This window comes from Myxocyprinus asiaticus, chromosome 26, assembly GCF_019703515.2.
Source record: "Myxocyprinus asiaticus isolate MX2 ecotype Aquarium Trade chromosome 26, UBuf_Myxa_2, whole genome shotgun sequence".
In the NCBI taxonomy this organism is placed as follows: domain Eukaryota; kingdom Metazoa; phylum Chordata; class Actinopteri; order Cypriniformes; family Catostomidae; genus Myxocyprinus; species Myxocyprinus asiaticus.
Genome location: NC_059369.1, coordinates 23,668,193 through 23,952,641, shown reverse-complemented (window position 1 = coordinate 23,952,641; position 284,449 = coordinate 23,668,193). Strand labels below are relative to the sequence as shown.

The window sequence follows — 284,449 nt, the reverse complement described above, 5'->3', positions numbered from 1 at the left end:
CAAAATTAACACTAACTAAATCAGACAAATTTGCTGGGAATAAAATCCCCAAATACTTAATGCCCTGTTTGGGCCACTGGAAGGCACCCGGCTGGAAAGCCGTTACTGGACAGTACGCTGTCAGAGCCAAAGCTTCGGATTTAGCCCAATTGACTTTGTATCCTGAGAACTTGGAAAAAGAATTAATAATTCTGTGGAGGCAAGGCAAAGATCTAGTAGGTTCAGAGACAAATAATAAAATATCATCTGCGTAAAGCAGAAGCTTATGCGGCACACCTCCCGCCACCACCCCTGGAAAATCATCCTCCTTTCTTATCACAGCTGCTAATGGTTCCAGGGCAAGACAGAACATTAATGGGGAAAGAGGCAACCCTGCCGAGTGCCCCTATTCAAAGTAAAATAATCTGAGATTAATCCCTTTGTTTGTACCGCTGCTACAGGGTGTCTATAAAGTAACTTAATCCAACCAATAAATGTACTCCCGAACCCATACATTTCCAAAATCTTAAAAAGATAATCCCATTCTACCATATCAAACGCCTTTTCGGCATCAAGTGAGATGGCAGCGATTGGAGATTGATCATTCGCTACTGACCACATGATATTGATGAGACGCCTGATGTTATCAGAAGAGCTGCGACCCCAAATAAACCCCACCTGATCTATATGTATAAGAGATGTCATAACTTTACTTAATCGATTAGCCAAAATTTTTGACAATATTTTTACATCTAGTTTGATCAGGGAAATTGGACGGTAACTTTTACACTCGTTTGGATCTTTGTCCTTTTTAAGAATCAGACTGATCCGGGCTTGTGTTATGGAAGTTTTCCGTTCTTTACTGATTCAGTATAAACTTCTAACAAAAGTGGAGCCAGTTCTGTGGCATAGGATCTAAAAAATTCTGTGGCAAAACCATCTGGCCCCGGAGCCTTGCTAGTAGGTAGGGACTTAATTACCTCGTCAAGCTCCTCCAAGTTTATCTCAGAATCAAGAGAGTTTTTTTACTCAATCGTCAGTTTAGGAAGATCTAATGGTTCCACAAAGTTTCTAATATCTTCATCAGTAGACGAAGACGTGGAACTATAAAGATCAATATAGAACTCTTTAAAGACATTATTAATATCAATGGCTAAGGTAAATATTTCACCACCAGCAGATTTCACTGAGGGAATGGTAGAAAAAGACTCTCTCTGCTTTATATATCTAGCCAAAAGCTTCCCTGCTTTGTCACCTGACTCAAAGTATATGACTGTCTTGCCCTGAATAACCAAAACTCCACTTTCCGGGACAAAATAGTATTATATCTATATTTCAATCGGGTCAATTCTCTGAGGCCATCAGCTGACATACGGCGCTTCAGCTCTGCCTCTGCACTTTTAATATTTCCTTCCAACTCCACAAGTTCTCGTGCTTTGGATTTTTTGATGAATGAGGCATACTGTATGATCCGGCCCCTAAGAACCGCTTTAAGTGCCTCCTAAACCACGCCCACAGAGGATACTGAGGACCAGTTGGTCTCCATATAAACATTGATTTCAGTCTTTAACATTTGTTGGAAATCAGGATTTTGCAGAAGAGATACATTAAGGCGCCAACTATATGATTTCTTTTTCTCTATATGTGGCATCACCTCTATACTCACCAGGGCGTGATCTGAGATTAAAATGTATCCAATTGAGCAATCAACAACAGATGAAATGATGGATTTGGATATAAAAAAAAATCTATTCTAGAATAAATCTTATGGACTGATGAAAACAATTTATAGTCCCTACCGGACGGGTTCAAAAGTCTCCAAATATCCGAAAGACCAAGATTTTTACACATCCTGTGAAGCGTCAGTGTTGCTCTAGGGGGCTTACACACTTTTGCTTCACTATGATCAAGGATTGAGTTCATCAAAAGATTAAAGTCTCCTCCCAATATTATATCATGAGGGGTGCCAGCGGTTTGCAACATCCCTTCAAGATCTATAAAAAAAGCCCTGATCATCAGTGTTAGGTGTGTAAATATTAGCCAAAATCAACCTTTGCCCTTGAATTTCAGCTAAAACAATAATTACTCTTCCTAATTTATCTTTAATCTGCTTGAGACATTTGAATTGTAGATGTTTATTTACCAATATAATGACTCCCTTGCTCTTACTTGTGCCAGCACTAAAGAAAACATGTCCACCCCATATCTTCCCAAATTTTTCAGCTTCCTGCGGGGAGAGATGTGTTTCTTGAAGAAACACTATATCATATTTCTTACGTTTAAGAAAAGTAATAACCTTCCTTCTTTTTATGGGGTGCCCCAACCCATTTACATTCCATGTGAAGAGAGATAGTACACTTATATTAACAACTGACATTTTGATATATTAGAAAAAATTAATTGTGTGCCAAAAACAAAATTATGAAGACCACATTCCCCATTAGTGAAACAATCAAACCCCGAACATCCCCCCGAACAAAACAAACAGAAAAAATAAAAACGTGCGCATTAACCCCGCGCACGACAGCGCCAACTGGCGACAATCCCTCTAAACTCAAAAGGTCCTTGAACGCACACGAGCCCCCACGACAACTTTGCCATCGGATTGCACAATTTTGCCTCACAAATTGTGAGGCAAAATTACATAGAAAATACTTTGTGAAATAAACCCAGTCAATAGGAAGAATGAACACAAAGAATGTGTATATTCATTCATAGAACTGTCTCAAAGGTGTGATCTTCCACAAAACAAATTCCAGCTGATATAAAGCCGTTCAGATTCCTCGGACAGACAAACGAATGTTCAGTGAGCCGGCTGTTATGAGTTCAACGGATGACGTAATCATTCCAATGTCTCATAAAAAAAAAAAAACTCAACAAAACAAACCACAGCCAGCAGGAGGATTAAGCACGAAGAATGAACAGATGAATCAACAGCTGTTCCAAAGGAATGTTATTCAATAGAACAAGCTCCAGCAGCTAGGCGGAACCAATGCAAGAAGAAACAAAACCGGCATCCCGGTTCCCCGGATGATCGAGTCAATTCACTCACAGGCTGCATAAAAGTATATACCATGACTTACACAATCCGTCAGCTTTATAAAAGACATCCTTTGTGTGAGCATGTAGATGTTTTGCGGTCATCCATAGTGTCCACTCTCAATCTGTCCGGGGACTTAAATGCAAATGTTTCTTTAAGGAAAGTGTTATTCACAAAACAAGCTCCAGCCGCACAGCGGAGCCAATGCAAAAAACCTAAAATGTCGCCCAGCCTCCTCAAGAGTTAGTACAGCGAGTCAGGCCCACTCACATGAGAAACATCCAATGGTTTACTCAGACATTGATTCTATAAAAGATATTGCCTGATTTGGACATGTGAATACTTTGCGACCGACCTTCGTTTCTATTCTCAGTTTGGCAGGAAACATCAGAGCAAACGAGATCTTTTTCTGATGTAAGAGTTTCTTACATTCCTTGAACCAATCGCGTTTCTCTCTTGTCGAACTCGCAAAGTCCGGGAACAAGAAAATATTATGGTTCTTCCAAGAAAGCTTCCCTTTGCTCCTCGCCTGGCGCAACACAAGATCTTTATCGGATGATCTCAGAAATCTGGCCAGAATCGATCGGGGCTTTTCTCCCTCAGCAGATCTGTGAGCTTGCACTCTGTGAGCTCGCTCGATTTCCAGCTTGTGGCCTGTTATGTCGAGCAGACTCGGGAAAAACTCATCTAGGAATTTCACCATATCTCTGCCCTCCTCATGCTCAGGAATTCCAACAATTCGAACATTATTCCTGCGGTTTCTATTCTCAAGATCTTCAAGCTTTTCAAGGAGATGTTCCAAATCAACTTTGGTCGTGGGTGGATTAGCGGTTAATTCCCTCTCCGAAGATTCCAGAAAATTGATTCGTTTTTCAACATCAGTCACTCTTGTAGCTAACTCAGAGAATTTTGTTTCCATCGCCGTAATCGATCGACACATTACAGCGAGATCCTCCAAGTCAGCAAGAATCTTCGTCAACATCACCGACATGTTGGACAACTGACGCTGGATTCCTTCTCCCGCCGCACCATCCAAATCGAGTCCCCAGTCTGTAGGCCTGTCAGGGCTTTCATCCTGAACACGTAAGTGTCTTTTAATGTCTCCAGAGCCTGAGGATTTTGACTTCTTTGCCATGTTTTGCAACAAAGGGCAAATGTGCAACTGGGTGTATCAAATTTTACCAGATTATAACATGAGAATAATCGAAAATTCAGCAAAGTGCGCAGAGCTCGTCGCTCACACGTCTGCTCCTTGCATGGCGTCATGTGACCCCCCCGAGGCTGAAGTTTGTTTTGTGGAGGAACACACCTTTGGGACAGTTATGTGGATGAATCTACACGTTCTTTGTGTTTATCCCACCTATTGGCTGGAGTTTGTTTTATACATTATCTTCTGTTGTGTAATTCTGTTTTTACAATTTATATAGAAACACCAGACTTGAGCAATCCGACGGCAAAGTTGTCGCAGGGGCTCTCGTTGGCGTACATGGACTGTTTGAGTTTAAAAGGGATGGAAGCTGGTTGGTGCTGTCATGCGCAGGGTTAATGCGCACGTTTTTCTTTTTTCTGTTTGTTTGGTTCGGGGGGAAGTTTGGGATTTGATTGTTGCACTAATGTGGAATGTGGTCTTTATAATTGTATTTTTGACACACAATCTATTTTTTCTAATATGTCAATGTCAAATGTTAGTTTGAGTGGATTGTCTCTCTCCATGTGGAATGTGAGTGGGTTGGGGCACCACATAAAAAGAAGGGAAGTTATTTATCTTCTTAAACGTAAGAAATATGATGTAGTGTTTCTTCAAGAAATGCATCTTTCCCCGCAGGAAGCTGAAAAATTTGGGAAGATATGGGGTGAACATGTTTTCTTTAGTGCTGGCTCAAGTAAGAGCAGGGGAGTCATTACACTGATAAGTAAACATCTACAATTCAAATGTCTCAAACAGATTAAAGATAAATTAGGAAGAGTCATTATTGTTTTAGCATAAATTCAGGGGCAAAGTTTGATTTTGGCTAAATTTTAAGCTCCTAACTCTGATGATCAGGGCTTTTTTATAGATATTGAAGGGATGTTGCAAGCCGCTGGCACCCCTCATGATATAATATTGGGAGGAGACTTTAATCTATTGATGGACTCAGTCCTTGATCATAGTGAAGCAAAAGTATGTAAGCCCCCTAGAGCAACAATGACGCTTCACAGGATGTGTAAATATCTTGGTCTTACAGATATTTGGAGACTTTTGAAGCCCTAGACTTTTGAGACTATACCTTTTTTCATCAGTCCATAAGATTTATTCTAGAATAGATTTTTTATATATATATCTAAGTCCCTCATTTCATCTGTTATTGATTGCTCAATTGGAAACATCTTAGTCTCAGATCACGCGCTGGAGAGTTTATAGGTGTTGCCACATATGGAGAAAAATCAATCATATAGTTGGCACTTTAAGGTATCCCTTTTGCTAAATCCTGAATTCCAACAAAAGTTAAAGGCTGAAATCAATGTTTATATGGAGACCACCTGGTCCTCAGTATCCTATGTGGGTGTGGCTTGGGAGGCACTTAAGGCGGTTCTTAGGGGTCGGATCATACAGTATGCCTCATTACTCGTGGAGTTTGAAGGAAATATTAAAAGTGCTGAGGCAGAGCTGAAGCGCCAAATGTCGTATGATGGCCTTGAGCCTACTGAAATACAGTTCTAATACTATTTTGTTGCGGAAGGTGGAGTTTTGTCTATTCAGGGCAAGACAGTCATACTTTGAGCCAGGGGACAAAGCAGGGAAGCTTTTGGCTATATATTAAGCAGAGAGAGTCTTTTTCTACCATTCCCTCAGTGAAATCTGCAGGTGGTGAAATTTTTACATCGGCCATTGATATTAATAATGCTTTTAAAGAATTCTATCTTGATCTCTATAGTGCCACATCTTCGTCTACTGATGAAGATATTAGAAACTTTGGGGAACCATTAGAACTCCCTAAACTGATGACTGAGCAAAAAAATTCTCTTGATTCTGAGATAACCTTGGAGAAGCTTGGCGAGGTAATTAAGGCATTACCTATAGGCAAGGCTCCGGGGCCAGATGGCTTTGCCGCTGAATTTTTTAGATCTTATGCTACAGAACTGGCTCCACTTTTGTTAGAGGTTTATACAGAATCATTAAAGAATGGAAAGCTTCCGCCAACCATGACACAAGCACGGATCAGTCTGATTCTTAAAAAACACAAAGATTCAAGCGAGTGTAAACGTTACCGTCCAATTTCCCTAATCCAGCTAGACGTAAAATTATTGTCAAAAATGTTGGCTAACCGATTAAGTAAAGTAATGACATCTCTTATACATATAGGTCAGGTGGGGTTCATTCGGGGCCGCAGCTCTTCTGATAACATTAGGCATTTCATCAATATTATGTGGTCAGTGGTGAATGATCAGACTCCGGTCGCTGCCATCTCACTTGACGCTGAAAAGGCATTTGATATGGTAGAATGGGATTATCTTTTTAAGGTTTTGGATATATATGGGTTCGGGAATACTAATATTGGATGGATTAAGTTACATTATAGACACACAGTAGTGGCGATACAAACAAATGGATTAATTTCAGATTATTTTACTCTGGATAAGGGCACCCATCAGGGTTGCCCTCTTTCCCCATTATTGTTCTGTCTTGCCCTGGAACCATTAGCAGCTGCGATAAGAAAGGATTTTCCAAGGGTGGTGGCGGGAGGTATGGTGCATAAGCTTTTGCATTATGCAGATGATATTTTATTATTCGTCTCCAATCCCTCTAGATCTATGCCTTGCCTCCACAGAATTTTTTTATTTCTTTTCTAAGTTCTCAGGATACAGAGTCAATTGGTCTAAATCCGAAGTTTTGGCTTTGACAGCATACTGCCCAGTAATGGCTTTTCAGCCTGGCGCCTTCCAGTGGCCCAAACAGGGCATTAAGTATTTGGGCATTTTATTACCAGTAAATTTGCATGATTTAGTTAGAGTTAATTTTGACACTTTAATAAAATTGTTTTCGAGCGATGTGGGCAGGTGGGCTTCATTACATTTATCTATGATTGTGAAGGTTAATGTTATTAAAATGAATTGTATTCCAAAATTCAACTACCTGCTACAGTCTCTCCCTATAGATTTCTCCCTCTCTTATTTCAAGCAATTTGATAGCATAGTGAAGTCCTTCATTTGGAATGGTAAGCGTCCCAGATTACATTAAAATAAATTACATAGGCCGATTGACAAAGGTGGGCTAGGCCTACCCAAAATTTTGTTTTGTTATTATACATTCGGTCTCAGACATTTGGCTCATTGGTCGCTTCCACCTGAGAGAGCCCTTCCCTGGTTTTGTATTGAACAGGAAGTCCTTGCCCCTATTTCACCATTGCAGAGCCTTTCTATTAAACTAATCGGAGAAGTTAAGTTACACTCTGTTATCTTGCATTTGCACGCGGTATGGACAGAAGTGTCCAGAGTGTTTAACTCGTACATTTATTTAAATGTTGCCTCGAGCATATGGATGAACCCAAATTATGTATTAATAAGTCCCCTTTCTGCTGGTCAGAGTGGATGGTGAGGGAGGTTAATACGCTTGGTGACCTATATGAGAGTGAAGTGTTGAGATCCTTTGATGGTTCAACATTTTAGGATTCCCAGATCTCAGTTCTTTAGGTATTTACAGCTGCCTACCAGCCCTGGAGTCACGAGTTCGAATCCAGGGCGTGCTGTGTGACTCCAGCCAGGTCTCCTAAGCAACCAAATTGGCCCGGTTGCTAGGGAGGGTAGAGTCACATGGGGTAACCTCCTCGTGGTCGCTATAATGTGTGGTGAGTTGTGTGTGGATGCCACGGAGAATAGCGTGAAGCCTCCACACATGCTATGTCTCCGCAATAACGTGCTCAACAAGCCACGTGATAAAATGCGTGGATTGACGGTCTCAGACGCGGAGGCAACAGATTCGTCCTCTGCCACCCGGATTGAGGCAAGTCACTATGCCACCACGAGGATTTAGTGCGCATTGGGAATTGGGCATTCCAAATTGGGGAGAAAAATTGGAGGAAAAAAAAAAACAATATATATATATATATATTGGGGATAGTCATTTTAAAAGTTCCATCCTCAGAGGGTGGAAGTCGGCTGGGGCGCCCTCGTTTCAGGAGTGGTATACGGGGAGATGGGTGGGGTGGCAGCATTCGAGGAGGTTATTTTTAGAAGGCTGGGAAAATGGGATTTGTTTGATAGGAAGTGGGGTGGATATTTGATTGTTTTGGAGGGTTCTCGGGGAGGGGCAGTGGAGAGGGATTTCTAGTTTGATGTGTATGTGCATTCTTGTTGTTTTTTGAGAGTATTCTTTATTTTATGTTTTTTTATTTTTATGTTCTAATTGTTGGTGACCACTGTAGTGTGTGTTTGTGTCTGGTGGTGGGGGTTTAATGTATATAATTGATTCTGTATATTATGTTGTTTTTGTTTGTCTTATTAATGGAATCAATAAAAATTGTTGATAAAAAAAATAAAAAATAAAAATTAAGGCACGAGAACCACCTACAGCATGCTTACGTTTAGTATGCACATGCAACATGCACTTCCGCATGAATAAATTATGTAAATTGCATTACTGTATTACTGTCTTTTCTTTTTGTTTACTGTTTGCTACTTTTAATTATGCTGTTGGTTGTGTTGTTGTCACTTTCAGTTATTTTCAAAAGAAGGAGGTGCAACACTCACTCTTTAAGCAAAATTAGAGCTACAAATTTATTTGTTTAAAAATACATGACATTTCAGCCACCCCCAGGGTCTTCATCAGACAACTGATGGTGACCGGGTGAATTTATGATTTTATGAATTTATGATTGTGTTCAGCAGAAGAAAGTCATACACCTATGGGATGCCAAGAGTGTGAGTAAATCAGGAGAGAATTTTAATTTTGGCGTGAACTATCCCTTTGTCAAATTTATCTGTTTAAACAACTTTCCCTCTTAAATTGACAAATTCAAATTTTAAGGCAGCACGAACACTCAATTGTTTGTTGAAACAAGTTTTTTTTTTTTTTTTTTTTTTTTTTGCAGGATAAGATTCTCAATTATCACCTGGATTTACAAAATTTAACAAGCATCTCTTAATCTCTGTTGCGATCAGATACCCATCAAGCCCTGATCTTTGTATAAATGATTAATCTGTGCATAAAAGTTTGACTTTTAAGTTTATCTTTGGAGTCATATTCTGCCAGATATCATCAAGGACTTGTTGGGTTTTTGCATAACTGACTGGGATCTCCTTAATGTGGACCTCTATGCCCATTCCAAGTCCCACCATCTTCAAACTCTACTGAAACAACAAAGCATCTGACTTCACCGTGATTACAGTAATGCTTACATATAACATTTACGTCACTTTATTTGCCCAAATTGCTCAATTACACTTTAAAATGTAAAACCATTATTTATCAAAAATAATCTAGACACCGCAGTATGACTTGTCAAACTCTGCTTATCAAAAAAGCCTTTGTCGGAAAGGGCCAAAACCTCAGTAAATGAGAAATGTTTAATATTAAAGTAAAAACGGCTCCCTGGCAAACACACAAGGAACAACGTTGACTAATACGGCAAAATATGTATGAAGATTCGATATTTTCTACTCAAATGTTCTTTATATTTACACAGCGAGACCAATGCCAAGTTACTTTCGCTCTACATGCTGAACGCATCAGATTACAAACCCAAAATAAACCACTTACTTGTTACAACAACAACTTCAGAATCAGCTTTATTGCCAAGTATGCTTTAACATACAAGGAATTTGTTTTGGTGACAGGAGCTTCCATTGCACAACAATACAAAACAGCAACAAGACAGAAATAATAATAAAAATAAATAAATAAAAATTGAATAATATAAAAATTTAATAGAAAATAAAGTATATATATATATATATATATATATATATATATATATATATATATATATATATATATATATATACTTAATAGAAAATAAAGCACAATAAGACAATATATACAGTACTGTGCAAAAGTCTTAGGCACATAAGATGTTTCACAAAAACATTTATCTTAAAATAGTTATGTATATCTTCAGCTTTAGTGAAGCTGAAGATATATAGATATGTAGTTATGTATATCTTCAGCTTTAGTTTTTTTTTTTTTTTTTTTTTTCACGAGTAGTGTCCATCGATTTTATTATATTTTAAGGCTTAACCTACCACTTTGAAAAATGAAATAAACAACTGCGCATTTTAATACAACTGTAGCCTAATATTAATGTGATATATAGAGATATTACCGAAAGTGACACTTTGTTAGACAAACTGCGCCACTGAGACTGTAGAAGAGTGGGTGTATTGTCCATTTTTCTCCACATGGGAGAGCCATCTCATATCCCATCACAGCGCGAAAGGCCCACTTCTCCACCTTCAAACATCTGCTTCAGAACAGGACGCGATCTTACAAATCCTACTATGGCGAAGGACACAGATATTAATATTAATTAGATCTTGATGACGTTATCCGGTAACCTTTATGAAGCGTTCACTCACGTAACCTAATTAATATTTAGCCATCGCGCGCCCACTTACCACTTATTTTCAGCAAATCAGTTAAGCATGCTGGGCGAAAGTCACTTAATATTCATAAGCCAAGCATTCCCCATAGTAGCTTTAGTAAATTCGCTAACGGGATATGGGATTAGCTCAGAACCGCAGGCTTCTCCTCCGCACTTGTTTGCCTCAGCCTCCGCCCCATCGAGATCCGAACCAGAGCTTCTCATCGACGCACAACATTGATGACAACAAGGGAATATTTGAGCAGCGTTTAACATAACGTCTTTAAGCGTATCCCAAGGCTATTAGATTTACCATTAACATAAAAAAAATTAAAATTAAATAAAAATGTTCCGAATGAGGCAGCCGTTTGAGAGCGAGAAGCTCCAACTCCAGGAGCTCAACCAAAAACTCAGCCAGTACCTAATGCGCGCGAAGCAGTTGGAGCAAGAAAATACCTGCTTGGTAAGCGAAATAAATTCAATCAGACAGAAAAGGTCTGGAGAATGGGAAAACAAACACATGTCAGAGTTACGGGAGATGCGAAGACTGGCGGAGCGCTTGTCTTTCGAGAAATGCAGAGCAGAGATGGAGCGCGAGAAGCTGCGCAATGAACTTCAGATGCTTCACGCGATGCGTTCAGATGAGGCTTCGGTGAGCAAAGGCATCGACAGCGAGCTTAAAGGTTGCGAGAGGCAGCTCCATCATGATCTTCAGACCAACACTGCGCTGGAAGATCGTCTCATTCAGCTCGAAAACGAATACAAGTTTTTGGAAGATGCCCACAGAATAGAAATCGCCCACCTGAGGGACCAGGTGCACTCTCGAACTGTACGTGTTGTCACTCAAACGCATCACGCGCCTACAACTGTAACGATGGAAGAGGTGCAGGAGTATGCGGCCAACTTTACAGAGAGCTGGAAAGATACATTGGACATGTATCGCCTGAAGGTAGAGGAAATCGAAGAGTCTATCAAAGCCGACCAGGCGAGGCTGGAAGATATTCAGAGGGAAAAGAAGGAATACGCTTTACAATTCAAAAGGCTGCGTGAAGAAATTGAGCAACAAACTCATGTGCAGCTGAACCTTGAAGAGCAGCTCATGAACATGCAGGAAAATTTCAGAGCTGAAATCAATCAGTATCAGGTGGGTGAGAAAGTCTTTCAACATATAAAAGGTACTGCATTAATCACATCACCACAGATTTTCCTGGCATCCTTTGGAGAAAATATTGCATAAGGGGCCGTTCAGAAAGAAAACGTCAAGCGTAAAAAAAAACACACACACACACACAAAAAACACTACATGCGGCGTGACGCATATAACAGAACACAGGTCAGGTATCTCGATATGCATTTTGAGCGAGACGCTCCGCAACGGTCAAAGACGTCTTTATAACGCGTTTATAAAGATTTTTTTCTTTTCTTTTCTTTTTTTAAAGAGCGCAAACGGACACAAAACGTGTTCGGTGTGAACGGACCTTAAAAGTAATAGTTCACCCAAAAAAAAAAAAAAAAAATTCTCTCATCATTTACCCTCAGGTCATCCCAGATGTGTCTGACTTACTTTCTTTTCCAGAACACAAACAAAGATTTGTTTTTGAAGAATATCTCACCTCTGTAAGTCCATATGCAAGTGAATGGTGACCAAAGCTTTGAAGCTCCAAAAAGCACATAAAGGCAACATAAAAGTAATCCATACAACTCCAGTGGTTTAATCCCTGACTTCAGAAGCAATATGATAGGAGTGGGTGAGAAACAAATCATTTAAGTTCTTTTTTACTATAAATCTCCTCTTCCACTTTTACATTCTTCTTCTTTTGTTTTTTGGCGATTTGCATTCTTTTTGCGCATTACCACCTACTGCTCGAGATGTACAGTAAAAGATTTATAGTAAAAAATGATATAAATATTTATCTGTTTCTCACCCACACCTATAATATCACTTTAGAAAATATGGATTTAACCACTGGAGTCTTATGATTATTTTTATGCTACATTTATGTGCTTTTTTTAGCTCCAAAATATTGGTCACCATTCACTTGCATTGTATGGACCTACAGAGCTGAGATATTCTTCTAAAACTCTTTGTTTGTGTTCTGCAGAAGATTCTGGGATGGCAGAGGATGAGTAAATGATGAGAGAATTTTCATTTTTGGATGAACTATCCCTTTAAGGATTTACATAGCTAGTTCTCCTTAGAGGGTGCCACACCCACTGTGTCGCACTACAGTGGTGACAGCAGCCAGCTGCAGTATCATAGCTGCCAAATAAATTATAAGATAGAATGAAGATAGCATTGGCAAGGGCATTCCTGCATGTTAATGATATATGTCATCAGAAACCTCTCGGTTCTTTAAGACAAAGACAGTAAAAGTTTACGAAACACAAACATAGTGGAAACCAAGCAGACATCATGTTGATGAATATTATCCCAACACCTGTTCTGTCAATGGTCCCTTTAGGAGATTAAGTGAGGAGTGCTTCAGCACTGCCAATATCCATGTTTATCATCTCCAGCTCAATGTGCTTTAGAGAAATTGGGGATTAATGCTTCATCCCATGATTGCTTCTCTCTTGGGAAAATGACAAATGTGCAGTTATTGAAGTAAAGTGTTGTGTCACTGTGGACTAAATTGAATGAGTTGCATTGAGGAAGCCAGTCTTAACATATTACTGCATTTAGTATCTCCAGCCTATTGAGTGCCAAATGTACTGTTCAGGCTCCAAAACCATTGGTATCGCCTAATAGGCATGCAGTCACCAAGCAGACTAATGATGCTGCCTTATAATTAATATTTACTGATCCATTTATTGAAGTCAAAAGATTTAAGTGCTGTTATACTAACATCCCAGGGCTAATGTTGCTAACATTTATAATGGATGACATTTATGCTTCCACGAGAGACCACCAGAAGTAAGTGATGGAGTGTGTGGATCCATCACTGTAGGAGCACTAGAAAACAGTGGATAAGAATTTTAAAGGCTAGACGTATAATGGGAGATGGTACCTTGTGTATCTGATCTGAACTTTAAGACATACTGACTTAGACCAACAAAAAGCAGATAATCTTCTATCATTAAAGACATCTGTCTCTTTAAATAAATTATGAAGTTTCAGCAGGGTGTGATGTTGCAAGAGCTCTTAAACAGGTGCATCACACAAACAATGGCATCGAAATGTACTTGGATCAAAAAGGTGAAAGTGGACACCCCTATGAAAGATAAAAAAGTTTATAGTTTAAACAGTTACTAGTAAGTTTATGATTACTTGTATTACACGCAGCTATCTGATATTGGCATTAATTTAATGCTGTATAGCCAGAGAGGAACTGGCTTCCCCAGCTGAGCCTGGTTCCTCTCAAGTTTTTTTTTTTCCTCCATAAACTTACATCTGATGGAGTTTTGGCTTGTTCTCTGGGGGACTAAAAAGACAAATAATTTTAAGGCATGATTTTCTATGCAGTTGCTCAATGAGGACTTTAAGACACTACAGACATTACAGCATAATTTTCTGTAAAGGTGCTTTAAAACGATGTGTTTTGTGAAAAGCACTATACAAATAAAGATTACTTGAATTCACGATTAAAATGCATCAGAACTGTTTTAAAAGATGAAAAAAAATAACCAAATTATAACATTTAAATGTATTTTTAAGACTTAAAAGATTACTGCTTTACCCAAACCACTGACTTTCTAATCACTCTTGAGATATTGATTCTAAAAAGTCTTTAGAACAAAAACACACACCTTTTCAACTTGATACCTGATCCTAATTTACTTTTAATTTAGTCTTTATGTAAAAGAGCAAACAAGCCAACTCTCTTTTTTGTCATACAGGTTATTATTGAAGATCTGGAGTATGAGCGCAGGTTGCTGTCCAACACCATCTCAGAGAAGCTGAAGGACCATCAGGATCTCGTACAGGTTAAAATGGGTCTTGCTCTGGAAGTGGCTGCATACAGGTAGAGCTTTCACAAAAAATATTATATTTTTTATTCTTTGAAAGAAAAAAAAAAAAGAACTACAGGAGGCTAAATAAATGGCATGAGAAGCTGTTTCGTACCTTATAATATAACCAGTTCTACCAAACCAGTTTAGCTAATTTATAAGCACATAACATATATATTATATAAATAATTCATATTTAAAAATGCTTTAAGCACACATTTCAAAACAAGGCTTCAGGGACTGTATTAGCATAACCACCGCCCTTATTTTCTGATCATTCATGTTTGTTCATTGTTCCCAGAGATCTACTAACACTTGAATTTTACAAAGCCACTGTTTTGACAGTTTCATAAAATTCATATTTGTTAGACAGTTCCTGCCTATGGTCTTATGGATCATGGCTTCAAGCACAGGGAGGAATGACCTTGTTTCTGTCTCCTCCCACATCTTCTCAGTGATATTAAATATTAATAACAAAATTAGTTCTGCTTCATGGACATCTTTGTAGAACATAGGGAAATACATGGGTCTCCCATTTGTATCAAAATGTTTTAAATTCACTTTTCAAAATGTCAAGCCTTAACTATTGTTTGTGGTGGCCTTAAATATGGGTTTTGATAGGCAGGAAATATTTTTTATAGCCTTATAAGACTTCACACAGGAGTTGAGTTGTTTTGATGCACAACTGTTTTTATATTTAAATGAAATTGCGTTGAAAAGTGTTAAATTTAATTCTTTCTAACATCCAGATACCCCGGTTTGAGTCCTTTTTTCCTCATTCCTTGGTTCCTCATTGTTAATCTGGTATTCAAGAAGCAGGGTATTAAAACATTTCAAGCATTTTCCTTTGTGCAAAGTAATTGAATGCACACATATTTTCTGCTGTCTGTAACTCAAGAGTCTGTTTAGAGATTTGTTTGAGTAGTGGAGTTTAACAGAGCTGCCACCCCCAACATGAGCCATCAGCCGTGTAGAAGTTGGAATGTATTTTTAGTTACTGCAGCAACAGAGCAACTAATGCCCGCCCATGTGGCAAGTCTGCTTAAAGTCCCTCCCACTTTTTCCCTGTTTGACTAGATAACTCCCCTGTTTTTATTTATGACTTGGTCACTGCGCATTTGAGCTAACATTAAATCTGAATTATGGTGACATTCATTCTATTGTGTATATTTAAAACTGTCTGATTCATCAGCTAACAAATGAAATATTAGTATAAAGGCACACAATAATAGATGTTCAAAAGAAAATAAATTTGGCCAATTTTTGTTGTTTTTGTTTACTACTTTGTCATGTACAGAAAATTGTTTCTAGGTTTTTATTATTATTATTTAAATAGAAGTATTAATACAGTATGTCTATGGTGGCTGTTTTGTTCTCAAGATAAATCAGATAGTTCGCCTCACCTTATAATGGTCCACCATTACAGGTAGCACACACATTGTTTTTGACTCTCATCTGAAAATGTTTAGGATTCTTCTCTCATTATCTGCCATCCGTCATTTATTCTTGAAGTCAGAAGTGAGGTTAGACTCTTTCACCTGAAGATGTCTGAATAATGTGTTGTTTGGCCTTTTTGGAATGTCTTCTGAGATGTGATCATGTAGAAGTGTCTTTCCATTGGTCTGTTTAAAACTGCACCACATTTTGAGCTATAATGAAAACAGACAGGGATGCATTGTGGCAGTTATTTTTAGTGCAGTCTTTCTGAAGAATCACAGGGAACTTCCACTGGGATACTGTAGCTCCAGAGTCTGCTTTGGTTCTCCACCACATTTGCCATGTAATAGCATTATCAAGGTAGGTTCAAAGCACGAGCTCAAGGACCTGTGTGACTAATTAAACACAATGGTGGACAAAATATGGTGACCTTCACTGTGTTTTTGTGTAGGACAAGGTCCATGGGCATGGTACTGAAGGTTTTTTAGGTTGTTCTCACTGGTGTTTGAGCTTGTATATGGTGATGGCAGAGCAGGGGGGTAGTCAGCACTCTCAAGAGTTGAAAAAAGTAGCCCCTAAGTTTTGTTCACAGCATATGTTTTGCTCACATCATATAAAGGTCACCATGACCTTTGATTTATCTGCTTGTGCTTTTTTAACTTTTGGCATTGTCATGTTCATCAGGGCACTCTTGGAAGAAGAAGGAAGACATGCTCAAATGTGGTCTAATCAGCAGTCAAGAGAACGAATAATAGGTATTGTTTGCTTGAATCATAGTTGAATTGAAGGCACTGCCCCCCATCCCGCACAATGTTGTTCCAAAACTGTATGACTTTTTTTTCTGTGGAACACAAAAGATGTTAAACGAAGAATGTTAGCCTGAGTCACCATTCAAATTCATCCTGCCTAACGTCAGCTATTGTGTTCCATGGAAGGAAGTCAAGCAGTTTTGGAACAAAATAAATAATAAACAGAATTTTCATTTCAAAAGAAAACAGACAGCTGTGAATTGTAGTTACAAAACACTTCTGAAAGGATGTCTTAGGATGAAATAATTTGCTTTTACGCTATAATTTGGACATAACTGAAATGCAGTATTATTCAATAATTATGAACATACTATACAGAGTAAGAAAATGTTTATCATCCTAATTTCTGTCCTAATATCGTTCTATGTTGTCTATTTAGATATAAAAATGCCAGCCCACCCTTTCACCCCAAGACTCTCTAGCATTCCGGGAAGTCAACCAGATACGAGAAAACACTTCACAGGATATGATGTTAAATATATGGAGCCTATTTCCAGCATGAGAACTTCAGATGTATCAAGTCAGTTTTATTCTCATGGACCCTCTAGGTTAGTGCCCATCAGTGTATCAAATCGTGCCCAGCAAAGTCCTGCTTCGAGAAGGGACATGATTTCCTTCACCAAAGCAGTGCAGGCAGCTGCTGCCAGTTCCCCAAAAGAGGTTTCGAAGCATCTCCCGCCCAAAATTGAAAGTACATCAACCTCTAAAATCTCACAAATAGCACAACCAAAGCCAGTGAAAGTGTTATCACCTATAGGCTTGAGCAAGGCCACCACTGAAGAAAGTCACCAGAAAGATGTTGAAATGAAAGAAAAGAGAATGGATGGCAAGTTAACAGTGAAAGAAGAAAGACAATACGTTAAAGTAAAAGAATCAAAAGCTAAAGATGAAAGAGAGTTTGAAAGCCACCAGAAAGATGCTGAAAAAAGAATGAATGCCAAACAAGATACAGACAGAGTCAAGGCAACAGCGAAATATGAAACACAACATGTCAAAATAAAAGAAGAAAGGAAACCTATTGATGAGAGAGAGTCTAAGGTATTTGTAGGTGAGGAAAAAGTCTTAGATGCCGTTTCTATGGAAGAAATAATGCAGCAGGTCATGAAACCTGCTGGTTTGGATACTAAGGTCAGCTCATCCCCTGACTCAAAAGTCACATATCATGTGGAGAAAACAAAGCAAGACGATGGAACCACCAAGACTCAGATTGTCTTACAAACTAAAGTGGAGGAAGAGCTAGACCTGTCTGAAGATTCTGGCCTGGAGGAATTTCTCAGCAAGGGAGTCAAGAAAGTCACCCTAGAGAACATCAAAGGAACCCCAACAGGAAACATGATCGAGAACCTGTTGAGTCTTGGCTTGCAAGGTGAGAGCTTGGGAAACAGGTCGGTGAATGTGGAGATAATAGAGGAACCTGTGGAGTCTCAAAGTGATGAGGAAGATGAAACTGAAATAAAGGAGACAGTGGAGATTAAGTCCCAACAACCAAACATCAAACCCTCATCAATGTTCTTCCAAATCGAGGAGCTAGAAAGCGAACCTAAGACCACAAAACCCTGTGAGGGCAGTTCTAAGACAGTCGAAGGGATCAGAGATGAAAGTTTACCCTATTTCTCCCATGGCCAAGAGCCACAAGAATACTTTGTCTCCACTCCTGAGGACAATATGTCAGAGGAGGGTGAAAGGTTTATGTCTTTTACCCATTATGGAGTTGTGGATGATCTGTCTGATGAAAGATATTACCAGGAGGACGAGCCCAAAAGGTCGACTGCTGAAGGTCACAGTTACAGAGATTCACCTGAATATGGTGACCACTCATTTGTGAGAGACAGTATCCAAGAATGCATAATTGAAGAGGAGGTTCTCGTCTCTCCAACGCTGCAAAAGTCCATAGTGGGAATGCTGACAGGGGAGTCACTAGACCCCAAACAGCAGCTGAGAGGAGCACTAGAGCAAATCCAAGGTAACATCTCTGGGGCCCTGAAGGAAGAACTTGCATTTTTAACTAAAGGTGGGGAGACCCCAGACAATGTCTCAGTGGACATCAAGAAAGTAGAACAAGCCACAGATAATGGAACCATGACCATCGTGGCAGAGCTTAATGTATCCCAGACTTTGGAGGATTCTGGACTGCTGGAGGAGGAACAGGATGATCCATCGGAAGAGCAGATAATGGCAGCGTTGAGCTCATCTCACCCTGGACTCCAGCAGGCCCTCAGAGGTGGAGCTGGAATTGGATACACTATGAAAGTTTCCCAAGAGGAGTTTCAAACAGAGGGAATTCCGTGGATGACCAGCAATGAAGAGATTGGACACTGGAGTTCTGATGAGGTCAGCAAGACGGAGAAACATATCAAGCTGGGTCCTAGTGAGAGATCCTTCACATTTCAAATGGATGTGAACAACAGCTCTTCTGCATCAACCAGTGGAGGAACCGGTGAAGCTGAAGAACGAAGAGGAAGCGGAGCTACTGAGTTTTTGCAGACCCAGATGATCGACCCTCACATGAAGGTCTGTCACGAGAAGAGAATCGCAACTGTTTATCTTGAAAGCCCCAAAGACGACTGAGACTAAAATGAAATTGCCCTCCAAATGAATCATTATATCTTGAAATAATTATGTTTACATAATTCATTATGAATTTGGATAAAAGCAATCAGGTGTTGTAAACCGGAATAAAAAATCCATGATCCATGACTGATTTCCTGTTATATCTGTCAAGTAAAATGGAAAGTTCACCCAAAAATGAAAACTCTGTCATCATTTACTCTTGTGTTGTTCCAAACCTGCATGACTGTTTTCCATGGAGCACAAAACAATGTTAGGCAGAATAATATCCTCAGTCATCATTCGCTTTCATTGCATCTTTTTTCCATACCATGAAAGTGAATGGTGACTAAGGCTAACATTCTGCCTAACATCTCCTTTTGTGTTCCACAGAAGAAATTAAGTAATATGGGATTAAAACCACATCGGTGTGAGTAAAGTTTGACAGAATTTTCATTTTTGGGTGAACAATCCCTTTATTCACTGTTTTGGTTTGATCTTGAGTATATATTTTGTATTATCTACCTGGACATCTTATTTAGTTTTTATTATATAGTTTTGCTTTAAGTATAGAAAAAGTTAGATAACAGTTTTTCTTTCCATGTCATTTCTTTTTTATTTCTTTATCCTCTTGTAAAAATGTACATTGTATGCTATATAAAATGCACAGTTTGTTCTAGTTTCCAGAAAATTCATGTGAAATATCAAGTTAAACGGAGAATGAATAGATCGAGATGGAAAAGTATGCATAAATTGTAGAATAGCGCTTGCTTTGACTGGCTATATTTCTGTGAGTATGTTCAAAAATGTATTCACAGTATGACAAAGACCTTAGAAGAATATTTGTCACAAATTTGGATTTGGAAATTTGGGATTTTTAGGTTACGCCCTTAAAATGAACTGACTTATGCGGTGTGGTGTACATTTGGCCACATATACAGTGTCTAGCTTTGCATAAAACGAGAAATAGACTGTCCTTCCAGTCTTCCAGAGATCTCTTAATCCTTAAATGACATTAGACCAGCGAGGACTAATCTAGCAATCCCGCTCCAACAGGACAACATATTTTTCATTGCCCTGTTTATGAGCAGAGACAGCAAGAGAGGGAGAGAGAGAACATTAAAATAAGTTCTAGGCAGATTACAGAGAACTGTGTAAGTGCTTCAAGAATAGCTAGCTGGTTGCTATTAAGTCTGTGTCACAGCCTATTACCTGTATTCAGATTGAGGATTCACTTCCACTAAAGGAGCGCATCTAATGTGTGTCTATTTTAGGATTCATACTCTATCTTAAGACTTTCCATCGACACCTCAAAAGGTAAAATAGCGTAACAACTTGGACTGAAGATTTACCAAGGTGTAAACATTTGTTTTCCTCTATTTTTGTAATACCTTCATACATTCTGCTACATCTTGACAGATATCAGACATTTTCATGTTAGTCAGTGGAGGCTGCAAGCTTGACTGTCCTATGCTTACAATATTAACAATAGAGCGTCATTTATTATGAGAAATCATGTAACATCATTTAAAAATTTGCTTACTGAAAAATGAGGCTCTCATTTAATCTCATTTAACATTTAATTTTCAAGTATCTTGTCATGTCTGCATCATTATAAACCTTGATGCATTTGACCAGAATCAAAATCCTGAATATAAATATGTTAGCAGATACATGGTAAACTGATTAAGATTATAAGTGATAGTTCACCCAAAAATTTTAATTCAGTCATAACTCATCATTTTGTTTCAAACCCATATGAATTTTGATTATATATATATATATATATATATATATATATATATATATATATATATATATATATTATTAACATTACTATGCTTGAGGATTCCTTTGAGATGGTGTTTCAGCACCTGACGAAGTTTGTCTGAATCTATGCATAGGGTTCTATTATTCAAAAAACACTTTGTGAACCCTCCTATTGTGCATATATGGTGCATGCAGATTTACAGTGCAGTATGCTATACCTTTTACTGCCACAGCAATGATTGGTTTGGCTTGGCAGACTACAGATGTATTTTTGCAATATGAAAATTCACAGAAGTGGTGTTTTGTGTGCCGTGTTAAGAAACAGACTTGGTATCTTGTCTGCTCACTGTCTGAATATTGGTCCACATGCGAAATGCAAACATAATAAACGAAACCTTACAGACAATTACAGAGTTTGTGTAGTGAATCCAGCTCAATTCTCAGAAAAATCTTTGAAATCAGAGGATTATAATGATAGCGTGTGGCCTGTAGCTACAGTCAGAGAGTATTTGCAGAAACTGCTGTGAAGGTGTATTAGATCACTGTTGAACAGTTCTAATTTTTTTAAGTGCAAAGTGTCACCCTGCCAGCAGCTGAGAGATTTGAAACACAGCAGAGCCTGTCTGTTGTCCTAGAAATATTGCCTTGTTTTTTTTTCTTGTTTTTTTCTCTTCAATCCACAAACTCCCCTTGGTGAAATAGGAGGAAGTCAAACATCTCTGACAGTCCAGGGATATGCCTGGTGGTCAGTGCTCCTATGAGTTAGAGATACTAGATTTCACCTCAGACGGAGATGATACCACTGCACAGAAAGGAGGCCTTGTTTCAAGATGACTTTCCTTCTTATGTCTCACACAAACCTCTGATGACCTAGAAGATATAAAGCATTAAATGCCTTATCAATAAGTAATATTTACAGTCTTTAAATGTTATTGTACGGCATTGAAAGCATAGCAATGACGTTTTAGAGTGCATTTTGATGTGTAACACATAGCTTCACACATGGTTAGGTAGGAAACTCACTGAGACAGCATGTCCACAATTCTTTGTGTGGCTTTGGTATTCTTGTGCTGAGGACCATACAGCATACTCTGAATATTCAGACACTGGAAGAGAGAGAGAACCAAAGATTGTACAGTATATGTTGATTGTAAAAATGGTTGTGAATTTAGGCCAAATATTGAATCAAACATTGGATTATAACCTATGGAATAGTTGCTTCATAGGCTTCTTATGCAGTTTTAAAGAACTAATTTTCATCCATTTGATTATTAGTATGGGATGGCCAGGTTTGGTGAACAATAAAGTGCTAGCAGAGCTTCAATACTGTTATCAAATCTGCCTGTGGCTGTGAAATGAATATACCTTATTAGACAGCTTTGCTGGTATACTTGACTCTGGTCCATCACAGCATTCTGCAGTCAAACATTTTTGTATAAAGACCGCAAAACTGTATAATTCACAGTTTACTCAGGCAACCTATTTCCTGCAAAGCTGTGCTACTTTTATGTCTCTCGTATCATTTGCGGTCTCTTTCTTCTCACATAATACAATAATTTCAAATCAAAATTTCATGTCCATTTAGTAATTTCTTTGATAAGTACACATAATAAATGGGACAGTATACATCAGCTGTTCATTCTCACAAAATAAACACTTTCAGGGAGATAAAAGACCTGATCACTTTATAGTTTAGAATAATAACCATCTGACTGTGTTATCCTTAACATTATCCTTCCCTTATATTATCCTTGACTTTATCCTTCCATTTTTTATGAAGTTTAAATTTGATTGAATTGTAAATGTTAAACTAAAGGCTGTTGCAAAAATGTGTGCCTTTATTCTGTTGCTATCTAGAGTGAGTGCTCTGCTTTGTGGGGTTCATGGAGTAGTGGACAGCTTGACTCTGATTTCACTGTAGAGTGGAGGAGTGTCTTTGGCACACAGCATACCCGGCCAGCTCAATTCATTTCCTCAAATAAACCCTCTCATTCACTCACAACATTATCAAAACAGCAACCACATATTTCCAAAACCTCTCAAAATTACAACATGACATCAGTCTTTACAAAACAGCAAAGGAAAGCAACTGTTCAAAGTTTCCTTGATGTTTGAATAGTCCTTGTTTTCATCACTTTCCATTATAGGGAAAAGTGATGTCATAGAGGCCCATTTCAACGGGAAAACAGTCACAGTGTCACACAAAAGAGTACGTGGGTCTTTTTAAAGAATAAAGAAAAAGATACAGCATATGTATATCTTTAGGCAGAAAACAATTATTTCCAAAAACACACACAAAAAAATCTAAATATAACTTAAACGTTCCATATTTTGGGCCCTTTCTCTCTCTAACTTTAAACCCCTGGCTTTGAGCCAATTCTAAACTGGTTGTGTGTTGCTCTGTGCTGCAGCTGCTGTCATGATTAATGCAGAAAGAACATGATATGAGCTCGTCGTATCTGTCAGTGGTAAACGGGAAAGGTTAGTAGCCTAAGGAAGTGCAGAGCGTGGGACCACTGATTTATTGCCCAGAATTGGACCCCTTTGATACAACAACAAAGAAACATAGCAACAGTGCTCACTTACAGACAAGTGGAGACCGGTATCAAGAAATCAAAGTCATCATACTGTTTCAGAGGGGTTTTGGGGGAATTAAAGCCACTTTAATATTCAGGACATAGCCTACTAAAAGAAATAGATTCATGCACCCTCATGTGGTTCCAAACTGGTTTGACTTTTTTTCTTCTGTGGAACACAAAAGGAGATGTTAGGCAGAATGTTAGCCTCAGTCACCATTCACTTTAAATGTATCTTTTCCATACAATGAAGTTCCTTCTAAACATTCTGCATTTCCTTGTATGTTCCACAGAAAAAAGTTATACAGCTTTAGAACAACATGTGGGTGAGTAAATGATGACATAATTTAAATTTTAGGGTGAACTATCCCAGACATCAGCAGATGTGTTTGTGTTTTGTTTACTAAGAGCTAGAGCAATAAGAGAACTAGGGTGTGGGATGACTCCTAAAGGAGACATTGAGGGAGGAGTGACTTGTGCAGTTCAGTTAGAATAGCATTGGCCAGTCCAAAATTATTCAGGCTTTAAATAATGGTTGAATGTCACTTCAGTTTCTAATACAAGCATAAGTTCCATGCCTATTCTGTAAATGTTAATGGATGCAAGTTCAGAGACAAGATTGTAGAATTGTAATTTTCTTCAATAATGTTGACTGGATTGTTCCTCGGACTGTGTTCAGTGCTCTTTAAACAGTTACTCTGCAAAGTTCCAATGGCCATCAAAATGTCTGGCTGCAATTAGAAGACAAATTAAATGTTATTCCTTGGGACATTGTGTATCAGGAAAAGCGTTCCATCCAAGGGGATGTATCTTGGACGCACCCCTCCAATATTAGAGCATAGCCCTATGGGCATCAGGCTCTAAGAGACTTAGGTCAAAATAGCTGTTCAGATCTCTTTTAGCAATTCCACAGCCTCTATGGTGACTTTGTGTTAAAGTGATGTAAAAATTCCACCAGTCCTGGTTGAGTGGCGTAAACAAAGGTTCTATTTGTTGTGTGATGTAGTGGCTAAAACTCATAACTGGTAATCAAAAAGTTGCTGGTTTGATCCCTGTAATGGCCATTGGTCCCTAAAGCAAGGTGCCTAACCAGGTTGCTTTGAAATTCAATAAATACAAATTCTATTATAAAACAAATAGTTTAGAATCTAAATTCTGATTTGATGAGCTGTGTTCAAAGCTGTTGTAAAACTATTATTAAAGCACACCTGTGACCAACATTCTATTAATACCACACAACATCTACATTAATTGCCAACTGCAAACTGCCAACAGGTAGGATTATAAAGTATAGTACTTGGCGAAAGAAGTGTTTATTCCAATTATTATAATTTTTTACAAATCTATCTGTTTATGATGTCTTTTATCATATTGCAGTTGCTGTCATTTTATACAATAGCCTGTACATATAAAATATGCCCAAAAAGCAATAAGACACTCGAGTCCATATGTTCTGCTTCGTGTCCGCTGTGCGTCTTGCCAACAAACACCCACTGCACATGGTAAAATCACTGTACCGCATAGCATTGTGTGGCTTAATGTTTAATTTTATACCATCACGCTATCACGTCAAAGATTTGGCATCAGATTTAGCAAACTACAGTAGCTATGTAAATACATGCAATAACATATGTGCAATGTTTATTCATAAATACTGTACATTACAGACCTGTTTTACTTGTTATATCTGAAAAAGGTCACATACTGTATATGAAGTTTATGTATATGGGCATTTTTTTAATTAATGATTTATTAAATGAATTAAATAATGAATGAATGTGTAACACTACAATAAGGTTCTATTTGTTAACATAAGTTAACAACATTAGTTAACATGAACTAAAAATTAACAATACTTTTAAAGCATTTATTAATCTTGGTTAATGTTAATTTCAAATCAAAAGTTGTGTTTGTTAACATTAGTTAATGCACTATGAACTAACAATGAACAATTGTTACATTATGTACAGTGGTGTGAAAAAGTGTTTGCCCCCTTCCTGATTTCTTATTTTTTTGCATGTTTGTCACACTTAAATGTTTCAGATCATCAAACAAGTTTAAATATTAGTCAAAGATAACACAAGTAAACACAAAATGCAGTTTTTAAATGAAGGTTGTTATTATTAAGGGAAAACAAAATCCAAACCTACATGGCCCTGTGTGAAAAAGTGATTGCCCCCTAAACCTAATAACTGGTTGGGCCACCCTTAGCAGCAACAACTGCAATCAAGCGTTTGCGATAACTTGCAATGAGTCTTTTACAGCGCTGTGGAGGAATTTTGGCTCACTCATCTTTGCAGAATTGTTGTAATTCAGCCACAATGGAGGGTTTTCGAGCATGAACTGCCTTTTTAAGGTCATGCCACAGCATCTCAATAGGATTCAGGTCAGGACTTTGACTAGGCCACTCCAAAGTCTTCATTTTGTTTTTCTTCAGCCATTCAGAGGTGGACTTGCTGGTGTGTTCTGGATCATTGTCCTGCTGCAGAACCAAAGTTCGCTTCAGCTTGAAGTCATGAACAGATGGCCGGACATTCTCCTTCAGGATTTTTTGGTAGACAGCAGAATTCATGGTTCCATTTATCACAGCAAGTCTTCCAGGTCCTGAAGCAGCAAAACAGACCCAGACCATCACACTACCACCACCATATTTTACTGTTGGTATGATGTTCTTTTTCTGAAATGCGGTGTTACTTTTACACCAGATGTAATGGGACACTTCCAAAAAGTTCAACTTTTGTCTCGTCAGTCCACAGAGTATTTTTCCAAAAGTCTTGGGGATCATCAAGATGTTTTCTGGCAAAAATGAGATGAGCCTTAATGTTCTTTTTGCTCAGCAGTGGTTTTCATCTTAGAACTTTTCCATGCAGGCCATTTTTGCCCAGTCTCTTTCTTATGGTGGAGTCATGAACACTGATCTTAACTGAGGCAAGTGAGGCCTGCAGTTCTTTGGATGTTGTTGTGGGGTCTTTTGTGACCTCTTGGATGAGTCGTCGCTGTGCTCTTGGGGTAATTTTGGTCAGCCGGCCACTCCTGGGAAGGTTCACCACTGTTCCATGTTTTCATTTGTGGATAATGGCTCTCACTGTGGTTCTCTGGAGTCCCAAAGCTTTAGAAATGGCTTTATAACCTTTTCCAGACTGATAGATCTCAATTACTTTCTTTCTCATTTGTTCCTGAATTTCTTTGGACCTCGGCATGATGTTTAGCTTTTGAAGATCTTTGGTCTACTTCACTTTGTTAGGCAGGTCCTATTTAAGTGATTTCTTGATTGAGAACAGGTGTGGCAGTAATCAGGCCTTGGTGTGGCTAGAGAAATTGAACTCAGGTGTGATAAACCACAGTTAAGTTATGTTTTAACAGGTGGGGCAAACACTTTTTCACACAGGGCCATGTAGGTTTGGATTTTGTTTTCCCTTAATAATAACAACCTTCATTTAAAAACTGCATTTTGTGTTTACTTTTGTTATCTTTGACTAATATTTAAACTTGTTTGATGATCTGAAACATTTAAGTGTGACAAACATGCAAAAAAATAAGAAATCAGGAAGGGGGCAAACAATTTTTCACACCACTGTATATATATTAATGTAACATTAATAATATTAATAAATGCTGTAAAAAATCTATTGCGCATTGTAAGATCATGATACCTAAAGCATTAACTAAAGTTAACCAATGGAACCTAATTGTAAAGTGTTACAAATGAATACATAAAATAATTATCAAAATAATTTTTATTCACCTTCTTGAGGGTTCTGTGGGCTTGTCTCATCTGACCCTGTGTCATCTCTACTCCACCAATCAACTGCAACGCTTCTGCAACCTCTGCACTCAGCTCACCGAAAGTGCTCTTCTTTAAAGCTAAAGACTCTTTTTGGATCTGAGCACTTCTCTGACAAACCAAAACACACATGGTCCTTACAGAAAATTGTACCTTTTTTAAATAATAAACTTTATTTGACATTGCTGCGAAATTATTTCTCTTATGTTTGCCACAAAATATAGCTGTTCAGTCATTACATCAATTTGTAGGCTAACCCAGAAGGGGAAACAATACAATTGTTGTCTGATTCATCAAGCATGTAAACACAATCTCTTTTGTAGTGGTAGTGCTTGTGTTGCAAATTTGTTGCAGGCTTAAAAATGTCGTTTCAGTTATGACTTCTCAAGTAATTTTATCCACCGTCCTTTTACCCATTGGAAAAACCCAAGGGAACACATGGCTCGAAAATGCTAATCGTTTTCCAAGTTTTGGGACTACAAACTGAACAGAACTATACAGTAAAGATTGATTTAATATCCCAAAATCAAACTATACACCATTTATGATTTTGAAGCTGACCTCCTGTTGTCCGGTGAGTAGTAGGAAGTGACAGTAGTCATCTTGGGCTGATAAGGTGAGTGGGTCCTGTGGGCCTCGTGCACTCGTATACGCACTTATACTCTCCTTGAATAAGTGTGCCGCCGAATCTATTCAAATGGACAGAGAGATGCACATAGTCATGTTCCTCTGCAACTTTCTCTGATGTTATTATCACACACCCTTTAAGAGCTTCCCCAGCATAGTGTTACATTTTTCATTTGATAAGCAGAGGGTCACCTTCAAGTCTCTTGCTGTACTTGTTATACAGGCCAGCTAACACAGAGCTCTAATTATGTACAGCCTATTAAACACCTGAACTAGACTGTGACCTAACATGATTCATCCAATTGACAAACTTCTAAATGCTGAATCTGCTCTCAAATCATCTTTTTAAAGGCAATATACCAGGGACATGAATGATTATTGCCCTAAAACAAGGCTACTGAGTGTGTAATAAGACGTGAGTCTGCCACCAGTTTTATGAAACACATTAAATCAAAGCTTGAACACTACTGGCTATATAACTTGTCTCAATTCGGTGTGATGCTCAGGGTCTAAATATTTTCCATAGAGATGGGGGTGAATTCACTAAAGAGTTGCAATCCAGGTAATCAGTAGTTAAATGCACTAAAATAGCATTGCACCATATTTAAATAAAGTAATTTCCATCGTTTTCAGTGCAAACATGGCTTTCTATGTAAATTAGGCTTATTATAGATTGTGAATATTCATAAAAGTGTTGCTGTTAGCCTGTTGCAATTAACATAAAAACAGGAAACAGAATTTTATTTGCAGAGATGTTTGCTCACATTTTCTACTGATCATTGCAGCATCTGCAACTTGCAAATTCTGTTCAGCACTAATAGAGCTGGTTCCGGGAGTAAAAATCCAATAATTTTTTTTTCCATATGGGAACTGATTAACAATTCATTTTAAAATCTAAAAACCAAATCTTTTGTAAACTCCAAGGTTGTTAATTAACTTTATTTTTCAAAAATTGTTTGATATCAAAATTCCTGCTGAAGAACTACACTACCCATGATCCTGAGGGGGGAAATCCACCAATTAGAGAATTGTGTTGAACAAACCATGGCAAAAAAAGAGTGCAGCAGCAACAGTCCACAACCAAGAAGCACTGTAAATTATGTAATCGAGGCTTTCTACACTCTACACACTTTTTTGAGGGCACATTTGCGCCATTACCTGATTTACATAATTCCTTCAGTGAATCAGGTGCTAAAACAGCACAGACGTGCAAACAAACAACACTATCAGTGTGCACAATTCAATCCAAGTGAATTCCTCACAGACTTTTGTAAATGCAGTCACCATTGTGATGAGGTTCTGAAGTGGAAGAGTAGGCCAGAGCCAAGCTGTGAGCGATGTGGGCCCCCTCCAGACCCCCAGGACTCTGACTAAGAGCAATGGAATGAGCCTTCAGAGGAGGGAGAGAGAAAGAGTGAATACAGACTTTTCACATATCAGACCACACACACTGACAGGGAGGAAACATTTTCAAGAGTTCTAGGCTTTAAACCATTTTGAGGTTTGATTCTACAAACCAATACACCAACCTTCCACTATTTACCTCTCTCTGGTTTTAAAGGAATAGTTAATCCAAAAACATGAATTCTGTCCCATTTGAAACCCATTTGACATTCCAGACCCATTTGACTTTCTTTAATTTGCAGAACACAAAATAATATATTTTAAAGAATGTTACAATGTTGAAATTATGTGTTACCTTATTGAATATGTTAATCTGATTTAATTTGATTTGAGAGTGAAAAACAATGTAAATTTAATTCTGTTCATCATACAAAATAATCGTATACCTTCAGAAGACTCGGAATATGACGCATGAGTCACATGGACTACTTTTATGACACTTTTGGGTGTTTTTTCAAGCTTTAAAGTCACCATCAACTGCTATTGTATGTAAATGAGCAATTGCAAAAAAAAAAAAATTATATATATCCTTCTGTGTTCCACAGATGAAAGAAAATCATACGGGTTTGGAAAAGGCATGATAATGAGTAAGTAATGACGGTGAACTATTCCTTTAATAAGTTTAAGTTAAAGTGTAATTCTCTGAAGGACAGGACAGGACAGGAATTATGGCTGGAATGTTTACCTGAAGGAGATGCTCAATGGCTCTATCCAGGTGTCCCTGTGCCTGCTCAATGGCTGCCATGTTCCTATAAACAAAGCAGATCCGACTAAGCTGGCCTCCTTCCTGCAGTAGTTCCAAGGCTCTTTCACATTGACTCAGGGCCTGCTCAGCCCTCCCCTGGCACTGGTACACCCTATAATACACACCATATGTGAAGACAAGCACACACACACAATCACAAAGATGCCATTTATCATGAAATCTATTAATGTTGTCATATACAGCACAGTGTTGACCTCGCTTATGCGTGTCAACATAATAAGAATGCCCCATTTGTAGTGCCAAGCATGGGCAAAAATGTCAGAATACAATGAAAGGAAGCTCAATAGAAGCCTCATTCCAGTGACCTGTTCATGAGTACTGGTTATAAACAGGATGCACGGCTGTATATAGTTCTGTATTGGAATTAACAGGTTTTTTCTTTGTGGTCTCAGCTATTCCCCAATGAAAGGATGTTTCTGCCAGGTTTCTGCCTTGTGCTTCACAGAAACCAATGGAGTGAAACCATTCCGGACAGCGCGTTACATCTGCCGGGCTTTCAGCTGTTCAGAGCGGATCGCATCGCGGAGTTAACAGGGAAAACGAGAGGCGGTGGATCATGCTTTTACATCAATGAAAATTGGTGTACAGATGTAAAAATGTTAAAGAGGATGTGCTGTCCTAATTTGGAAGCGCTCTTTATTAACTGTAAGCCTTTCTACTCGCCGCGGGGGTTTTGTGTGAACACAGCGCTGCAACAGCTGACTGATCAAATCACAGACACAGAACAACAATACCCGGATTCAGTTATTATTATTCTTGGGGATTTTAACAAAGCAAACTGCCCAAATAAAAAACAGCACATTACATGCCCCACCAGAGACAGGAACATACTGGATCATTGCTACACAACAATAAAGGATGCATATTGCTCTGTCCCTAGAGCAGCTTTGGGACTCTCTGATCACTGTCTGGTTCATCTTCTTCCAACCTACAGGCAGAAATTAAAATCAACCAAGCCAGTAGTAAGGACTGTAAAGAGATGGACCAATGAAGCAGAGCTGGAACTACAAGCCTGCTTCGATTGCACGGATTGGAGTGTTTTTGAGGCTGCAGCCACAGACCTGGACGAGCTCACAGATACTGTTACATCATATATCAGTTTCTGTGAGGATATGTGCATTCCTACTAGGACTTATTTAAAGTTCAACAACGACAAACCGTGGTTTACAGCAGAGCTCAGGCAGCTTCGTCAGGCCAAAGAGGATGCTTACAGGGGTGGGGATAAAGTCTTGTACAATCAGGCCAGGAACACACTGAACAAGGAAATCAGAGTGGCTAAAAGAAGATACTCTGAGAAGCTGAAAAACAAGTTTTCAGTTAACAACCCTGCATCAGTGTGGAGTGGCATGAAACAGCTCACAAATTACAGGACTCCTACCCCCCACCCTGTGGTGGACCAACAACTGGCTGACAACCTGAATGTGTTCTACTGCAGATTTGAAAGGCCCAATCTCACACCCACTCTGGCCTTCACTTCACACAAACACCAACACCTCCTACAACCCCCCTCCTCCCCCCTCCTGCTATTCAACCTGCACTTAAGATCTGTGAAGATGATGTGAGCCAGGTCTTTTGGAAACAAAAGATGAGGAAATCTTCAGGCCCAAATGGCATCTCACCAGCTTGTCTTCGATCCTGTGCTAACCAGCTGGCCCCCATCTTCACACAGTTCCTCTATAGATCACTGGAGCAGTGTGAAGTCCCATGCTGCTTCAAACGCCCAATCATTATTCCTGTCCCAAAGAAACCAAAAATCACAGGACTTAATGACTACAGACCTGTCGCCCTGACGTCTGTGGTCATGAAATCATTTGAGAGACTGGTGTTGGCCCGCCTTAAGAACATCACTGGACCCTTTCTAGATCCCCTTCAATTTGCTTATCGAGTAAACAGGTCTGTGGATGATGCAGTCAACATGGGATTGCATCATATCCTGCAACATCTGGACAGACCAGGGACATATGCAAGGATCCTTTTTGTGGTCTTCAGTTCGGCTTTCAACACCATCATCCCAGCTATACTCCAGAATAAATTACACCAACTCTCTGTTCCCATGTCTATCTGTTAGTGGATTACCAGCTTTCTGACAGACCGGCAGCAGCTTGTGAGACAGGGGAAACTCACTTCCAGCACCTGTACAATCAGCACTACTCTTCTCCCTCTATACCAATGACTGCATCGCCAAGGACCCCTCTGTCAAGCTCCTGAAGTTTGCAGATGACACCACTGTCATCGGCCTCATCCGAGATGACGATGAGTCTGCATACAGAAGGGAGGTTGAACAGCTGGCTGTCTGGTGCAGTCAAAACAACCGTGAGCTGAACATGCTCAAAACGGTGGAGATGATTGTGGACTTTAGGAGGAACACCCCAACACTGATCCCCCTCACCATTCTAAACAGCACTGTGGCAGCAGTGGAGTCATTCAGGTTCCTGGGCACTACCATATCACAGGAACTGAAGTGGGAGACACACATTGACTCCATTGTGAAAAAGGCCCTGCAGAGGTTGTACTTCCTTCGCCAGCTGAGGAAGTTCAACCTGCCACAGGCACTGCTGATACAGTTCTACTCAGCAGTCATTGAGTCTGTCCTCTGCACTTCAATAACTGTCTGGTTTGGTTCAGCTACGAAATCAGACATCAGAAGACTACAAAGGACAGTACGGACTGCTGAGAGGATTATTGGTCCCCCCCCCCTTCAAGAATTATACACTTCCAGAGTGAGGAAAAAGGCTGGAAAAATCACTCAGGACCCACTCACCCTGCCCATTACCTTTTTGAACTGTTGCCTTCTGGCCGACGCTTCAGAGCTCTGAGCACCAGAACCGTCAGGCACAGGAACAGTTTTTTCCCTCAGGCTATCGATCTCATGAACGGTTAAATTGCCCCATTGAGCAATAACTATGTGCAATACACAGTTTAATCTCTTTTTATATTAAATTACATCCAACCGCTTCTGCCATTTCATTCCTCTAAGGAAAAAAAAAACATTTGCACTGTACATAACAGATTTGTATTTTGCACTGTACATAACAGATAACATATTTGTATTAGATTTGCACTACGAATGTGCATGTGTGTATGTATGTATGTGTGTGTCTGTGTGTGTATGTACGTATGTGTATAATTATTTTTTATTTTTTATCATTATCTATGTCTTGCTGCTGTTTTTGTATTGTTGTACACTGGAAGCTCCTGTCACCAAGACAAATTCCTTGTATGTGTAAGCATACTTGGCAATGAAGCTGATTCTGCTTCTGAAGGGATAGTTCACCCAGATTTACGCACCCTCATGTTGTTCCAACCCCCTATGGCTTTCTTCCGCTGAACACAGGAGGAGAAGTTAGGCAGAATGTTAGCCTCAGTTACCATTCTGTGACAATGTTCGTGTTTTCGGGCAATGGAGGAGTCAGGTGAGTCAATGTGAGTATTTTTATTACTCCTTCAGCATCACACAAAACATAAACAAAAAGGCTCTTAGTGGCCAAATATATATACACAAACCAGTCATTAAGAGTAAAGTTCAGTCTATAATAGCAGCCACACTCAGCCAACTCTCTGCTCCCTCCGCCATCACTATAACAAGACACAGGTGTAAGAGATAATGACACCCCAGGTGACGAGCCTTACCGCTCTCCCTCTCCCGCAGACAGATACACGACCACACCCCCATGCCCCCATCCCCACATACCCCCACCGCCCGACTCAAGCTGGGGCAACATCTGGCCTGCCACCTCCCCCCCATTTCTGGAGAGAAAGTCAGCCACATCCATCTGCGCCCCCGGTCTGTGGATCACCTCAAATTGAAACGGCTGAAGTGCCAGGTACCAACGGGTGATACGCGCATTGGTATCTTTCATGCAGTGGAACCAATGGAGTGTGGCGTGATCTGAGCAGAGGGTGAAGGCCTGCCCCAGCAGGTAGTAGCGGAGGATGAGGACAGGCCACTTGATCACAAGACACTCCTTTTCGATGTTGCTGTACTTTGTCTCCCTCAAGGAGAGCTTGCGACTGATGAACAGCACCGGCCGTTCCTCCCCGCCCCACCTCCTGCGCGAGCACCGCCCCCAGCCCCCTGTCAGATGCATCTGTCTGCATGAAAAAGTGGCCTCCCACAAAGCGTGGATTTTACTTTTAGGAAAGCATGTTGGCACGACTCCGTCCACTGGACTGGATCAGGGGCCCCCTTTCTAGTAAGATCAGTCAGCGGGCTGGTGATGTCAGAGTACCTAGGCACAAAAGTTCGGTAGCAGCCAGCCAGCCCCAGAAACTGTCTCACCTCCTTTTGGTCTTGGGCCTTGGGCAGGCCACGATCACTACTGTTTTGTTAACTTGGGGTCACACCTGCCCATGACCCAAGTGGAACCCCAGATACCGAACTTCCACCCACCCAACTGCGCACTTCTTCGGGTTGGCCGTGAAACCTGCCCGTCGCAGCGACCTCAGGACAGCTCTCAGATGTTGCATGTGCCGCCACCAGTCATTACTATAACTAATAATATTGTCCAAACACATATGCTGTATGTGGCCTGAGAATTTTATCCATGAGATGTTGGAACATGGCGGGGGGCCCAAACAAGCCGAACGGTGTGGAAAAATAATTTCTTTTCTTGGGAGATCGAGCAACTCGTCAATCTGAGGCATTGGGTACGTGTCAAATTTGGGCACCGCGTTCACTTTGCGATAGTCTACACAGAACTGGACCGCACTGTCGCTCTTATGTACCAGAACCACCGGGCTGGCCCAATTGCTGTGCAACTCTTCTATTATGCCCATCTGAGCATTGCCTTCAATTCTCCTGAACAACCCTTTTCTTGTGTTCAGGAAGGTGATAGGTGTGGCTATTAACCACCACGCCCAGGGTGGTCTCGATACGGTGTTCTATGAGGTTCGTGCGACCAGGGAGAGGTGAGAACACGTCTGTGAAATCTGCTTTCAACTTGGCCACGTCTATGAGCTGCGACGGTGAGAGGTGGTCTCCACACGGCACCAAGCGCCACCCTCTCCAGGACTACTATTACCAAGGCCACAGGGACCGCCTCCCTCCATGATTTTGGGAGGTTGAGGGAGTAAATTTGACGTGCCCCGCCCCTGTCCGTTCACCTAACCTCATAATCGAGATCGACGACTTGCCAAGTGGCAAGGGCCCTCTTTCCCCCTGAACAGTATTTCAATGTTAACCACCGGATACATATGAATATCTCCATGTACACACCACACCCTCGCCCATCTATTTGCACCCAATGTCCCACCTTGCACCAAGCGTTGGTGGATAGAGGTTTGAGAACAACACGAATCCACCAAAGCTTGATATGTATCCCCTTTTAAACTCACCGGTATCCGATACACCCCTGCCTGATCGGGGCGGCCTGCGGAGCGTCAAGGATCCGGATCAGCGTACCCACCTCAATCACTGGACACCGATCCTGACAGTGCCTGGCTTCCTTAGGCAGCTCTCACAGACCGGCTCAGGCTTCCCTATCATGCCCATGGGGGGCGGTCTCACCAACATGGGGGGGAGAGCAGAGGTGGGAGACACAGAGAAGGGGAAGGGGTTTGGGCGGGGTTCCTCCCCACTTCTGGGGAGCCAGAACAGAACGGAAATAGGAGGGGCAAGAGTGGGGGGGTTGAGAGGTAGGAGAGCGAGAGAAGAGAGAGAAGAAAGAGTCTCTGGATCGCTGCCTCCCGGAAACGACGTCATGTAGTCTTCGGCCAGCTGGACAGCATCTTCCAGCGATGCTGGGCGGTGGCACTGGACCCATTTGGCCATCCCCCGAGGGAGTTGGGCGATGAATTGCTCCAGTGTCACCAGGTCGACAATGTCCATGGCGCCGTGGGTTCCCTCAGCCAGCAGCCATTTTCGACAGGCATGCCGGAGCTGTTGTGTGAAAGCAAACGGGTGGCCGTGCTTTCCAAACTTCAGGGACCTGGAGGACTCCGGCCGGCCCATTGCACGATGGGAGGAGGCTGGCAGCAGGAAGTTGCTTGGCCGCTAGCTGTGCTTCCCCGGAGAGCAATGGTAACGGGCCGCCCACTGGTCGGGTGGCCATTTCCACACCTCAGCAGTCTTTTCAAACAAGTCGAGGTAGGCCTCGAGATCATCGCTCGGCCCCATCTTGATAAGGGTAATGGGTGATGTGGGCTCCGGGGTCGCAGCTACAGCCTCCTCTCTGACAATTAGGCTCTGGAACGCCTGACGATCCTCTGCTTGGGCCTGGAGCAGGAGTTGGAAATGCTGTTCCTGCTCCCTGACATATCTCCATGAGGGCTTGGTGTTGATTCTGCTGGATGCTGGCGAGGCACTTGATTACTTCGCCCAGTGGTGAAGCTTCCATGACGACGTTATCCTCTGATAGCACTCCCAGGTTTCGGCACCACTGTGACAATGTTCGTGTTTTCAGGCAATGGAGGAGTCAGGAGGCAGCAATAAAATGTGAGTAGTTTTATTACTCCTTTAGCATCACACAAAACTTAAACAAAAAGGCTCTTAGTGGCCAAATATATATATACACAAACGAGTCGATGAGAGTTCAGTCTTTAATAGCGGACACACGCAGCCAACTCTCTCTGCTGTCTAATGTGTCTGTCGGCCTTTTCAGGTCTCCCTCTGCCATCACTATAACAAGACACAGGTGTTAGAGGTAATGACACCCCAGGTGATGAGCCTTACCTCTCTCCCTCTCCTGCAGACAGATACACATCCACACCCCATCCCCACACATTCATTTTCATTATATGGAGAGAAAAAAAAGATACAATTAAAGTAGATGGTGAACATTATGCCTAATATCTAATATCTTTAAACTTTATTATAATAAAAATAAATAAATACATAATATCTAATATCTTTTCAGAGGTGATTCAAAGAACTGAATCACAGCACTCACTGTTGACTGTAATCTGCGAAGTAATGGAATACAGAGCAAAAGTAATGGAAAACAGTCAATTCTGTTCTATAAAAAAGTATTCAGCTCATATTGCTGTCCACATCCTGATCACTGCAAAAAAAAAAAAAAAAAAAAATTGGTGTACAAAAAATAAAACTTATTTCAAAGGGAAAACAATTTTATTTTACTCCATTTGGCAGACTTTTTTTTATTTTTTATTTTTATTTTAAACAAAAAAATTTACAAAATTTTGTCAGACTTCTCTGAAAACAAGACTTAATATCTTATGCCATTTTGCTTGTCAAGCAGGCCCGGACTGGCCATCGGGAGCGGCAGGGAAATCCCGGTGGCCTGGCAACTGATTTGGCCCGCTGCCCCACATGTTTTTATTTATTTATTTACTTATTCATCATTCTTTTATATTATTATACCACCCAAGTGATTTCTGAACTTGGCAATCGATAATAAATCACAAATCCGCTAGTCTTGACTAATCTGGGCCACCCCTAAAATGAGTCATATCATTACAAGTAAATGTATCTTGTCTTAAGAATATTAAGGTATTTTTTCTGGAAAACAAGACAAAAATACTAATGAAGAAAATGTTGTTGCTGTTTTTTTGCAGTGATTTTAAAAAATGTTTTCCTGTCCTACTGTATGTCATTCAAAATTGTGAAGGTCTGAAGATTTGATAATCTAGTCTATCTATAGCATTCCAGTACAACCAATGGGCTCTCTGTACAAACAGTGGGCTCCAGAAATCTGAGACCACTAGTGAAAATGCTTCAATTTAGATTTTTTTTCCTAATACAAAAACATTGCATTACAAATTATATTTTCTTTGGTATTATTAGCAAATTTGACCTTTCTTGAGTTAACATGGTAATTGTCACAAATTTGATTAGTGACCATAAAACTGTAAGTGCAGAATCTTTCATCTTTCTTATTCTTTTTACATCATAACTTGGTTTAAAAATGTTCAAAACCCTAAAACTTGGTTCATTTTCAGGTTTGAAAGAAAAAAAAAAACATCCCAGATTTTCAGTGTGGCCTCAGACTTTTGGAACCCACTGTACATGATTATGCTAAGTTTCTCTCACATGTGGGCAGCTTTGTAGAACTGGGCTAAGTGGAGACCAGGGAGATTCCATGTTCCATCAATCCACATTGCGTCTCTCCGGGATCATCCTCTCTAATGGATCACTAACTCAATTTCCCCCTCTCAGAGAGAGTGGCCTGCCCATGCAGCCTCCCTGCCCCATCAATACCAGGCTATTGCTTGATTAGTGCGTGTAACATTACAGAAAGTGGATACCTCATAGTGCAACTGGAAATTAGCCAGTAAGTAGTCTATTTTTGGTACAGTATGATTACAATTATAACATTGATTTGATGGGACTATTAAAATCTTGACTATTATAAAATCAGATAAACATAATCAACATGCCATGAGGTGAAAGATGTTTTATCTATGCCACTGATAGCACCCTTGTGATTAACATTACACGTAATTTGTCAGAATTCAGCTATGTCTGCAAAAGCTGTAAACACCTTTTTATCTTCGCTCTAAGGTGTACATTCTGGGATATTGTGTATACAACATATTATGTTGTCGAATAGAAAATTAAATCATAACTTCTTAATTTGAGTGTGTTATTTGATTAACCATATCCAGTGAAACAAGTTCAAGGGCAAAGACTGGAAAATGGCAAATATGTATTTTTAAACATATCTCCACTAAGTGTTTCTTATAGTAGGCTGTGTGGAAGCTAGAACAACCTGGCAACTTTTCAAAACTGCATCAGAAATTCCAGACTCTGGGCCTCCTTTTAGGGGCAGCTAGGAAAGCAGGACACAGCAGCGTGTAGGTGCCAACTCTACTGCCTCGCTACCTGGGAACACAAACCTAAACACATCATGTACTATGCCACACAGCGCCAACTTAATACCAGCCATCGTCTCGGGCATCCTCTGCGGGAGGAGAGATATAATCTGCGTGGAGAAATCTGATTTAATGTCCGTTGTGCAGGGGCGTAATGCAATTTTTTTACATGAAATGCCAAGTACTCCCCCAAGTCATCTGCTTAGTAATTGTTAACAGACCGATACTGACGTAGCCTGTGTATGAAAGATTTCGAGCTTGATACAGAGCAGTGTTATAAGAGAGCCAAGCAAAAGAGGGAAAAATGGAAATGGAGCCACATAGAGAATAATAGAAGACATTGACCTTAAAAAAGTGAAAGTAACACTTTGTTGATTGATTACTTCATACTAGTATAAAAGAGTTTTGTTTCGCTGTCAAGTTCAGTTCAGCTTAATTTACAACATCACCAAAGAAACTAAAGGGCATTTAAAGCAAACACTGTCCTTTAGTAACAGCGTGTCATTGAAGGTGAAGTGTGTCATTTCTACGCCAAACAGAACAGCAAAAATAATTACTGGCCCTGTCCTAAATGCCAAACTCAGCCCTTAAAGTCCTCCAAGAGGTGACGTAATGCCTTATAGACTGTGGAGCAGTCGTCTGCTGTGAATTTGCACCAGTTTGAGCTTTGCAAAAGGGCACATCACAGCCTCAATTCTGAATCATGCAATTGCTGTGTTTATCTAATTATTTTTATGCAAGCTTTAAATTTGCGCTAATGAAAACCTGAATAAAAACGCTTGATATACACATAAACTTTCAGAATTCACTTAAAAGTTTATGCGCTGGGCAGAGGTGGACTTTCTAGAGTTTTGGGAAAGTCAAAATGCACATTAAGGTGATGGAAGCAGTATATTTGCAAAATGATGATGTGATAAAACTATTTATCTCCTAGGCAAGGAGGTCATTCAGCTGCTGAAGATGGGCTTCCTCAAGATAATGTGTATGGCACAGTGGATGGAAACAAGCAATGATCCGCAATTTCCTTAGTCTAATATTTTGAAATGCACTTAAAATGCGAAACATGCCAACAGACTGCAAGTCCACATCAAATGTGCCATTTGGGACAGGGTCATTGTTTCCAAACAGGTTTCCCCAAACACTCTTACTGCAGCAAAACAGAATGTCACATCATTGGTTGAGCCAGAAGTTGACATGTCGGACCACTCAAATAAGCAGCAATGTTTTAAAAATGCCACAATGTTCACACTCTACAGGGAAGTCAACTTATAAAAGGCATACTTTTAGCTATCTGTACACATTAAACTCGCATAGAAGAAAGTATTTCATCATATTGTAGAAAAAATGACGCACTTCACATTTAAAGCTGTTTTACCGGCAGGCTTAAAATACACTCTAAGGGACCGTTGAGACCAAACTTGTTCTAGCACAACAAAAAAAAAGATAGACAAAGCGCAAAGAATAGAACTATACACAGGTGTCTCAAGACACATTTTCAAAAGTTGAAGTTCTTTTTAGTGTGACACAGCATCTAAAAAAATGCAAAGGCGCATAGCTCTAGTGCGTGTTTACACAGAAAAACAATTGAAAATCAGCGTAGATGGATGCAAAAACACATTTGGTGTGAACAGCCCCATAAGAAGGAAATGTGCTGTATTAAACCTGAAAATAAACAAAGTTATTGGATTTTTAAAAAAGAAAGAAACGCTACAGTATGACATAAAATGAACAAGAAATATTTAAGATTCTGTGTTATTTCAAGGCACTATATTACTATTACTCAACTTTAATTCCATAATTTCCAACAAGAAAGTGTTTAATGAGAGCTGATGTAAATACTGTATGTGCAGAGATTCATGTCTGTATGATAGTAATATGCTGACTCTGATGTTCACTTGTTCACTGCCAGTAGGGAATGACTCCATCCCGATGATAAAGCTGTAAGCTTGTTTCATTGTTACTGGATTTTGTGAAGGTATGTGTTGATTCCACAGCCTCACTCATTTCAAATATTTCAACACTTGCTTCATGGTCAACCACCAACAAAGGCCAAATAATTAGAAAGCTTTCACCACAGCTCCACAAAATACCACAATATACACAATACCACAAAAGCAGCTGACAAGCTGACGAATAAACAATACGCTGATGGTTATAAAATGCATTACTCTATTCATGATCCATAAATGACCAGTATTGTGTACCACTTCTCTAGCGCAGATGGCACATGCTTTACTTGCATAACAAAAAGCAATAATAATAAAACCTGAGAAGGTCCAGCGAGGTCTGCTGTCACTACACTCACATAAACACAGCTGGCAGAAAACCACAATCATTCATTGTCACAGTCAAGTCTGGTGAGATCAGCCATAATACACACTGGGATCAATACAAGCTATTGAACAAGATAATCAAGTCCCCCTGTGGGACAAAAGACCTGAGAAACAAAAGATATATATATTTTTTTCATTTAATGAGAAAATGTACTGAGGGTGCCCGCACCTTTTGACCAAACAATTTCCATGACTTTTTCATGACTTACAGTTGTTCATGATTGCTGGATAAGGATAAAAAATATATATCATTTTCAAGAGATTGCACTCACAATGAGCAATTCAATTTAGCAGAGCATAACTAGGTAAACATATATTCACTACAGAAATTAACATAACTTTTCCATGATTATATTAAATTCCATCACTTTTAAAGGCCTGGATCAGCATAGAAAACCCTTTGATTTATGTGACCTTGAATTTTGCTTTGCAGGTTGGGATATAAAAAAATAAAAAACAGTGAACACTGTTGTTCTATGCACGGACACACACACAGAGCCCTGGAAGAAATAATGGAAGAACAGCAAGACATTCACATTATGTGTGATAGCTTCACAGGCACTCTAAGATATGACAACATAAGGCAAAAGAAAACAGTCTTTTTCTGTTTGCCTTCAAAATTAGCAGAGGCAAAGATAAAGGCAAGCTTGTAACATTGTTCAAAAAGATCCAATTCTGTGATGTTGAAAAGTTTTGTGGTTGAGCAGCACCACCTTATGATTAAAGAGAAACCTATCTTTATGACTAAGCCCAAATTAGCTTAGTCATTAAGATAAGGAAGGGGTCATATATTATCATTTTATTGCTTTGCCAATGCCCTCAAAGAGCACTAAATCAAACTAGATGTAGTAATAACAAATACTGATGCATACATGCAAAATTTGTTTGTAACCAATGCATCAGTGTTTACTTGGAGTGATGCCAGGAAAACATGGATTTAAACCTGAACATGATATTTGAAACTGCAGAAGTCAAAAGAAATTGACCACAGTGTGTGATTCACTGTAGAGCTTTGTGTGAATTTCAAAGTGGACTTGGCTGCTATGTTATATTTAAAGCATGTAAACACCAAGTTCTTTTGTTAATTATGCACTAAATTAAAAGACTGGGTGTGTATGGAATGGGATGTGTCCAGAGTCCAGATACATTTTGATCCTTCAATAAAAAGTGTTAAATCAAGAATTCCTTTCAACAATGTAATGGTTAATTCCTAGGTTAAGCTTTCTTTGCCAAGTTCTAGACTTCGACATTTATCCATTGTTGTACTTAAAACGAAGACAAAGAACACACTCTAACAGTAGTTCCTTAGTAGCAGCAGCAATTCAAATAGTAGTCATTTAGAAAATAAACATTTTGTTATGTATTTGTTCTCTAATTAGTCCATCTAGTCAATTACAGCCAATATTACAACAAGATTTAAATGTTCTTATACCTTGCTAAATTTGTAAATATCTCATACTCAGTGTCCACTCTTTCCTCTTTGCCCATGGCTTCTTGTGCCACGATGTCTCCCGTGATTATTTCTGCCTTCTGAAAGCTTGACTCGGCCCCTGCCAGAGTTCACATAGTTAAGAACTCATCAATTTTTGAAGAACAAGCCAAACGTGCTATTACTTTCATTATCAGATTTTCAGAAACATTTGGTACAAATGTCAGTATGTTGAATTATACATTTCTTTTACTGGTAACACTTTACAATAAGGTTCCATTCGTTAACATTAGTTAACGCATTAGGTATCATTAACAAAAAATGTACTATATATTTTTACAGCATTAATCTTTTTTAATGTTAGTTAATAAAAATACAAGTGTTCATTGTTAGTTCATAGTACAATAACTAATGTTAACAAGTAAAACTACTGATTTAAAAATTGTATATGTTGAAATTAATATGAACTCAGATTAACAAAGGCTGTAAAAGCATTGTTTATTGTTAGTTCATGTTAACTAATGTAAACAAATGGAACCTTATTCTAAAGTGTTACCCTTTTACTTTAAAGATAAGATACTATGGAGTTTAATAATATTACATACATACACACACTATACAGTTGGGTCCAAAAGTCAAAGACCATACTGGAAAATGTGGGATTTAAAATCTAAATGAAACCTGGAAATTAACAAAGTTAAAAAAAACAAAAAAAAAAAAAAACACACACACACACACACACACACAAACAAAGAAACACTATGACATAAAATTAATAAGAAATATTAAAGATTTTGCACTATTTCTAGGTCATGTAGAATGTAAGAAAATGTTGTGACACTGACCATGTCAAATATCCATGCTTCCATTAAAGCACACAAGATGCTCTTTGGAACATACTCAAATCATGCTGAGATAACATGGAACATCAGATTTTGCACAGACAAGTGGAGCTCAATCCAGATCAAGTGCATGCCATCATTAAATCAAAAGGGTGACTTAGAAAATACTAAGAAATTCTGAAATCCAAGTTAATTTTTCAATTCAACTTTTCATTCAAATTGTTACACAGACAATATAATTTGTAATAATAGGGAAAAATCAAAAAGAGAACCATTTTCACTAGTGATCTCAGATTTTTTGGACCCCTGTACAGTATATCTATAAACAGATGTACAGAAGGATATTTGCCAAGAAGTAGAGCAGCACTTCCAAGAGTTTGATGAACACTAAGGTAGCAGCTGAGGTAGCTCACTCTCTCCTCCTGCTGGCTGGAACCGAGTACTTCATGTGCTTGGGATGCATGTTCTTGTGCTTGATGTGCCCAGCCTGGAAAATGGGAGGTCATAGACTATTACTGAGTGGTTAACATAATTAAATACAGTATGGCTACCTAAGACTAAGAAATCCAGGAAACTGCATCCATTTATTAGATACAGTACAGTATATTACTGGAAAAGTGTAATCTAATTGAAGAGCATAAAATATCAAATAACATCCTTTCTATCTGTTTAAATAAAAGGAAATTATGGACAGTTTTACCTTTGTACTGCAAGTAGGCTTTAGCTAGCCTAGACTGGGCTTGGGCCACTGCAAAATGCCCATTTCCATAAAGCAGTCTGCTCAGTGCCAGGCAACGCACAAGCTCTTGGATACAAGCATCATACTGTAAAGGTCAAACAAACGCCGAGTTAAAACAAAGAACTAGAGCAATAAAATAATAAAATATCAATAGAATAGAATAGAAAATAATAGAACAGAATAGAATAGGATGTGTTGATAAAGAACATGTGGGTTGTGCTTTATTTGGCATTTGATGTAATGATAAATGAGTACTGAAATTTTGGGTTAGTAATAAAAAAATATTAGAGCATAAAGAGAATATGGAATGCAGAGTATACAAGCATGTTTAATTATCCAAACTATGGAATGAAATATGTGCCAATGGGACTTAAATTTGAACATGTTTACTTGAATTTTGAATTTGCAATTATGAACTTGAATTACATCAAACTTGAAATTCAAATACATGTGGCACGAATCCAGATCAGTAAATTCAGATTAAATGTATTTAATACACCGATTCAGGTTTTATATTCAGATTCGGGTAAATCTGACGAAGACATCCAGGGCACTCAGAAAGAGCAATCGAGCATGTACGTAATCAAACTCATTCTTGGCCAATCACAATGTAACTCACAGTTCACATTTGGAAGAGGAAGGGTCCGCTGTGAAATAGTGCCAGTGTGGGATCATGGCTGAATGAGAGCCACCACCTCTCTCTAGCGTAAATGACTTGTTCTGCCCTGATGCAAACTCCAGACGTAATTAGTGTGATTGGTAAACAGGCTGTTAGATGCATTAAATAAATGTTTATCAGTCATCAGATATCTGACGTGTTTACTTTTCGTTATCAGATCAACGTTTGCCACCAGTGCTGTAACTCAGCGGCGGGCCGTGCATTTAAAGTCTAGGCCTTCAGTGTGATTCATGCCATTAAGAAACACAGTTTCACAATGAATAAGCCACCCTATGCCTTTGGGCCTCATATATTATGTCACAGCTAATTAATAATACCAACTGACATTTTAAAAACACGTCCACGCACGAAATCCAGAACTTGAAACGACACTTAATGCTCAAGGAAGCCTAATTTTAACTGCAGCAAGACAGACATTCAAAGTCATCATTTTTCATATGAATCTACCAAGGAGGTCTATAATACCTGGAAAAATCTAATAATATTTGCGATTTAAATGTTGCTTGCAATAAATGTAGTTTCGTCAGGGTACACAGTTATGCTGCATTCCATTCAAGTTGGATGTTCCTACTTGATATCTCCGACCATAAATGCATTCCATTCCCCAATATTCGGAACTGCAATGCTCCCGTTAGCTTAGCAGGGGTTTGACTCTCATTAGAGAGTCAACTGATAAACAATGCTGCAGCGCTAGCATTTGTGCTTCAGATGTACAATTATCAAACGAGATTATAATTTACCATGTTTTATACACCTGTTTCTGTAGGCATTTGTTAAACAAGCTTTAATATCATGTAATGTGGAAACGAACTCATTTATCGATATTACTAAATAAAGTGAATGTTTACCACTTACTTTGTATATCTCCCTGAGTGTCGACATGTTTGTGTGACATCATGCCCCTGCATCTCGGCGAAATTGGAGTTGAGAATTTCTGCACGAGCCTACAAGTTGTAATTCTGACTTCAAGATGCATTCCATTGCACTTTTCCTAGTAGGAAGTTGTAAAATCCGACTTTCCGGGTGAATGGAGCGCAACACTACTTTTCAAAACTTGATCCAACGCTGAATGCTCAAGCAGCCTAATTTACACTTAGAAAACTCCTGATGTTGCTATAACAATGCAAAAAGCACTTACCAATTTACTTGAAGTGAAAATCAGTCCTCCTTTCCTGCTGAATAAATTAAGCAATCACACGGTCATGCAGAACATCTCGTATTTTTAAATCCATAAGGATCTCCTTCTCAATGGCGATAGCGGCAGTGATGACAGCCGACTCGTCAGCAAGATCTCGCGCTCTTCGCTTTCAAATGATGTACATCACTTAAAGCGATTGCGTCACTCAAGGCCAGCTAGAAGGCCTCGACTGGGATATATCCTAAAGATCACACCCACCAAGAACAAATAAATCAGTCTGATTGGCTGATGAATCGGACAATCTGACTTTAGTTGCTCATTCATTTGCAGTGTTGAGGGATTCTGTGGAAATTCTGAAGGCCTAACAGGGTGGAGCTCAGACTCATGCGCTGCTTCGGCTTCGGGCATGCGATCTGTGAAACAGCTGTCACACTTTGCTTGTAAGAATCAAGGAATAAATTCTGACTGGATAAACTTTTCGTTTTTCTCTATTTGTTTGTAGATTAATTAAGAGTGGGAAGCGGTTAAAAATACATAGGCAAAAAGGTGATTGAGAATGAAAGGATGAAAATATTTATTTATTTGGCATGTTAGGCCAGCAGAGAAGGCTTTGCTGGCCCTGAGAATTCACCACTGCTGTAACTACATGACAGTTAGCTTATCTTTGCTGCTGGTTTAAAAAAAAAAAAAAATGTATGCTCTACATAACACCAGGGGATACATTAATGTTTGCTGACTGACCTTCCAATCCAGACCTGACATATGTTAAGTTAATGTTAGCTTCGCAGTTGTTACGATTTGGACACCTGTTCTCGAGGCACGTCCAACTTAACATCTAAAATCAAAAAATGAAATAAAAATAGAGCAGATTATCTAGCAAACATGACATTACACAGCAAACATTAGCTAACTGCCTTTTGGAACCTGTGGCAAACATTGATCTGATAAACCGTTATTTAATGCATCTAACAGCCTGTTTACCAATCACACTAATTACGTCTGGAGTTTGCATCAGGGCAGATCACGTAAGTTTCGCTAGAGAGAGGTGGTGACTCTCGTTCAGGCATGATCCCACACTGGCACTATTTCACAGCGGACCCTTCCTCTTCCAAATGTGAACTGTGAGCTACGTTGTGATTGGCCAAGAAGGAGTTCGATTAGGGGGGCCTGGGTAGCTCAGCAAGTAAAGACGCTGACTACCACACCTGGAGTCGCAAGTTCGAATCCAAGGTTTGCTGAGTGACTCCAGTCAGGCTTCCTAAGCAACCAATTGGCCCGGTTGCTAGGGTGGGTTGAGTCACGTTGGGTTAACCTCCTCGTCGCTATAATGTGGTCCTCGCTCTCAGGGGGGGCGCGTTGTGAGTTGTGCATGGAAGCCTACACATGCACTAGATCTCTGCGGTAACGCGCTCAACAAGCCACATGATGAGATGCGTGGATTGACGGTCTCAGACACGAAGGCAACTGAGATTTGTCCTCCGCCACCCAGATTGAAGCGAGTCACTACACCACCATGAGGACCTAGAGCGCATTGGGTATTGGGCATGGCAAATTGGGGAGAAAAGGGGAGAAAATAAAAAAATTTAAAAAAGGAGTTTGATTACATACATGCTCGATTGCTCGGAGTACCTCGGATGTCTTTGTCACATTTACCCAAATCTGAATTCGTGCCACATGTATTTAAATTTCAAGTTTGATGTAATTCAAGATCAAAACTGTTAATTTAATTTCAAGTAAATATGTTCAAATTCAAGTCCTAAAATTCAAGTTCAGGTCCCAATGGCACATATTTCATTCCATACCATACGCACCTCTTCGCTATCAGCCAAAAACTGCGCACGTCTCTCACAAAGAGTCAGTTTCTCTGCAGGAGTCATCATCATCCTGTAAATCTTCACGTAATCTTCTTTCTGTGAGATTATTGTCGAATCTGCTTCCTGCAGGGATTCTCCCGAACCCGCACTGCTGCTCATGTTGAAACTGGTGAATTTGTAAAGGTTTAGTTGTGTCTCAAAACCTATTGTCACCTGACTTCCTAGACAGCATTTTTGGCCAGGTAGGCAGCTCACTGTGTTTTGCGAAATATCCCTTATTTAATCACAGCATCAGCACGTATATGATATATTTAGACAAATTCAGTCATAAGAATAGCAAGGAGCGCTACAGTGATCCTATGTTAAACAGCGAATAGAGAAGAGATACATACGACTCATCCAGTCCAGTTCTACAGCTCTGCTGTGATGCGCTAAAAGATCCGCTCTGTGGTGCCAGACTCATTTTAGTGGTAAAAACAAACAAAACTCAACTGTCAGCTTATGAGCTAAGAGTTCATAACAATAAAACTTCTCTTAACATTACTTTCAAAAACACTTGAATGTATTTTTAGGCACATTGAAAAGTAGATCCCGTTCAACCAAGTAACGAATACAACAAAATTCCAAACAAACGCTGTGATTGGTTGACTCGTACATATGGGGAGTCACGTGACTCTCAAATCTATGAATAAATAGAACGCTCCATTTGCACTTAAACTCATATCTGAATTGCATTTTGACAATTATATTATATTTAAATTATTCTTTTTTTTATTTTATTTTTTTTGCCAAACAAGCTTATATTTACCCACCTCTGCTGTCATAAAACAGCATTTTGACCAATAAAGACACTACACCTGCCCCACTATCTCATTCATAAAAAAACCGCACACCCTACGGTCCATAAGACTGTCTAAACGTTGTTAAGCACATATAAAGGTCACTTGTGTTGTAATATTCTTCACTTGTAAGTTGATTTGTCTAAAAGCATCTACCAAATGCATAAATATAAATGGCTATGTATTTAGATAAGAATTAATGCTCACATTATGATAATAAGTCCGCATTATGTGTTAGTAACTGACAAAATGCAGTGCATTAAGGACAGGTCTTTGTACTTACGAAATCAATAATAGCAGGCAGGGCAGGAATCTAATTACTTTCTGTAAGTAGCATTCAATAGTCTTGAGGGTTTAAAACCACTTATTTTTTTTATTCAGAACCAAAGCCTTTAGAGACAGTTAACAATTCATTTTAAATATAGTAATGGAAGTCAATCTAACATTATAGATCAAATCTGTTAGCTAAAGTTGCTAACACTTAGTGCTATGTGGAAAGTTATATAAAAAAATAAAAAATAAAAAACGCAAAAGGAAAGAGTGTGCTCTGCTGAAGACAGTATTCTAAAACATTATGACCCTAAACCGGGCGGTGCCAGGATTTTTTTCACGAGGGGGTGGGCCGGGCAGAGTACTGTGATCAGTCTGGGGTGGGAAGGCTTTTGTTCCCCCTCAATAAATATGGTACAAGGGCTACAGGCACACCTAAAGGAAAATGTGCTTGTGTTCTGGTCACAAACACACCTGGGGTAAAAGGTTCCCTTACTTGGGGTAAAAGGCCCCCATGTGGTTTATACTGATATAGTGTAGAGACCGGGGCAATAGTTATAGGACACAATTTGTCAACTTAGGCAAATACTTTTGAGACAGCAAGATGTTTTTTTAGTAACAAATTTAGTTAATGCTTATTCAAACTAAAAAATTCAGAAAAGGGGGCATAATTTCTTGTTCATTTCATCACATTTTACATTTCATTACATGTTAAGTATTCTATAAACAAATGAATCTCTATTGTGATTGGATCAGTCAATGTGAGCCCACTTTAAAAAAAAAAGTCATAACAAATCTATTCCCCCCACTTAAGAAAAACAATGTGTTTAATAGGGACCTTTAGACCCAGCAACAGAGGGGCTTTTTTTTTTACCCCAATTACGATCCTTTCACTTACTGGACAGTTATTGAAAATGAATTGATATAATCACGTTTAACAAAATTGATAATGATAAATCACTATTTTGTCTCAAAATAAATGTGATAATATTCAGGATATTCATTAGCTACATACATTTACAACATTTAATTTTAAGTAATAGATAAAATTGCTTCAAAATCAACCTTTAGACAGTACACATTAATCTCATGGAAGAGGAAAGTTTTGCTGTTCATAGTCAAACAGGTGCTTAGGAAAGTACAGTGGTAGATATTGATGCTATTTAGTGTTTTGGGAGGAAATAAAATTAAAGGAGCCTTTTACCCCGCAGAGCCTTTAGCCCCGTTGTACCATAATATAAATAAATACAAAATTATGGAATTACCTATTTAAGTTTTCTGTTTCTGTATTTGCTATAGATGCCATGGCTAGATGCCACTGACATAACTAACGAATGGCAAAAATGTACATTCCAAAACATAATTTTTCTATTAATCCTGCCATATGAATAACTATTTCATATTTCTGTTTGCCTCTCACACCTGTAGCTTTTAAAAGCAGAAAATCTTTTGCTCTTTTGTCACAATTGTCAATGAGAAATGTCATGACATCATTTTGATATATATGTGAAAGAAGATAACAGAGGGAATGCTTGGTTCACATTGTCCTCCTATCCTTTTTAAGCACAACTATAAAGAAGAGAGAGCAGAGACTATGGCTGCCTATTTACCAAGTGTAAGTTATATTTCACAGGATGGCACCTCATTTGCCATCCTTAATTTGTGCATGTCCTGTCATAATTCTATCTTAGGCATTTGAGATGGCAATTGCTGATCCCACACACCAGATGTCTGACCCTCTGTGTTCATAACGACAGATTTCTGAGCAAAGAGGAAAGGCGAAAAGCCAGGTTGTAGGAAACTCAAATGGGATTTCTACTAAATTATTTTTTGGGTAATTGTCTGTTTTTTTTCTTTTTTTTTTTCTATTCCTTTTCTCCTCACCTGTGTGGGCAGTCTTCTTAAAGTTATGTAATAAAGTGAAGCCTGCTTTTCATTAGCATCCTTCACCTTCTTACACAAACACCATGGTAATATTTGCACTATTCTGGTGTGAGATCCTCCATCAGTTCCCTGTCCAGCCCTTCTTGTTCTTGAGCTTTCAAATGACAACGTCTGGCTGTTCAGTGTATTCTCCCTTGAAACTGTTTAAATTAATTTTCCAATTTAGGCCTAAGGGATCCAAAGATTATTAACTGCTTGAGGACTACAAGACAGACAGCAGTGTAATGATTGTGCGTTCACGAGTCAACAGCATCGTACACCATTAAGTTTCATTCGTCATCATGGTCTTTTACCAAATCTTTAAATTACAACATAAACTTGCGACAGAGAGGTTAACCCAAGCAGTGCTAAAACAGGATCGCATTCATGTCACTCCCTCATCTTCGCAGGCTGTATGTTCACAGTCACTCTTCTTTTTATGTTTACATCTGGACTGAGCTGTGTTCACGCCTACATTCACATTGTAAGTAACGCAACCTGCTCCTTTCACAGTCGATTCCGCACCTTGCAGTCACATCTCCACACAACGCATTTTCTCGTGGAAGATGAATTATCGGGTCTCTTCGATTCTTTTGCAGCAGTGTAATGGTTAAATCAGTGCCGAATGCGTTATTTGATGTGGTGTGTGGTGTCTAAGCTTGAGCAGTCCTCTACAGTGAGAAGATGGCGTCGGACGGAGCGAAAGGGGAGCAGCCACCTCCGCTACAAACACTGGTAACCACTGGCCATGGAAGCGTCGAGGCGGTGAGATATAGCTTCACATAAACTGACATTTAACGGCTGCAATTATAATTGTCGGAAGTGTTATTTATTAATGGGAATAAATGTTGTTTACAGAATAGGAATCGTCCAGTGGTGTGTGAATCTCAACTATCAGTGGATGTGTTACGGTGGTCCGTGTGTGGAGGAGACTGAAAGATACATTTCGCGCCGCTGAATGTTACTTTGTAACAATTTGCCAGTTAGAATTTAGAATTCGGATTGTATCCTTTATTTCGGAGAGAGCACAATATTGTATTTCGAAGTACCATACTATTTTCTTATTGTAGCTAATGTGCAGCTGCGCACTATTTGTGATAATACCATGGTGAGCCTAGAAGGGGGGTTACCTTGTACCCTACCTTATGTATTATCTGTTTTGTCACGTCATAAAATACCATGACGATAGATTTATAATTTAAAGTCGACTTATTATACGAACTGTTGTTTTAATGTAATGGTGTTTTTGTGTTATATGTTGAAATTTTATATATATATATATATATATATATATATATATATATATTACAGGGGTTAGCCCTGTTACAGTGAATTATGTTGAACATAAACATCTCTGGAGACAACAACCTAGGGATGCCAATGGCACAGCCATTGTACAACATAATATACATGTATATTAGATACAGTGTTATATTTTAGGGATGCACCAATACCACTTTTCCGATTCCGATATCAGAAATCTCAGTATCGGCCGATACCGATCCCAAGCCGATACTAGTGTTGTTGTTGTTGTTTTTTTTTTTTTTTTTTGCATAATCAGTTTAGAATATCTTTGTATTATTGTGTGGAACTAATTGGGAGTACTCTTTTATATTTAAAGAAACACAAACCTCTGATTACACATTATTTCAATATAAATGTATAGCTTATTAAGAAAAACTTTATTGTTAACTGGTATACCAGAAAAGGTAGCAGCAAAATTAACAGTAATTCCAGTCTTCAAGTCTTCAGTAGAAAAGAAACCAGTGTTTTATTTTTGCCTTTTTTTTTTTTTTTTTTTTCCAAAAATGTTTCAACTTGCATCTGGACTTTAAAGGATTCAGATCTCTTTTTTGTGCAATTTAGTTGTAAGACATCAGTCCACTTTTCATTCACACTGTTATTTTTTGGAACCCATTCAACTTAAATATTGTTATCAATTGTAAACAAATACTAATGATGACAATAATAATAATAAATTGTTATTAATATTATTATTATTATTATTATTGTCTTTTAATTTTAATTTTAAATACAACAGTAATATATTTAAATCGTGCACTTTTTAAACCCTCACGCTTTTATTTTGACATTCTGAACTCTCCAGGAAGTCCTGCATGTGTCTGTTTGTAGGCAAGTTCACAGTAGTTTAATTTGCTTCTTATTCAAATTCTGGTAAAATGCACCTCTGGTGCCTTTCTAAATGCATATTATAAGTGAACTGAACTGTTGAGCATCTACATCTGAGATGCTGTTCTTGAGTAGCGCTCAAATATTGCGCACCGCTGTGAAGGCTAAAAATAGCCGCGAGTGCAGCACCAGCCTGTGCGTGTTTGTGTCAACAGAGCAGCACTATTCGATAACGCGCTGGCGCTGCGCATACTATATATTCACTTATTAAACACAGCATTTTGTGATTCACAGAGCTATCGCACGTCTTCAAGTGTCTTTGAATAAAATGCACTAGTCATATGAACTGCTTTAATGGTGTTTTTATGGTTCTTTTATGTCATTTTTGGAGCTTGATAGTAACGAACATGACTAACACACAGTATCGGATTTTGGATCGGGCTCGTCGGACTGACACCCGATCTGTCTAAAGGCTTCAGTATCGGAGCATCCCGTATTTCATGCAATTTTATTTTACCTTAGTTATGTTTATATATTCCTTTGTCAGAAAATAGCTTACTTTTGTTTAGAATGCAACAATAATTGCATCTCACATTCTGATGACAAGTTTTCAATATATGTGCGTGAACCCCACTTACCACCCTTAAAAAAAATCTATATTACCCCCAGTAGAGGTGCTATAGAGCCCTCTGGTACAGAATGCTCAGAGGTACTCCTTGCTCTCCAATGTATTGATCTGCATGCAGTGTCTTATGGTAAAGTGTTATCTTTAGTTTCAGTAGTTAGATTTGCATCGCATCTTACCGTCCTCCTTTTTAAATTAAATTGCATGGCAGACGAAACACTACTTCAAGTGCCATAGCCAGCCGTGTAGAAATTCTTACAGATTAGTGTTTGAATGATGCACAGAGTGGCACAAAATATGTAGTTAAAAGACAGATCTAATGAAGGGGGGGTCACTGGAGATGTTTCTAAATTGGTCTGTATTTTAGTGACTCAGCTGGCATAGTTCAGAGTACTGTGTCACCCAACCAATCTGATCTGCTTTAACTGCTCAAGGCCCATTTACATTTAGAGTTGGGTTGAACAGGTGCGCAAACTTCAGCACTGTCTATTGGCCACTGGCTTTAAGCCATGAATCTCTGTCTTGTGCATCTACCCGGATACCTCTCTCAAGGGCCCGTAAAGGTGTGTTAGGCCTATGAGTAGTTGTATTTGGGGGGCTTCTGTTTATTAAGTATTCTCTGACCCCATGATCCGTACCCCATCTGGCTTGTGAAAAGAATAGGTTGTACAATGTCTTCTTGCAGGGATTCTGCAAGGCCTAGTCAACAGTATCTCCCACTGACCAGTATTGACTTTTTTTTTTTTTTTTTTCGATCTCAGCAAACTCAGTATTGCTTGATCTGTGGATTCCCACCAATGGCTGAGATTGCTAGTCTTATTATGCAAGCAAAAGCTTCAAACTTGAATCTTAGAATCTTGAAAACACAAATATATGGTGAAAATAGGGATTCTGTACCAAAGTCCCTTTCAAGGCAAGTCAGTCCACTTTGGTGGCCATCTTGGGAACGCTACTGAGCAGTTATTTTAAATGGATACGAGAGGCAAAAAAAGTACAGCTCTTATTTACTTAATGGGGCAAGACAGAAATCTCCAAAACGGTGGAAAAAAATATGAATTAAACAACATATTTCAAATCAGCAGTCAAATCTGGCAACTATGAATTATAAATTGTGCATTTTTAGCTCCGATCATGCTAAAAAAAAAACGCTGTTTTCCCAGCTGGTCCAGCTAATTCATATGTGCGTTCTCGAGTTGACTGACAGACGATGTCGGTATCTTAAAAGGTAATTGTCCCTTTTACCTGGAAGGCAGGACTTCCTTTTCTACACTCTTAGTGTTGGGTATTTCAGTTTCTACCATTCATTTTAATACATGTGGTACAAGTAGGTTAAATAGTCTCTTAGAGCTGTACTCTAAGTACCTAAATTTAAGATAAAGGTTGGTATGTTCATGTTCATGTTCGATTAACCATTCACTACTCTCTCATTTTCTGTTACACAGATCAGTCACATGTGCCTGTTATTCCTTCCCACAGAAACTGTTACTTCGAAGAGTAGAGTTTTTTCATACAATATATGTAGTGCCAAAATTAGTCTTTGCCAAGGTAGATCTCCTAATGAAGCACATCATTTGTGGAAAGGTTACTCGAGTCTGTTCACTAGAACTAGTTACTGGCCTGAGCAATGGAGACAGAAATTCTTGTTTCAAATGTAGTTGGTTAATTTTTCTGTGAAAATAATGTGGGCAGTGAAATCGGTGCACACTCAGCACCTCTGCCAATGATCTGTTAGATCGTCTGAAATATTCAGTGTCATTTTCCTGTAACAAGGCTCATCTTCTTTCTCTGTCTGTTTCAGAAATGTGAGCTTAACATTGACAACCTGAGCAAACCAGAGCTCCTGACCCTCCTGAGCATCATGGAGGGAGAGCTTGAGGCCAGAGACCTGGTCATTGAAGCCCTCAGGGTGAGCACGCCACCTCAAATTTTTACACATTAACTGTATAAAGTAACAAATTATTTTTGGAGTTATTAAATTCCATCGCACGACAGTGTGTCTTACGCCGCTTTTCACCCTTTCTGTTTAAATGAGCCGTGATAACTGATTCACGTACAAATGACTCTTTTGAACTGGGTCTTTTTAATGAATCAGCCGAAAAGATTCAAAAAGTTGATTTGTACTCGGGAGTTCATGTTAGCCGTTTGAATCCGAATAATTTTCCCAGCAAATCATACAGTGAATCAGACATCAGTGAGTTCACAACTGAGTAACGGAATACCAGACATTTATAAAATGTGATCGCTTATGATCTACTGTTGATGAATTACTGCTCATTTTGTTATATTAAAATGTTCACTTTGTAGTGTTTATATTGTAATACATTGTTAATGATTAAAAGAGTGCATATTTGTTTCTTTTATCTGTTTGTGAGAGCACCTCTGAGCACAGACATTTATCAAAATTGAGTACCTCAATTTTGGGCTGGTTTCTAATTAAAGTCTTGTGTTATGTGCAGAAGTTTTTTTCTTATTATTATTGTTATTTTGGTAGAACAATAAACTGCATTTGATTCAGTTTGGACTCATGTAGCCTCCGTGTCTGGGCCACCTGTCACTATAAGGAAAGACTAAGGCCACGTCCACACTAATACATTTTCGTTTGAAAACACATCTTTTTCTCTACGTTTTGGCCTTCCGTTAACACCGAGACAGCGTTTTTGTCAGCTAAAATGGAGCATCTTCGTATTGTAGTGTGGATTGCGAAAACGGATAGATCTGAAAACAATGACATGTTTGTTGTCATGTGATGCTGTCATGTGATCCATTCAACCAAAACAATCAAGATGGCGACCCATGTTATAGAGGTGCTTTTGTGCATGGTATTCACTTTGATAACATTGATAAAAAGTAAATGTTACTTTGTACAACCATCACATTGCGTTCCTTCAAAGGTGACAGGATGTTTACTCGGAATTGCTGTCCGGCGACGGAGCACGAGGACAATTGCGTTTAAGACCGTACACACAACGGCAATTTTCCGTATACGCAGTAAGGGGATTTAAGCGTTTTCATGTTTCAGTGTGGACTAGCAACTTTTCGAAAACACTTGAAAATGGCAGTGTGGACAGAGAGCGTTTCAAAAACGGAAATGCTTTTTTCAAATGTATACGGATAAATGTAGCTGTAGCCTAAGAAAATTTTTTAACACCATAAATATACAGTTGAAGTCAGAAGTTTACATACATTTAGGTTGAAGTCATTAAAACTCATTTTTTAACCACTCCACAGATTTCATATTAGCAAACTATAGTTTTGTGCATGACACGAGTAATTTTTCCAACAGTTGTTTACAGACAGATTGTTTCACTTTTAATTAACTATATCGCAATTCCAGTGGGTCAGAAGTTTACAAACGCTAGTGTTAACTGTGCCTTTAAGCAGCTTGGAAAATTCCAGAAAATTATGTCAAGCCTAATTTAGCTTCTGATAGGATAATTGGAGTCAATTGGAGGTGTACCTGTGGATGTATTTTAAGGCCTACATTCAAACTCAGTGCCTCTGCTTGACATCATGGGACAATCAAAAGAAAAAATTGTGGACCTCCACAATTCATCCTTGGGAGCAATTTTCAAACGCTTGAAGGTATCACATTCATCTGTACAAACAATAGTACATTTAAACACCATGGGACCACTTAGCAATCAAACCGCTCAGGAAGGAGACACATTCTGTCTCCTAGAGATGAATGTAGTTTGGTGCTAAAAGTGAAAATCAATTGGAGAACAACAGAAAAGGACCTTGTGAAGATGCTGGAGGAAAAAAGTAGACAAGTATCTATATTCACAGTAAAATGAGTCCTATATTGACATAACTTGAAAGGCTGCTCAGCTAGGAAGAAGCCACTGCAAGCCAGACTACAGTTTGCAAGTGCACATGGGGACAAAGATCTTCCTTTTTGGAGAAATGTCCTCTGGTCTGATGAAACAAATATTGAACTGTTTGGCCATCGTTATGTTTGGAGGAAAAAAGGTGAGGCTTGCAAGCCGAAGAACACCATCCCAACCGTGAAGCATGGGGGTGGCAGCATCATGTTTTGTGGGTGCTTTGCTGCAGGAGGGACTGGTGCACTTCACAAAATAGATGGCATCATGAGGAAGGAAAATTATGTGGATATATTGAAACAAAATCTCAAGACATCAGCCAGGAAGTTAAAGCTTGGTCGCAAATGGGTCTTCCAAATGGACAATGACCCCAAGCATACCTCCAAAGTTGTGGCAAAATGGTATAAGGACAACAAAGTCAAGGTACTGGAGTGGCCATCACAAAGCCCTGACCTCAAAGAACTCAAAAAATATTTGGGCAGAACTGAAAAAGTGTGTGCGAGCAAGGAGGCCTACAAACCTGAGTTTGTAGGTACCTCAGTTACACCAGTTCTGTCTGGAGGAATGGGCCAGAATCCATCAACTTATTGTGAGAAGCTTGTGGAAGGCTACCCAAAATGTTTGACCCAAGTTAAACAATTTAAAGGCAATGCTACCAAATACTAAAAAAAGTGTATGTAAACTTCTGACCCACTGGGAAAGTGAAGAAAGAAATAAAAGCTGAAATAAATAATTCTCTCTACTATTATTCTGACATTTTACATTCTTTCTTTTCTTTTTCTTTTTTGATTAACACTTTTTATTGACTCCAACAAATGAAACAGAAAAACAAAACATATATGTACAGAATCAACTTTTAACCCCCATTATTCCCTTTCCCCCTCCCAATCACCAACCTCACCCTGACCCCAACAAACATCCTTGTGGTCAAAGCTAAAATACACACACAAAGAAACAAAAAACAATATATATACATATATACAGTATAGTACTGTGCAAAAGTCTTAGGCACCTAAGATGTTTCACAAAAGCATTTGTCTTAAGATGGTTTATTATATCTTCAGCTTTAGTGTGTCAGTAGGAAATATAAATGTTAGACTCCCAAACATTACTTTTGCAAATGGAAAAGATTAGAATAGAAGAACAGGGAGCCCTGCAACAGATGTCATGGCCCCCACAAATCACCCCACTGAACATCGTGTCAGTCTGAGATTACATAAAGAGACAGAAGCAATTGAGAAAGCCTAAATAGAAAGAAGAACTGTGGTGAATTCTCCAAGAAGCTTGGAACATCCTATCTGCCAACAACCAAGTAAAACTGTGTCCAGGTGCACCTAGGAGAATTGGTGCTGTTTTAAAGGCAAAGGTGGTCACACCGAATATTGATTTAGCTTTTTTTATGTTTACTGGACTTTGTATGACATTAAGTGATAAATGAACTATTTATGTCATTATTTTTGAAGACATCCTCACTATGCAACATTTTTCACAAGTGCCTAAAACTTTTATACAGTACTGTGTGTGTGTGTGTGTGTGTATGTGTATATATATATATATATATATATATATATATATATATATATATATATATATATATCACACACACACACACATTACCGTTCAAAAGTTTAGGGTCACTAACTCATTCTTTATTTTTCACATTTTAGAATAATAGTAAAATCATCACAACTATGGAATATAACATAACTATGTTATATTTTAGCATCTTCAAAGTGACCACACTGCCTAGATTTTGCAGAAATGTACTCAAATGTACATTTTCTCAACCAACTTCTTGAGGTATCACCCTGGGATGCTTTTTAAACAGTATTGAAGGAGTTCCCTTTTATATGCTGGGCACTTAGTGGCTGCTTTTCTTAATTATTCGGTCCAAGTCATCCATTTCAAAAACAATTTTTTTTTTTTAAATAAAATTTTAATGAATATGTTTGCACAATTATATTTTTGTCTACAAAATGAATTTCAAACATTTAAGCATAAGCCTTCAGATCAAAAGGTTTTTAAGATCATGAGAAACATTTCAGGCAAGTGACCCCAAACTTTTGAATGGTAGTGTGTGTGTGTGTGTATATATAAATATATACATTATATATATTTATATGTATGTATATAAAACTAAAAAAAAATACAATAATAATCACACACATTTAAAACTATAAATCCCTCTCCACTGCCCCTCCCCAAGAGCCTTCCAAAAAGGTAAAATAACTTCCCCATGTCCTGTCAAATACCTGAGGTTGCCTAGCCTTCTATCTGACATTTCTTCAAATGCTGCCACCCTGCCCATCTCCATGCACCACTCCCAAAATGAGGGCACTCCAGCCGACCTCCATCCCCTAAGGATAATCTGTCTGCCGATCATAACACTGGTTAGAACACAATTTCTTATGTATTTATCCCCTATATTAATGACCGCCCCATCGCCTAAAATACAGAGTCTGGGGCAAAATGAAATTTGAGTGAACAATACGTCACATATAAAATTCTGAACCCTCAACCAAAATTATTGGATCTTAACACACCACCAAAAAACATGGGTTGTGTCCCCATCTTCTGATTGGCATCGCCAGCAGGTGGATGTTTCTTTATGACCAAGCCTATACAATCTAGAGGGGGTCCAATAGAATTGATGTAAAATCTTAAATTGCATAAGGTGCACCCTTGCATCTTGAGATGCAGACTTTACGTTTTTTAGAATCCTAGCCCACACTCCCTCCTCCCCAAGTTTAAATCTTTCTCCCATAATCTCTTTGTAATTATTTTTTTTTAATTGATTCCACAACACATATATACAAGAGCAAAAAACAAAACAAAAAACAAAACCTATATATACATGGAATCATTGTCATTTAAACTCCGCAACCACACCTCCCCCTCCCAATCCCCATCCCCAACCCCACCCTGATCCCCAACAAACATCCCTGTGGTCACATAAAAGTATATATACATGATTATAGACACACATAAAAATAAAAAAGATAAAAAAAATATATAATAATAATAATATTTACATGTCAAGTGATGTCAGGTATCTGCCCCATTTCTCTATAAACAAATTCGATTTTCCTAGCCTTCTAAACACCCCTTCTTCAGAGGTCGCCACCCTCCCCATCTCTGAGCACCACTCATGAAATTAGGGCGCTCCAGCCGACCTCCAACCCCTTAAAAGAACCTGTCTGGTGACCATGACACTAGTTAGGACCCAACTCTTTATGTGTCTATTCTCAACGTCGATGACTGCCCCATCACCCAAAATACAAAGTCTGGGGCAAAATGAAAGCCGAGTGCCCAATACATCTGAACACAAGACTCTGAACTTTCAACCAAAACTCCTGGATCTTAACACACCCCCAAAAGACATGGGTTATGTCTCCATCCTCTGATTGGCATCACCAGCAGGTGGGTGTGTCTTTAAGACCCAGCGTATACAGTCTAGAGGGTGTCCAATAAAATCTATGTAAAATTTTGAATTGCATAAGGCACCCTTGCATCTCTAGATGCAGACTTGATGTTTTTTAGAATCCTAGCCCACTCTCATTCCTCCAATACCAAGTTTAAATCTTTCTCCCATAATCTCTTGAGAGGGTTGAAGCTCTGTCCCCCAGACTCTGAATTAACAGGGAGTAATACACTGATGCCTCATGACCTTTTCCAAAAGCAGTAATCACCACTCCCAGAGTATCTGCCGCTTTAGGGGGGTGTATGCTACTCCCAAATATAGTACAGGGCAGTTGTCGCAGCTGTAATGTCTAAAGAACTGAGATCTGGGAATCCCAAGATGTTGAACCAGATTTTCAAAGGATCTCAACACTCCACTCTCATATAGGTCACCGAGTGTAGTAACCCCCCTCACAATCCACTCTGACCAACAGAAAGGGAACTTATTAATACATAATTTTGGGTTCATCCATATGCTCGAGGCAACATTTAAATAAATGTCTGAATTAAACACTCTGGACACTTTTGTCCATACCGAGTGTAAATGCGAGATAACGGTGTATAACTTAACTTCTCCATTTAGGAGGGGCTCTCTCAGGTGGAAGCGACCAATGAGCCAGATATCTGAGACCGAACGCATAATAATAAATCAAAATCTTGGTTAGGCCTAGCCCACCTTTGTCAGTCGGCCTATGCAGCTTACTGAAATGTAATCTAGGATGTTTCCCATTCCAAATGAAGGACTTTGCTATGCTATCAAATTGCTTGAAATAAGAGAGGGGGACATCTATAGGGAGTGACTGTAGCAGGTAGTTGAATTTTGGAATATAATTTATATTAATAACATCAACCTTCCCAATCATCAATAAATGTAATGAAGCCCACCTGTCCACATTGCTTGAAAACCTTTTTATTTTTATTTTTATTTAAATGAACTCTAACTAAATCACACATTTGCTGGAAATAAAATACCCAAATACTTAATGCCCTGTTTGGGCCACTGGAAGGTGCCCGGCTGAAAAGCCATTATCGTACAGTATGCTGACAGAGCCAAAGCTTCGGATTTAGACCGCGGAGGCAAGGCAAAGATCTAGTAGGATCAGAGACGAATAATAAAATATAATCTGCGTAAAGCAGAAGCTTATGCGCCACACCTCCCTCCATCACCCCTGGAAAATCATCCTCCTTTCTTATCACAGCTGCTAATGGTTCCAGGGCAAGACAGAACAATAATGGGGAAAGAGGGCAACCCTGCAAGGTGCCTCTATCCAGAGTAATATAATCTGAATTTAATCCATTTGTTTGTATCACCGCTACAGGGTGTCTTTAAAGTTAATCTTTATAAAGACTAAACTTAATCCATCCAATAAACGTACTCCCAAACCCATACATTTCCAAAATCTTAAAAAGATAATCCCATTCTACCATATCAAATGCTTTTTCAGCGTCAAGAGAGATGGCCGCGACCAGAGTCTGATTATTCGCCACTGACCACATGATATTGATGAAACGCCTAATGTTATCAGAAGAGCTGTGGCCCCGAATAAACCCCACCTGATCTATATGTATAAGATATGTCATAACTTTACTTAATCGGTTAGCCAGAATCTTTGACAATATTTTAGCATCCAGCTGGATCAGGGAAATTGGACGGTAATGCTTACACTCGTTTGGATCGCTGTCCTTTAAGAATCAGACTGATCCGGGCTTGTGTCATGGTTGGCGGAAGCTTTCCATTCTTTAATGATTCCGTATAAACTTCTAACAAAAGTGGGGCCAGTTCTGTAGCATAAGATCTAAAAAAAAATTCAGCGGCAAAGGCATCTAGCCCCAGAGCCTTGCCTGTGGTCAAGGTCTTAATTACCTCGACAAGCTCCTTTAAGTTTATCTCAGAATCAAGAGAATTATTTTGCTCAGCCGACAGTTTAGGAAGTTCTAATGGTTCCACAGAGTTTCTAATATCCTCTTCAGTAGACAGAGATATGGAACTACAAAGATCAAGATAGAATTCTTTGAAAGCATTATTAATATCAGTGGCCGAGGTAAATATTTTACCACCAGCAGATTTCACTGAGGGAATGGTAGGAAAAGATTCTCTCTGTTTTATATATCTAGCCAGAAGCTTCCCTGCTTTGTTCCCCGACTCAAAGTATGACTGTTTTGCCCTGAATAGCCAAAACTCCACCTTCCGTGACAAAATAGTATTATATCTGTATTTCAGTCAGGTCAAGTCTTTGAGGCCATTAGACGACATTCGGTGTTTCAGCTCTGCCTTGGCACTTTTAATATTCCCTTCCAATTCCACAAGTTCTTGTGCTTTGGATTTTTTGTTGAATATAGCATACTGTATGATCCAGCCCCTAAGAACCGCCTTAAGTGCCTCCCAAGCCACGACCACAGAGGATATTGAAGACCAGTTGGTCTCCATATAGACACTGATTTCAGCCTTTAACATTTGTTGGAATTCAGGATTTTACAAAAGGGATACATTAAACTGCCAACTATATGATTTCCTTTTCTTCATATGTGGCAACACCTCTAAACTCACCAGGGCTGAGACTAAAATGTTTCCAATTGAGCAATCAACAACAGATGGAATGAGGGACTTGGATATAAAAAAATAAATAAAATAAAAAATCTGTTCTAGAGCAAATCTTATGGACTGATGAAAAAATGTATTGTCCCTCCCAGATGGATACAAAAGTCTCCAAATATCTGTAAGACACAAGATTTTTACACAACCTGTGAAGCGTCAATGTTGCTCTAGGGGGCTTGCACACTTTTGCTTCACTATGATCAAGGACTGAGTCCATCAAAAGATTAAAGTCTCCTCCCAATATTATATCATGACGGCTTGCAACATTCCTTCAAGATCTATAAAAAAAATCCCTGGTCATCAACGTTAGGTGCATAAATATTAGCCAAAATAAGACTTTGCCCCTGAATTTCAGCTAAAACAATAATGACTCTTCCTAATTTCTTTAATCTGTTTGAGACATTTGAATTGTAGATGTTTACTTATCAGCATAATGACACCCCTGCTTTTACTCGAGCCAGCACTAAAGAAAGAATGCCCACCCCATATCCTCCCAAATTTTTCAGCTTCCTGCAGAGAAAGATGCATTTCTTGAAGAAACACTATATCATATTTCTTACACTTAAGAAGAGAAATAACCTTCCTTCTTTTTATAGGGTGCCCCAACGCCTTCACATTCCACGTGGAGAGAGAAAATCCACTCATATTAACATTTGACATTTTGACATATAAGAAAAAATAGATTGTGTGTCAAAAACAAGATTATAAAGACCACGTTCCAAAATTAAGGCATCCCTCAAAACCTGAACATCCCCCAGACCCAAGCAAACAGAAAAAAGAAAAATGTGTGCATTAACCCTGTGCACGACAGCGCCAACTAGTGTCCATCCCTCCAAACTCAAACGGTCCATGCACGCCTACGAGAACCCCTGCGACAACTTTGCTGTTGGATTACTCAAGTCGGGTGTTTCTGTTCAAATTTTGTGAGACAGAATTACACGGCAAAAGATAATCTATAAAACAAACTCCAGCCAATAGGCAGAATAAACACAAAGAGTGCGTAGATTCATCCATAAAACTGTCCTGAAGGTGTGTTACTCTAAAAAATAAACTCCAGCCACTAGGCGGAACCAGCACAAAAAAAAAACAAAAAAAAGCACTCAGTTTCCTTGAACAGTCAAGTGAATGTTCAGTGAGCTGGTCCACTCGGCTGCAACATGAGTACCACAAGATGAATTACTCCATTGACTTTATGAAGGACATCGCTTGCTGTGGGCATGTGGATGTTTTACGGCCATCCTTAGCATCTATTCTCAATTTCTCAAATCTTCCATTGATGTGAAAGTTTCTTGCACTCCTTGAATCGATCACATTTCTCTCTTGTCAAATTCACAAAGTCTGGGAACAAGAAAATGCTGTGGTTTTCCAAGAAAGCCTTCCTTTACTCCTCGCCTTCTGTAACACAAGATCTTTATCGGATGATCTCAGAAATTTGGCCAGAATTGATCGGGGCCTGTCTCCCTCCACGGATCTCTGAGAAGGAACCCTGTGAGCTCGCTCGATTTCCAGCTTATGGCCTGTTATATCGAGCTCATTCGGAAGGAGCCCATCTAGGAATTTCACCAGATCCTGACCCTCTTCAACCTCAGGAATTCCAACAGTACGGACGTTATTCCACCGGCTACGGTTCTCCATGTCCTCCAACTTCTGCCAGACACACTCCAAATCCACCGTCGCTAGTGGATTAGCAGATAATTCCCTCTCCGATGACTCCAGATAATCGATCTGATTCTCGACATCCCCCACTCTTGTAACCACCTCAGTGAACTTCACCTCTATGGCAGTGATTGATTGACATATCACAGTGAGATCCTCCAAGTCAGCAACGACCTTTGTCAGCATTGCCGACATGTTCAGCATCTCTTGCCGCATTTCCCTCACCTCTCCGACTAAATCGACTCCCAGGCTTGCGGCCTGCTCAGGGGTGTCAGCTTGAGCATGTAAGTGTCTTTAAATGTCTCCAGAGCCAGAGGATTTTGAATTCTTTGACATATTGTCCTCCTAGAACAGTTATGGAACAGAATGTATCGAATTTCACTGGTTTATGTCATTAAAAGTGTTAAAACTAGCAAAGTGCGCAGAGCTCGCCATTCACGCATCCGTTCCTTGCATGCCATCACGTGACTCCGACATTTTACAGCCTTAAAATATAGTGATCCTAACTGACCTAAGACAGGGAATGTTTTCTATGATTAAATGTCAGGAATTGTGAAAAACTGAGTTTAAATGTATTTGGCTAAGGTGTATGTAAACTTGACTTGACTTCAACTGTGTATATACAGTTGTGTGCAAAAGTTTGCATACCCTTGAATTGGTAATATGTGTACCATTTTTAAAGAAAACATGAGTGAGCAGGCATAACACATTTCTTTATTTCTTATGGGATTCATATTCAACTGTAGGTTATAACAGAATGGCACAATCATAAAACAAAACATGGCAACAAAGAAAAAAATGAAATGACCCCTGTTCAAAAGTCTGCATACCCTTAGTTCTTAATACTGTGTATTGCCCCCTTTAGCATCAATGACAGCGTGCAGTCTTTTGTAATAGTTGTCTATGAGGCCCCAAATTCTTGCAGGTGGTATAGCTGCCCATTCGTCTTGGCAAAATGCCTCCAGGTCATGCAAAGTCTTTGGTCATCTTGCATGAACCACACGTTTGAGATCTCCCCAGAGTGGCTTGATGATATTAAGGTCAGGAGACTGTGATGGCCACTCCAGAACCTTCACCTTTTTCTGCTGTAACCACTGGAGGGTCAACTTGGCCTTGTGCTTAGGGTCATTGTCGTGCTTGAAAGTGCAAGAGTGTCCAGTGCGCAGCTCTCGTGCAGAAGAATTCAAATTGTCTGCCAGTATTTTCTGATAACATGCTGCATTTATCTTGCCATCAATTTTCACAAGATTCCCCATGCCTTTAAAGCTCACACACCCCCAAAACATCAGTGAGCCACCACCATGCTTCACAGTGGGGATGGTATTCTTTTCACTATAGGCCTCGTTGACCCCTCTCCAAACATAGCGCTTATGGTTGTGACCATAAAGCTCCATTTTGGTCTCATCACTCCAAATTACAGTGTGCCAGAAGCTTTGAGGTGTGTCAGGGTGTTGTTCGGCATATTGTAACTAGGCTTTTTTGTGGCATTGGCGCAGTAAAGGCTTCTTTCTGGCAACTCGATCATGCAGCTCATTTTTGTTCAAGTATCGTTGTATTGTGCTCCTTGAAACAACCACACCATCTTTTTCCAGAGCAGCCTGTATTTCTCCTGAGGTTACCTGTGGGTTTTTCTTTGTATCCCGAACAATTCTTCTGGCAGTTGTTGCTGAAATCTTTCTTGGTCTACCTGACCTTGGCTTGGTATCGAGATCCCTGAATTTTCCACTTCTTAATAAGTGATTGAACAGTACTGACTGGTATTTTCAAGGCTTTGGATATCTTTTTATATCCTTTTCCATCTTTATAAAGTTCAATTACCTTGGTGCGCAGGTCTTTTTACAGTTCTTTTCTGCTCCCCATGGCTCAGTATCTGGCCAGCTCAGTGCATCCATGTGAGAGCTAACAAACTCATTGACTATTTATACACAGACACTAATTTAATTTAATTAATTATATATATATTTTTATTTTAATTTGTAATTTTTTAAAATTTTTCGCCTCAGTCCGGGTGGTGGAGAACGAATCCCAGTTGCCTCCGCGTCTGAGATCGTCAACCGCATCTTATCACATGGCTTGTTGAGCGCATTGCCACGGAGACATAGTGCGTGTGGAGGATTCACGCCATCCACCGCAGCAACCACGCTCAACTCACCACGCGCCCCACCGAGAACGAACCACATTATAGCGATCACAAGGAGGTTACCCCATGTGACTCTACCCTCCCTAGCAACTGGGCCAATTTGGTTGCTTAGGAGACCTGGCTGGAGTCACTCAGCACGCCCTGGGATTCGAACTAGCGAACTCCAGGGGTGGTAGCCAGCGTCTTTACCACTGAGCTACCCAGGCCCCCTATATCGTACCATTTTAATTTTCGTTAGTATCGGTACACTGCGCAACCCTAGTCAGGAGTGTAACTATATTTTCAGTTGCCTGAAAGTTCTAGTTGTCTGAAAGAGTGATTGTACCACATTTGTTTCTAGGCCAGTTTATTGACAGGATGATGGGCACATTTTCATGTCTCTCTATCTCCATCTCTCTGCCTATCTCTCTCTGCTTTGTTTAGACTGAGCAACTTTAGCAGATCTGTGTAATTCATGTCATTCCTCCTTTTCTGCTTTCTCTGGGGTGATATCAATGCATTATAGAGGCTGCTCTTATTTATTATGTTTCCTTGGCTGTAAGTATTTCCCAGCTGGTTTTCCCCCTGCGGATATACTATCTTTTTTTTCTCTCTTTCTCTCCCTCCCTCATCTCCCTGTCCAGAGCTACCAGCTCAAACACAATGGTCTCATTTGTTACCTTAGGGAAATTGTGATAAGGTCAAACAAGTCCATGCAGACATACCGATGTTAATAAACTAAATCGTGAACTCAGTGATTTCAGACATTTCTAGTCCATACTGTAAATATTGCAGTTGATGCATAGAAGATGAGACCAGCAATCCAGTGCATTATTAAGAAACCGTTAGCTGTGCGATTAATTAGCGAGCTGAAAAAGCTCAGTGAGACGTATCGTTTTTCATCAGAAACAATGGAGGGACATGAGCTGATTAACTCTGGAGTCACATGTCTACAAACCTTGCATTCAAAGCCAGTCCCATCACTACAGCTCAAATTTTGGGCCAGTGTCATCTAGCAAGTTCCAGGCTTGTCATCGCAACACATATGGATGGTATTTGGTGGAGACCGATCACTTTGAAACAATTTGGATATAGGTTGTAGATGCTCACAAGCCATTAAGATCTCAAGTGTGCTTATTTTCATTCTTAACACCAGAAGTGTTGAGAGTAGTAATAGATGAATCAGATCTGTGTACAATGGCAGGACTACAGAGGAACTTTTATGTTTCTCAGCTGTAAGACAGCAAGTAGGCCTAGTATAAAATGCTAAAAGGAATAATGCTATTTCTGTGTAGTTTATTAGTTAATATTTATTTAAGGCTCTCACATAATGTTATTATTCTTCATTTCCTGGCTGAAAAGGTGTGCTAAAAGACTTCCATGTCACTAAAGGTGGGTTTATGCTGTTTAGCACTTATTTATGTGTATGTCTATGTGAGTCTATGTGTATTAAAAGTCTTTGTTATCATCTTCTGGTTACTTCTAGTCTTTGTTCACTTTGTTTTACCTGTGTGACCAGGTTTTGATTTACCAAAACTAATAAGATCCCTGGCAAAAACCTGGACCTTGAATGACAGAAAAAATAGACTGTGTAGGCTGTCTACTCACTTCTTTGCTGTTAATGTGACTACCTATCAGTAACAACCTGCCTGCGCTTCACTGCTCTGCAGCTGCTGCTATGATCAGATGTAGCTGTTTTGCATTTGAACACACTCGCTGGGACTGCCACGTGATCTAGTGTCAGGTCATCGCTAAACGAAACTGGAAACAGTTTCAGAGATAGCCTTTCAGTGTCCCCTCTGTGTGCAAGTGAGTGATTGTTTGTGATGGTGAACATGTTTAGCCTCAGATGTGAATGCATATTTACTGCAGACCATGCATGCAGCCACTACCCTAGTACACATTCACGTGGCCGGGTGCGTCATACACTTCTATACATTCCTTTTGTGTTGTAGTTGGTTAGAGTTATTGCACAGTGACAGGTTGATAAAAATAGCACACAAACACACTGCTATCTGTATGTATTGGCAGCTGAATATAGCACATAAATCAAAGAGGAGAACAGCTTGGAACTGTTTGCGTTGTCAGTGTGTTTGTCTCTCTCTCTCTCTTCCCTCCTCCCTCCACCTTATTTTACATTTTCTCTGTCAAATGCAAGAAGTTAATATAGCATAATTCCACATTCACATGTCTATAAGAGCAGCTTAGCGGGGCAAAGGACAGTCGGCTGAGTGTGTGTGTAGCTGGGTGGATGGACAGAAGTGCATGTTATGAGAACACTATCCAAAGTGTTGAAAATCAACTGAATTTATAGACTCCCGTCTCAGGTATTTTCCAGTCCCCTCACTTTTTTTTTTTAGAAATGCGCACTCAACCATTTGCAAACACTGAAGATAAAGAATCATTTGCCCTGTACTGAAAGTCCTAAATAAGCAGAATAAATCAGGCGCCGCAAGGATCTGAGTCAGTCATTTTGTTTGCTTTTACCCTAATGGTTTTCTTTTCACCTAAACATTTAAGCAAGATTCACCAGAAAAGAGTGCTGAACCAGTAGCATTACACCAGAAATCGAAAGCTTTTAAATGCAGCTGTGTGGAAAAGTGAAACACAGGGGTGGCCACCTTTATGTGAAATCAACTGAGTCATCAAATATTGGAATTATGAAGTGTTTAAAGACTCCAGTTTTGTTTCTTTTTAGTCCATGTCTTTTAGCTTTTAGACTATCTATATGCTAGTGTACTCCTAAATACTAACAAAATAAACTGTTAGCTCATTTAATATGCATTTAAAATTTACACACCATCTCTTTTTGGGAAAACTGAACAAAAGTATTGAATGCTGGATCTTGCATTCACAGGTATATCCCTAGTTTTGTTCAATAGAATTTTCTTTATAATGTCTCTCTTGCTAAAGGCCAAAGTATACTTGAACACAAATGAAGATTTTTAGAAGAATATCTCTGCTCTGTAGGTCCATACAATGCAAGTGAATCTTGAATCTTCAAAATCACAAGGTTAGCATAAAAGTAATCATAAGACTCCAGTGATTGAATCCATATCTTCTGAAGCAACATGATAGGTGTGGGTTAGAAACAGATCAATATGTAAGTCTTTTTTTTTTTACTATAAATCTCCTTTTTTGACCAGTTCCGACCAGTAGAAGGTGATATAAGAATGTGAATTGGCAAAAAAACAAAAGAAGAATGTGGAAGTGAAAGTGGAGATGTATAGTAAAAAAGGACTTAAGTATTGATCTTTTTCTCCCCCACACTTATCATATTGCTTCAGAAGATAAGGATTTAACCACTGGAGTCTTATGGATTTTTTTATGCTGCCTTTATGTGATTTTTGAAGATTCAAGATTCACTTGCATTGTATGGACCTACAGAGCTAAAATATTCTTCTAAATGTCTTTATTTGTGTTCGGCAGAAGAAAGTCATAAACATCTGGGATGGCATGAGGGTGAGTAAATGATGAGAGAATTTTATTTTGGATAAACTATCCCTTTAAATGCGATGGCATGGTAGCAGGGAGTGTCTCGTTTGGGTGATTAGCTGTGTGAGTGAGTGCTCAGGTCATGGGCGCTCTGTTAACGCGCCGTTATTTCTGGCTGCAGGCCAGCTGAAGACCAGCCCTGTTGATTCGACAGCCACTGCTCTACTATGCCCTGTTTGAGAGGGATTAGGCTTATGATGTGGAAATGTTGTCTTAACCCTCACAGCCTAGCAGCACACAGACATCCCAATATAATTTATTACCTATTGTTAAGCTATCACAAAGTCCAGATGGAAACCCACTCTCTCATTTGTCCTTTAATTATTATTAGATTAAGATGTTAGATTAAGAAGTTTTTAAACAGCAATAACAACTTATAATAAACATTTATATTAAAGGTGATGTGGTAAATTTTTTCTGTTAAATACTTTCTCCCATTCCAGTTTAATATGCAGAGAAAGAAAGACATCTGTGGTTTGAGTCCACCAAAAAGTGTAAACACTCGCACACCAATATGCTGATAACTACCGAAAATCAGCGCATTCAAAAACTTGCGCACATTGGATGAGTCTGTAAAAACGCTGGTAAAGGTGTTTACAGTACACGCAACGCAAAAATATGCGAAAATATATGTGTGACGATCGTTTTTTGCTTAAACCAATAATGACCTTACCCCTAGGAATGACTGTACGTTAAGTATAATCAGTTTAAAAATGTGCATATAAAAATGCTTAATGTTTGTTTTGTTTGTGTGAACATCCCAACCAGCTCGACACAGTTAGAGTAGACTCTACTGGTGAGTTGAATGAATGAATGAACGTTACATTTATATACCGCTTTTCTGACACTACACTCAAAGCGCTTTACACAGTGAACAGGGGACTCTCCTCAACCACCAGCGACGGCAGCCATAGTGCACCAGTATGCTCACCACACACCAGCTATTGGTGGAGAGGAGAGAGTGGAGTGATAGAGCCAATTAATGGATGGGGATTATTAGGAAGTCATGATTGATAAGGGCCAATGGGGGGATTTTTAATGACCACAGAGAGTCAGGACCTCGGTTTAATGTCTCATCCAAAGGACGGTGCCTTTTTATAGTTTTTTTTTAGTGTTCCCATGACTATACTGGGGCATTAGGACCTACACAAACCGCAGGGTGAGCACCCCCTGCAGGACTCCCTAATACCTCTTCCAGCAACAACCTTAGTTTTCCCAGGAGGTCTCCCATCCAGGTACTGACCAGGCTCAACCCTGCTTAGCTTCAGTAGGCAACCAGTTGTGGGTGCAATCAAATTTAAAGATACAGTGATCAGAGGGTGCAATACATGATGGTTATTCTATACTGGAGTCATGATGTGCTACAGTCTTTGTGACAAAAAGTGAGAGAATTCAGTTTAGAGTATCCAGCACAGTCAGGCCTTTGTTGATGTGTAGACCTTCTGGGGCTATTTTGTCCTTCCCCCAGTACTATCTGAGGAGATATGACGCTGTTCTGAAATTAGGCTGAGCCAAGATCGTGCTAGCATACAAATTGCTCTCCAAAGTCCTTGAAGAACTGATCAGTAAGTGTCCTTGCTTACCCTTATAATTGACACAGCTTTTATTTACCCTCGCACAACTGCCTCATTAAGGTGACTTCGTACTGATGGAGAAGATAACGTCATGTATGCAAAGAAACATAACTGTTTCAAGACTTCAGATCTTTGGTCAGGAAATCGTAGGATAAGGCAAAGTATAGAGAAGTTTTAATCAAGCAAAGCCTTATACAGTTATTGTATCTATACACTTTTTAATGTATGCATTAACATATGGCCCAAACAAAATAGCTTTTTCTGTGATGATGTTTTTAAATAATCAAATTATACTTATTTAATAAGCAAACATGCCTTCTGCAGGCTTCTGTGTGCTAGGATTCCACATGGGCCTGCATATACTGTATCTCACTAACTTGACAAGTGTCCTGGCAATAATCAAAGAGAATATTTTTTATATGGGGAACAATATCACCTCATGAATCACCCCTGTTGGGATTTAAACCTACTACCTCTGGGTTACCAGTCCAGATCTTTAAGTCACACCACCCCTGCTCTGAAGGCTTTGTTTTTTTTCTTTCTAAAGCTTAGCAGCCAAAACAAAATGAGACCAGAGCTGAATACGCAGTCCGTTAAATGTCAGTGTCTTATTCTCATTGAGAGCTGAATGGTAGGGCAGTCACTCAGTCTAGACTCCAGTTACTGGTCAGCTGCCAGCTTCTTTCCCCACCTCAGACACTGTGTTGTTTCCTGAGTTATTTTCATTACGTTTATAGACAACCTTAGTTCTCCTCTCAAAAGTAGTCCAGGCATGGTCCAGAAATCTGTGATTCTAATGTGAAAGCCTCTTATCCTTAGGGTGAAGTGTGTAATTTCTGTGCCACTAGAGTACCCAAACAGAATTGCAATAATAACTATTGTTTTCAAACAGGTTTCCTGAACATTTCCCCAGATACTCTTGGTTGGATAAACACATTTACACCCTTCATTTGAGCCAATGTTTCTACAATAAGTTAGGTCAGGGTGCTCAAACAAAAAGAGCAATGATTTGATCGAGCCACAGTTTTTACACTTTACGGGGAAGACATACTATGGCTTACTTATGGTTGTCTGCATATTCAGCTGGAATAGGAGAAAGTATTTTAACATCAAAAGAATTACACACTTCAGCTTTTAGAGACTTTCAGTTCTTGAGCTGTTTTGTGTTGGAAAATTTACTATTAAGCCAGAGTGTGGCACAGACTTGCACTTCCTCTTAGACTACACTAAGTACATCTTTAAAATAAATGGATTGCTACTGTTAAACCACATTGAAGGCAAAAAAAAAAAAAACATACAGACTGTAACACCTCAAGCTCATGTCTATAGCTAAAAGCAACAAATATCTCTTTTCCAAAATATTTCAGTCTTATTAGTTTGCTGAACTAGTGCAAGAATCTGTCCTAGGGTGAAAAACAGTAGTATTAGGAGGGTAATAGTATTTGTAATATATGGTGTAATCTTTGATGCATTGGCTATTTGACATCAGCTAACACATTTATGAAAATGTAGTCATCCATTTAGCGCTTGGATGAGCTGCTTGAGAAAAGCAAACGCTGTCACTCAAAATGGAACTGCCTCATCATACATGTGTGTAATGTAGTGCAGTACAGAGAGAATACGCTGTCTATGTGTCATCTGAAGCAAACTTTAGTATGGCTATTTAGAGTTCCCATCTCTCATCAACTGAAAGTAACATGCATATGGTCAAGTTTACGCACATGTAGGTTGCATACTGAATGGTTCCACGTAGAGAAATAATCTTATGAGAAAAGATAAAGTTGTTTTGCTTTAAGAAAAGTGCATTTTACAGCAAAGCTTCAAAATGTCTGTGCTTGTGTGAATCCGTCAAGTTGTGCATAGGCTGTATGTACTGTATGGGTTTTACACTTTTATTGGATTTTCACTGATAGGTCAGCGGAGTGCAGCGCAGAAATGTAGTTAATTTGAGAGGGTCATTAAAATAGGCCACAAGCATCATTAGAGAGCCATGACCAGTTTTAGCATTCCAGCAGTGCCTGTCGATCTAGAGGCGGAAATACACTGAAACCCTCTTAAGTTCTGTTTCAGTTACTTGGTGGTAGAAAGCCCCACCATCCCCCAGTCCAACCCCCCACCAAACCAGACCCTCATATGTTCAGCTGTATTGAATAATTGAAGGATGTATGCCTTTCTTATATAATGATGTAGCTATAAATAGTTCAAGCGATTGCTCATAAGAGGGGACATATCTGTTGTGGAGGATGTGTCTGTAAAATAAATTGGCTCCTGCATGTCTATTATGGGTTTGCTGGTGCCTAGCTGAGATACCAATTTAGCCTTCATATTCAAGGGCCACCATCTCTGAAAATAAGATGCAATGCGAAGGAGAATTCTGTACGGATTTACAGTGCCGTCACATGCACTGTTCCCTCTGAATGCACTGTAAATTCCACTGTAAATAATGGAATCTTGCCTAGGTTCTTTCTCAGCCAATCAGCAGGTTTGCTGGTTTATGTGTGGTGTGCGGAAATGGTATGTGGTTTAATCTATCTAAGTGCATCACGTAGGGAAGTTAATGTATGGTTTTGTTTGTGTGAAGACCCCAATGTATGCTTAACAGGTACTTGTCATTATTGCGCACAGGGGATACTTTGCTTTCCCCTATTCTCTTGTAACTTGATTGGTTACTGCTTCTGAACACAATACCTGGTTTTTATCGAATTCAAGGAATCTTTTTTTCTCTGTGTTTTGCTTTTCTCTGTTGTAAATGCCAGTGAGCCACTGCTGTGACCTGTTTATGTAAGAACACCTTGAGGGGCTGAACTCAAATGTTTGAACCATGTTGCTTCTACATTGACAGGAAGGAAAATTCAGGGTTGGTTGTGATTCATTGCCTCACATTGTACAGTCACTGTACAGAAAATGCCCTGAGTGGTGTACATTTATATAACATGTGGAACATTATGTGTACATAAGTGTTTGTGTGTTGGCTCAGCTACATATAGTATGTATAAGTTAGTTAAATTTGACAAAACCTCCCTTTGTGGAATATCTTCATTTGGAAAACCATTATGAAATCTTGCCAATTTAATGTGAGTCTGACAGGAAGCTATTCAGAATTCAAGTAATGTGAGTTAAGAATGTCAATTTGAGTTACAAAATGTGCTTTTTGCTTCTGTGTTTACTCTGAATTAACGTTACACTTATATAGCACTTTTTTTGACTACACACAAAGCGCTTCACATAGTGACCAGGGGACTCTTTTCAACCAACATCAGTGTGCAGCATCTACCTGGATGATGTGACGGCAGCTGTAGTGCGCCCGTACGCTCACTACACATCAGCTGTTGGTGGAGAGGAGAGAGTAGAGTGATACAGCCAAATAATGTATGGGGATAATTAGGAGGCCATGGATGATATGAGCCAATGAGGGAATTTGGCCAGGACACCGGGTTTACACCCCTACTCTTTTACGAGAAGTGCCCTGGGATTTTTTATGACCACAGAGAGTCAGTACCTTGGTTTAACGTCTTGTCCGAAGGATGGTGCCTTTTTACAGGATAGTGTTCCCATCACTATACTGGGGTGTTAGGACCCACACAGACTGCAGGGTGAGCAACATTAGCTTTTCCTCAGGAGGTCTACTATCCAAGTACTGACTAAGCTCAGCACTGCTTAGCTTTAGTGGGTAACCAGGTGAGAGCTGCAGGGTGATATGGCTGCTGATTGAAACATGGAAGACATGTAGAGAATAAAGTTTTTACTTAAATTTCTTTTGAACTTGTGTATGTAATTATCAGTGATTTGAACAAGGCAGCATAAAAAAGCAGAACCACCAAACTATCAGTATTGGCACACAAATTCTGTATCTGTGAATACCAAGTAGATGTGTGTGTGTGTGTGTCAAGTTTTGCATACATTGTGAGGTGAAAATATCCCCACAAAGAGAGTAAAACCTGTCAGAGCTGTAGCCTTGTGGGCAAGTGCTCTGACATAAGGTGCAGTAGTGTCACGGGAGACCCGAGTTCGGGTCCCGACTTGAGGTCCATTCTCGATCCTGATCCCCCTCTTTTTCTAGTCATTTCCGGTCTCTCTCTCTACTAACCTATCTAATAAAAGGAACAAAAAAAGAGAGTAAAACCTGGAATCACCTGCATTTTGGTGTACCAGTCAACGTTCCAGGAGGAATATGGCTCAATAAACATGCTAAATAATGACAGACAGAAAACCTTTTAGTGCATAAAGATTTCTGTGACGGTTAGGGATAATATCAGTTGCTCAGAATAAAAAACAATTGAAGTCAATGGAAAGTAACAACCATGAAAGAAAAATCAAATGTGTGTTCAAACCAGGTCAAATGCATTTTCATCTTTTTAAAATGATTGAATATGACTCTGTCTCTGCTGCTCATTTTTACAGAACACGACAAGGCCCATGTACAGTTGAAGTCAGAAGTTTACATGCACCTTAGCCAAATACATTTAAACTCAGTTTTTCACAATTCCTGACATTTAATCATAGAAACATTCCCTGTCTTAGGTCAGTTAGGATCACTATTTTAAGAACGTGAAATGTCAGAATAATAGTAGAGAGAATTATTTATTTCAGTTTTTATTTCTTTCATCACATTCCCAGTGGGTCAGAAGTTTACATACACTTTGTTAGTATTTGGTAGCATTGCCTTTAAATTGTTTAACTTGGGTCAAACGTTTTGGGTAGCCTTCCACAAGCTTCTCACAATTAGTTGCTGGAATTTTGGCCCACTTCTCCAGACAGAACTGGTGTAACGGAGTCAGGTTTGAAGGCCTCTTTGCTCGCACACGCTTTTTCAGTTCTGCCCACAAATTTTCTTTTGGATTGAGGTCAGGGCTTTGTGATGGCCACTCCAATACCTTGACTTTGTTGTCCTTAAGCTAATTTGCCACAACTTTGGAGGTATGCTTGGGGTCATTGTCCATTTGGAAGACCCATTTGCAACCAAGCTTTAACTTCATAGCTGATGTCTTGAGATGTTGCTTCAATATATCCACATAATTTTCTTTCCTCATGATGCCATCTATTTTGAGAAGTGCACCAGTCCCTCTTGCAGCAAAGCACCCCTACAACATGATGCTGCCACCCCCATGCTTCACGGTTGGGATGGTGTTCTTCAGCTTGCAAGCCTCACCCTTTTCCCTCCAAACATAACGATGGTAATTATGGCCAAACAGTTAAATTTTTGTTTCATCAGACCAGAGGACATTTCTCCAAAAAGTAAGATCTTTGTCCCCATGTGCACTTGCAAACTGTAGTCTGGCTTTTTTATGGTGGTTTTGGAGCAGTGGCTTCTTCCTTGCTGAGCAGCCTTTCAGGTTATGTCGATATAGGAATTGTTTTACTGTGGATATAGATACTTGTCTACCTGTTTCCTCCAGCATCTTCACAAGGTCCTTTGCTGTTGTTCTGGGATTGATTTGCACTTTTCGCACCAAACTACATTCATCTCTAGGAGACAGAATGCGTCTCCTTCCTGAGCGGTATGATGGCTGCATGGTCCCATGTTTTTATACTTGTGTACTATTGTTTGTACAGATGAATGTGGGACCTTCAGGCATTTGGAAATTGCTCCCAAGGATGAACCAGACTTGTGGAGGTCCACAATTTTTTTCTGAGGTCTTGGCAGATTTCATTTGATTTTCCCATGATGTAGAGCAAAGAGGCACTGAGTTTGAAGGTAGGCCTTAAAATACATCCACAGGTACACCTCCAATTCAGTACACCTCCTATCAGAAGCTAATTGGTTAATTGTCTAAAGACTTGACATCATTTTCTGGAATTTTCCAAGCTGCTTAAAGGCACAGTTAACGTAGTGTATGAAAACTTCTGACCCACTAGAACTGTGATATAGTCAATTAAAAGTTTAACAATCTGTCTGTAAACAATTGTTGGAAAAATTACTTGTGTTATGCACAAAGTAGATGTCCTAAACGATTTGCCAAAACTGTAGTTTGCTAATATGAAATCTGTGGAGTGGTTAAAAAATTAGTTTTAATGACTTCAACCTAAGTGTATGTAAACCTCTGACTTCAACTGTAGCATTTGTGGCATAAACATGAGTGAATTTCCATAAATTAATCCCAAATGGAAGTCGTGTGTGTGCGTGTGTGTTACAGAGAGAGAGACACATCAAAGCATGGTAAAGCAGGGCCTAATATGAATCTGACCCAGAAGCAGAGTAGGCATGTGGGAGTATGATAGCTTATCTTGACTTTATGAAGATGATCTAACAATCTTTTTTGCTGTCTGTGAAAGTGACATTTTAATGCTTCTGTATGACGTAAGTGTGTTGTTTCAGTTCTCACAGAATGTGCTCTTATAGGAAGTTTAATTTAACTGTCCTTTTTGATGCTAACTTTGATTCCTGTCATTTGATATCAAAGGTTTTATCGCATCTTTCCATACAATTTGATAGGGATGCACTGCTGTATCGGTTAATTATTGACCAAATTAAAACCATCAGCAAATCAGTTTAAGCATGAAAATGCTGATATTAAAAACCAATGGTTCATTTATAAATAATTATCAAAACATCTTGTAATAACTCTTTGAATTCAAATGTACAATACAGAAATAATGATTGCCACAGAATATAGAAGGGTTGGCACTCATTCATTACTTTTCTCACATTAATGAGGAAAAACCATTGTGACAGATGTGACAGTTGTGAAAGCAACACTTACCTACCCATGATGAGGTAAAACCATCCAAAACCCTTTGAAACCAGCAAACTTTGACTTCTGAGACATTGGTAGGGTATCCATTAAGACTGCACGTTTGATTTGAGGGAAGAGTGAAATCGCAATATAGTCTTGCACAGTTAATACGATTACGCAATTACCTTGAAAAGCTGCGTTTAAAAATATAGGATGCATTTCAGCGTTTCAGTGCAAAACAGAAGTGCAGAAATGATTAATGAAATTAGGTGCTTCCCTAATACTTTCTGTTGGATAATTTTATAGACAGTGTCTAATTAAAAGAGCAGGATTCCCTCATTGCCTGAATTGTTTATTGATTTTGTCTCTAGCCCTGCCAGTACAGTTCTGCTCCATCAGCACCATTTCGATAATTTGATGATTACTTTTAATAGAAATGTGACAAATGGCACAGTACCATGGAAAATCATTTTTGCCAGCTAGAAGCTTTATTTTGCTTGAATAGTTGTCATGAGAATAGTGTTTCTATCACATACTCCAAAGTAAGTTGATAACATTTTGGGTGTACGAAAGAGACAGCAGAAACCACCCCAATGTTCTGGTACAAGCAAAGATTTGGGGACACCATAGTTCTAATGGGTAGGGATGAACCTGATCAGGGCTCAAGATTGTGGCTTGTATGAATGTGATAACTTGATTGCCCAGATTTTTCTCTCCTTATTCTCCACTTTAGGCCCTGTAGAACGTCCTTTCTCTTTACCCTCCCCCAAAACTGGATAGAAACTTCTTAAACCTCTAGTGCCCTATTTTTCTACCAAAAAAAAGCTAAAAACAGGCTCCACACCATATGCCATTCTGCCTAATCATCAACGTGGAGGCATTTAATCTGTGCCAGAAAACAGCCGTGAGTCTTTGCTGGTGAGACCTTTTATTTTTTTATGATTAAAATTTTTCATTGATTCATCTATTAAACAAACAAAAGCAAAACATATAGAAAAAGAATCAATATTTAACCCCCACTATTACCCAGTCTTCTGGATGGCCCCTCCTCAAAAGCTGCCACCCTGCCCATCTCCGAACACCACTCCTGAAATGGGGGCGCTCCAGCCGACTTCCATCCCCTTAAAACTATCTGTCTGGCGATCATAACGCTAGTTAGGACCCAGTTTGTTTATGTGCTTATTCTCTATATTGAAGACCGCCCCATTGCCTAAAATGGAGAGACTGGGTCAAAATAAAATTTGAGTGCCCAATACCTCACACATATAACTCTGAGTCTTCAACCAAAATTCTTGGATCATAACACACTCCCAAAAGACATGGGTTGTGTCTCCATCTTCTGATTGACATCGCCAGCAGGTAGGTGCGTCTTTAAGACCAAGCCTATACAATCTAGAGGGGGTCCAATAGAATCTATGTAAAGTCTTGAATTGCATAAGGCGCACCCTTGCATCTCTAGATGCAGACTTGATGTTTTTTAGAATTCTAGCCCACACTCCCTCCTTCAATACCAAGTTTAAATCTTTCTTCCATACTCCGTCCCCCAGACTCTGAATTAGCAGGGAGTAATACACTGATGCCTCATGACCTTTTCCAAAAGCAGTAATCACTACTCCCAAAAACAGTACAGAGCAGGTGGCACAGCTGTAAATACTTATAGAACTGAGATCTGGGAATCCCAAAATGTTGAACCAAATTTTCAAAGGATCTCAACAGTCCACTCTCAAATAGGTCACCGAGTGTAGTAACACCCCTCACAATCCACTCTGACCAGCAAAAAGGGGACTTATTAATACATAATTTGGGGTTCAGCCATATGCTCGAGGCAACATTTAAATAAATGTCAGAATTAAACACTCTGGACCAAATGAGCCAAATGTCTGAGACCGAATGCATAATAATAAAACAAAATCTTGGGTAGTCCTAGCCCACCTTTGTAAATCGGCCTATGTAATTTATTGAAATGTAATCTGGGATGCTTACCATTTCAAATGAAGGATTTTGCTATGCTATCAAATTGCTTGAAAGCCAAGGCCTTGGCTTTGGGGTCATTGGGAGAGACTGCAGCAGGTAGTTAAATTTTGGAATACAATTCATTTTAATAACATTAACCTTCCCAATCATAGATAAATGTAATGAAGACCAACTGCCCACATCGCTTGAAAACCTTTTTAGTAAGGGGTCAGAATTAACTAACTAAATCAGACAAATTTGCTGGGAATAAATTGCCCAAATACTTAATGCCCTGTTTGGGTCACTGGAAGGCACCTGGCTGAAAAGCTGTTACTGGGCTGTCAGAGCCAAAGCTTCGGATTTTGACCAATTGACTCTGTATCCTGAGAACTTAGAAAATGAATTAATAATTCTATGGAGGCAAGGCATAGATCTAATGGGGTTGGAGACGAATAATAAAATATCATCTGCATAAAGCAAAAGCTTATGCGCCACACCTCCCACCACCACCCCTGGAAAATCATCTTCCCTTCTTATTGCAGGAACAATAATGAGGAAAGGGGGCAACCCTGCCGGGTCCCACTATCCAGAGTAAAATAATCGGAAATTAATCAATTTATTTGTACCGCCACTACCGGGTGTAAAGTAACTTGATCCATCCAATAAAAGTATTCCCAAACCTGTATATTTCCAAAAACCTTAAAAAGATAATCCCATTCTACCATATCAAATGTCTTGTCAGCGTCAAGTGAGATGGCAGCGACCTGAGTCTGATCATTCGCCACTGACCACATGATATTGATGAAATGCCTAATGTTATCAGAAGAGCTGCGGCCCCAAATAAACCCCACCTGATCTATATGTATAAAAGATGTCATAACTTAATCAGTTAGCCAGAATTTTTGACAATATTTTAACATCTAGCTGGATCAGGAAATTGGACGGTAACTTTTACACTCACTTGGATCTTTGTCCTTTTTAAGTATCAGACTGATCTGGACTTGTGTCATGGTTGGCAGAAGCTTTCCATTCTTTAATGATTCCGTATAAACTTCTAGCAAAAGTGGAGCCAGTTCTGTAGCATAAGATCTAAATAATTCAGCGGCAAAGCCACCTGGCCCTTAATTACCTTGCCAAGCTTCTCCAAGTTTGTCTCAGAATCAAGAGAATTCTTTTGCTCAGTCGTCAGTTTAGGGAGTTCTAATGGTTTCACAAAGTTTCTAATATCTTCATCAGTAGACGAAGACGTGGAACTATAAAGATCAAGATAGAATTCTTTAAAAGCATTGTTAATATCAATGGCCGAGGTAAAAATTTCACCACCAGCAGATTTCACTGAGGGATTGGTAGAAAAAGACGCTCTCTGATTCGTATATCTAGCCAAAAGCTTCCCTGCTTTGTCCCCCGACTCAAAGTATGACTGTCTTACTCTAAATAGCCAAAGCTCCACCTTCGGTGACAAAATAGTATTATATCTGTATTGCAATCAGGTCAATTCTCTGAGGCTATCAGACGACATTCGGCGCTTCAGCCCTGCCTCGGCACTTTTAATATTCCCTTCCAACTCAACGAGTTCTCATGCTTTGGACTTTTTGATGAATGAGGTATACTGTATGATCCGACCCCAAAGAACCGCTTTAAGTGCCTCCCATGCCACGTCCACAGAGGATACTGAGGACCAGTTGGTCTCCATATACACATTGATTTCAGCTTTTAACATTTGTTGGAAGTCAGGATTTTGCAAAAAAGATACATTAAAGTGCCAACTATATGATTTCCTTTTCTCCATATGTGATTTGAGACTAAGATGTTTCCAATTGAGCAATCCACAACAGATTAAATGAGGGACTTATATATATATAATCTATTCTAGAATAAATCTTATGGACTGATGAAAAAAATATATTATAGTCCCTACCAGATTGGTTCAAAAGTCTCCAAATATCTGTAAGACCAAAATTTTTACACATCCTGTGGAGCATCAATGTTGCACTAGGGGGCTTACACATGTTTGCTTCACTATGATCAAGGACTGAGTCCATCAAAAGATTAAAGTCTCCTCCTAACATATCATGAGGGGTGCCAGCGGCTTGGAACTTCCCTTCAAGATCTATAAAAAAGCCCTGATCATCAACGTTAGGTGCGTAAATATTAGCCAAAATCAACCTTTGCCCCTGAATTTCTGCTAAAACAATAATGACTCTTCCTAATTTATCATTAATCTGTTTGAGACATTTGAATTGTAGATGTTTACTTATCAATGTAATGACTCCCCTGCTCTTACTTGAGCCAGCACTAAAGAAACATGTCCACCCCATATCTTCCTAAATTTTTCAGCTTCCTGCGTGGAAAGATTTGTTTCTTAAAGAAACGCAATATCATATTTCTTACGTTTATTAAATAACCTTCCTTCTTTTTAAGGGGTGCCCCAACCCATTCACATTCCACATGGAGAGAGACAATCTACTCATATTAACATTTGACATTTTGACATATTAGAAAAAATAGATAGTGTGTCAAAAACAAGATTATAAAGACCACATTCCAACATTAGTGCAACAATCAAACCCTGAACTTTCCCCCGAACCAAACAAACAGAAAAAGAAAAATGTGCGCATTAACCCCGCGCATGACAGCGCCAACTGGGCGTCCATCCCTCTAGACACAAACAGTCCATGTACGCCTACGGGATCCCCCGCAACAACTTTTGTGATACAGAATTACACAACAGAAAATAATCTATAAAACAAACTCCAGCCAATAGGCGGGATAAACACAAAGACTTGTAGATTCATCTACATAATTGTTCCAAAGGTCTGTTCTTCCACAAAACAAACTCCAGCCGCTAGGCGAAACCAGCATTAAGAAAAAAAAAAAGCGCCCAGTTTCCACGGACAGTCAAGTGAATGTTCAGTGAGTCAGGTACACTCGGCTGTTACATGAGTGCAAAAAAATACCCTAATCACTCCAGTGTTTTGCAAGAAATATTCCACAGAACAAACTCCAACCAGTAGGAGGCATAAGCACAAAGAATGTGCAGATTCATCCACAAACTGTCCCGAAGGAGTGTTACTCCACAAAACAAACTCCAGCCGCTAGGCGGAACCAGCACAAAAAGGAACAAAAAAGACGCTCATTTCCTTGGACGATCAAGTGAATGTTCAATGAGTCAGGTCCACTCGGCTGTATAGACAGTATCATACAATAACTTACTCATTCCATTGACTTTATGAAGGACATCGCTTGCTGTGGGCATGTAAATATTTTGCGGCCATCCTTAGTATCTATTCCCAATTTGGGCGGGAACATCAGTGCAAATGCGACCTTCCATTGATGTAAGTGTTTCTTGCATTCCTTGAATCGATCATATTTCTCTCTTGTCGAATTCGCAAAGTCTAGGAACAAGAAAATGTTGTGGTTCTTCCAAGAAAATGTTTCTTTACTCCTTGCCTCGCGTAACACGATATCTTTATCGGATGATCTCAGAAATTTGGCCAGAATTGATCGGGGCCTGTCTCCTCAGCGGATCTCTGAGCCAGAACCCTGTGAGCTCACTCAATTTCCAGCTTATGGCCTGTTATGTTGAGCAGACTCGGGAAGAGCTCGTCTAGGAATTTCACCATATCTCGGCCTTCTTCGTTCTCAGGAATTCCAACAATTCGGACGTTGTTTCGCCGGCTACGATTCTCTAAGTCTTCCAACTTTTCTCAAACGTTTTCCAAGTCTGTCTTGGTTGCTAGCGGGTTAGCAGCTAATTCCCTCTCCGATGACTCCAGATAATCGATCCGTTTCTCAACATCCAACACTCTTGTAACCAACTCAGAGAATTTCGTCTCCATGGCAGTGATCGATCGACGTATTACAGCAAGATCCTCCAAGTCAGCAACGACCTTCGCCAACATTGCCGACATGCTCAACAGTTGACGCTGAATCTCTCCCCCTGCACCGTCCAAATGGAGTCCCTGGTCTGTGGCCCTGCCTGGGGTATCAGCTTGTGAACGTAAGTGTCTTTTAATGTCTCCAGAGCCCGAGGATTTTGAATTTTTTGACATATTGTCTTCATAGAACAGTTATGGAACAGGGTGTATAGAATCTCACCGGTTTATGACACAAAAAGTATTAAAAACTAGTAAAGTGCACAGAGCTCGCCGTTCACACGTCCGACCCTTGGATGATGCCACGCGACACCAACTGCTGGTGAGACCTTCAAAGAAAGGTCTCACTATCTTTCCTACTTTTGATATTGTGTTACATAACAATGATAATGTCACAAACTGAATTCTGATGATGAAAGACTAAATGCCCTCTCCAGACCTCTTTTCCCCTCCATCAGCCTGATGCCTTTCGATCTTGCATTTGGGTTAGGAGACAGGAGCTGCGGAAGTCCTTGGCCACAAAGCCAGCTCTGTGTTGATTTAACTGAAAGGCCCCTTGTGAGAGTCTTTGGACACACACTCACAGTTCAACAGCAGCAGCACAGAAAAGCACTTTCTCCCACACAAAAGCCTTACTCATGGGTTAACCTCTTCTAGTCAGTGTCAAAGCTACTGCTGGAAGTCCATGGCAGATTTTTGGGGTTTGCGGTGATGGGCTTCCATAGAGACTCACTTTATCACTTGTAGCACCCTCAGCTTGGCCCAGTTCAATGCAGGACTATGCCTTGGCATAACAATTAGAGGAAGTCACTCATTAAGTCAACCATCAAGAGGAATGACCAATGAGAAAGCCCCAAAAATATGATGAAGTGCTTTATGATTCTTTGGCAATGATAAAATAGAGTGCAACAGCATCTGGTTCTGGAAGTAGGCTTAAAAAATACCATTATTTTTCTCCATAGAGCAGATCATTTTCAACAATACTTTATAAACCTTTCAAGGTAGACCTCATCATGAGCTTCGAGATGAGAAATTATGATATACAGTATGCTTATGTGCAAGTCACAAGTCACTGTGTTTTTAATGTCACTGTTTCAAAGTACTTGTATATTTTTTTTATAGTTATTACTATAGTACTATTACATTTTAATATTTTTTAATCAATTTTATTTATTGTTTTTATACTTACTGTGTAGCCAGTGACACATTAATTTAATGCAATTTAATTTTAATGCAGTCTATCATAGGGCCGCCCACAGAAAGGCTGTTCCATATTGTAGAGCGCATCTAAATACATTCAACAGGAGATGTGGATATAAACGTGGAGACAGTGCGCAACAGCGAAAGTCACCTGGGTAGCACGCGTTGATGGAATAACTGTTCCAGAATAACTGTGTGTGTAATATGTAATATATATATATCAGTATACAATATACAATATATATATATATTTTTATTCAGAATTATTTAAATAAAACTACATATAATTATTTAATCTTTATATATCAAATTACTGTTATTTGAGGGCCTTTCTTAGCTAATTTTTAAACTCGCTATTAATTAAATAATTAAATATCCTTTATATTCTTTCCAGTCACAAAGTAAAAAGTAATATTAATTTTAATCACACATTGCACAAATGCGATAAAGAAACCGATAGTCTTGTCTCTCGTTAATAAATTGGAACACTGTTAGTCTGTTATATGCACATTTAACTCTTAAAGTGACTACCATTTTAGTGCTTGTTTTGCAAATGAATGTTAACTGCAATATTATTACTTCTAAATTGAACACATTATTTAAAACATTGACAGATCATTTCACTATTAAAAATATACAATTTCATGAAATAATATACATCTATAGGATGTAGAATTTTTCAATGTTTAAAAAGTTAAAATGTTAATAATGGTAATAAATGATTAAAAATAAAATATACACTTTTGCACACTTTTTCAGGACAGGTTCTGTTCAGTTCTATTACTTGTACTGCACCTGATCAGCCTGAATGTAGCCCACTATTTTTGAAGGCCATTTGTCATTATTTGTTTTATAGAGAATGGTATATGAGGAATTCTTTATTATTGGAACTTTTAGAATTTATAGTGTGAATATTATATAGAATATATAGAATATTATTTTGGGGCCTGGGTAGCTTAGCAAGTAAAGACGCTGACTACAGCACCTGGAGTTGCAAGTTCGAATCCAGGGCGTGCTGAGTGACTCCAGTCAGGCTTCCTAAGCAACCAATTGGCCCGGTTGCTAGGGTGGGTAGAGTCACGTTGGGTTAACCTCCTCATGGTCGCTATAATGTGGTTCTTGCTCTCGGTGGGGCGCGTGGTGAGTTGTGCGTGGATGCCGCAGAGAATAGCATGGGCCTCTACACCTGCTAGGTCTCCGCAGTAATGCGCTCAACAAGTGACGTGATAAGATGTGCGGATTGACTGTCTCAGACGCGGAAGCAGCTGAGATTTGTCCTCTGCCACCTGGATTGAGGCGAATCACTATGCCACCACGAGGACTTATTGGGAATTTTGCATGCCAAATTGAGGAGAGAAGGGGAGAAAATTTTATTTTGATGACAAATTATAATGTGCATTTTGCTTAAACATTTTTCAAAAATTAACAAAATTTTCTGTCATTCTTTGTCATTTAAGTATTATTATATTGAATCAAGATTGTATCGTATTGTGAACCTCATATAGTATATCAAACCAAATCGTGAGATAACCATATTGTTTCATCCCTAGCATATCATATAATTAATTGGATTAACAAGTTTAATCAGTTGACAGCCCTACTTTTCAGTGAATAGTTTATATTTGCCACCATTTCTGATTTGATAGCGTGATTCCGATGCTTCATAATTGTTCATTCACTCATAATAAAATAGAATTTAAAAAAATCCCTGTGTAGAAAATGAATGGGAAAATACTTTCGGAACTAGGACTGCTGAAATAGTGGCACAATATTGAAATTCTGAATATCATAAAATACATTTTAAAAACTGCTTTGGCTGTATATTGCCCCATGTCTCACCTTGGTTCCCACCATTTCAGTTGTCCCCTGTCTCTCCTCAAACCTCCTTTGTCTTCCTTCTTCCTCTGCTCATTTTCAGTCTCTTCCCTTTTGGCAGTGTGCCCTGAACCCCTGACTCAGCCAGTGTGTGTCTGTAAAGGTTAATGCTAATAATACCAGAGAGCTGCCTGAACTTCAGCTGGACTCCTGTGCGCTCAACAGTCCCTACACAATTTAAGCTCAAGACTTGGCAGAATGCGTCTGTGAGGTTTCAACAGTGTTGCTTGTCTTCTTCAGCCTTAGTTAAAAGGGACGGATCATGGAAAACAGCATTTTCTCTTATTTGAAATAAAAGTGTTTAATATACTGTGTAGACATACTCTAATGTTGTTCACAATGCAGAGCTCCCTCTTCAGTCCACCCAGACCATTTATGTAGACTGAGCAGCAAAAATTGGTCTTTTCAGGACAATGCCAGAAGATAATGACTTGCTTTAATGATTAAAAAAGGACTCAAATGTATCATTAAAAATAACAATTGTGGCTTGCCCGTTATTTTCCAAGTCTTCTGAAGACGTATGATAGGTTTTGGTGAGAAACAACCTGAAATTTAAGTCTTTTTAAAATGTTGATGTCCGTTCCACATTCATGAGTGCATGAAAGGAGCTCTTTCAGAGTGGCTTGTATTGTTTAGCACTAAAAACAACGCACACATTAAAATTTTTGGGTAAACTATTCCTTTAAATCTATCAGTTTAAATAATTTATTGAGGGACAGCTAAAACATTTAAGTTCAGAAAAGTTTGTTTTGGATACTGGTGTGCTGGTGTCCCCACCAGTTCTAGGCTAGCCATTACCCTTGTTTGTTGATTTAGGGCTAGTTTCATCTACCTTAGTCCTGACTGTAACTTTTTACATAAAACAGGAATGTTGATCTGAATGTCGATCATCTTGACTCTTGATACCAAACAGTGTGTTGCATGTGGCTCCTGACCTCAGTGATAAACAGATAAAGTAGTGCATAAGGAGGAGGAGGGCCTGCACGGCCCCAGTGATTATAGAAGAGATTTGTGAAAGCCTAGAGGAAAGAGCCAGATGGCTGAGAATCTCAAAGCCCTACATTCTCTCTCTGTCATGACACAAACATTTCTCCTGCCTCCAGACTGCCATCTCTTTAGATCTCACTCCTGTGCTCTCTCTCGCTCCATCTCTCCCTTGACTCCCTCCCCCCTTGGTCAGAGTAAAAGGAGTATGTTTTAAATTTGCACTTTTTTTTAAAATTATATTTATTTTTTTATTTGAGGCTGCCTCTAAATTCTTAGCCAGTTTCCTTTTGTATGCCACTTACATGGCAGTTACTGCGGAGACATAGCACGTGTGGAGGCTTCATGCTATTCCCCGCGGCATCCACACACAACTCACCACGCGCCCCACCAAGCGCAAGAACCACATTATGCCGACCACGAGGAGGTTAACCCATGTGACTCTACCCTCCCTAGCACCGAGCCAATTGGGTTGCTTTGGAGACTTGGCTGGAGTCACTCAGCTCGCCCTGGTTTCGAACTCGTGACTCCAGGGGTGGTAGTCAACGTCTTTACTTGCTGAGCTACCCAGGCCCCCCGCAGACTGCACTGTAAATGAAATAAGCCTGGTCACATTTTAGTCCAGCACTGATCATTTGTTCTTGTTAAGTGGACTGAGTGCAGCTCACTTAGAGAACTTTTAAGCCCTTGAAAGCTATGATACACAGTATAAGTAAACCGATCCTGAAGCCCGCTATGAAAGTCATCAATCTCAGTGTTTGTACGCATGTGTGTTTGTACTTCTACTGATTGATTATTTCCCTCTTTGGTGAGGCAGTAGCACATAGAGACCAACAGCCTCCGGGATGCTTTGTGCTGTTAGCACTGTTCCTCCCACCTCCATTAAACAGGCTGCTCTAACTTTTTTTTTTGTAGATTATCTCTCCTGTTTGTTCTGCATATTCATTTTATTGCATTGCTCTTTCTGGACAGATGGGGACTGTAGATCAGCCCAGTCGGTTGTATGACACTGAAGCATGTTTTGTGAGAACAGACTCGCTTGGAATTAGTGGTGCACCAATCAGGAAATTTGAGGCTGATACGATCTCCGTTTTCTTTTTTTAATTTTTTTTTTTTAACACTAAGATCGACTGATACCAATTTTTTTCTTAAAGTGCCCTTTGCCACACTTTTGCAAGTTATATGTTTATGCCCCACACAGTAAAATTACGGTAACACTTTACAAAAAGGTTCCATTTGTTAACATTATTTAACAACATTAGTTAACATCAACAAATTAACTTAATGTTAGTTGCAATGTACTAATGCATTTTTTAAATCAGAAATTGTATTATTTAATGCACATTAATGCACTATGAACTAACATGAACTAACAATGAACAATTGTATTTTTTATTAACTAACATTATGATTAATAAATGCTGTAAAAATATTTTGTTCATTGTCTGTTCATAATACCTAAATTGTTGCCAATATCAAAAGGCCATTGTGACATACTGGCAACCAAAAACCATGAGAGCATCACACACAGCAGAGATACTTTCAAAAACAAGAAAAATATATCCATTACAAGCTCTAAAACTGCTCCAGAGAGAAATCATTAATATCTATGGTTTGTTTACTGTCTTTGGCGTCTTGTAATACAAATCACTAATTATTAAGCAAATACGTGAAGACGCGGTGCCGTTATGAAGGTTAAACAGTTACATCTGTTATAAGTGGTATTGTGATCAACATTAATCTGATTTAAATTGGGATCCTCACAGAATAGCACTAAGATGAGTGACTGATGAGAATTTGAGAGCACCTGGAGAGCACGCATGTTTGATTGACACCAAGAGTGCTCATGTTGAAGAGAGTAAAGCTAAAAGCGCTCATGATGGCTCAAACAGTGTCTATCGCTTCATACAAGGTTTGATTGTCACAACTCACATTACATCGTGTGTACTCAGATTTACATTTTGCATGTTTATTTTTTGTTTAATTCATTTTTATACCCATTTGCAGTCTCTTTATGCTCTTCCTGCTTACTGTGCAGGAAGTCAGAATAACTACCGTAATGTCTCTAGAAAATGGGCAACTTAGTATTCATACATGTGTAATTCTTATACATTTTTAAAAACAAAATGGCATATTCATGTGAATTGCATCATGTCTGAAAGTTTAAATTCATGAATGCTTAGAATTGCCAACAACTCACCCTCCAAAGGCCACTCTGTCATGCTTCAAGGGTTGAGCAAGAGCTCATTCATTAGAGGAGCAGTGTATGTGTGATTCCCTGCGTGCTGCAAAAAAGATCGGCCCTGATTCTAGGCACGATTGGCCAATCACCGATCATGGATTTAAGATGAATATCAGCCAATTTTGATCGGTGCACCCCTACTTGGTATTGTTTTACTTTATCTGTTTCTAACAGTTTTTTGATGAAGATGGTTCTACAACTTAGGTACCAAAATATTTGGGACATTATTAAAAATGCTAATAAAAACAAAAAGGACTAGGCCTAATCTGTTAATTCTGTTCACCCTGTACTCCACTGAAAGCACCACAACAACACATTATTTTATGTTTAACATGTGAATTAATTATTTTTTTGGTTAAATATACACTCATTTCAAATCAGATGATTGCAACATGCTCCAAAAAAGTTGGGACAGCCGAGTGTTTACCACTGTATAACATCAGTATTTTTCTAATAACACTCATTGGCGTTTGAGCACTGAAGACAAGCAGAATTTTACCCCATTCGTCCATTATGCAGCTGCGCAATTGTACAGGGCTTTCGTTGCCATATTTTGCGTTCCATAATGCACCACACATTCTCAGTTGGAGACATGTCAGGAATTCAGGCAGGCCAGTCTAGCACCCACACTCTCTGCTTTCGCAGCCATGCACAGCCGGGCAGTATGTGGTTTAGTATTGTCCTGCTGGAAAACCACTCCTGAATGTGTGCGACCTCCGATCCCTCAGACGTCACTGTCTTAAAAACCATCATGCATTTGTAATGGATATCATGACTTGGGCTTAGGAATACTTTGGAAAATCTTTCAGTCAACACCATTCGCTGCTGAATCCACAGATGCAAGTTAAGGCTTTACTATGCAAAGGAGAAGCCATACATCAACACTGTTCAGAAGCGCTGCTGACTTGTCTGTGCTCGGTCTCATCTTAGATGGAAATCCATGATGAGTCCGCATTTTAAAAAACAGCCATCTGAAAAAAAGCCGTCATGTTCTCTGGGAAAAAGAGGAAAAGGACAATCCAAGCTGTTATTAGCGTCAGGTCTAAAAGCCAGTGTCTTTCATGGTATGGGAGTGTCACTGCCATGGCATGGGTAACTTGCACATCTGTCAAGGCACCATTAATGCAGAAAGATTTGTACAAATATTGGAGCAAAATATGCTTCCATCCAGATGCTGTCTTTTCCATGGACGTCCCTGCATTTTCCAGCAGGACAATGCCAAACCACACACTGCCCAGATTACAAGTGCATGGCTGCGTAAGAAGAGGGTGCAGGTCTCGCAGTCTCCAACTGAGAACGTGTGGCACATTGTGAAGCACAAAATACGGCAACGAAGGCCCCGTACAATTGTGTGGATGAAGACCTGCAAAATGGATGAATGGGGGAAAATTCTGCATGCTAACTTAACAAATTTTTGTCTTTAGTGCCCAAACGCTAAATGAGTGTTATTAGATGAAATAGTGATGTTACACAGTGGTAAACACTCGACTGTCCCAACTTTTTTGAAGCATGTTGTAATCATCTGATTTGAAATTAGTGTATATTTAACTAAATAAAAAAATGTATTCACAAGGTTAAACTCAAGTAATGTGTTGTTGTAGTGCTTTCAGCATAGCACAGGGTGAATAGAATTTAAAAATCACGAAAATGGGGTTGTAGTATGCTAGGGGGGACACATTATGAACCTTATCATCTGGGCTCATGAATTTTAATGAGCTGACTTAACGTTCGCTCAATAGTCCAGACTGATTTCTGAAAGGTAGACATTGGAAAAAATGTACTAACCATAGAAGGATTACTGCTTGCATGTTTGTTTAGTTCATTTAGTAATGCACCCAGTTGGCTCATTGTTTACATGGCCAGCTACAATTTCTTTGCACGCTTGCCAAGTAAAACAAAATACTTAAAATATAATGAAAATATAATGACTGTTGGGAATACAAACATAGACGTGTCTAAAAGTGGTTATAATGCTTGTATCTACACCCTTGTATCTTTGTATTTTCTTGTAGTGAAATACAATATTACTCTTCCGTGTTGATATGTGTCAAGGAAAACATCCCATTTGTATCTTGTTGGTTGCTGTCAGCAAAGTTGGCTCTTTGCTGAACCTGCTGAGATGACCAGCTGATCTTGACACGGCCTAAGTAAACACCGGGCTTAATGATCTCCCCAGGAAAAGTGCTAACCTGCTTTTTGTGTGTGCTTGTATGCTTGGGTGTAACATGTCAGGGTGTATTAACAGGGTTGGGAGGTTACTTTTGAAATGTATTCCACAACAGATTACAGAACACATGCTGTAAAATATAATTTGTAATGTATTCCGTTAGATTACTCAAGGTCAGTAACGTATTCTAAATACTTTGGATTACTTCTTCAGCACTGGTAGATTTTTTCACTTGTTTTGACTATAAAAACTCTGCCAGTACAGTAAGACAAAATACACATGTTAAAAATACATTCACTGAAAAACCTAAATATCTTATGCAGTGTTGTTTCTAAAACAAGATAAATCAAATTTATCTTGTTTTAAGGATTTTTAGATATTTTTACAGGAAAACAATACAAAAATTATGATTTTTGCCCTAATATCAAAGGTCTTAATAGAAAAAAAGAAATTATGATCCAACGTGAATTTTCTTGATAATAAAATTATCGTGCCTAGTAACGTGCATGTAAAATGGCTAGAAAAAACATTTTAGCTTAGCGTAAAGCTGACAATTTACGCAAGGTTTATCTCTATTTCTTCTGCTCCAAACTTACTTCAAACGTACTTCTCTGTCTGCTCGTATGAATGTAACACATCATAAGAAAGTGTTTCACCGCTGTTCAAATGCACTTTGGATTGCATCATTTATATGTATAAATGCTTTTCCATCTGAAAGGACTAAATATCAAATGAAACAAATGACAATAAAATGCAAAGTAATCTCTTCAGTAATCAAAACACTGTATTCTAAATACCAATGATTTCAATTGTAACTGTAGTGGAATACAGTTACTTATATTTTGTATTTTAAATATGTAATCCCGTTACATGTATTCCGTTACTCCCCAACCCTGTGTGTTAAGAGGTCTCTGAATGTCGGCACATGTGATGTACAAGAGTAAAAATGCTACTTTTGTTATTATGTTTCACTTTAATGAGTAGTACATAATTGTCTTTGCATTGACATGTGTCCACACTTGAACAGTTCCCACTACAGATTCCCACACTCAAGGTTGGAGACTTCCATGTCTCTTAGTCAAAGAACATTAAGTCAGCTTGACATTTCTTCTCACCCACCACTTACAGGTATCACCAAAGGAACGTAACGTGTAATAATCGCTCCATGCTATTTCCCGTTGATTTGCCAGCATCCCACTGGCACCACATTGTCATCATAATGATGATAGGATTAGTATTTACCTCTTGACCTGTAGAATATTTCTGATTCTAATTGATCTTTTGTATTTATCTTTTTCTTCTCCATTCCTTTCTTTGCAGGCTCGTAGGAAAGAAGTATTTCTGCAGGAACGGTATGGGCAATTCACTCTAACGGACCCGTTCCTTGCCTTGCAGAGGGACTTTGAGTCCGAAACGGGGGCGAAGGACCATAGGCCTGTTAGTGCAAGCCCCATCACCGTTCTAGAAGCTGTAATGGCCCACTGCCGCAAGATGCAGGAGAGGATGTCTGCCCAGCTTTCGGCTGCTGAGAGCAGACAGAAGAGGGTAGGACATTCATCTGTGTATGTTTCATTGTGTGTATGTGTGTTAAACAGAGGAAGACTATAGAAAGGATTGTGTGTGTAGAGAGTTTTGAATTCCCTGCTGAATAAACAGCTAAAACCAGCCTGAGCTGGTTTGCTAGTTTTAGCTGGTCTAGCTGGTTTCCCAGCCCGGCCAAGCTGGTCTTCTTCTGGTTTAGCTGGTTGGTCATCTTTTCTCCCAGGCTTACTATCTAAGTTACCAAACTCCTTAGATAACAAACAATTATCAGTTTATTTCCAGAGTATTTACATATTCTGTGTTTCTGTCTGAAATAAGTCCTCCTTTTCTGGATGATTAACTTGGCTGTCAGAGGTTTTCCGACATGTCCTACAGTAGTTTTTCTCAGAATATTACTCTAGAATGCAGTGTGTGCACCAATGTGTTGTATTTTGGGGAGATGTGAAGTAAAGTATTTGGAAATGTCTTTACTGTTTTTGTTGATACTTTTCTGGCACAAGTGATGACAGGAAATCAAGACTTTTAAACCAAATCCAAATCAGTTCAAATCCTTCAGTTAATCATGAAAGCATAGTACACACCAGAAAACAGTAAAAAAAGACAGAATGCAAGAAGAAGAGTAGATGTTGGAGGATTAGAGAAATGGATGCTAGGCTCCAACAAGCTCTGCCAAACACCTCCATATACCCATATTTCACAATATGAGGAGCACTACAGTGAATATGAACTACATGATAACAAAGATGGTCTTGAGATTTGAATCCACACACAGGCTTATCACTGCATACCTCATAAACACTTCTGAAGACCAAATATAAAGTGTGCCCACCATTTCAGTGACTTCAGTTATATATTGTAGGATATATTTTTATATACTCTATAGGTAGCACATATATTGTTATGCTACACATACAGTCTCTGACACTGAGAAGACCTCTGTTCCAATAATAAACACTTGTGCTTAGTTGTTATGGTGACAGCTCTCATATTGCATAGTTAAATTCAGCAGCTCTTATATACATTGAACAATGGTATTTATGAATATTAGCTGTTGTATATTATTACACTGATTTCTGTGTGTTTTTGTCTGACCACTGTTTTTAAGTAGTTTCTTTTACTGTCATTATTTCAGAGGAAGAGTTCAGATACTGGTTATCTTTAAATAAGGCCTGCTCTCCTATCTGTAACCCACACAGTGAATAAGAATGACTTGGTTGGCTTTGTTTCTGTTTGTCCTTGTAGAGTCACATGTTATGTCTTGTGGGTTTTCAGTCAATTATAATAGTTGCTTGCCACTTCTAGGATATTCAATTCCCTTTTGATGTTTATATTCAAAAGAAATTGAAAACTCATAGGTCAAAATGCAACTAAACATGACTAAAGGGATCAGCCCAGCCAGTACCTTAGCACACGTTTTTTTCCTGAGTACTGATCCTCTGACCTACTTTACAAAGGTACTAAAAATAAAGCCAGCAGACCCTAAAATAGATATAGTGTTTATTAATATAATTTTTATTGTTTGTCAGCCATGTGGTGAGCATGTAATAAAAGCACTACAGCTGAATACACCTGCTAAAAAAAGTGAATTTCCATGCTGATCCAAGCTGGTTTACGCTGGTTTGTGCTGGTGTGGTGCTGATTTTGTCATGCTTCTCACCAGCAAAACTTCAGCATGTTTTTTTTTTTTTTTTTTTCAGTGAAGCTGGTAGACCAAGGAAGTCTTGCTTGTTAAACTTGTTAAGATGCCTGGTGGGGACACCAGCACCCCATGCCAGTATTCAAAACATACATATGCTTGTGACCGGCCATGCTGGTCTTTTCAGCGGTGGGTGGAGCTTAACATTTGAACAAGGTTGATTTTAAGCAACCTCTAATTTGAGGAGGTTGGTTAGACATCACTCTGTATACCTTGCGGGCAGTTTAATTGTATTTGATTGTAAAATTATTATTTTTTTTAAATAGTATTGTATTGTACTTATTGTATGAGGGACTGACTTAGCTATAATACTTAATAATTAGGTATATTTTATAAATGTCTTGCTTTATGTGTGTTATCTGCTCTCTGCGAGTCTCACGTTTGCCATGCTGCTGCTGTGTCTAGCTTGAGTTGGAGAAACTGCAGCTGCAGAGCCTGGAGCAGGAGCACAGGAAGCTGTCGGCTCAGCTAAAGGATGAACGAGAGAAAAACAAACACGTGGTGATGTCGTTGGTGCATGAATGCAAGCAACTAGCTGCTCGCGTGGTCGAAGAGAACCAGCGCTTTGAAGAGCTGTCATCCCGCACTGATCAGGATGGCCGCTCTGTGGGACGACTGGAGGAGGAGCTTGCGACCGAGCGCCGTCGTAGCCAACAGATGGAGGCGGAGATGGAGAAACAGCTGGCCGAGTTTGACACAGAGCGAGAGCAGCTACGTGCCAGGCTTAGCCGCGAGGAGACGCGTTCTGCAGAGCTGCGCGCTGAAAGCAAGATTCTAAATCAGCAGGTGGAGCAGCTAAGAACTGAGCGATGCAAAGACGCCCCACCACTGCCTTCTGGTACCCCAGCATCTGCCACTGTCCCTGCCCCAGTTAAACCCAAGACTATGACATCTGTGGCTGTGGGCACTGAGGCAGTCGTCTGCAAGGTTTCCTCCTCTCAGACAGACCTTCCTTTGGAAAATGAAGGGCCTAAGAAGGTGCTACTCACCATCCCTGTCAAGCCTACAAGTACCAACTACACGAGCTTGAACCTACCTAAAACTCCCAGTGCAGGACGGGGACTACACCATGGGAGCTCTCAGGCAGAAAATGGTGGTGAGGGCCAAACGGTTCCACATGGTTCACACTCACCTGGTGTGACTCTTAACTTGCCGGCTGGGGTCAGCCCCCGCGTCCAGGCGGCCCGTTACAAATTCCAGCCCTCTTCCTCGGAGCAGGACCAAAATGGAACACCAAACCAGAGCCCCCCTTCACGGGACCTGTCCCCTACAAACCGAGATAACTTTGCAGCCAAGCAGCAGGCGCGCCACACTGTCACACAGGTTCTTTCCCGTTTCACAAGCCCACCTGCAGGGGGTCCCCCTTCAGTTCTACGGTCTGGTCTGCCACACTCCACATCTGAGGGGGGGCCCTTCGCAGGGCGTTTAGGACACCCGACTTTGGCCCGCATCGACAGGGGTAATCCACCCCCCATCCCACCAAAAAAACCAGGACTATCCCAGACACCATCCCCTCCTCACCCACCAATCAAAGTAGTAGGTGATGCCAACAGGCCCCCAGGAACTGGATTAGGGGTGGGCCTTGCCAAATCAACTGCCACCCCTCAGCTTCCACCAAAGCCCTCCTTAGATTTGGGCGGTACAGTCCCAGCCTTGACCACGTCACAGGTGGGTGCTTCCATCACGGGCTGGTCATGGGGGCCACAGCCTAAAGCAGCATGTGTGGAGTGTCCCCCTGTCACCACCTCCTCCACCAAAGCTACCATTGTCAGTAGCCCTTCCATAAACCCTGCTAGTGTTTCATCCTATAGCCCCCAGCATCCGGGCAGCCCCCTGGCAGCAGCATCAGGTAAAAGGGTGCTCTGTTCTTCACCCTTGCTTTCACTGCTTCTCCTCTATACTCCCCTCCTTTTTCATGCTTGATGCATTCCCCTGTAAGTCTTTTCAGAGGAGAATGTAGACTTGGAGTAGTTAAGAGAGGAGTATTCGTACTCTAGTAGGTTAACCTACAGGTTGAAACCCCACTCTAACCAAGATTTTAAGATTCTTAAAGGCATGTCAGTCCATGTCAGGACAGTTTATCTTTACCAAAGCACTTCTAAACAGTTCTAAACAGGTCAGGTTGACATATTGACCTCCTCTTGATGAAGCGGGTCTGTAGGGGTCTTTCCTGTAACCCACTCTATTCTGAAGCTGATGCCAGAGGCTGCTCTCTCCCTTTCCACCCATTCATCTACAGCATGGTTGTGCCTGTGTTCTACCACTAACCTGTTTCCCAGAGTGTCTTAAACTAAGCATTCCACTGTGTTCATCCTGCCATCTGTCTCTTAGTTTCATCTAGTGAAATAAACTCAAGCTTGTAAATGTATTGTTGTTACCTGCACCTTTAATTGAAATTTCATTCTTTGATCTCACTTAAGTTCTCAGAACTAACCAAATGTAATTGTATTTGTCATGAAATTGCACTTTCTTAACCATGTCTCTCTGCATCAGTTCAGCACAGTAGCTTTTATCTCTATTTATTTGATACACCACAGATTATGTTTTTGTTGAAGTGTAAATGGTTATCTTTACAGTGATAGGCTAGTTCCAAAATTCCAATATGGTTATCCCTGCAGAAAAGAAACCGCCTAAACCAGCCTAATATGATTTACTGGTGTTTGCTGGTTTAAGCTGGTCTCCCAGCATGGTGAAGCTGGTGCTCAGGTATTCTCCCTGCCTGACTGGCTGACAAGTGCCCAAAATCCCTCTAAACAATTGAAACAGAACAACCTTCTGAGCTTGGCCAGCCTGGGAGACTGGTTAACCATCTGTAGGCTGGTTTAAGCTGTTTTTCAGCAGGGTGTTTATTTTGTAGAGTAACATTGGCCTGTATGGCAAACATATAATGAGACGGCTGCAATTAAAGTTACATTTTCCCCTTGGAAAGAGTGTCAGAAGCTTTAGAGTTCTCTCAAATTTTGAAATACTACCCTGTCTCTGCAGGCCTCTCCCTATTTATCTGAGAGCACCAGAGAAAAGCAATTGTAATCATGATTGAAAACAGATTAAGTATTCCACCAGAGTCTTCTTCCTCATTGTCACTAGAGACTAAACCACAGGGTAGCTCTGAGAAACATTGGTAGCTAGCTGTCATCTGTAGTATTTTTCTCCCTCTCTCTGCAGCCACTTAGCCATAGAAGTTCTCCTCTGCTCTCTCTGTTGTCCGTTTTAACCCAAAAAGACACCCAATAATCTTATGCTTTCCACTGAACATCAATGAAACAGCCCCACATTTCTCTCTCTATTTCTGTCTTTCTCACTCCTACCCAGTCAACTAACAGATAGACATAGAGAATCCCTGGAGACAAAGCTATTTACAAACTTGCCTTGCAAGTTAGCACTCAGATACTAGAGTAGTTGCATCTACAGTGCAATACATGTTACTTGAAATCTGTTTTTGCTTAGGTACCAATTTACCCATAGCGTTCCCTGTGATTTGTCACATTTCATCTGTTTCTCTTAGTTGCCATCTTTCTAACGCTGTTTAATTAACATGTGTCACAAAATCAGCTCCATGTTTAGAATGTTTCAGTTTGACTGACACAATTTATGAGGCATGACTTAAATTAATGTGATGTAAACAGCCTGCTGTCTGATTTGATTTATTTTTAATTCATTCATTCATTTGTTTATTTATTTTTATTTTTTTATTTTTTTGGCTGACCTAAAACAGATGAAGTTGACTTTAAATTGTGTGATTAGAAGAATAGTAGAGGGTGTGGATTGCTGATACACTTTAGAATAATTAATTTCTAGTGTTGTGCCAAAATTTTTATTTTACATAATTTCCCATTTTTTAACAAATTTGGCTAAGTTTGTATTTCCTCTGGAACACAAATTTTATATATTCTTTTCTCTGGAGGATAATTTGATTACTGAACGACAAAATACTTGCTCCAGGCAGCACTGTTCCAATGGTAGTTGGCCAAATAATTTCTCTCAATGACAAATGGAGTCATTCTTCTGGGTTATTGTTTTGTTTCAGGGAGCACATTTTGACCAATGAAAGTACCCTGTCTCACCAGTTACTGCTCTTGCTTGAACCCTCTCAGGCTGGTGTCCCTCCATAATCCCCTCGCTAACCTGCGGTGACCCCGTCCCCCTGGATGACGGGCAAACCCTTCTCCTCCAAGCTGCTTCCCAGGGAAATGTCACTTTATTGTCTATGCTGCTTAACCAAGATCCACTATTGGATATTCATCACCGCCAACATGAATTAACCTCTGCCTTGATCTCTGCTGCTCTGAATGGACACACAGGTATGTTGTGTGAAGATAAGCAATTGTACACATAGGAAGGACTGAAACTTGCTAGCCTTGTGGTGCTTTAGCAGCTCACAGGCTTTCTCAGTTGATGTAATTTTACTTTGTCTAAGTAGGCATTAGCCAGTGAATGTTCTTCTAAAGATATGAATTGTACATGAACGGAATATATATTTGTATCAATATAAAAATGTATATGTATATATTAGGGCTGTCAGTTGATTAAAAAATGTAATTCATGTAATTGCATGATATGCACAGAAAAGTGCTCCAATCAAGATAATTTAACAACATTGCATTATTGTGACAGATGAGTAAATAATTTAATAGACGTTACAAAAAGTGTCTTTATAAGTCAATATATTGTTTGTTTTCCATTTCATTGTGCAAAAGCTTATCACTGCCTACAGCACTCAAATTGTCAATCTATTGGAGGTAGACGTAGAGGACGTTCACACAGGACACATTCTCGGATTCCATAAGTGCTATTTTTGAATTGTTGGTCTGTGTAGGTGCATGCAAACCAATGGACATTGTGTTGCATCTTGCTGTTTTTTACACAGTGAGCACTGTTTGTTAAGACAATGTAATAATAGTTCAACTTAAAAAAAAAAAAAAAAAAAAAAACTTGTTTCGAGACCCCTCAATTCTTTTCCATTCTGTTACACTCTGTCCAGCTGTTTATGACCACAAGAACGTGTCCTGTGTGAATGGCTCTGCCTGCTCTTTCTGTGATTAGACGAGGTCCATTGCCTGTGGTAGTAGGTGGTGCTGCACTACCTGCAGACTCTCAAACACGAGGGCAGTACTTCAAGCTTGAAATCCTCTGATGGTGGGAAAAGTCCCTTATCATGGAATTTATGTGTGGTTCAGAGGGTATGATTAATTGCGTTATATTGTTTACATTATATTTTCTTTCTTTTTTTTTTTTTTTTGATTAATAAGTGGAGAGGGAGACAGGGAATGATGGGGATAAGAGGGGGAATGGGAAGGGGTAATGGACTCAAACTCTGGTCGCCCGTAATGCAACTGCATCATATGTCGGAGCTCTGCAAAATGTTATGGCTCTGACATTAATACGTCATTTCTAACATAATTTGATAAGCTGACATGTTAAATTGACAGCCCTAGTATATATATATATACATATACTGTATATACAATAATGGATTTTTGTCTCTTCTGCAGACTGCTTAAATCTGCTGCTGACTTCAGGGGTGTCTGCTGAAGCTACAGATGAAACAGGATTTACACCGTTACATGCTGCTGCTAAAAACGGTCACCATGGGTAAGTGCCTATCCCTCTGCCCCATTTCCTTTTCATTTCTATTTCTGAAATTTGAGAGCAGTGACACTTTTATACACCATGTGTCTCCCCATAATGTATATAATATCCAGTTAAGTCATGTTTGTGTCTCTGATGTGTTGCTCTATACATGCTGCACTCACTCTGGTAGGTGTGTTAAAGCTCTTGTCAAGTGGGGAGCTGATGTAGAGAGAGAGTGTTCTCATGGAAGGACCCCTCTGTTCCTGGCTTGTGAACAGGGACATGTAGAGTGTGTGAAAGTCTTGCTGGATGCAGAAGCAGACCGGTCACATGTCACCACTGTGAGTTCTCAGTCACACACTGACACCAGCGTCTCTAAAATGTTAATTACGTTCTGCGCTTCTGAACACTTTAGGAAATACTGCCCCTCTTGTCATCTCCATGGTTACCTTAACAGTTGCACATGATTATTTCACTGTCTATGTTGCATATAATTATGGTGCCTGTTTTAGTATCACTTAATTTTGCCCTGTATGTTTTCTCAGTTTGCTCTAATTTACTTGGCTGAAAAAAACGCCTGAATATCCTGGGAAATTCTTAGTCTAAATCAAAATGGTTTTCTGTTATTATATTTGCTGGTTGGTTTATCTTGTGTGCACATATGTTTTTGTGATCTCTTTGGTATATGCGTAAGTTTGTGTGCTGATGTGTTTATTGTTCACAGGACAACTGCACAGCTCTGCACGCTTCAGTCAGTTCAGGTCACGTGGACTCTCTGAAGCTCCTGTTACACCACCCGTCTCCTGAACCAGAGCTGGGTCACCCTCCCTCTCCTTGGGGCCCCAACCAAGAGCTCCTACACCCTGCCACAGCCAAGGCCAGCTACTTCCTCAACCACAGTAACCAGGATGGCTGGACTGCTGCCCATATCGCTGCATCCAGGGGCTACAAGGTGACAAATATTTACCAAGCACATTCACCTGACATAAACACACATCTAAAGACTAAGATCATTTAAGATCTAAGTGTACAGTATGTATTTATCTGATAGTACTTAAAGGGGCACTTAAAGGGACAGTTCACTCAAATAAGAAAATACTGTCATTATGTACACAACCGCATGAGGTTACAAACCCATATTACTTTCTTCCATGGAACACAAAAGGGGATGTGAGGCAGAATTTTAGGGACTGACAGCCTCAGTCCACATTTACTTTAATTGTATGAAGAAAAAAAATATGCAATGAAAATAAATGGTGACTGAGGCTGTCAGTCCTTGACATTCTGCCTCGCATCCCCTTTTGTGTTCCATGGGAGAAAGTCATACAGGTTGGGAACAACATAAGTGTGTGAGTAAAGTATCGCAGAATTTTCCCTCTAATGCATTCAAAAAAGCTATTTAACATTTCAGTCTTTGTTTGTCTTACACCTGGAGATGAGTTGACATTCTGAGTTTTCAGAAATGCCTGGAGGTTTTGTGTAACCACAGTCAACAGGACATTGAGAAGAGGGACAAATGCAATCGCACCATACATGATGTTGCCACAGATGACTGCAAAGACCTACTAGAAAACCTGGGTGAGTTTAGCTTGAGAGAAGGAGAGTGCTAACTATGTGTGTCTTTGTTTGTGCACATTCACTAGTTTGGCCTTGTAGGAGATCGCCAACCTTCTAAGGAAGAAGTTTACCCAAAAATGAAATTTCTGACATTATTTGCTTACCCTCATGTTGTTCCAAATCCATATGATGTTCTTCCTTATGTGTCACACAAAATGAGACCTTAGGCAAAATCTTAACCTCTGTCAGTATTCACCTTCATTGGACAAATGTGCAATCAAAGTGAATGGTGACTGTGGCGAACACCTAGTTTTGTGTTCTGTGGAAGAAAGTAACTCATACGAGTTTGGAACATCATAAGGGTGAGTGAATGGTGACAGAAGTTTCATTTTTGAGTGAACAATACCTTTTCAACTGCTCACAAATCGTTACAATCATCACAAAGCTTTGCCCTTTTTCAAACCTGTGCTTTCTGTCCTACTTCAGACTGGTATTCAGTGGTTGTACAGGTGCAGATGGGCTCACCAGAGCATCTTTGCCCCGTGGATCTCCTGGAGGATGGCTTCACTGTTGGCAAAGTGACAATTCAGCGCCACACCAGCTGGGTGGAATTGGCGAGGAGCTTGAATCACCTGCTGACCAATCACCTCCAGCAAGTTTGTGGGAGCTGGGAGCTGCAGGAAGGGCTAGGCAGAGCAGACACTCTTTTGGGCCTGTCTGCTGACAGCATGGCCTCTGTTATTATAGGTAAACACATCCACAGTCACTTTGCCTGATTGAAATTGTTAGCTCAGATACTGTTTTCTTAATATCCACAATTGCAACTTGGGTACTTTACCTGATTTTAGTTCTAAAGTCAGTTTATATATAATATATATATATATATGCACACACATACACAGTGCATCCGGAAAGTATTCACAGTGCTTTTTCCACATTTTGTTATGTTACAGCCTTATTCCAAAATGGATTAAATTCATTATTTTCCTCAAAATTCTACAAACAATACCCCATAATGACAACATGAAAGAAGTTTGTTTGAAATCTTTGCAAATTTATTAAAAAGAAAAAAAGAAAAAAAATCACATGTACATAAGTATTCACAGCCTTTACTCAATACTTGAAGCACCTTTGACACCAATTACATCCTCAAGTCTTTTTGAGTATGATGCTACAAGCTTGGCACACCTATTTTTGGGCAGTTTCTCCCATTCTTCTTTGCAGGACCTCTCAAGCTCTATCAGGTTGGATGGGGAGCGTCGGTGCACAGCCATTTTCAGATCTCTCCAGAGATGTTCAATCGGGTTCAAGTCTGGGCTCTGGCTGGGCCACTCAAGGACATTCACAGAGTTGTCCCGTAGCCACTCCTTTGTTATCTTGGCTGTGTGCTTAGGGTCGTTGTCCTGTTGGAAGATGAACCTTCGCCCCATTCTGAGGTCCAGAGCGCTCTGGAGCAGGTTTTCATCAAGGATGTCTCTGTACATTGCTGCATTCATCTTTCCCTCTATCCTGACTAGTCTCCCAGTTCCTGCCGCTGAAAAACATCCCCACAGCATGATGCTGCCACCACCATGCTTCACTGTAGGGATGGTATTGGCCAGGTGATGAGTGGTACCTGGTTTCCTCCAGACATGACGCTTGCCATTCAGGCCAAAAAGTTCAATCTTTGTTTCAACAGACCAGAGAATTTTGTTTCTCATGGTCTGAGAGTCCTCCAGGCGGGCTGTCATGTGCCTTTTACTGAGGAGTGGCTTCCATCTGGCCACTCTACCATACAGGCCTGATTGGTGGAGTGCTGCAGTGATGGTTGTTCTTCTGGAAGGTTCTCCTCTCTCCACAGAGAAATGCTGGAGCTCTGTCAGAGTGACCATCGGGTTCTTGGTCACCTCCCTGACAAAGGCCCTTCTCCCCCGATCGCTCAGTTTGGCCGGGCGGCCAGCTCTAGGAAGAGTCCTGGTGGTTCCAAACTTCTTCCATTTACGGATGATGGAGGCCACTGTGCTCATTGGGACCTTCAATGCTGCAGACATTTTTCTGTGCCCTTCCCCAGATCTGTGCGTTGATACAATCCTGTCTCGGAGGTCTACAGACAATTCCTTGGACTTCATGGCTTGGTTTGTGCTCTGACATGCACTGTTAACTGTGGGACCTTATATAGACAGGTGTGTGCCTTTCCAAATCATGTCCAATCAACTGAATTCATCACAGGTGGACTCCAATCAAGCTGTAGAAACATCTCAAGGATGATCAGTGGAAACAGGATGCACCTGAGCTCAATTTTGAGTGTCATGGCAAAGGCTGTGAATACTTATGTACATGTGATTTTTTTGTTGTTTTTTTTTTTATTTAATAAATTTGCAAAGATTTCAAACAAACTTCTTTCACATTGTCATTATGGGGTATTGTTTGTAGAATTTTGAGGAAAATAATGAATTTAATCCATTTTAGAATAAGGCTGTAACATAACAAAATGTGGAAAAAGTGAAGCGCTGTGAATACTTTCTGGATGCACTGTGTATATATACATATATATATATATATATATATATATATATACACACAACAGTTAGTTCTGGTCCTCGAATCTAATTGGATGAGAGACGGTCCATGAGCACTGATGGACTCACACCATCAGCACTCGGACGCTTCACTGTGTGTATCACTCCACTTGTGTTCATGCTGTTCTAAACTAAAGTGTAAGAGTAGTGCATATGTTGTAAGAGCTATTGTATGTGTGTCTCTTACATTTCTTTTTTTGATATTACATATGTTAGCCAGCAGGTGGTGGCAAAAGATCATTTTTGTGTGTAATATGAGCCAGTTACATGATGTGAAGTGAATCCGCGTCAGTCAATGTTTACATACAGCAGCGCTCCATGATCGCTTGTATTACTGCTACACTACTAAAACTAGGAAATAGCTTTAAACCGCTTTAAACAAACAACTTCAGCATTAAGGCTCATCACAGCTGAGAGACACAACAGACAGAACTCAAGGCGTTTACCTTTTACTAGAGTTTCCACATTGGAGAGAAAGTACTGTTCAAAATGTTGGAGAAAATTGCGGTTTCTATAGTGAATGACTCTTGCGTACTGGCTACTGCGAAATAGGGAGAAATACCCCTGCTTTGATGGCTATTTTTCCACTGAGAATGCTGACCTTCAGAAAGCTGTAAGCATCTCTGCTTGGGTGTGGCAACAGGTGATTGCATACGCTCTCTCGCTCTCTCTCTCTCTCTCTCTCTCTCTCTCTCTCTCTCACACACACACACACACACACACACACACACACACACACACATCCATCCTTGTTTATCCAATAACTTGTTAGAAACAGCACAAACCATGATACTATTTCTGAAGTGACATTTTTGATTTACTAATGAAGGCTTGGACGCATCATTTGGTTTGAACCAGCAACGGCAGATTCTGATCCGTCGAGTAAGAAAGTAGTTCCATGCACAAATTTGTTTTTTGTCACCGTACTCTGTTTTTCCTGATTTTTTTTTCATTTACTTGTTCATTGAACTGTTGTATATAAGCAATATGGCCCTAAATCAGCACTGCTGTGATTACCTACGGCACTCGGCCTGCGGCCTTGCTGATGTTGGGCCATGTCGCACGCTTGATCGTGTGATATTGCTTATATAATATATATATTCTCACACTGAACACATTTTTGCATACATCTGAGCTTTTTTAATTGTGTAAATTATGTAAACGTGCTTGATTAACATCTTTGCTGAACGTCCGTTGTGCCACATCTTCCTGTTGTTGTTTTTTTCAGCGTCTCACACAAGAGCGGTGTGTTTTTTCAATATTTTTGATATTCGTTGCATAGTTCAGTTTTTCAACGCAAGAACGCGTTCTGTCTAAACAGCTCATAACTGTGTAGCCAGCTGCTTACATTTTTACGATTTTTAAGTTCTTATCTTGTGTCTATTCTACAACTTGATTGTAATAATATATAGTTAATGCAGTTGATTTTGGAATTTAAAAACTCAAGAAATCTATAAGTCAGACTTCATCCTTATTAAGATACTTTTGCATTGTGCATTGTGGCATTATTGTCATGACAATGACACACTCAAAGGGTTAGTTCACCCAAAAATGAAAATTCTCTCATCATTTTAAGGACCTGCAGAGCTGAGATATTCTTCTACTTTTGTTAAATGTGTTCTGCTGAAGAAAGAAAGCCATACACACCTGGGATGGCATAAGGGTGAGTAAATGATGAGAGAATTTTCATTTTTGGGTGAACTAACCTTTTAATGGTCCTAAAATGGAATTCATTGTCTTTATGCAAAATATGATTTACGAAATATGACCTGGATATTTCTTTGTGAGATTGAAGTGTTTCAGTTAACCAGCATGTTTGAATACACAGTGCAGGTGCCATCATCATTTCACGTTTCATTGAAACGTCATCATTAAACATTTGAAAGACAGAATGCAAACTGTAGATGAGGGACACGTTTGCAGCGGCTATTCTCGGATGACCCCAGCCTTCTGAACAGCTGCAGTGCTTCCTGAATTGCCTGTGGTCACTATACAAGTTTTAATTTCCCCACCTCAGCAATTTTAAACTCATTGATGCAAGAAAAAAAGAAATTAGCACAGAATCGAATATAGACTAATGCATTGTTAAATATATTGAATATATCTAGCACTAATAAGATTTGTGATGGAACCTCTGAATATAGAAATCTATTTCGGCACTTAGTGTTGGAGCTGGTTCATCAAAGGCTAAACCACACACACACACACACAAACGTGCTATTATTTACTCATGTAGGCTCTTCAATAGTTATGCTGACTCTTGTTCGAGTGAGTGACTTTAAAATGGCTCTTGTCTTGGGTGTTGTCCAATGCCACACTGGGCCAAGTAGGGAAGGACGTGGGACAGGGGCCTAATTAAACTTGGCTCGACCCGAGGGTTGTCATGCAGGGCTGCTGAAAATAAACTAGCCTTTTCCAAGTTCTCACCTATCTCTTTCACACCCCTCTGGCCTTCTCTCTCTCTCTTTCGCACTCTTTTCTTTCACCACTTCTTTTTTGTTTACACTCAACTCCTCCCTTAAGACAATGTGTTACCTAGAGCAGATGTCAAAATGAAATGATTCGGCCCACAGAGAGCAACATGGTGAGGATTTGTAATTCCAGACAGAAAATATAAGACAGACTGACAGGCAGGAGAGAGAGAGGGAGAGGATTTGTAGGGAAAAAATGGCAAGTTGACATACTAAAGATGAAAACTGCTTCCTTATCATTAAAGATTACATTTCCACATCTTTCGCCATATGCGGACACATTAATCTAGCAGATCTTGACTGCATGAATGTACTAAATATCTTCCTCTTGTTAAACAGCGTTTTTTGTATGTGTGTATTTCAGGTGATGCCGTCTGGCTGCGGGGGCAGGAGTTGCATCAGTCACCTTGGGACCTTGTTCGAAAGCGCCTGAGTCAACATATTACCATACATCTTAAAGGTGGGATTTGCGACCATTTCATACATCTCCTTTCAACCTTAAAGACCCATCAAATCACAATTGGAGTTTTGTGGGTTTTAAAAGTTGACAAAATCATCTTTTAGTAGATCTTTTATATAAGAATATCAGAAGAATATCTGGAGTTTACATGCTTTAATGAATAACCTTGCTGTGCTCCCTGTCATCACATGACCCTGATATTTAGCAGGGCTCCAGAATATTCCATCTCATGTAACGGCATGTCAAAATAACTCTGTGAAACCCTCGCTCAAATCCATTTCACACAGCTCTCCTGATGTCTGTGTGTTGTGCTCTTTGATATGCTGTGTAGGCTTGATTTATGACTCATGGCTTCTATGATTTTGCTCTCTGTCAGGCCTGTCAGAGTGCTCTTTGGATGAGATGACGTACGACTCCCTGATCCCTCTACAGCTGCTGCAGAACTACGTCCGCCTGGTACACTGACTCACTTGAGCGTTTTTTAGCATGTCTGTTTTGGCAGTTTCTGGCAAACGGGTCGACTTTTTGGTTAAAGGGATAGTTCACTCAAAAATGAAAATTCTGTCATTTACTCACCCTCATGTCGTTCCAAACTTGAAAGACTTTATTTCTTCCATGGCACACAAAAGGAGAAATTATGTTTACTCTTTTCCATGCTCTTACAATGAATGTGGAATTAAGTTTTCAAGCTTCCAAAAGGATGCAAAAACACTATAAAGGATATTTACACTTATGGTCCCTTTTGTGTGAGAAACAGACCAAAAAGTTATTATTCACTGGTAGTCTTCCCCTTTAGTGAGCTGTTAAAAGGGTTATGACATGAGGACTCAAATTTTCCATCATCTTTTGACATAAAAGAGATCAGTGTACTATAAAAACATACTGTAAGTTTCAGAACTTAAAACTTCCTCCTCACTGCAAAAAAAACATTTGTTGAAACTAAGCGGCCAAAACGACTCGTTCTCTACTTCCTCAACATTGTGATGTCACACTGTTGTAGCCATTTGCATCTGACCACCTCCACAACAACATATCAACGCCTACTTTAACTTATTAATTCTGTAGCCCCGCCCAGTAGCGGTGAGCAGTGAGATGGCAAGAGAAGAGAGCAGGTCAGTCAAGAGCAGAGAGCCAGTCAGAACAGTGGGCGTTTACTCAAGCCTTAAAGGCTCGAGTTAAAGAACCAAAACCGAGCGTTTCTGACAGAGGGTCAGAATGAGGGAGAAAAATTATCATGCTTCTCTCATGAACTTTCGAGTGCGACAAGGAGAGCTAAGGCATGTCAAGAGTTCAATTAAAAAAATAACAATACAATTTTGGTCTCTTCCACAAGCAAAGTTATCATATGGGTAATCATATGAAATTTTCTTCAAAATTTCTCCTTTTGTTGTACATGGAAGAAAGACTATGGTTGAGTTAAAGATAACATAATTTTGTGCTGAGAAAGAAAAAATACATGGAGTTTGGGAAAAGGAAAACAGGGCACATTTTGATGTGGATGTTTACTTATTATACCGTAGGATCAAAACAACATTCTGTAAGCCATTGACACCAATTTGGCACCCTAGGGCAACAGATACTATTTGTGTTTTAAAATGCTGTAATAAAATCTTTATGCACTGCAGCAGCCAGAAATTTGAGGTAACAAAAACCCCTCTAAGACACGCTAGAGTAATCAAGCTTGCATAAAGGCATGCGTAAATAAAATATTTGGCACGGGCTTTGAAATGAACCTATTCCAGATGAAATAATACATGTGCCCATTGTTCATGAAAGTTAGCAGTGTTAAAGGAAGTGGTACATTTTGATGGACTTTTGCTGGTTGTTTTTGATCATGGTCAGGTGGAGCAATACCATAACATCATCTTTCACGGGCCGGAAGGAAGTTTTCAGGAGTACATAGCCAATCAGATTTCTCATTATATTAAGGTAAGAGAAGACCTAACAAAAAAACTGCTGTTTTACATTATTGTAATTTTATTTAATGAAATCCAAAAAAATTATAAAAAGATATTCAACGAGGGGGAGTGGGGGACTTGAGGTTATCCATCTGGAAATTATTGAATTGTGAAAAGTGCATTGATGAATCTTGCATAATATGACTAGAAATGGCAAGTAAATCATTTCAGTTGTGATATAATTTTGACTTAAGTCACAACTTTAAAGACTGAAAAGAATATCGAGTAAAAGTTAAACATGGGCTAAAGCTCTCTTTAAAACGCAGACATGAGATTGTGTCAGGATTTTTGAATTGCTAGTGTGTTTCAGTTTGTCTCATGTGCTGTGGATGTTTATGGTGCACCTGTTATGTGTGTTTGCAGCACAGACAGGAGACCCAGGGGATTGGCTGTGATGTCGTCAGGGTGGAGATGGATGAGAGTCTATCTAAAGAGCACCTGCTGGAGATCTTCATCAACTGTGGTAAGAGCCTCTCCACCCTCTACGATCATTTGGTGTCAATTGTATGAGGGAGTCACATTTCACAGGTGATGATGTAGGAAAAGGAACAGAGAAAGCCTTGTTGCTTAAACTATGCTGATTCTGTGTGGACTGTATAATTTTGTTTTTGACACACAATTTATTTTTTCTACTATATCAAAATGTCAAATGTTAATATGAGTGTACTATCTCTCTCCACATGGAATGTAAATGGGTTGGGGCACCCCACAAAAAGAAGGAAGGTTATTAATTTTCTTAAACGTAAGAAATATGATATAGTGTTTCTTCAAGAAACACATCTCTCCCCGCAGGAAGCTGAAAAAATCGGGAAGATATGGGGTGGACATGTTTTCTTTAGTGCTGGCTCAAGTAAGAGCAAGGGAGTCAATTAGGAAGAGTCATTATTGTTTTAGCTGAAATTCAAGGGCAAAGGTTGATTTTGGCTAATATTTACGCACCTAACGCTGATGATCAGGGCTTTTTTATAGATCTTGAAGGGATGTTACAAACCACGGGCACCCCTCATGATATAATATTGGGAGGAGATTTTAATCTTTTGATGGACTCAGTCCTTGATCACAGTGAAGCAAATGTGTGTAAACCCCCTAGAGCAACACTGACGCTTCACATGTTCTTCATCTTGGTCTTACGGATATTTGGAGACTTTTGAACCCATCCGGTAGAGACTATACATTTTTTTCATTAGTCCATAAGATTTATTCTAGAATAGATTTTTTTTTTGATATCCAAGTCCCTCATTTCATCTGTTGTTGATTGCTCAATTGGAAATATCTTAGTCTCAGATCATGCTCTGGTGAGTTTAGAGGTGTTGCCATATACAGAGAAAAAGAAATCATATAGTTGGCGCCTTAATGTGTACCTTTTACAAAATCCTGATTTCCAACAAATGTTAAAGACTGAAATCAGTGTTTATATGGAGACCAACTGGTCCTCAGTATCCTCTGTGGGCGTGGCTTGGGAGGCACTTAAGGCGGTTCTTAGGGGTTGGATCATACAGTAAGCCTCATTCACCAAAAAATCCAAAGCACGAGAACTCGTGGAGTTGAAAGGAAATATTAAAAGGCAGAGCTGAAGCGCCGTATGTCAGCTGATGGCCTCAGAGAATTGACCCGATTGAAATATAGATATAATACTATTTTGTCACGGAAAGTGACAGAGTTTTGGCTATTCAGGGCAAGACAGTCATACTTTGAGTCGGGTGACAAAGCAGGGAAGCTTTTGGCTAGATATATAAAGCAGAGAGTGTCTTTTTCTACCATTCCCTCAGTGAAATCTGCTGGTGGTGAAATTTTTACCTCAGCCATTGATATTAATAATGTCTTTAAAGTGTTCTATATTGATCTTTATAGTTCCACGTCTTCGTCTACTGATGAAGATATTAGAAACTTTGTGGAACCATTATATCTTCCTAAACTGACGATTGAGCATAAAAACTCTCTTGATTCTGAGATAACCTTGGAGGAGCTTGACGAGGTAATTAAGTCCCTACCTACTGGCAAGGCTTCGGGGCCAGATGGCTTTGCCGCAGAATTTTTAGATCCTATGCTACAGAACTAGCTCCACTTTTGTTAGAAGTTTATTCTGAATCATTAAAGAATGGAAAGCTTCCTCCAACCATGACACAAGCACAGATCAGTCTGATTCTTAAAAAGGACAAAGATCCAAGCGAGTGTAAAAGTTACCGTCCAATCTCCCTGATCCAACTAGATGTAAAAATATTGTCAAAAATTTTGGCTAACCGATTAAGTAAGGTTATGACATCTCTTAAACATATAGATCAGGTGGGGTTTATTCGGGGCCGCAGCTCTTCTGATAACATCAGGTGTCTCATCAATATTATGTGGTCAGTGGCGAATGATCAGTCTCCGGTCGCTGCCATCTCACTTGACGCCAAAAAGGCATTTGATATGGTAGAATGGGATTATCTTTTTAAGATTTTGGAAATGTAATATCTATATTTTCACATAAAGGATGACTTTTATAAAGTTAACAGGCTGAGTAAGTTATGGTGTTTTTTTTGTTGTTTTTTTTGCGCTGCCTCCGAGTTAGTTTGGCTCTTGATCATCCGAGGAACCGGGATGCTGGTTTTGTTTTTCGTGCTGGCTCTGCCTAACGGCTGGAGCTTGTTTTGTGGAATTACACTACTTCGGGACAGTTGTGGTTAAATATGTCTGTTCTTTGTGCTTATGCCTCCTAATAGAATGATTACCTCATCTGCTCCACTCATAACAGCCAGTTCACTGAACAATTGTTTGTCTGTTCGAGGAAACTGAACGGTTTTATATCAGCTGGAGTTTATTTTGAGGAGGAACACACCTTCAAGACAGTTCTGTGAATGAATCTACATGTTTTTTCTGTTATTCTGCCTGTTGGCTGGGGTATGTTTTACAAAGTATTTTCTGTTATTGTAATTGTGCCTCACAAAATTTGTGCAAAAGCACCGGTCTTGAGCATTCCGATGGCAAAGTTGTCACGGGGGGCTCTCGTAGGCGTATATGGACTCTTTGAGTTTTAAGGGATTGTCGCCGGTTGGCGCTGTCGTGCGCGGGGTTAATGCGCACGTTTTTCTTTTTTCTGTTTGTTTTGTTCCGGGGGAAGTTCGGGGTTTGATTGTTGCATTAATGGGGAATGTGGTCTGTATAGTTTTGTTTTTGACACACTCATTTTTTTTTTTTTTATTATATCAATATGTCAAATGTTAATGTGAATGGGTTATCTCTCTCCACATGGAATGTAAATGGGTTGGGGCACCCCATAAAAAGAAGGAAGGTTATTTCTGTTCTTAAGCGCAAGAAATATGATATAGTGTTTCTTCAAGAAACGCATCTTTCCCCACAAGAAGCTGAAAAATTTGGGAAGATATGGGATGGACATGTTTTCTTTAGTGATGGCTCAAGTAAGAGCAGGGAAGTCATTATATTGATGAATAAACAATTAAAATTCAAATGTCTCAAACAGATTAAAGATAAATTAGGAAGAGTCATTGTTGTGTTAGGAGAAATTCAGGGGCAAAGATTGATTTTGGCTAATATTTACGCGCCTAACGCTGATGATCAGGGCTTTTTTATAGATCTTGAAGGGATGTTGCAAGTTGCTGGCATCTCTCATGACATAATATTGGAAGGAGACTTTAATCTTTTGATGGACTCAGTCCTTGATCACAGTGAAGCAAAAGTGTGTAAACCCCCTAGAGCTACATTGACACTTCAAAAGATCTGTAAAAATCTTGGTCTTATAGATATCTGGCGACTTCTGAACCCATCTGGTAGGGATTATAAATTTTTTTCATCAGTTCATAAGATTTACTCTAGATTTTTTTTTTTTTTGATATCGAAGTCCCTCATTTCATCTGTTGTTGATTGCTCAATTGGAAATATCTTAGTCTCAGATCATGCCCTGGTGAATTTAGAGATGTTGCCACATACAGAGAAAAGGAAATCATATAATTGGCGCTTTAATATATCCCTTTTGCAAAATCCTGATTTTCAACAAATGTTAAAGACTGAAATCAGTGTCTATATGGAGACCAACTGGTCCTCAGTATCCTCTGTGGGCATGGCTTGGGAGGCACTTAAGGCGGTTCTTAGTGGTCGAATCATACAGTATGCCTCATTTATCAAAAAATTCAAAGCACGAGAACTTATGGTGTTGGAAGGAAATATTAAAAGTTCCGAGGCAGAGCTGAAGCGCTGTATGTCATCTGATGGCCTCAGAGAATTGACCCGATTGAAATACAGGTATAATACTATTCTGTCACAGAAAGTGGAGTTTTGGTTGTTCAGGGCAAGACAGTCATACTTTGAGTCAGGGGACAAAGCAGGGAAGCTTTTGGCTAGATATATTAAGCAGAGAGAGTCTTTTTCTACTATTCCCTCAGTGAAATCTGCTGGTGGTGAAATGTTTACCTCAGCCATTGATATTAATAATGCTTTTAAAGAATTCTATCTTGATCTCTATAGTTCCACGTCTTCGTCTACTGATGAGGATATTAGGAACTTTGTGGAACCATTAGAACTCCCTAAACTGACGAATGAGCAAAAAAAACTCTCTTGATTCTGAGATAACCTTGGAGGAGCTTGACGAGGTAATCAAGTCCCTACCTACTGGTAAGGCTCCGGGGCCAGATGGTTTTGCCGCTGAATTTTTTAGATCTTATGCTATAGAACTGGCTCCAGTTTTGTTAGAAGTTTATACTGAATCATTAAAGAATGGAAAGTGTCCACCAACCATGATACAAGCCCGGATCAGTCTGATTCTTAAAAAGGACAAAGATCCAAGCGAGTGTAAATGTTAACGTCCAATTTCCCTGATCCAGCTAGATGTAAAAATTCTGGCTCAAATTTTGGCTAACCGATTAAGTAAGGTTATGACATCTCTTATACATATAGATCAGGTGGGGTTTATTCGGGGCCGCAGCTCTTCTGACAACATTAGGCGTCTCATCAACATCATGTGGTCAGTGGCGAATGATCAGACTCTGGTCGCTGCCATCTCACTTGACGCCGAAAAGGCATTTGATATGGTAGAATGGGATTATCTTTTTAAGATTTTGGAAATATATGGGTTCAGGAGTTCATTTATTGGTTGGATTAAGTTACTTTATAAACACCCTGTAGCAGCGGTACAAACAAATGGATTAATTTCAGATTATTTTACTCTGGATAGGGGCACCCGTCAGGGCTGCCCTCTTTCCCCATTATTGTTCTGTCTTGCCCTGGAACCATTAGCAGCCGCGATAAGAAAAGATGATGATTTTCTAGGGGTAATGGCGGGAGGTGTGGCGCATAAGCTTCTGCTTTATGCAGATGATATTTTATTATTCGTCTCCAACCCCACTAGAGCTATGCCTTGCCTCCACAGAATTATTAATTCCTTTTCCAGGTTCTCAGGATACAAAGTCAGTTGGTCTAAATCTGAAGCTTTGGCTTTGACAGCATACTGTCCAGTAACGGCCTTCCAGCCAGGCGCCTTCCAATGGCCCAAACAGGGCATTAAGTATTTGGGCATTTTATTCCCAACAAATTCGTCTGATTTAGTCAGAGTTAATTTTGACCCTTTAATAAAACGGTTTTTGAGCGATGTAGACAGGTGGGTTTCATTACACTTATCGATGATTGGGAAGGTTAATGTTATTAAAATGAACTGTATTCCAAAATGTAACTACTTGCTACAGTCTCTCCCTGTAGATGTCCCCCTCTCTTATTTCAAGCAATTTGATAGTATGGCGAAGTCTTTCATTTGCAGTGGTAATGCCCCAGACTACATTTCAATAAATTACATAGGCCGATTGACAAAGGTGGGCTAGGCCTACCCAAGATTTTGTTTTATTATTATGCATTCGGTCTCAGACATTTTGCTCATTGGTTGCTTCCACCTGAAAGAGCCCCTCCCTGGTTTGGAATTGAACAAGAACTCCTTGCCCCTATTTTGCCATTGCACAGCCTTTCCATCAAACTAAATAGAGAAGTTAAATCACACCCCATTATTTCACATTTACACTCAGTATGGACAAAAGTGTCCAGAGTGTTTAATTCATATATTTATCTAAATGTTGCCTCGAGCCTATGGCTAAACCCCAAACTATGCATTAATAAGTCCCCTTTTTGTTAGTCAGAGTGGATTGCGAGGGGGGTTAATTCACTCGGTGATCTTTACGAGAGCGGTGTGATGAGATCCTTTGAAAATCTGGTTCAATATTTTGGGATCCCCAGATCTCAGTTTTTTAGGTATCTCCAGTTACGCCATTTGCTCTGTACTATTTTGGGGAGTAGCATACACCCCCCTAAAGCAGCAGATACTCTAGGAGTGGTGATTTCTGCTTTTGGAAAGGGCCATGAGACATCAGTGTATTACTCCTTATTAATTCAGAGTCTGGGGGACAGAGTCTCAACCACTCTCAAGAGATTATGGGAGAAAGATTTAAACCTGGAATTGGAGGAGAGAGAATGGGCTAAGATTTTAAAAAACATAAAAACTGCATCGAGAGATGCAAGGGTGCGCCTTATACAATTCAAGATTTTACATCGGTTCTGTTGGACCCCCTCTAAATTGTATAGGCTTGGTCTTAAAGACACACCCACCTGCTGGCGATGCCAATCAGAGGAAGGAGACATGGCCCATGTTTTTTGGTGGTGCGCTGAGATTCAGGAATTTTGGTTGAAGGTACAGAGTGTTCTGTGTGACATGTTGGGCATTCGGATTTCGTTTTGCCCCAGACTCTGTGTTTTGGGTGATGGGGCGGTCATCGACGTAGGTGATAAATACATAAACAATTGGATCCTCACTAGTGCGATGATAGGCAGGCAGATTGTTTTAAGGGGTTGGAAGTCGGTGGGAGCACCCTCAGTTCGGGAGTGGTGTGAAGAGATGGGAAGGGTGGCAGCCTTCGAAGAGGTATCATGAAGAAGGCTGGGGATATGGGATTCTTTTATTGGGAAATGGGGTAGATATTTGACGTTTTTGGGAGGCTCTCGCAGTGGGTCTGTGGAGAGAGAGGTATAGTTTAGAGTTGTATGTTTATTATAGGTGTATGTATATGTGTATGTATGTGTGTGTGTGTGTGTATATATGTGTGTGTGTGTGTGTGTGTATGTTTATGTATGTATGTGTATGTATGTGTGTGTGTGTGTGTGTGTATATGTGTGTGTGTGTGTATATATATATATATATATATATATATATATGTATATATATATATATATGTATGTATGTATGTATATGTATGCATGTATGTGTGTGTATATATATGTATATATTTATTTATTATTTTATTCTCTGTAAATGTGTGTACTTATGTAAGACCACTGGGATGTTCGTTTGGGGTGGGGTTCTTGATCGAGGAGGGGAAGTAGTGGGTGTTAATGTCGATTCACTGTATATATGTTTTGTTTTTCTTTGTTTTGAAAATTAATAAAATGTTAATCACAAAAAAAAAAAGATTTTGGAAATGTATGGGTTCGGGAGTATATTTATTGGTTGGATTAAGTTACTTTATAGACACCCTGTTGCGGCGGTACAAACAAATAGATTAATTTCAGATTATTTTACTCTGGATAGGGGCACTCGGCAGGGCTGCCCTCTTTCCCCATTATTGTTCTGTCTTGCCCTGGAACCATTAGCAGCCGCGATAAGAAAGGAAGATGATTTTCCAGGGGTAGTGGCGGGAGGTGTGGCGCATAAGCTTCTGCTTTATGCAGATGATATTTTATTATTTGTCTCTGACCCTACTAGATCTATGCCTTGCCTCCACAGAATTATTAATTCCTTTTCCAAGTTCTCAGGATACAAAGTTAATTGGTCTAAATCCGAAGCTTTGGCTCTGACAGCGTACTGTCCAGTAACGGCTTTCCAGCCGGGTGCCTTCCAATGGCCCAAACAGGGCATTAAGTATTTGGGGAATTTATTCCCAGCAAATTTGTCTGATTTAGTTAGTGTCAGTTTTGACCCTTTAATAAAAAGGTTTTCGAATGATGTGGGCAGGTGGGCTTCATTACATTTATCGATGATTGGGAAGGTTAATGTTATTAAAATGAATTGTATTCCAAAATGTAACTACCTGCTGCAGTCTCTCCCTATAGATCTATCCCTCTCTTATTTCAAGCAATTTGATAGCATAGCGAAGTCCTTCATTTGGAATGGTAAACATCCCAGATTGCATTTTAATAAGTTACATAGGCCTATAGAAAAAGGTGGGCTAGGCCTACCCAAGATTTTGTGTTATTACTATGCGTTCAGTCTCAGACATTTGGCTCATTGGTCGCTTCCACCTGAGAGAGCCCCTCCCTGGTTTGTTATTGAACAGGCGGTTCTTGCCCCTATTTCGCCATTACAAAGCATCTCTATCAAACTAATCGGAAAAGTTAAGTTACACCCCGTTATTTCACATTTACACTCGTATGGACTAAAGTGTCCAGATTGTTTAAATTGGACACTTATTTAAATGTTGCCTCGAGCATATGGCAGAACCCAAGATTATGTATTGGCAAGTCTCCTTTCTGCTGGCCAGAATGGATTGTGAGGGGGGTTGCTACACTCGGTGACCTATATGAGAGTGGAGTGTTGAGATCCTCTGAAAATTTGGTTCAACATTTTGGGATCCCCAGATCTCAGTTTTATAGGTATTTACAACTGCGACACCTGCTCTGTACTATTTTTGGGAGTAGTTTACACACCCCTAAAGCGGCAGATACCCTGTGAGTGGTGATTACTGCTTTTGGAAAAGGTCATGAGGCATCAGTGTGTTACTCCCTGCTAATTAAGAGTCTGGGGGACGGAGCTTCAACTTCCCTAATGAGATTATGGGAGAAAGATTTAAACTTGGTATTGGAGGAGGGAGAGTGGGCTAGGATTCTAAAAAACATCAGGTCTGCATCTAGAGATGCAAGGGTGCGCCTTATGCAATTCAAGATTTTAAATAGATTTTATTGGACCCCCTCTAGATTGTATAGGTTTGGTCTTAAAGACACACCCACCTGCTGGCGATGCCAATCAGAGGATGGAGACACAACCCATGTTTTTTGGGGGTGTGTTAAGATCCAGGAGTTCTGGTTGAAACTGGTCTGGTCTTGTATGTGATGTATTGGGCACTCGGCTTTCATTTTGCCCCAGACTCTGTATTTTGGGCGATGGGGTGGTCATCGATGTTGAGAATAGGCACATAAAGAGTTGGGTCCTAACTAGCGTCGTGATCGCCAGACAGGTTCTTTTAAGGGGTTGGAGGTCGGCTGGAGCGCCCTCATTTCATGAGTGTTGCTCGGAGATTGTGAGGGTGGGAAGGGTTTAATTTTATATAATTTGATTCCGCATTTTCTGTTATGTTTATTTAATTTGTTGAATGGAATCAATATAATTTGTTAATAATAAAACAACTATGCATGATTCTGTGCATGTGATGTGTATAGAAAAAAAATGAACCCTTCATTTTTAGTGGTTTGTGTGATATTGACTGAGTTGTGTTGTGTATCAGGGTTCCTGGTGTCTTTACATGACGGCAGCGCAGGGCGATGTGTGGTGGTGGTCCTGGAGGGTCTGGAGAGAGCTCACTCTCTCAGCCACATACTGGGAGATCTGTGTGAGGCCCTGGAGAACCGAGGATCTGTCTATACCTTCTCCCTCAACCATGGTGAGATTTAGATACATTCATACACATGAAGCAGAGCTAAAACTTTGCAGTAAGTTTTAAATAATTCAGACCTGAAAAAGAAATCACTGCATGAGGTGACTTATTTCTTCTTGTTTTGGTCACATAGGTCACGTTGGGCTTTACTACTTCCGAGAAAGGAGTTTTCTGATTGGCACACTGGCCAAGCCATGCCTGCAAGGAGCTGAGCTACGATTACAGCAGCACTTCCGCTGGGTTCAGCTGCGCTGGGACACCGAGCCCCTCAAAGGCATGCTGGGACGTCATCTCTGCAGAAAACTCCTCCACAAGGTCAGCCCTGCTCATTATCTGATGAGCCACAGGGAAGACCACAAAATAACCAGAATAGACATTTAGCTCTAAATTTAGTCGAGATTCCTTTGGTATATTTATAATATTTTTGAAAAGAGTTTGGGGTGTGACTGCCAAATCATTCGAATAAACATTCAGAGACTGTATAATAATAATAATATGTTTAATTTATATAGCGCCTTTCCAGAGCTCAAGGACGCTTCACAATAAAGAACAGTAACATAACAAACATATAGACAATCATATGGACAGTGGACAGTTGCCCAGTCTGGAACAGAAAGCAAATGCAGTTGCATATAGCAGATAACAGATCATACAAACAATTAGACACTTCAATCCACTACAAGTAAGCATACAAATACAATGAGCAGTACATGATGCATATACACATTATAACTGATAATACTGAGAGAACAAATAGGTTTTGAGCTTAGTTTTGAATTCAGTGTTGGAGGTAGTAGTTCGGAGTGTCAGGGGAATTGAGTTCCATGTCTTAGTTGCCACAACAGAAAAAGACCTGCCGCCCATTGACAAAAGACGGAATCTAGGAACAAGAAGTTCGCACCCAGAAGATCGGAGTGAGCGAATAGGAGTATAGGGAGAAAGTAAATCAGAAAGGTAAGAAGGAGCTAGACCGTGGAGTGACTTTAATGTAAGCAGTAGAATTTTGTGTGCGATACGGGATGTGACCGGTAACCAGTGAAGGTTAAATAGGATGGGAGTAATATGTGCAGATCGTTTAGTAGTAGTAAGTTAGTACTCTCACAGCAGAATTTTGAATATATTCTGTATGACAACATGGGTGTTCGTTAGTCCAGGGCTCAACAATAAGGATATTTTTTTCTACTGGCCCAGTAATATTGCTGATGTTTTCACCGGCGGCCCCACAACAGTTTTAATTAAACCTTGTTTAAAAAAAAAAAACACTTAGGTTTTTTTAATACACAATGGCCCAGATTTACTAAAGGTTTGCTGATAATAAAAACATGAGCAAACTTGATAGCATGCACAGAACAGGTCTGAGCTGATGTACTAATGTAGTCTTTTAAGGATCGCCTTTTTCAGATGTGCAAAATAACATGCCTTGGCAATTTTTGCACATTTCCCCGAAATGAATATGCAGTTTAGAGGTGTGCCTCCAAATGCACATAATAAAGGCCGGTGTCGATGCAAATGAAACAAACTGCATTCACAAAACGATTTATCAAGTCTTTTCAGAAACGGAAACTGCGAGAGCAAATTAATACGAATATAAGGCAGGTATTCTTTTGATTTACACAGTGCATCATGTCATTGTGGCAAAAAAGAAATTCTGAGATCGGACAATACAAAAAACAACCATTGAATGTAAAATTAAATCATTTGTCATGAAAAAACGGTTTTGTTTAGATACTTTAGAACTCGATATCATAACTGATAACATCATACAACTGCTATAATTCTTACATAAAAAAAGCCTACTGACAATTTATACCCAAATTATGTCGTAAAGCATGTATGTAATTTCTGCACCATTAGTGCCACCAAAAAGTATTCCAAAAATAAACGTTGTTTTCAAAACAGCTTTCTGAACACACCCCCCATCTGCCGTTGGTCAAAAAAAGAGGTAGTCCCAGCCCCAACTCACGCCATTATGTAACACGCCAAAAGTTACATACTTCGTCTTAAATGCTTTAAACATTGTTTTTAACTGGCGAAATATTTTAAGTGATAGTTCAATTCAGTGCTCGATTGAAGTGGGCCGGCCGGTGTGCACCAGTATGGCAAACAAGTGTGTCTGACTCCCGCGAAACCAGCAGTGAGCACTGGTTCTCTCCCGTGCAGCCTCTGTGTTTCGCTCGAGCGCAACTTTAACATGGTCAGGGTATTGGCGGTTTGAAATTCACATTACGTTGTAGTGTACATCCATGGTGCGATGGCTTAACGTCTACATAATTGTATTTTCTTCTTTGTGAATTATAAGATAAAATGTCATTCACAGGTATTCTCATACTCTTACAATTGCTAAATAGCAGGGATTTCATTATTATTTTGTAGAATCCTATAATTAAATATATTTATGAATAAATGGCATATTATATTGAGTAAAAATTGCACGTTATTTGGAGTCTTAGTAAATAAGGACATATGTTTATAATTTGCAATAATATCTGGAAATTTACATATGATAATACCTGTTAATTCATAAATACACTTTTGCTGGAAAATTGCATATTGTGATTTGTTTAGAATTTTCATTCAGTGGTAATGATTTTTCCAAGTCCATTATCGCAAATCCTTCTCTGAATTTTGACAAAAGCTCATCTACAATATGTTAGGCAGCTAGATAACGTTACTTTGGTGACATATTAATTCTGCAGAATTCACAATAACAAAGATCTATGCATCACAGGAAACCAAATGTTTCAGTGTGGAAGGCATAAAAATTCACTGATCAATGAACGTAAGAAATGGTGACAAGTTCAACACAGCGATCAAAACGGTTCCATCAACACACCCAAAACTCTCTCACACTGGCTCTGGGCCATCTGACCACATTTGAGGTTGGATTTTTCCTCATATCGTGTGTTTGTTTGTTTTTCTGTGGTTGTGCAGACTCAAGGCCAGTGCTGGACATCTGATGAGCCCATACACAAAACGCTTTCTTGGGTGTGTTCAGTCTGGCACCAGCTCAACGCCTGCCTCTCGCATCTTGGGACCCCTGAGGCCTTGTTGGGACCCTATTTCTTCCTCTCCTGCCCTGTGCATCCAGAACAGACCCAGACAATTCCCAAGTAAACCAATCTAATTTGATCTTAATTATTAATTTCTTTCTCATGCCATTTTTATATGCATTGTAAATGCGCATTGTAAGGATTTTATGTAAATAGTGATGTATATCTTTGGATTTTTGGTTGGGTTTCTTTGTATTAAGGTGGTTGGCAAGGCTTTGGAATTCAGTGATAGCTCCACGTGTCGAGGATGCTGTAATATCTAGAGTAACAGCCAAGCGTTCTCCCTCCCAGCGGCGGTCTCCAAACAACAAAGGTCTGAGCCCAGGTCAGAGAGCCGTAGTCAAAGCAGCTCTGAATATCCTCCTGAATAAAGCCGTGCTACAAGGCTGCCCACTGCCCAGACCAGGTATAACACCATCAGCAGTTAAACATTACCAGTAAATCTTTCAGGACAGTGGAGCGGTATTTACATCGTACAGTCAACTGGTAATTTTCAAAAAATAAACACTGAAAGAGTGGTCAGGACCATTTTCTCACTTATTAGATGGCTAATAACCAAATAAATAAGCAAGTGGACATGGAATATTGATTTTGAGTTGAAATTATTTAATTGTGTGACAAGAAAGAGACCACAGAGTAACACTAGAGGCATGAAACTAGCACAGGTTACATAAGAAATCTGTTGCCTGGGACAACGATCAATTGTACAGTTTAGCAGTCATTGTATTGAAATATTTCACCGCAAAATGCTGCGATTGACCATTTAGAATCAAGTATTCCAGAGAACACCTCTATGTTTTTTCCCTGTTTGTATGGTTAGAGATTGACAGGCTCTTACCAGAGTTCCAAGGAGGATGTTTCCCACTCTCCACGTTTGGCTCCTACAGAAAAGGTGGCAGAAAAGGATGTGATAATGGTGCTTGGAGACGAGCTAATACCAGTCCAAGGAAGAAAGTAAGCCCCGCCCCTGGGAGGAGCTCAAGCTGCTGTTTGAGAGAAGGTGAGGTCAAATGTATTATTTATTTTGCAGTAAGAGCACCTCTGCTATAGTAACTATAATATAACATTAGTTTCTAATTTAGTTTTTCATATGTCAATGATTCATTGATTTTCTTATTTTTTTGTGTAGGATCTCTGGCTAATTTAGATGCTTGCCAAATGACAAATGCCAGTCATGCAAGGTCTGTCTTCTATGAGTGTGCATGTGTTTATACTACCAACAGATGGCAGTGTTACCTCAATAATAATGTACTGTACTGTGTGAATGTGTTTATGCAGACTCAGTGATGGAGTTGATGTTGGTCTTTCTCTCTACTCTGATGATGAGACTGATCTAATCAGGGAACTCCAGACCATGTGCTCTAGCAAATCTGAACCAGACATAAGCAAGGTAATCCACTGCCACGTTGCCACATACATAGATATATACACTTACACAATCATTGGAACATATGCGCCTATAGAAGTAGATTTTAAACTTTTATAGTATTATAATACTAGTTTTATTGTAATGATTTGATATCTCTAAATTAGTCTGTAAATGTACCAGTAAGTAGTCCATTTATATAACATCATACAGATGTGCTTGTTTACAGTAGGTACCATAACTTATTTTAGATGGTAATTGAACTGCTTAAATTAATAGTGTAATATATAATTTTTTATTTTGTTTTGTTTATTATGTTGCTGCTGTGCCTTTAAGAAACACCCACCTTTGTATGTGCCTTGTGCCCTAGACTTAGTGGGAAAAGTCGAAATTTTCTGTGGTTATCAACAACACACCACAGATATTGAGTTTAACTTGTACCCAGAACATTACTTTAAGTAGACAAACATGCTGCATAGTCGTAATTTTTGTCCCCTGGTCTCTGCTTGGATTTCTTTAAAAATAAACCCGCTTGCAGTTCTCTCAGAACTTAGATTATATAAAATTACAAATTATATCAAATTAAACCCTTCCCACCCTCCCCATCTCCGAGCAACGCTCATGAAATGAGGGCGCTCCAACCGACCTCCAACCCCTTTAAAGAATCTGTCTGGCGATCATGATGCTAGGACCCAAATCTTTATGTGCCTATTCTCAACGTCGGTGACCGCCCCATCGCCCAAAATACAGAGTCTGGGGCAAAATGAAAGCCGAGTGCCCAATACATCACATACAAGACTCTGAACTCCTGGATCTTAACACACCCCCAACTTAGAACTGTCTGTTCTAGCTACCTTGTCTGGCAAAACAGTCTGGGGAAACGTAGCATACAGCCTTGCCGTTTCTAGGATTTTACGAAGTTTGTTAATTTCTATTTTTACCTGGTACAGATTGCTCTCTCTAAAGAGGACTTCATCATGCCTCCATACTCGAATCAGCAGACACCTCACAGGAGTGATGGTGAGGTTACGCAGCCCCAGAAACACCCTGTTACAACATACAGTGTTGTGGATATAGCCCATCCTCCACCACAGAAGGCAAGTCTTTGAAAAATCACTGTGTAAGGTGTGTTTTTATATAGTTCACCCAAAAATGAAAAGGTACTCACCCTTATGTTGTCCTAAACCCATATGCTGTTACAACTAATATGACAGTTCATAATGCTCAGTGGCTGTAAATTTCCAAAAAAACACCATAAAAGTATCATAACAGTAGTCCATACAACTTTATGCGCTACGTTCCAACACTTCTGAAGACATACGCTAGATTTGTTGAGGAACAGACTGAAATTAAGTCATTATTCACTTATAATCCTGCTCTCCTGTGAAGCTATCAGCTTCTATATTGTCCATATGGTCGTGTAGCTTACATTTATGGGGGTTTTATCTATTTTGGAGCTCTTGGTCACTATGAACTTTTGCTGATGTTGCTGTATGTTAAAGGAATAGTTCACCCAAAAATGAAAATTCTCTGATTATTTACTCACCCTCATGCCATCCCAGACATGCATGACTTTCTTTCTTCTGCAGAACACAAATGAAGACTTTTATAAGAATATCTCTGCTCTGTAGGTCCATTCAATGCAAGTGAATGATGGCTAGTACTCAGAAGGTCCAAAAATCACATAAAGGCAGCATAAAAGTAATCCATACGACTCCAGAGGTAAATCCATGTTTTCAGAAGCACTATGATAAGTGTCTGTGAGAAACAGATCAATGTTTAAGTCCTTTTTTACTATAAATCTCCACTTTCACATTCACCCTCTTCTTTGTTTTTGGCAATTCACATTCTTTGTGCACATTGCCGCCTACTGGGCAGAGAAGTTACAGCAAAAAAATACTTAAATATTGGGTTTCTCACCCACACCTATCATATCGCTTCAGAAGACATGGATTTAACCACTGAAGTGGGTTATTTTTATGCTGCCTTTGTCCTTTTTGAAGCTTCAAAGTTTTGGCCACCGTTCACTTGCATTATGTGGGCCAACAGAGCTGAGATATTCTTCTAAAAATCTTTGCTCATGTTCAGCAGAAGAAAGAAAGTCAGACACATCTGGGATAGCATGAGGGTGAGTAAATGATGAGAACATTTTAACTTTTTAGGTGAACTATCCCTTTAAATAACAGCACACACATTTGAAACAACATTATGGTGAGTAAATAATGACAGAATTACCTGTTTTTGGGTGAACTATTCCTTAAAAATTATGTTTTGTTATGTGTTTATTTAATATATTGTTTTGTCTGTGGAAAGACTGACAGTTGTCACACCTCCACTCAGCGGTTGACAAGGCCCAGATCTCAACTGCCCATCCCAAGCGGCAGAGGGGCTCAGCAAATGAACACTAGCAGCAGCAGCAGTTCCCTTCAAAGTCAGGGCAGTAACTTGAGCAGAGCCTCCGTGAGCAGCAGAGCAAGGCAGCCCCCACCCCACAACAACACAAACAACTTTACACAAGACCAGATCTGGATCCTGGACCCAAACTGTAATGAAAGCTACAGTAATCAAAGATAGACTCCTCCCACTGCCCTCCCATTGCCCTTAACCGGTTATCGCCCTCTGTGTTGTGAAGTTTGGTTACAGGCAGCATTTTAGTATTTGTAAATGTTGTCCATACTTGTTACACTATATAACATTGTGTACTATGGGACCATAGTTTTAATATATTAACTGTTTAAGTAAAGAACTTTGACAAAAGTAAGATAATACAAAAAGTCTAATACAAAAAAAGTGCTTGAACACTTTTGCCTTTAAGGTAAAACATTTTGGATCAAAGTTAAAGCAGGTAGTCTTTTTGCTCTTTAGTATTTTCAATCAAGTGTTTTATGTTTAAATAGGTGAACGGTGAGTTTTAGAAACTGTCAGAATCAGGGTTTTACCAAATATGTGTAAATAAGAACTGGGAACTTAAATGTTATATAGATTAGTGTGTGTGTGTGTGTGTGCGTGCGTGCGTGCGTGCGTGATATTACGCTTGTACATTGGAGGAACGTGAAGGGAAAATGAGAACTGTATATACTGTTTGTAATATTACATTTTGGTTTGTATTTTTTCACTCGTTTCAAAGCAAACAGAATGTGGCAGTAATTACCGGCATTGCAAACACAGGATATTTAGTTTTATTTGTTAAGCCATAATTAGTATTTTCGATTACTCTCATGCGTGCTCAGTGACTGGCTTGACCCCAACTATAAAATTTGAAGTGGCACACATTACTTGTCCATTTGTCTTCTGTATTGAACTGTTAGGATAAACAAGTATTCTTTTAAATTCATTATTGTTCATATGTACAGAAGAGATTATTGTCGACCTCTGATGTTTAACTGTATTATAGTTGTCTGATGGGGTTAAGAGAAATTGTCCTGTTTCCTCCAAGCACAATAATTAAAATGCACTATCCTAGACATCAACTTCAGCCCTTGGTTTTCTTCCTTAAAACATCCGCACACACACTTGATGCTACTAATTTCTTTATTTGAAACTGAATAATTCAAAACGATTGAACCATTCAGCTGTAATAGTTTATCACCTATGTTTTTGTGTCCTCTCCCCTGAATCTTCTCTGGCAGAATACAATATAAGGTAAGAGCAGCACTGCGGTCATTCCTGATGACACAAAACCCACTTTAATTAACGAGAGGAGAGAAACGAAGTCTTGAAAAATATATTTGTTTTACAGAAAAGACTTTAGCTTATATTTACACTTTTAAAAAAAAGTCAGAAATTCCTTTCCTAGTTCCATGACATGTCTAAAGAAATTAGACCATAAAGAGTCATTTCATTTTCATGATTCATGCCAGACCAATTACTGCACTTTCAAAAGAATGTCAGATATAGTCTCAATAAATTAAATGTTAAGTGAAATAAAAGATGAAAATGTTTGACATGATCAACAAATAGTTACATTATAATGATCCTTGCAGTGTTCAATTATTCCTGACCTCACTAATATACATCGTGATAGGCTATGGAGTACCACCTGTGCCTTCTACCATACATGTCTTGTTCAAAACAATCTCCCCCTCAAATGTGTTCCAAAGATAGGCCATCCAATATAATGTACTATTTGAGACCTTTATAAAACAGCTTGAGTTGGAAGTTCAATTTGAGATGCTCAGAGGCGAGTGTCTTGGATATTGTCCTCTGCCTCCTCCTGGAGCGTTTGAGTAACAGAGCCGAGTTTGGATTGAGGAACGCGCATGCTTGAATTCCGGCGGGGGAAGAGTTTGAGCCGGTCAGCTGAACTTATGGCCTGCTTTAGATGACTGGTCTCATTCAGCAGCCTCTGAATGGAATCGTAATTCTTCACCTGGCCTTTCTCCATCATCTGTAGCACAAGAGATTTAAAGAAGAGGTGAAGAATACACTTAATATTTAAAAAAAATGAACAGTTTTTACCTACAGAAAAATGAAATTAAAGTTAAATGTGCTTTTATTCTAACCAACTTCTGCTACCAAGTTAAAGCTGCTGCAAGTAATTTTTGTTTGTTTATTTTAATGCCACTTATGAAATATCCCCACAACCTGGCAGATATCACTGAAGATCAAAAAGCCAATCATAAAAGTTGAAAGTGGTTTTCTGCCAATGGTAAAAGTTCAGGGCTCATTACAAACTACCTGTTTGTAATGGAAGATGGGAGGAGTGTTTGGGGAAACCTGTTTATAAACGTTTTATTCTGCAATTCCGTTGGGTGCCACTAGTGGTGCAGAAATCACTTACAAACAGCTTTAAATTAAATCAACCTCCATTTTCCCCCCTAGATGCAAACTCACTATAACAGTGAAAAAAAATGTGAAGAATAATTGTAAATAAGGAAATTGACATGAGCTGTGTTGATGGTAGAGAAAAGTAGAGCGAGAGTCTTACCAAGAAAGACTGGCACTCAAGTAGTGGTTCCACTTTATGTTCAGACAGTAATATAGTGCATTTGGAAAAAGACTGTCGTAGTGTCTTCTTTAATACCTTTATTGTTCTGAAACCAAAGACAAAGCACATCAACCATTACCTACTGTCCATAAAATCTAAAGATATTTAGCTTGGGTAGATTAATAGTCAAGACATTTTGAAACAGCATGTACATGAATTTTATAGATCGAAGATCATTATTCATAATAGATGCTCAATCCTCTTATCTGACAATCCTTTGGAACATACAGTACGATCAGTCAATTTGCCAGTCTTTATTTTCAATACTATTTATTCTAACAAAAATAACCTCTTCAGGCTTCAATTATGTTTATCCAGTTTTTCAGAATTCATTTCATTAATGCCATTGGTACTCACATTGGATCAAGGTGGGCACTAGGCTCATCCAGAAGGAGGATGCGAGCTCTGCTGAGAATGGAGCGAGCCAGACATATGAGCTGTTTGTGGCCATTAGTCAGTACGTAGCCTCCATATTCCAGCTGAAAGTCCAGTTTATCAGGAAACTGTTCAATCAAGGACTTGAGACCAACCTTTACACAAACACAGCAGTGAATTCATTATTCAAGTCTTTATTAAATAGCTTGTGAGTCAGATTTAGATGATGAACAATGAAAGGGCTCCTTCTATTAGAATTAAACATCAGAATTGTTGTCATCAATAATCTACACACCGAAATTATAACCACAAATCTCTGCCCATTATAGTATTGCCACACCAACAGCTGTAAAGCCAATGCTGCTTTAGTCTAAACTGCACTAGCAAAAAAGGGTAATCAAACCACTTGGCCTCGAGTCACTGACCATTGCTCTGGACTCCTGCAGCAAAACAAAAACCCACCTCCTCAACAACCCGCCACAGCTCCTCATCACAATGGCAACCATAAGGGTCCAGGTTCATGCGGAATGTTCCCGTAAAGATGAAGACTTTCTGTGGTGGTATAGGTGGAGACATTTCAAAAATAAAATGTGAGAGACATCAAGTTATGAGAGAAGAGATAAAACAAGAGATAAGCTTTTCCCAAAGTTACCTGAGGCACTACTCCAAAAGCTTTTCTCCACTTCTGAAGCGACATTTTGTTCCAGTTGACTCCGTCAATGGAGATGTCCCCATCTGTGTAAACCAGCTTTAGGAGAGCATTGAACAGAGTGCTCTTCCCAGAACCTGTTCGGCCCAATATGCCCACCTGAAGAAAACCACTTTATCAAAATCTAGCCTTAAATTTCACAGTAAAACTGTTCTGGATATTGGAGTGCATCTACAGCAATACATGTAATGCATTCTATTGTAATGGATGACTGGACTTATGTAGGGTACAATGGGGCTAAAGGCTCCACAAGGTAAAAGGCTCCATTGAGTTCATTTTTTCTCAAAACACTAAATAACAACAAAAACTACCTCAGTGCTTTCCTAAACACCTGTTTGTCACTATACACTGGAAAATGTTCCTGTTTCATGGGATCTTTGTGTGTGGTGTCTAAAGGTTGATTCTATATATATTATTTTTTAAAATGTTGCAAATGTATGTAGCTCATGAATATCTGTGTGTGTGTGTGTGTGTGAATATATATATATTAATTACTGTCCAATAAGTGAAAGGCTAGTATTTGGGGTAAAAAGCCCCCCTGTTGCAGGGGTTGTTGCAGGCCCCTATAAAACACATTGTTTTTTTTAAAAGTGGGGCGAATAGATTTGTTATGAAAAAAGTACAAAGTGGGCTCACACTGACTCATCCAATCATAATAGAGATTAGTTTGTTTATAGAATACTTGAGATGTAATAAAATGCCAAATGTGTTTGAAATGAACAGGAAATTTTGACTTTTTCTGAAGCAGTTATTTTGAGTAAGCATCATCTTAATTTGTTACTCAAAAAAAGCATCTTGCTGTCTAAAAAGTATTTGTAAAAGTTGACAGATTGTGCCCAATAACTATATACACTATATCACTATAAACCCCCTGGGGATCTTTTAAGTGATGGAGCCTTTTACCCCATGTGGTGGGTAAATGGCTCCCTCACCACCTTTTTTAATTTAACTAAATTTTAATAGAAACAAAAGCAAATGATGTTGCTCATCAATATTCAATACAAATAAATCAATTTCTTGACCTTGATACATTTTGTGACCAGAAAAAAAGCTACATTTCCTTAAGGGGTGCCTTTAGCCCCATTGTACCCTACTTCCTACATGGATTTCATACAAAATGCATCAAAGAAACTCACAAAGCACATAAACAATCTCTCTGACATCTATGAAGCTAAACACACAGTACAAGACTTTGCAAAACGAGAATTTCACACTTCAGCAAATCTGCTGTCTGTTTCCAAAATGTGTTACCTATAAAAAAACAAAAAAACATAGCACAATTCAAGCTACAGTATATGGTAATATTGTGCTTAGAGACTATTTACCTACAAAATGCCCCATTTGAATATACATACGCAACAAAGCAAAGAAAATCATTTACATGATATTTTAAATAATCTTAAATTAAATTATAATTTTAAAGTTATTCTCTGCTTTTGACATCAAAAGAGGCTTGCGCATAACAATGCACACATTGGATAAACCAGTAAGAACACAGATAAAGCTGTTTACATGCATCGTGAAATTTGGGTAATTGGCAAAAATCTACCCGTGTCGATCAGGTTTTTCTTAAGCCGTTTATGACCGTACACCGAGAATGGAAAGCCACTTAATGTGTTTACATGACCACACGCGTTGTCTGGTTATTACACATAATCGATGTAAGAATGTGCATGTAAACACGCTTATTGTCAGGTTGTTTCAAACCTGAATTACTTCTCTCCATGGAAGACAAAACGAGAAGTTAGGCAAAATGACACCATTCACTTTCATTGTATGAAAACAAGATACAATGAGAGTAAATGGTGACTGAGACTAACATACTGCCAAACTTCTCCTTTTGTGTTCCATGGAAGAAAGACAGTCATCCAGGTTTGGAACAACACGTAAGTAAATGATAACAGAATTTTCATGTTTTGTTGAACTTTAATCTCTTTAAGTGTGGGAATTGATACAATAGTGGCTTGTACGTACCCTCTGTCCACCTTCCACAGTGAAGGAGAGGTTCTTAAGGACAGCATGACCTGCTTCTGTGTATTTGACCGTAACATTCCGCACATCAATTTGACCGTGGTTGGGCCAGCTTGTGTCAGGCCGGGCATTCACATTCTCAGTAATCAGGTCTGAGCCTTTGCTTCGGTGCAGTTTGGGTGTCTCAGACGGTAGGTCGATAAACTTAAAAACCCGGTCAACAGAACGCATCTGGAGGAATAAGGATTAGAGGGTTATGATGTCACCAGGTCCACTGAAGCCCAAGCTGCATGCGGTTTGTTTAAACTTTAAATGATGCCTGACTTCTGTGTTTGTGTGTGCTAAGGGAAGCAGTATGAGTGCGCATACAGTTAGTCTGTACATGTGCCACAGGCAAAAATGAAGAGCCACTACATTTGCATAACAGTATCATTGTAACTATCCTCCTGATTGGGGTATAGTGAGGGGAAAACAAAATGTCCTGCACCTTGATAAGCCCCATCAGTTTTGCACTTTGGGAAAACTGACTGAAAAAAACTCACTCATGCAATATTTTTCACAGTGTTAGAGAACAGGACAATTTCTGCACTCAAGTACAACTAAAAAAACAAGCTGGTATGCATTTTTTTTTATTTTGTGATGAAAAAAAAATACTTTACTGTTAGTCACTACAGTATGTGTGTGGGTGCGCTACAGTGTAGCTAATCTACAGTCAAGCTATGCTTTTCAAAAGTAGCCACGCTACAAGCTAATAACAAAAGTAGCAAATACACTGAAGCAACTTAAGGAAGGAAAGCTTTTTTTTTTTTATAAATAAAACTATGTATTATATAATAATACAGGTATTAACATCTTGAACTAGTTAATTTTCAAGAAAAGCTTCTCTCAGGCTACTTTATAATAGTTAGGGATAGGAAAAATTCTGTCATCATTTACTCACCCTTATGTTGTTTTAAGCCCATATGACTCATCCATGGAACACAAAAGGAGATGTTAGGCAGAATTTAAGTCTCAGTCACCATTCACTTTCATTGCATTTTATTTTCCATTCAACAAAAGTGCATTGTGACTGAGGCTGTCAATTCCTAACTTTCACCTAACATCTCTATTTGTGTTCCATGGAAAAAAGAAAGCCACACACGTTTGTAACGACATGAGGGTGAGCAAACGATGACAGAATTCTAATTTGTATCCCTTTAAGGAATATTCTAGATTCAGTACAGGTTAAGCTAGATCGACAGCATTTGTGGTATCATGTTGATTACCACAAAAATTTGTTTCAGCTTGTCCCTCATTTTTTTACAAAAAAAAAAAAAAAAAGCAAAAATCAGGGATACAGTGAGGCACTTACAATGGAAGTGAATGGGGCCAATTTTTTGGAGGGTTTAAAAGAAATGTGAAGTCTATAATTTTATAAAAGCCCTTACATAAATTAAGAATATTTGAGCTGTAAAGTTCTTTAAATTGTTGATTTTTGGGTCGTTTTAGGGTTTACAGCATTACATCATCATAGCAATGAAGTTGTAAAATTGGCTATAACTTTACACAGAAAAGGTTAGTAAGCGATTTTATCACACTAAAATCATATTAAAGCACATATTGTTTATGTCTTGTTGCTATAATTTTGAAAGAGTGAATATTTTAACGTTTACTGATTGGCCCCATTCACTTCCATTGTAAGTACCTCACTGTAACCCAGATTTTTGCTTTTTATTAAGAAAAGCAGAGACGAGTCAAAAAAATTTTTTTGTGGTAATCAACATTATGCCACAAATACTGTCCATTGAGATGAACCTGTATTGAACCCAGAATATTCCTTCAAGTTAGCAGCATCACTGCTTTTTAGTTAGTATCTTCCTGTTGCACTAAAAATAAAGATGCACTTACCATTCCGTCTACTGCAATGCTGGTGGCAACACACCACTGGAAGGTGCCTAGAATGAGCATTGCCAGGCATATGATGATACCAATCTCACCCGGTTTATCCTCTGTGGAATAATGCGTGCACACACATACATACATGCGCCAAAAAGCAAGTATAAACATATAAACACAAGTACAACAGTACTAACAATGACCTCAGTACTACACTTCAAAGACATTTCCAAGCACTGCTCTCAATTACCTCTTAATAAAATCAATTGTCTGTAAAACTCCCTAAATCAAGCGTTCATTGGCTTTTTGGACCCACCAAGCCCTTCTTACATGAAGAACCCTCAAATAAACAGTGGCTCACTCGACATGCTCTGCTGCTTGTTTAGTGCACTCTCACATATTTTGCCTAGATACAGATGGAGGAGCGCTCTTACGGTTGGTTCCTACCGCAATCCAGGCAGCCAGCGTGAAAAAAAACACGAAGATTATGTCGGCTCGGAAGAGGAACCATCGTAGGGTTGACAGGTAGAGGAACCAGGTGGCTGTGTGGGTGTTCATGGCCTTCTGGAACAGGTTCTCAAAGTAGGTTTGCCGTTCAAAGGCCCTTATGGTCCACAGACCCTTCAGAGAGATGATAAGATGGGAGAAAATGGGGCTCCGAGCTAAACAAAATATGAGAGGAGAAGAGAGTAACCATTAGATATTGTTGCTTCAATGATATCAAACATCATTGGTTTTTACATGTCTCCTGTCCAAACGTCATCGACGCCAACCTTGTCTAATGACACCATATTTGATTTGAGAGCTACAATGGAATATTGGATTTTCAGTGAGTAATGATGCCGATATATACCAATGCAGCCAATACAGATTATTTAAAAATACCAAATATAGGAGGCCTGGGTAGCTCAGTGAGTATTGATGCTGACTACCACCCCTGGAGTCGCGAGTTCGAATCCAGAGTGTGCTGAGTGACTCCAGCCAGGTCTCCTAAGCAACCAAATTGGCCCGGTTGCTAGGGAGGGTAGAGTCACATGGGGTAACCTCCTCGTGGTCACGATTAGTGGTTCTCGCTCTCAATGGGACACAAGTTGTGCATGGATCACGGAGAGTAGCATGAGCCTCCACATGCTGGGAGTCTCTGCATTGTCATGCACAACGAGCCACGTGATAAGATGCGCAGGTTGACGGTCTCAGAAGCAGATGCAACTGAGACTTGTCCTCCACCACCCAGATTGAGGTGAGTAACCGCGCCACCACGAGGACCTACTAAGTAGTGGGAATAGGGCATTCCAAATTGGGAGAAAAAGGGGATAAAAAAAATAAATAAATACCAAATATTGGTCTACTTTCATGGCGCTTTTTGTCATTTTGGTGCTTGACAGCACCCATCTCCTTGCACTTTCATTATATGCCAAAGAGTAGCCAAGATATTTTTAAAAATTTGAACTTTTGTTTTTTCATAAAAAAAGTTACAGAGTTTTGGAACAGCATAAGTTAATGATGACAGAATTATGCCTATAAACTATGCTTTTAACTATGCCTTTAACTGAGATTTACTTTAACTGTAAAGCTCAGTGCATTTCACCATCATCTGTGCCACACATTTTCAATAGCAGAAGTGGTCAGGAAGAGGAAGGAAGAAATAAAATTCCTGCCCTCTGTCTTTGGCCTTCAATTGACCTCATCAACAAGATGAACTAATACAAAAGTGCAGCTACCCACGATATCACGATTCACCACGGCTTTCCTTGAAACATTCCTTTCCCTTCTATAGGCAAGACAATGCCTTTAGCTCCTCTTGTCTGAAAAACAACGAGGAGGTTTGCACAATTTTATGGGATCCCTGCCTTAAATGTTGTTACTCATCAGTTGTGGACAGTGAGAGAATCATGTCAGGATAGCAGTAGAGGAAATCCCTTGTCGGATTTTTAGAACCCTGCCAACTCTGTCTTACAAAGCACGGAAAGCCCTAGTTGCTTTCTCTGTGGCCCAACAAAGACTGACAGTGGGAAGGACAGTGGTCACTGAGGATAACAGGACTATTCTTCCTGTCAGAGTGAAAGTGTGAGAAGTAATATTAACCAACCAAGGAGGGACGGATGGATTCAGTGATATGGACTGCTGTCAGAAGTATCATTCCCAATCAAACTGACGGGTATTTTCATGATTCAAGTGGATTTTGAATGCAAAGAAAGAATCACTGGCTCCGGAACCAGTTTTGAAGTGTGTGTGGGGTGGGTGGTTGTCTTCGGTTTTGGATACTGCTGAAACACTGTTTTGCTCTAACTGTGTGTTTTTGTGTACGAGTCGCTCGTTTTAATTAGTCTATTAAATTGTTTGATAGTAACAAATTGTTTGTTTGTGTATGCATTCAACAATGTTATGCAAGCATAGTAAGCTCTGTGTTTTATACCAATTTTAAAACAGCATATTGCATTCAACTTGACATTGTGTGACTTGAAGAGATAAGGGTCATAGTAATTTCCTTATCCCCAATAAGAGGATACAAACCAATATTTGTTCAGTACCCTACTTTGTCTAATGCTGCTGACTTTATGACTTCGATATTTTCTATATCAATCTTGTCTTACTGTGAATTAAGACAAATTTCCGTCTTGAAAGAAGAATAACATGAAACCCACATAGAGTGTAAAATGCTGTTACATTATTTGATAAGCTTGATAAGCTATTTTACACTTCGCGAAAGATGCGATAGAGATGATATCAATAGACGATGCTCACAGCAGATTTTACTGCCACGGATGTCGGGCCTTTGGCACCTGGACAGATGTACAAATGACCTGGCAAACTGTCTGGAACTACTTGATGTATTTCTAGTACTGATGGCTTTCTGGCCAGCCGTCCAGTGTTTTTCATGTCCTAATCTGAACTGACAACATGGCGGTTGTGGCATACATAAATCACCAAGGGGGACTTCGATCGTGCCCAGTGATTAACTTGGCGCATCAGCTTCTCTCCTAGTGCGAGAAACATCTCCCATGGATGTGTGCGACGTAGGTTCTGGGTCACCTGAAACACAGCACAGATTTGCTTTTGCAACGGAGCGTTATACAGGGAGAATGAAGACTTCACCCTTTCTGATGATATGGTATCTATTTGGGGAAACCAAAATAGACATATTTGCCTCCCCGAAGACAACGCATTGTTGCCCGAGTTACTCTATGACTCATTCTCCGCTAGGGGCTGGATGCTCTAGCCAACAAATGGCCAGCGGTATGCAAGTATGCATTCCCTCCCATCCACTTGACCAAGTTTTGTGCAAAATTCGTAAGGAAACGGTGCTGCTAGTTGTGCCGGAATGGCCAAACCGCCCATGGTTCCGAGAGTTAATAGAGCTCTTGGATGCCCCTTGGGATCTGCTCACGCAGGCAAGGGGCACGATTTGGCATCTACAAACAGAATTATGGAAACTTCAAGTCTGGCCACTGAACGGTGCCCGACTGACACAGACAGGTTCTTGCAACCAGTGCTCGACACCATATTACACAATATGCAAGACGTTTATACACCTTGAAATGCCGAGTGTTCGCTGATTGGTGTTCCTCTCAAGGTGAGGACCCTGTAAAATGAACCGTACAGCCTATAATTTAGACGTGAGTCTCACCCCATCTATGTATAGCAACTGGACACATCACATTGGGTGTTCTGTCAGCAGGCAGAAATCCTTGGATAGTGAAATTCTTGCGTGGTGCGAGGCAGTTGAGACCATCTCACCCCATTACTGTGCCAGTTTGGTACTTAGTGCTTGTGTTAAAAGCATTCACAGGTGGGGGGCCTGGGTAGCTCAGCGAGTAAAGACGCTGACTACCACCCCTGGAGTCGCGAGTTCGAATCCAGGGCATGCTGAGTGACTCCAGCCAGGTCTCCTAAGCAACCAAATTGGTCCGGTTACTAGGGAGTGTAGAGTCACATGGGGTAACCTCCTTGTGGTCACTATAATGTGGTTCTAGCTCTCGGTGGGGTACGTGGTGAGTTGTGCGTGGATGCCGCGGAGAGTAGTGTGAAGCCTCCATACATGCTATGTCTCTGTGGTAACGCGCTCAACAAGCCATGTGATAAGATGCGCTGATTGACGGTCTCAGACGTGGAGGCAACTGAGATTCATCCTCCGCCACCCGGATTGAGGCGAGTCACTACGCCACCATGAGGACTTAGAGCACATTGTGAATTGGGCATTCCAAATTGGGGAGAAAAGGGGAGAAAAAAAGAAAAGGAAAAAAAACATTCACAGGCCCGCCGTTCAAGCCATTGGATACAGTGAGTTTACAAGTATTCTCATTAAAGACTGCACTGCTTCTCACTTTGGCTTCAGTGGAATGTGTCAGGGACCTTCAAGCACTGTCGGTCTAAGATTCCTGCTTAGAGTATGGACTGGGCTTCTCAAAAGCCATTCTCAAACCCAAGAAAGGCTACGTGCTGAAAGTTTTGACTACTCCCTTCAGGGCACAGGTGATTACCCTTCAAGCTTTCTCCACTCCTCAGTTTGGTTCGGATAAAGCGGAGTGGGTGCACACACTGTGTCTCGTAAGGGCAGTGCGTGCATATGTCGATCATACGAGGCAAATGAGACTGTCGGATCAGCTCTTTGTCTGCATCACTGGTCGCTTCAAAGGTTTGGCCATCCCCAAACAAAGGCTTTCACATTGGATTGTGGATGCCATTGCGCTCGCATACAACTCGCAAGGCATACGGTGCCCTTTTGGAGTTAAAGCTCACTCCACTAGAGGTATGGCCTCTTCATGGGCATGGTCTAATGGTGTTTCCCTTGAAGACATCTGCATAGCTGCAGGTTGGGCTTCCCATAGCACTTTCACTAGGTTTTACAACTTGGATGTCACCTCTCTCTCTTCCCAGGTGCTACTGTGAAGGAGAGCTGAACTGTGTATTCCACTGCTGACTACCAGCTCATTTATACATGGTCATCCCATAAGCCGCAGTCAGCGGTCACTTTATATACATTTTCACTACCCATTTAGCTAGTGCCTTATATACATATGCACACATGTCAGTGATTTAAAGCATCCTGTGATGCTGAGCTACCCGAACCGGTTAGCATCATTGCCATGTATATCCATCCATTCATAATTTTTCTCCTCCCTTCTTATTACGATAGGAAGAGGAGGCTCTGTTGGTGTCTTTAACTACCCCATTGACTAGAAAGCATCGTTGCCTGTGCAGATCAGTAGTACGCTGTAATGGTATATATTCCCCTAGCTTCAACTAAAGTGACCCAGCATTGAAATTATCGACTTGAAAAGGAACAATAAGGTTATGACTGTAACTATGATTCCCTGAAAGGAGGGAATGAAATGCTGTGTAAGCTGGCCGCACTACTGAATCTTCGCTACAAGTGCTGAGTATCGCTCTGTACCCTTCAGTCGAATATTCTAACCAGATAGCTCTGTGTGCCTCCGTATATGACCGGTGACACACGCGAGGGAGGCGGAGCACAAAGTTATATCTGCGAATTAAAATTGGCTAGATTTTAAAGAGTTTCAGAGATTGGTTACACCTGTGGAGATAACCCCTAGTGTCAGCTAAAGTGATGCAGCATTTAATTCTCACCTTTCAGGGAACCATGGTTACAGTCGTAACCTTATCATTTGCCAGTGCAAGTCATCGGTGTAATCATTATTGTCTATTAATGGCTGGAAAGAAATGACTCATTTGGCCAAATCATTTCTATCCAGTCAACTTCCATGCTATACTACTTTTAATGCGTTCGCCAGAAGCGTGTGCATTTTCATGACAGCTGAAGTTCAATTGAGGTATGGGCTAAAAGTGTGGGGGGGCCATGGCCCCCTCCCCAAGTTCTGGCACTCCTGCAAAGAATTATTTATATATTTGACAATTGGTTTCCAGAATTATTGTTGTAAAAAAAAAATAAAAAAATACAACAAGTGTTTGAAATCATTCATAATTTATTCATGTCTAAATTTGGTCAGTCTAATCAAGTCGCACTTTCCGCAGATCATTTGCTTTAAACTGCAAATTCTGTCATCTACTGTATTTCATCATGTATGTCATGTATGTCACTCGAATCTCAAGAGCATGACTTTTTCCCAATGGAAATGACAAAGCTGCTCTTTTACATACAACAAAAATGCATGGTGATCATTGGCTGTCAAGAATAGCTGTTTTTTTGCTTATATATACTGTATAGTATATATACATATATAAGGGATGTTGATTTAACACGTTAATTCGGAGCGATTGATTATTTAAAAAATAACGTGTTAAAAAAATTAAGGCAATTAATCATTTCCCCGGACCGTAATAAGGAATATTCCTGCCATCAGAGCAATTCAAGCTTGAAGTACCACCTGTTTTTAGCAGGGGGCAGCAAGCAAAACTTCAGCTGTACAGGCAACACGCAGCTACACACAACAAAATGTAAGGTTACGTATGTAACCCCGGTTCTCTGATAACAGGAGTAAGGTAGTATCACACTATGGGAAACGCCACATGCGTGAAAACATGGAAGCAATTTTTCAACACCACATCTCTCCAATGACATTCAAGTCACAGCAGTGACCAGGAAGCCCCGCCTTCCAAATGTAAGCCGCTGTCACTTGCCTTTATATCATTCTCAGCATATTTCTTCCCCGCGCTGCAGCAAGGAGGGAAGTGTGGTGAGATACCTCACTCCTGTTATCAGAGAACAGGGGTTACATACGTAACCTTACGTTCTCATTCAAACATTCGTTCGGTATTTCACTTTGGGATATGGACAACTCCCGGATTGCAGATATGCTGTCCAAAGCAGACTGACTCAAATATTATATGAAACATTTCCAAACTATATTGCCATAAAGGAATAGTTATGGAATGAGATAATTTAAACCTATTAAAACTGAGCCTTTATGTGTGTGTTTATACATCCGTATCAGATCTATTCACGCTAAGGACCGTGTGAGCCAGTGAAGGTAACGTCTGTAACATCCAGTCTGTAAAATCTCACAAATGTGAGGCAACTCCCAGCTCACCACAGCACAAATGTCCTAGACTGAAATACCCTTAAACAGCACCCACGAGGTGGCCATGCCTTTTTTGGAATGAGTCTGGAATCTGCATACCGGCGCTATTTTAGCTTAATATAATAATCTCCACTGCCAAATGAGACAAACGTTGGCGTAATATAGGCTTGCCCTTATGAGAGTCATCCCAGGATACAAAGAGCTGATTACTCTTTCTCAGCGTCCGCGTCCTTTCCATGTACACACGCAGGGTACAAACTGGGCACAAACAATAAAGCTTTTCATCCTCTGATGAGGAAAATTGCGGCAGGTGAAAAGTCAACAAGCTCACCTTCGGTACAAATGCGGGGTTTTTCTTGAGAATTAGTAGCGGAGTTGGGATTTGCAGCTTTGATCTGAATTTTGTTTTTGTGTTTGTTTTAGGGTTTTGCTGTGCCTTCAACTTGTAGCCTGGATGCACAGAAGAATTTTATATTTTCAACACACATACGCTTTTGCAACTTCTCTCACCCTTCAGCTTTGACCCTGTGGGTGAAGGGGAGAGGCTTAACACGGAGGGCACCTTCAGAACTTGTGCCACTTTCCCACTTGAATTTCAAACCGAGCCACTGCCGCCTGGATCCAGCTATGTCTATATATTCTTTCATGAAACCTCTGGGTTAAGTCATCACGTTGTTTGCTATATGCTTCAGCAGAACTAGATTCAGTGTATCCTATTAAATTGACTGATTGTTTCATGAAAGAAGATATAAACATAGCTGGATCCAGGTGGCAGCAGCTCACTTTGAAATTATAAATCAAAATGAAATAGAAAGAGCCTTAATAGAAAACGTTTTGAATCCAAAAACAATCACTTGTCTTGTTTTGTTCAATATTCTCCTTTGGGTAAAAATTTTGAAAAAAACACTCCATAAACATTGGCATATTTTGAGCTCTGAAGTTTTGCAAGGAACCTCCACAAATAGTCTACAAACCTGCACTGAATATCCAACAACTTGTGGTTAGAGCTGATCAACCTCCTGAGCACCCAGCTCACACTTTTTTGTCTGTTCCTCAGGGCAATTATAGATGCGGACAATGTGCACAATGCAATTTTATAACCAAATGTCATTCTTTTTATCATCCCCATTTGGGTAGACAGATTCAAATAAAGGGAGTCATTACTTGTAATTCCAAAAATGCCATTTTCATGATCAGATGTCCCTTTGATTTTTGATCTTGCACCTGCATACATTTTTTTGGATGTGCACATGCTACTTTTTGTACTGGACTGTGCCTCTCCCATCATTGACTGCTGTGGAGGAGGAGGTCTCAGGTTCCATGCACCTCCATGCCAGTCTTGTGGGGAAGACAGGTTTAGAAAGCTTCCCCTTCCTTCTTTCAAAGGTCACATTGTTGCCTCATCACTGTGACCGTGGCCCCAAGCAGAGCTTTCAACTCCACCAGGGTGTCCAAAAAAACCCACCTTCTCTTTATCTGAGGTCAGACAATCCAAGCCTCAGCGCCCTTTCTCCCACCACAGGGAAGTCCATGCTGCGGCTGCAGCTCTGAACCGCTCCTCTGAAAGTGCATAAATTTAAATCTGCGATCATGCAGATTTCCTCCCAAAGAGCTGGATTTGGGGTTCCAGCATCGATCTGATTGCCCATCTCCTCCAGCAACTCAGCCTGGTAGGTGGTGAGAAGAGAAGTGGCATTCAACGGTCTCACTACGATGATTTATATATTTTTTGAAACACAGACGCTGCAAAGAAGTCTGTCTTTCCAGGCAGAGAAGTCCCTGAGGAGGAGAAAGCTGCTCGGCAGTTAGGACGAAGGTGGTGTGCCACCGACAATTCTACCAGCGGAGGATCCAACATACCAAACTCCTCCATGTTATGCACATCCAGGCATGAAAAACCCCTGATGGGCACTATGTGTGAAAAAGGTTTGTCCCTGAACCTCCTTATCTCTGCTACACATGCCCGTCTGCACATCTCCAACAAATCTAATTCCACAGGTGTTGGGGAGGGGTCACCCCGCTCTGTGCACTAACAGGTCTGGACTGCTGAGGTGGGAGAATGGCGTCCTCCTCGTTATCCTCCTGATCATCCTCCAAGAGATGATCGCTGATCTCATCATCCTCGTCTTCTGCCTCTCCCATCCCCACAACCCCTCCTCATTATAAACAACTCCTCCATTATATCCCCCCATGTAAGGACTCCTGTGGGTGCATGGAGGGCTCCCTCTCCGTGGGCAGTGGAGATAGAAAGGGGTCCCCTTTGCTGGAGGCCGGGACTCGGACTTGCCTTTCCAATGCCCTTGGCAGGAAAGGGATGCAGTGAGGGCAGCACACGGGGTTAGCGAGGGCCACCTGCGCATGCTTTACCCTGAGGCAAGTGATGCACAAGGGGTGCAGGTCCTTCGCTGCAATCATCGCTCCGCAGGCGCACGGGTGAGGGTTTTCTTTCCCCTTCGTACTGCCGTTGTCTGGTCTATTGATAGCCATGATTTGATATTCAACTTTTATTGTAAAGCAACTTACAATAAAAAATTATACTCCTTGAGTTTTCCGACTATGGCGGGCAGAGTGATAGAATTGGGTGAAAATACCCACCTTAACGCTCTGGTATTACCACTCAAACTCAAAAGTATAAATCTTGGATGCTATAGTCACGTTATTCAACTTATCTTTACGGCTCGTCTGTAAAACTGTTAATTGAAAATACATTCCAAGAGCTGCTGAGGACTGCTTCCTCAAATCTTCATGGGGAAGAAAGTGAGAATGTCATAAAGGCAGGTGACAGCGGCTTATTTCAGGAAGGCGAGGCTTGCTGGTCACTGCTGTGACTTGTCTGTCATTGGACAGACATGGTGTTAAAAAACTGCTTCCATGGTTTCATGCACGAGGCGTATCCCTTAGTGGTATATCGAATGAATGTTTGAAAGTGAACACAGTCGGCTTGACACTAGGGACAGCACAAGATGAGAACGTGTTCTTGCATTCAGACACAGCTGGATGGAACGCAATTCCGAATGCAGGGATCTCGAGTTTTTCTAACTTTCAAACTATGTTTAACTTGAAACAGCGACCTAAAAACACTGTGTTTATGACGCGACGCGACCATAGCTCTCTAAAAGCATCTGTCTGATGCATGTGTACACTGACATGTCCTTAGAAAAGCCCTTAGAATAAATATGTCTCTAACAGATTGACAGATTCAATTGCAAAATGAATTGCTGTGGACTGTAGGTCAGCGACAGGCTTATGTAATGGAATATAATATGGAAATAAATATGTTGCCTTCTAAAGCCACTTTTTGTCTTTTCAGTGCTTTACTTGTCTGCCATAATAATGTAATGCATTTAAATTATCTGAATGTGGCGGCGGGGGCATGGTCGAGCATTCGTCTGGATAGAGAGAAAACGGTAAGTGTGCACACACCTGAGCGCTATAAAGTCTAACACCTGTTTCTGATTGCAGTAAGCGCTGGGGATAGCGATAAAAAGGGACCACGCCAGAGACGAGGAAGAGAGAGCTACCCGTCTGAAAGAGACTGTGTTGTGTTTAGCTAAAGAGTGTACTGCTGAAAAGCCCTTGAGTTGTTTATTAAAAGTTATTCCTTTGAGTTGAAGCCCAAGTTTCCTGTGTCCTCTTTCCCTCCCTTACTTGAACATTACATTGAATTATTATTTTATAATATATATTATATTTATAATTATTTAAATAAAACCATGTATAATTTTTTTATTATTATATTGAATTATTGTTAATTTGAGGGGCATTATCAGCAAATATTTATATATGTGATTAATTTGATTAAAAATCTTAATCGATTGACAGCCCTAATATATATATATATATATAGTGCTGTGAAAAAATATTTCCCCCTTCCTGATTTCTTTATTTTTGTGTATTTTTCATACTAAATTGTTTTAGATCTTCAAATGAGATATAACATAAATCAAAGGCAACCTGAGTAAACACAAAATACAGTTTTCAAATATTTTTCTTGAAGCAAAAAAGTTATCCAACACCTATATCACCCATGTGGAAAACTAACTGCCCCCTTCAACTTAATAGCTGGTTGTGCCACCTTTAATAGCAACAACTGCAACCAAACGCTTCCGATAACTGAAGATCAGTCTTTCACAACGCTGTTGTGGAATTTTGGCCCACTCTTCTTTGCAGAACTGCATTAGTTCAGCCACACTGGAGGGTTTTCAAGCATGAACTGCCCGTTTAGGGTCCTGCCGCGGCATCTCAATCTGACTCAAGTCAGGACTTTGACAAGGCCATTCCAAAACTTTAATTTTGCTACTTTTGAGCCATTCAGAGGTGTACTTACTCCTATGCTTTGGATCATTGTCTTGCTGCATAATCCAGTTGCGCTTGAGCTTCAACTCCCGGACATTCTCCTTTAGGATTTTCTGGTAGAGAGCAGAATTCATGTTTCACTCAGTTATTGCAAGTCACCCTGTCCCTGAAGCATCAAAGCATCTCCTCACCATCACACTACCACCACCATGTTTGATCATAAGTATGATGTTCTTTTTGTGGAATTCTGTGTTTGATTTACGCCAGATGTAAGGGGCACCTGTCTTCTAAACAGTTCCACTTTTGACTCATCAGTCCACAGAACATTCTCCCAAAAGGTTTGAGGATCATCAACATGTGTTTTGGCAAAATTCAGATGAGCCTTAATGTTCTTCTGGGTTAGCAGTGGTTTTTGCCTCACCACTCTTCCAAGGATGGCATATTTGGCCAGTGTCTTTCTGATAGTGGAGCTATGAACAGTGACCTATATTGATGTGAGAGTGGCCTGCAGTTCCTTGGATGTTGTTCTTGGCTTTTTTGTGACTTCCTGGATGAGTCGTCGCTGTGCTCTTGGAGGAATTTTGGAAGGTCGGCCACTTCTGGGAAGGTTCACTACTGTGCAAGTTTTCTCCATTGGGAGATAATGGATCTCACTGTGGTTCTTTGGAGTCCCAGAGCCTTTAAAATAGCTTTGTAACCCTTCCCAGACTGATGTATTTCAGTCACCTTTTTCCTCATCATTTCTGGAATTTCTTTTGACCTTGGCATAGTGTGCTACTAGGTGAGACCTTTTAGCCAACTTCACGCTGCTGAAAAATATTTATGGTTGATTTGATTGAACGGGGCTGGCAGTAACCAGGCCTGGGTGTGTCTAGTCCAGCTGAATTCCTTTTTTGCTTCAATAAAAAACATTATCATTTAAAAACTGTATTTTGTGTTTACACAGATTGCCTTTGTTTTATGTTAGATTTTATTAGAATTTTTTTGCAATCAAGATGACAACAACACCATCCCCACGGTCAAGCATGGAGGTGGGTCAGTCCTGTTATGGGGGTGTTTTGCGACTGCAGGAAATGGCTATCCTGACTATGTGACTGGCGCCATGTATTCTTTCAGGTATCAGGCCATTTTGGAATAAATGTGATGCCTTCAGTGTGTAAATTGAAGCTCGTGATCACTGGACTTTCCAGCAAGACAATAACACCAAGGATACATCCAAGCTGTCCAAAATCTGGTTCAGGGATGGGTCGTGGAATGTCCTTGAATGGCCCTTTCAGTCCATCATTAAAATCCCATTGAAAATCTTTGTTGGGATTTCAAGGAAGCAGTGGCAGCACAGAAACCAAAGAATGTCAATGAGCTGGAAGCTTTTGCTCATGAAAAATGTGTAAAGATTCCAATAGAGAGGTGTCCGAAGACTGAGAACACTTACCTGAAACATTTATTTGATATTATTAAGGGTAAAGGATGCTCCACAAATGACTGACTTTGGGGGTTGAATATTTTTGACATGACATTTGTGGAGAGAATTAGTTATTTTTTTATTTAAATATGTGGGTACGCTGAACTCTTTGTTCTCAAAATCACTCATATGTATATTAAAAACTTACTTTGACTCTTTACTGGGTTTTAGTTGATGTGTTTTAATTCACATCACCAGAAAGTATTGCTGGTCAGGGGGATTTAATAATTTTGATTGGAACTGTATATATATATATATATATATATATATATATATATATATATATATATATATATATATATATATATATATATATATATAAATATACAGTATATACTGTATATAAATTAGCGGTTATATATTTCTTTATCCTAAGGCAGAAAGAGAGGCAGTACGAGAGCCAGCACTACCACTGAATACCCTGTATCCCCTCAAAACAGAATAGGAGCATGATGCCTCTGACTGCTGCAGCTAACCATAGTTGATTGGTGGAGAGAGACCAAGCTCTGACCCAACGCCCAATGCCACTTCCTCTGAGATATCCTTTCCCTTTCTGGTTGACTCATCCATCCTCTGCTCCTCCCCTGTTTTCGGACCTAGCACTGACCTTCCATCAGTGCCCTGTTTAACTGGCCTTCTTGCCCCTGGCAGCAAGCCACACGCCAGCACACTCATCATTACATTCAAAGAGACACACTATGCACACAAAAGTGCATCAGGGATCCCTTTGCCAACTGCTCATTAGCCTGCATAAATGTAAACGTAAAACTGCATGCAAAGAATGCTCCATATCTGACCTTACCTTCTGTCTCCAGCTGCTTCAGCTGTTGACCCGTACGCAGAAAGTACTTCCTCATCACAATGAAAATGATGGCAAGGGGAGTAGCCGCAAGAAATATGTACGGCCGCACGATGGACACCACAAGAATACATCCTACCACCACCACAGTCAACTGTAGAAAGAACAATGAAGTCTAAAGACTAAACCTTTATCAATTCAATTAATTTGGTAACATTACAGTTAATTTGGTAACATTACAACTTATTACATGTCATCAGTTCAAATTGTGTGAAGTCAAATGTATTGCTGGAGGTTAAACCCTACTCCTGGAGATTTACCATCCCGCAGAGTTCAGTTCCAAACCAAAGTTTTTGTCTGAATCCCAATTCTTCTTCTACATACTAAAACTACATTCTGTGTTGGTGATGGTACTTACATACATATTTACAAACTATACAAACAGATAATCCCACCCCAAATTTACTTCATTGGATTAGCCAATGTTGCTGTGTCGAGCTAGATAGGCTGCTCAAACATACAGAGGAATGTTTTGACAGCGCGACAGAGCCACAATGTAACACTTTGTTGGTGAAATCAACCTAAATGTGTATTACTTATAATTGATTCTGCATATAAAGTTGGGATACGAGAAAGAATTGTAACATTGAAAAAATTACACACATCAGCTTTAATCCTGATCTGGTACTATACTGTATTATACATAGTACATGAATTGGGATTCAGCCATGATTAGCTGATTCAGGTGTGTTGATAATTAGTGCTAGAACTAAACTTTGCAGGTAAAGGTAGATCTTCAAAGATAGATATCCAGATTCAAGACTGAGCAAAGCTACACTAAACCCATCTAATAAGCAATGCTTACAACAATAAATGTTTGTCAAATGAGTCACAAACCTGGACAAAGTCAAACATGAGCAGAGGAAGCATGTCGTCTATTGTGGCCATGTCTTTGGTGAACCTATTCATGATTCGACCTGCAAAAATGACAGTAGGATACAAATAATAAAGCAAGACTTTAAAAAAATGGAGCTGCATCAAAAAGGTTTACTTCTGCTTATTCTAGCCCAACAGAACATTGACCTGTCTTCATGGTATTGAGCACAGACATTGGTGCCCCGAGGACAGCACGCAACATCTTCTGGTGCAGTTTCTTGGATATTGTGATCATGGTGTGGACAAGCGGAAGACCCCTGAAAAATCCCATAGCCAGGAGGCTCTCTGAAGTGGCTACATAGATGTAGAGAATGTAATAGTTGCTGGTGGGGGTCACAATGATGGCATAGTTTTTTTCAGGTGAGGACAAGTTGGAGTATTTTGTCAAATTTGGCTCAGAGCGGTGATGCTCCTCTTTCCAAAGTTCACTGTAAGAAAATGAGAGAATGATAAAAAATTTAATTAGCACTATTACTGAAGTGTGGTTGACAACTAAAGAGTTTTCTTATGCCTGCAAGACAAATTATTTATAAAAAGCTTCACAAAATTCAAAATAATCTACTGTCAAGCTACTGCTACTAAAATGAGGTAAGGAATAAAAATGCTTACTCAGTTATCAGAAAAATCCCTGCTACAGAGCCCGCAACCTAAAAACACAAAATATATCAATAGGATTTCTAAACCTAAAATAAAAGACATGCTGAAGTCCTTATTCAAGTTAATACACAGAGACTACTATAAGTAGGCTGATTTCCCTGAAAAGTGTAATTGTGGCTCTGTGGCACCATCAAAACATTGCCAACCAGTGGAAGACAAGAGGAGAGTTCAGGGAAAACCTGACTAACAACAATCATTTTTGCAATCCCGTTTAGTTACACACATCAGTTTTAACAATGGTCTTATTCAATGCAGCACATGACAATACACAGACTATGAATACAGTGGTGGGTACATACAGATGATCCCTCAAAAAATATTCTCAAAACATACACAACAAATATTGCAATTACCTCAACTGCAGCAATAATGAGGATGAAGATCAGAACATAAAGAAGACTTTTGTTATTCGACACATATCTGACATATGTGTTCCATTTTGTCGTTTCAAATGTCTCCTCTATTTCATCTATTTCATCAACTAAGCATGCCTACAAAGAAAAGCAAAATAAATTAGTTCAAGTCCAAGGACACTATCAATATAATGTAAAGTAATATGTTAATGTAATTAATAAACAAGAGTAAGAGAATTTGTCCTTAAAGGTGACGCATGTCATTTTTCTGATGTTAATATACTTTTACGCCAGCTTAAAATGCAGCAAAAACTACATGTAAGCCATTTATAGGTTGATTTCCCTGTAATGTGTAAATAATATGGTGCTATCAAAACATTGCTCTGTTTGTTTGAGCACCCTGACTAGCCCGACATAGCAATACTCATTAAACCAATAGTGTGAGTTTGGTGCGGGACAATCTGTTTGGCTGACCAATGGCAGAAGGGGGAGTTTTCTTGAAATCTTGAAATCAATATTTTTGCAATTCTATTTGTTGACACTAGTGGCGCAGAAATTACACATTTAACCTTTAATGAAAAGGAACTTGATAAAAGTAAGGTAGAAGTGACAGGTTTTTCCACACCTCAGTGTTTTCTTCCTCTAGCACCCCAGTTATGTCATAGGCGCTGTTTGACAGGCGGCGGGTATAGATGTCCAGCTCAGATGCCAGTTCACTCTGTGGCACAACAGAGAGCCGTCGACGGAAAGACGACTGAAGGTGGTCACGTCGGCCCTGGCTTTGTGTATTGGTCATGAAGGCTAACACTGATTGTCTTCTCTGGCCTGCCATGTGCACTCCATGATTATGATATACATCACTCCCCATAAAGGACTCATCCACTAGCTCGTTCTCAGGTACCAAAGAGAACTTTCGATCTGGTAACGTCCGTCGTACCTCTTCCTCTGGTACCTGAATGAAGGATGCTTTACGAGCTGCTCCGAGAGGGTTCAGGATCACTGAGGATTTTCGTTCATCTATGTACATGGGCTTGGAGGAGGGCACCTGACGATAGGAGGTGCGCTCATGTCGTATGCCTGCGTTTTCATCCACTGAGACACGGCGGAGAGTCTCTGTGAGGATGGAGCAACGACGCTCGGCGTTGATATTGTCATAGGCCTCCAAACCCAGAAGCAAAGAGCTGAAATCAGGTCGCTCTGATTGAAGATCGGAAAAGGTGCCGTAGAAGAAACTTTCACCGTTGTGGAGCAGCAGGATCTTATCGGCCCGCTTCAAGTGGTCAATCTTATTGGTTACCAAGATGCGTGTCTTGGAGGCCATCAGCTTACACAGACATCTGGGTAAAGACATGAACAAGACAAAGACGTTATACATCACAGTCAAGCTAAGATCAATTCCAATATAAAATGGGTTGTCAACTTTGGTTGAGTTAGTCTATTCCATTGGTAAGTCATCATCATTCAGGACTGGACTTTGCTTTAGAAAGGTTCAAATTAGCTGGATTCCAATTGGAAACTTGAATCACATATTAACCTGTTGGCTGGAAAAATCCAGTGATGCAGAATAAAGGGCCGTTCGTCTGTTCGTCTATGCTGTTTTTCAATTGTTTTACTATGTAAACGTGCTAGATGGATGTCTTGGACCATTGCAATACATCTTGCTGTTTTTTCAGCATCTCATACAGGAGTGCCACTTTTTTAGACGCCATGTCAAGTTAAAAAGAACTTTTAAAATCATGTCTTGAGACTGCATTTTGTACAATTCGTTATGCTATGTCTTGCGTTCTTTAGCACAAGAACGTGTTCTCTGAATGGCCCCTTATAGCTACCAAGTCAAAAAGTAGGCAAAGTCAAAAAGCAAAACCAAGTCACAATGCTAAATATAATATAAATTGTTGGTATATTCATATTTGATTTAGAAAAATCAATCAATCCCTGCTGAAAATGAAGCTGATTACTCACTATTTATGCTAAAAATAATGTGATATACATACTTGTCAAATATCTCTTTTTCTGTTGCAATATCCAGGTGAGTAAAAGGTGCATCAAGCAGGTAAGCATCAGCATCTCTATATACAGCCCTGTACAGATAAAATAATGGTATTTTAACATTTCAAAAATTATTTTAAATAATTGCAGGGTACAACGGGGCTAAAGGCACCCCTTAAGGAAATGTAGCTTTATTTCTGGTCACAATATGTATCAAGGTAAAAAATAAAAATTATTTATTTTTACTGAATATTGATAGAGCAACATAATTTGTGTGAAAAGAAATAATAACAGAAGGTTGTTTCGATTAGAATTCAGTTTTTAAAAAAAAGTGGTGTGGGAGCATTTTACCCCACACCTGGGGTAAAAGGCTCCCTCACTTGGGGTAAAAGCCCCTAGGTTTTTTTTTAGTGATGTTGTGTAGATATAGGGGCAATAGTTATAGGGCACAATTTGTCAACTAATGCTAATAACTTTGAGACACACAGATGCTTTTTTGAGTAACAAATTAAGATGATGCTTACTCAAAATAACTGCTTCAGAAAAAGTCAATCATTTCCTGTTATTTTCAAATACATTTGGCATGTTATTACATCTCAAGTATTCTATGAACAACCTAATCTCTATTATGATTGGATGAGTCAATGTGAGCCCACTTTGAACTTTATTCATAACCAATCTGTTCGCCCAACTTTAAAATAACAACGTGTTTTATAGGGGCCTTTAACCCCTGCAACAGGGGGGCTTTTTACCCCAAATACTATTCTTACACTTATTGGACGCTTATTGAAAAATGTTTGATTTAATGACCTTAAAACTGAAAATGATAAATAAGCATTTTGTCTCAAAAAATGTTTTTAATTTCAGCGGTTTTCATTAGCTACATAAATATGCAACATTTTTAAAAATATTATAAATTAGATCAAATTGCCTCAAAATCAACTATAATGTAACCAATAAAATCAATGGAGCCTTTTACCCTGCAGAGCCCTGTTGTACCCTATCTAGAGTACAACTGAATATGGCTTGCTAACAATACAGTATACACCATGCTAAATAACATTATGTAATGCACATGAGCACTGAGTCAGGGAAGCTCTCACATAAACAATATTGAAGACAATAAAGAGGTTGTCAAACTCTAATATTATTTGGTTTATAGTTGCAAGATTGTTTTAAATTGTAAGATTGAACTGTATTTAATAATCAGTTAATGGCTATGTAAATCTAAAAAAAAAAAAAAAGGTACAGGCTAAAACTTCATGACATAACAATGTTTTGTTTTAGTCATAAAAATGTCATATGAAATTTACTTCCTTCCCTAAAAGTTTTGTGGGAAAGGACAACCATTGAAAACTGGTGAAAGAGGCATGGGACTGTAAGGAGTTAAACCTAGCATGCCCTACAGGTGCTGGAGTACACCTGAAAAGTTGAGAGATGTTCAGGTCACGAAACTTGACAGGTTATCTGTGACATTGATATACCTGGCCAGAGCCACACGCGCCTTCTGACCTCCACTCAGATTTAAACCCCCCTCAGCCATAGGTGTCTTATCCTTCTCAGGCAGAGTAGCCAGATCCTAAACATAAAACAGACAATACCATGACACAAAGTAGGGGAAATACTGATCAAAAGCACAACACATTTCAAAAGTAGTCACTTTCGTATTCAGTCGCATGTGAGTAGGTAATGTGGACCACCATTCTTCTGCGGACTGATGTTATTCTATTCTGCATGACTCTGAAGTACACAGACACATACATACAGTACAATACACATTCACAGCAGAAATAGATTGTAGACTGCATATATTCTGTGCCTAAAAACCTTCTTGACACCAATGAATGGGAACACCACAAACAATGTGACATTCAGATGAATGATTCTCTGTTAAGGAATTTCTTACCTTGTCATCAGCTCTCTATCCATAGAAGCATTAAAAATAAAAGTGATACAGTTTGATTGAGACAGACTCTGAAACCCTAGACAAACATATCAGTGGGGAGTACTAGAGAACTGCCGTCTCAAAGGTGGAAATTCTGGGGTACTTTACTGGCCAGATACAACATGAATGGGGACTGAAATGCTAATATATCAGTGTAACAAAAGAAATACATGTATAACACAAGCCCACTAAACTCTGTCAATTGTGCAGCCAGATGGGCTTTTCCACTTTACATTTAAAAGGCTCCACAAATCCATTTATTAGGTCCTGTTAGCTTAGCCGTTAGCATTTTAAGCTTGTTTCAAGTTTGTGAGTAAGTATGTTGGGAAACTGTAAACATCTCTCTCTCGATCTTTCAGCATACACTGAAAAAGACTCATTAAACAGAAAAATAACAATAAAATACAAACTTCTTGCTAGTTAGCACACAAACAACTAGCTACTCACACAGCGTTGATATGGTCTTGCCCACCACTGTAATCACAATAGCCACCTTACACTGCTCTTTAAGATCTTCTGTTGTCTGGATGTGTGTGTGTGTGTGTGTGTTTTTTTTTTTTTATCAAACTCATCAATTTAGCTTGTAATCACTATTTTCTTTGAAAGCATGCTTTGTTTGGGGGGAAATGGGATCACTTCCCCCTCTATGATAAAAATGGTGTCTAGTTCAGCATTCAGAAACCACATTGTGTTAATAAGATTGAACAGCTCTAGGTTCTTAAATGGTTTCGTTTCTGCACCAAGATTTTAGTGAAGTGGTGACCCAACATCAATATCAAAGTCTTAAAGAACGTTAAATCTTGTTTGGGTCTTATTTTCTTTTACCTTGCGTAGTGTTTGTTCATAAAACTGAGGGCATAGCAAGCAACCCAATGTTGGCATCTGCCAAACAGAGCTGTTCAGCTGTGATGTCAATTTGTAGGTGAACCTGGAATGCTAATTTGCCATGGGTCCCCTTGGAACTTCCTTTGGGTTTTTACAATGGCAGTTTTGGATTTATGAGTAAAATAAGGTCTGTGGTAATTATTAAAAGATATATGGACATTTTGTTCTACAACATAAACAACACACAAACATCATGCCCCAAACATGAATTCTGAAACAGCAATGAAGCAACTTACTTTAAAAAAAATTTTTTAAACGGCGGTGCATGAAGATGGGGAGGGTGGCAGCTTTTGAGGAAGCGTCATCTAAAAGACTTGGGAACTTGAATTCATTTGTTGGGAAATGGGGCAACTATTTGGTGTTCTTGGAGGGCTCTCGAGGAGGGGCAGTGGAGAGAGGTATAGTTATAAATGTGTGCGATTATTATAATTTTTTTGTTGTTATTTTTCTGTGTGTGTGTATATATTCATGTGTGTGTGTGACCACAGAAATGTGTGTTGAGGGTCAGGGTGGGGTTGGGGATTGGGAGGGGTAATAGTGGGGGTTAAATGTTGATTCTGTGTATATATATTTTGCTTTTCTTTGTGCACTGTATGAATCAATAAAAATGTTAATCACAAAAACAAAACAAAACAAACAGCAGCTTCAAAATTCACATTTGGGGTATGACTGTGTGTAATTTATATTATAGAACAAAACGTCCATGTATCTTAATGTTCAATTACCACAGACCTTATTTTACTCATAAATACAAAGCTGCCATTATAAAAACCCATAGGAAAATCCAGAGGCAACCCATGGTGAATTCTCTTCCAGGTTTTTGGATAACAGCTTGAACAGCTTTATTTGGCAAGCTTTGTCTAAATGACAGATGAATTTGCACCAAAATATCATACACCAACAAACAAGAAAAGTATGGGAAGGTTTTTCTCCTACCTTTAAAAGGTTGATATGACCATTTATTTTTAGTATGTTATTCTAGCTATGCACAAAAATATGTTTTTTTGCATTTTGTTATTTGCATTTACTGTAGCAATCCCTTTTGGATTGTGACCCACCAGTTAAGGACCACTGCTCAAGGCCATCAAATATAAAAACATTAGGACTTTTTGTAGTTAAGCTTTTTGTTTTGTTATCCCAAAATTATTCCATGCTTGCTTTTTTCATATTTTGAAAAACAATTAAAAATAAAATAAAAATGTACTGCCTTTAAGCCTTGCAATATTTCCCTGCTGACACAAGACATATCTCAGCCACTGGCACAGATACATATCACACGTCAGCCTAGTGCTTGGACATGAATGTGTTCTCAGCAGTTTTCCCTACTGACTGGCCTTTCACGCAAGACTCAATTAAACAAGAGGCCTGTCACTCAACACACCGGCTACTGATAGTTGCACATGATTGGCTGATTTGGTATCAAGAGATTGAGGGGGAGAAAACCATACTGAGCAGTGTAATATGACACAGTTCTACATCTAACAAAGGTTCTCAGTTCACCTGCCAGGTGAACATTCCTTCTAGAGAGAGAATAAGAAAGATTGAGAGAGAGAGAGAGAGAGAGAGAGAGAGAGAGAGAGAGAGAGACAGAGACAGAGACAGAGAGATAGAATAGAGACAGAAACAGAGACAGAGCAGGACCCAAATAACATGAGAGGGGACAAAAAGGATGACTTGTTAGGTTGAGAAAACAGATGAGTGATGTCTGGCAATATAGATAGAGGGTTTGAAATGTAAATGAGAAAGAGAGAGCGAGAGCGAGAGCGAGAGAAAGAATGAGAAAAAACAATGAGTGAATAGAAGAGCATTCATTTGTCAATACCTCTTCAAGCTGGCATGATTTGACCACACTCTTATATCGATACTCATCATAAGTCAGGCCAAAGAGGATGTTGTCTCGAATGGTGCCGGGCATGATCCAGGCTGTTTGGGAGGAGTAGGAGATTCGACCGCTGTGTCGAATCTTCCCAGCGGAGGGAACCAGCTCTCCAAGGATGGTCATCAACAATGAGCTCTATAAATATAGACGTTATGTCTGAACAATAGTTCAGCTTTCAGTTTCCTTTTTGCAAATGTTTGCTCTCTCTTTAACAGCTCACTTCACCCATTCTTTTATATTTCAGCTTACATTTGAGCTTATTAAAGAGTTTTCAGGACTCCTCACACTGTGGTGTTTTGCATGGCTGCCTTCATTTCTTCACTTTATTTCCTATGATCTCTTTCTATTTTTTCCTTTTCCTAAATGAATTTTTGTCTTGCCAACAGATGAAAAACAGTGTGGTTTAAAAAAAAAAAAAATTACATTTCTACAATTACATTTTCACATCCTTAAAATGTATACATTTAAAAAAATAATAACAAAAATAAATTTAATTAAATACAATTAAATTAAATTACAGATTTCGACTGAACAGAAATGGTAACTGTTCATACTTTCCCAGATCCCATTGAACCAGCAACAGCTAACATCTCTCCCTTCTTTAGTCTCAAGCTGATATCCTTCAGTACAGGAGTCACATACAGGTTGGTGAAGAAGAGACCTGCATCTCCATTGGGGTGGCCATTAGCTTTGTTCTCCTGTTTGATCCTCTCCAAAAGTTCACCAGTACCCTGAGAAAACAATGGTAAAGACAACTGCATTAACACAAACACATACCTAAGTTTGATTGCTCAGGCAGATTGACTGTGGAAGACCCAGTTAAAGAAACCAATTGGGTCATTCAATTCAGACAGTTGGGTCATTCTTTTAGGGTGGTTCTATCGTTTATCTTTGAGTGGTAAAAATAAGTTGCTTAAACCATCCATCTTAAACTTGATATAAAAATGCTTTGTAGTGAGTTTTAGGTTTAAAATATCATGTAATTCTAGTAAAACATCAGTGCCTGGCAAGAGCTAGTTTAGAGAAAATATATATATAGATGCAGTCTCATTGAAACACAAGCAGTTTGTGCTGGTTCTCTATAAATGTTCCCACAATGAAGGGATGATGAGATCCTTCCAGAAAGAAAGAGGGCCTGACTCTGGCTTAATCATTGACCTCAGTTAGGCTTTATAAGTCACTGGCCTTGTAGCTACTGAATAGAGCATGCAATTCATATTCAAATAAAGTGAAAACAGTTAACAAAGGGCACAGCAATTAGTTCTTTAAACCTACTTCTCAATCTGTGAAAAAACCCTCCACATGAAAAGTCAGGATTTGGACCGAATGTTCATTGTTGCGCAGGTAGTGAGGGTGAATGCAATAAGTCATAAGTCATATAGCCCAGATTATTCCTCTCAGTTTACAAAAGTCTAAATATGTTGAGCAAAGAACTGTTTTTCTTGTTATTTAGTGGGGAATTTGGGCCAAGGCAATAAGGCTGAGTACAGTGGAGATAACTAGATTTAAAATTATACATAACATAAAGGACAATAACATGTCATGGGACATACAGTAGCTAAAGCTCAAAATGCCCACAGATAAGACCACTTAAACAACAGGAGGAGAAGTGGACAATATAATAACTGAAAGTTCTAGAATATGTACTTAGGATCACAAACGAATTGAAACAAACAAATTCTAAAAAATAAACAGACATGAGCGGCAGTGTATGTGTTGTAGGAACAACAAAGTGGATATAATTTATATGTTTATGCTCATTGTTTAATCTTAAAGGGACAGTTCACCCAAAATGAAAATTCTGTCACCATTTACTCACCCTCATATCATTCCAAACCATGGAACACAAAATTAGAGGTAAGGCAGAATGACAGATTTAGTCACCATTCACTTTCCTTGTATGGAAAAAGATGCAATGAAAGTGAATAGTGACTGAGACTAACATACTGCCTAACATCTCCTTTTGTGTGCCAAGGAAGAAAGTTAGTCATATGCATTTGGAACAACAAGAAGGTGAGTAAATGATGACCAAATTATTATATTTGGATGAACTATACCTTTAAAGATGTGAATGCATAACTGTACCTCATCCCAAGATGCAGTCACATTTTTAAGTTCCAGCTCTGTGATGCTGAGATCGTATTCCATTAACTTGTATTCTTCCTTACTGAGAAATTCCTTGAGGAAATAAATAACACAGGGTAATGTTTTGGTTACAGTTTTGGATTCAGGCAAGATTACATTAATGCCCGTATTCTCTCAAAGTGCAATACAGTTTTTACAGCATTATACAACAATATAATGATGCCAAGAAAAATACTTTTAAGAAATATAGTATAATAGAGTAGTTCAGAATTTAGCATTGTATAGTAGTAATAATATATCCACAATTGCATTACATAACCTAGGGCAGTGTGAGAATAGGTTCTGTTTTTTGCAGTCTCACTTGTAGAGTGTGTGCACTCACTTCAATCTTCCAAATGAGCCGCATGGTGTCGTACCACATCTGGATGGAGCCGGGCAGTTGTCGAGTGACAGTCATACGCAGCACCATACAGTAGGAGAGAGTGGTGAATATACGACGTAGGTTGATACCTCGGCTGAGGGCATGAGGTACCACTGCTGCCACAATCACAAAGATGGCTGAGAAAAAGTAGGCAGAGCTGTAGAAGTAGCGCAGGGAGCCAATCTTCCTGGTCAACTTTACCTCATCCCTAAAAACAGTTTACGGAAAAAAGGAAAGACAAACTGAAGGGGAATGCCAGATGGGTAGGATATTTGGAGACTGTGTCATAAGATATCAAAATGCTTAAAAAAACAATGGCACATTGATTCACCAAGACTGAGCTGATAACAAAAACACAAAGGCACAGCGTGTGCGACCGTAAATGTAATACTACAGAGAAACAGAGAAAGACTGTGGCTACAATTGTCTCTAATACAACCCTACTCTTCAGATCTATAATCTCATATGAACAAGGCAAACTTAATATCAAAGGGATAGTCACCCAAAAATGAAAAATCATTATTTACTTACCCTCATCTTGTTCTAAACCAGCATGACTTTCTTTTTTTTTTTTTTTTTGGTATACAAAGGGAGAAATTCTGAATAAATGTTCTTCTCAGAAATGTCACAGTGGCAGTGGATGGTGACTACCTCTTCAAGCTTTAAAAGTATAATTCACTCTCAGTTTCCATCTCTTTCAGTTTGATTTCCGAGGACCCCGGTACATACAAATAAAGATGGGCATAGAAATGCATCTCCTCTTCGACTTCAAACTCTTCAAACATGTTTTGTGAGTTTGATTCTCTGGTTTGTGTGCAACTGTGTTGTGTTTTCTGCTGTTATATACCTGTGTGATTGTCCGATTGTATATAACAAGCGAGTTTTCACTTGAACACCTCATCTTGCAGCATAACTGCTGCTCTCGTGAACTTTCACGAACGTGCACAGGAGAGCAACGGTTGGTCAAGATTTTCAGTTTATTTGTAACCAAACCTTATCGTATGCCTTCAGAACAAAGCATGAGTCACATTTAATAATTTATTAGACTTCTGAATTAAACTTTTGCATCCTTTTGAAATTTGAAGAGGTGGTCACCATCCACATTAAAACATTTTTTTTTAAATGTCTCCCTTTGTGTACCAAAAAAGAAAAAGTCATATTAGTTTAGAACAAGATGAGGGTGAGTAAATAATGAAAAAAAAAAAAAAACATTTTTGGGTGAACTATTGCTTTAAAACAATAGGAATCAAAACATTCAAATGTTGTTTAAGTGAAATGTGATTAACTGTTTGAATTTTAATCAACTATTATTTTCTACTATAAATAATCAATTCAAGGAATAGTTGACCTAAAATGAATATTATTGTTCCAAACCCATTTGTCTTTCTTCCATGGAACACAAAAAGAGGTGACAGTCTCATTTACTTTCATTGTATGGAGAAAAAAATAGATGCAATGAAACTAATGGTGACTGAGACATACAAACTAACGACATCTTTGTGTTCCACGAATAAAAGAAAGTCAAACGTGTTTGGAACAACATAAGCGTGAGTAAATTATGACAGAATTTTCCTTTCTGAGTAAACTATACCTTTAAATTTCACACAAATCTACTGTATGATTTCAGAAGTCTTGAATATTGCACTATATCCCCAGTCCCCGTTCATTGTAACTGCATGGTAAAGAGCAACATCATGGTGTGTAAATGGTGACAGGATTTTCATTTTAGGTGAACTATTACTTTAAATTACTAGAGTGACAGCCATTGTGTGAGCAGTGTGTAACATCAGGTCTTACTGTCTTATGTTTTTGATGAGGGTCTCCATTATCTCCTCCCAGCCATAGGCCTTCACCGAATGCAGGTTCTCCATGATCTCTGAGGTCAGAGCCAAGCGCTTATTGGTCAGTATTACTTTTTGTGCTCTGATGAAGAACAAATAAAAGAGGCAGAATATTGAAATGATCTGTCTGTGCTTACAGCACTCCATGTTCTTTACATAATAACCACTACAATGAGCTGTGGGTGTTTAATACATGTGACTAAGTATGGTAGCAATGCCTAAAAGTGTGTCTCATGAGTGAAGGCAATGGACACAGACAGCATACATATTGAATTGAGCTACACTGTGTGATAATCTGTCTCTGTAGCTTATTTGACCGACGTTGTTTACATTTCTCAAAAGCACAAGGCTAACCAGCCTCCTGATTACATGATCAGAACTGAACTACCTGTTCAAACTCTTCAAAGAGTGTAACCAGCATTTATCACAACTGGAATGTGTGTTTCTGTGGGAGAAAAAAAAAAAAAAAAAAAAAAAAAACATGGAGAGACAACTCTCAAACAAATCTGTGCCAGTTTGAGTCTGTCACTCTTTTAAAAAAATGTAAGCCATTTAATGAAGACTTTCTTCAATTGCTGCATACAATTTTAAGTGCAGTTAATGTGGTGGCAAAGTTATAACCTGCAGTGACACATTTGTTGCACTTTTTTGACCACTTCAAATTTAAATACTAATGAAGAAAATCGAGTTGAAACTCTGAAAACTCCTGGAAAATACAACCTGGTAAAAATGACAGAAATTATTTTGATGGAAATGAATGGAAATAAACATGTTGTTCAAAAATTGTACAGTGCATTGGAAGTATCTTCGGGAAAGATTCACCTTTTGGTGTTTGGATGTAGGCTAACAGTAAATTTGAGACTTACTTGTAAGGGCCCATTTTATGTGACAGAAAGGCCTGCAAGACTCCGAGTAAAGAGATGGCAGCAAGTGCACAGAAGCTATTGACATCAATGAGTTCCCAGATAAGCCCTGTACACAGGATGCATTGCAATGGTGATATCCATATAAAATGGGCCATTCCCAGGCTCTGTACCAAAAAGGAAAACAATAGAAATTGATTTGCATTATGGTACAACAAATACAAGATTGGGGATTTTATTAAATTTTAGTATCTAATTCACAGTGTTGGATTGGCCCTAGTTGCTTGCATACTATATGTCCAAAAATGGAAGGATCACAGAGCTGAAACCTAGAAATTTAAGCAACTTGTACAAGAGCAAGATATGAAATTCATACTATTCTTTCATCTGGTATTTATGCACATTCCTTTTGTGTCAGCTAGATGCTATAATTCTTTGGATAACTGTGAAAATACTACTATACCAGGCATACAGAGCCACACATACCTAAAAACACCATTAGGAAAAGTTATAACACAAATATTACATTCTGTTCCTCACATTTGCAAAGGCTACACATTTCAAAGCCAGCTTACACATTCCGAAGGATGGGGGCCATTTCAGCCCATATGAAATACAGGTGTTAATTGCTTCAGAGCACTTGCAGGGAGTTTCAGTATTCAACACCTGGGCTCTACCTTCCTAAGAGGTTTCAGAATTCAGCCATCCTCCCTTCTGAAGCATCATTTCTAATGTTCTATCCGTGTGTTACAAACATAAAAACATCTTTGGTTTATAATTAAGAAGTTGTGCTTGTGTAAAGCAATATATTTTAAAGAAGTCTTGATCAGTATACTAAACTTCCAAATCTCATAGGCCCATGTGACACATATAGAAAGCTGTGGTTATTTGCTCTTCTCACACTTGCCTGATCAAACTTGCCCAGGTTGGCTGACATCAGACTGACCAGCTGACCTGTGCTGATCTTGTCCAGGACTCGGCTGGAAAGTTTCAAAGTCTAAGGGTCAAAGTTGGGAGAAATACATACATTCAGTCTTTTTGAATATTTTGTGCTATTGATGGTCCAAATTGTAACCATTCAGTGGGCAAAAACAAAACTGTGATCAGGGACAGATAACAGTGATAACTGGATACAAACCTTTTTGTAGATTATGCTAAAAAGTGCAATTCTGATCTGCATGCCCAAGCGGTGTAGTCCAAACATGGCTGGTTGGAGCAAGAGAAAGCGGGCAGTGAATAGCAAGCCAAGGCCCAATGCAAGAAAGTAGCCCATGGCTCGCTCTGGTTCATGGGCTGGGTCAAATGATGCAATGATCCGCCCTAAAAGCTGTGGCTGCACTGTTTTTGTGGCCTCCTGAAAAACAGTCACAGAAATGACTGAACAAAGACTACAGTACATATCTTCAGATTTTCATGACGACTGCATAACGCAAAGCCTGAAATCTGGATTTCTGAATATTATAAGTATAATTAACAAACTGATAAGTGCTATTTACAGAAAATCTACACTAAAAATGTCAATTTTAAAGCATGTGCACATCTACTAAAAAACAAAACAAAAACAAAAAAACACGTGAAAGGAAATCTACTAAGAGGTTACATCATAGATGCTGTCAGCATCTTCTCTGAGCTGTGGACACTGAAACAGTCACACTGCACTGTGCAATACACAGCATCACATTTCTTCAAACCAGTGAGCCAGCAATATCCACCCATGTGCAAATAATTAGCATATATACACTTCATGCTTTTGGACTCTGTTGTACATTTCTTCACCAAATTGCCAAGCCATTGTATTTACAGAGATTAGCACTCAAATCCAAGAAAAAAACAAACAAACAAAAAAAGAGAAAAAAAAAAGTGGTACACACACATGGAAACTATTTGGAGACTTACGCCTATATATAGGAGGACGCCAAATAACAGAAAAGGTTGTATGAAGCATCGTGCAAGTGCTCGCAGGAGACTGGGCTTTTTCCTACCAGAAGCAACTTCTCTGTCCCATTCTCTGTATAGGGAGAGAGGGAAAATTGAATGGAACAGTTAAACAGCCCTTTGCATCCACCTACCCAGCCACAATAAAACTGCTATGGTCCACATTGTTTGGTGCACTCCTGTATATCCTGGGTGATTTAGCTAACTAATTAAACAGAGCAAAGGGACCTTGACAAACATGTTAATGAATAAAAAGTTCAAATTCCCAGCAGTACAGCACATTAGAGGAATAAAAGAAATGCCCATCATCGATCACTCACCAGGGGCCTGGCACTTTAAAAGGTCGTATTTGATGCCATTAGCAGGGCACTGGCATGAATGTATTGTGGTTTATGTGAGACATGGCATGGGGGGAACTTCACAGGAATAGACAGGGTGACATTTAAGGGGGTGGCCTGTTTATTTTATTCTTCTCTTTCCCTTCTTTTGTCAAAAGCATCACACAACCACTGTGTCTGAGAGGTGTGATATTTGGCTCTGTCGAGTAACAGGACCTTTGAGGACACTGAATGTCACAATAGAGACCAAGGCTGTGAGTTCTTTTTGGATCACTTAATTATGTTAATTTGCTTACTTCAGAAAAGTGTGAGTCACTATTCTCACATGCTAGTTGTGGACACTGAATAGAAGAGACCCTGATAAAAAAATGTGCAATGATTAAGGCCACAATAAAGGGGGTAAAACGATATATACAGTATTATTTTAAATAGGCAAAGATACCTATCATTAATCAAAATGGTAATAAAGGCTTTAAATATAAAAAAGCTATCCATGTAAATTCAAATGACAAATTACTTTTTACTAGCCAGCAACACATTTTAATTACTAAGATGGAAATAAAAACGTGTTTAAATGCATCACAAATTGAGTAATGTGTCAAGAAGAGGTGAGAATGCAAATACTAACTTCTCCAAACGTTCTGCAAGGACATCTGCTGTATCTTGACTGGGAGCTTGATAAACATCTGATGGCCTGAGTTTCTCCTTAAAACCCTTTCTCATAATTGGGTTTGTCCACCTGCAAACAGTGAGAACAGATGTTGGAAAGTTACCTAGAAAAGCATTTTTTAATTAATTGGAGTTGATTGTTGGAGTTAGTCTGTGAATACTGTGTGAATACTGAATTTAAGTTGCTTTCTGGTCTATAATTATACACAGTTCTGAAAAACACTCGATGTACAATGACACTCAAATTTGTGAATCAAGGCCATTACGCAGCCAGTTCAGTAGTTATACTGATTGTATCATGCATAAAGCTTTACAGTGCTGTTGAAATTAGTGCTGAATGAAAAGAATGTTGCCAAAATATTCTGTTCCTTAACTTGGCTTGTTTAGTTTGTTGTCGAAAATCTTATGGAAGTGTTTGAATGGACGTGCCAACTCATCAGGTTTCCAAGTGCTCTTCGCAACAACAACAACAACACAAAAAAAAAAAAAAAAAAAAAAAAAAGTCATAGGCATTACGTTTTTAGATTTCTTAATCAACGCACACAAAACATTTAATTTTCCGGTTCAGTCTTACCAAAAGAAGTATCTTGAGAGGCAGTTGGCATCCTCCACAGGTGATCTCTGCATCCTAAATGTCCGCCGGGGGTGACACCGCTCACATCGGGTGTCAGTTTAACGCCTCTCCGTTGAATGGAGTTTGCGAGCGCTGTCCTCCACTGCGCGTAAGTGACTGATGATATTGTTGAGGTATTTGCTGCCAGTATTAAGACGATAAAGAAAAATCTCTCGTATCTCAGAAAGAACATCAAAGTTCTGTCTAGTCTTGCTTAGATTCACAGCAGCGAATGGACAGTCATCAGCGAGAGAAGTGCGCTCTCCAAACCTCAACCGCCAAAGATCATTTGGGCATGTCATCATGAAACCCTCAGTCTTTTACAGAGATGCTCACGTGTTGTTTTACTCCGGCAACACGATCAAAAAGAGCGAGTGGCGTGTCATCATCAGATAATTATTATGAGCAGCAACACGAAATTGAAGTTAATCATTTTGCACCTCTCCTGGTTTCATAATATTTTACATCAACTATTTGAAAGCAATAAAAAAAGACATAAACAAAAAAGAGATTAAGGATCATAATATTAAATATGAGCCCAGTTGCTCCTTTCATCATTACGCTTCTGGCTATGAATATGAATTAAAGATTTTGCATGCTGTAATGGAGATAGAGGGGGTCCAAAAGTTCCACACTAAAATCTGGAATTTAAAATCCCATTAAAAAAAGAATCCACACAAAACAGGTAAACAACAGCTGAACAAACTTGTGAGTTTGGGCATATTAATTCCTTTGTACAAAAGGTCAGATTTCCTTGCTTCCATGAAATGCTCTTTGGAACAGTTTTGTAATTATGTGTCATTCTGTCACTTGCAATACATTTTAAAGTAATAAGCAGATTTATGCAGTTCCAAAAGGTTAGTGTCTCAAGTTTATATCATTTAATAAAATAGTCACCGTCTTATTAACAGTAAATTTCTGGCAACCACAGCTGCCAGTTTTTAACTGTAAATTTAACTGGATTTTTTTTTTTTTTTTTTTTTTTTTTTTTACAGTGTGGATTGCAGGTTTTGCACAAACTTGTGGAGTCCAGGCTAGCTTGAGAGTATGCTGTCATTAAAACAGAAGGGTGAGATGCCTAATACAAAGAATTTCTGAAATTCGTTTTAATTCTTCTATTCCATATTTAAATTTTTGCTCAAATTGTTATGCTCATAATGCATGTTGTAATTAAAAAAAATATATATATTAAATTGGAAAAAACCTAAATCATTTTAACTGGTCTCAGACTTTTAGACATCAAGTGTACATTTTTGTCTGAAACTTTCAGAATGATTCATGATGTTGTAATATGGCTAAATGAATCTCAGCAGCGCAACATCTTGATGTTATATTGTTAATATACTGTACTCCCAGGGCTGCCTTTATGGTTTTATTGGTGTACTGAAGATTTGTAATGTAATTTAACATTTTGCAATGAGAAATATAATCATATGAAGTCTATTCAGTGTTCCTACCCATCTGGCAAAATTCAGATAAATAGATAGATGACAGACAGACAGACAGATAGATAGATAGATAGATAGATAGATAGATAGATAGACAGACAGACAGATAGATATAGATAAGAAAGAGTGATTGATAGACAGACAGACAGATGAACGGACAGACAGAAAGACAGATAGACAGACAGACAGACAGACAGACAGACAGATGGATAGATAGATAGGGAAGAGTGATTGATAGACGGACGGATGGGCGGACGGACGGACAGACATACAGATCGATAGGAAAGAGTGATTGATGGATAGGAAATAGTGATTGATAGACAGATGGATAGACAGACAGACAGACAGATAGATAGATAGATAGATAGATAGATAGATAGATAGATAGATAGATAGGAAAAAGCGATTGATAGACAGATGGATGGACAGACAGACAGACAGATAGATAGACAGGAAAGAGTGATTGATGGATAGGAAAAAGTGATTGATAGACAGATGGATGGACAGACAGACAGACAGATAGATAGACAGGAAAGAGTGATTGATGGATAGGAAAAAGTGATTGATAGACAGATGGATGGACAGACAGACAGACAGATAGATAGATAGGAAAGAGTGATTGATGATAGGAAAAAGTGATTGATAGCAGACAGACGGACGGATACTAGATAGATAGATAGATAAATAAATAAATAAAAAATATTCCCTCTGTTCAATCTAATGCAATCTCTGCTTGTCACTCTCTCTTTAGATGGCAACAGTTACTGTAAAATATATTACAGCATCCGTGCCGTAAATGTACAGCATGACTGCTGTAATATGTTTTACAGTATTATTTTCCTTACTGTAAAATATATTACAGCAGTCATGCTGTACATTTACGGCACAGGTAAGGAAAATAATACTGTAAAACATATTACAGCATGTCTACTGTAAAGACAAAATACAGTATTTAGCTGGCAACTTAGTTGCCAGTATATTACTGTAATTTTACAGGGAAAAGTTTTACAGTGACTAGATAGATAGATAGATAGGAAACGGTGATTGATAGACAGATGGATGGACAGACAGATAGACAGATAGGAAAGAGAAATTGATAGACAAACAGACGGACGGACAGACAGACAGACAGACAGATAGATAGATAGATAGATAGATAGATAGATAGATAGATAGATAGATAGATAGAGAGTTTCTCCATTGCTCATTTCAGATAGATAGAGTTTCTCCATTGGTCATTTCATTATGACACATATGTGGGCGTGGCTGAAAACGTAATTACGCCGTGACAGCAAAAGCCCGCGTTTGTGAGAAAAGATTCGAATCTTAATACAAATAATGTTAAACGAAATTAACTATGCTTTTCCTGCCGGCGACGAGAGTGAAGGAAGCAGCGACGAATGGGATATTGGGTATTCTAATAACACCAAAAAAACGGCCTCTGAGGTAAACTTAATTAATGTAAAATTGTCAAATGTATTCTCTTTCACAAGTCCAACACTCGCCCCATGTGTTGTGCTTAGGCTAACTAGCTTAGGTCAGCTAGTATAAAGAACAATTATATAATAAAACAAAAATCATCTTGCTGACAGGTTTCCGAAACACATTTGAATGGAGAAGACAAAGTATCCACCCTGAAAAGGGCTATTACTGCAGGAAATGTCGAACTGGTGCGCGAGCTCTTGGACGGTGGTAGGTGTTTGTCGTTCATATCGTTCATAATGCAATAAAAGACACAACATTTTAATTAGTTATCACGAATCTTAATGTAGCCTACTTGAATTGTTATCACTTAATTAATATACTAGTCTCTGACCACTATCGTTTTTTATCAGGTATGGACGTGGAGACTCGGCTTGGCTTTGGGTGGACTCCTCTCATGTGCGCTGTCCATGTGGCCAATTACGAGCTTGCTGAACTGCTGCTGGATAATGGAGCAAGTGCAAACTTCAGCAGAGGTAAAGGGAGATGTCTCTTCATACACCATCAATAAGGTTTTTGTTGAGTATTTTCTCATTAAAAGGTATTTATGTAGCCATTGATTTAAAGGGATAATTCTTCTAAAAAAATACAAAGAAAACTCACCCTCATGTCGTTCCAAACCTGTGTGACTTCCATAGAACAAGTAGGAGATTTTTGGCAGAACATTAGGAACTGATAGCCTCAGTCACCATTCAGTCTTACTGTAAAATGAAATTGAATGGTGAGGCTGGCATTCTGTCAAATAACACCATCTACACCGGGTGCGTCGACGTGAACATTTTAAATGTCGTACAGAAAGCTTGGACCAATCAGCTGTGAGCTAGACTTAAGCAAGTGTTGAATGGGGAAAATAGACACAAAATATTATTTAAATAAGTAGACCAGAAACATCACGTTCCGCAACAAATGCTTCCAGTGCAAACATTTTCATTGATGATAATGGGATCTATTTGCTTTTGATGTGACGAAAGCATAGACTGGGTTTAACAACTCTTTTCGTGTTCCATGGAAGAAAGTCAAATGGGTTGGAACAACTTGAGGGTGAGTTAAGAATTTTGGGTGAACTATTCCTTAAGGATGTAACCACATAATCAGAATCAAGGGGTACCGAGCATACTTCTTTCAAATTCAACCCTTGAAAGTCTCAGGTTGGTCCACTACTAATCTGCATTTTGGTGGGATGTGTAACCCTCAATGTCATTGGTGGTTACAGCCCTGCATTACATTGTCGCACATTTCACATTGGTGAATGTATTCCACATTGGTTGATGTACACTTATGAGATGGAGACTTAGTCATATCAGTGGCCTTAAAAGATGTTTAACATGAAGCAGACCTCCTCATGGGACCCAATATATTAAGATCATGTGACTGCCCGAATACTGCTCAATCTATTATGGTATACCCCCTGTTATTGGACAGTTTAGACGTTAAATAAAAGTATCAAGGCTCACTAAGGCATTTCTACAATGGCATTCGTTACCAGTGTTTGCTTTTGTGTGATGCTGCATTCATGTTAGGTGTCAGCATAAAGTCCAAGACCATTGTCTTATCGATCAGCACAACATCAACTTATAGTGTGCATTTAAGGTTTTAATGTCATAGGTTGAGTTTGGCAGGTAAGAACGGGAGCAGTCAGTCTGGCATTGCACTACATGGCCTTCCTGTGACTCCTGTGGGTTCTTATTGACAGTGATGGGGGCTTTGCATCAGCTACGGAAAAGGAACCCAGTGAGATCAAATCAAAAGAGCATGGCTAGACTTAATCCTTCAGGGGGGAATAGTTTGGTTTTCATTAATAAGTTCGACATTGAAGCAGGTTACATTCTTTTGATTTCAACACATGTGCTAGGGAGGATGGAAACCAATTAAGAGTTTGCCTTAGTGTCTTTCATCTGACATTACTTAATGGTCATGACGCACATGCCGAACTATCGAAAACGTGTAATTAATCTACTGGTGTGTTTTTAGTTTACACGTCGCATTTCTATTTCTTTTAAAAATTGAATGCATCTGTTGGTCACGGTTAAATGTCGGTGAACGAGTGACTGAAGTGATTTATACAGTTCCACAATGACCACTAGGAAGAGATGGGGGGGGTTCTTGATCACATGAAGCTGCAGGCTCAGACAGGAAATAATTAAATGTGAATGCAGCTGCCACTTCCTGGTCTGTGTTCCGCACAGAAGGGGAAGAATGCAGAAGTGATTGATAATGGTGGTATACAGAGCGTGGTGCTGGCGTCATTGCGTTGGCCCAACGCTGGAGCTTTATTTATTTTCCTGCTTCACCGCAGACGCAACTAAACTGTGTCTGCATCCTACTCCTAAGCAGAGCTGCTCCTGCAGTCTAAACCCAGCTCTCATCACGGCACAGAAACCCGTAACATGGATGTGTCTCCTTACTGCATCAACACAACATTGGGATTGCTGTCAAATCAATAATACGTGACTAGACAAGCAACATTAGGCCATGTTTGACTCACGTGGCGTATGCACATTCATTTTATTCACCACCTATATAACTGAGGTTGCCAGCATGTGTATCGTGTGGTATAAACAATACCTCTGCAAAAAAGTTTTTTTAAAGGTTATGATTCTAACAGTGCAAATAATGAATGAAATACAAGCTGTTTTAAAGGGATAGTTATTCACAAATAAAAATTGAATCATCTTTTAACACTCATGTTCCAAATCTGTGTGACTTGCGGTACTTACTCAAGAGGATGAGTAAATGATGACAGAATTTATTTTTGGGGTAAACTATACCTTTAATACTGCTAAAAGTGGTTGAATGTGTTTGTGTGTTCTGTTTTTCCATATATAGACCACTATACAGTTCTAATGGCTGCTTGCACTGCAACATCTGCTTTAGAAGAGAAGATCGCCAGGTGTGTGGCTTTGCTGCTTAGTCGCAATGCTGACCCGAATGTCTCCAACAGGTGAGGCATAGCATGCAGACAGTGTCAGATTTAGATGTTTTTTTTTTACATTATTATAAATGCTTAATTTCTTTTAATATATATTTTTTTTTTATAAAATTGCCCATGTTCACACAGTCAGTGTTTGGCTTTGACAACCATATTTACTCACCAGTGTGACTCTTCGAATTGTCCTATTCATACAACAGCTAGAATACGGTCTGTATAAACAAAAACCCAAAGTCAAGCCCCTTTTCTATTCTATGCACTAGCATTGAATAACACCTGTAACCATAGTGACAGTGACCAAAGTAAAAATCAAAGATGGTGACATCCAGAACACTGGAAACACCAAAAATCTAAATGGATTTTTAGCCCTGTTGTACACTTAGTACATCTGAGTTAATCTGTCAAATCTTAATTAACCAGCAGTGGCTTGGAATGGTTATTTTAACTGACGGTAGAGCGCAGCATTTGGGTCGCACCCAGACCTCAAAACCGATGGGAGCAGCTCTGATGTGAAACAGTGACTCACTCTAAAACCTTGGGATGACAAATAGCTTACAGTTGAAGTCAGAAGTTTACATACACTTTTTTTTTAACCACTCCACAGATTTCATATTAGCAAACTATAGTTTTGGCAAGTCGTTTAGGACATCTACTTTGTGCATGACAGGAATGTTTCCAATAATTGTTTACAGACAGATTGTTTCACTTTAAATTGACTATATCACAATTCCAGTGGGTCAGAAGTTTACATACACCAAGTTAACGGTGCCTTTTAAGCAGCTTGGAAAATTCCAGAAAATGATGTCAAGCCTTTAGACAATTAGCCAATTAGCTTCTGATAGAAGGTGTACTGAATTGGAGGTGTACCTGTGGACGTATTTTAAGGCCTACCTTCAAACTCGGTGCCTCTTTGCTTGACATCATGGGGAAATCAAAAGAAATCACCCAAGACCTCTCCTAGAGATGAACGTAGTTTGGTGTGAAAAGTGCAAATCAATCACAGAACAACAGCAAAGTACCTTGTGAAAATGCTGGAGGAAACAGGTAGACAAGTATCTATATCCACAGTAAAACGAGTCCTATATCGACATAACCTGAAAGGCTGCTCAGCAAGGAAGGAGCCACTGCTCCAAAACTGTCATAAAAATGCCAATCTTCAGTTTGCAAGTGCACATGGGGACAAAGATCTTACTTTTTGGAGAAATGTCCTCTGGTCTGAAGAAAAAAAAATGTAACTGTTTGGCCATAATGACCATCGTTATGTTTGAAGGAAAAAGGGTGAGGCTTGCAAGCTGAAGAACACCATCCCAGCCGTGAAGCATGGGGGTGGCTGCATCATGTTGTGGGAGTGCTTTGCTGCAGGAGGGACTGGTGCGCTTCACAAAATAGATGGCATCATGAGGATGGAAAATGATGTGGATATATTGAAGCAACATCTCAAGACATCAGCCAGGAAGTTAAAGCTCAGTCGCAAATGGGTCTTCCAAATGGACAATGACCCTAAGCATACCTCCAAAGTTGTGGTAAAATGGCTTAAGGACAAAAAAGTCAAGGTATTGGAGAGGCCATCACAAAGCCCTGACCTCAATCCGATAGAAAATTTGTGGGCAGAATTCAAAAAGTGTGCAAACAAGGAGTCCTACAAACCTGACTCGGTTACACCAGTTCTGTCTGGAGGAGTGGGCCAAAATTCCAGCAACTTATTGTGAGAAGCTTGTGGAAGGCTACCCAAAATATTTGACCCAAGTTAAACAATTTAAAGGCAATGCTACCAAATACTAACAAAGTGTATGTAAACCTCTGACCCACTGGAAATGTGATGAAAGAATTAAAAGCTGAAATAAATAATTCTCTCTACTATTATTCTGACATTTCACATTGTTAAAATAAAGTAGTGATCCTAACTGACCTAAGACAGGGAATGTTTTCTATGATTAAATGTCAGGAATTGTGAAAAACTGAGTATAAATGTATTTGGCTAAGGTGTATGTAAACTTCTGACTTCAACTGTATATCTCCATCACTGTGTGTTACCAAAACCCCACATTAAAAAAAGCAACACATAAGAGACAAACGTGTGTGTAATACAGAGTTGCTTTTATACTGTCTGAAGTGACAGACAACATGTTGTCCAGTGTGGTTCTATTCACAAAGCACAGGTTAACCAAACTCACTTTCAAAATTCAGTAGTGAGTCACTTCGTCTATAGAATGCAGTTGTCACTCTCTTTTATAACCGAATTGTGTGTGAATTTATTGAGCACTCTAAAACAGGACTGACAGCTGTAATTTGCTGCTGTGTGAACATAGCCATTATGTCTACCTGTATATGTGTATATCTCCGCATTTCCTTAAAATATGCATATTGGCTACGTTGACAGCACACATTATTTGCCTTAGTGCTCTGCTAATCAATCTTAGTTTGTATGTTCTCTTTTGCTTTAAATGCTGGAATTAAAAATCCAAATATGGATGTAGTCATCTATTTTAAAAAGACCTAGCTGTGTACCGCAGTCTCTTACGTAAGCATCCACACGCACCCAGTTCTAGTTCAAGTCTAACAATGGATAAGTAGACACAAGTGCTGTCTAGTCATATTGATTGAGAGTATGTGAAGAAAAACTCCCACCAGCTACAAAATATTACCACTGGCCAGACAGTGTTTCAAACAAGTCTTCCTAACAACTCTGTGATGTGTACTCCATAGTGTATTGACATAGGGATTTTTCAGGGCAGCCCCCAGCTGCTTGTCATCTGCCACCCAATCCGCTCACATGATCTGGAGTGTCAACAAGTATGTTGCTCACTTGACTGGTGAGAAAGTGATTGTGTCCCGTCCAGACAAAATATTTAAAGTTCGGTAAGCAGGAACAGGGAGATGTTGGCAAGTGATGGGCCTGTCAAACACTTGTCATCTTCCTCTGCCCTCACAATGCTCCACACATAGCCAACAACTTCCAGCAGCTGCATTTACCTAAATCTCTTTGTTAACAAATACAATATGCTTCAACTAAGCCAGACATAATTTGGAAAGGGAGGGGGATCGCTTTGAGTCTACAGCCTGACATTTTTAAATCTGTTTAGAGTTAGTTGAGATTCATTATTTGAAAATTGCTGAGACTAAAATTTAAGTCACTTATAAGCATAAATTATAATGACAGTACATGAGATGGAACAGGGGTTGGATATGAATGCTGTTTATTATATGCCTATTATTTAATCTGATTATGACAATGGGTGAGTGGTTTTAGTTTGTACACATTATGTCTCTATTCATATCAGCATATAATTTAAAAGGCTCACAAGGCCTAACCATTTGAGTGACAGTTAGGAGAATAACAGTCTCCTCTAACTGCATCAAACTTTATACTCTTAAGCCATGTTCTCACCGCCAGCAACATTCTTGCTTGATGTCGCTAGTCCCTGTACTGTGAAGTCGCTAGTGGGCGTTCCTACTGCTGTCGCTTCAGCATTTTTGGTCGGCTGCACAGCTGGCCATAGCTTTAGAAAATTTGATCACAGATAAAATGTACTGCCGGTAAAACAAAGATATCATTCTAATTCAACAAGGATTCAATACTCATGCCTCAACAACAACAGCAAACTTCTTGCAAGGGAGAGTGTTTTTATTTAACCTGCTGCAGTGCTCAATGCGTCACATCATTAACAAGATAAACAATCTATAAATGCATTAATCAAACTCACTCAGAATGCCGACAGTTTCTGTCACGTTCTTCCATCATTGTTTTATTATATCCATGCATGTAGTTACAGACAAATACTAAACAGTGAAATCCCTCACAACATTATAACTTCTCATCTGTCTTGCCTGCATTCGACACCAGTATCTCACAGGAGATGGATGACGTGAACTCCACTGCCTTCACTCTCATTGGTAGTCACTCCCAAATGTCACTTGTCATTTTCATTAAGGTTTTTTAAAAAAAAAAAATTTTATTTGGAATGCCCAATTTCCAATGCACAAGTCCTTGTGGTGGCGTAGTGACTCGCCTCAATTGGGGTGGTGGAGGACGAATCTCAGTTGCCTCCGTGTCTGAGATAGTCAGTCCGTGCAGCTTATCACGTGGCTTGTTGAGCGCATTACTGCGGAGACATAGCGCGTGTGGAGGCTTCACGCAATTCTCCGCGGCATCCACGCACAACCGAGAGTGAACCACATTATAGCGACCACGAGGAGGTTACCCCATGCGACTCTGCCCTCCCTAGCAACTGGGCCAATTTGGTTGCTTAGGAGACCTGGCTGGAGTGATACTCCAGGGGTGATAGTCAGCGTCTTTACTCGCTGAGCTACCCAGGCCCATTTTCATTAAGTTAAACTTTTCTCAACTTTGTTGTGTCGCTCTCCACACCCACATTTTGTCGGCAATGGGTCTGTCGCATGTGTTGCCGGAAGTCGCTTTGCTCTCATAGAAAATGAAAGACATTCTGTCGCTGTGTGTCACTGATAGTGTGAACGGGGTTTTAGGCAAGAAACATACTGTATGCAAATGCAGGAACGAATGCTCGGACAATGCAAGTGCAAGGTCCTGTTATACAGTGTTGGGGAGTTGCTAACTACATGTAGTGACTTAACTACATTTATCAGTAGCTTGACAGTAGCTCAGCTGCTTTTAAAACAGAGTAGCTTTTCCAGTAGCAAACTACTTTTTCCAGCAAGTAGTGGTGTAGCGTGACCAAATGCTACATCATGTTGGTCAGATTATAACTAATAGCCTTCCTTATTGCGTAGAAGCCAAACTTTTACCGGCAAAACGTCCGACGATCTGGCAGCATATTTCTGTCTGCTGATCAGAATCAGGCAGCGTCATCGTCTTTTGTAATGGTAGATCACAAACAAAAATAGTGAATTACCGCCATCTACTGAGAGCTTATTACAGCTCACTTGGATAAGAGGAGATTGTCTGATGGTTATGTAAAGTGAGCAACCACAGTTTGTTTACCTTTGCAAGATGTACAAGGGTAGGTAATCTGAAAATGATAAAAGAACATCATTTTATTCTTCTATGTAACAAAGAATGTTTCAGACACTTTGTTCTTAATAGATCACACAACTGCATATTTACCTTTTACTATTTTAAATAAAATAATTCAAAAAGTTATTGTCTTTTGAGGGATTTTGTTTCTGTTCTAAATATGTTTATTTCGCTTAACATCTGTGCGTTATTGGGAGCAGCGAGTGAATTATTATTATTAATATTATTATATTTATAAATATACAGTATATATTATTATAATAATTACTATTCAGAAAATACAATGAGCATGAACCCAGGTGAGGGGAGAAACAAGCCCTGAGTCTTTATTCACATATTATCCACACTAAATATTATGTGACAAGAACAAAAAATGCCAGCCCAAAGAGAGTTTGTCATAAAAATGTGATCTTTAGGGAAGTAGGCTACACCTGGCCACAGCAGGACCGAAAAGTGTGAAGTATAGTATAAAAATGATTTTTTAATGGCGTCTGATCTTTTTTGTTTTTATTTTATACTGTTGTATTTTATTTTATGGCCATTATTAACTGTATTAATGTTACTGTTCCTTAAATGTATTAAATACATTTAATATATTTAATTAAACACATTAAATGTATTTAATTAATACATTAATAAATGTCATTAGTGTACATTTTGTTATTAATATTTTTGGTTTGATAGTAACATAAAAAATATTGGCTCATTAAGTAGCTTCAATGTAGCTATATACTTTTTGATAGTAACTTGTAGTGTAGCTAACTACTTTGTCAAAAGTGTAGCTTAACTACTTAAAATTATGAGTAGCTTGTAGCTTGTCAAACTACAGTTTCAAAGTAGCTTCCCCAACACTGCTGTTATACATACGTAACAGGTTCTTTTGTTGCTATGGTGGTAACAAACTTCAATTTTCGAGGGGGTGATCGTTACCTTAAAAAGCTTCTCTCTGTTTTCAAATCGCTGGGACCAGATCGTCTACACCTGCTGTCGAATAGGTCACTCCAGGATGACACAAGTTTTTAATATTAGGAGAAGATTCACCAACATGTATCTTCTGCCAGAATCCATTATCCTTGAAACTGTACTTAGACTGTACTGGTCTTAACCCCGTGAGAAACATTTTTATTCAGTAAACACTCTGGAAGAAATTTTTAACAAAGTCAAACCTAACACAATTTTAGAGTTTTTAGGAAAAATAGATTTTAAAAACCTTAGAGTTCCTTACACATTTCTCGCCATGGAAATAGCCATAGAAGCTGGCATGGCGTTAAAAACAAACAAACTCAAACATAGACTAAAGAAAGTGAAAGCTGCGATAGTCATTAAAACCAGAGTTATTATTGTTTCAAATATTTATTTTGTTTTTATTTCTACTTCATTTTCAATTTGTCCCGAAACTGCGATGCGAGCACCGTCTTGGCTGCACAAATGCCCTGTGCGATTTTACCAGCTGTCAGGTCCCGTGCTGTGCGAAACTGCCTTGTAGGTTCTAGTATATTGGCTACATACTTGTCTTTATGTGTCACCTTGGTAATCGATGTTATACAGCAGTCTCCATAGTAACATTCAAGCGTATTGGTTGACTGAGTGTGCTGCTCTGCAGGTGTGTTTGCTCAACACGGTGAAACAAACTCTGGCTACATCTGTGACATCAGGGGGTGCTACAACGCTTGCAGACAGCGTGTACATTAATTTCTGTTTCGTTATTTTTATTTATTTATTTTGTTCATTGCATTACAAGTCAAATGCCATGAACTCGGAAAAAAATCCCGAGTCCTAAAGGCTCGAGTCCGAGTCAAGTTCAAGTAAAAATGCATTAAAATTGGACTTACGACTCGGACTTGAGTCCGAGTCCAAACTCGAGTACCCCAACTCTAGTGCCTAGTGTGGCTTTTGAGCCTGGTTTATTTCAAGCATATGCCATTCTAAATAATACAAGAGTTAAAACTGATGTTTGAAATTAATGTTTTATTTATACGAGTAGCATATTATTTAATAGCTGCTGCTTTAATAGCTGCTACTCCTAACTATGCAATAACTCTTTAAAATGATGACCTTGTAGGATAGGATGATCCCTGTTTACATCATTTAGTAAACTTCCTTATTAGTCCCTGGTTTAGGAGAGGGACAGCCTGGGAAAAGGTGTTTAAGACAGAGCACATTTGTCACAAATTCAGGAAATGCATACATAGCCAGGAGATAATGTCAAGATGAGAAATTATGGTGCCCTCGCTCGCTTGGACCTGATGCTGACTTCAGTTCGCCACCCTCACCCGTCCTCTGGGAAATGCCACCTAGGCTGATTAATAGCCTCAGGATATTCCCATAGACTCACAGCACACTAAATGTGTACTGTTTGACACTTTGATCTTACGATAAAACTGTTGATCTATGACAGTGACCCAAGCTCAGAGCACAGTTGACTAGAAAGTTCCTCTTTTGTGCTTTTTGCAGGTAATGGATTGTACCAGGGTAAGGTGTCAAATGTTTTTTCTGATTGTTTACTTTGGCACGGTAGTACTTTTTGTGGTAGTTTGATATTGTGAAAGTTTCTTACACTGGTTGATTTACAAATATACTGTATTTACCATGCAAATGAGAAACTTTAAGAACTGGTGGTTACTATATTAAAAATACCAATGGCATGCATCTCTAGTTTAGTTTATCAATATTACAGTCCTGCTCAAGTTTAATGGTTCAGTTTTACTACAGTTCCATCAATTTCAAGAATCAGTGTACAATAAATGTTTTTAGATTAAACCTTAACATGACATTTTGAGAGAACAGTAACCCCAGTATGTGTCACTTGTACCCAGCAGCAATCTGTTTTTTGCCCTTGCTCAGGAGCAGTATGACGTGTCTGATGCTGGCTGCCAGAGATGGCTATTGTCAGGTGATTAATTTGCTTGTGTCACATGGAGCGGAGCTGAACTTTCAGAATGATCATGGACAATCGGTAAGATTAGCACATCATCAAGAAAGGCTGTGATAATCATAAATGTTACAATTGTATAGATCTATAATACCGGGTTTCCACAGGTCTTAAAAATGTCTTAATCCACCCTTCCACAAATTAAGGCCTTAAAAAGGTCTTAAATCAGAGAAACAAGTCTTAAATTCATAAGGTCATGACATTAAATGTTATGATTGTTTTCTTGTTGCATTTAGTAGAGTGACCAGACGTCCCATTTTTAAGAGGTGTGTAATTATGTCCCGGTTTCAGCAGTTAGGCTCACTGATTTTTTTTTTTCTAATTACATTTAATATCCTAATTTTCCTTCTTGTTATGGTCTTTGGGATCGTTTGCAGAGAAGAGAAGCAATGTCGGTCGCACATTGGTTTGACGATACTTTCATTCAAGTCTTTCAGCAAATCCACAGAAATTTATCTGGTTTCCATGGCAATGACGTCATGCACTTGGCGCTCGCGATCTTTGTCGTCCTGTCAGTCAGCGCAAGTAGAAATGCACCAATAATTTAACAACAAGCTGAAAGAAGATGATCCATTTCTTTGTGCAAAATGTGAATATGTAAACAAGTATTTTTCTGTCACTGTTAATGTTCATTTCCCCACGAGCACAGAGGTTAATTAGACAGTCTCATTCAGACAGCTACACTACACTTTATATATAGTACAAGCATTTATATGTTGAGATGTGGGGGTTGTATTTTGACTTTTAGGTTACATTGTTGTGAATTTTGTGTTAAAATGTGTATCTGATGTGACAATAATGACATCGTGGATAGAGTAGGCTACATGGATTGAATGAATTTGTACATTTAAAAGAAGCTCAAATGTGGTTAAATTGTCATAAAAATAAATCTAAAATAAAATATACATTTTCACAAACTATAACTACAGTTGAAGTCTTTATGTGTTTATATACACCTTAGCCAAATACATTAAAACTCAGTTTTTCACAATTCCTGACGTTTATTGTAGAAAACATTCTCTGTCTTAAGTCAGTTAGGATCACTACTTTATCTTAAGAATGCTAAATGTCAGAATAATAGTAGAGATAAATATTTATTACAGCTTTTATTTCTTTCATCACATTTCCAGTGGGTCAGAAGTGTACACACACTTTGTTAGTATTTGGTAGCATTGCCTTTAAATTGTTTAACTTGGGTCAAATGTTTTGGGTAGCCTTCCACAAGCTTCTCACAATAAGTTGCTGGAATTTTGGCCCACTCCTCCAGACAGAACAGGTGTAACTGAGTCAGGTTTGTAGGACTCCTTGCTCGCACACGCTTTTTCAGTTTTGCCCACAAATTGAGGTCAGGACTTTGTGATGGCCACTCCAATACCTTGACTTTGTTGTCCTTAAGCCATTTTGCCACAACTTTGGAGGTATGCTTGGGGTCATTGTCCATTTGGAAGACCCATTTGTGACTGAGCTTTAACTTCCTGGAATTCTTCACGATTCGGCTTGCAAACCTCACCCTTTTTCATCCAAACATAGCGATGGTCATTATGGCCAAACAGTAAAATTTTTGTTTGATTAGACTTGAGGAAATTTCTCCAAAAAGTAAGATCTTAGTCCCCATGTGCACTTGCAAACTGTAGTCTGTCTTTTTTTTTTTTGGCGGTTATGTCTATGTAGGACTAGTTTTACTGTGGATATAGATACTTGTCTACCTGTTTCCTCAGTCATCTTCACAAGGTCCTTTGCTGTTGTTCTGGGACTGATTTGCACTTTTCGCATCAAACTATGTTCATCTCTAGGAGACAGAATGCATCTCTGTCCTGAATTATATGATGGCTGCGTGGTCCCATGGTGTTTATATTTGCGTACTGTTGTTTGTACAGATGAACATGGTACCTTCAGGCATTTGAAAATTGCTCCCGAGGATGAACCAGACTTGTGGAGGTCCACAATTTTTTTTTTTTTTTCTGAGGTCTTGGCTGATTTCTTTTGATTTTCCCATGATGTCAAGCAAAGAGGCACTGAGTTTGAAGGTAGGCCTTAAAATACATCCACAGGTATACCTCCAGTTCAGTACACCTCCTATAAGAAGCTAATTATCTAAAGGCTTGACATAATTTTCTGGAATTTTCCAAGCTGCTTAAAGGCACAGTTAACTTAGTGTATGTAAACTTCTGACCCACTGGAATTGTGACATAGTCAATTAAAAGTGAAACAATCTGTCTGTAAACAATTGTTGGAAAAATTACACATCATGCACAAAGTAGGTGTCCTAAACGCCAAAACCATAGTTTGATAATATGATATCTGTGGAGTGGTTAAAATTTTTTTTTTAATGATTTCAACCTAAGTGCATGTAAATTTCTGACTTCAACTGTATCTTTCACTAACTATACAGTTAAGTGCAGAAGTTTGCATACCCCTTTTGTTTTTATATGTTTCCACGTCATTTCAGAATGTTTACAAATAGCCTATAAGAGATCAAAGATGGTGCTTTTTATGTAGTACTGCCCTTCAAAAGCTACATAACACAAAATGTTTTTTTTTTATTTATTTTTTTTTTTAAACTTAATTTACACATCACCCAGTTGGTGGTGGGGGGACTCATTAACAGTTTTTACACAAACAGTCATTGATCATCAAGAAAGAAGCAACACACCATATTAAAAAAACAATTTGTGTAAATTCAGTTACTATTTTGTCATGTGGAATATATGTGAGAATCTGAATGTCTAATAGCTTCTTCAGGGCAGTACTAAATAAAAAACTATATGCAATTTTTATGATCCCTCAAAAAAATAAATAAAAAAAAGATAATGCACCCTGTTTAAGTTATTTTAGAGTGAAGACTAGGCCTAATTTCTGCACCACACAGCTTACATTAGATCACTAAATATTCACTGAACAGTATACAGTGTAGGTGGTCGTATGTGCTGCTTCATCTTCATCAGTAAGTGACAGCAGTGTCGCAGAGGAATATAGCTGATACAATGGGTCTGATCAGAAGGTAAAAGTTATTTCCATGTTCTGGTGGTTGGGAGCAGAGTTATTCAAGTTTAGGATACTTTTTGTAAAATTAGTTAAAAATTAATGGAGATCTATTGAAAGTTGCATTTTTTAAATTTGAAGTGTTATAAATAAATATTTTGCACCCTAGACATTTACATTTAGAGAACATATTGACATATTGTGTTCCCTTCAGTTGATTCCTTAAATTTTCTTTAGTTGGTCTTAAAAATGTCTTAAAGTCTTAAATTTAGCTTCATAAAACCTGCAGAAACCCTGTAGTAAATTATGCCGTTTTATGTCCACATCACGTATTGCCACCTGCATTTGATCTTAATCATTGTCTGTTCTAGCAGGCTCTTTGTATCTCAGAAATCAAAGATTAATATTAGTGACCTTGTGTGATTTTTATTGCTTTGTTCTCCCTGGGAATCCACTTGAACAATGTTTTGTTGGAGCAGGCCCTCATTATAGCTGTGCAGTATGGACGAGAAGAGGCCGTGCTGAAGCTGCTTCAGTTAGGAGCTGATAAGTCTATCAGAACCAAGACGGGGAAGACAGCAGCTGACATGGCCAAAATATTCAAGCAACTTGAGGTAGTTCACCTCTGCTCCTGAGCCATTTCCAAAACTGTGATCGCTTATGTTAGAAATCTCAATCTCCAGTCATCCTGAATTCAAGATGAGGTCGACAGCTCATGTCATCATGCACTGTAGAAAATCGTTGTAAAAAATATTACATCGGTGTATTCCTTGCTCTAGTTGATTTGATATAAGATTAGATCTGTTTTTCTCCAGAGAAACAATTTAAGAACACTTCTCTTTATTCTTGTGAAGGAAACCACATTAAAAACATTGTCCTTTAGATCTCCAGGATTCTTGAATCTCCAGAGCACATTGCTGTAAGTGGCAATCCACCATCCAAGGCTGAGGCGCTGCTTAAATTTCTCAATCGAAACCCTGATCCTCCCTCTGCCTACAAAGAGAGGTGAGTCTCTGTGTGTCTGTGGCTTGGATAGTGGTGCCATCTAGTGTTGATTTATAGTTTGATCTGGAAATAAATATACACATTGACCATGAAAGGACAATTCATGCTTTTCCTCTCTATAAATGTGCAATAGATTAAATTGCAATATTTAAACAAAACGAAGAAACAGCTGGACTTTTGATATTGAAATGAAGGTTCGTTGTTCTGGTTTATACCTACAGCTCCTCTAAGCTAAGTGATATTGAACTTCTGCTGCATGGCCTCAATCTGGATTATCTCTCTGACATATTAATGGTGAGATGGTTTCTTTTATTTTACTGTTTCACTAAAACAAACAAGTGCCTTTACAGTACTGCACTTACAATGATTGTCTACGGTGCTGCACTCCAGAGACATTGAAGCAGAAACCTTACATAATGTTTACATATATTCTTCTGTAAGAAATGTTTTATTATTTGATCTGTGAAGTGTCTAAATTATTCTGGAGGTGGAATTTCTTTAATAGATGGACTTTCTGGTAATGCAGTATGGATGTAATTCCTGTGAGTGCGAGTTTGCTCCATGTAAACCATACTTGGAAGGTAACTGTCAGGTTGTGCAGATATTGTGGTAGTTACTGGGTTTACACTGTCACAAAACTTTGCACAGACAAGATTTGTAGACAATATTATCATACCATTCTCATTCTAACACAAATGTTTAAGTTTTATGGCTTTAATTTCAAAACTGTGGTGAATTTTATATTTTAGCGTTTATTCTTGTGCTGTACGATCGCTTCATAGACCTCCATTGTAAATGCAATACTGTAAACAGGTTTTTGTTTAGACGGGTTGAAATAATTTTCTGTGATAACTGACATCATGTCTCTAGCATGTTGTAACTAAACTGAAATATTCCTTTTAAGTGTCATTTCTCTTGGGTCTGAGAACACACAGTTTTATTTGGTCTGTTACACCCGTTTATAACACTACAGGAAAATGACATCACTTGGAGCGATCTGTTGACAATGGAGAAGGAGGACTTGGAAAAGGTATGTCTATCAATAAAGAGAGCTTGTTAAAACGTAAAGAGCATAGGAAATTTTCTAAACTGTTAACATCCTGATTACTCAATTACTCCATCCATCCATCAATCCAACCATCCATTTTATAATGTGTTCTAGTCATTAGAGGCTTTTTTTTGTACAGTACATTACTGGATAGAATAAACAGAACAAATTATCTGTAACACAGACTTAAGAATTGATGTAATTTGATGGAGCCATTGAGCAAATGTAAAGATGTGTAATAACAACTGGATGGATTGGAAAAAAATAATTTCATCATATCATTAAGACCATTATCATCTTGACTCAACTTTAGTCTGAAGTAGTTAGTGTAATGAAAATAACAAATTAAGTTATCAAACAGTGTTGCTTTATATACTGTAAATATACAGTACTGTGTTGATCACTTTTGATATGCATGCATCCATACCATAAAATATTGCTTTAAAGTGCAAAATGTTTTCTCTTTCTCTGTGTAGATTAAAATAACTGATCCTGAGGATCAAAAGAAGATCCTCTGTGCCATCGAGCAGATGCATCTTGACGAAGTAGATCTGAACACCCTGGCGCCTCTTAATAATATAGACAACGGGTAAGGTTCATCTAGCCTCAAGTTAACCTGAACTGTTTGGTTTTATTGTGTGCTTTTTATCTAATCCAGTATTTATTCATCCATAATCAGTCTGAAACTCTTTCAACAGGATGACAGTCAGTGTCTTGACAAGGCTTCCATGTAAGCTTGTCTTAATAGTTTAAGCCCTAGTAATGATTTGTAAGGTGAGAAATGAACTAGTGCCATGTCTGCATGCACTGTGCGCTGAGTGATGACTGAGCAGTCGGCATGGCAGCCATGTTTAACTTTAAAGTCCACACTTAATGAATCTAATCAATCTGTAATTTCTTTATTCAATGCCAAGGAGGTACAGAGAGAGCAGACGGACACACAATAAATTTTGCAGTTAAATCCTCTTCTGATAGGTGCTTCGTAAACACACATTAAAAGGATATAGAGTTACAGTGAAACTCATTGCCAGAGTTGATTTCCTGCCTAAGGGGGATGTATATAAACATAAGCAATGCCGTTTTCACCGAGTTCATCATTTATCTGTGTGGAGATGCAATTTCCTGGAGATAACTCAGTGTAGCTTTGATACTGATTATTTTTGGGTTAAAAAAAGTGGTAAGGTGGTGTACCCGGAACACACGTTAAACGGTAATTATTTTCATTGGTTAGATTTTTAAAATGACTTCTAATTACCAGCTGAAGCATACATGGCCTGATATAAAATGATGGATCTGCTCATGGTGCCTGTTGGGACGGAGGCATTAACTCAGCACTTAGTCGTCCCACGAGAGCCTATCACTCATTCAGTCATAGAAAAACTAACAAAGCAACGCTCTGCACCCATCTATCCATCCTGGAGGAGATAGTAACTCCACAGTGTCTGACAGTGTTTACCACAAGCTCTGACAGATTGTTAGAAGAAAACGGCTGCTTGAGGAAATGCTCTGTTAAGATAACACTATCAACATCACTAGGTATGTGTGAGCCATTACATGGGTTTGAAATTGTAAGTGATGGCAGAAGTGCGCCAAGAACGCTGTCACCAAATTAAGGATACCACTGATCGTATAAAGGAATATTTCGGGTTCAATACATGTTATGCTCATTCGACACCAATTATGGCATAATGTTGATTACCAAAAAGAAACAATTTGACTCATCCCTTCTTTAAATCTTTTTTTTTTTTTTTTTTTTTTTTTTTTTTTTTTATAATATTCAAGGTTACAGAGAAGCACTTACAATGGAAGTGAATGTGGCCAATTATTGGAGGGTTTAAAGGCAGAAATATGAAGTTATCATTTTATAAAAGCACTTGCATTCAATTTTCTGTTCAATCTTGAGTATTATTTGAACTGTGAAGTTGTTTAAATTGTTTATCAGGATTACAGGGTTTACAGCATTATGACATGGCAGCAAATGTGTAAAATTGGAAATATAACTACACAGAAAAGGTTAATACGCGATTTTATCACACTAAAGTCATGTTAACGCGCATATTGTTTACGTCTTGTGGCTATACTTTTGAAACAGTGAATATTTTAATATTTACGGATTGGCCCCATTCACTTCCATTGTAAGTGCCTGTAACATTATGCCACATATGCTGTCGATTGAGCTTGTATTGAACTCTTCCTTTAAGAAATATATACTTCAATTTCAGTGCTTGATCATGGTTTCAGAATAAAGAGAACTTTGTACATTTCTTGAATTAAACGTGCTGGTATTCTCATGATGAAAGTTACGTATTTAACTACTTCATAGATTGTGAACATTTCATTTGGTAAGTCAGATTCCACTTTTTATTTTAATATCCTTAAAATTTCATCTCTTCTTCAGGAGTGAAGAGTTTCTTAACTTTCTGATCAGCTTGAAACAACATTGCTGTTACTTGACAGAAACCGTTCAGGATGTCATCAGCAGGTTCCCCCGTAGCCCCTCAGAGGTACATTGTGTACTTTCCCGCCTGTGTCTTTTGTAAGACATAATTACATGAAATGCCATTTAAATAAATTAATCGCAATTGCTTTTGTGACCAGGACAGTGATATTTTGAAATTTACCGATTTCCAATGAGAAAACGGGCAAATTTGTGTGTCTTCGTTCACATAAAGTCAGAAAAAAACAACATATGAATCCAAATTAACATGTATTTATATTAAAGTAATACAAAAATGACTACAAAAGATTTAGAAGTGAGTTTTTCAAGATTTACGATTATACTGTAAATCACTTTCACGAATAAGCCCCCAAATGTAGTCTCCCATCATGTTCTCGTTATACTGTCCTTGGTGGAAGTGCTCACCTTGCTCCTCCGAGTACGCTCCCATGTTCTCCTTGAATTTATCAAGATGAGCATCAAGGATATGGACTTTAAGGTATCTCAGATGTGGAGCTGAGGAGAGAAACCCATACTACCCCAACCAAAAAGACCTCAACGACTTGATTAGAGATCTTGGTCTCACCAAGTCCAATGCAGAGCTTTTGACGTCTTGGCTCAAGCAGTGGAAATTGTTGGATGAAAGTGGGCAAGTCGCAGATCAGAGGAAGTGTCACCAACCTTTTTCCAGCTTCTTCACCCGTCAAGATGGGCTCTGCTTCTGCCACAATGTGACCAGTCTATATGAGGCAATCGGAATTGCCTGTAACCAGAATGAGTGGCGCCTCTTCATTGACAGCTCATCCAGGAGCCTCAAAGCTGTGCTGCTTCATAATGGTAACAAGTACCCTTCACCTCGAAGAGGATTACAACAGCATCAAGACCTTGCTGGACGCCTTGAAGTATGATGAGTACGGCTGGGAGGTCATAGAAGATTTAAAAACGGTGGCATTCCTGATGGGTCTCCAAGGTGGTTTTACCAAGTTTCCCTGCAATCTTTGCCTTTGGGACAGCAGGGACAGCAAGGCGCACTACCACAGGTGGGACTGGCCACAGCGGACTGAGTTCTCTGTTGGGAGGAACAATGTCAAGTAGGAGCCACTGGTGGACCCCCGGAAGGTGCTGACTGCACATCAAATTGGGCCTTATGAAACAATTTGTCAGAGCTCTAGATAAAAGTCGGCAACCTTCAATTACCTTCAAGACTTCTTCCCTAAGCTGTCTGAGGCAAAGGTCAAAGCCGGTGTCTTCATCAGACCACAGATAAAGAAGATCCTGGAGTGCAGTGAATTCCCCAAGAAGCTCACTAGTAAGGAGAAAGCGGCTTGGAACAGCTTTGTCGTAGTGGTTCGGGGCTTCTTGGGTAGTCAAAAGGCCGAAAACTATGTGGAGCTGGTTGAGACTCTGAAGAACTACGGCACAGTGGGCGGTAGGATGTCCCTCAAAGTCCATATCCTTGATGCTCATCTTGATAAATTCAAGGAGAACATGGGAGTGTATTCGGAGGAGCAAGGCGAGCGCTTCCATCAGGATATACTAGATTTGAACACCGCTACCAAGGACAGTATAACGAGAACATGATGGGAGACTACATTTGGGGGCTGATTCGTGAAAGTATAATCGTAAATCCGGAAAAACTACTCGCTTCTAAATCTTTTGTAGTCATTTTTGGATTACTTTAGTATAAATACATGTTAATTTGGATTCCTATGTTGTTGTTTTTTTGGACTTTATGTGAACGAAAAGACACATTCACCCGTTTTCTCATTGGAAATAGGTACATTTCAAAATATCACTGTCGTGGTCACAAAAGCAAAGTTTGTGGGGAATAATAGCCATTTTCTATACTTTTGAGGCATAAGCAATTAGGAAATAGCACTTACTACCCAGGAACAAAAATTGTGTTACATAGTGTAGTCTTGCATCATCTAATCATTGACAGAGACTGCATGATTAGTAGACAGAAAGAGAACATTTTAAATGTCACAATAGTCTTGACAACTTTGTTTTACAGATTGTTCTGACATGTGATCCCAAGAAAGAGGCTCAAGCCATTTGCACAGAGATTGTAACTCAGACAGGAGACCTTCAGAAAGAGATGGTCTGCCTTAAGACCCTGCTCGGCAAGGTCAGTCACATCCACATTCCTTTATGTCCTCATTTTTTCATTATCTCTGCCTCTTCTATTTACAATAGTTATGTCTAGTAAAAATATTCAGAGTGCTCGGACGAACAGGGGCAACCACTGCATCCCTCTCAGAAGTCAAAATATTCTCTTGAATTAAAAAAAATTGGCATGAGGTGCAGGCAGTGATGAAGGGTAATTGGGATGCCCCCAGTGTCAAGATGGAATCTGACAACCAATTAATGCCATGTGGACAGGCTGGCCACATGCCGAGAACAAATACATTGTGATATAGGTTATCTTATCAGCTAACACTTAGCAGGGAATTTCTACATCTCTCATTAATCTCCACTGTGGATTTAGAGTAGTGAGATATGCTTGTAGTTTGTTTTTGTAGCTCTTGGAGTGCTGTAGGCATTTGATTGTGGTAGCCCAATTAAAGAGAGAGATGTTTCTCAGTTAGTGTTTTAGCCCAAATCATAAGCCACATCCTTTCCAGTAATCCAGAATGGATTCTAATATTGGAACATACTGGGTTTCGAGAGGATTTTTTCATTGGAATCTTGAAAGAATGGGTAAAATAAGGTTTTGCTTAAAACAATATTTTAAGAAAAACCTGACTAAAGTGAATTAACTGCTTTTTACCCCTTCATTTCTACATAGATGGCTCACACAGAATACACTTTCCGGCCTCTTCAACCTAACTACAGTATTGGTGAAAGAGGAAAGGTCCGCAGGAGGTTTGCTGGTGTGCTTGGAGTTGCAATGCTTGGAGCAGGGCTCATATTGGTGCTATCACAATCAAGAAATTTGAGAAACTATTTTTGATATTATTATTATTATTATTATTATTATTTATTTATTTTTTACTTTTTCAATACAGTTTGTATTTTAAGTTACCTTAATATTATATTATGGATTATATGTTCTGCATTTAATATGTTAAAATTATGTTACGAGAACCTTGTGTGCTGTGCAGCTGTAACACTGTTATTAAAGTATGTCTGCTAATTGTTCTTTTGGTTTTTGCAGACAATGCACTTAAGCATAATAAAAGTTTTCCCAACCCACAATGTTATCATTCCCATTAATCTCCATTGATCAACATCTACCACATCAGCACCTGCCAGTCAGAGATTCACAGCTTATTTTGTGTTTTGGAAATCCAGTTGTAGCCAATTTTGATTTTGCTGGGTGGGGAAAATAGAAAACTAGATATCCGTCGCTGTCTGTGGTGCTGAAATGTCATTTCTAGGTGTATGGTTAGCCTAACAGGGGTTCAGCACTCCCCTCATGGTTGATTTCTTGATGATTTAGAAGAAAATAGAATATGGACTTATCAGATTGCGTGATTAGTCATGTGTAATCTCCCATTGCTGTACTGAAACAAAACTCAGGGGGAATGAAGGGACAGTGAAATGAAACACTTTACGTGCCAACTGTTTTATGTATGGACGTTTTGGAATAATACATTTTGTTTTTTAAAGAGAAGTTCTATAGTTACAAATGGTTATATTAAAAATTATTGGAAAAAGTTCTGCAACTCTATCTTCATTTCTGAGTGAGTTACTGTGTTTTCTGTGCTGGATGATTTAAGGATTTCAGTCTTAGTGGGGCTCTGCCTTTTGAAAGAGGATGACATGAGTTGGTCCAGAGGCAGATTTCTTGAATCAAATGTGAGAGGTTACCGGTTCAAAATCGATTATATATATATATATATATACACACACACACACAGTTGTGCTCAAAAGTTTGCATACCCTGGCAGAAATTGTGAAATGTTGGCATTGATTTGGAAAATATGACTGATCATGCAAAAACAAAAACTTTATTTAAGGATAGTGATCATATGATGCCATTTATTATCACAGTTATTTGGCTCCTTTTTAAATCATAATGGTAACAGAAAATCACCCAAATGGCCTTGAACAAAAGTTTACATACCCTTGAATGTTTGGCCTTGTTACAGACACACAAGGTGACACACACAGGTTTAAATGGCAATTAAAGTTTAATTTCCCACACCTGTGGCTTTTTAAATTGCAGTTAGTGTCTGTGTATAAATGAGTTTGTTAGCTCTCACGTGGATGCACTGAGCAGGCTAGATACTGAGCCATAGGGAGCAGAAAAGTACTATCAAAAGACTTGTGTAACAAGGTAATGGAACTTTTATAAAGATGGAAAAGGATATAAAAAAATATCCAAAGCCTTGAAAATGCCATTCAGTACTGGTCAATCACTTATTAAGAAGTTAAAAATTCGGGGATCTCTTGATGCCAAGGTCAGGTAGACCAAGAAAGATTTCAGCCACAACTGCTAGAAGAATTGTTCAGGATACAAAGAAAAACCCACAGGTAACCTCAGGAGAAATACAGGCTGCTCTGGAAAAAGACGGTGTGGTGTGTTGGACAAGCCTTTGATTGCAGACCTTAATATAGTTAATGTGTGTAAATTGATTCCCACAAAAACTCTTATGTACAGGGTGTCTGCTGCTGGAAAAAAGCAATGAGACATGAGAATTTTACAGGTCAGTTTAGAGTTTGCAAACAATAACGTTAGAAAAGAAGGTCATACTCTTACATCTGAAAATTTCAAAACCAGTTCAGAGGTTAGAATATCTTCAAGCAGTACAATGCATGAGAAATTCAAAGACATTTTATCACAAAATAAAATTAATCAAAGCAGTCAGACTGTTCTAAACTTAGACAATCAGTCAACCAATGTATTTTTGAGGGATAATCATAATAAAAATTAGAATAAATTCTGATAAGATTCAGAAGAGCTTTTCCTTATAGACTTAAGAAGCATAAAATTAGGCCAATTTAAATTCCATCATACCACTGATGATGACAATGCTTTTCCACAGAGATCACGAGAAGAATCCGGTTTTCCCAATAATCTTGTTATCATCTGTAGAAAGGACCTCACATTATAAAGAAGAGGGACATATTAAATCTTTCACAAAAACTGATGATCAAAGATCGAGGAAATTCATTGCGACAGTTGAACAGTTCCTAACATGTTCAAAAGAATGCGATAATCCGATTTCAATGCACACATCATCACGGGTAAAATAATGTTTGTTGAGTAGGAATGAGTAGAAATATTTGTGCTTTAAATCAATAAACCCTCCAGTCTCTGAGAAAGGACAAATTTTGAGTTTTTATCTGTTTTTATTATACTACTCACCGCAGTTGTCCTGTTCCTATTTTACGTTTTCTTTTCTTTTTTTCTTCCTTTTCTCCCAAGTTATAAAAATCTGGGACCCAGAATTTAAATGAGAATATCTTATGTTCTTTTTTGCTAATATAATGAGATCATGCATGCCACTGTTTGTCGTATATCTTTAAGAAGACATCGTGGGCTTTTCTGGGATACCAAATGTTTGAGAGAATGACCAATAGAACAATATGATAGTAGTAGGCTAATATATGGTATGATGATGATGATGACGATAACAATAATTATTGCTGTTGTTGTTATTTTCTTAATTTAGATTCGTCAGATATTATTTATTATCTTTTTTTATGTATTAAAGTATTTAAAATATTTATATACTATTTATCAATAATAAAAATCAAAATAAAAATTATTTTAAAATTATTTAAATAAATAAATATAATACTTTAATGATTTATATAATTTGTATTATATTAATACAAATAATATTCAATCAAAATATATTCCTTAAAATGTATTATAAAATATATAATTTTATAAATGTAAAATAATAATAATAGTTATGTTGTTGTATTGAAATAATATCGCTCCCCAAAATGTAATTGTAGCTTATAACAATATATTAATTAAGTATTTACAATTTTCGTAATATCTTTCCTATGTGTCACTAATGATGTAAAAGTGCTGGGTCTCAGGAGGATATGGATAGACATTTCACGTTGGACCACATTCTACACTTTCGCTGCTTTGGAAATAAGCCAAACCTTTGGCTGGTGTCAAGCTAGCCTGAACAGATACTTTCAGACATCTAATTTCTTCACTTCATTCCTGAGGCAGGACTGCGCCCACCCCTTGTGTAAGCAATTTAAACCTGATATGAGATCATCAGCTATCTGCAGCACATCTTTCTCAACTTTAGACCGAAGACCAACAGCCTGTCTCTGCAGCGCTACACATCACAGTCCAGAATGCCTTTACGGTGAACGCAATGATTTTTTAATCGGAGAGAATAAATAACCGATTTGCTCCGAACGCCTCAGCCGCACTGAGTCATAGATGCATTGTGTTGAATGTTTTATTTTATTTTTATTTATTTATTTTTTTACTGCAAACAAGTGCCTGAACTAATGAGTATATCAGTAACATTTTTATAATATGAACTTTTTGCCGAGTGGAATATGTTTTTATCTGTCCGTGGCAATTTGCTGGTACACATCAAAGGTCGACGCATCGTGGTGGTGGGTACAATTTTTTTCGGAATTCTTATATATATATATATATATATATATTCTTATATATAATTTAAAGTACGAAGTTATTTTAACTGGTTTGGAATGTGCGAGAGCTTCTTTCTGAAATGTAAGTAATAAAAGGTTAATAACATGAAAGATTTTTGTAATACATTTTTCTTTTTTTTCTCTCTTTTTTCTTTTTTTTTTACATTTGTTTATTTAACTTTTATTTTATTTATTTATTTATTTATTTTTGTGCAAATTTAAAATGCGGGAAAAAAAAAATGTATCTGTGTATTAAGCTATATTTGCATTCTTTTTAAGTGTGCCGAATACGCATTCATGCGTTGAACTTGAAGAGATTCCCATCGCTCAGTCACTGTGCTTTCATCTTTTATGCAGGTACATGGGCACTCTTGGATCTCAAGTGATGTGCGACAACATCCCCGGGTTGATTAACAAACAACGCCAGTTGTGCCGCCAGCATCCCAAGGTGATGCAGGCAATAGGCGCTGGAATTAAAAACTGGATTGGAGAATGCCAGCACCAGTTCAGGAACCATCGGTGGAATTGCAATACCATGGCGAGCGAGCATAATCTTTTTGGGAGGCTTTTGCATCGAAGTGAGTAAAACAGATTTATTGCTTAACTGCATTGTTTCAAGTCAAACCGAGCATACAGTGTGTTCTCTACACTCAACCTGCAGTGAAATGCCTTATCTGATATATCATATTACAGAATGTAAAACTTGATGAACTGCATGGGTGAGCTATTTGTCCCTTCTTTGCACATCTAATGAAAATTGTTTTGCTCACTGTGTACAGGTTTTGATCAACCAAATTGTATCAGTTTTCCACAACATAGCATGTATACAGCACAATATAATTCAGTGTCCGTCTCAGTATGTCAAGATATAATCTGAACAGATAAAGTTCAAAAGGCATGATATTCAAATGCCAGTCTCATTCAGCAAAATAGGTGTAGCCTATCTTTCTCATTGCCAATGTAGTTAAAGGGTGGATTATTGTGTCTTGTGTGTTCAGCAGCTTGATGCTTTAACTAGGTGTAATTGTCAGTCTGTAGGCTTGTGACTGTAAGTATCTGTGGCTCTATTTTCTTATCCTGAGTAAAATCATATTAATGGGAACATCCACAAAAGAACGTTGTGTCCCAGGCCTCTAAGCTGCTCTACACATAAAAGTTAGGTTAAACCTCTGACTTTAATCTTCTTGCTTAAGGTATTCAGACCTCCCAGAAAGAATTCCAACTTTTCTGACACTGTGAGAATCTACTTATTGTCAATGTCAGCTCACTAATTTAAAACAATTGCAGGGATTTGTTGGCAGGCATATTTCCTCTGACAGCTGCCAAACGAAAACTTTCCACAGTGATCATCAACACAAACTCAGACATACACTTTTTTCATATCTTTCTAATGCAAACCTTATATTTATTTTACTGGATTGTGAGATTTGTATGTTTTTAATTATTTACAGTCGAAAATTGACTTGACCTGTAAAAGTATTGACTCAACAAATATGTTATGTATAGGCCTGTATGTTATGTATGGATTTTGTATAAATAGTTTATAATTATTTGTAATAATTATAATATGATTTTAAAGTGTATTTTTATTGATGTATTTTTTGAATTATTTAATAATTATTTAAATTATTTATATTTATTTTTAATTTATAAGTATAATAATAATTATATTTATATTATTGAAATGTATATATTTTGTTATATACACAGTGTATTGATTTATATAACTCATAAGTTATATATTTATGTTTATTTGTATATTTCTATATTTTAACTCTTTTATACTTCTTGAGTTTTATGGATGTACAATTTCTTATGCTCATTGCAAAGTATTCCCTCTCTGTTTTTCAGGCAGTCGTGAGGCCGCCTTTGTCTATGCTATTTCCTCAGCAGGTATGGTCTACACCTTGACCAGGGCGTGCAGTCAGGGTGAATTAGACACCTGCTCTTGCGACCCAGGAAAGAAGGGCTCGTCTCACGATGCCAAGGGAGCTTTCGACTGGGGTGGGTGCAGTGATCACATTGACCATGCAATCAAGTTCACTCAGGTCTTCATTGACGCCAAGGAGAGAAAGGAGAGAGATGCCCGGGCACTCATGAACTTGCACAACAACCGTGCAGGGAGGAAGGTAACAATGCTGCTTTCTTACAAGACGCTGTTGAGACACGTATTCCCTCTTGAGAAATGAAGAGACAAATAGAATATATATGACCATACTCTCATGCAATCGTAGACAGATCACTCAGAGTTTAACTCCAGACATTCTTTCCTCTATGATTCTTCTATTCAGGCAGTGAAGCGCTTTATGAACCTAGAGTGTAAGTGTCATGGTGTCAGCGGCTCATGCAATGTGCGTACCTGCTGGTTAGCCATGGCTGACTTCAGGCAAACCAGTGACTACCTGCGCAAGAAGTACAACAATGCCATTCAGGTGGTGATGAACCAGTATGGAACAGGCTTCACCGGTGCCTACAGGATGTTTAAGAGGCCTTCCAAAAATGACCTAGTATACTTTGAAGACTCACCTGACTATTGTATATGGGACCATGAGTCTGGTGAGTGTGACAGGGCTCTTATGGCATAAATAAGAATTACTGTAGCAAATAAATACACAGTTCTCCCAAAACCAATATTTCTCTGATCATTTACTCATGATTTACTTCTGTCATCTGCAGAACACAAACAAAGATATTTTGATGGATATATCATGTGCTTATATCCATACAATACAAGTCAATGGGGTCCAAAAATTTTGAAGCACCAAAAAGGACATAAAGGCAGCATAAAATTAATCCATATGTTTGGAGTGGTTTAATCCATGTCTTCTGAAGTGATGTGCTTGGTTTGGGTGAGAACAGACCAAAATGTATCTCACTCTGTGTATGTGTCATGCACAAGAAAATGTAATGGAACTTCACTCATGAACGCGCCAAGGAGACTGCAGATGTCAAGATTTATAGTGAAAATTTGTGACATTTTGGTCTGTTTCTCACCCAAAACTGATTGAATCACTTCAAAAGACATGGATTAAACATCATAAGGATTACCTTCATGCTGCCTTTATGTCCTTTTTGGATCAAAGTTTTGGACCTCATTGACTTGCATTGTATGGATATAAACATATAATATATACTTCACAATATCTTTGTTCTGCAGAAGAAAGAAAGTCATACAATTTTGAGACAGCATAACGGTGAGTAAATGATAAGAGAATTATCATTTTTGAGTGAATTATCCCTTTAAAGATGGAGAGTGGAATTTCTTAGCCACTAGTGTCACCAAACAGAACTGCAAAAAATATTGATTGTTTTCAAACAGGTTTCCCAAACTGTGCATCTTCCATTGGTCAGCCAAACCGATAATCCCATCCCATATTCACACCATTAGTTGAGATAATGTTGCTAGGTCAGGCTGAAAAACTACACCCATCACCTTTAAGGAATTAAGATGATAAATCAAATCTATTTCATAATCCACTGTTAGTCACAGTTTGCATCTCCACCCTGCAAGCCTCCCACACTCTGCTTAAAATCGGTAGGCTGTTGGTCTTACCCCCAAACACAGAGAGGATGTAATCAGAGGACGAGAGCTATTTAGCTGGTTATTACATACACAATAGTCATAACCCAATCCTGTAACCTGACTGCAGGTAAAGATTCCCTCCCTAAGGCATAAGTTTATCTCCTTTTACCTTTCAGTGTATATGAGTGTGTATGTGTGTGTATGTATGAACTGAATAACACCAGGTGTACCTATGTGGGAAGCAGAAAGGGAGGGGGTGCCTGTCAGATTGCAGATGATCCCTGCTATCAGGTGACGCTGTTTAGACACATTACCACAGTTTTGTGGGCAGAACGGGAGCTGAAATTTAATCCCTATGATGCTATAAATCACGGCCTTCCATGGCACCTCTATATTTTCTGCCTAAAACTGGCAGGAATATTTACAGAGGTAGGTCATGTCTCTCTCAAGTGCCCAAAAGTGTTTTCCCTGAAACGTAGGTTGAACCAATTGTTTTGCATTTATTACTATCCATTTTCTATTTGTTCATTTATATACATATACATTTTGCATGATCAAAGATCATCTAGATATACAGTCAAAAGTTTAGTTCACCCAAAAATGTAAATTATGCCACCTCAAACTCTTATGGCATTTTTTCTACTGCGGAACACAAAGATATTTTGATAAAGATATGATGTGTTTATATATACACAATCGAAGTCAAAGGGGTCCAGAAAAGCACATAAAGGCATCATAAAGGCGCAGTCACATTTACCTTTGCAAGATGAAATTCCGTGGGCGAAGAAGGCGTGGGCGGATATTGAGTTCGTGTGAAACCAGCAAAAAATGAATTGCCAAGCAGTCTCTTTTTTATTCTGCAATTTATACTCTGATATAGTGAAGTTAAAAAGAAACTTGCCACTAAAATGGTTGTCCATTGTGAATATTCAGTATAGCTGTGTTCGAAGCACCGCCCACACACAGGTCACTTCCAAATTCCTATTGGTCAACGCAGTGAATTCGCCTGTCAAAGTTCACCAAAGTAATCTCCTGGGCGATCATGATTTGAAGCTCGATTACACTTCCATGCACATGATGCATGCTCAGAGTGTGTACAGCGCATGTACATGTACAGAGCACATTCAAGATTTATAGTGAAAAAGGAGTTACAGTTAGGTCTGTTTCTCACCCAAAACCGATCGGATTGCTTGAGAAGATATGGATTAAACAAATTGAGTCAAAAGAATTACCTTTATGCTGCCTTTATATCCATTTTGGAGCTTGGATGTTTTGGGCCCCATTGACTTGCATTGTATCGATATAGTCACACCATATCTCCATCAAAATATCTTTGTTTGTGTTCCATAAAGTAAAGAAAATCACACAAGTTTGAAATGGCTTGAGGGTGAGTAAATGATGAGAGAATTATCATTTTTGGGTGAACTATTCCTTTAAGTCATTCCAAATCATATGACTTTCTAAGAGAGAATGCTAGAGACTGACAGTCTCAGTCACCATTCACTTTCACTGTATGGAAAAAAGATGCAATGACAGTGTCCCTAACATTCTGCCTAACATCTCCTTTTGTGTTGCACGGAAGAAAAAAGTCAAATAGGTTTTGAACAAGAGGGTGAGTAAATTAATTTATATTGTTGGGTGAACCTTCATATTAATCATAATAATAATAATTCCTTACATTTATATACCGCTTTTCTAGGCATTCAAAGCGCTTTACATAGTATAGGGGGAATCTCCTCAACAACCACCAGTGTGCAGCATCCACCTGGATGATGCGACGGTAGCCATAGTGCACCAGTAAGCTCACCACACACCAGCTATTGGTGGAGAGGAGAGAGTAGAGTTATAGATGCAATATTTATATCAGTATATTTATACTATAAGAAGGTATTTAAATTTACCTTCATATTATATTTTGCCTTGTTTATATCTTGTACCGTTTTCTTCTCATCATAACCTACAGTAAACTTTGAAGTTATGTTTTTTAAAAATTGATGGCCACCATATTGTAGTATTGATCTTTCTAGTCTAGTGGCTTGTGAGAAACTCTCTGGCAGGGCAATCTGTTTGATGTCCATTTTAGGAGACATAGACTATACCTTCACTGCATAAGTGTGAAATCAATTACCAGCTCTCAGCATGGTCACACATGTTAAAGTCATCTCTTGGCAGCCCCTCATCTTAATTCAGTAAGCAGATGCACACTCAGGTACAGGCTGCCCATGATGTAAATGATATCAGCCCAACATACCAGCCTGACGAACTGCAGTGGGGCGGGAGTGGCCATGTCATGCCCAGACACATGCCTGCCTACTTGCAATTGAGTTCAGCAGACCAGTAGTGACATACCAATGCTGGCGCTACTGGTAGACTAAAACTTGCTGCATTTAAAGGGATAGTTCACACAAAAATGAAAATTCTGTCATCACTTACTAACATGATGTTCCAAACCTGTATGGCTTTCTTTCTTGCGTGAAACACAAAAAGAGATGTTAGGCAGAATGTTAACCTCAGTCACCATTCACTTTCATTGCATCTTTTTTCCATTCAATAAAAGTGAATTGTGACAGAGACTAACATTCTGCCTAACATCTCCTTTTGTATTCCACAGAGGAAAAGAAAGTCATATGGGTTTGAAACAACATGAGGGTGAGTAAATGATGACAGAGTTTTCATTTTTCAGTGAACTATCCCTTTAAGGGATCAGGCCTTCTCTGTAAATTGGTCTCACCTCAAACATGAAACATGATTGTTTGCATAGTGTTGAGTCTTGATTGGCATTTAAGAGCCCTTATAAACAAAGGCTGCAGATTGTCACTCAAAGGGAGCATGAAAGCAAGGGTTTACACAAGGTCTTTAGCAATTTCTATATCGGCAACAATCAGTGATGCATCAGCCTCATAGAGGGTGGGGTTGTTGAGATTAGAGCCGTTGAAATGAGTATGTGATGAAGACTTAGAGTAATGGCTGATAGCTTCTATCATCAGTCCCTCATCTCATCAAGGACCAAGCGGTCATCCTTTTACATGGCGCAGACGAACCTAGCCCCTTCAAGACAGCTCTGTCTGGACACTATCATACATCTGCCAGGCACTACACATGGCTATTCAGTTGAGGTCTGCTTGTTTCAGGAATGTGATCGAACATAGTCTTCATTAATATAGATTCTGACATGACGCCAGGGATGTGTTATGGTAAACCAGCAGTGCAATGGTCTTAAAACAACGACCAACATACCAATACACCTTATTAATGCCCGGGGTATAAAAACATAGTTGTTTGATTAAGGACCTACACCTCTTTTTTGATGTAGCTATGGAGATTATCTCTCTAAAATCTACTTATTATGATGTTTCATTTTGATCTGGTTGCAGGCTCTGTGGGCACAGGTGGGCGAGTGTGCAACCGTACATCTCGGGGGGTCGACAGCTGTGAGGTCATGTGTTGTGGGCGGGGCTATGACACATCACGCGTGAGCCGCACCACCAAGTGCGAGTGCAAGTTCCACTGGTGTTGTGCTGTTCACTGCAGGGACTGCCACGAGGAGGTAGATGTGCATACCTGCAAAGCCCAGTCCTGACCCTACCACTCCTGCACTTGAGTCAGCTTCCAGACTAAATATCCTACCCTAAATCTTTAAGCATGGTGTACAGTGCTTTTTTTGTGACACATTTAAGGTAGACAAGATATCGCAGCATCGCATACTCAAATAACAGCACAAATTTTGATCTTTTAAATCACTTTTGTATCACAACTGATTTTGAAGTCTTGAGTAAATGTATCAGGCATCCTTTGTTTTACCATCTTTACCTATTGTTTTGCTTTTCTGACCATAACACAAATATTTATTATTGCTTTGGAATATAATAATGTTTATTTTAAATGTATTTCATATTTTTAAATGTAAATACAAACTCTATGTAATTTAAAGTAAAGCTTACATGATATGTTGGATTGCTGTCTAGAATGTTTGTTGTCCTCTTTTGAAGTAAAGAACCAAGATCTCATAGACTGGTTAATACAACAAATGCAGTAGAGGTTGAATTCTGACATTAGTTATGTTTGTTTTAGATGTTAGACATTATGTTAAATAAATTATTATTATTCAGGTGCCAAATGTCAGTGATCCAATTAATTCATGATTAGACTAAACAGCTACATTTTTGGAAAAATCAATTTTTGTGTCTGTAGGATAATCTACAGACCCAGATGATATTAGACACATTTTATTGTGCTAGATTTGTAAAGGTGTAGGTTTGGATAAGGGATAATAAAACATTTAACCTTAAAAATGAATGAAGATCATGAATAAGGAATGACAGAGAGCTTTGAATCTCTCAGTTTGATTTTGGCAAATATTAAACACCTTTAGTGCTGACACCCTCTGGTCATTTCATATAGGTGCACTCTCTCCATCTTCAATCTACAACCATAAATCACTTGTAATTTGTAAAGAATGACGGTCTTTTTGCACAAATTTGTAATTTATTCTCAAATTTATATAACTGTCTGTGTAATTTGCCATTTAAAATTAATCCTTTGATTGAAATCTTTTGCTAGTACATTTGTTAATGGATATATGCCTACAAGCATACGGGACATTTGAATGAAATAAATATAAATGATCTATTCCAAAAAAGAGAGGATAATCAGACTGGTGATGTACAGTACAAGGATGCAGAGGAACCAAACTCTTTTTATGTTATGTTCTATGTTAGGTATGGAATGCTCTGAATTTAATGAACTGAGACACTGCGTTTACATGCACAGATTTTCATAAATCTGTATCGATTCAGTCCAGTTGCAGGTATACATTTTAATGATTGTGCCCACTTTAGTCTTCAGTTTTGTTTAACCCTCAGAGACCCAAGCATAGAGATAGATGGACATTTTTTCAACTCCTTGATCGTGTCTTTAGAAAGCCAATGATTATAAAAATCTTGCATATATTTCTTAGCATATTTTGTTTTAGGGTTAAATTTGACTTCAGAAAACAATGTCAGTCTTTTGGAAAATCTTGATATTTAAAAGGATAGTACTCCCAAAAATGCAAATTCTCTCATCATTTAGAGATGTCATCTCAGAAGTGTATGACTTTCTTTCTTCTACAGAACATAAACAAAGAATATTTCAGCTCTTTGAGTATATTTCAGAATATTTCCTCACAATGCAAGTGAATGGTAACCAAAACTTTGAAGCTCTAAAAACCTCATAAAGGCAGCCTAAAGTAATCCATAAGACTCCAGTGGTTAAATCCATATCTTCAGAAATGACACGATAGGTGTTGGTGAGAAACAGAACAATATTTAAGTCTTTTTTTTTCATTCTTTTTTTTTACTATAAATATCCACCTTCACTTTTTATATTCTTCTTTTGTTGCAACTCACATTATTCGTGCCACCTACTTAGCAAAGAGGAGAATTTATTGTGAAAATTGACTTATATATTGATTGTTTCTCACCCACACATATCATAATGCTTCTGAAGATACTGATTTAACCACTGGAGTCATATGGATTATTTTTATTATGCCTTTTTATGCTTTTTGGAGCATCACATTTTGGTCACCATTCACTTGCATTGTATGGACCTATAGAGCTAAAACATTCTTCTAAAAATCTCCATTTGTGTTCTGCAGAAGAAAGAAAGTCATACACATCTGGGATGGCATGAGGGATAAGCTAGATGGTGGGGGTTGGTGAACCCCCAGAAAAAGATGCATGACGCCCCTGCAAGCAAATGCTACTGATTGGTAGGGGCTGAGGAACACTTATATTTCCTATAAATGCGTCATATTTGCATTTATGAGAGAGAGAGAGAGAGAGAGAGAGAGAGAGAGAGAGAGAGAGAGAATATCATCATTTGTTAGTATCAGTCCATAGTGAGAACTCTCTTAATAAATGCCCCAAACCAGCAAAGAGTTCCAAACGGTTGGCCTATTCAACTCTGTATATTTTTCCAAATCATGTTTTAGAGCTAAATTTACGTGGCATCGCGTTAAGCTTTTTTTAAATGCAACAAATGTGTTTGAGGTTTTATATATACCAACGTTCCCTTCTCTCGTTACAGTAGCTGGGAGGGATTCAAGTGAAAGTGGAGCTGCAATGTCCGTCTAGAATAGAACAATCGGCCGGAAAGTCTCGCGAGAGTCACAATTGCCGTTTCTAAAGGGTAGGGCTGTGTGCGGGTTTTTTGTGGCGCTCGTCGAATGCGACTCTCGCGAGACTTTCCACGACCAGAGGGTTCCCTTCTAGATACGACCCAGCGAGCGCGTCTTCATCCACCCGCACACGCGCAACATGGACACCAAGGCACGCACGCGCAAGGCTAAACTGTTAGCCAACCCACAAGCAAAGCAGTTACAACTCAACTGCCAGAAAAATCGGGTGAGCACTTTTGTCACCCAACTCAGCCAACAAAACTGTCAAGGGCTCAAAGGTACGGCACATTAATGTTAAAGTCGTAGCGTGTTTACGTTAAATGGATAGTAGGTCGTATTATAATCGACCCTAAGAGGTTAAGTGTGAACTAGCTGGCTAGCTCATTGCCCAGGCACGCGACCGATCCAGAGTAGGTGTGGCGAGCACGCAGAGAGTTTCAGTGGGTGAGCGGGAAGAGCGGGTGTCTGTGTGCCTTTCATTGTACACAATGTTTTAATATATTCGTTGGACTTTCTGCGGGATTTCTTCAATACAAATGTTTCAAGTCAGTCTTAGAATATTTCGCATGTGTTCTGCACTCGTTTTGCAGAAATGTGCGTTAGTACAGTTACAAGAACTGTAAAAATGTGCAGCCTTTGAATTGTCTTGAAAGTGTCAGTGTTGCGTTGCATGCATGGGGAAAATTCACATAGTGGGTTTTGAAATTATCTAAAGTGACATTGTTACATTTTTATTTCTTATTTTAAGACTGGTAACTCTTAAGATTTTCACTCTTCTTACGTCATAGTACAAGACCCAGCTTCACTGTTTATGTTCACATAGAATAAAAGTTGACTCTTTTTTGTGTGTGTGTTTGTGTGTGTGTAAATGATTCCAGAAGTTAGCAGAACTGCCAGGAGAATTGTACTATTAGCCTAGTAATTATAAATTCCTTATACATAAAACGTGTGTGTTTGTTTGTTACAGGACTTGTGAAAACTCTAATTTGGTCGTGCATGTTCCTGTGAGCCTGACATCTCTCTTCAATGGCTGCCTCTGGCTCCTCCACCACAGTGCCTGAAGGATTTCACTATGAGACCAAGTATGTCATCCTCAGCTACCTCAGCCTGCTCCCTCCAAGATCAAGACCCTCAGAGGCCACTGTCACAGAGGGTAAGAAAGAATACGCATGCACAAATCAATGCATACAATTGTTGTGCCACACAAATAGCAAAGCTTGATGGCAAAACACTTGCAGTGATAAGTTTGCAATGCATTACATATGTAAGAAAGCAGGAAACTTTTGTATATAATAGGGTGTAATGAGGAAAGGACCTCATTTTTTATGTACATGCATGAAAAATAGGTGCTCCAGAAGTAATAGGGCTGAGACATGACTGGAGGAATGAAGTCATGTGACTAGAAAAGTATAAGAAAAAGTGTAAACATAAATGCTCAATTGAGACTTGGTTGGAAATTTGGGTTTAGTTCCACTTCAGTGGCTGCATGTAGCTGTGAACTAATACTTTCTAATGGGGTTTACGAAAATGAGTTATCACTCTACAATTTTAGCTGTATGATTATGACAAAAATCATGATTGTTGATCATTTCCTTTGATAATGTAATTGCTATTCATTTTAATAATAGAATTTAAATTTAAATCCTTATTTTAGATGGATCAACTGCATGCTGTATTCTTTGTTGGCTACACAAGCTGAGAACTGTGTTCCTGAATGATTTTATTTTATCAGTAATTCAAGACTAGTTGCTTAAATGGTTTCACATTGGCCCTCTTAAGGCCTATTCGGACAGGACTAGTTTTCCCTGAGGAGGTCAGGGCAATTTGTGTTTCACAGACGTACTTTGTGATTTTAATCCTGTTAGATTCAGACAAGTCTGTGTTTTTCCCTCACAACCTCTGTAAAAATTACAGAGCAAATTACGTACTCTTTTTCAGCTAACTCGAGGGTCCTCTGAGAAATCTAATCTCGTCCGAATGCGAATGTCTGTGATTGCTGATATTGAATTTTCACAATGCATCTCCTCATGTATTTTGACCTGCATGAACTAACGTTAAGATCGTACTTGTGCGCGCCAATCTTCTGCCTGCAGCGCGCCTTTCAATATGAATGAAGATTTTTTTTTTTTTTTGCCATCCGATGAAAAAATAAGAAAATAAATTCAACAAGGAGAGCCAAATCGCAAAATTACTCAGATGGCCACTGTAAAATCAGCATCAGGCAAGATACTCATCTTAATTTCTCCGATCAGTAACATAATGTTATAATTATATAATTCACTGATTAGTCTTGTTTATTTTAGTGGGTTTATTATAAGGTGCCACTTCTATAAACTTGAAGTTTTTTTTAATAGGCTTTTAATATAAGTAATTTATAATGCATAATTAATACATACAAATTTAATAATTAGTTGTTTGAATTTAAAAAAAGAGAAATTTTAAATTTAAACAGATACCATTTAAAAGATGCATTAATTTTAACACCTTAATTGATGTGTTCAACCTTCTGTATCCACATCCAACCTTCCACATCTAGAAAACAGACACTCCCACCCTCCGTTATAAACACGGAGATCTTAGTACCGTCTGAATCAGTACATGAAATCACAGACGTTTGATAATAATTGTAACTCAAATGTTGTTTAGAAAACTAGTCCTATCCGAATAGGGCTTTAGAAGCATAAAAAACAAAGCTGTTGTTCAGATTTTGAATAAATTATACACAGAAGTGAGCAACAAACTTGTCTGTAATTGGTTACAATGCTTAGTTGCTGCAAAAGCTTATGTTAAATAGAAAAATTAAATGGAACATTTTGATGCAACATGATTTGACCTACAGTACATGGACTGCTATAATTGTCACTTCATGACTGTGGCAGCTGTAATTGTAATCTCGGTTATATTTTCGATTAGTTGTGCAGCCTTATACTCCGTAAAGGCTACTTCCCTTTAGAGCTACTGTGCAAAGGATCTGGGGTGCTAACACTGTCATTGCAGTTTCATTCCCAAATAGGGTAGGTCTAGGTCCACAGACACTGAGGTCACATTCCTGCTCCAGAAACCTCCATTTTGCCCTTGAACAAGGTCCATTAGGTTTACTCCAGCAGTTAGTGTACTGAACACACCTTGCTGTAACTAGTGTAATTTGAATGAAAAATGCCTGAAGGTATTTGCTTCAGAATGTGAGTGTTGTCTATACTTTTGTGGCAATCCCTGTAAGGTTACAGATCCTGTTGGTATAATCAAAAACTGTATCATTTTGTCTTTTGATGGGTGACACAGAGATGTATTGACCCATTCTATGTTCTCTCTTCTTCGGCATGTTTTGAGTCCCAAGCAGGAGTTTAGTGGAGTTATTGAATTGTTGCTTTGGACTTAATTTTCCACATGATCATTGATTGTGAATTTAGTTCTTGTGGAAAACTTCAGAAGAGGAAGCAAAGCACACATGTCAACGGCATTTATTCTGGTTGATGACACAAAGGATGGCATGGGCTGAAGCTGCCTGGAAGAGATTTTGGAAGAATGTCCTGTGTTTCCTCTGCTCTGGTTTGGATTCAGTCAGCTTTAAAAGTCGAGAGTGAGCTTCTGATCCCTCTTTCCGCTTGATCCGCACTGCATTCTTACAGACTGTCATGTGCAATCAGCATTGAGTTTTTCACATGCCACTGGATCCGAGTGAAGCACAGCCCTCTCAAACCCAGCCTGGGAAAAGTCAATCTGAGCACCCATCAACTTTTGTAACATTCGTAAATCCTTTTATTGTCCACTTCACAGTCATTTTTGCATTTCTGCTTTTTTTACACTGGAAAAAACAACCATAACATATAAATATAAATCGCTTTTACTCAGAAATGTACATATTTATAGCATTTTTTGCTTTACTTAATTTTCATTAATGAAATATAAATTTTAAGGTGAACAGAGCGTGACAAAGTAAATGCATAATCATGAGTTTCATGAACTTCTATAGCTTACAAATCCATAAAATTAAGATTTTAAGTATTACTAGCTCAAACAATCAAGTACAAAACGGAGGTTGTGGGGAGTGAGCATGTTTGTTTGGTCAAAACGGACTTATGTTGGCATGTATTTCGTTTTTATTAAGAATTCATAAGGATAGGACATATGATGCCATGCGAGGAGCAGACGTGTAAACGGCGAGCTCTGCGGACTTTGCTAGTTTTTAAAATTATTTTCATGTTATAATCCGGTGAGATTTGATATACCAAGCTACATATATTCTTTGAGGTAAACATAGCAAAGAAGTCAAAATCCTCGGGCTCTGGAGACATTAAAAGACACTTACGTGCTCAAGCTGAAACCTCTGATGGGCCTGTGGACCAGGGACTCGATTTGAACAGCGCGGCGGGAGAAATCCAGCGTCAGCTGTCCAACATGTCGGTGATGCTGACGAAGGTTGTTGCTGACTTTGAAGATCTCGTTGTAATATGTCGATCGATTACGGCGATGGAAATAAAATTCTCTGAGTTGGTTACAAGAGTGGCAGATGTTGAGAATCGGATCGATTGTCTGGCGTCATCGGAAAGGGAATTGTCCGCTAATCCACTAGCGACCAAAATAAACGTGGAGGGCATTTTGGAAAAACTGGAAGATTTGGAAAATAGGAGCCAATGAAATAATGTACGGATTGTTGGAATTCCTGAGCTTGAAGAAGGCAGAGATATGGTGAAATTCCTAGACAAACTCTTCCCGAGTCTGCTCGATATAACAGGCCATAAGCTGGAAATCGAGTGAGCTCGCAGGGTCCTGGCTCGCAGATCTGCTGAGGGGGACAGGCCCCAATCAATTCTGGCCAAATTTCTGAGATCATCCGATAAAGATCTTGTGTTGCACAAGGCGAGGAGCAAAGGAAAGCTTTCTTGGAATAATCACAATATTTTCTTGTTCCCGGACTTTGCGAATTCGACGAGAGAAACACGATTGATTCAAGGAATGTAAGGAACTTGCATCAACGGAAGATCGCTTTTGCACTGGTGTTTCCGGCCAAACTGAGAATAGATCCTAAGGATGGCCCCAAAGTATTTACGTGTCCCAAGCAAGCACTGTCCTTCGTAGAAACAATGGGTGAGTAAGCCATTTGGTGTTTCTCATGTAGCTTTAGAGTGGATTAACTTTCTGTACTTGCTCTGGCTGTCTGAGGAAGCTGGGCGCCATTTTTGTTTCTGTTTGTGTTGGTTCCACCTAGTGGCTGGAGTTTGTTTTGTGGAATAACACTCCTTTAAGAAACTTTTGCTTGGACGGAAGATCGCTTTTACACTGAAGTTCCTTGGCAGATTGAGAATGGATACTAAGGATGGCCACAAAATATCTACATGCCTACACAAAGGATGTCTTTTATAAAGTTGACTGACTAAGTCATGGTGTATTTTTTTTATGCGACCTCCAAGTGAATAATACACTCTTGACCATCCGAGGAACCGGGACACCTATTTTGTTTCTTTTTGTGCTGGTTCCGCCTAGTGGCTGGAGTTTGTTTTGTGGAATAACACTGCTTTGGGACAGTTGTGGATGAATCTGTTCGTTCTTTGTGCTTATGCCTCCTGTTGGCTGGAGTATGTTTTGTGGAGTATTTTTGCGGGACATTAAAATGATAACGTCATCTGCTGCACTCATAAACAGCTGGCTCACTGAACACTTGTTTGTCTGTCCGAGGAAAATGAACTGCTTTATATCGGCTGGAATTTGTTTTGTGGAGGAACACACCTTCGAGACAATTCTGTGAATGAATCTAAACGTTCTTTGCGTTTATTCTGCCAATTGGCTGGGGTTTGTTTTACAAAGTATTTTCTGTTATGTAATTTTGCCTCAGAATTTGTGCAGAAACACCGGACTTGAGCAATCCGATGGCAAAGTTGTCGTGGGGGCTCTCGTAGGCATACATGAACCTTTTGAGTTTAGAGGGATTAATGTGCATGTTTTTCTTTTTTCCATTTGTTTGGTTCGGGGGGATATTCAAGGTTTGATTGTTGCACTAATGTTGGAATATGGTCTGTATAATCTTGTTTTTGACACACTATTTTTTCTATTATATGAAAATGTCAAATGTTAATGTGAGTGGGTTATCTTTCTCCACGTGGAATGTGAATGTGTTGGGGGACCCCATAAAAAGAAGGAAGGTAATTTTTTTTAAGCATAAGAAATGTTATAGTGTTTCTCCAAGAAACACATCTTTCCTCACAGGATGCTGAAAAAATTGGGAGGATATGGGGTGGGCATGTTTTCTTTAGCGCTGGCTCAAGTAAGAGCAGGGGAGTTATTACATTGATAAGTAAGCATCTACAATTCAAATCTCTCAAACAGATTAAAGATAAATTAGGGAGAATCATTATTGTTTTAGCAGAAATTCAAGGGCAAAGGTTGGTTTTAGCTAATATTTACGTGCCTAACGTTGATGATCAAGGCTTTTTTATTGATCTTGTAGGGATGTTGCAAGCCGCTGGCACCCCTCATGATATAATATTGGGAGGAGACTTTAATCTTTTGATGGACTCAGTCCTTGATCATAGTGAAGCAAAAGTGTGTAAGCCCCCTAGAACGACATTGACACTTCACAGGATGTGTAAAAATCTTGGTCTTGCAGATATTTGGTGACTTTGCACCCATCTGGTAGGGACTATACATTTTCATCAGTCCATAAGATTTAATCTAGAATAGATATTTTTTTTTTTGTATCTAAGTCCCTCATTTCATCTGTTGTGGATTGTTCAATTGGAAACATTTTAGTCTCAGATCACGCCCTAGTGAGTTTAGAGATGTTGCCACATACGGAGAAAAAGAAATCATATAGTTGGCGCTATAATGTATCCCTTTTGCAAAATCCTGATTTCCAACTAATGTTAAAGACTGAAATCAATGTTTATATGTAGACCAACTGGTCCTCAGTATCTTCTGTGGACATGGCTTGGGAGGCACTTAAGGCGGTTCTTAGGGGTCGGATCATACAGTATGCCTCATTTACCAAAAAAACCCAAAACACAAGAACTCGTGGAGTTGGAAGGGAATATTAAAAATGCAGAGGTAGAGCTGAAGGGCCGAATGTCGTCTGATGTCCTCAGAGAATTGACCCGAATGAAATACAGATATAATACTATTTTGTTGCGGAAAGTACTTTGAGTCAGGGGACAAAGCAGGGAAGCTTTTGGCTAGATATATAAAGCAGAGAGAGTCTTTTTCTGCTATTTCCTCAGTGAAATCTGCTGGTGGTGAAATTTTTACCTCGGCCATTGATATTAATAATGCCTTTTAAAGAGTTCTATCTTGATCTTTATAGTTCCACGTCTTCATCTACTGATGAAGATATTAGAAAATTTGTGGAACCATTAGAACTCCCTAAATTGACGACTGAGCAAAAAAATGATCTTCTGAGATAACCTTGGAGGAGCTTGACGAGGTAATTAAGGCCTTACCTACTGGCAAGGCTCCGGGGCCAGATGGTTTTGCCGCTGAATTTTTTAGATCTTATGCTACAGAATTGGCTCCACATTTGTTAGAAGTTTATATGGAATCATTAAAGAATGGAAAGCTTCCAGCAACCATGACACAAGCCCGGATCAGTCTGATTCTTAAAAAGGACAAAGATCCAAGTGAGTGTAAAACTTACCGTCCAATTTCCCTGATCCAGCTAGATGTAAAAATTTTGGCAAACAGATTAAGTAAAGTTATGACATTTCTTATACATATAGATCAGGTGGGGTTTATTCGGGGCCATAGCTCTTCTGATAACAGTAGGCGTTTCATCAATATCATGTGGTCAGTAGCGAATGATCAGTCGCTGCCATCTCACTTGATTTTGAAAAGGCATTTGATATGGTAGAATGGGGTTATCTTTAAGATTTTAGAAATGTATGGGTTCGGGAGTACATTCATTGGTTGGATTAAGTTACTTTATAGACACCCTGTAGCAGCGGTACAGACAAATGGATTAATTTCAGATTATTTTACTCTGAATAGGGGCACTTGGCAGATTTGCCCTCTTTCCCCCTTATTGTCTTGTCCTGGCACCATTAGCAGCCGCGATAAGAAAGGAGCATGATTTTCCAGGGGTGATGGCGGGAGTTGTGGCGCATAAGCGTCTGCTTTACACAGATGATATTTTATTATTTGTCTCTGACCCTACTAGATCTATGCCTTGCCTCTACAGAATTATAAATTCCTTTTCCAAATTCTCAGGATACAAAGTCAGTTGGTCTAAATCCGAAGTGTTGGCTCTGACAGCGTACTGTTCAGTAACAGCCTTCCAGCCGGGCGCCTTTCAGTGGCCCAAACAGGGCATTAAATATTTGGGTATTTTATTCCCAGCAAATTTGTCTGATTTAGAGTTCATTTTGACCTTTTAATAAAAAGGTTTTCGAGCGATGTGGACAGGTGGGCTTCATTACATTTATCAATGATTGGGAAGGTTAATGTTATTAAAACGAACTGTATTCCAAAATTCAAATACCTGCTACAGTCACTCCCTATAGATGTCCCCCTCTCTTATTTCAAGCAATTTGATAGCATAGTAAGTTTTTCATTTGGAATGGTAAACGTCCCAGACTACATTTCAACAAATGACATAGGCCGATTGACAAAGGTGGTCTAGGCCTACCCAAGATTTTGTTTTATATGCGTTCGGTCTCAGGCATTTGGCTCATTGGTTGCTTCCACCTGAAAGAGCCCCTCCCTGGTTTTCTGTTGAACAGGGAGTCCTTGCCCCTATTTCGCCATTGCAAAGCCTTTCTATCAAACTAACCGGAGAAGTTAAGTCACACCCCGTTATTTCATATTTGGATGTAATTTGGACAAGAGTGGTCAGAGTATTTAATTAGGACATTTATTTAAATATTGCCTCAAGCATATGGCTGAACCCCAAATTATGCATCAACAAGTCCCCTTTCTGTTGGTCAGAGTGGATTGTGAGAGGGGTTGCTGCACTCTGCGACATGTATGAGAGTGGAGTGTTGAGATCTTTTGAGAATTTGGGTCATCGTTTTGGGATTCCCAGATCTCAGTTTTATAGGTATTTACAGCTGCGCCACATGATCTGTGCGGTTTTTGGGAGAAGCACACAACCCCTAAGGCGGCAGATGCTTTGGGAGAGGTGATTACTGCTCTTGGAAAAGGTCATGAGGCATCAGTGTATTACTCCCTGCTAATTCAGAGTCTGGGGGATGGAGCTTTAACTTCTATCAAGAGATTATGGGAGAAAGATTTGAATTTGGTATTGGAGGAAGGAGTGTGGACTAGGATTCTAAAAAATGTCAAGTCTGCATCTAGAGATGCAAGGGTTTGCTTTATGCAATTTAAGATTTTACATAGATTTTATTGGACCCCCTCTAGATTATATAGGCTTGGTCTTAAACACACACCCACCTGCTGGCGATGCCACTCAGAAGTTGGAGACACAACTCATGTCTTTTGGGGGTGTGATAAGATTCAAGTTTTTTGGTTGAGGGTTCAGAGTTATTTGTGTGACGTTTTGGGCGCTCAAGTTTTACTTTGCCCCAGACTTTGTATTTTGGGCGATGGGGCAGTCATGCATTTGGGAGACAAATTTATAAAAAAATTGGGTTCTGACAAATGTTATGTTTGGCAGACAAGTTATTTTAAGGGGTTGGATGTCAGATGGAGTGCCATCATTTCCGGAGTGGTGTGCAGAGGTGGGGAGGGTGGCAGCTTTTGAAGAAGGGTTATCTAGAGGATTGGGTAATTTGGACTTATTTGTGGGAAAGTGGGGCAAATATCTGACATTTTTGGAGGGCTCTCGGGGAGGGACAGTGGAGAGAGAGGTGTAGATGTTGTGTGTGATTATTTTATTCATTACATTTTTTAATATTTGTTTTTGTGTGTCTATAATCATGTGGGACTTTTGACCGGTAGTGTACACTGTACATTTGTGTATATTGAACAAAGGTTTTCTAGTTGTGCTGACATAAAATGACCATAAGTTGAATTTACTTAAGTGTGTTGCAGAAATGTTACATATACATTTTAAGTAAGTCCAGCACATATTTTTATTTCAGTGTAGTCAGTCACCAGAGTCTTTGTGGTTGAGAGAGCTGAATGCTGAAGCTTGCTCGTCCCTGCAAGCCTAGGCTACACTGACGCTGAATAATTCAACATTGTATGAATGAACAGTCATTTAACTGTTTATAGCACCAGAGAAGCTAGTGTGCATTCTTATTGGCTGAAAGAGAGGAGAAAAGTAGTTAGAGATTATAGGAATGTGGGTGCTGTCTGTAGGGGTGATAATGCATTTTTGTGCATCTGTTGAATATTAGAAACAATGAATGCAATATTTTAGGCAAATTCACTTTTGTCTTAAGACCTGCTTTGCAAATGTATATATTATCTTATATTTACAATTATATAATATAATCTTTCTGCTCATAATAAACCTTTTTTAATTTATTTTGTGCAGCGTTTTACAGTCCAGTCTCTGGCTCAGTTTATTATATATTATTATTCAACTGATCACACAAGAATTTAATTTAAAACTTTGTTTTTACTGATGGTAAGTGTCTGTTCTTAATCTACTCAAGAATAAGACACAATTTTGTACATAAATTAGCAAGATTGTTTTATATGAAAAATGATACTTCCGAAGATGACCTGTAGTTTGACTTTTTCATATTTTTGTCTGAAAAGTCTGTCTTTTATGATTCTGAGCAGGAGAGAGCCACTCTTCACAGGAAACAGAGAGAGAGAGGAAAAGCTGCTTGAAGAGACAGATTGAGAATGAGATGAAGCAGCTGGAAGAGGAAATTGCAGCCTGTAAGATGCATTCTTTTAGTTATTGCACTGTGTTTTCTTTTATGATAAAATTAACCAAACTCAAATCTGGATCATTGGTTAAAGGAATAGTTTACCCAAAAAAGATAATTCTCTCATTTTCTCACTGTTATGCCATCTCAAACTCGTTTGACTTTCTTTCCACTGCCGAATATGCGTTGTACACCAGAGACTATTTTGCAGAGACGGGCCACTTCTATTTAAATGAATGGAAGAAATTGGAATGTTCAACCAAGGAGCTCTGAGCGCCCAATGGTCAACGAGTGTAGAAAGGAAGTCCCACCTTACAGTTAAAAGAGCCAATAACCTTTTAGATATAGACATCACCTGTCAATCAACTCTAGAATGCGCACACACATTAGCTATACAAGCCGGGAAAAGAGTTTTTTTTTTTTTTCGTAATATGATGTAAAGAATCATAATTTATGATACCAGTATTGTTAGATTTTATTGCTGATTTGATATATGTTCTTTGATCATAATCTTGACCAAACGTTTTTTACATTTTGGTCTTTCTCCATTCAAGTAGATAGGAGCTGCACTTTCATGACTGGAAATAGCCTTCCGAGTGCATTCCAAAGTTGGGTGACAGTGGACTGACTTGCTAGAAAGACTTTGTGTACAAGCACGAGAAAGTGTAATCAAGCTTTAAAGATTCAAGATTTATAGTGAAAACAGTTACATTTTGGTCTGTTTCTCACCCAAAACTGATCCTCTCGCTTCAGAAGACATGGTTTAAACCACTCGAGTCGAATGGATTAACTTTATGCTGCCTTTGTGTTCTTTTTGCAATTAACATTTTTATTGATTCATGTGCATATGACAGTGAAAAAAACTCAACACATAATAATGAATCAACATTTTACATTTAAACCCTACTAATACAATCCCACCCTGACCCCTAACGAACACCCCTGTGGTCCCACATAACACACACACAATCCAAAAAAATAAAATATATATATATATATATATATATATGTATATATATATATATATACACACGCACAAATAAATAATTAACATACATGATTAAACTACACTCTCCACATGCCCTCCCCGAGATTCCCCCAAAAAAACTAAATATTTGCCCCATTTTTTTAGCAAATAAGTCCCTCAACCCCAGCCTTCTACTTACCACCTCTTCAAATGCAGCTACCCTCCCCATTTCCACACACCACTCCGAAAAAAGAGGGTGCTCCATTTGACTTCCAACCCCTTAAAATCACTTGCCTGCCGATCATGAGACTGGTCATAACCCAGTTTTTTATATGATTGTCCCCTAAATGCATGACCGCCCCATCACCCAAAATACAGAGTCTGGGACAAAGCAAAACCTGAGTGTTCAAAACGTTGCACAAATACCTCTGAACCCTCAACCAAAACTCCTGGATCTTAACACACCCCCAAAAGACATGGGTAGTGTCTCCAACTTCTGACTGGCTTCGCCAGCAAATGGGTGTGTCTTTAAAACCAAGCCTTTATAATCTCGAGGGGGTCCAATAAAATCTATGTAAAATCTTAAATTGCATAAGGCGAACCCTTGCATCTCTAGATACAGACTTGACATTTTTAAGAATCTTAGTCCACACTCCATCCTCCAATACCAAATTCAAATCTTTTTCCCAAACTCTCTTGAGAGAAGTCAAGGCTCCATCCCCCAGACTCTGAATTAGTAGGGAGTAATACACTGATGCTTCATGGCCTTTTCCAAAAGCAGCAATCACCTCTCCCAAAGCACCTGCCGCTTTAGGGGGGTGCGTGCCACTCCCAAAAATAGTGCAGAGTAGGTGGCGAAGCTGTAAATACTTATAAAACTGAGATCTGGGAATGCCAAAATGTTGAACCAAATTTTCAAAAGATCTCAATACTCCACCCTCATATAGGTCACCAAGTGCATTAACCCCCCTCACAATCCAATCTGACCAACAAAAAGAGGACTTATTAATACATAGTTTAGGGTTCTGCCATATGCTCGAGGCAACATTTAAATAAATATCAGAATTAAACACTCTGGACACTTTTGTCCATATCGAGTGCAAATGCAAAATAACGGGATGTGACTTAACCTCTCCGGCTAGTTTAATCGAAAGGCTATGCAGTGGCGAGATAGGGGCAAGAACTTCCTTTTCAATACAAAACCAGGCAGGGGCTCTCTCAGGTGGAAGCAACCAATGAGCCAAATGTCTAAGACCGAACACCCTCCTTTAGCCCTCCTTTGTCAATTGGCCTATGTAACTTATTGAAATTTAACCTGGGGCGCTTACCATTTCAAATAAAGGACTTCGCTATGCTATCAAATTGCTTGAAATAAGAGAGGGGGACATCTACAGGGAGAGACTGAAGCAGGTAGTTGAATTTTGGAATACAATTCATTTTAATAACATTAACCTTCCCAATCAAGCCCACCTGCTGACATCGCTCGAAAACCTTTTTATTAAAGGGTCAAAATTAACTCTAACTAAATCAGACAAATTTGCTGGGAATAAAATCCCCAAATACTTAATGCCCTGTTTGGGCCACTGGAAGGCACCCGGCTGGAAAGCCGTTTCTGGGCAGTACGCTGTCAGCGCCAAAGCTTCGGATTTAGACCAATTGACTTTGTATCCTGAGAACTTGGAAAAGGAATTAATAATTCTGTGGAGGCAAGGCATAGATCTAGTAGGTTCAGAGACAAATAATAAAATATCATCTGCGTAAAGCAGAAGCTTATGCTCCGCACCTCCCGCTGTCACCCCTGGAAAATCATCCTCCTTTCTTATCGCAGCTGCTAATGGTTCCAGGGCAAGACAGAACAACAACGGGGAAAGCGGCAACCCTGTTGAGTGCCCCTATCCAGAGTAAAATAATCTGAAATTAATCCATTTGTTTGTACCGCTGCTACAGGGTGTCTATAAAATAACTTAATCCGACCAATAAATGTACTCCCGAACCCATACATTTCCAAAATCTTAAAAAGATAATCCCATTCTACCATATCAAATGCCTTTTCGGCGTCAAGTGAGATGGCAGCGACCGGAGACTGATCATTCGCTACTGACCACATGATATTGATGAGACGCCTGATGTTATCAGAAGAGCTACAGCCCCGAATAAATTCCACCTGATCTATATGTATAAGAGATGTCATAACCTTACTTAATCGGTTAGCCAAAATTTTTGACAATATTTTTACATCTAGTTGGATCAGGGAGATTGGATGGTAAGTTTTACACTCGCTTGGATCTTTGTCCTTTTTAAGAATCAGACTGATCCGGGCTTGTGTCATGGTTGGAGGAAGTTTTCCCTTCTTTAATGATTCAGTATAAACTTCTAACAAAAGTGGGGCCAGTTCTGTAGCATAGGATCTAAAAAATTCTGTGGCAAAACCATCTGGCCCCGGAGCCTTGCCAGTAGGAAGGGACTTAATTACCTCGTTAAGCTCCTCCAAGGTTATCTCAGAATCAAGAGAGTTTTTTTGCTCAGTCGTCAGTTTAGGAAGATCTAATGGTTCCACAAAGTTTCTAATATCTTCTTCAGTAGATGAAGACGTGGAACTATAAAGATCAATATAGAATTCTTTAAAGGCATTATTAATATCAATGGCCAAGGTAAATATTTCACCACCAGCAGATTTCACTGAGGGAATGATAGAAAGAGACTCTCTCTGCTTTATATATCTAGCCAAAAGCTTCCCTGCTTTGTCACCCGACTCAATGTATGACTGTCTTGCCCTGAATAACCAAAACTCCACTTTCCACGACAAAATAGTATTATATCTATATTTCAGTCGGGTCAATTCTCTGAGGCCATCAGCTGACATACGGCGCTTCAGCTCTGCCTCTGCAGTTTTAATATTTCCTTCCAACTCCACAAGTTCTCGTGCTTTGGATTTTTTGATGAATGAGGCATACTGTATGATTCGACCCCTAAGAACCGCTTTAAGGGCCTCCCAAGCCACGCTCACAGAGGATACTGAGGACCAGTTGGTCTCCATATAAACATTGATTTCAGTCTTTAACATTTGTTGGAAATCAGGATTTTGTAAAAGGGATACTTTAAGGCGCCAACTATATGATTTATTTTTCTCTATATATGTCAACACCTCTAAACTCACCAGGGCATGATCCGAGACTAAAATGTTTCCAATTGAGCAATCAACAACAGATGAAATTAGGGATTTGGATATAAAAAAAAAAATCTATTCTAGAATAAATCTTATGGACTGATGAAAAAAAATTATAGTCCCTACCGGATGGGTTCAAAAGTCTCCAAATATCCGAAAGACCAAGATTTTTACACATCCTGTGAAGCGTCAATGTTGCTCAAGGGGGTTTACACACTTTAGCTTCACTATGATCAAGAACTGAATCCATCAAAAGATTAAAGTCTCCTCCCAATATTATATCATGAGGGGTGCCAGCGGTTTGCAACATCCCTTCAAGATCTATAAAAAAGCCCTGATCATCAGCGTTAGGTGTGTAAATATTAGCCAAAATCAGACTTTGCCCTTGAATTTCAGCTAAAACAATAATTACTCTTCCTAATTTATTTTTAATCTGTTTGAGAAATTTGAATTGTAAATGTTTATTAATCAATATGACTCCCCTGCTCTTACTTGAGCCAACACTAAAGAAAACATGTCCACCCCATATCTTCCCAAATTTTTCAGCTTCCTGCGGGGAGAGATGTGTTTCTTGAAGAAACACTATATCATATTTCTTACGTTTTAGAAAAGTAATAACCTTCCTTCTTTTTATGGGGTGCCCCAACCCATTCACATTCCATGTGGAGAGAGACAACTTATTCATATTAACATTTGACATATTGATATAATAAAAATAAAAAATTGTGTGTGAAAACAAAATTATGAAGACCACATTCCCCATTAGTGAAACAATCAACCCCGGAACAAAACAAACAAAGAAAAACGTGCGCATTAACCCCACGCACGACAGCGCCAACCGGCGACAATCCCTCTAAACTCAAAAGGTCCATGAACCTCTACGAGAGCCCCCACGACAACTTTGCCATCGGATTGCTCAATTTTGCCTCACAAATTTGTGAGGCAAAATTACATAACAGAAAATACTTTGTGAAATAAACCCAGTTAATAGGAAGAATGAACACAAAAAATGTGTAGATTCATTCACAGAACTGTCTCAAGGATGTGATCTTCCACAAAACAAATTCCAGCTGATATAAAACCGTTCAGATTCCTCGGACAGACAAAGGAATGTTCCGTGAGCCGGCTGTTATGAGTTCAGCGGATGACGTAATCATTCCAATGTCCCGTAAAAAAAATAAATAACTCAAAACAAACTACAGCCAGCAGGAGGAATAAGCACGAAGAACGAACAGATTAATCCACAGCTGTTCCAATGGAGTGTTATTCAACAGAACAAGCTCCAGCCGCTAGGCGGGACCAATACAAAAAGAAACAAAACCGGCATCCTGGATCCCCGGATGGTCGAATCAATTCACTCGGAGGCTGCATAAAAGTAAATACCATGACTTACACAATCCGTCAGCTTTATAAAAGACATCCTTTGTGTGAGCATGTAAATATTTTGCGGTCATCCGTAGTGTCCACTCTCAAACTGGCCGGGAACTTCAATGCAAATGTTTCTTTAAGGAAAGTGTTATTCACAAAACAAGCTCCAGCCACACGGCGGAGCCAACGCAAAAAACCCAAAATTTCACCCAGCTTCCTCAAGAGTTAGGTACAGCGAGTCAGGCCCACTCACATGAGAAACATCCAATGGTTTACTCAGTCATTGATTCTATAAAAGATATTGCCAGATTTGGACATGTGAATACTTTGCGACCGTTTTTCGTTTCTATTCTCAGTTTGGCAGGAAACATCAGAGCAAAAGATCTTTTTCTGATGTAAGAGTTTCTTACATTCCTTGAACCGATCACGTTTCTCTCGTCGAACTCGCAAAGTCTGGGAACAAGAAAACATTATGGTTCTTCCAAGAAAGCTTCCCTTTGCTCCTCGCCTGGCGCAACACAAGATCTTTATCGGATGATCTCAGAAATCTGGGCAGAATCGATCTGGGCCTATCTCCCTCAGCAGATCTGTGAGCTGGCACTCTGTGAGCTCACTCAATTTCCAGCTTGTGGCCTGATATGTCGAGCAGACTCGGGAAGAGCTCGTCCAGGAATTTCACCATATCTCTGCCCTCCTCATGCTCAGGAATTCCAACAATTTGTATGTTATTCCTGCGGTTTCTATTTTCAAGATCTTCAAGCTTTTCAAGGAGATGTTCCAAATCAACTTTGGTCGCGGGCGGATTAGCGGATAATTCCCTCTCCGAAGATTCCAGAAAATCGATTCGTTTTTCAACATCAGACACTCTTGTACCTAACTCAGAGAATTTTATTTCCATCGCCATGATCGATCGACGTATTACAGTGAGATCCTCCAAGTCAGCAAGAATCTTCGTCAACATCATCGACATGTTGGACAACTGACGCTGGATCTCCTCTCCCGCCGTACCATCCAAATCGAGTCCCCGGTCTGTAGGCCTGTCGGGGCTTTCATCCTGAACAAGTAAGTGTCTATTAATATCTCCAGAGCCTGAGGATTTTGACTTCTTTGCCATGTTTTGCAACAAAGGACAAATGTGTAACTGGGTGTATCAAATTTCACCAGATTATAACATGAGAATAATCGAAAATTCAGCAAAGTGCGCAGAGCTCGTCGCTCACACGTCTGCTCCTTGCTTGGCGTCCATTTTCTCCAACTAAGTTCTCGCCTTTATGTGTTCTTTAGAGCATGGAAGCTTTGGACCCCATGGAGCTGCATTGAATGAATATCATAAACACATCATATCTCCTTTGAAAAATATTTGTTTGTGTTCTGCAGAAGAAAGAAAGCCACATGAGTTTATTACTGCATAAGGGTGAATAAATGATGACAATTATAATTTTTGAGTGAACTATTCCTTAAAAGTCGTCTGCCTCTGTTTTGGTCTGCAAAGCCTTTTCCAGGACTGGTTTTGATAGCCACACATCCCCAGTGTTCAGTCCAGCTAATCCAGAGAGCTCCATAGAGGACAGTCTTACAGTGCTTGGGGACCACGTCTCCCGGGACCTGGACACACACTTGTCCACCGCCACTCAAACACTTCTGAGAAGGTCCGTTCCTGGAAAACTTCTTGGATGAATTCAGTAGACCTAGGAATGTTGTTCAGTTTTGGAACAGTTGAAAAGTTCTTGCCACTGAAAGATTCTTGGCACAGATCTATGTCATAAAAAATTGTATAAACAGCCCACACACAAACACAAATATGTTCTAAATTGGTATTTGTAAAGTCAGCCTGACCGTGACATTTCTAACTTAAATATTGACCAAAAGCTTTTCAAATATATGCAGAGAAATATTGTGTTCATTCCTGAACAGTGGATTATGTATGTGTCTCTTGTACAGTGATTTGAACTTTGAGCATTTCAAAGCAGTGGTAGAGGAGGTGTCCTCTCATGCTCAAGAAGGATGGAGCAAGGTAACTAAAAACACACTGCACAAGTATACATATAGCATGTCCCACACCTCTACTGATTTGCCCCTTATTTTATCATTCTGTCATTGTGTTTTTTTTCTGTAGGTGTTGGTACCATTAGTATTGTTACAGACCCTGCAGTCTGAGGGACAGCCACTGGAAACTCTGCTAGATTATGGTCTGCGTTACCTTGAAGAATCACAAGCAGACTTTATCATTCAGCAGGGAGGATGGGTGAGTGACTGGACTTTGACTGGCGATTTACTACCTGTAGTTTGACTGTGATGGTGTAACCAGCTATTTATCAACCAAAACATGGCAGGTTTTTTTTTTTATACTAGGTGTATCATGTTGTTATTACATTATCGTCTGGTTTGACAACCAATGTAATCACTGCACCTAAATATTACCACCCAATTTAGGGATTTTTTTAAAATTATTTATTTATTTTATTTTTATCCCCTTTTCTCCCCAATTTGGAATGCCCAATTCCCACTACTTAGTAGGACCTCGTGGTGGCGCGGTTACTCACCTCAATCCGGGTAGTGGAGGACAAGTCTCAGTTACCTCCGCTTCTGAGAGTCAATCGGCGCATTTTATCACGTGGCTCATTGTACATGACACCGCGGAGACTCCCAGCATGTGGAGGCTCATGCTACTCTCCGCGATCCATGCACAACTTACCACCCGCCCCATTGAGCGTGAGAACCACTAATCGTGACCACGAGGAGGTTGGCCCATATGACTCTACCCTCCCTAGCAACCTGGCCAATTTGGTTGCTTAGGAGACCTGGCTGGAGTCACTCAGCACAGCCTGGATTCGAACTTGCTACTCCAGGGGTGGTAGTCGGCGTCAGTACTCGTTGAGCTACCCAGACCCAATAAAAGGAAAAAGAAAAGAATGTTTGATGCATTAACTCTTTAGCCAGCAAATATTTTGGTGAAGTGAGACAGAATTCCTTTTAGATTTTTTGTTTTTGTCATGCAGAAATGGATTTTCAGTGTTCTTTTCCAAGATGTGCCTTTTTGTCAGGAGAGGGAGTCAGAGAGATGCTACTTATTTTGACATGATGCTTATCCAACTGCTGGTTGGTGAAGCTAACTTAATGTTACAGGCACATTGTGTTGTGATGCACACAGCTTTTCTTCAGATGTGTACTCAAAGTATGCAGAAGCCTTGAGAGACCAAAGGCTATGCCATCCACATAATCCTCTGCAGTATTTTGGCCAGCTACACCAGTAAATTCTAATCCATTATGGTTTTATGTGGCTAGCAAGACAACCTTCCAAAATGAATTTAATATTTGTGCAATTTGTTTTACATTTGATGTTGCATTCCTAGTTGTTGATGGTGTAGCTCTTTGACACAAAAGCACTGCACATTAAAGGTTAAGAATTACTGTTGAATTATGAAACTTAGCTTTTTGCATAATGTGCACACTCAATGTTCATCTGATCAAAATGTATGTCATTTGATAGTTCAAACTGAAGACCATTTAATTCAGAAGGTTATCTTACCCTTATTCAAATATTTTATGTTAATAGTTCTTCAGTTCTGTCATGATGTCAAAGCATTGCATGTCAAAAAGCTAGATAAAGGTTGTGTTTGTTTTAAACATCCTATTTAGGTCACGCTGTATCACAGATGGGGGCCGTCCTTATGAAAGACTCGGCTCATGCATTTTGTGTGCGTGCTGATGAACTCAGTCAGTGGGATTAATTTAATTAGTGCGCCGTTGACACTTATGTGGAAGGAGGGGAGACCATTGTTTTATACTGGCACTCTCCAGTACAGGACCACATTCCAGCGATGAATGGATGATACAGGATAAGCAGGATGGGATGTGTGTGAGTCTTTGAATGCAGGAGGGAGGAGTCTGAAAGGGAGGAGGAGGGAGTGTGCAAGCAAACAAGACCTCCTGCTCAGCAGTTTCAGTCCCATTATTCTGACAGCACCGTGTCTGCCCTGCAATCTTTATCCTGTATACTCTTTCACTCTGTCACTCATTCACTTTATTCCCTTGTAAGTGCTGGTGTTCTGCACACTTAGGAACCGAACACAGACAGGTAGGGGAGATCCTTTCTTCTAGAACTCTGGGCTGGGTGAGATTGGAAACAAACTTATCCAGTTGTGGTTTTGGCTCATGTGTGTAATGGCGTTCATCACTAATGTTTTGTATCCAAGTCGTTTGATCAGGTCTGTTGCTCTCGATCATGGTGTAAATGGATAATAAAATGCTTAACACTTTATCTTAGAAAGTACACTCACAAGCTCCAATTTAATTTGTGTAATGCCATTAAAAAGGTCATAGAGTAAATATTTATATGAATGTTTAACTTGTTTTATTTAGAAATTACTGTAGTTAGAGTGAGTTTGTTCAGTTCTGCTTTTGGATGAATATGATTGTGCTTTAGGCAGCATTAGTAGTTTGCACCATTTGCAAAAGGACAGTAGTTGTTAAGAGTCTCAAATTGATTTATCAACTGGTTAATTTAAACCAAACAGCACCCTACAATTTATGCATGAAACAGTGGTTAGTAAAACCAATTGAATGAGACAATCCATACTAGAATGGTTTTATAAATGATTTACACAGAATTTTGTTCTGTTCATGCAAGTGAGGTAAGTGAGGTGGCTTGTTCTTTGGAATCCAGGGCAAAATAGCAAGGAGACATTTTGAAAACGAAGTGATGTCTGTCTGATCATGTTTAACTCTTAAAGAGTAAGGTAAGCAGACTTTTGTTGCACTGTATTAGGCGACAGAGCTGGATCTGTGTATGTTTTAGGGTGTGTGTGTAAAGTGAGGGACATTTTGTCTTGTGAGTAACCCCTCCCATGACCCCCTTCCTGTCCCTCTTTCTGTGTTCTGTGCATAATATGGAGTTGACCTTCAGGGGGGTGGTGTCACATGGCCCTGTCATATTCAGTAGAGACTCTTGAGGTGGTATGATGTGATGAAATTTGATTCCTGTTGTCTTGGAAGGGACAAACAGCTACCAAGGCAAAGCTTGCTGTGCAAAAATCAGCAGGTGCTATGAGCAGTTGATCTTGAGCCATGTCAGGTCGCATAACCCTGCACAGAGCTCAGTCCGACCCCTTACGTAACTGAAATTTATGAATGCGGTGTTCTCGCATCACACAAACAGAGGCCATCAGCCATCCCCACTCACTGCAGCGCAGGCGTAGAGGAAAAACCAAAATAAATCTGATTAATCCTCATATAACATCAGCTGGGAAAAGCTGCCCCAGATAGTCTGTCACAGCTCCACTTACAGTGTTGATTGAGATGCTGACCTCTGTATGCGTAATAAAGTCAGTGCTGCTGTTCACCCAAAAATAAAAATTCACTTGATTTACTTGCCCTCATGCCTTCCCAGATGTGTATGAATTTCTTTCTTCAGCAGAACGCAAATTAAGATTTTTATAAGAATATTTCATCCCTGTAGGTCCATAAGTGAATGGTGAAGCTCCAAAAATCACCTAAAGGAAACCATGAAAGTAATCCATGTGACTCCAGTGGTTAAATCAATATCTTCAGAAGCACTATAATAGGTATGGGTGAGAAACAGAACAATATTGAAGTCCTTTTTTACTCTAAATCTCCACTTTAACTTTCACTTTCAGATGTGGAAGTGAAACTAAACAGGCACCACATGTGACTTTCAGATGTAAAAGTGGAGATTTAAAGTAAAAAAGGATCTGTTTCTCACCCAGACCTATTATATTGCTTCTGAAGATATGGATTTAACTACATGGAGTCATATGGATAACTTCTATGTTTCCTTTATGTGATTTTTGGCACTACAAAGGTCTGATCACTATTCACTTGCATTGTGAGGACATACTTAACTGAAATATTTTTCTAAAAATCTTAGAATCTAAAGAAAAAAAGTCACACATATGGGATGGCATGGGGGGGAGTAAGTGATGAGAGAATTTTCATTTTTGAGTGAACTGTCCCTTTAAGATAGAAGTGGCCAATATGGGAGATTCAGATAAATCCTTCACCTCAGGGATTCCATTAAAGATTACAGTCTTACCTGTTTTTAGATTAAAAAAAAAAAAAAGGTGCATTTTGTAGATGCTTGATGTCTTGAGGAGAAATGCAGTGGGTCCCACTCTGGGTCAAGCCAGCAGCAAATGCTAACTATTATTTATGAATGAGCAGAGCTGTGCAATGAAGGCCAGTAGCTCCCTCCAGTAGGTTGCATAATGCAGTGAATAAACTGTTTCTGGTAATCAGAACACATTGTTCACAGGTGAACAGTGTGTGGAATCCTACATTTGGTGCACCTTCAGTGGACAAGGTATGTTTACCTTTGGTGTGGAGCCCCGAACAATAGAAACTGACTCGCATTTGTGTCAAAAGCAACTTGGTCTCATAGAATCACGTTACTATACCTACATATTTGCAAAATGATTTTTACGTTGCTCATTGTACATATTGCAGCAGTTACCTGGGGAAATAAGCACTAGAGGTGCTACAACAAAGACTTTTTATTCCCTTTCACAAAAATCTAAAGTAAAATGATGGATTACCAGTTCAAAACATTTTCACCCTGCTCCTCACACAATGCTCTCTTGACATCTAAACACTTCTACTATAGTGCATGACATGTAAGGTTTGCATTACAAAACCAACTACATTTTCGAGCTTGTTTGAGCACTATCAAATTGTGTGGTAGCTCAAATGATAGTGTTCGAGTTCGGTCCTGAAGAGCAGGCAAGTCAACACGTGAACCGAAAGTATCATTGAAGCACCTACCAGATATGGTTGCTTCAGCAATTGCGTTTTTCATCTCCCATTTGCTTTAATGACAATATCAGTTATGTTCAGGGAGGTCGGTTTTGTTGACTTTAAACACAATAACCTATTAACCATAACCTAAACCTTAATGTGTTTGGGAGAACATTTAACTCTATGTTGCCACAGTTACATAATTTTCATGAGATCAAGCTGGCTACAGTGGTTCAACTTCAGAGTGTATCACAGCATTCATGCAATGAATTTAGTAGGCACGTAAATTCACATACATTAGTAGCACAGAGCATTACCAAATGCCTAAAATATTTGTTAAACATGGTTAATCACTAGACAGTTGTTATAATCTCTACACCACCCCATCTTTGATAATGGGTCCTCCTATGGATGTGCAAGTATTTGTGTTTGGGAAGTGTGCATGAGTTTTTGTCTTAAGGCAAAGCAGGGTGCATGGACTTTGGGTAGGGTATTGCTTAGGCATAGTTCTCACGCCCATTTTGTTATGGCGCATAAAAGTATTGGAAGACAGAGTCGAAGAAGAAGCCTTTATTCTGTCACACATTATACATTTGCATATACAGGTGCATCTCAGTAAATTAGAATGTCGTGGAAAAGTTCATTTATTTCAGAAATTCAACTCAAATTGTGAAACTCGTGTATTAAATAAATTCAATGCACACAGACTGAAGTAGTTTAAGTCTTTGGTTCTTTTAATTGTGATGATTTTGGCTCACATTTAACAAAAACCCACCAATTCACTCTCAAAAAATTAGAATATGGTGACATGCCAATCAGCTAATCAACTCAAAACACCTGCAAAGGTTTCCTGAGCCTTCAAAATGGTCTCTCAGTTTGGTTCACTAGGCTACACAATCATGGGGAAGACTGCTGATCTGACAGTTGTCCAGAAGACAATCATTGACACCCTTCACAAGGAGGGTAAGCCACAAACATTAATTGCCAAAGAAGCTGGCTGTTCACAGAGTGCTATATCCAAGCATGTTAACAGAAAGTTGAGTGGAAGGAAAAAGTGTGGAAGAAAAAGATGCACAACCAACCGAGAGAACCGCAGCCTTATGAGGATTGTCAAGCAAAATCGATTCAAGAATTTGGGTGAACTTCACAAGGAATGGACTGAGGCTGGGGTCAAGGCATCAAGAGCCACCACACACAGACATGTCAAGGAATTTGGCTACAGTTGTCGTATTCCTCTTGTTAAGCCACTCCCGAACCACAGACAACGTCAGAGGCGTCTTACCTGGGCTAAGGAGAAGAAGAACTGGACTGTTGCCCAGTGGTCCAAAGTCCTCTTTTCAGATGAGAGCAAGTTTTGTATTTCATTTGGAAACCAAGGTCCTAGAGTCTGGAGAAGCTCATAGCCCAAGTTGCTTGAAGTCCAGTGTTAAGTTTCCACAGTCTGTGATGATTTGGGGTGCAATGTCATCTGCTGGTGTTGGTCCATTTTGTTTTTTGAAAACCAAAGTCACTGCACCCGTTTACCAAGAAATTTTGGAGCACTTCATGCTTCCTTCTGCTGACCAGCTTTTTAAAGATGCTGATTTCATTTTCCAGCAGGATTTGGCACCTGCCCACACTGCCAAAAGCACCAAAAGTTGGTTAAATGACCATGGTGTTGGTGTGCTTGACTGGCCAGCAAACTCACCAGACCTGAACCCCATAGAGAATCTATGGGGTATTGTCAAGAGGAAAATGAGAAACAAGAGACCAAAAAATGCAGATGAGCTGAAGGCCACTGTCAAAGAAACCTGGGCTTCCATACCACCTCGGCAGTGCCACGCCAAATTGAGGCAGTAATTAAAGCAAAAGGAGCCCCTACCAAGTATTGAGTAAATATACAGTAAATGAACATACGTTCCAGAAGGCCAACAATTCACTAAAAATGTTTTTTTTATTGGTCTTATGATGTATTCTAATTTTTTGAGATAGTGAATTGGTGGGTTTTTGTTAAATGTGAGCCAAAATCATCACAATTAAAAGAACCAAAGACTTAAACTACTTCAGTCTGTGTGCATTGAATTTATTTAATAAACGAGTTTCACAATTTGAGTTGAATTACTGAAATAAATGAACTTTTCCACGACATTCTAATTTATTGAGATGCACCTGTATACAGTGAAATTCCTTTTTTCACATATCCCAGCTAAGCTGGGGTCAGAGTGCAGGGTCAGCCATGATACGGCGCCCCTGGAGCAGATAAGGGTGAAGGGTCTTGCTCAAGGGCCCAACAGTGGCATCTTGGCGGTGCTGGGGCTTGAACGCATCCATCTTTAATGTATGCTGCCTTTTTTATTACTTTGTGTTTACTTCAAAGTCACACTGAATCATACATAAAGAATATAATTTTAAAAAGCTGTGGTTGCTTCATTTTAATTAGAGAGCCTGGATTATACAATGTTTTTTCCTTTGGTTTATTAATCTCAACCCCAACCCAGTCTGTCTCTCTATCTTTGATGTCATCATATGCATAAATATCTTCACATGCCACAGATTAGTTATCTGTATAATACGTTATAACAGTTAAAGGACGGGCAAGGAGGAGGCGGGAACTGGCTGAACAGTAAACATAAATTTTAATGTTAAAACTCAACTTAAAACAACATAATACAAACATGAACACAGACACACACAACGTGTGTGTCTCTCTCAAAGTGGCGCCTCTGGCTCGTCTTTTTTTCCCCTTCCGCCTCATTAGCCCGATTCAGGGCCGGCTGTGTGTCCTCACGGCCCGGCCCCACCCTCTCTCTTGTCACATACGTTTATTAGAATTCCATTAGAACTATGGTGTACGTGTCTGTCTGTACATCTAGATAAAGGTCTCTTTCTATTACTGAAAAAGATCTGACAGCAGTATGACACATTGCTGTTTGTCATCCCAAACACACGTTGACTGTGTCATGCACTGGAATTATACAAATAAAAAAAAAATAAAAAAATGAATGAAAATATTACAAACAAGTATGCGCAGTGCCATGTAGTTTATTTACTGTTACTACTGCACTGACATAACCAGTCATATAAAGTTTTTTCCATGCTCTGATAAAAGAAGAAAATACAAAAAATTGCCCAGTCTCTGTATGTATAGTTGAAGTCAGAAGTTTACATACACCTTAGCCAAATACATTTAAACTCAGTTTTTGACAATTCCTGATATTTAATCGTAGAAAACATTCCCAGTCTTAGGTCAGTTAGGATCACTACTTTATTTTATTGAAATGTAAGAATAATAGTTGAATGATTTATTACAGCTTTTATTTCTTTCATCACATTCCCAGTGGGTCAGAAGTTTACATACACTTTGTTAGTATTTGGTAGCAATGTCTTTAAATTGTTTAACTTGGGTCAAATGTTTTTGGGTAGCCTTCCACAAGCGTCTCACAATAAGTTGCTGGAATTTTGGACCATTCCTCCAGACAGAACTGGTGTAACTGATTCAGGTTTGTAGGCCTCTTGCTTGCACATACTTTTTCAGTTCTGCCCACAAATTTTCTATTGGATCGAGGTCTGGGTTTTGTGATGGCTACGCCAATAAAAATCTGCTCATCATTTACTCACTCTCATGCCATCCCAAATGTGTATGACTTTCTTCTGCACAACACAAATGAAGATTTTAAGAATATCTCAGATCTCTAGGTCTATACAATGCAAGTGAATGGTGACCAGAACTTTGAAGTTCAAAAAGCACATGAAGGCAGTATAAAAGTAGTCCATACGACTTCAGTGATTAAATCATATTTCTTCAGAAGCAATATGATAGGTGTTGGTGAGAAACAGATCAATATTTAAGGCCTTTTTCCTATAAATTGTCCTCCCGCCTAGTAAGTGGCAATATGCACAAAGAATTTTAATTACCATAAAGAAAAGAAGAATGTGGAAGTGATAGTGGACATTTGTAGTAAAAAAGGACTTAAATATTGATCTGTTTCTTACACAAACCTATCATATTGCTTCTGAAGAAATATGATTTAACCACTGGAGTCGTGTGGATTACTTTTATGCTGCCTTTATGTGCTTTTTGTAGCTTCAAAGTTTTGGACCCTGTTGACTTGCATTGAATGGAACAACAGAGCTGAGATGTTCTTCAAAAAAAATCTTCGTTTGTGTTCAGCAGATGAAAGAATGTCATACACATCTAGCATGAGTGTGAGTAAATGATGAGATAACTTTAGTTTTGGGGTGAACTATTCCTTTAAGCCAGATGCCAGGACCTAATTTGATTTTGAAAGTGTGTGTGTGTGAGACAGACTGGATTACATGTGAAAGTAGATACACGTGCACAGTGATGGATTACTGAGAAGTGAATATCTTTTAGAGTCCTCTTGGCTAGAAAATGCACAGGGCAGAGTGTGTGGACCAAAAAGCAGAAGCATCCTTTTATGGGTCCTTTATGATGAGTAAGTGAGGGCAATATCTTCAGTTTGCCAAATGCAAATGAACAGAAACCGATGTACTTACAGAATGGGTTCAAATTCAAACTGCCTTGTTTTGCATGCTTGACTCAGTTATGGCAAACATGCAGAAACCAGAGACACAGTCTTATGGTGATGTCATTATTTGAGTGCAGATGGATGGATGACCGTGTAAGGTGTCGTCTCTTTTTGTATAAATTCCAGATGATCTTTAGACTAACAATAGAGTGAATTCCATCTGAAAGGAAGTGGGTTAAAGCACTTCCTGTTGAGCTGTTGAAGTCCTCCCTATTTTTGTTTAATGCATCCCTCAGGCATATGTTTTTGTGTGTTTTAAAGAAGATGGCTTCATTCCAGTGATAGATCTCTGGTAAAGATAAGCACCAAGTCTTAAACCAGGTTTTTGCTTTAAACCCATTTGTAATCCAGGACCCAGGTTATTAACTGTCCATCATTTCTGCTTTGCATTCTAAAGTCGATTCTGCTTAGTCAAACCTTGATTTAGTGAGACTACATTATAGTGTATTGGTATTTCTCCTGTTCTCCACTGGGTGGCATACACATTAAATAACAAATGGACTCTGTCATGGTAAGTGCCATTTATTGTACTGAAGTGTAAAGACAGAAGAAAAAAATCTGAATGAGAGTATTGATTGGTTTGCCTTAAGTTACAAATAAGGCATAAACAAGTAAGACTTGTAATTGGTGCCAGCTGTATCAGGTAAAAATTTGCCACCCATAGTCTGATGGATTGTTGGGTTAATGTTTTGTTGTTTATTTAAATCAGCATTTTGCAAATCAAATTGTCATGAAATGTTTCAGAAATTAATAATAAAATAACAAGATCTAACAGTTTGATTTGATATTATTCAAAGACAAAAGTAAAAAAATGTCTTTTTAATTCTTACAGTATCAGTGTACTTCACATTTGTTTTAGGCACATACATTTCTTTGTGAAGTTCAGCCAGAGGGGTTTTCAAACCATTCCTGGAGCCTCTTCAGCACAACACACTTTGGATTTCACCCTTATTTGACACAGATTTCAGGCCATGGAATACTCTACTAATCAGATAATTTTGTTAAACAAAGGAGACATCCAACATGTGCAGTGCTGGGGAGGCTCTAGGAACAGTGGGAATGGCCTAATTGGTATTGGATAACTTTTTTGCTTCAATAAATAACATTATCATTTAAAAATGTATTTTGTGTTTACTCAGATTTCCTTTGTTTTATGTTAGATTTTGTTTGAATTTTTGAAACAATTTAGTATGAGATATACACAAAAACAGAAGAAATCAGGATGGGGCAAATACTTTTCCACAGCACTGTAATAATATCACAATTGTTGACTTCAATTCCTTTTGGAATTGAACAGTACTGTAATACAGTCTTTCTGAGGCAGACTTGTGCACGTAGTTTAAGATGCTGTGTCAAGTTAAAAGTAGTTTGAAAGGGGATTAAAAAAACACTTTGAGACCCCTGCATTGTTGCACTCCATCAGCTGTCACTGAACATGAGAATGCGTATACTGTGCATTCAGAAAGTATTCAGACCCCTTCATTTTTTTCACATTTTGTTATGTTGCAGCCTTATGCCAAAATATTTCAAATTAATATTTGTTTCACATCAATTTACACTACATACCCCATAATGACAAAGAAAAAAATAGATTTTTGATAACTTTGCAAATGTATTACAAATAATAAACTGAAATATCACATTGCCATAATTATTCAGACCCTTTGCTATGACACTTGAAATTTAGCTCAGGTGCATCCCATTTCTTTGGATCATCTTTTGAGATGTTTCTACACTTTGATTGGAGTCCACCTGTGGCAAATTCCATTGATTGGACATGATTTGGAAAGGCACACATCTGTCTATATAAGGTCTCATAGCTGAAAATGCATATCAGAGCAAAAACCAAGCCATGAGGTCAAAGGAACTGCCTGCAGAGCTCAGAGACAGGATTGTGTCGAGGCATATATCTGGGGAAGGCGACAAAAAAATTTTGCAGCACAGTGGCCTCCATAATTCTTAAATGGAAGAAGTTTGGAGCAACCAGGACTCTTCCTAGAGCTGGCTGCCGGCCAAACTGAGTAATCGGTAGAAGGGCCTTGGTAAGAGAGGTGGCCAAGAACCCGATGGTCACTCTGGTTGAGCTCCAAAGATCATGTGTGGAGATGGAAGAAACCTGCAGAAGGACAACCATCACTGCAACACTCCACCGATCTGGACTTTATGGCAGAGTGGCCAGACAGAAGCCTCTCCTCAGTGCAAGACACATGAAAGCCCACTTGCAAAAAAGCACCTAAAGGACTCTCAGACTGTGAGAAACAAGATTCTCTGGTCTTATGAAATGAAGATTGAACTGTTTGGCCTCAATTCCAAGCATAATGTCTGGAGGAAATTAGGCACTGCTCATCACCTGCGCAATACCATCCCAACGGTGAAGCATGGTGGTGGTGGCATCATGCTGTGGGGGTGCTTTTAAGCAGCAGGGACTGGTCAGGGTTGAAGGAAAGCTGAATGCAGCAAAATACAGAGATATCCTTAATGAAAACCTGGTCCAGAGTGCTCAGGACCTCGTCCTGTAGGAAGGTGAACCTTCAGCCCAGTCTGATGACCCTAAACACACAGCCAAGACAATGCAAGAGTGGCTTAGGGACAACTCTGTGAATGTCCTTGAGTGGCCCAGCCAGAGCCTGGACCTGAACCCAATCGAGCATCTCTGGAGAGTCCTGAAAATGACTGTACAAAGGTGCTTCAACTAAGTACTGAGTTAAGGGTCTGAATGCTTATGTCAATGTGATATTTCAGTTTTTTCTTTTTAATACATTTGCAAAGTTATTAAAAATCTGGTTTTTGCTTTGTTTTTTGTGTGGGTATGGAGTGTAGATTGATGTGAGAGAAAAAATTATTTTAAGCTTCTTTTTTTTGTGGGGGGGTGGGGGGATTTACTCCCCTTCCCATTTTGTCATGCCCAATTCCCAATGCGCTCTAGGTCCTCGTGGTGGTGTAGTGACTCGCCTCAATCCGGGTGGCAGACGATCCACGCATCTTATCATGTGGCTTGTTGAGTGCGTTACCTCGGAGACCGAGGTAATTCTCTGTGGCATCCACGGACAACACACCACGTGCCCCACCGAGAGCGAGAACCACATTATAGCGACCACAAGGAGGTTAACCCAATGTGACTCTACCCAGCCTAGCAACCGGGCCAGTTGGTTGCTAGGAAGCCTGACTGGAGTCACTCAGCATGCCCTAATTTTAAGCATTTTATCATAAGGCTGCAACATAACAAAATGTGAAAAAATAAAGGGGTTTGAATATTTTCTGAATGCACTGTATAGAGAGAGAGAGAGAGAGAGAGTGTGCATAAAAATTATTAATGGACCAACTGATTGGTGTTTTATCTCTTTAAATTACAGGGCACTGTGTTCAGCCTTGATGAAACTGAGGACCCTGGATTGATCATAGCTGAGGACAGTAACGACATATACATCCTGTCAGGTGAACAGGCCTCAGATCAGCTAAGCTCTCCTGCATCACTACTGACAGTAGGAGATAGTAGTGGGCCAGCTTCCTGGCAGACAGAGAGTCTTCCTGTGTCTCTGACAGGACACGAGTCTTGGGCCCAGGTTGGCATGATGGACCCAGAAGACATCAAGAGTCTGGACAGTGCTGAGGGAGTGGCATTAGCCGAGGAGCAAAGCGAAAACAACTCTTCCAACTCCGACATTGTCCATGTGGAACGTGAAGATGCAGAACTCCTTGAGGAGGGTGGGGAAACGGTTGAGGAAGGGGAGTTGCAGAGTAGTGTTCTCAGTGTGTTGGGTAGTGAGAGTGAACTTGCTGCTGTCAGAGAAGCACCACCACCAGAGCCAGTTCCACCAGCACATGAGCCAGTTGTGCCTGTAGAGGAACCGATTGTCATCACCGAGACTCCTCCTAAAATAAGTGATGCTCCACCTCCAGCTTCAGTTGAGCAAGAGCAAGTAGTCTCCCATCCTGTTGCTGCTTTCAACCCTGTGCCTGAACTTCAATCCCAGCCAGCTCAGCCAGAGACTGTCCCAGCTCCTGTGGAGCCACCATCGACATGCCCAGTAAAAGAGCCTCTTCCTGCCATGGCCCCATTACCCGATCCAGAACCAGAACCTGTCCAAGCAACCCTACAGCAGGAGATATTTCCAGAGGTTGAGCAGAAGCCCACCTTGCTTACCGAAGACCTCCCAGTCTCAACTGCTACTGTGGCCCCAGTGCAGATACAGTCTGTGCCACAGCCGGAGTCCTCCGACCTCCCTGTGCTGCTATATGGTGGAGCTGCCCTGGTGGCCATTGCTGCAGTAGTGGTATTTGGAGCATTGGCCTACAGGAAGAAGTAAAATGTAGTTTAACTGTCTATGCCCTCACAGTATATTTTGCCCTAATGGAAGCCTGGGCCACTGTGCTGCCAAAAGCTGCACTTTATGGGAAAAGTACTGTCCTGGTGTCTCATACCATTTTGTCTTCAGTTCTCATGGCTTTTATTTTTGTAATATTTTAATTTCGTTGGCTTAGCATCTTAGTCCTTTAATCCAGCTTAAAGGGATAGTTCATCCAAAAATAAAAAATTCTCATCATTTACTCATCCTCATGATTAAAAAAAAAATATATTTTTTAGAAGAATATCACAGCTCTGTAGGTCCATACAATGCAGTGGTTTAATCAATGTCTTCTGAAGTGATCCAGTTGGTTTTGAGTTAGAACAGACCAAAATAGAACTTTTTTTTTTTTCACTGTACATCTTGCCATTGCAGTCTCTAGGCACGATCATGATTTCAAGCTCGATGACACTTCCTAGTGCTTGACACATGTGCAGTGTGCAAGATGGTGCTATAGGAAGTGTCATCGAGCTTGAAATCATGATCACCAAGGAGACTGCTGTCAAGATGTACAGTGAAAAAGGAGTTACATTTTAGTCTGTTTTCACCCAAAACAAACTGGATCACTTCAGAAGACATTGATTAAACCACTGCATTGTATGGACCTACAGAGCTGTAATATTCTTCTAAAATCTTTGTGTTCTGCTGAAGAGAAAAAGTCATACACATTTTTATTTTGGGTGAATTTACCCTTTAATGACTGGATGGGAACTACAGGTGCAAATGCATCTGTTTTAGGTGAATTCAGATTTATTGTTGGGTATCATGTTGCTGTTGTGCTGTATTTGTGAACATAGTAGTTCACTGGCTGTGACCTAGGTTTTGGTCAGTAGGCTAAATGCCAAAGTAAACTTTGTTTTTCTGTTATGCACAGTATGCGAAGACTGTCCGTGTGCAACCTAGTTTTTCTAGATACGCAAACAGTCCACGTCTTTGCACCTCACCACTGCTGACTGTTTTAAAAGAGTTTCAAAAAGCAGTCGTAGTGCCCATGCAGTGAACACTTTGCTATGGGCTTGCGGTCAGATGTATGCTTTGAAAGACTGAGCACTTTCCAGTTAGCGAGACGGAATGGCACGCTGAAAAACAAAGCATACATTAGCCTTAACAGTAAGGATAAGAACATCAAGACCTTTGATCTCTGAAAGTTATCCACAGGAAGTAAAGTTCATTTGTTTTGTTAGTGAGTCATGTTTATTATGATATATCTTTCATTTAATGAAATTAATTTTGATTTTAAAGCACAAGCGTGTGTGATGGTGCATGATTATTATTTTACCTAGTTTATTAGAAATATTAAAGCAAAACTTTATGGGCTTTGCCTTTCAAATGGGTTGTTTCTGGGCTCTGCAAGGTGAGTAACTGATACACTTTGTGTGAATTCTTAAACCACTGTGTGGCTCATACTTGTATCTATGCATTATTTGGACATTAATATAAACCCACTTTAATGTAAATTTAGAATATGTAAAGTCTGATTAAACTTGCATGCGTGTTTCTGTTTTGAATTCCCCTTTTAAAGACTAAAACTAGAAACCTAGGTCACAGCCTCAAATGGAAAACCTTTTCACTTTATTCATAACATTTTTGGGGGGGGTCTAAAGGAATTGCTAATACATCAAATCATCATACTGTGAACTACTTTAGGGTACAGAAAGATAGCAATATATAATTAGAGATATTTGTTAGCACTCTTCAGGGTGTGAAAATACAACACCAGCACAGCCAATATCGCCATGGCAACAATGCACACTTGACTGAATTTCTCACAAAAAGAAAGATTTGCTAGACAAGGGAAAGTCATATTTAGTTTTCTAATCTGATATATTTTGTAATCAAATATCCCTGAATCTGTGTCAGAAGTTGGTTTCAATAAATACCTGTGAATACTAAAATGAGAACATGATAAAATAGTAGGCAGGGTTTTTAATCTTAAACCATGTTTCAGAAACATCAAGATATGTTTTGTAATTCAATAGTAAAACGATATTTGTTGTGCAAGCTAACATTACCTGTTTGCTGCAGAGATCATATGCTGACTACAGGTTTTGGGACCAGAATGTCTCTTAAATGTCTTCTGAACAGGTCAGTCTTGTTATTTTCATTAGTTGGATCAGTATAATCAGTTCTTTACCATTGTCTCCTAACACATTGCACACAAAGTATTGTCTCTCTTCAGCTTGCAAGACTACCTGATTCACACCTTGCCTATACCTTCCCCTGTTCTGTGCCTATCCAAAAGAGACCCTGGTCAAAACTAGCAGAAATTACTTCTACAGGCAGGATCCATCTGATGTGTCTGTGGTTGGCAACCTCACCTCTTTTTTTGGTGGTGTTTTTTTTTTTTTTTGTACCATAGACAAAAGCTGTGAAATAAAACCTTATTCCCTTAAGGGCAAACCTGATTTTGTGCGTATTGATTTAAACATTAATTTCAGCATATTAAAAGACACATGGTCAGACACAACCTCCTTAATGTAGAAACTCTTTAGTTCCTGTATTTTGTACTGATCTGACTCATGATGTGTTTATACATGAAAGCAATGGTTGGGTAATCATGTGATATCTGTTGCAGGGTCAGGGAAGCTACTCAAAGTGCGTAGCACACAGTCCTTTGTGTGATAAATTAATCTTGTATTTCAGCATTTGTTTTTAGATTCTCACATTTGTGTATGAAATGAAATTGTGGCAAAATAAAAATACACCAAAATAGGTGCACCAAAAAAGCAAAAAATAAAACAAGCTAAACATTAACAAATGAACATGAACACTCAGTATAACTGGGGTTTAAGTTTTAGTAAATACAATGACTTTTAGATGAGTTGTAAAGAAAACCCCCCAAAAAAAACATTTGATCACGACTGTATAATGATCTACATTAGAGAGAATATAAATTTCTCTTTACAAATTTGTCCTTACAGAGGGCAAAGATGCACAAATGTATCATCACATATCTTGCAATATTGGAAAGGATCACTGGGGTCTAAGTGGTAAGAAATACTGAACTACAGTGCCATAAAGATGAAACAAAAAATGGGGCACATGTTCACACACAGTCTTCATAAGTGCAAAAGTGACGGCCATCTCCACAAGTTCCTTTTTAAACTCCTTGGCACCTGAAACCTGCTGAAGTAAGCTTTGCACTCCCTCAGATAGATGGTTTGACCAACACTGCAAATCACAAATAAATGAGGTGTCACAGTTTTGAGTTTAAAATCATGCCAGGGTTAAGGAAAAACTTTTAATGAGAATGGGAATGAAATATAAACTGGTCAGATTTGATTGCAACACAGCAATCTGTCAAACCTGCATGGAGGAAGCATTCAGTTTCTTGGTTAGACTGTCAGCAGCTCGAGAGAGCGCTCGATGCTCCAGCAGGTCTGCAATTCTGATCAACTCTGCAGCCATTTCCCTTGCTGCCTGAGCTTCTTCAGCATTTTCTACAATGGAGATATTCATCAGAATGATATCAACATTAACAGCAGCTAAAAATTCAGAAGTCTAGCCACATCTTTGCATGCAAGTGTACTAATACTTTAATATTTGGAGGTATTTACTCATTTGAATAACAATAACTGATATGATCAGTGGAAATAAAGAAATACAATTACCTGGAAGTTGAGGCTGAACTTCATGTTGAAGGTCCTGTAAAAGGTCTCTATAGGAGATTGAAAAAATATGCCCATCGGTTTGTAATTCACCATCACTCTCAATGTAGTTGTGGTTGGTAGGCAGCTTTAACTTTTCATCAAGATCATCAAGCTCTCTTTTAAGGTCATTATTTTGGCAGCCTTTTTGCTTAAAGAAGGAAAGGAGGATGAGGGAAGTCTGTGGAAATCTGTCGAAATTTTCGTTGCAGTCCATTGTAGGCCAAACCCATAAAAGGCCTTCAAATTCTCTGCAGTTAAAGAAAAATAATGATAGTCAGCAGTTAGTTTCAATATGATGAACAGAGATGGATTCAGACTATTGTCTTGCAGATCAGATTCAAATCCCATAGTTATTTTAGTAGGCATTTTTACACTAACCCCATTAGTGTACACACCAATGTGGCCATTGTAACAATTTTAATACATACTTGGCTTGTTGCTGGCCATATGCTAACTGGATAATCCATAGTTCATTTACGACTCAGTACACTTGACATTGTGTTTGCTAACGCATATGGGAGTGTCATTCCACATGACCTAGTTGAAACCTCTCTACAATAACACAATGGTGTTTAAGCCCCGCCCTTGTAGGCATAAAGCTGTCTGCTATAAAAGCAGGTGCGCAAACACCATTCCTCAGAATTTTCTTCCTTAAAGACAGCGATTCATCTCTCATCTAGAAGCCCTCTACTGCTTCGCCGTTGACTACACAAGTCAGCCGGCGGGATCTTCACGGCAACGAGAAGACTCTCTGCTCCTCTGCAGTGCTCTGGCAAACACCACTCCGACTCGCCGCTTCACTGGTGAACGGGCCACTTCAGCATCCTGATTCCCCGCAGCACTTCGGCAGGAGTTGTGTATCCTTATTAGCAATTATATATTGTTATATTATGTGTTTGCGTCTTTTTAAAGATGTCGTTCCATAAGCGTTCCTTGTGCGAGAAGCACATCCCACCGTCAGATCAGCATGAGAGCTGCATTCACTCGCCCATGCAGAGTCTCACACACTCAATGTGAGTGCTAGTGTCTCAAGATGCTTCGCTCGCGAATCGCCCTCGTTTTGAGGGACGATTCAGCCTCCCGTGCCCTCCCACCTGCCTCTTTTGTGACACCCGAGGGATCACACGAGGAGGCACGGCGGGACCGCAAGGTCGAGCTGGATGAATTTGAGGTGGTCCTTGTGCCGGCACACGCCCTGCGAGACCCTCAATCTCCATGTAACGCATCTATGCCGATACATTATGTGCGTGAGCACACGGCCTCATCTTGTTCGCCGGTTCTGATGCTGGGGATGATGACCATGTCATGTCTCTCACTGCATCAGGCGAGTGGTCAGTGGATGATGCTACCTTCTCTTCCCCCAGCGAGGGTGAGGAGCGTGTACGCGCCACTGACAAGGAGATGTTTTGCGTTCTTTCAAGGGTGGTCAAAGAGCTCGATATCGAGTAGTCTCCTCCAGAGGAACCTACGTAATCTCGCCTTGATGAATGGTCCCGCTCTTCCCTGAAGTTCGTAACAATCTTTCAAAATCCTGGCACGCGCCCTATTCAGCTCGCCCGCACAGCGATTACATCCTCTCTTATGTGGATCATGTCGGAAGCAAAATTAACATTAATTCCAGTCTAAGTGTTCAGTAGAAAAGAAGGCAGATTTTTTTTTTTTTTTTTTTGCAAAATGTTTTCAATTTTGTATCTGGAATTTAAAGGATTCAGATCCATTTTTTGTTCGATTTAGTTATCAGTAAGATATCAGTTCACTTTTCATTCACAGTTATTTTTTGGAACCCATTCATCTTATATATTGTTATAATTTGTAAACAAATTATAATAATAAATTATTATTATCATAATTATTATTACTACTATAATTGACTTTTAGAATTTTAAATACAACAGTAATATTTCTCAATCGTGCACCTTTAACTTTAAAACCCTCTGGCTTTTATTTTGACATTCTGAACTCTCCAGGAAGTCCTGCATGTGTCTGTTTGTAGGCAAGTTCACAGTAGTTTAATTTGCTTCTTATTCAAATTCTGGTAAAATGCACCTCCGGTGCCGTTCTAAATGCATATTATAAGTGAACGGAACTATTGAGCATCTACATCTGAGATGTTGTCCCTCAGTCAGAAAATTGTAAGGAATGTTGTTTGCACATCTGCTTTTAAAGCGGACAGCTTCGCGCCTAAAAGGGCGGGGCTCAAACACCACAGTCAATATTAGAATATTGGCGTGATTGTAGAGAGGTTTCAACTAGGTCGTGTGGAAGAACACTCCCAAATGCGTTAGCAAACACAATGTCTCCTTCCCTTCCTCTCAGGGAACTGAGGTTACGTACGTAACGGAGACGTTACAATAATAGTTCAGCAGCTGTATGCTAATATTAAGAATTTGACAAATGACCGTTAAACTGATCGATTTTTGAACATTTAAAAATAAGTAATCCAGCTAAGACAGTTAGCTTGTAAGATGATGAAACATGCCACCTCAAACCAGGTCACATTATCTATTAGCTGACATTATTTGGTCAATTTTAGAAGATTTTGATAATTTCATAGCTGTCTTAGTGAGTTTTAGAGGACAAATTGAAATGTTTAAAGTGCGTTAGGTTCATTTTAGCATTTTCTTTTAAGTTTAAAACTCATCCAGTAGTTGAAAAGATGCGTATTGTTTCTGAAGTAGTTGGCGAATGAGCTTGAGACCGATCAAATCCATATGAATCTCACTGAAGAATGCATTTAAAATACAAATATCAGTCAGATACAGAACATTTCTGAACATTAAATTGAGAGATCATGAAATATTTTTCTCTGTAAATAAATCATACATTTAAAAACTAGGTAAGCGCGTGTATGATTGTTTATATTTAAAATTTGCATTCATTCTCGTAGCATGAGCCACACAAACAACGATAAACACTGGCTACTAGGCTACATCGAGCAGCAAAAGTGAATCTTAAATATTCAACTGAATATTATGTGGTGGTCCTTTGAAGCAAATATGTATCCTGTTTATATATCTGTCGATATTGACTGTCTTTTTAAATAAAATATTAAACATCCGTCACTTACGTTAAACGCCAGTCAGATCATCATAAAACGGCGAAGCATCGCCACCGAATAAACAAACAACACAACTTTCCAACTTCGAGAAAGAATTCCCCGCCTTCCTGCGTGTCTGTGATGACGTGCCTTGGCAGAGGGGGCGTGGCTATATTCCGAGGAAACCCCCTAGTTAGAATCAAGTCAACAACTAAAAGATGTCACTTATATTTTTTTAAATATTGTTTTCGTTTTCTATTATAAAACAAGTTACGAGTCATCTATTATACATATACATAGAGGGGTTATACTGGGCCGCAGCTCTTCTGATAACATTAGGCATTTCATCAATATCATGTGGTCAGTGGCGAATGATCAGACTCCGGTCGCTGCCATCTCACTTGACGCTGAACTGGCGTTTGATATGGTAGAATGGGATTATCTTTTTAAGATTTTGGAAATATACAGGTTCAGGTGTACTTTTATTGGATGGATTGAGTTACTTTATAGACACCGGTAGTGGCGGAACAAACAAACGGATTAATTTCAGATTATTTTACTCTGGATAGGGGCACCGGAGGGAAGAGTTTAAATTAATATAATCTGATTCCGTATTTTCTGTCATGTTTATTTAATCTGTGACTGAAATCAATAAAAACTGCTAATTAAAAAAAAAAAAGTTAGGAGTCATAAATATAAAATTGAGTATCGCATAACTTTTTTGAACATTGCAAATGCAGAGAATTCAGGAAACCAGTTAAGCAGGCTAAAAAGTCTCAATTTGTGTACACGTTATTCTATCCTATTCTTTTCCACCTCTGTGTTTTCATACCACGGTTATTGAAGACGAATTTCCCATTCTGTTAGAGCAGAGATAACCAAACTAGGGCCAAAGTTGGCCCATGGTGAACTTTGATTTGACGTATATGAAAAGAGCGGGAAAAAAATCTATTGACGCAGCTTTTCATGGCATTAATTTAGCAGATTGCAGAGTAATGTTTTTTTGTATAATGAAATCATAAAGGAGGGGAACCAGGGCAACTTTAATATTTTAATATAAAACAGTTAGCAGAGCCTGAAATTCGGTGAGGAATTGCAAATTTCCAATCGCAAGCCACAGTTGATTGAGAAGTGAGTTAGCTGCACACACCACGTGTGATACCACGAGTAATGATATGTATAGGCAATGTAAAATATCTTGTTTTTATCCAAAGAGATATGCAGTAGTCCCGCTGAAGCATCAGGAGTATAGTGTAGGTACACGCGCACACTAATCAAACGTTTCATTGAGGAGTAAAGTCGTTTCTTAAAGTATTCCATCTCAGGTGATTATTGCTTTAGAGGAGGGTAAATTTAGCTATGCATTCTATCTGACTGACACTGACTGACATTTATTAGACACACAAAGTCTAATAATGCAAAGGACATTGCTGGTCAACATAGCAGATAAATTAAAGGTGTTGACAGAACAGATATATATGGTATAAAACAGCATCACTCAGTGCAACATTTAAAATCTTTATTTACAGTTAAAAGCCACTTAATTTATTTGACAAGAAAAATGTGCCATGTTCAATTGTAAATAACAGTCATCGTTAAAAAATGTGGTGCATCATGCACCAAATATAGCTGCGATTATTGATAATTCCTGACACTATGTGCGTCAGATTCACACACAAAGACAAAACGAGGATCTGAAGTTTCATTTTTATCATTAACATGCATGCTGTGTAATAATAATAACAAAATGACTGTATCGCATTCAGGGAATAGGTTTATATAGGTCTAGTTGGCAAAAGCAGTACTTGACAAATCCAGTGTTCAAGTCAGTCAGTGCTAGTATCCAGGGAAACCAAAGCTTGCAGAGCGGGCTGCACTTCTACCCACAAGCTTCCTCCCAGTTTCTGGAAATGACCCTGGTAGAGATGACTGCTGGGGTGAGATAGCAGCCAGTTGGGCCTCCTGGAGCTCCCTAAGTAGATATGAAAAAGCAGTTTATGCTGAGAACACAGACATTGAAAAGAAAAGAAAAGTTTAAAACAATATTAGAGAAAGCACAAGTACAGTACTCAATTGTTTTGTGTTAAAAAGTTGAGAACAGTTTTATTGTGAATAACTGCTATTAGAAGGCATGACATAAAAAAGGTAAAAATGAGGCTCAAGATTTTCAGTATTTTTCTCCATGATTATTGATCTGTGTTTGTAATCAGCCTTATATATTTACATGCACTCATTTAGCAGACATCGTTATCAGAATGGACTTACAAATGGGAATACAAGCAGAAGCAATTAATCCAAGAGAGAAAAAAATAGTGCTACCATAGAATAGTACAATGAATGCAATATAACCCCTGCCTCACCTCTCCAGTATGGCTGTTCTGAACTTTTCCACATTGAGCTCCCTATGAAGCTGTGCAGCCAGTTTCCCAGCCCTCTCTTTGTGCAGAAAATTGTGTCGACACAATGCAGATGCAGAAGGTCTTATATTAGGATCAGGATCTAACAGCATCTGTAAAATTCAAGTATATCAACCATATTACGGGTCCCATCTAGATCCACTGTAAGAAAAACCCATGAAACAAGCATATTTCAGAGAATCTTTTAGAACAGCCAAAAACTGCAAACACTGCAACTACACTTGATTGTTATTGTATGCCCTCTGCTGGAGGGACTTGGAAGTACGGTCACTGTAACAAATATAAAAGGCAGATATTATTTGCACCCTGGTGCAAAAAGAGTCGGACAAAATGCAGAATCTTACCGTGGCTGCTAGGAGAACACTACACATTCACACACCGTCTTTACACCCCACGCCACTGCAGTGACACCTATTGTTTAGTTTGTTGTATATCTCTGTGGTTCCACCAGACTATGGGGCGCAAATAGCTGCACTGTGTGGCAGATGCCATGTACACCAGGGTGCAAATAGACACTCAGAATATAAAATACATGTATATATTGTACTTTTGGTATTTTCTAATATGAAAACATGAACTGTGCGCACAAAAGTCTCATGCATATTCAGATGGTGAGAAGACGTGTGACCAATAGAAGAGCGAAACGTCACATAATGACCTCTTGGATCAATAAAAAGAATTGTTTCAAAGCTGTATTTTTTTACTGGTGCAGGAAGTGAGCAGTGTATTTTTAAAATTTAGAAAATAATATTATTTGCTATGTGATTTATTAAAACCAGGAGCCATATTGTGTCTGTTGCGGTGTCCAAAATAATGTAGTATACTCAAAACTGTGTGATCACTGCTTGAATTTTACCTTTAAAAGGTCTTTAAAGGGTGGTGGTAACTCCTTGGTCAAGCTAGGCAGCTGACTCTGCCTAAGGCTGTGCCAGTCATCTCCTTTCTGGGGAAGTGGTGGAGCTCCAGTTGCTAATAGCACTGTAAAGCCCAGCGCAAAAATATCTGCTTTAGGAAGATGGGTGTAGTCCTGCAGTTAAGATAGAGACAGTAGAGTAGATTACAGAACAGCCGGTGACAGTCACAAGTTAACTAGTTTCCAAGTTCAGTTAATGCTTTAGAATATATGATCAGTGAAGTTCTCTGGATGAGAAAGCTATCATTTCAATTCCACATTCAAATGGATGCTCTGAAATGTTCAAACTGTTGTTGTACCTCTCACAGGACCTCATAGGCCAGGAAGTGGCTGTCCCCTTCCTCTACACGTGGGCTTGAGATGGACGTCACATGACCCAAGTCACCTACAGAACAAGACATATCAGATATATCACATTGCTGTGTTTTATAATGTCAATCAAACTGAAATACTAAAAACATGGAGGATAAAGTCAGGTAGGAAGATACCAATTTTATATACAACCCCAGAGGAAAGGCTTTCATCCTCTTCTTCACTATCTCCCTCTCCACCAGCACTAGAGCTGTGTCGATGACAGATGAAAATATTACCTGAAAAGTATAGAATTTTTACATTATGCCAGTCAAAGGGTCTATGTTTTTATAACAAGCTAGAAACAATTAAAGAGATGCAAAAAGAGAGAGACAAAAAACTGGGTTTGATGTCAATATGCACCAGGCCTGAGCTGTGGATGTATTTGAGCTCCATGGAGACCTGTAGGAGCAGATCTCTTAGCTCTGGGACGCTGAAGAACTCCCCCTGCTCTCCCTTTACAGTTATAGTGTCATGGAGGCTACCCCCTTTATAAAAGAAAAAGCCTTTATAAATCGCATAAAGCCCACCAGAATAACATCCTCCTTATAAACTGAAGCCAAAAAGCCAATAAACTGAAATACATAAAGTTCAGTGAATAAGTCTGCATAGCCCTTTCAGAATTCATACAAAGAGACAAATAAAAGATTATATTTTTTATTAAGTTCTGCCCTTCAGAAGCTACATAATTATTTACATATATCCCACAAGACATAATTTACACAAATGATCCAGTTCAGAAGTTCTCAAACAGTGTGTTGCCTTCTTGAGCATCAATTCATTTTTGTACCTTCTGTAACAGTGTATGAGTTTCTCAATTGTCCTTAATGTCAAAAGCTGAATCTTAACATTATAAAGTCACTGTTGGGAAGAACTCAAGCGTGCAGAAGATGCTGGTGTAACCGGTCCTGCTCAGAGTGGGATTCGAACCGGTGTCAGCCGGCAAGTGAGGAGAACATGCTAAGGAGGAGGCTAAAGGTTACGCAGGGGTCGGCATCCTATGGCACGCTTGCCAGCATTGGCATGCGGAGGGGTAATCACTGGCACACCAGCAACTGCGAGAGAGAAGTAGACTATTTTATTTATATAAATTACACACCTGCATTCCAATCTACATCTTGATGTAATCCTTCCTCATGATCACACAGCGTGTTTTCATCAGCTGAATGGGAGGCTAAACAAAAAAGTAAAATATGTGACGAGACTACAGTATACCCAACATACTCGTGCAGTGTGTGCAAGCCATTTGTGCATCACCAGCCGGCAGCGCTTCACCTTTGGTTAATCACGTGAGTAAACGCCCGCTTTACCAGGCTGCGTGAATGACAGCCTACATTCCATGTTTTATTTGTTTCCTTTTGCTTTCAGAACAACACGTGATGTAATAAGGAAAACACAATTTTTAATCCTGGAGATTTCTAACCCAGCATGCAGGTACACCCTCCTTAAACCATGGTCACACTCAAAATTACATTAAAAGATTAAAAGAGAAAACATAAACCCACATTGTGTTGTTCAAAAATCATAGTCTATTCAAAATATAAATTAAACCTGGAAATAAAGTTTTAGGATTTTGCAGGTGCGATTCACCAAAAAGGGCTAAATAGTTGATCGGCTTGTGATGCACGAATGGCTTGCATGCACAGCGTGAGTCTCGCCACACTTTAATAGTGTTTAGTCTCCCTTTCAGTTGATGGAAACATGCTGCATGATCATGAGGAAGGATTACATCAAGATGTAGATTGGAATGCAGGTGCAAAAAACTTCATTAGTTAGCTCCTCTCTCGCTATTGCTTACATACTAGTGATTACATGATTACAATGACATAATATAAGAAATATTTAAGATTCAAATAAGCAAATTTGTGACATTAACTGTGTTAACTCATTTTGTACAAAAGGACATGTTTTCTTTCATTAAAGCTCTTTCACAAGATGCTCTGTGAAAATTCACATGAGGGGTGTTCGGCACAGCGATTTACCAGGAAAATAAAAAATGGCATTCCATGTCAAACAGGTTGCCGACCCCTGGGCTACAGCCTCTAGTGTGAGTCACTAGTACGCCTCTTGAGGCCAAGGGTGTGAAGTGTACACATACTGCACAGCTATCATGTACAATCTAGCTACCCTTACACTGGGAATCCAAAGAATAAACAGCACCTGGAGGATTTTTCTTAAGAACAGCTTCATGACCATATTAAAAACCAAGGGGATTTCAACTTTTGAACAAGATCATTTGTGTAAATTCAGCAATTATTTTGTCTTGTAGAATACATGTGAATATCTGCTGTGTCAAATGGTTTCATCGGGGCAGTAAAAAAAAAAAAGAAAAAAAAAAAGAAATTTTTATGATCCCTCTTATTTTTTTTTTTTTTTTAAATGATTCACATTTTGCAGACTCTACAATGGGGATGCAAACATGTATATTACTACATGTTACTCAACTGTAACTATATACACATGTATACCTATCTTATTTTGTGTATATCTATAATTGTTTTGTGATTTTCTGTCCTATCATCACAGTACTCGTTTTGTTTAAACATGTGGTCATCCTCTGCCCATGCTGAGTAGTATCGGACAACATGGGGGTGATGTCGCAAAACCGCATGGGCATACACTTCCTTTAAGGCCAGCTGCCTAAAAAAAAATAATTTAAAACTCAGAAATACCTAGGACACATTTTACATTTATCAAATAATGAATAAAAGTGATTTGACCTGTCAACAATCAAAAGAGAACAGTTCTCCAAAACTCTAATTGCAACGTTTATTTCAACCTAACCGTACAGTGTTCCTTCTAACAAATAAAAAATACATTTGCGAAAGAGAAGATATTAAGAGGCCTCGGTGGCCAGCAGTGCTAGCTCACTCATTGGCGGAGCCTGCAATTGGCCTGCGTGAGCTCTTGATGGCATACATGCAACCGTCCAGCCTCTTCACACATCGGTAAACGGCACCAAACTCACCCATGCCGATGCAGCCCAGCTCAAGAAACTCACTCTCATAACGTGACAGCATGCGGGCTGGCACAGCTGGCCTCTGAGGGCCGACAGATGGGTGAGAACACAAAGATTTGCCAAAGCTTTAGGCAGGATTATGGAAGAGAATGGTGATTAAAGATTTGGGGTTCTTTAAAACAATACCTTCGATGGAAGGAAAAAATCTCATCCTCCGATGAGTTTTGAGTCTCCTTGGATCTGTTGAAATAAATGTACTCAGTACAAGCAAATGCAGGTAGAATAAATCAAAGTTCCACAACAGATTGTTGTGCTTTCCAAGAGCTATGTTACCTGTGTCCATCATCGTCATCATCACTCCTTTGGCTCTTCTTCTTATAGTGCTCACTATTCCTGCGCACTGTGTCCGGTGTAAAAGGGTTGATGTTCACTGAGGGCACAAGGTCAAAAGCAGCAGAAAGATGAAGGAATCTTTGACTGCGAAAAGGCTTGCTGCTAGAGCAGGGCAGGGTCGATTTCGACAGCAAACTCTGTGAGGGGAGAAAGTTTAGTTTGGTATAAACAGTAAATACAATGGTTTATAGGGTTCAGTGACAATCCAGACTGCTGCACCTGGACAGAGATTCTCACACTTTTACAACAGTTCACAATAAATTAAAACACTCTGGTGAACGCAAGTAAATTGGGACACTCTCTGATTTTTCATTAGCAAATACAAATTATTCCAAATAGCTTAGCCACTCACACAACACCATTTTAAATGTCTAAAGTGCTCCACTACACTATAGAGGAAAAATAAAAGAAATATTAAGTACTATAAACCAGTGGTTCTTCATCTTTTTGACTCCGAGCCCCCTTTATTGTCTGAGACAATTTTCAAAGCCCCAGAAACTAAGAATGTCAATAGATTAAAATACTTATCGCAATTAGTTTCATGATTCCAGAGGTATCAGGAACTGACAGTTTATATGTTGTGGGCCTACACCATTATTTTTGCAAATATCAGCATTTAAATGAAGTTATTGAATTTTATATAACTAATTTAAAATAATTTTAAGTCATCTTGAGGCCCCCTTGGAAGCTTGCTGAGGCCCCCTGGTTGAGAACCACGACTATAAACTACCCCTCCGTATGAAAGGTGCTGCAAGTTTACCTTTGGTGTACTGGGTGAGTCACAAAGCCGGAGTTTTTTCCAGGCAGCATAAGGTATGGGAGAGGTGGGAACGGATGGGGAAACTGTGACACTCCTGGGGAGGTGGCACTGGACCCGGGGTGTTCGACAGGCTGCTGAGTGGCTTCTAAATGGGACACTCCTTGGTGCCCATTCATCAAAGCTATCATCACTGCTGTCCTCGTCCCCACTGCTGGAGAAGTTCAAATGCTGCTGCATTGCATTCACAGAGGCCATTTCAAAGCCACTGCTCTCAGAATTAAAGCAACACAGACAAAAACAGAGAATTATTTCATAAGATAAAAAGATATTTCTCAAGATACTTAGGAGGATAACTTTAATAGTGCAAGGACAGCCAGACATTCTTGTCTGTAATGTTTGGTTACATGTTGAGAGTTACATGAGTTAATTATGTAATTAATAAATTAAATAAATTAACTTTATTAAAGGTACTCTCAGTAATGTTTTATGTATGTCATCATTACACTGACACCAAGGGGAATGAATGCAACTTCATTCAAACACAATATTTTCAGGTATCAACGGCATCTTAGAAATTCACTCTTCACAGTCAGTCGTAATTAATTAATTAGTGAAATTGTCCAATAACAGGGTGATTACTAAGATTAAGCAAGTAGTATTTGGCTGATCATGTGATCCTAACATGGCAGCCCCCATTAGGGGAACCACTCCATGTAGAATAAAACAGCCTTTATAAGGTCATATGACTGGAGTCTTCATCTTAAGTGAGTGGTCATGATTTTATTTACTTGTGTGTCAGTATTAGTGGCATGAGCATGATGTAAGTGCCCTTAATTAACTCTGCTATCCTTTTCATCTTTGCAAAGAAATTTAAACACTCTCAATTTGAATATTTCTTAATCTATTTAAATAAACATCTACATAAAAAAGCAAAAGTTTGATTTAGAGGTACATGAATTCTGACGGTTAAGGAAAGCTCATTTTGGTAGTCAGAGTCGTCTGTATATTAGGGAATTGCGCACACAGGCAACATCATACTATTTCTTTTTCGGGTGGGATGTCGATCACAATAACCGTTTTACACCACGTGAGCGGAAGTGAGTGACATCATCACAACAGTGTATGCCTGGGTAGCGTCTGCTGTTACCCCGTCTCGATTACTACAGTTAGGCAACCTCTGAACTGCATCCGCTATGTTCCGTCTCATGCGTAGCCGTTTGTCGCTCTGACCGAGCCGAGTGCGACGACTTTGTTTCCCCCTCGATTTAATATTTTAATTAATATTAAAGAACACTATGGTGGAGCAGTCGGATCGCGCTCCGTTGCTGGACTGGGAGGAGGTTCCCCCGGCCGAACTTCCCCCATCGGTTCCGTCGCCGGAGTCAGAGGATTCATTGCAGTCCGGTGTATCGAGTTTACTGTCCTGGGGCTGTGTAGGGGCAGAACTCTCCTCGAACACAAGCCCGGTGAGACCGAATAAAGTAACAGCTGTTTTAGGTGAAAGTGCACGTTCCCCCTATAAACAGAGCGGCCCGGGAGGAGATGCTTCTGCCACGGATGAGGAGGGAGACTGCGCATTGCATGGACTGTCAGTCAGAGACCGGAGGATCAATGGATGGGAGGAAAAAGATCAGATTGTTGCCGTGTTTGTTGTGACTTTCGACACGAGATCGGGTGAGGTTTAAACACTGATGAAATACTATTGCATGACTAATTGAGATAAAATAGGGTACAGCGGGGCTAAAGGCACACTTAATTAGATTTTCTCCCAAAACACTTAACTACCACAAAACTATCCTTGACACCTGTTTGTCACACAGAATTGTTCTGATCCATGAGATCATTGCACGTAATGTCTAAAGTTTGATTGATCGATTTTTTTTTTTTTAAATGTTAGAAATTTATGAAGCTAATGAAAATCCCTGAAATTCTCACATTTGTTTTGAGACAAAATACTTATTTGTTATTTTCAGTTTTATTCAAAGTGATTAAATCAAAAGTTTTTAATAACTGTCCAGTAAGTGAAAGGATAGTGTTTGGTGGTAAAAAGCCCCCAAATAAAACACATTTTTTTTATTTTTAATAAAATGGGGTGAATTGATTTATGAAAAATGTTCAAATCCAATCACAATGGACATTAATTTGTACTTAACACATTATGAAAGGCCAAATGTGTTTGAAATGAACAGGTAATGGTGCACCCTTTTCTGAAGAAGTTATTTTGAATAAGCAATATCCTAATTTGTTACTCAAAAAAGCATCTTGCTGTCTCAAAATTATTTTGCATACATTTTTGCCCCTATATTTACACAATATAAAGCACATGAGGACCTTTAACCCCAAGTGTGTGGGGTAAAATGCTCTTTTGCCACCTTAAAAAAAAAAAAAAAGAAAAATATATATATATTTTTAAATTAAAACAACCTGTTATTAAAACTTCTGTTATTATTTCATTTCTCAATTTATGTTGCTCCATCAATATTCAATAAAAATAAATCAAATTTTCTCCATTTTGTGATCAGAAAAAAAAAGCTAATTTCCCTTAATTTGTGCCTTTAGCCCCATTGTACCCTACTATCCTTTATTTTGCAGACGCTCGTGTCTGTGACAGATATATCCACTTTCTTTCATTATGGGGTGATGTTTTGCAATATCACATTTGAGGAAATGAATGAAGTGAGAGTTGTATTATTAAGTCATCCAGCTGACTACAGTACTGTCTTTTTACTGACTTCCTCTTTTTAGTCTTAGGGAGCTCAGCCGAGCCATTTGAAGAGTTTTTTTATTCCTTCTGCAAACACCATTTGATTAAAACCTGGTCCAACAGCTTTGCATTTGTTTACATAGGCCCTCATTGTATCTTTTTCAGGGAACATGATAGAATGGTGCCTACCTCAAGATGTGAACCTGGAGGGAGTCGAATTCAAGTCCATGGCCAGTGGCTCCCATCGGATCTCAAGTGACTTCATGTAGGAATTCATTTTGTAGAGCATATTTCAAAATACAAATACAAGTATATTTAAAGATATAAGCAATCGTCATCTGTCACATCTCAAATAACCAGATTTTTTAAGGAGCACTCCATTAAAGGCTGTACTTTTGGGCTGTACTTTTGGCAACATTCATAAATATATGGTGTAGCCTACTCATTAAGCCCATAATAATTTTGTCCCAGGCCCTGTGGATTTAAACAACAGCCCTGTTGGTCATTATATGCTGTTACATTAAGATCTTACCAAATGATACCACCCCTGGAGTCGCGAGTTCGAATCCAGGGCGTGCTGAGTGACTCCAGCCAGGTCTCCTAAGCGACCAAACCTGGCCCGGTTGCTAGGGAGGGTAGAGTCACACGGGTTAACCTCCTCGTGGTCGCTATATTGTGGTTCACTCTCGGTGGGGCGCGTGGTGAGTTGTGCGTGGATGCCGCAGAGAATAGCGTGAAGCCTCCACACACACTATGTCTCTGTGGTAATGCGCTCAACAAGCCACGTGATAAGATGCATGGATTGATGGTCTCAGACGCGGAGGCAACTGAGATTCGTGCTCCGCCACCCGGATTGAGGTGAGTCACTACGCCACCATGAGGAACTGGGAATTCCAAATTGGGGAGAAAAGGGGAGAAAAAAAGAAAAGAAAGATCTTACCAAATGGTTTGTTTTATAATGTCTGCATCATATTCAGTGACAAATGTTTTGTGACCATGGGACAAACAGTTTGATTTGTTGTTACTCATTTTTAGAACCACGTGCATGACATAAACAATGTCATTTAGTGCATGTATGCATCCAGTTCAAATGTGCATGTCTCTTACTGTAGATACTTCCGTAAAGGCTGTTACTTCGGACTAGCGTGCTTTGCCAACATGCCCGTGGAAAGTGAGCTGGAACGAGGGGCACGGATGAAGTCTGTAGGGATTTTGTCTCCTTCGTACACACTATTGTACCGTCACATGCACTTCCTGGAGAACCAGGTCCGGTGAGTGTCTTTTTGTCTCATTAGACACGCAACACTAGTTATGTCTTTCTCATTTGTTCTTCTGCACGCATCATTTCTATTTTTAAGATCTTGTTAATTATTAAACACAAGCTGTGTGTAGCAAGTGATGTCACATGAAATTCATTATTTTACTTTGACTCACTTTTTCTTTGTTTATCTGTTAAATTAGTGATATGCAGTGTGCTAAAATTGTAATTCAAAAACAAATACAAAGTGCTCTTTTTGAACTATGTTTATAATGTTAGAGTGAGTGTCATGCCCAAGCAATTGCATTGTTTTATGCATTTTAACACTTGTGTTCATCTTAATAAAGCAACTTCTGTTTAGTGTAATGCTTTCCATAACAACACTATTTAAGTCAAATTGTGCATTCTTGCAGGCACCAGCTGCAGTGTCCAGGCCAATACTCTCCACTGGAAGCTTTCTATGAGGATAAAAAGGCAGTGTTGCCCCCAGGAGGGAATGGTTTGATCACGGCCTGCCCAACCAACTCTATTGGGCCTATAGTCAACCGCTGTATGCATCCAGAGATGAAGGTTTGAAGATATAACCCAGTGTCATCTGTCAGCTCAAAGTCACACTGTAATAGAAAACTTATACCATCGCATTTTTTTAAATAAGGTTGCAGGAATGTCAAACCAGTATGAGGTCTCCAAGCTCGCGAACGTCTGACGGCTCGTGAGAGTCGTTATTCTCTGTCATCATTTTAATACAGTAATAAACATGGAGAAAACAAGTGTTTACAGACTTTATTCTTTTAATGTGTGACTAGTCCTGCAAAACCTCACTGGTGTGATAATGCCAGTAGTTCTCTCACTGGCTTCAAATGTGCTGTGATGGTTAATTGCGCAACAGGAAGATCGCAGCACATCTCAAAGCTCGCAGTAGATGCGTTCTGCGTCCTCCTGTCCTTCTGAGTTCGTTCTTTCAAGGTAGCATGGCAAGACTGGTCTTCATAAGAACCATAGTCTGTTCTCTGCATTCTTAGAATTAAGAAACACCCAAACACCTGCTAAGCTAATGGGAGCGTTTCAGTTTTGTTTCCATAAAGCTCATCTTCTGCATGCATTTATGGTTGGAGATCGGAGATAAAATCAGATTTGAATGGAACGCAACACTCGAGGGGTCATTCAAGTGCAACTTCCGAGTGGGAAACTCTGATAGCATGTGAAGGCAGCATTAATACGAACATAAATTACAGTTTAAAATATATACAGTGTATCCGGAAAGTATTCACAGCACTTCACTTTTTCCACATTTTGTTATGTTACAGCCTTATTCCAAAATGGACTAAGTTCATTATTTTCCTCAAAATTCTACAAACAATACCGCATAATGACAATGTGAAAGAAGTTTGTTTGAAATCTTTGCAAATTTATTAAAAATAAAAAACGAAAAAAAATCACATGTACATAAGTATTCACAGCCTTTGCCATGACACTCAAAATTGAGCTCCGGTGCATCCTGTTTCCACTGATCATCCTTGAGATGTTTCTACAACTTGATTGGAGTCCACCTGTGGTCAATTCAGTTGATTGGACATGATTTGGAAAGGCACACACCTGTCTATATAAGGTCCCACAGTTAACAGTGCATGTCAGAGCACAAACCAAGCCATGAAATCCAAGGAATTGTTTGTAGACCTCCGAGACAGGATTGTATTGAGACACAGATCTGGGGAAGGGTACAGAAAAATGTCTGCAGCATTGAAGGTCCCAATGAGCACAGTGGCCTCCATCATCCGTAAATGTAAGAAGTTTGGAACCACCAGAACTCTTCCTAGAGCTGGCCGCCCGGCCAAACTGAGCGATCGGGGGAGAAGGGCCTTAGTCAGAGAGGTGACCAAGAACCCGATGGTCACTCTGACAGAGCTCTAGCATTTCTCTGTGGAGAGAGGAGAACCTTCCAGAAGAACAACCATCTCTGCAGCACTCCACCAATCAGGCCTGTATGGTAGAGTGGCCAGACTGAAGCCACTCCTCAGTAAAAGGCACATGACAGCCCGCCTGGAGTTTGCCAAAAGGCACCTAAAGGACTCTCAGACCATGAGAAACAAAATTCTTTGTTTCAACAGACCAGAGATTGAACTCTTTGGCCTGAATGGCAAGCGTCATGTCTGGAGGAAACCAGGTACCACTCATCACCTGGCCAGTACCATCCCTACAGTGAAGCATGGTGGTGGCAGCATCATGCTGTGGGGATGTTTTTCAGTGGCAGGAACTGGGAGACTAGTCAGGATCGAGGGAAAGATGAATGCAGCAATGTACAGAGACATCCTTGATGAAAACCTGCTCCAGAGCGCTCTGGACCTCAGACTGGGGCGAAGGTTCTTCTTCCAACAGGACAACGACCCTAAGCACACAGCCAAGAAAATGAAGGAGTGGCTACGGGACAACTCTGTGAATGTCCTTGAGTGGCCCAGCCAGAGCCCAGACTTGAACCCGATTGAACATCTCTGGAGAGATCTGAAAATGGCTGTGCACCGACGCTCCCCATCCAACCTGATGGAGCTTGAGAGGTCATGCAAAGAAGAATGGGAGAAACTGCCCAAAAATAGGTGTGCCAAGCTTGTAGCATCATACTCAAAAGACTTGAGGCTGTAATTGGTGTCAAAGGTGCTTCAAGTATTGAGCAAAGGCTGTGAATACTTATGTACATGTGATTTATTTTTTTTTTTTTTTTTTTTTTTTTTTTTTTTTTTTAATAAATTTGCAAATATTTCAAACAAATTTCTTTCACGTTGCCATTTATGGGGTATTCTTTGTAGAACTGAGGAAAATTAATCCATTTTGGAATAAGGCTGTAACATAACAAAATGTGGAAAAAGTGAAGCGCTGTGAATACTTTCTGGATGCACTGTATATATTTTTTTTAAAACGCAGATTTTAGTATATCCCACAATATGGTGAAAATTAACTTTTTTTTTTTTTGTTCATATTCTTTTTACAAATTAATAATACAAATAATTGAAGATTAATTTTAATATCTGCTACATAGCTAATGGTAAAACTGTACATGTTATGCACAGTCTATATGCAATTTCAAACAAAAGACATTTTTTTTGGAATATATGGTCCTTTTTTTTATTCCAATAAACAAGTTTATTTGGGTGGTGGGGGTTCTGATGTTCTGTGTGCTCAGATGACGTCTTCATAGGATTATCATATGGTAACTTATTGTATGGGAAAAAATCAGCTTGCGCTCTTCTGTGAATAACTACTTTTGTTTTCCACACAATAAAGAAAGTCAGGTTTAAGTTTCATACGACATAAGGGAAAGGTTTTTTTTTTTTTTTGGTGAATTATTCAATAGCCTGCTTAATATATTTTGGCTTGTGCATCTGTATGCAAGTCATTAATTCAGTGATCTGAACAAACCATGCCACTTGAGTATTTCTGTTCTCTTTACATCTCCAATCAGATCACACACCCGGCTGGCTGCATGTCCCAGTTCATCCGCTTCTTTGGAGAGCAGATCATGGTGCTGTGGAAGTTTGCTTTGCTCAGGAAACGGATCCTCATTTTCTCTCCTCCCCCTGTCGGCGTGGTCTGCTATCGGGGTGAGACTAGAAATCTACTTGTATGTGAAAACACATTGACACATGCCTCCCATCACATCTCGGCATATCTTCCATGACAGATTAAAGACAGCATATGAGCCCAATGATGAACATCATGTTCATCATATACTACAATTGCATGCACTTGCCCACATGCTGTCTTGGTGCCATGCAAATATATGGTAATACTTCAAATCTCAGAGTTTTCACTTTATTGATTATTATGCTCTGTTTTGTGTTTTGACTATCACATATTTTAGTGTACTGTTGCTGCTGCCTTGCTAATGTGTCCATTCCTGGGATGGGTGTCTTAGTTCCGGAGTTGCGCCCCTTCTTCTACGTCAATGTGGCTGACATTGCAGCTCTTGAGACAGAGCTATCTTATGTTGCCTGTAAGTGTCATGGTCAAGCAAGGGAATGAAGCAGGATGCAAAATCTTTAATTCCAGAGGCATAAGAGGTGTAACTAGTGTGAATGATGGATGTTAAATTATATACAAGTCCAGAATTAGTGTACAACCTAGAGGTTCTTGGCAATGGACTCAGAAAAACAAAATCCTTTACTTATTCATCACTGTAATGAGTTGATAAGATAGTAAGAATTAACTTGGAATTAAAAAGTAACTTGTGGAAGTATTATTTCTGAATAAATCAGTAGAATGTTTGTGGTCAGCAAATTGAGACTGGAAAGTTTTGTAGCTTTCTGCATGTATTCTTTGGATTCTCAGGTACAACAGAGAAGATCTTTGAGGAAAAGAAGGAGCTATATGATGTCTACATTGATAACCAGAATGTAAAGACACACAGAGAGAGCCTTCAACCTCTACTTAGACTCAACAATGCTGATAGAGCGAAGTATCGCAAACTCTGTGAGCAGAGGTATGCCAGCCTTTTTAAATCAACCAGGCTTTTTAAAGAAAATATACATTTTATATCTGGTGTTAAACAGGCCTCTATTTGATGGAATTTCTGGTTATAAAAGGAAGATCAAATAACCAGCTCACTTTGCTGCTAGAATAACTATTACTACTACTAGTGGTGTCATTTGCCTAGTTTAATGATGTTGATATTATTCCAGGCAGTTGCTGCTGTACTCTCAGGAAGTGGATGGAGACTGCACATCTAATGAGGAGGACCTCTTCATTCTGTAAGTGATACTCAAACAGAAAGTGTGTTTGGAAAGCAAAGCACTACCCAATGCACATACCATGCAGTTGGTTTTCAAGTTGATTATGCTATAAATTAAATGGAGTAATGCAAAAATTATTTTCTCATACAAAAATTCAGCATTAATGATAATAGTAAGAAATTTCTCTTTATTTTATATTAATTTCATGCAAGGTTGCTAATTTCTTAAAAAAAAAAAAAAGTAAAAATCTGGGTTACAGCGAGACACTTAAAACAGAAGTAAATGGTGCCAATTTTTAGAGGATTAAAAGGCAGAAGTGTCAGTTGAATAAGCTTTGTTGGTGTGATAAGCTTTGGAAGCACGTGGATTTTCTACTGTGTTTGTTGGTTTGTTTTTTTACCCTTTGTTTTGCATAGCAATGAAAAGCAATGGAAAATAAGTGGTAAAATCAAAGAAAGGAAACATGCGTAGACCATAATCACAGGCCTGTCATCAAATTTTTGTGCAGACAATGCAATGTATGTTCAACAACCCAAACCAATTAATGTCATTAAAAATGAATCTGTAAGGAATTTCCCTCTTGTGAATCAGGTTCTTCATGGAGCAAAACAACCGAATCTTCCAGACCCTGTCTGAGGTGGCGGGAAGCGCTGATCCAACCCTGACGGCTGAGCATGTGAGAGCCATGGGGCTGGATCCTCACAGTGATCGCAGCTTTCTCGTCGACCTGCTGGAGGTCTACGGCATCGATGTCATGCTGGTTATCGACAACCCCTGCTGCCCGTAAGAATCTCTATCTCTGGAGCCCATTTTCTATTGGGGCTAAATCACACTCCCTGACTACCTGCTTTCTTTTCTCTCTTTCTCTGGCTTGGCTCTCTCAGGAGTCATTCCTGACCCTCCTGGATTACACTGTTGCTGCCAACACCTACAATGCCGGTGCAATCTACCTGCAGGCTTTTTGTGCACTCTGCAGCAAGTCAATCCGTGAAGTCTTTCTGCTTATCTGTCTGTCTGTGTGCTTTATCCTTCCAGCCTGGATTTCCTCACAAATCAGCCTAAGATTTTATCCAAAACGTGATGAAACTAATCTCTGTGCCTCTCTCTCTACTGCTTTTCAATGTGTGGTCTTCAGTTGTGACTTTCTTCTTGCCAGTGCTGTCTTGGGCAGCTGATGTGATGTCTCCAGTGGGTATAAATCTGCTTCACATGGACCCCAGAGAGTCAATGACATCCCCAATCTATCAAGAGATCATCTCTATTCTGGATTCGCCTTTTTCTTGCTGGTAACAACGGTTTGGTAATGCCTGCCTTGAATGTCATATCTGTATTTCTAATAGTTTTATGGTTAATGCTTATTACACACTACTGTGATGGTGATGATTTTCACAATCTGTACTGTTCATGTACATTGTTTTGAAAAAACAGGCATCGGTCAGTGTTTTTCTTGTTTTCCTCCTACAGTGAGGTTTATTTTTGATCCATTATGCATGGACAAATGAACACAATCAGTTTTGATTCATAAAGAGCTGTATTTTGGAGTGTTTGTGGATTGCCTAAAGAGAAATGAATCTCATCTCAGTGCCCAAGTGTTATTTGATGACTGACTCTTGATACTCCTTTTTTTTTAATCGACAAAAACAGACAATGTTGTCTACTCTCATTCAATGTAATTACACTGAATGGGTCTTGTTGTACTAAAAATTATGGAAGCTGAGCAAAAAACGTGTGTTAATGATGGACAGGCCTTTAATCACTATCACTTTTGGTACTGAATGTAAATTGTACATTTTCAATCCACTGGTTGCACGTATGATGTTAAACAGACACAGAAATGTTATGTTATACAAATTGCTCTAAGGAAATGAATGATTCAATTTCTATCTTTGTCATCAGCGAATGCTCTATTACTTGTGAAATTCACTTAATCAATTTGTCTATTTATATACTTGGGTTTTTTATTTAAATATATCTGGGTTGATCATTGCTGGATAACAGCAGCAGACTGGCCTCAAGAGGCTGACTGATTGTGGGTTTGTATGTTGTTGTTTCTGGAGCCATATCCTGTGAAAACTCTAACTGGACACTGAACTGTTCAAATGATTCATAAAACGGTATTAATCTAGGTGAAATTTCTATGAAGTATTTGCTTTGTCCTTTCCGTTTACATTTCCATCCATCCACTGTCTATGTTGTCTAGGTTGAAATACAGATATGTGACAAAATTACCCATAGTGAGGGCGAGTGCACCAAAAGTCTTGAAAATGAGTGCAGGCACTCAGGTTTGGTACTGTTTGATAGGTAAAATTACAATTAATACAATATTTAAAGCTGAAGAGTGTCATTTCTGTGCCACTAGCTCCACTGAACAGAATAGCATAAATAAACACTGTCTTTTAAAACAGATTTCTGAACATGCCCTATGTCTCCCTGTGGTCGAACAAACAGACAGTCCCACCCCCAACTCACGGCATTGGTTGAGTCAATGTTGTTGAGTCAAGCTGGATGGGCTGCTCAAAACAAACAGGAATTTTCATAGCATCACAGTAAACAAATAAAAACCTACAAATGGCCTACTTATAGTTGTCTCTGCATATTAAGCTGGGATAGGAGAAAATATTTTAACACTGAAAAGATTACATAGTTCCGCTTCAAGTTAACAAAATAATGTGTTGCTTCTCGCCCAGTCAATTTTAAGGATATAATGGTTAAATGTGGATTTTTTTCCCCCTCATTTCTTATCAGAGAAATTAAGATAAACCTTTCCTCTGTATTCAACTCTTACATATTTTTTTGGAAACATCCTCTTTTTGGAAGAAGATTGATTGTTTAGTGTCCTCCTATTGTAAATAAATGGAGAATGTATATTTAGCAGCCATGTAACATAATTGTACAGGTTGAATTGTCTGGTATTGTGTATGTACGATAAATAAATTTTTTGTGAGTTATCTAAGTGTTACACCAAGTCTTTGTCACAATAACAGGCTAAATGAATGTTAAGTTTTACTCTACCAGTATTGCCAAGCACTACTGTAACGCCTGTCTTACACACTACCTATAATTAATACAAACTTAAGCATGTGTTTGTTGTTTTCAAGCCAGTGATTCTTATTCACTTCCAATTTTAAATAAATGGTTCCTTCTTTTATACCACATGCTTTGTGCAAAGTTGATTTGTGACCATTAAACAAACATTGGATTAACTGACAGAATATAGGAGTGAGACTATTAACAAGTACACAGAAATCTATGCTTTACTAATGGAAATGACAATAAAATAATGATTTTGACATTTATTGATCCTTATCTGGTCTCTATAAAACAACACAAGGCATCATTCTCTCATTAACCTTTTTTTTTTTTTTAGATTTCTCCATTATCTTATAAACCATTTATATGTACTGCTTTTGTCAGATGCCACTAAACATGCACACACTTACTTGAATACATAAAGAACCCTTACAAAGACAAATGTCTGTAGAACACAAACTGTTTCTCCATCAGAATGTGATGACATACCTTAGCAAATGCTTAAGTAACCCTTTACAAATTAATTTGTTTCCACTGTGTGGAGTAACTGGTACGTTCAGTTTCTCTCTTGCAGTATAAGGAAGAAAGAAGTCTGAAAGGATAAGCAGTTCTCTGGCTATTCCCACTTTTACATAACCAACAACAACATGTCACTGTCCTCAGTGAGTCTCTGCAAGCTGTTCTCTGCGCTGTGCACTGCAAAAGAACCTCAGTTTCCGTGGCAACAGTCTCACTTCCACAGACATTGCCTCATATTCCTCATTGTCGATGTCATAAAAGCCAGCACCCTCCTGTGGACAGGAGGAAAAACAGCAGACGAGGAAAGCATTTGTATCACAGCTCAAGCCTGTCAGACAATGGATGATTACAAATAAATCTGTTCTGTAACTGGATTCTCAATTTCCAAAAAACAAACAAACAAAACATTCTGACCTTGGGCAGATTGAGACAAGCAGCACTGGCTTCTATCTGCATAGAATTTTCAATGGACTGCATCGAATCCACTGCTTTCTTGGTCCTGCATGACATGAATCATAAATCATTCATACACACAAACATATTCCCTAACCCAGGGCTTCCCAGCCAGGGGTTTGTGATTCCCTAGGGGTTTTTTGAGATTATGATAGAAATTCCAATGCTAAATAAAAAAAAAATGTTTTTTTTAATTTTCAAAATAAAATGTCAAATTTTAAATCATCAAAATGCAACACTGTAACCTAATTAACATTTCAGTGGTGTCTTTGCAAAGGATGATGTGAACTCAGCTGGACATTAATCGCAAAATACACCCTAAAAGGTTGATCGCAACACAAATTTGAGCATCCTTGTATCACCTTGAAGGCGTTTATTTTGCAGTGATGACTGGCTGACTGTACAGTACACTATCCCTCTTATTACACAGCTACCTACTAAATTAAAACTTAAGTGGACATGTATTTTTTTTTTTGTTAAAATTTAGCTAACTAGTTACATTTATTTTATAATGTAACCAAGACAGAACACAAGCACAGCTAGAGTTGAAGTCAGAAGTTTACATACACCTTAGCCAAATACATTTAAACTCAGTTTTTGACAATTCCTGATATTTAATCGTAGAAAACCTTCCCTGTCTTAGGTCAGTTAGGGTCACTATTTTATTTTGAGAATGTTAAATGTCAGAATAATAGTAGAGAGAATTATTTATTTCAGCTTTTATTTCTTTCATCACATTCCCAGTGGGTCAGAAGTTTACATACACTTTGTTAGTATTTGGTAGCATTTTCTTTAAATTGTTTAACTTGGATCAAACTTTTTGGGTAGCCTTCCACAAGCTTCTCACAATAAGTTGCTGGAATTTTGGCCCATTCCTCCAGACAGAACTGGTGTAACTGAGTCATGTTTGTAGGCCTCCTTGTTCGCACAAGCTTTTTCAGTTCTGCACACAAATTTTCTATTGGATTGAGGTCAGGGCTTTGTGATGGCCACTCCAATACCTTGACTTTGTTGTCAAGCCATTTTGCCAAAAATTTGGAGGTATGCTTGGGGTCATTGTCCATTTGGAAGACCCATTTGCGACCGAGCTTTAACTTCCTGGCTGATGTCTTGAGATGTTGCTTCAATATATCCACATAATTTTCTTTCCTCATGATGCAATCTATTTTGTGAAGTGCACCAGTCCCTCCTGCATCAAAGCACCCCCCACAACATGATGCTGCCACCCCCATGCTTCACGGTTGGGATGGTGTTCTTCGGCTTGTAAGATTCACCCTTTATCCTCCAAACGTGACGATGGTCATTATAGCCAAACAGTTCAATTTGTGTTTCATCAGACCAGAGGACATTTCTCCAAAAAGTAAGATCTTTGTCCCCATGTGCACTTTAAAACTGTAGTCTGGCTTTTATATGGCAGTTTAGAGCAGTTGCTTCTTCACTGCTGAGCAGCCTTTCAGGTTATGTCGATATAGGACTCGTTTTAATGTGGATATAGATACTTGTCTACCTGTTTCCTCCAGCATCTTCACAAGGTCCTTTGTTGTTGTTCTGGGATTTATTTGCACTTTTTGCACCAAACTACATTCATCTCTAGGAGACAGAATGCATCTCCTTCCTGAGTGGTATGATGGCTGCATGCTCCCATGGAGTTTATACTTGCGTACTATTGTTTGTAAAGATGAACGTGGTACCTTCAGGCATTTGGAAATTGCTCCCAAGGATGAACCAGACTTGTGGGTGTCCACAAGAGGCATTGAGTTTGAAGGTAGGCCTTAAAATACATCCACAGGTACACCTCCAATTAGCCAATTAGCCCATCAAGAGCTAATTGGCTAATTGCCAGGCTTGACATCATTTTCTGGAATTTTCCAAGCTGCTTAAAGGCACAGTTAACTTAGTGTATGTAAACTTCTGACCCACTGGAATTGTGATATAGTCAATTAAAAGTGAAACAATCTGTCTGTAAACAATTGTTGGAAAAATGACTCGTGTCATGCACACAGTAGATGTCCTAAATGACTTGCCAAAACTATAGTTTGCTAATATGAAATTTGTGGAGTGGTTAAAAAATGAATTTTAATGACTTCAACCTAAGTGTATGTAAATTTCTGACTTTAACTGTATGTGAGCAGTCATTTATACAGTGTTGCTATTGACCATGGTCATTATCCAGAAATATTTCATTATGTGAATGCTGCGATTGACCAGTCAGAATCAGTTTTCCAGAGAGCCATGTAATAAAAATAAATTGTTAACGCTATAAGGGTTTAGCAAAAGTGCAAATGATTATACAAGAGGTAAAGCTTGCTCATAGTTTACATTATCTTTTGCATTTTTCCTTTCTCAAGCACAAGAGGTAAAGCAGTGTTGTGAATGCCACTCACCCCTCAGTGATAAACTGCCCAACTGTGAGGGAGTCTGGCGCCAGAGTTATCAGCATTGAATCATCCACACGCTGAAGAAAACAACACCAATAACCACAAAACTTCAACGCAGTTAGATCTAAAAACAATCCCACAACATCTACTGTGTAAGTGCTTCAGATAGCTCACCCTCTTAACAGGGTTCTTATTGTGCGTGCTAACTGAGAGTTCCACGGTGGAAATGTCTTTGTTCTCCCATTGCTCAGGCTCTGGCACTTTCATTGGCTCTACAAACACAAAATGACAATGAATCATGAGACAACCTCAGATACATACATTTGTCTTGCCCTAGTTTATTGCTTAGCAGTAAGTTGAAACCAACTTTAACATTTGTGAGGTTTATGAGAAAAACTATTAACATGCTATACCCTGTATACAGAATTAATTAAAAAAAGAAAGCTTAAACATACACTACCGGTCAAAAGTTTTGAAACACTCATTCTTTATTATAATTTTTTTTTTCTTCACATTTTAGAATAATAGTAAAGTTATTAAAACTATGGAATAACATAAATGGAACTATGGGAATTATGTTGTGACTAAACAAATTCCAAAATAAATCAAATCTGTGTAATATTTTAGCATCTTCAAAATAGTCACCCTTTGCCTAGAATTTGCAGACATGTACTCTTGACATTTTCTCAACCAACTTCTTGAGGTATCACCCTGGGATGCTTTTTAAACAGTATTGAAGGAGTTCCCATCTATGTTGAGCACTTATTGGCTGCTTTTCTTTATTATTTGGTCCAAGTCATCAATTTCAAAAACATTTTTTTTTTTTAATTACATTTTAATTTTATAATAAAATAAATATGTTGGCACAATTATATTTTTGTCTACGAAATGAATTTCAAACCTTTAATCATATGCCTTCAAATCAAAAGATTTTTAAGATCATGAGAAACATTTCAGTCAAGTGTTTCAAAACTTTTGACCGGTAGTGTATATTGAGAAACTGCCTTCAATAGGAGGGTTCCAATAGTTCTGAAGTCTGCGGTAGATGCGGTAGAGAAGGTTTGGCCGTGTCGGCTTCTCATTGGGCAGGTCAGGTGGTCGAGGTACAGGAGCCAAATAAGAGAGGGAGGCCTGGTGAATCTGTGGCCATTCCTGTTGGAGACCAGACACCTGGTTAATCTAATAATCATTAATACAGTATGAGTGTAAAAGATGGGGTTGGGGTTGAATGGGATTTGATTTCATTTAATTGTGTGTATAAACTTCACTTTTCTTTTGGGCTGTTAAAATAATTGTAAAAATTGTGGAAAAAACATGAGTGTAGAAGATGAAAAAATCTATCGAATTGATTTTTTTTTAAAGGCAGTCAAACATTTCTTAACATAAGTGCAGTTAGTCCACAATGCATGGAATGGCACTCACCTTTAAGGTACTAAACCAGTGAGCTGCTCTTGTTTTCAAGGGGCCAAGGTACCAATATCTTGACAACAGAGGGAAGAAATCACATTTTCAATGAGAGAAATTCACATTTGCATTTATGCTGGGAATAAAAAAAATTGATCAGCAGCATACTTGCTAATAGAAGAGGCGACGTCTCTAAATGCACCCCAACGTAAGCCTAAGAGGGCAAACACAGGTTCCTTCTCGCCCTAAGAACAAAATGACACAATCAACAAAGTAAAAAAAAAAAAAAGAAAATTCTGACAAATCTTAAAGTATTCTCTACTCAGTGGTTCTCAACCTTTTTTTGATGAACGTCCCGCTACTTCTTTCCCTTACCCGCATTGATTTTGAGTTGGATGTAGATGTAAATTTACTGGTATCAATAACAGTAAGGTTATCTTTAAAAAGTAAAACATTAACACCTAATTTATGTGACTAAATTATTCTAACAGTGTGACTGAGTTGGAACTCCTTTCATCAGGTTCTTATTAATTAATCTCTTGGAATTTCTGAAGGCAAACACAATCAGTTATATTTTCTTACACTCAAACAAAAATATTTTAGCCTATTTTTTTTTAGGATTTACGCATTTCTATTTCATCTAAAAAAAAAAAAAGTGTATTTTGCATTTGCCCTTATGAAAATGTAAATGTATTTATTTATATATTTGTATAGTTTTAACAGTGGTATTTGTAACAAGACAATAGTAAACACATGGAAGCATGGATCTTCACTACTGTGGTTAGATGTAACGAGCTCTATAAAACAAATTATGGCATTTTTTGAAATTACAAACAGCAGGCCTACTCTAAACACGTTAAAACAATAAATACAAAATAGTAATATTTATAAGTTGTAACAAAAATTAATTATATTCCCTCACTCCCCTAACGTAGCCTATGACAAATTTAATAGAGCTGAAGTAGTGATATGATAATATGTATTATGAATTTATTTCTGCCTATAGTACAGTTAGTGTTACTATCATAAATTCAAGGGTGGTCATGTAGAATTCTGTACCAAATTCAAATGGTTTCCGCATGCTTCTAAATGGTTCTCGTAGCGCTGCAACAATCAGAGGTGCGCGTTTAAGAGCTCGAGACTGGTCTGCGAGTAAAAACGCACCTGCTTTGCGCTAGCACAGCTCTGTCCATTGAGCCGAATCCACCTACAGAGCCATACAGGTGCATTAGCGGAGGTTGTGACTTCACCTGTCTATTTGAAGCTGCTAAACCAGATACTTCAGATGCGTCGCTAGACTTCAGAATCAGATGAACTGCGGTACAAATGCATACCAACCCATATAATGGGGTCTAGATAAAAAAGTTTTATGCAAACAGGAACTTGACAACAGATTTGATTAACATGACTGATAAACGCCCCCCATTTGTAACCTAACACCCCCCTCTCTACTAATTTGCTTTCAGTGCCCCCTGGCATCCTTTGATACCAACTTTGGTACTTTGGTACCGCCCCCGTTGAAAACACCTGCTCTACAGGGTGTCTTTCAAAATGCCAGTCAAACACACTTTTATCTGAAGAACATCCAGTGGAACCATTTCTCCTTTCAGAATTGACAGGGTTGCTGAGGTAATGTGCCTAAAAACCAAGAACATCCAATTACAACAAACTGTTATACTTTTGTTGAAGAATTTTCTATTAAAGTTTATCAGTTGTTGGCTGACTTACTGTACTTTGTTGTCAGAAACTAGATGCAGGCTCTGACTCAGAGAGTTATTGGAACCAAGAGGAATGAAACCGATTGGTATTTTACTGAACATCTCCTGTGATAAGAGTCATGAAAATTCAGATATTGTATACACAATATAAATTGAATTCATAAAAACACTTAAAAGTATGTACCTCATCAGTTCTGCGCAGTAGGCCAGTTATAACCTACGTGAAATACAAGTAAAAACATTTGAAAATGTTTACAGTATCAGAAATAATTTGCTGTATGCTTTAAAAAAAAAAAAACATACTTCCTGCAGTGTCCCATCACCACCAGCAATAATCAGCATATCTGTTTGCTCCATCAATTCCATGAGCTTTTTTGCCTGGCCTTCATAATCAGTCTGTTTTAGAAGAAGAACAAAATTTCAGCACCCAAGTAAAACATCAAGAAATCAAAAAAGAAATCACAAATATGTACACAAGGCATATATGAACATAAAGGATGATACCTTTACAATTTTAACCTCCACACCAGCCAAGTGTAAAATGGGAGCAGCATTCTTCTCAAACAAATTATTGGCTTTTCTGCATACAAAATATCCCTATAAATATTTCTTTAATTTCTGTATTGTCTGACATAGGACAACGACCAAACAGAAATATCTAATGACAATGCCATGGAAGGTCTTAATTGATTTCAGTGGCAGTGATATTTGCATAATCGTACCCTTTACAGGCAGCAGGGTTCAGAATGACAGTGGCTTTCTTCAGCTGCTCCTGAGGTCCAATTAATTGTCGACCAAATTCCTGTGAAACCATGAGATAAAATATATTTCACTGGATTACTCCTTGGTCCATATATGTATGAGTAAATCTTTTTATACATAAAAAATAAAAAATGCATACACAAATGGCACACACTAATATATATACATATATATATATATATATATATCCCTTACCCTGGCCTCTATACATGCTTCTCGTCTCAGAACATTGTCACTGTGAAAAAAGTACGAGAATGCGTTTAAGAAATGTAAAAAACAAAACAAAACAAAAAACATGCTTTTTACTGTCCACAAAGCTGACAATACTAACCAATGCTTTCCATACAGCCAGTGTCCCCCATATGACAGCACACACACAGCAAACGTGGACTTTTTCCAGTGATTCCGTAGGGTCCGAAACACTTTCACCACCCGAGCCATTATTCAGTGAACACTGTTTTTCTAGATGTCCCACTGAAGGTACAATTTTGCACGACAATTCGAAGCCACGTTTAAATTCAATCTCATTCAGGACTGCATGATCATGTTTACGGTTGACATTCCAGCTAAAGCATGACCGGCGCAACAAACATTTCTGTCCTCCCAAAACACGAAGCAATGAGATGTATGTTCCACCAGTTTACAAGATTTCATGCAAACATAGACGGGGTATTTCATGGTTACAGATGTGTAATAAAAGTTACCAAATTCAGTTATAAAATTAAAAACTAATTAAAAAGTATTAATTCTATATTTGATTCATATAATTTACACTATTTCAGCTCACGGCTCAATTGAGGTTCATAGTGGGATTGCATTTAGAGACGGACCAGTTCCTAAACATGCGCTGAAATATATAAACAGACATGACAGCCTCATTTAGGAACTTGTGTCTCTCAGGAAAAATATTTAAGGAAATGATAAAGTTCTGAATGTTTAATAGATCATTTAAAAATCATATTTGCAAGCTTGTTTTGAGCAAGCTAACCCTCTCGAGTTACCATCTGAGACATAAATTATTTAACATGCAGCTACAGTATGGAGGTTGAAAACTTAGTTTCCAAAACACTTGAGCTCCTTCAGGATGAGAGAGAGGCTTAGAAGAAACAAGGTAAACGACACATTTTTCACAATGATTACTTGTGTAACTGTAGCAATTCTGTCATTTCCACAACCCAAATGTGTTCAATTTTAGAGGAATTCTTGACTTGATGTATTGTTTATATTTATAGAGCATGGCAGGAGAATTTATCTCCCAAGAATCTACAGAACAAAGGAGTGTACCTGCTGAAACTTCAAATCGGAAGTCGGCATACTGGAATGTATGGCAGACTAATAGTTGTTTTTGAACCCAGGAAAAGTATAGGATCCTCATTTCTTCCCAGCAACACATTTGGACCTGGTGAGACATTATTCCATTTTAGAACATATTCACACACAACTCTTTATGACCACAGAGCTGTTTCACCATTTACATAAGCTATCACTTCAGACAAGTTTTTCTTTATTCTTTTTTTAAGGTGATATAATAGGTTTGTGTCAGTCCTCTCAACTGGGCTCAGGTGTAGTAGACATCCAAACAAATGATTTTTTTTATTTTATTTTTTATGAGAAATGTATTTGAAATAATTATATATTGTCTTACAGGTTCATGGATGTGGAGACAAAGCAAAAGCTCAAGCTAGAATGAGGATAAGTAAAGAGGGGGTGCTCTACGCTGGAAGTGGACAGAAGGACAAGTCAATGGATCCAAATAAGAAAGCATACCTGAAGAGAAAACTGGACTCCAAACTCAAAGATATGGCAACTCAAAGAAAAACCAAAGCAAAGGACAAAGAACATTGAAATTTTAGGAGACACAAGATTAATTTGATGCTGTTGAATTTAAATTAAATAATTGCTCAACTGAGGCAGTGGATATTTACATGAAAATATTTATTGAAAGATTTCAACGCTTTAATTTGTATTTTTTGTTTTCATATTCCCATGACCATTTAGGTGATTTTGAAGCTAGTACGTTCTCAGAGAAGTCTGGTTTAATACAGATCCACACTGGCATACCTATGTAGTTTCATAGAGATCTGCAATGGCATGGCTAAATGGGAAGCAAATCACAAAAATGAAACATAAAGAGCCCAGCCTTTTTAATAGTCCCAGCTGGCACTGAGACTGAAAAGAGCATTATTGAATGACTCCAAACTTTACAAGATTTATATCTTATAGAATTATTGTAGGGGTATAATTGGACTTCTCTCAAAGTTAACTTAGTGGGTAGACAATTGGAACTCTATGTTAGATAACTACTCCATGTTCTCTCTGAATGATTGGTGTATTGATAGTTCATGTCAGATGCAACATTACCCAGTTATCCCATAGAGATTTAAGCTGCTTCCAGTTAATACTGGTTTTGATATATTTAGTTTAGCACATCCTCTCCACAAAAGCATGGGCTTACACATTTTGGTGTCTCTGCATATACTGTTTTATCTTCTCTTGTCCTCAGGAGGACATTAGAGACTCTGGAGGCATTGGGAGCTCCATGGATTTGTTTAGTGGGAGATTTGAATAGTGAATGCATTAGGAGAAATATATATATATATATATATATATATATATATATATATATATATTTTTTTTTTTTTTTTTTTTTAATTTTTTTTTTTTTTAACTTGCCCTCAAGCCAAAGCTAAGTAAATACTGGTTAGATTTTCTTGCTGACTGTGACACAGATACTGAACTAAAAATCAGAAATGCCCCCACATAACTATTTTTGTGGTTGGGTAGTGGTCTGGTTCACACTTGTTGTGTATTGTCTCTAACCCAAGAAGTAATAGGAGGTCTTTAGAAATATTGTGCTAAAAATATGTGATCTGATTTTTTTTATTTTTTTTTTTACAAGGGAAGTATTAAGTTAACACAAGATAATTGTTGAATTTAAACATTTTCTTTGTGTTACAGTATTTGTAGTACAGTATTTGAATATGGGTGTTCTAGGGTAGAATAACCATTTACAGTAGCTCCTGTAAATAATTGTAAAATAACTGGTGTGTGGTGAGCATACTGGCACACTATGGCTTTCCTGTGTGACTTCCAGTCGACTCAGGTAGATGATACTCTGTGATTGAAATGCTTGGCACTAAAAATAGCTCTGCATGGTTCTGAATCAGGAATAACCATTTAGCTCCTGTAAATAGTTATAAAATCCCTGAAGAAGTATGAAACGTGCATTGGTGCTGCAGTTTTTATTCAACATCTCACATCATGGCAGTGTTGCAAGAAGTGAATATTCTTCTGTAGAACACGCTCAGATAAACTGCAGAAGTTCAGTGATGTTCATTATATAACTAACCATACCTATATACATAAATAACCATCAAACCTGGGATTTTGGGAAACAAAAATCACTTCATGATCAGACCTATATAACAAATTAAATTACACCTATAAACTGTAAATTCTGTATACCCACACACATTTTAACTTAAATGTCAATCCTGGCAAAGTTCACCAAAAACCGCTTGAAGTGTGACATGCTGTTTTGGGTACACGTGCGGCGCGAACACGTTGTAACGCTCTCAGAGCGGTCCACGTTAGAAGTCCGCCGAGTTTTAAGTCAGTTTTTCAAGTAGGATTTTGTGTTCGGGTTTGTAATTTATGAAAAAATATTCAGTCCTTCCGAACTTGTTTCGCCCACGCGCTCTCACTCACATAAGAGCGAACGTTTGTGTTAGGAGCCGTTCACAACAAACGTGTTTTTGCGTGCGTCTGCTCTATTTCTCCATTGTTTCCCTTTGTAAACACGCACTGGACGAACGTCCATACCTGCTGCACCACGTCTCGCTATTTCTTCCGTCTCACGCAGGACCGGCACATTTTTAGACACTGTATCAAGTTAAAAAAAATAACTTAAAGGTGCAGTATGCAATGTAATTTTCATGTAATATTAGCCTTTTTTTTATTAATTTTTTTGCCAATGTGTGAACGGCTTGTAACGCAACTTAAAAAATGAGCCCTTCCCGGACTTCCTAGGTTAGACTGATTTTCATGAAAAGGGAGCGGGTCGGTTTTGCCCGGAAAATCCAAAGGATGTGACATTTATGTTGGCTTCCAAGAGACTTGCCTCAGTGCTTCTGCTATTCAGCAGTGACAACAAACTGCAACACAAGGTAACGTTATCTTAGAGATGGAATGCAGCAAAGGTCCGGCTCCCAGCACAACACCGACTCCTACACAAACTCAGAGTAAGCCAAAAAAAAAATAAAATAAAAATAAAAATCTACTGAATCCAGTCTGTCTAAGCAGAAACGTGATCGGCGAAAATTAGAGTGAACATTGGCAGGGCATTTGATTCCTGGATTCCTGGAGAGACCCAGAATTGACGTTCTTCTTATTGGACAGGTAAGCTTACATAACTGTAAAGCATGTGAAATATAGTGCCATAAGGATTGGTCTGTGTAATTTTAGCTAAACTACAATAACACATGGAATGAATGCTAGACAATGTTCAAGATAATGCAAAAAGACCCATTCATTAGTGTAACGTAATTTAGTTATACAGAAAATATATACATTCTATTATTATAAAACAATAGCGCATCGATATATCAAAATGACAGTTGTGATGGAATCACATCAATACTGAACTGTGTCAACATATTTATAATGTACAGTCTATTTTATAAACAGCTACTGTCATCATCCACCAAATTTAGCTAACAGCTATTGACAAAGCTGGCTAGCTAGCTAACGCTGACATAGGCTATCGTATAAATGCAGTCAATGAATCATGCAAAGAAAAGTGATTACTTAAACTACAGTCTTGCATAGTCAGACCTATATCCACACTTTGTTTTAGCCCTGTTCCAGCACTGGAGAGTCAAATATAATATACAGTTTCAAAGTTTGTAGTAAAACAATCATACTGTAACTGTGTAATTTTAATTATGCTACCTCATCTGTCAGCATGATGTCAGTGAATCACATTCAGTCTCTTTGTCATTGTTTTACGTCATTGTTTTAGTCGATGCTCGCTCACTCGTGTCCCTATGGAGTGTGTGCACGAGCATGAGCAACAGGTAGCTGGCTGCAGTTCACATTAATAACAAGGGTTTCTGAATCTTACATACTGCATCTTTTAGGTCTCAAAAAATGCATCTCTAGAAACCTTTATTCTGTTTCATTCGTTGCGCTGTGCCTAGATGGTTTTTAACACAGGTGTCACAAAGATTTAACATTCTGAACAAGTTAAAGTTGCAAAGAGGTGACTGTTACAATGTTTAGCATTATTCCAGATTGTTCTGCACCAAGCAAATTTCAGCACTTGATAAACAGTAATGTTTTTTTCTTTCTGCTCTAGTGTGCTAAGAGGCTGCCATGCAGGGCCGTCTCAAGGTATTCTGGGCCCCCTGACTGTATATTGGTCAGGGCCCCTTTCCTATTAAAAAATACAGTTTAGAATTTGTTGTGGGGCCCCCCTGGCCTGTGGGCTCCTAGAATCATTACCACCTTTCACCCCACTAGCTGCTGCCATGCCTTATATTTTTACTGTTACAAATGTTGCCTCCGATGCTTACATGAAATACAGCCTTTTGCAACACAGTGAACAATACACTGCAGCCTCCAGGTGAAAGTAAATTAAGTAAGACAGAAATATATTACTATTGCACACAACAAATCCTCAAAGTTATAAAAATAATACTGTATCATATTATAAATACAAACTCGACAACAATAAATAATTGTTGGTTTATAATAATAAAATGACAACTGAATTCCAAAATGTTAGTGAGTGAAGTAGTAGGTTTTGCACACCCTGTTCATTAAAAAAATCAATAAATAAAGTGTCGTCTCTGGGGGAGCAGGTGGAACCGCTGGAGGAGGAGTCTCAGGTGGAGCAGGCAGAGCCGTGGAAGACTCTGAGGGCGGAGCCATGGAAGACGGAGCCGTGGGAGTCTCGAGGGGCGAAGCCAGGGAAGCTGGAGCCATGGGGGGGCTCGAGGGGTGAAGCCAGGGAAGGCGGAGCCATGCGGGGTTCGAGGGGTGAAGCCAGGGAAGGCAGAGCTGTGGGGGGCTCGAGGGGAGAAGCCATGGAAGGCGGAGCCATGGGAGGCTTGAGGGGAGAAGCCATGGAAGGCGGAGTGTGGGAGGCTCGACGAGAGCTGGCAGCGATTCAGGAATGACCTCCGTGGTTGTGAGCACTGGCAGCGACTGGGGAACGACCTCCTTGGTCGTGAGCACTGGCAGCGACTGGGGAGAAGGTGTCCTTTTCCTTCTCCTTTTCTGGACAGCTGGGAGCATAGTCATGGGAGCAGACGAGGCCACAGGCATATGCGCTGGCTCGTTGACCGTGGCAGGTGTGGGCACTGGCTTGTTGGTCGTGGCAGGCGTGGGCGCTGGCTCGTTGGCCATGGCAGGCTTGGAGCAAGGAACCGTGGAAGGCTTGGACGAGGGAGCAGAAGATGCAGGATTTGGCCCGGGGATCCAGTGAGGATCAGCCAGAGGCATCAGTTCCTTCAGTGCACTATTCTGATTCAACCACAGTACGACTAGTCCTGTAATAAATACATTGTTTGTTGATTTCAGTCTGGAAATAGTTTGTCTGACAACCTAAATTAAAAACTTTTTTGCTTATAGTACTTACCTTCTAATTGCTTCCCTACATTCCTTCAGAGAGAATATGAATAATAAGAGAATAATAAGAGAATATGTATAAATACGACCAAAGAACGAAACCTTACTTGAGGAATTTATTTAAATTTTATTTTTTAATTTTATTGAACTTTAAAAATGATAGATCATCTTTTATTATGATGGGTTCAATGAAGTTGATAATTTCAGAGAGCTATTTAATCTACTTCTTGACTTTCTCCAGCCTCTCTCTTACCGCTCTCAGTCTTGTTCTCTCTCAGTCTTGTTGTCCCTCTCCTTTTGCGGTACCTTCAACCGAGCTGCCGCCTCCTCCCTCAGGAATGCATGTAATTTTTCAAACTCTGTATTTCGGCTGGCCTGGGAGCCATGCAAGGAGCAGACGTGTGAGCGACGAGCTCTGCGCACTTTGCTGAATTTTCGATTATTCTCATGTTATAATCTGGTGAAATTTGAAACACCCAGTTACGCATTTGTCCTTTGTTGCAAAACATTACAAAGAAGTCAAAATCCTCAGGCTCTGGAGACATTAAAAGACACTTATGTGTTCAGGATGAAAGCCCCGACAGGCCTACAGTCCGGGGACTCGATTTGGATGGCGCGGCGGGAGAGGAGATCGAGCGTCAATTGTCCAACATGTCGGTGATGTTGACAAAGATTCTTGCTGACTTGGAGGATCTCGCTGTAATACGTCGATCGATTACGGCGATGGAAATAAAATTCTCTGAGTTAGGTACAAGAGTGACTGATGTTGAAAAACGAATTGATTTTCTGGAATCCTCGGAGAGGGAATTAACTGCTAATCCACCCGTGACCAAAGTTGATTTGGAACATCTCCTTGAAAAGCTTGAAGATCTTGAGAATAGAAGCTGCAGGAATAACGTTCGAATTGTTTGAATTCCTGAGCATGAGGAGGGCAGGGATATGGTGAAATTCCTAGATGAGTTTTTCCCGAGTCTGCTCGACATAACAGGCCACAAGCTGGAAATCTAGCGAGCTCACAGAGTCCTTGCTCACAGATCTGCTGAGGGAGACAGGCCCTGATCGATTCTGGCCAGATTTCTGAGATCATCCGATAGAGATCTTGTGTTGCGCCAGGCGAGGAGCAAAGGGAAGCTTTCTTGGAAGAACCATAATATTTTCTTGTTCCCAGACTTTGTGAGTTCAACAAGAGAGAAACGCAATTGGTTCAGGGAATGCAAGACTCTTACATCAGAAAAAGATCTTGTTTGCTCTGATGTTTCCTGCCAAACTGAGAATAGAAACGAAGGTCGGTCGCAAAGTATTTACATGTCCATATCAGGCAATATCTTTTATAGACTCAGTGTCTGAGTAAACCATTGGCTGTTTCTCATGTGAGTGGGCCTGACTCGCTGTATTTACTCTTGAGGAAGCTGGGCGACATTTTGTTTTTTGCGTTGGCTCCGCCTAGCGGCTGGAGGTTGTTTTGTGAATAACACTTTTCCTTAAAGAAACTTTTGCATTGATGAAAGATTACATTTGCATTGAAGTTCCCGGACAGATTGAGAGTGGACTCTACGGATGACCACAAAATATCTACATACTCACACAAAGGATGTCTTTTATAAAGCTGACGGATTGTGTAAGTCATGGTATATACGTTTATGCGGCCTCCGAGTGAATTGACTTGACCATCCGGGGAACCGGGATGCCGGTTTTGTTTCTTTTTGTATTGATTCCGCCTAGTGGCTGGAGCTTGTTCTATTGAATAACACTCATTTGGAACAGCTGTGGATTAATCTGTTCGTTCTTTGTGCTTATTCCTCCTGCTGGCTGGAGTTTGCTTTGTTGAGTTTTTTTTACGAGACATTGGAATGATTACGTCATCCGCTGAACTCATAACAGCTGGCTCACTGAACATTCGTTTGTCTGTCCGAGGAATCTGAATGGTTTTATATCAGCTGGAATTTGTTTTGTGGAAGATCACACCATTGAGACAGTTCTGTGAATGAATCGACACATTCTTTGTGTTCATTCTTCCTATTGACTGGGTTTATTTATAATTAAGTATTTTCTGTTATGTAAATTGAGCAATCCGATGGCAAAGTTGTTGTGGGGACTCGTGTGCGTTCATGGACCTTTTGAGTTTAGAGGGATTGTCGCTGGTTGGCGCTGTCGTGCACAGGGTTAATGCGCACATTTTTCTTTTTTCTGTTTGTTTTGTTCGGGGGGAAGTTCGGGAGTTGATTGTTTCACTAATGGGGAATGTGGTCTCTATAATTTTGTTTTTCACACACAATTTATTTGTTTTATTATATCAATATGTCAGTTGTTAATATGAGTGTACTATCTCTCTCCACGTGGAATGTAAATGGGTTGGGGCACCCCATAAAAAGAAGGAAGGTTATTTCTTTTCTTAAATGTAAGAAATATGACAGTGTTTCTTCAAGAAACACATCTCTCCCCGCAGGAAGCTGAAAAATTTGGGAAGATATGGGGTGGACATATTTTTTTAGTGCTGGCTCAAGTAAGAGCAAGGGAGTCATTATATTGGTAAATAAACATCTACAATTCAAATGTCTCAAACAGATTAAAGATAAATTAGGAAGAGTCATTATTGTATTAGTTGAAATTCAAGGGCAAAGGTTGATTTTGGCTAATATTTACACACCTAACGTTGATGATCAGGGCTTTTTTATAGATCTTGAAGGGATGTTGCAAGCTGCTGGCACCCCTCATGATATAATATTGGGAGGAGACTTTAATCTTTTGATGGACTCAGTCCTTGATCATAGTGAAGCAAAGTGTGTAAACCCCCTAGAGCAACACTGACGCTTCATAGGATGTGTAAAAATCTTGGTTTTACGGATATTTGGAGACTTTTGAACCCATCTGGTAGGGACTATACATTTTTTCATCAGTCCATAAGATTTATTCTAGAATAGATTTTTTTTTTGATATCCAAATCCCTCATTTCATCTGTTGTTGATTGCTCAATTGGAAACATTTTAGTCTCAGATCACGCCTTGGTGAGTTTAGAGGTGATGCCACATATAGAGAAAAAGAAATCATATAGTTGGTGCCTTAATATGTCTCTCTGATCCAACTAGATGTAAAAATATTGTCAAAAATTTTGGCTAACCGATTAAGTAAAGTTATGACATCTCTTATACATATAGATCAGGTGGGGTTTATTCGGGGCCGTAGCTCTTCTGATAACATCAGGCGTCTCATCAGTATCATGTGGTCAGTGGTGAATGATCAGACTCCGGTCGCTGCCATCTCACTTGACGCCGAAAAGGCTTTTGATATGGTAGAATGGGATTATCTTTTTAAGATTTTGGAAATGTATGGGTTTGGGAGTACATTTATTGGTTGGATTAAGTTACTTTATAAACACCCTGTAGCAGCGGTACAAACAAATGGATTAATTTCAGATTATTTTACTCTGGATAGGGGAACTCGGCAGGGCTGCCCTCTTTCCCCTTTATTGTTCTGTCTTGCCCTGGAACCATTAGCAGCTGCGATAAGAAAGGAGGATGATTTTCCAGGGGTGATTGCAGGAGGTGTGGCGCATAAGCTTCTGCTTTACGTAGATGATATTTTAATATTTGTCTCTGAACCTACTAGATCTATGCCTTGCCTCCACAGATTTATTAACACCTTTTCCAATTTCTCAGCATACAAAGTTAATTGGTCTAAATCCGAAGCTTTGGCGCTGACAGCGTACTGTCCAGTAACGGCTTTCCAGCCGGGCGCCTTCCAATGGCCCAAACAGGGCATTAAGTATTTGGGGATTTTATTCCCAGCAAATTTGTCTGATTTAGTTAGTGTCAATTTTGACCATTTAATAAAAAGATTTTCGAGCGATGTGGGCAGGTGGGCTTCATTACATTTATCGATGATTGGAAAGATTAATGTTATTAAAATGAATTGATGGACTCAAGATGGTGCCAAGTATGGCTGCTGCGTTGCGAGCTCCGACACAACATGGTAGTGTATTGATTGTTTTGTTTACAATTCTTATGTTTTTTGTCTTGGATGTTGTCTGCCTTACTGTCTACGACAGACAAACACTTTTGGACATTGGTTCAGCAATTTCACACCGTAAACCGGACTTCAAATTCCTCAATGCCGACCCACTGTTTACAAACACGCAAGCGGAGCCCTTTGTCTGGGCAGCCCGGACGTGGAAACGCAGGAGGAAAAGGGGAAACAGAGCCTGCGTTCTCATCAGAGTAAGACGCTGCGCAAATCGACCCCCGCTACCCAGTATTCTACTGGCAAATCTTCAGTCTCTGGATAACAAGCTCTGCGAGCTGAAAGCGTGGATCTCTTTCCAACGAGAGACGAGGGGCTGCCGCATTATCTGCCTTATGGAAACTTGGATGTCTGCGGAGATTCCAGACTCAGCCATTGAACCCGCGGGGTTCTCCGTGCACCGAGCAGACAGAGCGAAAGACCTCTCAGGTAAAAGCAGAAGTGTTGGTGTATGTTTTATGATCAACAAATGCTGGTGTGATCAGAGGAACGTACATTCTATCAAGTCTTTCTGCTCTCCTGATCTGGAATTTCTCATGCTTCTGTGTCGACCATTCTGGCTACCGAGGGAATTTACAGCGGTCATTATCACTGCTGTGTACATCCTCCCACAAGCCAACACAGACCGGGCACTCAAGGAACTGTATGGGAGTATAAGTGAGCAGGAAACCGCGCACCCTGAGGCCATGTTCATTGTGACCGGGGACTTTAATAAAGCCAGTTTCAAATCATTCGCACCAAAATACCACCAGCACATTAGTTTCAACACACGAGGGGACCGGGTTTTGGACCATTGCTACTCTCCCTTCCGGGATGGCTACAAATCCCTCCCCCGCCCACCATTTGGCAAATTGGACCACTCTTCCACTCTGCTTCTGCCCGCTTACGGGCAGAAATTGAAACAGGAAGCACCCACCCTCAGAACGATCCAGTGCTGGTCGGACCAATCAGACTCTACGCTGCAAGACTGTTTTGATCACACGGACTGGGAGATGTTCCGGTCCGCCTCTGATGATGACATCGACCTTTACGCTGATAGCGTAATGTGTTTCATCAGAAAGTGCGTGGAGGACGTCGTTCCGACCAGAACAATACGGATCTATCCGAACCAGAAGCCATGGATAAATAGCGATGTTTGCGTGGCACTTAATGTGCGGACCTCCGCTTTTAATTCCGGGAACGCGGAGGAACATAAACAAGCCAGTTATGCCCTCCAAAAAACATCAGAATCAGAACAGCAAAACGCCAGTACAGGAACAAGATTGGAGGACAGTTTAACACCACCTACTCTAGAAACATGTGGGAGGGAATTAACATCATCACAGACTTTAAAGGGAATAAAAACTCCGCCATGAACACCGCTGCCTCTCTCCCGGATAAGCTAAATACTTTTTATGCTCGTTTGAGGGAAATAACACCGCCCTCGCGGAGAGAGCTCTCGTGGCCGAAGCTACAGAGGTTAGTTCATTCTCCGTCTCTGTAGCGGATGTAACCCGATCCTTCCGACGGGTGAATATCTGCAAAGCCGCGGGCCCAGACGGCATTCCGGGCTGCGTCATCAGAGCGTGCACGAACCAGCTTGCTGGTGTTTTTACGGACATTTTCAATCTTTCCCTCTCTTTGTCTGTAGTCCCCACATGCTTTAAATCATCCACTATTGTGCCTGTTTCAAAGCAATCAAAAATCACTTGCTTAAATGACTGGTGTCCTGTTGCTCTGACCCCCATCATCAGCAAATGCTTTGAGAGGCTAATCAGAGATTACATCTGCTCTGTGCTGCCTCTCTCTCTAGACCCATTGCAGTTGGCTTACCGCAACAACCGCTCCACTGATGATGCCATTGCATCTACAATACACACTGCTCTCTCCCACCTGGAAAAAAAGAACACTTATGTGAGAAAGTTGTTTGTAGACTACAGCTCAGCATTCAACACCATAGTGCCCTCCAAGCTAGATGAGAAACTCCGGGCTCTGGGCTTAAAAAGCTCGCTGTGCAGCTGGATCCTGGACTTCCTGTCAAGCAGACGCCAGGTGGTTAGAATAGGCAGATCTCCTCATCACTGACCCTCAACACTGGAGCCCCACAGGGCTGTGTTCTCAGCCCACTCTTGTATTCCTTGTACACACATGACTGTGTTGCAACACATAGCTCCAATGCCATTATTAAGTTTGCTGATGACACGACGGTGGTAGGTCTGATCACTGACAATGATGAAACAGCCTACAGAGAGGAGGTGCACACTCTGATACACTGGTGTCAGGAGCACAACCTCTCCCTCAATGTCAGTAAGACAAAGGAGCTTGTGGTGGACTTCAGAAGAAAAGACAGAGAACACAGTCCCATCACCATCAATGGAGCACCAGTGGAGAGAGTCAGCAGCTTCAAGTTCCTGGGTGTCCACATCACTGAGGAACTCACATGGTCCATCCACACTGAAGTCGTTGTGAAGAAGGCTCATCAGCGCCTCTTCTTCCTGAGACGGCTGAGGAAGTTTGGAATGAACCGCCACATCCTCACACGGTTCTAGACCTGCACTGTAGAGAGTATCCTGTCTGGCTGCATCTCCGCCTGGTACGGCAATAGCACAGCCCACAACTGCAAAGCACTGCAAAGGGTGGTGCGAACTGCCAGACACATCATCGGAAGTGAGCTTCCCTCCCTCCAGGACATATATACCAGGCAGTGTGTGAAAAAAGCTCAGAGGATCATCAGAGACTCCAGCCACCCGAGCCATGGGCTGTTCTCAATGCTACCATCAGGCAGGCGGTATCACAGCATCAGGACCCGCACCAGCCGACTCCATGATAGCTTCTTCCCCCAAGCAATCAGACTTTTGAACTCTTGATCTCCACGATCAAAATACATCAGCACTGCACTTTATTACTCTTACTCTTATATCTCACACCGGACTGTCATAAATTACATTATTATTATATTATATTCTCTCTTAACAACTTACTATCAACCGACAGCCTGAATGTCAATACAGTACAATACAACCTACTGTACATTTCTATATATACTATATATACCTTTTTTATTGAATAATGTGAATCTATATTGTGTGTATTGTATACTGTACAGTATACATGTTATTATTTGTATATTGTGTTGTGTGTAATTATGTGTATATTAGACTTTAAATTGTGTTGTGTTAATTTGATGTTATTGTAAATTGGTATATGTCTCATCACTGTCACGACTGCTATGTTGATCGGAACTGCACCCAAGAATTTCACACACCATTGCACTTGTGTATATGGCTATGTGACAATAAAAGTGATTTGATTTTGATTTGATTTGAGTTGTATTCCAAAATGTAACTTCCTGCTACAGTCCCTACCTGTAGATGTCCCCCTCTCTTATTTCAAGCAATTCGATAGCATAGCGAAGTCCTTCATTTGGAATGGTAAACGCCCCAGATTGCATTTTAATAAGTTACATAGGCCGATTGACAAAGGTGGGCTAGGCCTACCCAAGATTTTGTTTTATTACTATGCGTTCAGTCTCAGACATTTGGCTCATTGGTCACTTCCACCTGAGAGAGCCCCTTCCTGGTTTGTTATTGAACAGGCAGTTCCTGCCCCTATTTCACCGTTACAAAGCATCTCTATCAAACTAATTGAAAAGTTAAGTTACACCCTGTTATTTTGCATTTACACTCGGTATGGACTAAAGTGTCCAGATTGTTTAAATTGGACACTTATTTAAATGTTGCCTCGAGCATATGGCAGAACCCAAGATTATGTATTGGCAAGTCCCCCTTCTGCTGGCCAGAGTGGATTGTGAGGGGGGATACTACACTCAGTGTCCTATATGAAAGTGGTGCGTTGAGATCGTTTGAAAACTTGGTCCAACATTTTGGGATCCACAGACCTCAGTTTTATAGGTATTTACAATTGCGCCACCTGCTTTGTACTATTTTTGGGAGTAGCACACACCCCCCTGAGGAGGCAGATGCTTTGGGAGAGGTGATTGCGGCTTTTGGAAAAGGTCATGAGGCATCAGTGTATTACTCTCTGTTAATTCAGAGTATGGGGGATGGAGCTTTAACTTCTATTAAGAAATTATGGGAGAAAGATTTGAATTTGGTATTGGAGGATGGAGTGTGGACTAAGATTCTGAAAAATGTCAAGTCTGCATCTAGAGATGCAAGGGTTTGCCTTATGCAATTTAAGATTTTACAAAGATTTTATTGGACCCCCTCTAGATTATACAGGCTTGGTCTTAAAGACACACCCACATGCTGGCAATGCCAATCAGAAGTTGAAGACATAGCCCATGTTTTTTGGGGATGCGTTAAGATCCAACATTTTTGGTTAAAGATTCAGAATTATTTGCGTGACATTCTGGACACTCAAATTTTACTTTGCCCCAGACTTTGCATTTTGGGCGATGGGGAAGTTATAAATTCGGGTGACAAATATATAAAAAATTGGGTTCTGACTAGCGTGATGATCGGTAGACAAATTATTTTAAGGGGATGGAAGTCAGACGGAGCTCCACCATTTCCAGAGTGGTGTGCAGAGATGGGGAGGTGATAGATGGAAGGCTGGGGCGGGAGGACTTATTTTTCAGGAAGTGGGGTAGGTATTTGGCAGTTTTGGAGGACTCTAGGGGAAGGGATGAGGAGGGAGATGTTTAGTTTAATTATGTATATTTATTATATATTTTTTTATTTTATTGTTTGTGTGTGTGTGTATTATTTTATGTGACCACAGGGGTGTTCTTTGGGGTAGGGTGGGGTTTGTGTTTGGGGAGGGATGTT

General features: G+C 39.2%; 10 protein-coding genes and 2 pseudogenes across 17 annotated transcripts; 7 read left to right on the top strand and 5 right to left on the bottom strand.

Annotated features, from left to right (window-relative positions):
* The first annotated feature begins 10,553 nt into the window (after positions 1-10,553).
* LOC127417006 (synemin-like) lies at positions 10,554-21,492 on the top strand. Its single transcript, XM_051656674.1, has 4 exons — positions 10,554-11,719; positions 14,413-14,537; positions 16,645-16,715; positions 17,149-21,492. Exons 1-4 carry the CDS (start codon positions 10,922-10,924, stop codon positions 19,335-19,337), a joined length of 3,183 nt encoding a protein of 1,060 aa, XP_051512634.1. The 5' UTR covers positions 10,554-10,921; the 3' UTR covers positions 19,338-21,492.
* Positions 21,488-48,601, bottom strand: LOC127417007 (tetratricopeptide repeat protein 23-like). Its single transcript, XM_051656675.1, has 11 exons — positions 48,379-48,601; positions 47,984-48,152; positions 44,317-44,440; positions 43,962-44,103; positions 42,778-42,903; positions 30,163-30,334; positions 29,358-29,463; positions 28,008-28,135; positions 27,408-27,557; positions 22,110-22,192; positions 21,488-21,956 (listed from the first exon to the last, which is right to left on the bottom strand). Exons 1-11 carry the CDS (start codon positions 48,447-48,449, stop codon positions 21,842-21,844), a joined length of 1,386 nt encoding a protein of 461 aa, XP_051512635.1. The 5' UTR covers positions 48,450-48,601; the 3' UTR covers positions 21,488-21,841.
* A 2,889-nt stretch (positions 48,602-51,490) lies between these two features.
* LOC127417051 (cortactin-binding protein 2-like) lies at positions 51,491-128,784 on the top strand. 3 transcript variants are annotated; one of them, XM_051656743.1, is made up of 24 exons: positions 51,491-51,783; positions 51,877-51,894; positions 55,572-55,679; positions 94,784-95,008; positions 97,107-98,550; positions 100,796-101,002; positions 102,194-102,293; positions 102,463-102,613; positions 102,997-103,224; positions 103,733-103,850; positions 104,316-104,576; positions 109,223-109,318; positions 109,695-109,774; positions 111,161-111,247; positions 111,640-111,739; positions 120,744-120,899; positions 121,027-121,208; positions 123,825-124,003; positions 124,144-124,349; positions 124,764-124,943; positions 125,073-125,124; positions 125,222-125,333; positions 126,260-126,406; positions 127,650-128,784. In XM_051656743.1, exons 1-24 carry the CDS (start codon positions 51,703-51,705, stop codon positions 127,881-127,883), a joined length of 4,752 nt encoding a protein of 1,583 aa, XP_051512703.1. In that variant the 5' UTR covers positions 51,491-51,702; the 3' UTR covers positions 127,884-128,784. The 3 variants fall into 3 exon arrangements, with proteins under 3 accessions (XP_051512703.1, XP_051512701.1, XP_051512702.1); XM_051656741.1 differs by having other exon boundaries at positions 127,623-128,784; XM_051656742.1 differs by lacking the exon at positions 51,877-51,894 and having other exon boundaries at positions 127,623-128,784.
* Positions 128,785-128,842: 58 nt separating this feature from the next.
* Positions 128,843-166,448, bottom strand: LOC127417053 (cystic fibrosis transmembrane conductance regulator). Its single transcript, XM_051656744.1, has 27 exons — positions 166,155-166,448; positions 165,540-165,650; positions 164,535-164,646; positions 163,777-163,992; positions 163,546-163,635; positions 162,642-162,805; positions 161,732-161,857; positions 159,896-160,142; positions 159,514-159,606; positions 157,983-158,159; positions 157,372-157,563; positions 154,204-154,298; positions 152,725-152,811; positions 151,356-152,067; positions 150,731-150,868; positions 150,330-150,367; positions 149,868-150,148; positions 149,682-149,761; positions 148,788-148,938; positions 135,661-135,888; positions 135,239-135,339; positions 133,355-133,582; positions 131,324-131,479; positions 131,134-131,223; positions 130,654-130,826; positions 130,237-130,342; positions 128,843-129,696 (listed from the first exon to the last, which is right to left on the bottom strand). Exons 1-27 carry the CDS (start codon positions 166,205-166,207, stop codon positions 129,484-129,486), a joined length of 4,458 nt encoding a protein of 1,485 aa, XP_051512704.1. The 5' UTR covers positions 166,208-166,448; the 3' UTR covers positions 128,843-129,483.
* Positions 166,449-168,941: 2,493 nt separating this feature from the next.
* Positions 168,942-190,500, top strand: LOC127417133 (ankyrin repeat, SAM and basic leucine zipper domain-containing protein 1-like). Its single transcript, XM_051656834.1, has 13 exons — positions 168,942-169,087; positions 169,234-169,333; positions 169,477-169,599; positions 171,950-172,064; positions 179,890-180,001; positions 183,439-183,573; positions 183,843-183,964; positions 184,186-184,258; positions 184,938-184,994; positions 185,489-185,601; positions 187,411-187,516; positions 189,464-189,577; positions 190,238-190,500. Exons 1-13 carry the CDS (start codon positions 168,980-168,982, stop codon positions 190,400-190,402), a joined length of 1,443 nt encoding a protein of 480 aa, XP_051512794.1. The 5' UTR covers positions 168,942-168,979; the 3' UTR covers positions 190,403-190,500.
* Positions 190,501-193,683: 3,183 nt separating this feature from the next.
* Positions 193,684-202,039, top strand: wnt2 (wingless-type MMTV integration site family member 2). Its single transcript, XM_051656632.1, has 5 exons — positions 193,684-193,992; positions 194,389-194,609; positions 195,883-196,160; positions 196,323-196,587; positions 200,929-202,039. The coding sequence occupies exons 1-5, from the start codon at positions 193,910-193,912 to the stop codon at positions 201,132-201,134; spliced, it is 1,053 nt and encodes a 350-aa protein (XP_051512592.1). The 5' UTR covers positions 193,684-193,909; the 3' UTR covers positions 201,135-202,039.
* A 1,748-nt stretch (positions 202,040-203,787) lies between these two features.
* LOC127416864 (bcl-2-like protein 13) lies at positions 203,788-235,879 on the top strand. 3 transcript variants are annotated; one of them, XM_051656448.1, is made up of 7 exons: positions 203,788-203,940; positions 204,682-204,867; positions 214,389-214,490; positions 221,474-221,630; positions 221,923-221,995; positions 222,098-222,226; positions 234,614-235,879. In XM_051656448.1, exons 2-7 carry the CDS (start codon positions 204,741-204,743, stop codon positions 235,565-235,567), a joined length of 1,542 nt encoding a protein of 513 aa, XP_051512408.1. In that variant the 5' UTR covers positions 203,788-203,940; positions 204,682-204,740; the 3' UTR covers positions 235,568-235,879. The 3 variants fall into 3 exon arrangements, with proteins under 3 accessions (XP_051512408.1, XP_051512407.1, XP_051512409.1); XM_051656447.1 differs by having other exon boundaries at positions 203,827-203,992; positions 234,614-235,878; XM_051656449.1 differs by lacking the exon at positions 203,788-203,940 and adding an exon at positions 204,156-204,259.
* A 358-nt stretch (positions 235,880-236,237) lies between these two features.
* Positions 236,238-242,432, bottom strand: bida (BH3 interacting domain death agonist). Its single transcript, XM_051656450.1, has 4 exons — positions 242,324-242,432; positions 239,218-239,504; positions 238,913-239,046; positions 236,238-238,777 (listed from the first exon to the last, which is right to left on the bottom strand). Exons 2-4 carry the CDS (start codon positions 239,468-239,470, stop codon positions 238,580-238,582), a joined length of 585 nt encoding a protein of 194 aa, XP_051512410.1. The 5' UTR covers positions 239,471-239,504; positions 242,324-242,432; the 3' UTR covers positions 236,238-238,579.
* Positions 242,433-243,931: 1,499 nt separating this feature from the next.
* Positions 243,932-250,693, bottom strand: LOC127417046 (wee1-like protein kinase 2; annotated as a pseudogene).
* Positions 250,694-251,194: 501 nt separating this feature from the next.
* LOC127416686 (DENN domain-containing protein 11-like) lies at positions 251,195-261,922 on the top strand. Of its 4 annotated transcripts, none has more exons than XM_051656190.1 (10): positions 251,195-251,760; positions 252,956-253,055; positions 253,903-254,061; positions 254,462-254,618; positions 257,503-257,641; positions 257,902-258,033; positions 258,369-258,519; positions 258,719-258,787; positions 259,361-259,552; positions 259,926-261,922. In XM_051656190.1, the coding sequence occupies exons 1-10, from the start codon at positions 251,382-251,384 to the stop codon at positions 259,942-259,944; spliced, it is 1,497 nt and encodes a 498-aa protein (XP_051512150.1). In that variant the 5' UTR covers positions 251,195-251,381; the 3' UTR covers positions 259,945-261,922. The 4 variants fall into 4 exon arrangements, with proteins under 4 accessions (XP_051512150.1, XP_051512147.1, XP_051512151.1 ...); XM_051656187.1 differs by having other exon boundaries at positions 259,905-261,922; XM_051656191.1 differs by having other exon boundaries at positions 259,654-261,922.
* A 125-nt stretch (positions 261,923-262,047) lies between these two features.
* On the bottom strand, positions 262,048-269,625 carry agk (acylglycerol kinase). Its single transcript, XM_051656197.1, has 15 exons — positions 269,365-269,625; positions 269,229-269,268; positions 268,994-269,073; positions 268,776-268,851; positions 268,575-268,667; positions 268,456-268,488; positions 268,282-268,376; positions 268,122-268,191; positions 266,722-266,798; positions 266,572-266,629; positions 266,154-266,301; positions 265,324-265,421; positions 265,156-265,226; positions 262,733-262,817; positions 262,048-262,590 (listed from the first exon to the last, which is right to left on the bottom strand). The coding sequence occupies exons 1-15, from the start codon at positions 269,472-269,474 to the stop codon at positions 262,459-262,461; spliced, it is 1,266 nt and encodes a 421-aa protein (XP_051512157.1). The 5' UTR covers positions 269,475-269,625; the 3' UTR covers positions 262,048-262,458.
* Positions 269,626-269,864: 239 nt separating this feature from the next.
* Positions 269,865-270,942, top strand: LOC127416692 (DNA-binding protein SMUBP-2-like; annotated as a pseudogene).
* The last annotated feature ends 13,507 nt before the right edge of the window (positions 270,943-284,449 follow it).

Bases quoted from the DNA above. Each gene is read 5' to 3' on its own strand.
- LOC127417006 (XM_051656674.1), top strand. From the start codon at position 10,922: ATGTTCCGAATGAGGCAGCCGTTTGAGAGCGAGAAGCTCCAACTCCAG. The intron at 11,720-14,412 runs GTGGGTGAGAAA...TTTGTCATACAG, and splicing joins CTGAAATCAATCAGTATCAG to GTTATTATTGAAGATCTGGA. The intron at 16,716-17,148 runs GTATTGTTTGCT...TTGTCTATTTAG, and splicing joins GTCAAGAGAACGAATAATAG to ATATAAAAATGCCAGCCCAC.
- LOC127417007 (XM_051656675.1), bottom strand. From the start codon at position 48,449: ATGAGTCTGGCACCACAGAGCGGATCTTTTAGCGCATCACAGCAGAGC. The intron at 28,136-29,357 runs GTGACTGCATTT...CCATTTGAATAG, and splicing joins TTCAGAACCTCATCACAATG to ATTCGGCGGCACACTTATTC. The intron at 22,193-27,407 runs GTGAATAAAAAT...TCTCTCTTCCAG, and splicing joins CCCACAGAACCCTCAAGAAG to TGTCTGAATATTCAGAGTAT.
- LOC127417051 (XM_051656741.1), top strand. From the start codon at position 51,703: ATGGCGTCGGACGGAGCGAAAGGGGAGCAGCCACCTCCGCTACAAACA. The intron at 98,551-100,795 runs GTAAAAGGGTGC...GAACCCTCTCAG, and splicing joins CCCCCTGGCAGCAGCATCAG to GCTGGTGTCCCTCCATAATC. The intron at 101,003-102,193 runs GTATGTTGTGTG...TCTCTTCTGCAG, and splicing joins TGCTCTGAATGGACACACAG to ACTGCTTAAATCTGCTGCTG.
- LOC127417053 (XM_051656744.1), bottom strand. From the start codon at position 166,207: ATGCAGAGATCACCTGTGGAGGATGCCAACTGCCTCTCAAGATACTTC. The intron at 165,651-166,154 runs GTAAGACTGAAC...CACTGTTTGCAG, and splicing joins CTCTCAAGATACTTCTTTTG to GTGGACAAACCCAATTATGA. The intron at 157,564-157,982 runs GTATGAACAGTT...CTATATTTATAG, and splicing joins GTTCAATGGGATCTGGGAAA to AGCTCATTGTTGATGACCAT.
- LOC127417133 (XM_051656834.1), top strand. From the start codon at position 168,980: ATGTTAAACGAAATTAACTATGCTTTTCCTGCCGGCGACGAGAGTGAA. The intron at 180,002-183,438 runs GTAAGATTAGCA...TTGTTGGAGCAG, and splicing joins AGAATGATCATGGACAATCG to GCCCTCATTATAGCTGTGCA. The intron at 184,995-185,488 runs GTATGTCTATCA...TTCTCTGTGTAG, and splicing joins AGAAGGAGGACTTGGAAAAG to ATTAAAATAACTGATCCTGA.
- wnt2 (XM_051656632.1), top strand. From the start codon at position 193,910: ATGAACTTTTTGCCGAGTGGAATATGTTTTTATCTGTCCGTGGCAATT. The intron at 193,993-194,388 runs GTGGGTACAATT...TCTTTTATGCAG, and splicing joins AAGGTCGACGCATCGTGGTG to GTACATGGGCACTCTTGGAT. The intron at 194,610-195,882 runs GTGAGTAAAACA...TCTGTTTTTCAG, and splicing joins TGGGAGGCTTTTGCATCGAA to GCAGTCGTGAGGCCGCCTTT.
- LOC127416864 (XM_051656448.1), top strand. From the start codon at position 204,741: ATGGCTGCCTCTGGCTCCTCCACCACAGTGCCTGAAGGATTTCACTAT. The intron at 221,631-221,922 runs GTCCGTTCCTGG...TCTCTTGTACAG, and splicing joins ACTCAAACACTTCTGAGAAG to TGATTTGAACTTTGAGCATT. The intron at 221,996-222,097 runs GTAACTAAAAAC...TTTTTTCTGTAG, and splicing joins CTCAAGAAGGATGGAGCAAG to GTGTTGGTACCATTAGTATT.
- bida (XM_051656450.1), bottom strand. From the start codon at position 239,470: ATGGACTGCAACGAAAATTTCGACAGATTTCCACAGACTTCCCTCATC. The intron at 239,047-239,217 runs GTAATTGTATTT...TCTCCATTGTAG, and splicing joins AGTTCAGCCTCAACTTCCAG to AAAATGCTGAAGAAGCTCAG. The intron at 238,778-238,912 runs GTTTGACAGATT...TGTGATTTGCAG, and splicing joins TGAATGCTTCCTCCATGCAG to TGTTGGTCAAACCATCTATC.
- LOC127416686 (XM_051656187.1), top strand. From the start codon at position 251,382: ATGGTGGAGCAGTCGGATCGCGCTCCGTTGCTGGACTGGGAGGAGGTT. The intron at 251,761-252,955 runs GTGAGGTTTAAA...TATCTTTTTCAG, and splicing joins GACTTTCGACACGAGATCGG to GGAACATGATAGAATGGTGC. The intron at 254,619-257,502 runs GTTTGAAGATAT...ATCTCCAATCAG, and splicing joins GTATGCATCCAGAGATGAAG to ATCACACACCCGGCTGGCTG.
- agk (XM_051656197.1), bottom strand. From the start codon at position 269,474: ATGGCTCGGGTGGTGAAAGTGTTTCGGACCCTACGGAATCACTGGAAA. The intron at 266,630-266,721 runs GTATGCTGCTGA...TCTGTTGTCAAG, and splicing joins GTCGCCTCTTCTATTAGCAA to ATATTGGTACCTTGGCCCCT. The intron at 262,818-265,155 runs GTGAGTGGCATT...CATGTCATGCAG, and splicing joins GGGCAGTTTATCACTGAGGG to GACCAAGAAAGCAGTGGATT.